Below are 288,358 nucleotides of genomic sequence, written 5' to 3'. Positions count from 1 at the left end.
TGCTGACTCAGTTGATGAAAAATGGAAAAAGTTAATAGGAAAAAATGAATCCCATTAGGCTGCCTCCTCTGGCATGTTGGCCACAAAGCTTAAATTCATCACAGGCTTCCAATAACGATGAACGAATAATCAAATTTGAAAGCGAGGAAATCATTGTTCTTCCCAAGCTGGCCTCCCGCCCAGCTGCTGCTGGGAGGATGATGAGCTGCTTTTTATCAGAGAGCGGATCTCCCCCTTGCCCAGAGAAACTGTTAGGAACCCCATCCAGCTGGAAGACTCTCCTCAGCCGTGTTTGCTTGGACCATGCCTTTTCTTTCACAGCGTAATCCTCGCACCACACCCCAGGGAAACTCACCCTTGGCTTTTTTCTTTCTTTCTTTTTTTTAACAAACAACTAGATTTCTTCCAGTTTCCTTAAGGATCAAAGAATATAGAGTCTACACTTGGCTTCCAAGTCTATGTTGCCAAGACTGGAGTTATACTGAAATCAATCGGAGTCCAGGAAAGACCGGAGAAAGGATGCCCCTGGTTCTTTAAACTAGGAGAGCCCTGGGAGTTCCATATGGAAGCAAAACTGGAGCTGAAAGGCAGTCTCCAGTTGGCAGTGGATTTATCCCGCCGCTGTCCAGTAGCCCCACAGCTTCCTTTGGTTACTTCCTGTCACCTCTTCCTGTGAAGCTGTGGACTAAATACTCTGAATACCCACAGGGGTCTTATGAGAGATGCCAAAAAGCTGAGGATCTCAAAGGAGAAGGGGCCAACACGTGTTCAAGGTGATTACAGAAACTTTTGATTTCTTAGGAATCTTTCTGTTGCAGCAGCTTCTAAAATAAAATACCAAAAAAAAAAAAAAAAGTTCGTTGCAGCACTGTTTACGATAGCCAAGACATGGAAGCAACCTAAATGTCCATCGACAGAGCAATGGATAAAGAAGATGTGGTACATATATTCAATGGAATATTACTCAGCCTTAAAAAAGAATGAATACTATTCACAACAGCATAGATGGACCTAGAGATGATCGTACTGAGTGAAGTCAGTCAATCATAGTTGAAAAATATCATACGGTTTCACTTAATTGTGAAATCTACTAAAATGATACAGAAGAACTTATTTAAAAAATAGAAACAAACCCACAGATTTCAAGACCCATCTTATGGTTACCATAGGCGAAACCGTTGAGGGAGGGAAAAATTGGAATGGTGGGAATAACACTTACACACTACGGTGTAAAAAAGGTGATTCATGAGAATCTACTGCAGAGGAAACTCTACTCAATAGTTTGTAATAACTTATATGGGAAAAAAGAATGGATGTATTTATATGTATGACTGACTCACTTGGCTGTACACCTGAAACTAATTCAACATTGTAAATCAACTATACTCCAAGAAAATTAAATTTTAAAAATATAAAATAAAACACAAAAAAACATTCTGACAAGGGCGTTTCATTTATAAAGAAGATATATGACCTAAGCAACTTTAAAGGCCAGAAGAAAGGGTGTCCACACCTCACCATGCTAAATGGATCTCGAAAGAAAAATATGAAGATGCCAAAGATATTTCTGGTTACTCTGAACTTTACCCAGGCCAAGCCCATTTTTCGTTGGTCCTAAACTGTGGGACCCTCTATTCTAAGCCAACCTAAAGCAGAAAAATCCGAGCGACAGAAAAATTCAAAGAAACGATGCACTTTACCAAGGAATCATCAAAGACTTCCTCTGATGAGCTCCTTAAGTGTACTTAAGATGTGGCTGCTCCGAATGTTCCACGTACATACACGCGATGACTAGGTAACTGTCTAACACAAAGCTAAGGCTCGCATCTGTAGACATCCTAACTCTTCAGATAGGTCGTCTTTGGAAGAGAAGAGCCCATCTTTATCCCAGTCGATAAAGAGAGTTTAAATTTGATTTCACAAACATAGGGAGGCAGTGCCGAGTGGAGAAGGGGGCCCACCAAATACCTGCGGTGGCAACCGTGGACCCCTCCCCCATGCCCACCTTTGTAGAGCTCATGGACCCTGGTAAACAAGATTTCTGATGTTGCTTAAGGTTGCCCATCTGTCTTTATTTATTTATATTTTTTTCTTTTTAGGGCCATACCTGTGGCATATGGAAGTTCCCTCGCCAGGAATAGAATTGGTGTTGCAGCTGCCAGCCACAGCCACAGCCACTTGGGATTCCAGCTGCATCTGGCACCTACACCACAACTTGCACCAACGCCTGATTCTTAACCCATTGAGTGAGGCCAGGGATCGAACCCGCCTCCTCATGGAGACTAGGTGGGTTCTTAACCCATGAACCACAATGGGAACTCCCACCCATCTTTGGAAGATGAGTTCCAGAAAGCCCTATATGAGTATTTACTGGATCAATTTTTTTGCAGGCAGGTGAGCTGGATGCTTCAAGCATGCAGACACAAAGTCAAAAGGCAGTAAAATACATTAGTCAGGGGGAGTCCAAGAGAATCGTTTATTTATTGCTTATTATTTATTTATTTATTTCTTATTTATTTCTAAAGAAGCTCTTGGAGGGTCCTAGCATCAACCCCTGGGGGGGGGGGGGAAGGGGTGCGAAATTGTTTCCTGCATCTGCTCTGGGCTCCTCTGGAGGAAACTCATTTTGGAGTTCCCAAACCCTGCTGGCATTTGATTGTGGGATGTTAGGTAGACAATGGCTCAAATTTGGGCTGAACAGACAAAAGACAGCTTGGGTGTTGCTGATCATTACAGAAGGAATTTAGGACAGGCAGACAGCATCTGAGTGGAGAATGTAGGCAGCCAAATAGAAGTCACTACCACGCCCCCTACTCCACACACACACACACACACACACACACACACACACACCCTACATGCAGCCCAACACGAATCATCAGCCACAACCTCCAGTTATCAATAAAACCCAAGGATCCCAGAATGCCTTGGGCTGACACCTTAGCTGAATTTTCATTGCCAATTGCAGAGCCAAATATATCCAAAGTAAGAAGTCTCTTAAAAGAGAATCAATTAATCCAGCCCAACTGTTCTTTACCTTAGGCTAGTTAAGAGAGGAAAGCAGAAAAAAAAAAAAAAGAAGAAGAAAGGAAGGAAGCTATCCCATAATACCCATCCTCCGGCCTCTGAGCCGGTTTACCTAAACGTTGCCATGGTGATGTGTATATAAGTCGGTCTTCACTCTGAACCACAATCGCTGACTTGACAGAGAACACCCATTTGGACTCCACGGTCAGGTAACAGCCAGGGAGCACGGTGGCACAGTTTCATTCAGGCTCAAACTTGATAGCTCAGCTCGCTACCAGAAGTCATGAGGTTTTTTGCATCTTGTTGGGTTTTCCCTCTGTGTCCCTCTTCCTCTCTTCATCTGCTCCTCACCTTTGCAGGGAGAGGGGCTAAGGAAGAGAGCTCTTGAGGATAAGCCTTTGGAGAGAGGGAGGCCTGGCTCCTTCGGGTCTGGGTTGCCGAGCAAAAGGAAGAGGAGCCTTGTGCTGGCACGTGAGTCCGTGCTCCCCAGGGTCAGAGCAGAAAGACCAGAGCATCAGAGCTGCTAGGAACCTCTGGGGGGCGGTGGGCAAAGCCAGGTGACTTGCTCAAGGTCACCCAGTGAAGACGGATTTTTGTCTCCTGGCTCCCATCCAAAGGCTTTGCTACAGAAATGACAATGACCTCACCCTGGATTGCCTAGGAAACCGACATACGTCACAGAGGAGGCGCTGTACCTGTCCCACACATGTAGAGGATGGCAAGGAGACGTTTGATGAATCAGTGAATCAATGAGTGACTGCAATATAAAGGCTGGGCAGCTGTTGCTTTTCAGGGCTTCTGGATTCCAGTGTATACTCACATCTACAAAATCACCGAGAGACTCTTGCATCTCTCTGTGCCCAGTTCACAACCCAGAGCCAGTCCTCTCCCAGGACCCCAGACGTGGCCACCTTTGCTGAGATTAGCAACTAGCTTGTTGTCCTCCATAAGTCACTCACAGGAATATGGAGAAACTGACAAACCAAGCTGTGGGTCAAGTGTACGACAAGGGGGGAGGCGGGGTGGCGATGAGGAGGGAAGCTGGTGCCACTCACGGTGGGTAAACTGAGAATGTAATCCTTGCCCATCCCTCCTCCTCGCCCCCTTTTGGACTAGGCTTTTCATTGATAAAAGTGCCACCTTGCATCAGCAGTGCCTTCCGAGGCTCCAGAATAGCCAGGCTAACTGGAGCTTAAAGGGGACTGAACCACTGGTGGCATTCTTGTCTTAAATGAAGCCCATTTAATTAGCCAGTTGCATGCACACTACAGTTCCCCCCATGGTGTCCCCCCCAGACACCCCTCATGTATAAACATAAAAATGGTTGAAGAAACATGCAGCTTCTGCACAGAGAAGCTGCCTGGAGAAACAAACACACAAGATCACCTTCTCAGGATAGCTTTGCTGCTTCCTGGGCTTTTGTAGCCAAGCCCTGCTGGCTGGCAGCGTGGTCCGTCTCCTTAGTGGGAACCATGATGCATTTGGCTGGCTCTTGGCTTCCAGTTCCAGTTGTAATTTGAAGCGAGGGGAGAGGGTTGGGGTCAGACAGCAAGGAGCCTCCAGGCTTAGAGGGGAGCCTCCTTGCTTGATGAGGCTCGGCAGGGCGCTGAGGTAGGAATCTGCACGGCTCTGCATCTTACCCTGGCTCCTTCTAAGAGTCTAGGGGAGGGCAGAATTCAACCCTGGCTTTAGAAACTCCCTGGGGCTGAGGGCAGAACACACCTAAATACCAAATGGCTTGGCATTCCCAGGGCACCATGAGATGTCTTATTTAGCTACCAAGGCTAAGACAGATGCTGCTGCAACTTGTTGAGAATCCTGAGGGAAAAGCAACTACAGTGCTTGGTACATTAATATCTGTTGACTTAAACTAAGAGTACACTTCTATCCCCCTTCTGGCTTATCCTATTGCCATATCAGCAAGGAAGTAAATAGCGATAAGGGATGAATTAAAAAAAAAATTGACTGGGAGTTCCCGTTGTGGCTCAGCAGATTGAGAACCCAACATAGTGCCCCTGAGGATGCAGGTTTGATCCCTGGCTTTACTCAGTGGGTTAAGGATCTGGCTTTGCCGTGAGCTGAGGCATAGGTTGCAGATGCAGCCCAGATCCCTGTAACTGCAGCTTTGATTCAACTCCTAGCCTGGGAATTTCCATATGCTGCAGGTGCAGCCCTAAAAAGACAAAAAAAAAAAAAAAAGAGGTGCATCATCAGATTTACTTTGCTAATCGCTTTAATTGAGATGATTTTTAAAAGTCTATGCCTTATGGGTAATTACAAAGGATGCCCAGAAGTGGACATGGGTACGTCTCTCTGGCTGAGAAGGTGGGTGGATGAAGCAAACCACAGAAAGAGGATTCATTCATGTTCTTTGGAAGGGACAGGGTGCGAGTCGGAAGGAAGTGGACATGCTAGGGGTGGGGATGGTACAATGCCTGTTCCAAGGTGACTCCATCCGCAACAGAGCTCAGGGGAGTTCCCGTCGTGGCTCAGCAGAAACAAGCCTGACTAGCATCCATGAAGACACAGGTTCAATCCCTGGCCTTGTTCAGTGGGCTAAGGATCCGGCGTTGCCGTGAGCTGTGGTGTAGGTCACAGACGCAGCTCGGATCTGGTGTTCCTGTGGCCCTGGTGTAGGCCAGCAGCTGTAGCTCCAATTCGATCCCTAGCCTGAGAACCTCCATATGCCGTGGGTGCAGCCCCAAAAAGACAAAAAGAAAGAAAAGAAACAGAGCTCAGAGAGCAGGTTCCAAGCGTCCAGAGTCCCTGGCAAGCCCAAGCCAAAGGGAGATGCAGTTCACTCTCAGGGACCCTCCGAGGAGTCTGCTTGCTCAGACTGGCTTCTTCCTGATGCCGTCCCACTAGGCATGACTTCAGGAGTGTACACTCATCCTGATACCAGCCCAAGAACGTATATAGTCGTGAGTGTGAGTTTCCTGTCAATGTTAAGTACACAGATTTCAAAGCTGATAACGGACGTTGCTTGTCTGGATTCTCGGCTGATCTGAATTGATCAGAAAGAGTTCAGTCCCCCAAGGATGCCAAGGCTCCTGGGCTGGGATTTAGGAGGCCTTGGCTCTGTCTGTACAGTTCACAAACCGTGAACTGTAGGCATGTCACCTCGGCTCCATTGGAACCCTGATGATGGAAGCATTTGTAACCTCTGATCCCAGGACTGTGCTAGGTGCTGGGGACACAAAGATAATCAGGACAGAGTCTGTCCTGGAAGAGTCTACAGGGACCGTTAACTCTTCAGCCAAGAATCTCAGGATGATGCGGTCAGTGCTGAGACATACTTGAGCTTTGTGTGTGTGTGTGTGTGTGGGTGTGGATGTGTGTGTGTGTGCATGCGCTCACATGTATGCTTTGGGACTGGAGAGTAAGATGAAATTGCTACCATTACTGAATTATATCCACAACCTCATGGGTAGCTAATATCCCCATTTTACAGAGAAGAGCATTTTACGACTCAGTAACATATGGATGTAATACAGCTAGTACACGGTGGAACCGGAATTCAAACTCAATCCTGGCTGAGCTCGGAATCTCTGTACCATCTCTGACCCTGGAGACCTAGGGGCTGGGGAGGGAGAATGGGCAAGATGAGGTAAGAAAGCACGCACCTCCATGTGAAACATACCCACACATGGATCTGTACGTTCCCTTCAGCCTTTTTTTCCCCCAAGTTCCCCATTCAGATTTCTGAAGCCTGACTGAAAATAGCCCCAGGGGATCATGGGAATCCTGGAGCCTCCTCCAAATGAGCAAACCCAACGTCATCACCCCTCCCACCTCCACCTAAGCACACACACCTGGTCTATCCTCCTGTATCCCTTACCTCAGTCAGTGTGGTAACTGTTCAGACAAGTGTCTTCATGACCTTCCTTCTGGCCCCACCCACCCAAATCCTGCCAGGTGTTTCTCCTAAGCCCTCCCACCATTGCTCCTGCCTCTCTCTTCCCACTGGCATTGCCTTGCTTGAGACCACCTGCCAGGTCTTCTTACCTGCATCTCTGCTCCGCCACCTATCAGGGTAACCGTCCAACCAACCCTCCCCATGGAGTCACTGTTCCCAGCTTCGATGCCTCATGGATACTCGCCAGATTCTTAGGATAAATTAAAACTCCCTTATGTCAGACTTCACATGGCTGAAATCCCATCCCAGTTAGCATTCTTGCCCCCTCTTCCATGTTATCTCCTACTCTTTAAAGCCTCTCTTTACCCTGTTCCCCAAACACACCCATTTTTTTTTCAGTTCAACAAACATGACCAGGTGTCCCTTGATCTGCTAAGCCCTATATTGGGCAGAGGGGCACAGGGCCAGCATTCTCAGGGACAGCACTATTGACATTTGTGATAGACAATTCCTTGTGGTGGGGGCCTGACCAGTGCTTTGTAGGATGTTTCCCAGCCTCCCTGACTTCTACCCCCTAGATGCCAGTGGCAACTTCCCCTGGAATTGTGACAACAAAAACTGTCTCCAGATGTGGCCAAATATCCCTCAGAAGAAGCATCCCAAGTTGGGAACCACTGTTCTAGAATAAAATATATTCTCAGATAGATGCCCAAGAGTGGGATTGCGGGGTCATATGGAAGTTCTATGTATAGATTTCTAAGGTATCTCCAAACTCTTCTCCATAGTGGCTGTACCAGTTTCATTGCAGCACTATTCACAATAGCCAAGACATGGAAACAAACTAAATGTCCATCAACAGATGATTGAATTAGGAAGATGGAATACTACTCAACCATAGGAAAGAACAGCATAATGCCATTTGCAGCAACATGGATGGAACTAGAGACTCTCATACTGAGTGAAATAAGTCAGAAAGACAAAGACAAATACCATATGATATCACATAACTGGAATCTAATATACAGCACAAATGAACCTTTCCACAGAAAAGAAAATCATGGACTTGGAGAATAGACTTGTGGCTGCCCGGGGGGAGAGGGAGGGAGTGGGAGGGATTGGGAGTGTGGGGTTATCAAACACAAACTATTGGTCTTGGAATGGATTTACAATGAGATCCTGCTGTGTAGCATTGAGAACAATGTCTAGATACTTACATCGCAACACAACAAGGGGAGGAAAAAGTATGTATACATGTATTTGTAACTTGGTTCCCATGCTGTACAGAGGAAAAAATTAAAAAAAAATTAAAAAATATATATTCCCGACCTCCAGGCACCTGCCTATGGTTTGTTGGGAGCGATGGATGCATACTCTGTGCTGTGAGCATGGAGGATGCTAAGAACATGGGCTTTGCGATCGGGCTGACTCTGAATGATCATTCTGACTCTTCTGTTTCCTTCTGTGGGACTTCGGACCATTTCATTAACCTCTCTGAGCCTTCAGCGACCCGTGTAAAATATGGATTCTAATTACCCCTTCAAGGCCTACTGTGTGCATTATGCAAGTGAACCCCTGTCAATACTTGGAATACCAAGACTCTCAAGATGGGATCTTTCCCCACCCTCACCCCACCCCTTGCACACCCTCAGGACACGGCCCTGAAGCAGGCTTTGCACTCTGCACATGCTGCTTATTCTGCTTAGAATTCCAGCTCCCGCCCCTTCCCACCTCTTGATGAATCCCTTAAATGCCCCTGCTCTGATGGGAGCTCTGTCAATGGTACACAGAGATGGAACCAGGGATCCGTGCTTTATGCTCGCCACACACGTCGCTCACATCTCTCTTAGCCTGTTGTCCACATGGCTGACCAGCTCTTCCTCTAGGTCAGTGGTCAGCACGCTTTTTCTCTTAAAGGCTGAAAGTAAATATTTTAGACTTTTGGACCACACAGCCTGTTCCAATGACTCAATGAGCCACTGTGGGTGAAAGCAGCTATAATCAATAGCAAGCCAATGGGTGTGGCTGTGTTCCAATAAAGTTTTATTTATAAAACAAGATGGTGGACAGGATTTGGCCAAGCCTAGGACCCCTGCTCTGAGCAGTGAGTTCCTTGAGGTCAAAGCCCATACCTCATTGACTTGGTGTCTTGCACCTCACACAGCACCTGGTGCATCTTAGACAATATTTAAATAATTCGTCAATCAATGGATCCATGATAGTCATCATACCAGTATTAAGACAGCACATAACTTGAAAATATTTTGAGAGCATATGAATTAAGGAGCTGACCAAACCCATAAACACAGCCTCAAATGTGAATTCAGTAATTAAAGAACCAAAACACATTGAAAGAAGAGAAGAGAACCTTCCTTCTCTGGAGCTGGAAGCTGAGGTTTACGTATAGCTGTAAGATTGACAAAGAAAGTATAGGATGCCTCACCAAGTTTGAAATCCAGAGAAATGACAAATAAGTTTGGGGCATAAGTATGTCCCATGCCATGTTTGGGATATACTTACCCTGGAAAAATTAACTGAAATTCTAACTTAACTGAGCACACTTTCTTTTCCTTTGCACCTTATTGAGGCATCCACTGTTGACAATCTCCTCTCTTTCCTTCTCCCCATCTTCCAGCAGGAAAGATGGAAACCCGTCTGACCTGCTCATCCACTGTCCCACCCCCCAGGAAGAAGTCCCCCTGTAAACCTCACGGCAGTTCTGTTGGAACTGGAAATTTAATTAACAAAATGCTAACATGTAATTTGGAGGAGGGGGGTGAAGCGTTATCACGAAGTTAATAAGAGAAGTATTTTAATTACGGTATTTAACAAGTCATGACCATGCCACGGTGTTCTCTGGGGAAGAATTCACATCGTTCAAGAATCTTGGAGCAGAGGCGGGAAGTGACGGGGGCGGAGGTGGAAACCTCACTACCCTCAGCTTCTCTTTGAGCCCTTCTGGTTCCAGCATCTAGAAGCCCCCCAGGAGTTGTGCTTTCCGCTGCCATGACTCAGAGAAGAAGGCTAGCGGTCCATGTCAAGTACCAGCCAGACAGGACCTGGGGAAGCACATCAAGCCCAAAGCTGCCATTTGCACACACACCCCCCACCTCCGGGTGCTGGGGGTGAAAGAGTTGGATTTTCTTTGGCACCTGGCTCCTCCTTTCTGTGGCCCTCCTGTTTGCTCATCACCCCGTAGTGGCACTTCGCTGTCCCTGTCCCCAAATGCACCAAACAGCAGGAGAAGCAATGGGCCTTGATGCAGGAAAAAGAGGATGGCAGGGTCTCGGAGTGATGGAGACGCCGTGACCTGTCAGAAAGCAGAAATCGCCACCGCGGCAGGATCACGCGGCCCTTTGCTTTGACAGGCTAATCCAAAATGCACCAGCGGCAGGAGGGGGCTGCCCTCAGCATGCAGGCTAGAGAGCCCGACTCTTCGGCCAAACCTCAGGACGATGAGGTTGGCCCCAGGGACTGAGGAATATGGCCTCGTGGTGTGAGACCAGCCAGGCTGGGGATAGGAATGGCCTTGGCTTTCCCCATCACTGGTCCTCACCCCATGACTCCCAGGCATTTTGTCACAGCATCAGGAGGGGCCTCTGTGGGCGGGGGGCGGGGGGGGGGGGAATGGGGGCAGCCAGAGAGCTGGGAGCTCAGCCTGTGAATGTGGCTGCAGCGGAGGGGAAGGTTCAGGGATGTGCCTTCCTTGCCTGTCACCGAAGGAGACTCTGCAGACCGAGACCTGGGGAGCTACGAAGCAAGGCCTGGGGTTTGGATCATGACTCCTTGGGCATTCAGTGTCATTAGAGGAGGGAGACGGAGAGAGGAGAGAGAAGATAAACGGCAACCAAGCAAACCTCGGAAGACAGATTGCGTAGACCAACCGACGGCTGATGGGGTTTTACCCATTCAGCTCTAAAACCGTCCCTGCAAAGATCGGGTGCAGCTTTCTCTACGCCTTTGTGTTCCTCTCCCCCGCCCCCCCCCCACCCTTTTTTGTCTTTTTAGGGCCACCCGCGGCATATGGAGGTTCCCAGGCTAGGGGTCCAATCGGAACCATAGCTGCAGGTCTACACCAGAGACACAGCAACCCCAGATCCGAGCCGGGTCTGCGACCTACACCACAGCTCACAGCAATGCCAGATCCTTAACCCACTGAGCGAGGCCAGGGATGAAACCCACACCATTGCGGACAGTAGTTGGGTTCATAACTTGCTGAGCCACAACAGGAACTCCCTGCCCCTATCCTTTGGGGTCAGCACAGAGGAGATAAAGGGGAGATTCAGTGGCTAGTGGAATGAGATGGCTCTTCCCAGGCAGCCAGCCCTCCGTCAGGGTGCCGTGTTTGTGGAACTGAAATGGAACGTCGATCTACGTGAAATACAGATGCACTCACACCAAAGTCACCAACACCGCCAAATATCCGACCTAAATCCTCAAGGACGCCACGGTCTTGTCTGATGGCTGGTCGATGATGACTCAGAACCTACTGATGTGCCCTCCCCCTCGCCCCAGTTGAGATTTCAGAGATGGCAGAGCCAGCAGCAAAAGGAACGGAAAATGCCTGGAGGACCCGTTCAGGCGTCCTTGTGCATCGAATTCTCCAGGAGAGGAAGAATGTCAGCTATGCTCCCCTCTCAGGCGCTGGCCCTCCACGAGGCAGGGCAACAGGCAGGGAGATGGCTCAGATCACACAGCATGGCCTGGGCACTCAGCGCCGCATGGCGCCCTGACAAACCAAACACCAATCCGCCAGGCTCATTCTCTGCCACCCCTGCTGCCGGGAACTCAACTCTCATGTGGAACAAGGTTGTTCAAAAGCAGGAGAGATGGGTCTAAGGATCCCAGCAAGTGTTCTAGTTTAGCTTTGAGTAATAGGTGGCTGCCATCATTCACGTAAGGTGTTGCCCTGCAAAGAGCATGGTTGGGGCCATCCATCCAGGCAACCCAAGCTTGTATTTAGAGACTGAATTAGTTAGGATGCTTCAGGCCATGAGTTTTTTAAAATATATATATATATAGCCATAGAAAAAGATGACTTAAAAGTGAAGACATTTAATTATGCCATAAAACAAGTGGTCGGAGGTGGGTGGTGCCAGGGTGTGTTAATTTGGCAGCTCAAATGTGTTAGGACTCTGGGTTACCTTCCTTGAATTTTTCTCTGCTGTCCTCATGGTCACAAAATGGTTGCTGCCACTCCAAACAACAAATCTGGTGTGGTACACCTGTCATCTGCTAAGCACAGTACAAGGATGAGCCGAACAGATGAGATTCCTAACTTCTTCAGGCTTATAGTCTATTGATCCACAGACTGCCCTGGATCACATGTGTCCACAGGGATTCCAGTTCCTTTCAATGCTGTTTGCATAAAGCCACTTGGAGTGAATCAAGCTGCACTCATAAATTTTAAACGTCAGAGGCAGTTTAAAAAGCTGGCATATCCAGAATTCCTTCTCTCCAGGATGTCTGCTTTCCCAATTCCTTGAAGGGATGTTATTAGAGAACTTAAAAATGTTCAAAATAGAAAGCAATGAGCACAGTGCCTGGAACACGGTGCACACCCAAAAGAATAGGTTCCCATCTTTCTTGATATCTGAGACCCCTGGCTACCACCACATGGCCCCCACTTGCAGGAAAGTGGGTTCTCAACCACACTGTCTCCTAGTAACACGATGGACTGTGATCTGTGATTCCTCACATGAGAATCTGAGCGAATCAGAGTTCTCAGAGCATGGCTGATACTGCGTCCTGATCATGAAATCAATTCCAGACATAATTTTGTGCAGAGTGAAAGCTACTCCACAGCTTCAGGAAACACTTCTTAATTAGTTCAGCATCTCAGAGACACAAGCCTTGAGACCAAAAGGGGATGTCTACATGGATGGCAGGCAAGGAAGAATCTTCTTTGAATTGAGGTGTTTCTACATTTCAGTTACCTGGCTACATGCAATCAAATTCCATCTCCCTAACAATCAAAGGAGGTATTATTTCCTTTTATTGTCACATGAAAAAACTGGGGTTCAGAGAGATTTGAAGATCTACCTGAGGCCACAGAGCTAGGGGCGAATTCAAGATTAGATCCCAGGAATCGCAAGACCTGATCCTTTTTCCTTTTTCTTTTTTCTTCCCTTTTCTTTTTGTTTTTTACCACTTTTTCCTTTTTTAGAAAAATTTTTAAATTGAAGTATAGTTTATTTACAAATTAATCATTTTAAAAAATGGAATTGTTAATTTACAAAGTTGTGTTAGTTTCAGGTGTACGGCCAAGTGATTCCATTATAGGTTATTATAAGATATCGAGTAGAATTCCCTGTGCTATACAGTAGGGCCTTGTTGTTTATCTATTCTATATATAGTGGTGTGTATACGTTAATTCCAACTTCTGAGTTTATCCCTTCCTCCCTTTCCCCTTTGGTAACCATAGGTTTGTTTTCTATGTCTGTGAGTCTATCTGTTTTGTAAGTAAGTACCTTTATTTGTATCATTGCTGATCCTTTTTCTTGTTGCCTTTATCACAGGGAGCCATGGATAAGAGATGAGAGCTCAGTGTAACTGTATCCTTGACACTGTCATTCAAGCCTCAGAGTACCTGCTTTAGAGCAGTGGGCAAAAGAGTCCCATCTGTCCATTCAACAAAGGCATTTCATTCATTCAAGGAACCACTAGACCTGTGCTAACCAACAAAAGACTTTAGAGGATTCTAAAATCAATAAGATAGGAGTTCCTGTTGGGGCTCAGAGGTAACGAACCTGATCAGTATCCATGAGGACATGGGTTCGATTGCTGGCCTCGCTCAGTGGGTTAAGGATCCAGCATTGCCATGAGCTGTGGCATAGGTCACAGACCCAGCTTGGATCCTCCATTGCTGTGGCTATGGCCTAGGCCAGCAGCTGCAGCTCCAATTCAGCGCCTAGCCTGGGAACTTCCATATGCTTCAGGTGCCCTAAAAAGCAAAAAATAAATAAATTAACTAAGCGCTTAATTAAAACAAATAAAATCAATAAGGTACAGGGGAGTCCCCACCTCCAAGGACCACACATCTAGGTAGGTGGGAGGTATATGCACATATAGATCGTTAATTTTTTTTTAAGTGGAAAGAGATCTGAGCACATCTACTACTAAAATTTAAAATACAGGGATTTGGGGAGGCTTTGGGTAAGAGAAGACCTTTTCCCGGCAAAAAGTACTGTTATGGAACAATTATACCTCCATAAATAGCAACAGAGCTGGATGGGAGGAAGAAGTCATGATTTGATACCTCTTGTTGCTGTGCAGGAAAAACATTCCCTCCTGATTTGGGTACCACTCTGCCAAGTGGAAAAATTCCCCTCTGCATCCCTGTATCGAACCAAAATGCCAAATCCCCAGAGGGCGTGCGTGGAGGGGGCCCATGCTGCGCCGGCTCTGCTGCTATAGGGTAGCTGCGAAAGCAGAAGAAGCCAAAGAGAGAGCATTAGGGAGATGAGGTGACAGGCTGAGGTCAGCACCACGGGGGTGTCATTTTTGGGCAAGGCATTGACGCGCTTGTCGAAGTTTCCACTTCTCTGTCTGCTGGCAAGAGCTAGCTTTGCCCCTGTGCTGGTAAAATCAGCCCAGGTCTGCAGGCTCGTGGCCTGGCAGAAGTCGGCAAAGGGACAAATCCTCCCGGACCCTCCCTGTTCCTCAACAGGTTTGTCCAGGAGGCCCTGTTTATCAGGAATCCTGCCTTCAGATTGGGGACATCTTCATTGCTAAAATGAGGCTCAACTCTGAGCACTTGGTCCTTCAGTCTCGAGCTCATTGCCTGACAGCTCTTCCCAAGAGAAACCCTGCAACCATCCCAAGAGGTGGTCACTGTCCAGCAGACACGAGAGCTTTCTGGTTCCCTGACCTGACTTTCAATGCTTTTTCCACCGCCTTTGCTCTCTACCCAACCCACCCACGCTTCTGGCCCCAACTTGGATGTGCCATCACCCCAAACAGTCCCACCTCTGACATTTTAAAACCTGAGCTCTCTGACTCAGTGTCCTATCTTTCCAGCTCTTTCTCTCTGCCCATTCTCTCACTCCATCATGCTCTCCAGATTCGGGGCGCCTCCCTTTTCTCCCAGTTTGTCACGTCCCACCTAATGTCATTTTCTTCCCCATTAAGCCCCTTCAGCCATGGCCACTCTCTGCCAATAACTCAAACAACGCCGCTTGTCTTTCCACTTCCAACCCTCTTAGGGACCAGGCCAAGCAAAGATCTGCTTTGCTCCCATGCTGATGGCGCTGCACTGCCAGAGAATTGCTCACAAACACCAATCATGGGCAGAACCACAAATAAATGCCCAGAGCCAGTCTCGGCTGAATCCTCCATGGTGCTCGGCCATCCTCCTAGAATTTTCTGATCGATCCCATCTCTCGTGTTCCTAGCAGCCATGTCAACGTTTCAGCCCCTTCTGCCATCTTTCCCAACAGGGAGGACCTTGCTTCTTATTTCACTGAGAAGAAGAAGGAGAAGGAATCAGTTGTAAATTTCCTCGTTTGGTACCCAATGTATTTGGTACCCGATTTGGTACCCAATGCATCCTTCCTTTCTTCCCCAAATCTCCAATACAAATGGTAACCTCTCTTCCATCCAAAAGGAATTCATGTATTTATGCTCATTTCTTCCATAACCTCCCCCAAACCGTTGGCCCCAATATTTCCTGCGTTTTTAATTTCTCTTTCCCCCCTGACTTTTTCCTAATAGTCTATTCACCTACTCCTCTGTTGTCTATCTGAAGAGTCTATAAACGTGTCATTCCCACTTAGTAATATTTGATCATCTGTTTACTTAGCAGTCATCCATCTCTCCATCCATTCACACTACCAAGTTTCCCTTACGTGTACCTTTACTCAGGGGGTCTACTTTCTCATTTCTCGATGCCCCTAGCTCATTTGTGCCCCCCTTTTCTGCACTCAAACAGCTCTCTTCGAGATCACTCATGACCTCATGATTCCCAAGCATGAGAGGGCTTCTCAGTGATCCCTTTCTGCAATGTTTACTGCATTACACACAGCATCCTTCTTTAAATGTTCTTCCATTTCCATTTCAGACCCTCCCCATTCTCCTAATCCTCTCCTGTCTCCTCTGACTCCTCCCCCCTTAACGTTACGGGAACTTCTCTTTCTCTGTCTACCTCTGGAATATGGGCTTTTCCCAAGACTCAGTTCTTTGGTCACTTAACACCCCTGCTGTGGCTGACGTAACCATGCCAAGACTAACCATCACCCATGTGCTAATGACAGCCCCAACCCAGACTCCTCTCCTGGGGTCCACTCTCTTAAAGCCAGCTGCCTCCTGGACATCCGTCCCTATACTTTTCACACGAGCATCTCAGACTCAATATGTGAACTTCTAACGATCTCTGAGACTAGAACCACCAACTCCTCTTTGTCCAAGGAAGAAAACCAAGAGCCATGCGGATTGCTCCCCTTTCTCTCACGGGAAGACGAAAATTAAGTTTAATTGATCCCACCTCTCCCAAATCTCTCAAGTCAACTGCTCCCTTTCCATCCCTGTTTGCATACCATTTGCATACCACTGCTCTCAGCTGCTCTTGCCTGAAATTTTGTATCACCACGTCCTTATCTGGTCTTCCTGCCTCCAGCCTAATTCTTCCATGGTAGAGCCTCTGCATGATACCAAAATCATCCTTGTAACATGCAAGAATGATCATCTCATCATGAGCTTAAATTCTTTACTGGCCCCTAACTGCCATTAGGATAAAATGTCCCCTTCTTTGCATAGCATGTAAGACCTTTTATGATCTTGGCACCTGCACTCCCATGTAGCCTCGGGACTCATCAGGACTCATTAGGGGGCTGCACGTGGTACCTCAGGCATCCATAATTACTCACTGTCCCAGAGTGGCCTGTGCTCTGACTACCTTGGTGCCTTAACATGTGGCTTTCTATCTGTCTGAAATAGCTTATCTCTAATGCCTATCTTCTCCTGCCCTCTTGCCGGTCTTGGGAGTCACGGCTCAAGCATCTCATCTCCTGAGAAGTGGCTCTGACCACTCTGGAGGATTTTAGTTCTCTTTCTTCACTAGAGCTAGACATCAAATGAAACCCCATGACACCGAGGAGCATATTGGGTTAGGGTTGTTGATCTGCCCCCTCTCTTTTCTCCAAAGGAGGAACCACATTCTTTCACCTTTATGTTCCCAGAGGCTAGATTCAGGTCTCATGAGTGCTCATAAAACTGCATTGTTTGGGAGTCCCTGTTGTGGCTCAGTGGGTTAAGGACCGAACATCATCTCCATGAGAAAGTGGGTTTGATCCCTGGCCTCATTCAGTGGGTTAAGGAATTGGTATTGCTGCAAACTGTGGTGTAGGTCACAGAGGCAGCTTGGATCCGATGTGGCCATGGCTGTGGTGTAGGCCTCAGCTGCAGCTCTGATTTGATCCCTAGCCTGGGAACCTCCATATGGCACAGATGTGGCCATAAAAAGACAAAAAACAAAAAACAAAAAACAAAAACAAAAACAAAAAAAACCCAAAATAAACACACAAACAAAAACTTGGGTTTCATGAATGCATGAATAAATGAAATAAAAGAAAAACCATCACTTGCAGCCTTTAATCTTAAATATATACAACTGAAAACAAATGTGCCACAAGAAGGGAAGAAAACAGGGTCACATCCATAAATGCAGCTTGGTCCAAATAGGAGGAGTTTTACCAAGACCGATTGTCTAATAAAGTGGATCATACAACTAAGATGAGATGTCTGTGAGTAGACCACCCTTTGCGATGTGGGAGGTTCGTATGCTCGAAGTACAGGAAGGCTGATAACATAATCATCCTCCAAATCTTTGGAGCCTCCACTGCGTGCTCAGCCTCTTTGAGCCCCCAACTCCATCTTCCCACCACCCCAGGAATAAGGGCCTTGCCTTGGAGCATCTGGCCACTGGACAGGCTCCTGGAGCAGGTGGGTCTCCCCTCAGAGAGGAGACATGCACCTTTGTGTCATGCTGCTGCTCTCATGGACCCTGTCCACCATGACTTTAAATGTCCTACAACAGAGTCTCCTTGGTGGTCTTGGCCAGAAGGAGTAGCTCCTCAGTCTGATGGAGATGGGAGGTGGGGCTCAGCATGGCCAGTTCAGCCCCTCTTGCCCACTGCCTCTTGGGTAAACGACTTAGCAACGAGCCAGGCTTGAGCTGGTCAACCAGAGAGCATGGGGGAAGCCAGCCAGGAAAGGATGCTCCCTGATTCTGGTCTGCTTTTCCAGCTGCTGAGATAGTTTGCTCCCTTTAGGCCTCCAGACAAACTGGACTTTGGAGAACAAAGCCAGGTTGAAAGAAGAGCAAGAGAGAAATGGCAGAAAGAAAGAAAGAAAGAAAGAAAGAAAGAAAGAAAGAAAGAAAGAAAGAAAGAAAGAAAAGAAAGAAAGAAAAGAAAGAAAGAAGAAAGAAAGAAAGAAAGAAAGAAAGAAAGAAAGAAAGAAAGAAAGAAAGAAAGAAAGAAAGAAAGAAAGAAAGAAGGAAGGAAGAAAGAAAGAAAGAAAGGAGTATCTATTGTGGCTCAGCAGGTTAAGAATCCAACATAGTTTCCTGAAGATGTAGGTTCCATACCTGGCCTCGCTCAGTGGGTTAAGGATCTGGCGTTGCTCTGAGCTGAGGCATAGGTCATAGAGGTGGCTTGGATCTGGTGTTGCCATGGCTGTGGCATAGGCCTCGGTGATAGCTCTGATTGGACCTCTAGCCTGGGAACTTCCAGATGCCAAAGGTGAGGCCATAAAAAGAAAAAGAAAAAAAAAAAAAAAGGGAGAGAATTCTACTATGTCACCACTTACTTTAGAGCAAAGAGTCCCAAAATATTTTAGACCAGTTACCAGAATTTGGAGAGAGTTTGCAGTCAAGAGACACTGTGCTGGATGACCTCATAGATAAGATTTTCCATTTACCTCCCAAGTCTTCCCTCCTCTCCCCCCACTGCCCCTCCTACACACCAAAGAATCCCAGAGTTCACAAATGTATAAATCCTTCTCTTCCCAAGTCATTGTCAAACCACTGGTTGAAAAGGGCCAAAGACAAGTGCTGCCTTCTTGCTGAATGCTTTTTCAAGTTGCCAAACCTGAAACTGTACGTTTCACAGTTCCCCAAGCTCAAGAGTTTAGGCTTTGGGGGCCATACAAACTAGCACAGACCCACTGACCCGGGACTCTAAACATTCAGACCAGGACTAAGAAAAGGTATTTGGCTATTTCCTACCCATCTCTAGAAAATATCACCAGGTATGGCTGGATGCTGGCCAGCAGTGAATTTTATTAAGACCTCTGGAGATTTTGTTTAACCAAAGATAACCCTAAAAGTGAATGTATTGAATACTGATACGATATCGGTGCTGTATTAGGCACGGCACATGAATTGTGTCATTTATAAGGAAACTAAGGGAGGAAAAAGAACTCACCCATCTTCATTCTGACCCCTTCGACCACCACCAAATGCAACAAAGCAGGAAACCCAGACCTCCCAAAGCTTTCGCCTTGGGTGACTTGGCTTCATCCTAAACTGGGCACCTCTCAATCAGTATGAAGCTCCAAAGCCTTCCAAGGTGTCCTATCGCTGGCTCTCTGGACATCGCCTCCCTTATTTAAGCCCTGACTCTTATTTTTTATTTTTATTTATTTGTTTATTTTTTCTTTTGAGGGCCACACCTGCAGCATATGGAGCTTCCCAGGCTAGGAGTCTAATCCGAGCTACAGATGCCAGCCTATGCCACAGCCACAGCAACGCCAGATCCCAGCCGCATCTGTGACTCACACCAGAGGTCACAGCAACACCGGATCCTTAACCCTCTGAGCGAGGCCAGGGATCAAACCCACAACCTCATGGTTCCTAGTCGGATTTATTTCCACTGCACCACCACGGGAACTCCAACCCCTGACTCTTCTTAATAGGTTTCCTCTGATATGCCTTCACCTTGAGTTCTGGGCTCCCCAGCCCCAGGTCCCTCGACGCCTCGCCCTCACTCAGGTGGAAGAATTCCTTTGACCACTACAACCCACAAAGGGCCCCTGGGAAGAATGTCAACCTATCAGGGCTGTCACCATCACCTCCCTACAGTCAGCACCCCAAAGAGGTGGCTGGTGCTCGGTTCGGGAGGAAGGACAGAGAGGAGGCTTTGAGATGGACCGAATCACCAGATCCACGCAAAGCCACCATGTCGCCTGTTTACTTTGCATCAATCCTGGCTCTGGTCCTTCTTCAAAAGCCATCCTTCAAAGAGCAGGATGTGGCCCTGGCAAGAAAGGTGACCCCTCCTACCGAGTTCTTGGGAATATTAGCTCATCAGAACCTCCTTGCTCACCGTCATGAGATGAATTCGCTCGAAATGAGCTAAGGGGGAGGAGTGACTGAATCAGAAGCCCGTCTCACCCTCTCGCTGTTTTTAACACTTCTCCCTCCCTCTGCTGGGATGGTACATCTTAGCAAAAATCATCTCAGCTGGTTGGCCAGCAGCTTGGCTCTGAGCTTGCTTTCAGCTCTCGGTCCTTCTCCCATCCTAGCTCTACCAGCTTCCCCATTCTCCGGGCTGGGCAGTCCTCCCTCCCCCCATTCTTGTTTGCTAGCTCTTGTCCTGTGGAGCCCACGAAGGGTTAAACATTCCCAGGACTGGCCTGGCCAGGCCACAGAGATGCAGGTGCTAAGAGGGAAAGCATGGGCTGGAATCTAGAATCATCTGTCACCACGCCAGGAGCTCCTCTGGGTGAGGAGTGATCCCAGATTTCACTAAAAGTCTCCAGGTGAAAATTCCATAAATCTAGAAAAGGCAAAACTCAATGGAAATTTAATTAAATGAGTTAAATATGTAGGGTGCTTGAGACAATCGCTGGTACATGGTGAGCTGTATAAACACTTGGAAATGAGTCAGAGTTTGGCGGGAGGGGGTGGGGGCGGGGCGGGGTATACAGCTCAGCATCACAGCAATCTATAGATTCCAGAATCCTTGCAAATGGGTACTTGGCCCCGTATTTGTGCATTTTATGTCACCGGCTCTGTCTGCCACCAGCCCTCAGGTTTTCTCTCTCCTCCACTTGACATCCCAAGAATCTGTGAGTTTGGGTACACAGCTAAAGAGCTCTATCTTTTGTTCTTACCATCACGCCTCACTCTTAAATCGGGTCCTAACCCTTGACTTCCCAAAACCTTGCGTTGGTGTGGCTTTCTGTGGTGTCTTTCCTAACGCCTTGGTAGCAAACACATGGGCTTCATAATAATAACATCAAGCTGTCATTATAGGAACACACTGAAAAGCACACATAAAGGAAGCTTTCCCCTCCTAAACACATGGGCCAGGATTCTGGTTGGGTTTTCAGCAAAGATCCTCTCTGAAAGTCTCCTGGGGAAAGGGTCAGAGCCGTGGAGGGAGGCAAGATCCTGGTGATCTGAACTTCAGCCCTGGCGCTGAGCGTGCCCCTTGCTACTGCAGGCTGCCAGCAAAAAAACCCCAAAAAACAAAAAAAACAAAAAACAAAACACAGAATTCTTCCCTCAAAGCCAATAATCCTCAGTGTCCTCCAGAATCAGGACTCAAAGAGATAGAAGGAAAAAACAGGCAAGAATGCTTCCTTTCTTCTTAAGGCTTTAAGCAGGAAGCTGGGGGAGGGAGGCGACATGTCTAAGAAAGCAGGAAACTTCCTTCACCCCGATGCGCACAGGACCCGCTCTAGAAGCAGACCTCCCAGCTCTGCTAATTGCTCAAGGATTATGGCTGGTCCTGGCCAAGCCGAGTTACAGCTCAGATTCTGCCCAAGGCCCTCCCGCTCATCAGGAGAAGGAAGTGACAGACGCCCCTCTCCTGAGACGTGATGAAAGGTATGAGTCACAAGAGTGGGAGGAAAATTGGCTTCAGGGTCAGGGGCCCAGCGCACCAGCAGCTGGATGGAGCTGAAGGGAAAGGAAGGGGATCCCAAAAGGGAAAAAACACCACTGTCTCCGCTGCCTTCTTTCTAACCCGTTCAGATAGTCCAGAGATGTGCCAGACCCAGCGTGGTCACGTCTGAGAACCAAGCATCACGTCTGAGAACCAAGCAGCCGTCTGCTGAGGGGGACCGAGCAGTTTCTCTGTGCCTCGTGTTGTTCTCCAAGCCGGGCTGACCAAAGGGCAGGGGCAGGTTGCACGGGGGGTGGGGTGGGGGGGTGTAAGGAGGTGATGGGACAGGAGCGATAACTGATTTATGTGGCCACGGCATTTAATGTCCAAGAGAGAGGAGACCTCGGAAACCACTGATCTGCAGAGAAGCAGACCAAGGCTCAGAGAGGGCAAGGTGATTGTCTAAAGACACATAGCTCCCTAGACGGCTGGCAAGGCTCTCTTTTTTGGCCCCAGGATGATATCTGAGAATCGCATGGCAGAGCTGATGCAGGAATCCTACCGAGACCAACTCCCGAGTGGGGACACTCACCTCAGAGCAGGTTCCCACCACTCTGTCACCTGTAGGCCAGAGGACAGACACGTGGGTGTCTGCCATAACCATCTCATCCACCGACCTCGTTTTCTTGGTCCAGGTTCGATCCAGCGCCTGTGAGTCCCAAGCACCCGCACCCTGCCCCCAATCCTAAGAAAGTCCAAGAAATCCAAAGTGTGATGGAAAGCTTTCCATCCAATGCCAGAAAGCTCATGAATTTTTCACTACTTTTTATCGAAAGAGGAAGGGGTCCACCGACCTCAGGGCCTGGAAAACACGGCACCACAGCAGAAATGACCTGTGATCCATCCAGACAATGAAATACTCCTCAGCGCTAAAAAGAAATGAGCTATCAAGCCATGGAAAGACATGGAAGAATCTTAAATGCATGTTACCAAATGAAAAAAGCCAATCTAAAGAAGCTGCACTGTACTGTTGCAACTACATGACCTCCTGGAAAAGGCAGAGCGATGGAGACAATAAAAGGATCAGTGATTGGCCAGGAGTTGAGGGGAAGAGAAGGATGACTAGCCAGAGCCCAGAAGCGTTTCAGGGCAGTGAAACGCTTCTGGGTGACACAATAATGGCAGACACCTGTCATTACGTATTTGCCCAAACTCATAGAACGTACACGACCAGGAGTGAGGCCTGTTGTAAATTATGACCTTGGGTGATAAGGATGCATCAACGGAGGTTCATCAATTTTAGCAAATGTGGGAAATATTGCCAGGAAGCTGTGCCGGGGGTGGGGGGGTGGTACGCAGGGGTGAGGGGCTATAGGAAATCTCTGATCTTTCCTCTCCATGTTGCTGTGAACCTAAAATTTCTCTAAAAAAATAAAGTCCTAAAAAGGCCACTTATGGTAGCAGGAATCCTATTCAAGTCAACCAGCTTTTCATGGACTAGCTAATATCACCCAAAGAATTCCTTTCTTCCTGCCATTGGCCATTTTCCGTTTTTCGTGATTTTCTGCTTCCCGTTTCATTTTGTGGACATCCAGGGAAAAACAGCAAGAGGCCTCTGATCCTAGGAGAGCGTTCTCAAGAGCAGCGCACACCGGACACGCGTGTTCAAAATGGGTATTTTTGAACCTTCCCTCTGGCTCGCTCATTCACAATCTCTAAGGGCCAGGCCAGGGAATCTGCATTTTTCACACCTCCCCACCTGATTACCATGCATGCTAATGTCTGATAAAAACTGCCTTCTTGGTACCTAGAGCAGAAAAAGCTTCTGGGAGGCGTTATGTCAGCAGAATCCCTGTGCGCTCAGTGTATTTATAATCTAAGATTGATGGGAAAAGATATCTAAAGAACCACAGATAACAGGTTAACAGCAGGAGGCGTGGAGCCGACCCTTGCCCTTTCAGAACCATCATCAGACCCCAAAATAGGGGTTCACTTCGGCTTTCCCTCCGAGACCGGGGACTTCTTAAATGAGGGGTGCCAGGCTCATTCATGACTGTCTCCCCAGCCTCTCCTGGCCCAGGGCAGATGCTCAATAAATTAGTGACGAACAGATGAAGTAGGCTTATCCGGGAGAGGGCACAGTAAGGACACGAGCAAAGATGTTCCGAATGACTTATGCATCCCCTCCCCTCCCTTTAAATGCGCTGCTTTCAAAAAAAAAAAAAAAAAAGGCGCAGGTCTCCCCAGAGGCCCTACGTCGGACACCAAGGCCGAGAAACTTTGAGGTAGAATGAAGCCTGGGCACAACACATTAGCTGCTAAGGAGAACGTGACCCCAGGGAATCTTTTTACCTTTTTTTTTTAAACCTTTTTACCGGGAACATTGTGTTTCTAGAAGTCCCACCTCTAGGGAGCCCTGCTTTCTTGGGGGGTGGGGCAGGTGCGAGCATTGCCCAGTTTCCTGGATACCAAGACGGAGCAGCTAAACACACGCCAAGGTCTCTGGCCGAAGAATGTGGAGGAAAATATGCCTGGTGGGGCTGAGCTGGGGAGGCTGTGGGGACTGGCACCCCCCAGGGGATGGCAGGAGTGGAGCAAGGTGGGGGGGGTGCCGAGATCTGCTGCCCCCCATCCTCTACCCCTCCAAACTGCCAAGTGGCCTGAGTGCCATCCTCTACGATAACGTTTCTGTGACTTTTTCCTTCTCTTGGAAATCCAAAATGCCCCTGGAATTGTTGTAATGGGATTTGTGCCAGGATGTAGGTTACTTGCATGTGGCTTTGAGTTTGTGGGGGCTGTTGTAACAAGGTACTGGGAACTAAGTGGCTTCGACAGCAGGAGTGTATCATCTCAGAGTCCTGGAGGCTGGAAGTCTAAAATTAAGGTGTGGGCAGGGTTGGTTCCTTCTGAGGCTGGAGGGAACAATCTGCTCCAGGCTCTCTCCTTGGCCTGCAGATGGCCGTCTTCTCCCTGCATCACTCCACGTCCTCGTCCCTCGATGTCTGTCCCTCTGTCCCAATGTCCCCCTTTTGTTGGGACACAGGTCACACTGGATTAGCACCCCCGCCCAGTGATCTCCATCAAGACCTCATCTCCCAACCAGCTCCCATTCTGAGGTTCTGGGGGTTACGTCGGACTCCGATTTGGGGAAACAGAGTTCAACCCTCAGCCACCCATCTCCTTCCTCTGGGACAGAAGCAGGACAGAAAGACGCTTGAGGAGAAAGGAATCCTAAAGGTCAGAAAGGTCACCCTGGGAAGGTCAGCAGCCCTGGGGCGGGGGAGAGGGAGACGCACTCAGCATTCTGCCCGCCGTTGGGCTCAGTGCCTGGACGTCCTTGAACCACCTTCATTCTGCTGTGGCGTTTGGAGCTGCCACTTTTGCCCACTGTGTTTGACCCTCAAGGGACGGGCAAGCTGGACGCCCCCTCCCCCTGCAAAAAGTGACCACAGAATTTTGAGGTCCATTCACCAACTCTATCTCCCTAAGCCCTCAGTCGCCCCCCAAACCTGCTGCCATATGGAACTCCTTCCAAACCTACCAGGCAATGCTGCCTTTGCTCTTGGGTGGCCTGGAAACTATTTTCCAGCTGGGACAAGGGGAGGTGTCCTGTCACCCTGAATACCTTTTGGGTTCTCTCGGCTTCAGGCCAACCTGGGATCGAATACCTGTTCCAACACCCAGCACCTGCATGGCCTTGGGCGGGACCTCGCCTCTCTGTGCCTCAGTCGCCGCCTCTTTGGCACAGACCGTGGTAACTCCCAGTGTTACTGGAATGATCCAACAAGACAGCCTATGTAGAACATGTGCGTGCCTAGCAAACGCAGGGTATTAGCGACCTCTGTGCATATGCAAACCTCCTATGGCTTTTCTGCAGGTACCACAGGTAACAGGCGCTCCCTGGTATCTACGGTGGTGCCACACATATGGAGATGCCAAAAAACGTGGCCCTCCCAAGCTGCGTGGTATTGATAGTGAGCTGGGTCCATGACATTCTTCCTGCCTCCCTCCACAGAAGCCAGGCGCCCTCTCCATCTCTATACCCCATCCTCTCTCTTTAAGCCCAACCATTCTGTTCAGGACATGCCAGCTCCTTGGGTCACTTTAAGGACAAATCCTCTAATAAAGTTTGGGAGGACACAGTCGATCAGGCGAGGGGGAGTGGAGGACCCCAGGTCATCACACTGAGATTTTTGAGGGCATCCAGATTCCAGCTGCCCAGATCACCCTCCGTATCCTCTAGTCAGCGAGCAGAGCCAGCTCCCCTGCTTCTGATCCGTGGTTACTTTCGAAAACCCAGCGCCCAGGCTAAAGAGTTAACCTAACCTCATTGCAGAGGGATTTCTCCATAATCCGTGCACACGTCCCAGGGATCAGGACTGCGGGAGGTGGTGCTATTCCGTGGCAGTGGCTCAGGCCCTTGGCCCATGGCCCACCCAGCTCCCAAAGCCTTCCCGTTGAAATCAATTTCAAATTTAATTAAGAACAACGGCGCAGAAGCTGAGGCCTCTGCCGGGCCATCACCCCGGAGCTTGGCGAGGGCCAAGGAGATAAGCATCTCATGATGACACAGAAAGTTGGAAGAGGCCCCCACCACGCTCACCTGTGAAAACAAGCCAGCAGTCGGCACCAGGGCGCAGAGGCACGAAGACTTCAGGCTTAGCAAGAGCGGAGCTGTGCCTGGCGATGGAAGGGCAAAGGGAAACTTCGAAAAGTTCTCTCTGGAACAGGGTCAGGGAGAGCTGTGTTCCCTCTGTCCCCAGGCTGCAGAGGGGCCTCCTGTGTCGCCATCACCCCCTGCCTCCCTGGCCAAAAGGCCTGACGCCAACTCCCCCTTCAAACCCGTGTGAGTTCATAACCAATGTTTGAGAGGGATTTAAAGAGACAAAAAGGCAAAGAGACTAGAAAGGGAAAAGTGAAAGGAAGGCACATGGATGATATGGCCCCACAAATACGGTCCTACAAATTTCTGGAGTTGGAGCCCCTGGACCAGAGAAGGCTTAGGGCCTCGGCCATTGTTAGGGCTGGATGATGGCTGGGTATTTCTAATAGTATCGTTCAGGGAGTTCCCGTTGTGGCTCAGTGGGTTAAGAACCTGACTGATATCCATGAAGATGTGGGTTCGATCCCTGGCTGTGTTCAGTGGGTTAAGGATCCGGCATTGCCGTGAGCTGCAGTGTAGGTCTCAGACATGGGTCAGATCTGGCATTGCTGTGGCTGTGGCGTAGGCCCACAGCTGTAGCTCCAATTCCTCCCCTAGCCTGGGAGCTTTCACATGCTGCAGCTGCAGCCCTAAAAAAGCGAAAAACAAAAAATAAAAATAGAAGTGTCATTCACTGGCTCCCAACCTCAGAATAGCCCCCAATTCTGGGATGCTTCAGATCCATAGGGATTCCTGGACCTCCACCCAGGTTTGAAAAAAGACCCCCTAAGGGGGCCAGGAGGTCAGCGTTTCAAAACATCCTACAGGGGATTTTGAGCCCACATGTTCAAAGGCTAGGAGAGTCTAGAAGAGGGATTGGTAGAACACGGTCCATGGGCTAAATCTGGCCCACTGCCTGTTTTTATAAATAAAGTTTTATTGGAACACAGCCACACCCACTGGGTTCCATATTGTCCGTGGCTGCTTTTGCAGCACCACAGTGGAGCGGAGTAATTGTGACAGAGATCCAGTGACCCTCAAAACGTGACCCTTTCTAGAAAATGTTTGCCAACCCCTGGTCCAGGACAGTGACGCTCCCTCTGAGCAGAACATTAGGATGACCTGGGATTCTTTAAAACTACTGATGTGGACCCAGCCCACCTCGATGAAGTCAGAACAGGGTGAGGGAAAGCCACAGGCCTGGGTAGACATTTATGCTCCTACGGTCTAGACAAAGTTTGGAGAAGTCCTGTGCAACTATTGAACTGGCCATGATTCAGGGGTTTCTGCTGCCCTCTCTTCTAAGGGTCCTCGAGGTGAACAAATATTTACGGAGCATCTTCTGGTATGAAGAGGACACATGTGCTGAAAGGTGGTTCAGCCATGCCTTCCTGCTAGAGCTGCACTGAGTTTGCAACGAGTGAAACTCAGAGTTTCCCCTTGGCTGCTGAAGTCCTGCTCTGTCCTTAAGGGGACATCCTTCAGCCTGCTGCAGGGTGAATGTTCTCGTAGAGCCGGGCGGGCCCAGAGGAGTCCTTTTTCCCCGCGGATGATACAGATGTGGAAGGCAGCTGCTCCTCTCCCACGTCTTGGCTCCCAGTAAGGAGACATCAGAGCAGGATGTCATGATCACTCTTAAAGTCAGTGTGTGCCCGTGTGCGTGTGTGTGTGCGTGCGTGTGCATGTGCTGTGAACATACCTGCATGTGCATGAGGGTGAGAATGTGTTTGCGGATGGGTGTGTGTGCATGTGGTGTACACACGTGTGAGTGTGACCAAGCCAGTGTGGGGTATGCATATACGTGAGTGTGAAGGCATGCAATTGCGAATGAGTGTGTATGTGGGTGCGTGCGTGCGTGCACATGTGTGAGTGTGACATACATGTGAGCATGTGGGTGAGTTCAGGGGTATGAGCACTTGGAATTGTGTGTGAGCATGCGTGTGAGTCATCGCTAGGCCAGGGCGGTTCTGTTCCGTGATGCAGAGCTTAGGGTCGGCAGGTCAGGTGGGGTGCGGCCAGGAGAGGCCACTGAGGCACCAAAGATGATCACTAAGGGTCACGTGCCTCAGCCAAGGCCAGTCCTGCTGCTAGCGTTCAAGTCCCCTCCGCTTCATAGCGGTCCTGTGAGGTTAAGCAGCTACTGTTGCTTTTCTAAGCCTGTTTCCACATCCCAAAAATGTGAGATAATAACCGTGCCTACAAAATGGAGTTTGGAGAGGAAAAGTGAGTTAATGCCTTTATCTATTTATTTATTTTTATGCCGCACCTGTGGCATATGGAAGCTCTTGGGCTGGGAGTTGAATCGGAACTGCAGCTGCCAACCTATGCCACAGCCACAGCAATGCCAGATCTGAGCCACATCTCCGACCTACACCACAGCTTGCGGCAACGCCGGATCCTTACCCCGCTGAGCAAGGCCAGGGATCGAACCTACATCCTCACAGACACTATGTCAAGTTTTTAACCCACGAAGCCACAACAGGAACCAAGTTAACACCTTTAAGCACCCAGTTCCGCACCTGGCTACTAGCAATTGCTCGTTTGTCCATCTTTTCATGAAGGATGTCGTAAGAACTTGCTCTGGACAGATTCTGTTGTAGGTGTGGGAAATAAAGCATTGAACAAAATGGTTTTAATCTCTGTGCTCATGGAATATCTACTCTAACAGGGATGGGGAGAGGAATCAAAAAGAAAAAACACAACCACTGAGTGAATATCTAATAGTTTTAGATGCCGACATAAGCTACAAAGAAGAGTAAGCAGGGCCAGCGAGCACCCAAATCCGGGGACGCGAAGCTGGGGTATAATTCAACAAAGGATGCTGTCCATGGCAATGCCTCCCCATGGCGGTGGTCTGGCTGCTTCCTTCCCAGATTCTCTAACTTCCTGGGACTCAGATATAGTTATTTGTGGTTAAAAATTGAGCGTCCTATCAAGGAAGTTATGCAAAGCAAAACAAAAATAAAACAGCAACGTAAAAAACAAACAAACAAAACCTCACACTTTTCCAGAAGGGTCTTTTTTTTCCTTTTTTTTTTTTTTTTGCTGGCTTCTCTGCAAAGAGCGAATATTTATCCACACACACAACAGGAAGGCGGGGCTTCCAGAACTCAGCAGAAGCAGGGCCCCGTTTCCAGAGGCAGCCAGCTGTCAGCTCTAGGGACGGCTGGGACCCGGAGCCTGCCCTCCAGAACTCACACCCTCATTTTTAGGATGTAACTCTAGATGCATGAAAGACCGAGAAACCAAGATTGTGGCAGCTCCAGCCAGCCAGGCTCCCGGGGGGTTCGAGAAGTTTTGTAATGGAGGAAGAAGATTTTGAAATAACACTCTCTTCTAGCCAGTGAAAAATAAATCTTGGTTTCTGGTCAGAGGCTGAGACTAACTGGCTCTTGGAGTCACTCAGGAGAGAAATCCACTATTTCACCAGCGTCAAGACCCATCTCCACCCTGCACCTCCAGGGAAATGACCATTTCCACGCTGCATCCGCCCGGCGTTCTAAGGGCCTTCAAGGAATCAAGAAGCAAAATGCTTTCTGATGACAATGTTTTCCCAGCCATCACCAGGGGTGGGGGCGGGGGGTTCATACAAAATTTCATGCAAGTTTCGTTCCTGTACTTCAATTCCACTCATCCCCTTGAAAACACACACACACACACACACACACCACACACACTAGCAGTTGGAATCCAACTGGTCAGTAAGAGTCCTTTAAAACCTATGGACCTGTGCAAAGTGGTACTGCTATGATTTCCCTTTTCCCTTCAAATTGAAAGAACTCTCGCCCCGAGGCCCTGCAGACACACACACCCCAGAGCAACCCAGCACATGGAGACCACTCAGGGGTTATTTGCATTTATTGCTGGAGTTACGAAGAAAGGACCATGAAAAGCAGGCAGTGGTGACATGGGATTCTGCCACATAAGCTGCGCCTGAAAGACATCTTGGATTCTTCTGTTGCTGGCCACCCCACCCTTCCTCGGAGCTTATGGGCCAAGAGGAGACAGACCAGGGAGAGAAGTTATTCCCACTTGGATCTTAGCAAAGAAGGAGATAAGATCACTCAGTATATATTTTCCGAGTATCCACTCTGTCCTCAGATGATACTACATACCCAAAAGATAAACATAAGAAGCCATGTTCTCTTCTCTCTAGGAATGCAGACTCCATAAGGATAGAGAATGACTAGATGTATTTTTAAATGACAATAATGTCCAACCTCCTTTCTTGGACCATTAAGACCTTTTGTGATCTGATCTCCACCTATTTTCCTGTGCATGTGCTATACTGCTTTAACCTCATGTACTCTACTCCAGCTTCACCAACCTTCTGGATGTATCTTGAAATGCTAAGAATGTTCCTAATTCAGGGACTTGGCATTTTCTATTCCTTCTGTCTAGAAAGTTCTTTCTGCAGACATGCCAATGTTTTGCTCCCACACCTCTTTCAGTCTGCTCTCCTGTGGCCCTCCAGGCAGGCTCCTCTGACCGCTCCACCTGAAAGAGTCCTGAGATTTCTCCACCCATCCTCTTAACCTGCTTTACCTTTTCTCCATGGCATGTACCATTCTGACATGAATGGTACAAATTTACTTATTATCCATCACCCTCACTAGAAGTCAACCTCAGGTTTTCTTTGTTCCCTGCTAAATGTTTAATGCCTAGCCTATGATAATTAGGCAATAGATATATATTGAATAAGTGAAGAAATAAAAGCTGTAATAAAATCCGAATGTAGCATAATCTATCAAAACTGCTCCCGGGCTAACATAGGGATATTCCACTAGAAGCACCTCCCTTTCTTGGAACATTTTCTCTAAGCAATTTCAAAGATCAAATCTTATTTCCCTGACAACATTTCCTGTAAGAATTGGAGATGCAGTGCTCTGGAAAAAGTTTACACCAATGTACCATGAAAGAGACAATTATTCCCAATGAGGTAAAAATACAATATGGCGACTTTCTAAAATATCGGCTGCTGGAGTTCCTGCTGTGGCACAGTGGGTTAAGGATCTGGAGTTGTCTCTGCAGCGACTTGGGTCAAAGCTGTGGCTCAAATCTGATCCCTGGCCCGGAGAACGTCCATATGCTATGGATGCAGCCAAAAAAATAAATAAGTAAAAATGAAATGCAATGAAATATTGGCTGCAGAGTTTCAGAAAACTCATATGCGAACGCTCTAGCAATGAGGCAAAACAGAGGCAAGAGGGTGTGATGGATGCAAGAGCAGGAACCAGAGCCACATCTACTGGACCTGGGGATTTATTCACTTATGTTCAGTCTGCTTATGAGCTGCTGAGCACAGAGACCAGAAGCCAGGGAAGTTTGCTGAGATGCCACCACCTGCTGCCAGGTGATCCCTCCCTTCTCCCCTGCTAATTTGCATGAGATAACAGCAGCCTTTCCTTTGCAACAGGACCACAGAAACCAGGAGATGGCTTAGCAAGGGCATCCAGAAGCAGGAAGCGATGAGGGTTAGAGGTAAGGCAAGAGAGCAAAAAGGGACGAATCAGGGCGCAGATGAGACTTAACCAAATGTGATTTTCCACGTTCCTGCAGAAACACACGCAATGCAAAACTATTTGCATGCTGCCGCTACATGTGGCTTCTGTTAACGCTCCAAGGACACATAATTCAAAGGCAAAACTGTTGGCAGGATCAGCCTCTGACCACAGGCAAGACCTCGTGTGTGAGGTTCAAAGGTAGCAGCAAGGAAGCCCGCACAATTCTGGTTTCTCTGCTCGAGGCTTCTCTATGGGGAGAGTCCCCTTTGCCCCATGATGGCCCTCACTGCTGTTTTGCGGGGGGCCCTGTGTTTGGCCGTGGAGGGGCCAAGTTTTAGGCTGTGAAGTGCTCTCCTCACGGCAGGACCTTCAGAATCTATATCATGATGGTAGAAAGAGAAATTGAGTTGGCTGAGAAAGGCAGTGATTCCCAGGAGAGGTTTCCCTGTTCACCCTCAGGAGGAATCAACCCTGCTGACACCTTGATTTCAGATCTCCAGCCTCCAGAGCTGGGAGACGGTACATTTCTGTTGTTGACACTGCCTGATTCATGGTTTGTTAGGGGAGCCCCACCCATGACAGCTTCCTCTCCATGGCAGGTCTTTGGCAATCATTAAGTTTCTGCGGGCCCACCCTGTGAAGGATGCTCGTGGCATTGAAGTTGTGAACGACGGGGTTTTGAAGGATGCTGGGCTCTTAGCTCTCACTGCCTTCCGCACCGCGGGCTGTGAACCTGCCCTCCCCACCGGACGGTCACTGCTCACTTTGTCTTGGGCGACGTACAAAGATTCTGCGTGGACCATCTGCTTGCACCCTCCTGCTGAGGGGTGCTCTTGTCCCTCTCATTTGACAGGTGAGGAAGCGAGGGCCTCCGTTACTATACGAGATTCATGATGGACGGCGGAGGGATCTGGAACATCTTGGCCACTAAAGGGTCCTCTTAAGCAGGGCTCTGCTTACTGAGAGGGAAGGGCCGTGAAGCTGTGAGTGCTTCTGATGCCAAGAGACACGCACCAGCGAAAAAGAGGCAGGCAGTTCTGCCCCCCTTGACCTCCAGCCAGCCTTGAGCACGGGGATTCCAGGGCTTTCTCCATGACAGGGGGACTGACAGGAGTGTCCAGGCACAGGACACCCAGCACCCCTAAAACCCGCCCACTCACTGCAAGCAGCTGCTCCCCCAGGCGCTGTCATCTCCAAAATCACCCCACACCTTCCACATCCGCCTTAGGGGCCGCTGCCCTAACCAGGTGATGATGCCTGGATCCCACTGCGTCTCACTGACTTCACCTGTAGAATGAGAGACTGTCCCTCCCAGGTCGTGAGGGAGGAGAGATGCTACATACACCGAGAGCACTCTTTTCTCAACTTTTTCTCAATTTTCTCAATGCCGCACTACCGATATTTGAGGCTTATCCTCCCCAGGGTCCATGCTCTCGGCATGACTCAGCGTGACTCAAGCGACGCTGCTCTTGCCTTCCTGGCTGAGGTCATGTCCTCAGGTATCTCTGCTGTCTCTTTCTTCTTCTCTCTCTTTTCCTGTCTGTTGCCCTTTGGAAAGAAGTCACCAAGCCCCACCTCCCCGAGGGCAGACTGGCTCCATAAATTATTTGGAATAATTCTGCAGAGACAATGGCCTATCCTCCCCCCATTCCATTATTTAGGCATTCGTTTATTTACATCCTTGTAGCCTCATGAATATTTATTTTACATTCATAATCCAATTTCATGCTATTTATTTTTTGCTCAAACGGTTTCAGCCTGGCCTTGGAGAGCTCTTTCGCTGGGTTCCCGCGTTCCCTCCTCCTACCCACACCGTTGTGTCTTTGTGTGTTTTCGTTTGGGCCTTTGTTTTTGTTTGTTTGCTTAGATGTCAAGTTATTCCCTGACTTTCTGGCCGTACAGGTGCTCCAGGCTCATCCTGGATCCATCCTGACTCAGCCCTGGGGTCAGTCCTTTCTTCCGAGAGCCCCCGGTTCTTTTTCCTGGAGAAACAAAGATCCGAGCATGAGGTGTGCTCGCTGCTCCTGGGGCATTGTTCTCAATCGTCTCAACCGAGAGAGTAAGGAAACATCTAAGTTGTGTACCGGTCCGTGTTTACACACGTACCCACACACGTACACACTTATACATATTTCTGTAAGTAATTATCTGTATCCAGCTTAGGCTAAACATGAGTTCATACTAGTTGCAACTCTGATCCACAGCCCCACGGGTCATGCTAGCCTCCTCCTACTGCTCATCTGTAAATTTCATTCCAACAGTGAGACACGGGGGCCCCACCATCCCTGCTCCACTGACTGAACTGTTCAGGTCCAGAGGACGCAGATAGCGGAATCAGGCTGGTCACCCCACACCCCCGTGGGGACTGGATTGCAATTACATACACTTCCTGTGGCCTTGAGTCTCAGAGACTCATTTCCAAAGTGACTTAGAGCCACATCTTTTTCCTCCCAGTCCCTTCGATGGGGTGGTTTCACCTCTTTGTAAAATGGCTAGATTGTTGTGACACACCGTGCATTCCATCCCGGGGTCCCCCACCTTCCCAAATAACTTTTTAAAAGTGCCTGCGTCACACTTTGCCTTGGCGCTGGGAGGTCCGGTGCCTTTTGACAAATGCATCACATCCTGAATATACCACTACGGCAGCAAATGTAATTGTTTCACTGCCCTAAAAATCCCCTAGGCATCATGTAGTCAATTCTTCTTCCCTTCTAAGATTCTGGCAATCCTTGATACTTTTGTGCCGCCTATATTGCGCCTTTTCTAGAATATCATAAAAATGGAATCACCGGGTACATAGCCTTTTCAGAATGGCTCCTTTTGTTTGGTAACAGGCATTCAAGATTCCTCTGCATCTTTGTGTGGTTGGATAGTTCATTTCTTTTTTGTCACTGTACAGTATTCCGTTGCATCAAATTTTCTTGATCCATTCCCCTTCAAAGGACACAGTGTTCTCTTGGTGAACTTGTTACTGCAGTGGTTCAAGTCACTGCTATGGCTCAAGTTCGATCACCAACCTGGGACCTTCCACATGCCCAGGGCAAGGCCAAAACCAAAACAAATCAAAACAAAACAAGGCTACAGAGGATATAACAGTTCCTTCCAGGTTTTGGTGATCATGAATAAAGCTGCTATAAACATTTGTGTGCAAGGCATAAGTTTGCAAATCAGTTAGGTAAAGATCCAGGCATAGGACTGCTGCATTGTAGGGTAAGGCTATGTTTAGCTTTGTAAGACTCTGTTCGTCTTATTTTGTTTTGTTTTTAGCAAGTCCCAGTACAGAGACATCTTCGGGCAAACTTTTGATAAATAACTTTTGATGCATTAAGGGTCAGACTTTAATTGTGGATGGAGGAAAGACACCTCAACATTGAACCTGACCGTGGGGTCATTGGCTATGCCTTCTACACCTAAATTCCTTGCAACTCAGCCATGTCCCGTGGTTTCTGAGATAATACATGTCAGAGGAATAATAATTACTATTAACCGCTAAACTATCCCTTAATGTTTAATTGTGTGGCTCAACTGAAAACCGCATTTTCTCCATTTGATACTTTATTGCATTTTCACTCTTAGCATTTTTCCCCAATTCAAATAATCTTGCTGCCACAGCCCAGAACAGGGAGAAGCCTACTTTTCCAGGAAACAAAAAATTACTATGAAAGAGCCTGGGCTTATTTAGAGATTCCGAGACATCTCCAGGAGGCTCTGACTCCCTCCCAATCATGACAGGACAAAGGATCGTGTCCCACTTCTTCCCCAGTATGTGATGAAACCAAGGAGGACTCAGGGTGGGTCTGTATTCTCCCACTAACCTCTGTGGATCAAGCTCAGAGCAGTGGGTCTGGCACTTGAACACACATTCAGGTTACCTGGAGGGCTTGTTCAAACTCGAACTGGAATTCCTGCTGTGGCTCAGCAGTAATGAACCTGACTCTTATCCATGAGGACGTGGGTTCGATCTCTGGCCCCACTCAGTAGGTTAAGGATTTAGCATTCCTGTGAGCTGTGGTATAGGTCGCAGATATGGCTCAGATATTTCATGGCTGTGGCTGCAGCCGTAGGCTGGCAGCTGTGGCTCCAATTTCACCCCTAGCCTGGGAACTTCCATATGCTACAGGTGCGACCCTAAGTGGAGGGAGGGAACCTCAGATTGTGAGAACCCATCCCCATGGGTCTGGAGTGGGACCCATGAGTTTGCATTTCTAACAAGTTCCCAGGTGTTGGTCCTGGACCACTCTTGGAAACCCAGGTCCCTAGAGGATGATCTTATGTGCATCCAAACCTGCCTGTCCAGGATTTGTCCTCACTGCTGAGATGGGAGACAAATCTGAACAGAAGAGCTTCCTAGGACGGTTGAGCTGAGGGTTGGGGAAAGAGAGCCAAGGAGTGTCATCACACGGCACACCCGTCTCCTGCCACCCTGGAAGTCCCAGCTTTTAGAGACCCAAACCCCTTCATTGTCAAAGGGAAGGAAATGGATCCAATAGGCGGAAGCAACGCTCCAAGAGCAAACCAGGGCAGAGCCCCAGTGGCCTAACCTTCTGGTCTTTCACAAGAGCAGAGCTACCGTCCCTTGTTCAAGGCAGCACAGGTGACTTCTGCCCCAGAGGTGATGAGGGCAGAATCAAGCCCATTACAGGAGTGATGGTATTTGAATTGTTATCTCAAAGGGAAATGAACAAAGCATAGCTGCTCCCTCCAGCCACACGCCCCTAGACACACACCCATGCCCAGGGCTTCACAAGGGTCAGAACTCCAAAGGGACAGAGGGTAGGAAATGGGCAGGTAGGGAGGGTGAATGCTCACTATCTGCACAGCGACTCTGTCAGAGAAATCATCCATGTCTGACCACACAAGATAAAAAAGCCAAGCACCTAGAAGATGAGATGGCTGAACTTCTCGCCTAAAAATCCAAGGAGACAGGAGAACCAGAGTTGATGCTCTCAGGTGCCCCCCCATCAAGAAAAGAACTCCAGCCATCTCGTCCTTATAAACCCTGGAAATCGCTCACCTGAACATTTCACTGTAGTTATTGAAAAGGAGTACATTCCTAGTACCGTCTTTGGAACCCAGATCCAACAAAGGAGAGAGGTGTGAGTTGGCCGAAGGAAGAGGGGTGGGGGCAGAAGGCTTTGTCTGCTGTTCCTGAGATTTTTAAATATTATGAGATGATTTCCTTGAACTTCTAATGCGCAGGTTGAAGTCTCAATTACAAGATCTCTAACAGAGTCAGAATCCAAATGGCGCAGGAGCCAGCTGACAACAATGGCCATGGCCGGATGGGTTTCAGGTTCGTTCTTTGCAAAGACAAAGCTCCCATTGAGTGACAGAGAGGTGACCTAGGGAAGGGGAGGGAGAGCTCCTGGGAGGGTTTTCATTACCCTGACCGTCATCCCCACGGCCAGGGGAGGATGTAGGAGGAAGAAAGCATAGCCTTACCTGGCCAGTGCGTTGCTGAGGATGACAGTTTGGGGGAAAGCACAACCTGATATTTGTGGCTTCTCTGGGAGGCGGGGGGGGGAGGGGAGGTAGGAGGACCTAAGACAAAGATGAGAAGAGAAGGAAAGCCAGCCCAGCTATGCAAGCTCGTGCATTCAGCAAAAATTTTTGGAAAAGTACAAGCACCAGAGTAGAGAGTGGGTTCTTGGTAGCAAACAGCTATGCCCTGATGTGTGGTAGAGAGACGAGAACGTGCTGAGGGATTATGGGAGAGGAGGCTCACACTTCCTTCATGTCGTTTGGGAAGAATCCGCAAAACCTTTAAGCCAGGACAGTTCATTGAGTCCGTTCTCTCAGAGGCAGGGTGGCAGCACAGTAATCACACCAGGTTCAAAGGGGAGGATTTCAATCCCACTTGGGATAATTAATAGTAAATGTCATCTAAGCCCCATGGTGCTCATAGGGCTCTGGTGGGCAAACGATGCCAACGTGAGCAGGGTTTTCAGCACTTCGAAGCACCCAACAATTTGCAGCTATTTTCCTTCGGGTTGGTTGCACCTTGAGGAAAGGGGCTCCGAGTCCCCTTTGACCACCCCTGGGCTCGTTCTCCATCCAAGGACCTTCAACCCAATTGCTTTCTTGCTGAAGTTTCAACATTTCTAGTTTCTCCTCGAGAACAGCTGGTCCCAATCTACTAAATAACCCCTTTGCACACTTGAAGACCATTATTAAGATTCCCTTTGGCCATAAACATATGAAGAAGTGTTTAACATATGAAAAAAATGTTTAACCTCACCAGTAATCAAAGGAATCCAAATCAAAACAACAAAATGCAACTTTTGCCTATCAATTTGGTAACTTTTTTTAATGATAGTGCTCAATGCTGGTGAGAGTAGGGTAAAGGGGCAATTTCGTACATTGCTGGTGGGAGGGTAAATTGGTACAATCTTTCTGGAAAGCAATTTGGCAATATGTTATCAAGACCCTGAAAATTGTCCTTACCCTTTAACCCAGTAATTCCACTTCTGGGAAACTATCTCAAGGAAATAATCAAGTCTCAGACAAAGATTTCTGCTCAATGGAATGTGCTCGAAGGCACGATATGGTGATTTATGAATAACTAAAAACTACCTACAGGTTCAATGATGCTGAGACACCTCTTAAAAAGTTATTAGAAGGCATGTTAACAACGAATGGTCCAAGGACATGCGAAATGGTCACCATAAAATGGGAGACACAGGCTCCCACAACCGGATACAAAACTAAACACGGTAGGATGTTAATGACATAATTATATATACTTACATTTTTATATGTAAATAGAAAAAGACTAGATGCAAACACAGCAAAATATTAACCGTTCTTATTAGAGGGTGATAGAATTATGGGTGCCTTTTTATTTTCTTCTTTATAATTTTACAATCAAAAAAAATTGTGTAAGAGCTCTCCTGGCCTTGTCCGTGTTCCCCGAGTAGTTCGGTGTGGTCCGATCCTGCCATCGCATATGGTCCAGAATCTAAACAGTGGAAGAGCCAGGGTTGCCGAGTTTTTCTAAAAAGGGCTGGATAGCGAAAATATTCGGTTTTATGGGCCATAGAGACCCTGTTGCACCTTCCCAACGCTCCTGTTGCACAGCAAAGTCAGCCATGGACAATAGGTCAATGAGTGGGCATGGCCGCGTTCCAATAATCGTCATGTATAAAATTAGGAAATGGGTCCAGATTAGCCCATGGCTTTCGTATGCTGACCCCTAGACTAGAAGATCTGAATCTCTCCCAGCGTCCCCAAATCTATAGTTTCAAAAAATACAATTGGGGAAGTTTCTAGAAGGACAGGAAGAGGTGAAGTTCTTCCCTACCCCAACAGGTAGTCAATCAGTCCTGAAACTTTTTTTTTTTTTTTTTGGTCTTTTGTCTTTTTAGGGCTGTGCCCGCAGCATATGGAGGTTCCCAGGCCAGGGGTCCGATTAGAGCTACAGCTGCTGGCCTATGCCACAGCCGCAGCAACACGGGATCCCAGCTGTGTCTGCGACCTACACCACAGTTCACGGCAATGCCAGATCCTTAACCCACCAAGCGAAGCCAGGGATTGAACCCCCGTTCTCATGATACTAGTCGGATTCATTAACCACTGAGCCACGACGGGAACTTCCCTGAAACTTTTTTTTTTTAACTTTAAACGTTTTATTTATATGGATTTCCCATCTTGGCTCAGTGCTAACAAACCTGACTAGTATCCATGAGGGTGAGGGTTCGATCCCTGGCTTCGCTCAGTGGGTTAAGGATCCGGATCCAGTGTCGGTGTAGGTCACAGATATGGCTCGGATACCGCATTGTTGTGGCTGTGCCATAGGCCAGCAGCTACAGCTCTGATTGGACCCCTAGCCTGGGAACTTCCATAGGCCATGGATGTGGCCCTAAAAAGACCAAAAAATTTTTTATTTATATCACATAACCTTGTCTGTCATGTTCATGAACACGGTACAAATTTATTCCGAAGCAGTCAGCTAAGGGACACTCTTCATGGGCCTTGTTTATCCAACCCTGACAGGTGTGGTCTGTCTGGCCCCCTCCCACACTGGCTGTTCTATAGCAGATGGTCAGGTGCGGAGCAAAAAATGCCCGGCATCCTAGTGAGGACTGGAAAGGGACTGTGACCCAGCACAGTTGGTGACTAATTTGAGATTTTGGCTTCTAGACTCCTAGGTCTGCTGGGGGTTTTGTTTTGTTTGGTTTGGTTTTCCCTTTCTTTCTCTTTTAGGCCCACGCCTGAGGCACATGGATGTTCCTGGGCTAGGGGTGCAATTGGAGCAGTAACCACCAGCCTACCCCACAGCCACAACAACTTGGAACCCGAGCCACATCCACGACCTACACTGTAGCTCGCAGCAACACCAGATCCTTAACCCCCTGAGTGGGGCCAGGGATCAAACCCACATTCTCACAGACACTAGGTCGGGTTCTTAACCCTCTGAGCCAGGGAGAGGGTCACTCCCTAGACCTGCTATTCTGTTTTCCTTCTGGTCACTGTGTTCCCGAGGGACAGAAGGAGAAACAGAGGGGTCACTGTGTGTTTGCTGCATCCCAGACAGTGTTCAAAGAGGGATGAAGGCTTGTTATTTGGGGGGCTCCGTTTTATAGGGAATCCAACCCTGAGCAGGCACCCAAGGCACTCAGCCCTATCAGCAGAGAGGGCTGATAGGATGCGCTGAAGAGTCCCTTCCGGGATCGAATCCTTCATCACTCACCTGCCCACACAGACGCATCCTCACCAGGCACAGCAAGCCCCACCCCCCGACCCCCGGCCACTCCCAGCCCCAGCTCCCGTGGTATGTGTCCAGTGGAGACGCTTTGTCCATTTTAGGACACCTTGTCCATCTCAGCGCCGTTTTAGATCCTGATCACTTGTCCAGGAGGCAGGAACGGCCTCTCTGAGCTGCCTGCACATCAGACCTAGTGACGTGCGAGGAGGTTCTAGGATGAGAGAGACATTCTTGTGCCTTTACGTCCTTGCCACTTTCCCTACAACCAAATCAGATGGAAAGCTGAGAACCACCAAGGGCAAAATGGCCCGAGTCTGGAAAGAAAAGCCAGTAATCCAAACACTCTCCCCAAGTCCTCTTCTGTTTCTGCATATTGACTCTCCTGACACGTTTCAAACTTATTATTACTCCCGACTCTGAATCCAGGTGGTGAGTGCAGGAGACAGGCCCTGGGTAAGGGCAACTTTCTATAGAGATTCATGCCACCTTTCTGGTGACAAGGGAAGAAGGGAGGAAAAACCGATTTTCCATTAACAAATTTAAAAGCTTCACTAGCCTTTTTTTTTTTTTTTTGTCTTTTTAGGGCCGCACCCGCGACATATGGCGGTTCCCAGGCTAGGGGTCTAATCGGTGCTACAGCTGCCGGCCTACACCACAGCCACAGCAATGCCAGATCCGAACTGAGTCTGCGACCTACACCACAGCTCATGGCAACGCGGGATCCTTAACCCACTGAGCGAGGCCGGGGATCAAACCCACAACCTCATGGTTCCTAGTCAGATTCGTTTCCGCTGTGCCACGATGGGAACTCCCAAGCTTCACTAGCTTATTTTGCTTATAAAATCTCTCACATCATCACTAAGACAGAAAGTATTTGGACCCAACTCTCAGCTCCACCTCCACTCTCCATTAAGGCTACCTGTCTTTGACTTATTTTCCTAAGATGGACCTCCAGGCATATTTTACTCGGAGTCCCCCCGGACTGAAGCATCCGGTTATTGTTTTGGTGGAGGAAGAGGGTGTTGAGGGTCCACTGGGAATGGCACCATTGCACACCCTGCTCTCCTTAAATGTCATTCGATAAAAACAACATTAGAAATAGGCTGGTGCCTGGAAAGATCAAAGGACTGGAAGTCATTCATGCCTCTGCTTGGAAAGCATTTTCTCTACAGGGGAGAGAGATGGAAATACAGCTCTATTACTTGTCATCTATGTGAATTACTTAATCTCTCAGGCAACTCTTTCTTCCATTTAAAGAAAAAAAAAAAAAAGGAAGTGTGGGGGTGGGAGGCATGATGGTACCCGTCGGGCAGATTTGTAGAGTTAGAACGAGAGGGCACATGGGGATGCCCGGCCCAGGGCAGGTGCTCAGAACATTTCATTCACCTCTTCACTCGAAGAGGGACGGGGTGCTAGGGATCTGAGAGGCAGAGAAGAACGTGACCGGCCCCCCCACGCAGGTGCCCAGGCTTCAGGCCGTCTACACAGGTGACTCTGGCGTTGGGCATCTGTGAACGATTCCGCAGCGCGCCGTGGGAACCAAGAAGAGGGGGAAATTCATTCTAACTCCCGGTAGTGGCAAAGGCTTGGGGAGGGCGTGGCATTTCAGTGGAGCCGTGAAGGACAGCGAGGGTGATGCAAGAAAGGCTTCCAGGCAGGGGAACTGTCAGAGCACCGGCCAGAGAACGGAAAGGACAAACTGCTTCTGGAAAACGATGCAGCGTTTGGGATGGCCGAACAGTCAGGTGCCTAAGAGCCCAGAGGGCAGGCGAGATTGAAATCACAGGGAGGCCACATCAGGAGGGAGCCCTGAGAAGCTTACACGTTGTTACGGCTGCCGTGAGAATTCTGAAACTGCGAAAGGACTTCATCAGAAAGTCATCTTCAGAGTTCCCATTGTGGCTCAGCAGGTTAAGAACCCAAATAGTATCCATGATGACGCAGGTTCAATCCCTGGCCTCGCTCAGTGGGTTAAGGATCCAGCATTGCCGAGCTGCATTGTAGGTCGTAGACTCAGCTCGAGTCTGGCGTTGCTATGGCTGTGGAGCAGACCAGTGACCACAGCTCCTATTCAACCCCTAGGCTGGGAACCTCCCTATGCCACAGGTAGGGCCCTAAAAAGACAATCAATCAATCAATCAATCAATAAAGCAGACTAAGGAGACAGGGCAGTCATTCCAACACATGACCCTTGACTGGATCCCGGGCTGGGGCAGGGTGAGAATGCCATCTTCACGGGGTAAACACACGCCTCCGTCTGCCCAGGATGGTCCCACCGTGTCCTCATTAATTGAACTCTTTTTCACTCACAAAAGGGTTTCTGTTTGGACAATAAATCACCGGCCACCCTCATTTTAGATGACCTTACTGTCAATGGGAAAGAGAAACAGGGATACAAAGACACTGGGCCCAGAAGGACCAGTTCAAAAGCTATCACATCAAGTATCCCAGTAGGAAATTTGAGTCTCCAAAGGCAGAGAGCTCATGGGAGTGGACAGAAAGTAGCAGATCAAAGGACCACTGTGATGGCAGATTCCATCAGGTCCGTGGATCTGAGGATTGATGGAGGAGAGAAGGAGGGAGAAATAAGAAGGCACAGGAAATGACTGGTATTTGGGTATCAGCCGTGTTGGATGGCTGGTGTGGAGGAAGAAGGAGGAGCCGAAAGGGAGAGTCTGGAACCTAGAAGAGGTCAGAAGTGGAGACGTGGCTCTGGTAGCCTCGGGTAAAATCCTGGCTGAAGTGGGAGTGTGTGAGGCCACCCAGGGAGAGGGCAGACGCGGTGACACCGGGGGCACCCTGGCAGATGCTGAGGAGTCATGTGCAAAGGAAATGAAGAACCAGGGAGAAGCAGAATCATGGACCCCTGGGGAGGAGAGTGTTTGGAGATGACTCTTTGGATCAACAGAGCCGGCTGCTCCCGAAGGACGGAGGAGGAGGGAAGAGAGCAACCAGGACGACCTCTGCGAGTCCCACCGCAGCAGAGCAGTGGGGGAAGCAGGCAAATTGCAGCCGGCAGAGGGGGCGTGGGAGGTCAGGAAGTGGTGTTAGTGAGCATAGATGATTCTCAGGCTGGACCCATCCCTGGAAAGACTGCGGTTTGAGAAGGGAAGCACTTGGGGGAGTTCAGTGGAAGCTGAACACGTGTGAACACCAAGAGGGAGATGCTGGAGAAGAGAGGGAGTGTGAAGATTCCGGAGGCAATCACTTGGGATAAGATGGAAGGAGACCGCGTCCAGGAGAGTGAAGAGGTCACCCCTTGACAAGAGGCAGGACTCCGCCTTCTCTGAGAAGGTTAGAAGGAAGGGGGGGGTGTACCCTAAGAGACTCTTGTTCCGGGTGGAAGATAAAATCAGTGTGTGGCCGGCAGCGGTGATGACGGTCGTGGCAGAAACAGTGGGTGGTGGCATGTCGTCGTCATCGGCATCGGCATCATCACGTGTTTAGGTGCAAGGTCCCTGCCTTGTTTAAGGTTATCTTCACGACAACCACACTTTACATGGAAGGGAACTGAGCCCGAGACAGGTGCAGTAAATGGCCCACGATCAACCACAAAAGCGGCAGCGCCCAGATTTAAACCCAGGTCTTCCCAACGGCACGACCGGATGCCCTGGCCATCTGGAGTCTGTATGGACCAGTGGCATCGCCGTCTTGGTAGAGCCTGAGGTGACGTCATCTTCTGTGAACAACGGGAGGGGTGGATTCGGAGGCCTGAGGAGGGAGGGCAGCGTTGAAACAGCTGCTGTGAAGAATGCAGCAGGGATGGGCCAGGGACGAGCAAGGGCTCCGGCCGCTTCCCGGGGCGCTGAGCGCTTCCTGGGGATTCCATCCTGTCCTTATGGCCCTTGCCTTCAACCCCGTTTCCTGCCAAGAACCCACACCCCACGCTCTGCTCATTTCTTCTGTGGTCCTCTCACCTCTTCACCCCTCCTTCAAGAGAAATAAGAATCATATGACTGGAGGAAAAAGGGTCCAAGAGTCTACGAACCAACCACGGGAAGGCTTGTGGGGGATGGCCAGGGGTCCTCAGAGTCTTTGTGCTTCCAAAGAAAGCGAGAGCCTGAAAGGTATAAGGAAGCAGTGCTTTCCGTGGGCAATAACGGTTGCAGATGGGACATGGTCCAGTTTCTCGGACCCCCCCCTTCCCCCGCCACCAGTAAAGAAAGACACCCGCAGCCAGACACCTTCACCCGGGCAAGCTGGCCAGGCCCCTCCTCTCAGGGCACCAGCTTCGTTCCATCAGCGGGTCCATCCATCCCATAACACCTTTCTTTTGGAGAGCTATTGATTTTAGTTAGCAATCAGTAAAGCAGACTCCTCCACTGGAACCCAGAACGTAAATCTCTACCTCTGATTCACTGATCTGACCTCTTTAAAAAGAGTAGCAGACGGAAACTCGGAAACTCGCGGGCCCTCCCTCTTTGGGAGAAAAGTCATTGAAGGATTAACCAAAGGTGTTGGCCTGAGAGACAGGCTTGAAGACACGGGCTTACTTCTTGTTGGCTGCAGCCCACCAGCTCAGACAGAGCTATTAAACCATTGGTCGAATTAATAAAATCCATACGGGACCAGAGTCTAGAAGAAGCTGGGCTCAATTCAAATTTCCATAAAAGCAGCTCACAAAACCAGAGAATTGGCATTCGGTTCTAGAAGTGTGCTGGCTTCCTGCCTCCCAATGACATTTTCAGCACATCGAGACTTCGGGATAGAAAAATCTGTGGGCTGAGAGATTCTAAAGGCTTTTATGAGAATCTTCTCAGGGCTTTCTTTTCCATGGGGCTAGAAACTCACTTGTAAGGGAGTCATTCTCATGGATGCTTAAAAATAAAGAAAAATCATAGGGAAAGTGACCATATCTTCTGTTCGGGCGAAAATGGAATCATTCGAGGGGATATACAAAAGGGGTCCTCTAAGTTGCACAGGAGCAGGACTGGTTGTGAGATTCAGGGCAAGGGAGAGAGGGGGGAGACGGAGCTGTTCTTAGAGAGTTGTGCTAAATGTGTGTGTTTCAGAATCGAAGGGCAAATGCTTGAGAAGCAGTGATGTGTGTGTGTGTGTGTGTGTGTGTGTTCATATACACACACAGGCACCAGGCTCTGAATAGGTGTGTACCATTCTCCAAGTTAAAATCGAGCTTGTCCCTCTCTGTAACCCTTCGTTTCAATTGGTTCCTCCGCCCACCAGCCCACCAGCCCCACCAGCAACAAAGTCCCTGCCACGGCCAACTCTGCAACAGACTCCCATCTCTCCCTTCAGTCACCCTGAAAAGCAGCCCAGGGGCAACAAATCCCTCCCTCTTCCACTGGTTCCAACATTTCTCTAATTAATGCAGGAGAAAATTAATTACAGAGGGATTTTCGAGACCTGAGCATCTAATGACCAGCCCAGCCTCCCCACCTCCCTCTGGCTCACGGCAGCTCCCCATTGGTCCTGCCCAGCCCTGCCCTCCTCCCCCTGCCTGCCCCCTCCCCTCCCTTCCCAGAACCCCCAAACAATACCACAGGCTAATTAGGCAGGGAAAGAGTTTCTTGGCAAAGAGGACTGAGTGCTAGGTCAGTACCTTGAACAACCCAGAAGAGAAACAAAACAGCATTAAAAGAAAAAAGAAAAAAAAAAAAAAGAAAGAAAAGAAAAAGAAAAGAAAAAAAAAAACCCTGCTAATCCCAAGCGCATTTCCGCCAAATATTCTCCTTTTCAAGTGTTTTCTTCCTGGTAAACAAAGTTCTGTTGCTGGCTCTGAAGATTTTAGGGCACCGTTGCTTAGTAATGATGGTGAAAACACGGCGTCCTCGCCTCGGCTGTATTTTGTTTCTCCTCTCTCTTGCTCACTTCACTGAGAAGCCCTGACATTCCCACATCGCGAGGGACCGCCTGTTTGTAAAGAAGAGCTGGGGATTTTTTTTTTCTTTTTCTTTTTTTTTGTCTAACGGCTTTCCCAAGCCAAGCTAGGAATGGCGATCTCATGTCCCCTGGATCAGTCTTGCCTAACAGAAGTTTCTGCAACCACGGGAAAGGTCTCCATCTGTTCTGCCCAACACGGTAGCCTTGAGCCACGTGTGGCCGCTGGGCATCTGAAACGGGGCTCATGAGGCTGGGCAAGGGAAAGCTCAATGTTATGGAATTTTAATTAATTGAAATGTGAAATAGCCCCAAGTGGCTCATGGCTCGAAGCATCCCAGCTCCTGGCATAATAACCCCAGCACAGTCCCTGAAGGGACAGCCATGGAGTCTGGGCCACTTTGGGACAGCAGTGATGGACAGAGGATGGTGTAGTGAAAGGACCACACCCGCTTCCATTTGAATGAAGCCCCTTCTTCTCTCTGTGTGGCTTTGGGCATCAGTTAATGCTTCTGCAATGTTCAGGATAACCACACAAATACACCCCAGGGGTGTGTTTGGTAGTGCACCCCAAGTCCCGGGCACATGGGTGGGTCCCCTCCTGACCACACAGGAGTAAGGAGTGCAGATGCCACGGCCCGCTCTGCAGCCCTGCTCCCCCTCCGCCCCCGGAATCTGTGCTGTTTCCCTCCTCCACGTGTCTGGCCACATGTCCCCTTCAGCTGGAACGCCTTGCCCGTCTTGCTCCTTTGTCTTGGTCTCAGTGATTCCTGTTCTACCTAAAAGGTCCTAAAGACTCAGCTTGAGAATCCCACGAACTGGGAAGCTTTCTCTTCTCTTCTGTCTGCCCTCATCACTCACTCCTCTCTCCAATGTGGTAGCTACGAGCTGCAGGCAGCCACTGCGCTTGAGTCAGGCTAGTGCAAGTGAGCCACAGAATTTTTGTTTTTAATTCTAATTATGAATTAACTTTATTATTAATTGTATTTAATTTTAATGGAAACTAGTTTACATTTAATTAATTGAAACTGAAATGGCCACATATGGTATCTCCTCTCTTCCTCCCTCTCTCTCACCCCCCGCCCCATATCCCTCAGAGCTGAGCTGGATGCCAGTCTGCAGTCTTTGCGTGTGTGTGTGTGTGTGTGTGTGTCTTTTTGCCATTTCTTGGGCCGCTCCCATGGCATATGGAGGTTCCCAGGCTAGGGGTCGAATCAGAGCTGTAGCCACGGGCCTACGTCAGAGCCACAGCAACGCGGGATCCGAGCCGCGTCTGCAACCTACACCACAGCTCACGGCAACACTGGATCGTTAACCCACTGAGCAAGGCCAAGGATCAAACCCGAAACCTCATGGTTCCTAGTTGGATTCGTTAACCACTGCACCACGACGGGAACTCCCAGTCTGCAGTCTTGTCTCCACACACATGTACTCCTTGCACTCACCTAGGATCCTGTCTTTTAATGATCTCTTTATAAATCTATCACCCCACTAGAAAGCAAAACCTTAAGGACATAGCTTGTGTTAGATTTTGCTTTATTTGACAGTGGTGTCCCCAACATCCAGGATGGTGTCAGGCACACAGTAACTTCTCCATAAATATTTGTCAGCCATGAAACAGCATTTTTTTTTTTTTTTTGGCCACACCTGAGGCATGTGGAAGTTCCCAGGCCAGGGACTGAACCCATGCCGCAATTGCAACCTGCGCCACAGCTGCTGCAACTCCAGATCTTTAACCCGCTGTGCCCCACAGGAACTTCCGAAACGGAAATTATTCATCACAGTTTATGTCCTACCTCCGAGGTCAGCAAAGTATAGCCCAAAAGAGGCCAAAGCCAGCATGCCACCCGCTTTTGTATGGCCCTCAAGCTAGGAAGAGGTTTTTGTTTGTTTGTTTGTTTGTTTTTAATGTTTCATTAGATTTTAAATGGTTACAGAAATACCTACATAATCCTCGATTTTGCTCTTGGCCTACAAAACAGGAAAGAATCACTTTCTGGCCCTTTAAGAAAACCTGCCAACCTGGGATCTTGATCCCAAGAAGAGCTGCTGGTGGGGCTCAGTGTAGCCGCAGTCAGAGAAAAGGATGCTTGGGGAGAGATGCTAGGACAGGGGTCCAAAGTGCACATCTTGGGACTCTTCCAACCAAGGTAAATTCTGGGAGCTGGTCCCCGAATACAGAGGCACAGCCAGGCCAGGCCTGTGCTTCCTCTAACCAACCCCCTCCCCACTGCAAAGGTCTCATGAGTGGGGGATGGGGACACATGACGTGGACTTCTGCGAAAGTTCTATCTCACCCACCCTGGAGCCACAGCAAACGGAAGGGGGGCTTTTCTGGCTTTTGGATGTGGTTTGGCTTTTGGTTCTGGTTTGGATGTGGAAAGTAGCAGTTTGGGTTTAGGAGTTTCTGCTGTGGTGCAGTGGGTTAAGAATTCCACTGCAGCAGCTCCGGTTGCTGAAGAGGCATGAGTTCAATCCCCGGGCCAACACAGTGGATTAAAGGATCTGGGGTAGGTCACAGCTATGGCTCAGAGTCCATCCCTGGCCCGGAAACGTCTATATGCCAGAGGTCCGGCCACTAAATAAATAAATAAATAAATAAATAAATAAATAAATAAATTTTAAAAAATAAAATCAAGGTCCCAAATGTGTTTTTAATAGAAATGGAGAGATCTTTCAAAGCAATGAGTGTAGGGGCTTGGAAGCAATCGTTGGGCAGGCAGGAAGCAATCTGTTCCCTTTCCTGCTCAGACGTGAACTGGGGTTTCTAAGAACAAGGCAAAGATGGCTCCAGGCCTGATCAGGGTCAGCAGCAGGACCACCCCCCCCCCCGCCAAAGTTACCCCATCGCAGTCCCTCCTTACCCTCCATCCACCCTTGATGACTTCCGGACCGCCAGCTCAGGGACCATCGGCCAAACATCCGGGCATCTGGGAGTGCCCGGTGGCCCAGCCACCTTCCTGCTCCATTCACCCTCCCAAACAGGGAGGGGCTGAGTGCACCCAACGCGCTAAATATTTCCCCACTGGAGAATTTATTTTCTGTCTGCTGCCGTTTGGCAGCAAAGAGACAGGAAGCTATTTAGATAGATTATCTTCCTCTTCGGAAAGTTGAGAGGAACTTTTCTATTGCACTTCACACAAACATTCCGCCTCGTGGTCATTTAGTCATGGCCCCTCATGAGGTCACCAGGGAAGAATGCTCAGCCTGATTAAATGTCACTTGATGGTCTCCACACTTGCTGTCCCAGATCCAAGGGGGAGAAAGAGCTTCCCGGCCTTGCTGGTGACCAAGACTGGGAGTCCAGCTGAAAGGCCACGAGGGTACCATACAAAATGAATCTTACTTCCTGGGGTCGTTTATGGCTTTATAGAGTAATTTATATGTCAATGAGTAAGAAAGGGGCCTCCAAGAAGAGTGTCTGGCCAGATGATGCTGTCTTTTAAGGGGATCAAAGAGAATTCTTGGCAGGAGGTAGTGAGATACTCTTGGAGAAAATGTGATAGGGACCCATGGACTGAAGTTCATGGTCTCGGGGATGAGTCAATAGCTGGAAAACAAGACGAGTACTGACCACGATGGCTAATTATGACTGACCTGGTATCGTGCCCTACTAGATGCCTTTCTAAGTGACTTAAGGTGTATTAATTCGTTTGCAGCCCAAACAACTCAAGGAGGTAGGTATGCTGAGGAAATTGGCCCAGAAAGTCAAATGTTTTGCTTAGGCTCAAAGATATAGCGAGAGATCAAGCTGGGATATGAATCGCATCTGAACGGTCCAGTAGGATGTTCTGCTATGACAAACATGTCCTATACCTGTGCTTCACAGTAGGAGGGCCACCCGCTACAAGGTGGCTATGGAGCACCTGAAAACCTGCTTAGTCAAGGAATTGACTCTTTAATTTTTTTTAAACTATAATCGACTTAAATAGCCACCATATTACATTCCCAGGTTTAGGCGGTCTGGCTCCAGAAGGCACAGTCTCAAACATTTAGACTGTCCTGCATTTTAAATCAACGTAAGAGAATTTGGAACTGTTTATTAGGAGAAGAATTAAAACCTAGAGATAGAGTTTTATCAATATCTTCAAAGACGGGAACGTATGAGAAACTATAGGAAATGCGAATGCAAGAGAGAAACTTTGCTTAAAGGAAAAAGCAGGTGTTCCAGTCCGATGTTTGGGAAAATACCTATAAAAGAAAGAGTCTAAAATACCAGCATGGTTTGTCAAGAGAGGAAGTGGTTTCCTTTTGTTTAATCAATAAATTGTATTGAGATTCTGCCACCGGGCCTTACGAAGCATCTGCTCTCGAGTGTCACGTGGTTGAGGAGGAAAACCAAGTCTAAGCCCTCAAATAAATCAAGGCCACGTGACCCAGGGAGTTGGCGCTCCTCACATCTGTTCATCCTGTTGGAATTCAGCTTAGCTGTTTATCGGTAAGAGGAGCGATCACGGAAATCTTCATGGAGGAGGCGGCCTTTTAAATGGCCCTTGAAGGAACTGGCTTATATGAGGACAGTGGGAAGCTGGAAAGAGTGAAAACGGTGGCAGATTTGGTAGGAAAAAAGAACCGTTCTCAGTGACTCTCTTGGACACTGACCTACAGGGTTTAATCAAAAAATGACTCCACATTTTCTAGCTTGGATAAAAATAGTGGTTCTGGGGGCAGACACAGGAACTTCAGGGGGTGGTAGGAAACAGCTTGGGGAAATTACGACTTTGGTTTGGGGCATGTGGATTCTGAGGTGACGGCTTGAGTAAATCTTGGATTAGTATTCACTTTCCAAGAGCCGTCGAAGGTTCCGTTTAGATGGGAAGAGGGTGGATGAGAGCGCTGCCCAAGATCATCTTCAACCTAATACCTGCTCTCCCTCTAAGCCTGAGAAATGAGGCCATGGCAGAACGGGAGAGAAGCCACAGAAGTCCAGAAGTATCGTGTCACCACCCCACCAGTGACAAACGCATTCATACCTTGTTTTCTCTGCTATGCTGAGTTGACAGACATCCGGTTACTTCATCCTGGAAGCCACACTCATTTGCCCTTTGGAAACCCTGCCCAATGACCAATATTTTTTTAAATAGCTTTTTTTCCTGATGACATTTGTAATACCTACTCACTGCAAAACATTTGGAAACTTCAAAAACAGAAACGAGGCAATGCAATCACACATATGCACATGTACACACACCAGACCCATATACGCACGTGGCTGTGTGTAGGTGTATGTGTGTATATATGTATAATGACAGTTTTCACCCATTTCTAGCTGATTATATATATATATATATATATATTTTTTTTTTTTTTTGTCTTTTTAGGTCTGCAGCCAAGGCATGTGGAGGTTCCCAGGCTAGGGGCTGAATCGGCGCTGTAACCACTGGCCTACACCACAGTCATAGCAATGCCAAATCTGAGCTGTGTCTGCAACCTACACCACAGCGCACGGCAATACCGGATCTTTAACCCACTGAGCGAGGCCAGGGATCAAACTTGCGTCCTCGCAGATACTAGTCAGATTCGTTTCCACTGAGCCACAATGGGAACTCCATAGCTGGTATTTTAAAATGCTTTTCATTTTCTTTTAGGGCTGCACCTGAGGCATAGGGAAGTCCCCAGGCTAGGGGTGGAATTGGAGCTGCAGCTGCCAGCCTATACCATAGGCACAGCAACAATGGCCCTGAGCCACATCTGCGACCTACACCACAGCCTGCAGCAACACTAGAACCTTTAAGCCACTGAGTGAGGCCAGGAAGCAAACCCACATCCTAATAGATACTCGTCAGATTCTTAACCCACTGAGCCACAATGGGAACGCCTAAAATACATTTTTAGCTAAAAGACTCTGAACTAAGAAACAAGAAGACAACAGTAGCCAACTTGTATTGCATAGTCAGTATTTTCTAGGACAGTTACAAGGAAAAACACTCATCAATTTCTGCACAGAAACACATCTAGAAGAATCTGTTCTTGAACTGAATCTCTTGACTTTCCCCTTATTGCCCCGGAAGTCCATCTGAACCTTCTTTTCATCCTTTGCTTATTTTGACCAGATGGCTATAGATTCGGAATGACCTGGAGTGGGCTGAGAGTCAGCCTGCGAGAGACCAAGAAGAGCCAGCCCCGGGGGGGGGGGGGGGGGGGGGGGTGTCAGGAGTGAAAAGTCCCGCCCCACAGAGGCAGGTGCCCCGCCCACACTGCAAACTTCACATCTGGAATTCCTGCCTCTAAAGGATGCTCCAGACAAGAAAACAAACATGGGATAAACAGAAGGCAAGACTGCAAAGAGACACAAACTAACAGCAGAGTGGAAGGATGGGAGGCACTGGTGGGGAGAAACACCATGAGAGAGGGTGGGGCCAAGGACAGTCCGTTGTCCCTAAACTGTCCCAGGGAAATCAGGGATTGAAATACTACAAGCGAAGATTTATCAGCCTAGACAGGGATAACTGAAACACACACACAAGCACACAACCGCAACCAGAGATTCTTCCTTCCTGCCTTGGTTTCCTGGAGATTCAAACTAAGGGACTGGTAGACACCCACAAACGTTTACCAAGGATGTGGGTGCGTCCTTATGGGTCTGGCTCATTTTGTCGAGAAACTGCTAGCGCTCTGAGCCCAGCCTGCGTGGGGGGGAGCTCTGTATACCCCTCGGGCGGGGGACCCAGGGGGATGGCCTCGCCTCCAAAGATAACACAGCAGCCCCAGACCGCCTGTGATTCTCTCTCCAAAATCTTCCTAATGAGCTCTCTGGGGGAGGGGGTGGTTATTCCCCCCATATTTTGGCCGCCGCTGGCTTTTTAGAATTCCGTGTCCATTTTCCGATTTCCTAAACGCCGTCTGCAATGACCTTTTCCTCTCTGCCATCGTTGACAGCTTCTCATGCGTGAAACATATTTTTGTTCATTATTTTGTTGTCCACAACCTCCCCCGCACAACCGTCCAGCCTGGGTCTCCCTCCCTGTACCCTTCACCCCCACGTCAGGCATATAATGAATTACCATTCCTTCAGACAACGAAGTTGAAAACTTGTGGTCTCCAAGGCAACGGGGTATCCTGGGGTAGGGTGCTGGGGAGGGGGGCTGGCCCGGCCAGGAAAGGACTGGAAGGAAAAGGGGGGTGGGGAGGCAGAACTAGAGATGATATCATTCCGGAAGCCTGAAAGCAACCAATCGGCTGCTGGGGATGTGATGTCATCCCCCCGCCCCCACCCCCTTTGAGCCTAGGTAGCCCCACTGAGAATTCTAGACAAGTATTGAACCGAAGTTGTATTGCTGTGAGAGAAAGGGGGTGGGGGGTGGCAATGAGGAGAGAGACAGCTCCTCCGACCCTCTGGATGGCCCTGGCAGACACTACTCTTCACTTGAGGCAGCCCCATAAAAATGTCATCAGCTGGGGCTCTCCCTGCATCAGGACACAATGATGTCTTTGGGGAGAAGAAAAAAAAAAAAGATTTATTTTGCAACCACACCCCCGCCTCCCTTGGAAGAGAAACACTAACCAACAACAAGTTGTGAATGAAGTGTCTGGAGATCGGGCCCCCACCAACCCAGGCTGGGAACTTTCTGGACAGAAAGACAAGAGGCAGATGCTCGCACAGAACCAGCTGGGCATACTAGGCTGCTCTTTGCAGCCACAGGGCTGGGGCAACACTTTAGGTGCTGCAGGGTGGGTGCCTGGGCTAGGGCAAAGCTGCCCAAGCGGGTAGTTCGGGCCCCCAAAGGCACTGGTTCGGGGAGAGGTGTCTGCCCCAAGATGATGCCAGCATCTGGGCCTCAGTGCCAGGCTCCTAGGAGAAGCAGCAAGCTGTAGCGTTAGGGAGGGGTGCAGGCTTGTTATAGTGCCCACCGAAGTGTCAGCATCCAACAGAGGGGAGGGCCAGTGTGCCCCGCTCACCTCTGCGAGATTTTTGTCTTGGAACTAGAAAGCAAGGCTGTTTCATAAAAATGTCCCCAGGACTCCAAGCCCCAGGAAGGTTTGTCCGCGGGGGTCAGGACTGCTGTCTCCCTGACCTTGAACACTGCAAAAGGTGCAGCTTCTGCAACACGGTCTTTCTGGAGTCTTTCTCCACTGTCCCATGCAGAGCCACCTATACTGCCTTTGAAGAAGCAGAAGCAAAGACCCCACGTCCATTCCCCCTTCTACAGACGCGGACATCAAGGCCCAAAGAAGGGAAGCGGATTGGCCCAATGACCAATGGAGTCACCGGTCGACCTGGGGCTCCAACTGTTCTCAGCCACAAGCCTAGTACATTAGTAGCATTTGAAGACGGAAAGCCTACAATTTCAGCATCACTGGTTCACCATTTTATTTTTTTTATTAAAGTATAGTTGATTTACAATTTAGTTTCTGGCGCACAGCAAAGTGACTATATATATTTCAGATTCTTTTTTTTTTTTTTTGTCTTTCTGCCTTTTCTAGGGCCGCTTCTTGTGGCATATGGAGGTTCCTAGGCTAGGGGTCTAATTGGAGATGTAGCCGCCGGCCTACACGAGAGCCACAGCAACATAGGATCTGAGCCGCGTCTGCGACCTACACCACAGCTCACGGCAATGCTGGATCCTTAACCCACTGAGCAAAGCCAGGGATCGAACCTGCAACCTCATGGTTCCTAGTTGGATTTGTTAACCACTGAGCCACGACAGGAACTCCAGATTCTTTTCTATTATAGTTGATTACAAGATATTGCATAGAGTTCCCTGTGCTATACAGTAGGTCCTTGCTTACTATTTTATATAGAGGAATGTGTATCTGTTAATTCCAAACTCTCCTTTTATCCCTCCCCCACACTTCCCCTTCACTTACCATACATTTGTTTTCTATGTCTGGGAGTCTGTTCGGTTTTTCGATAAGTCCATTTGTACTGGTTTTTTTTTTTTTTTAAGATTTCACATCTAAGTGATATCGCATGTATTTGTCCTTCTCTGTCTGACTCTCCTCACTTAGTGTGATAGTCTCTAGGCCCATCCGTGTTCACATTCATCCTTGAATATGAGCTGGAGCAGTCCAGGAAGGCTTCTTGGAGGAGGTGGGCTTAAGCTAGGCTCTGAAGGCGAGGCTAGAGTCAGACAAACAGAAAGAAAAAAGAAAGACACTGCTAACAGCAAGACTGCCCAAGCCAAAGCCAGACACTAGGAATGAAGCTGGTACCAGGCAGTTGGGTGGGGGTGGGGGAGGGCAGGCGAAAGTTGCAGGACTAAAGTTGCAGGATTTGGTGATTTTACCAACCAGATGCCGATCTTCTCACCGTGTCAAGCAAAATCAATCCAGCATGCCAGAATGACAGGTGGGTCTTCAGCCATCCAGGCCTCCTCTGCTGTGCTTTTTTTTAAAAAACATTTCCGTTTGGGAAATTTTTTTTTTTTTAAACTTACACAGCGTTGCAAAAAACCCACTCTTTCCCAGAGTTGCCTATTGTTAATATTTTACTCCATTTACACACTTGCCCACTCATGTCTGTTCTCTCTCATTCTCTTTGTGGATGCGTGTGTATATTTTCTTTTCTTTTCTTTTTTTGAATCATTTATGGGTAACTTATATTCATCACAGCCTTTTACTCCTAAATTAGTCTGTGTTTATTTCCTAGAAACAATGATATTCTCTTACCTAACCAAAGTAAAGTTCTCGACTTTATAAATAAACGTGCATTAATAAGATACTTTAATCTTGGCCCATGTTCCAGTTTTATCACTTGATCTAGTAATTTCCTTTACACCACTGTGTCCCTTTAGTGCAAAATCCAGTCTAGCATCGGTGGGGCTGGGTATTGCATGGAGTTGTCAAGTCTCTTTGGTCACCTTTAATCGGGAACATTCCACAGCTTCCTCAGTCTTTTATGACATTGATGTTTTAATTTCTTAACTTTCATATATTTATTTTTTGGCTGTGCCCACAGTATCCAAAAGTTTTCACACCAGGGATTGAACCTGTGTCACATCAGCCACCCAAGCCACAGCAGGGACAATGCTGGATCCTTAACCCACTGAGCCACCAGGGAACTCGGACATTGATATTTTTAAGGAATTTAGTCCCACCCTACCCTTCTTTTTTTTTTCGGGCCACACCTGCAGCATATGGAAGTTCCCAGGCTAGGGGTCAAATCGGAGCTGTAGCTGCCACCATAGCCACACAGGATCTGAGCCCCATCTGTGACCTACACAGCAGCTCATGGCAATACCAGATCCTTAACCTGCTGAGCGAGGCCAGGGATTGAATCTAAGTCTTCATGGATACTGGTCGGGTTCTTAACCTGCTGAGCCACGATGGGAACTCCCACTTTTTTTTTCTTTTAACACATGTTTCTCACAGAAGGTAGGTCTGATGCTTCCTTGTGAAGAGACGGACGTTATACGTTCCTGACAGGTGTTCCAGCTTATGCATACCTCTGAGGGGGTCCCCTCCAGAGGTACCAGATGTTATCTGTCCCTCATGGGTGATGCTCATTCCAATCACCCGGTCAAGACGTTGTGCAGTTCTCCACTAATAATGGCTGTGGTTGTGGGTTTTCTCCCTTGAAAACAATAAGCAGTCTGAGAGGATAAATTTTAAGTGGATGCAGGTATCTTTCTCCTCATCAAAATCTCTCCCCAGATTTACCATCCATTCTTTTTTTTGACCATTCATTCTTACCAGATCCAGTCTTCACCATGATGGTTTTGAATGGTAATTCTCTGACTCTGGTGTTCCCACATTTAAGAATTGGCCAGATTTCCGTTAGTAAGAACCCTCTTTCTCTCCATTAATCTATTATGTATCTATCCATTTATCCATCTATCCATAAGTATCATTAGCAAGGACCCATGAATTCTTATTTTTAACAGTTTATCATTTTTATGGACTGAATATTTGTGTTTCCCTGCTCCCAGCCCCTGCCCATGTATACGCTGCCATCCCCAATGGTTGTAGGAGGTGGGGCCTTTGGAAAGTGATTAGGTCATGAGGGTGGAGCCCTGGTGGGTGCAGTTAGTGCCCTGATACAAGCGCCCCGCCCCCAGAGAGCTGCCTTGCTCTCTTTGCCTGGAAAGGCAGAGCAAGGAGATGGCCATCTGTGAACTGCAAGGCAGGCCCTCATCAGACACCGAGTCTGCCGGCGCCTTGATCTTGGACTTCGCCGGATGCAGAATTGTGAGAAGTACATGTCTGTTGTGTAAGCCCCCGCCCCATCTCTGCTCCTTTTTCAACAGCAGCCACAGCTAAGATGATCTTTCTTTCCCGCACTTAATTATTTTGGTGATCAAATCCGTGCCAGCCTTGGCCAAGGGGAGCTCCTTCAAACTGATTTCTGGGTCCCCGTGACAAGTCCTTTTGTCCCCATGTATATCACGTTCGTAATTAGTACCAAAATGCCCTTTTTCCCTTGGATGTCCCACTAGGACCTTCAGGCAGCTGAGGACCCCCAGAAAGAGAAGACGGTGTCTAGGAAGCAGGAGGAAGCTCCCACTTACGACATCCTGGAAAAATGAAACTGCTCTGGCGAGGAACCGATGAGCCCAGCCTAACACAGGCCACCACGGGAACTTAAGAAACTCAAAGACACGACTGTGGGAAATGCCGATTCGCCTTTTTCTTTCAGAGCCTTCTCTCGGAGCCGAGAGTAAAGAATTTACAGGTACATCCATGTTGCTGCAAATGGCATTATCTCATGCTTCTTTCGGATATAAACACACTATTCTATATAAAATAGGGAATAAGGACCTATCATATAGCGCAGGGAAATCTACTCAATACTATGTAATAACCTATATGGGAAAAGAATCTGAAAAGAAATGGATATACATAAATGTATAACTGATGTACCTTGCTGTATGAAACTAACTCAGCCTTGTTAAGTCAACGCTACCCTAATAAAATGTATTTTAAGAAAAGAAAATAAAAGAATTTGGAGGCACGAGGCAGAGACAGGAAGACACAATTTCCTAGCCCTCTGTCACTCTAAGCACCACATTCTTACAATGGCTGTGGATTTTTGTGCCGTTTTAAGCAGCCTGGATACAAAAGTCCCTATCACCGTCCTCATTTTTGGCACCAGAACTGCCAAAGGCTTTGCACCAATAAAGCAGAGCTGGGTAAGGTTTCTCCACGCCCATTCTACAGATGGTGACACTGAGGTTCCAGAATATCAGGAGATGTGACGAAGGTCACACAGCCACCATGAATTTGGACCTTGGCATCGAGGGAGTCCTGGCCACTCTGTACAAGCCAGTACTTCCAGGCTCTTCTTCATCCCCCTGACCTTACGGGCCCCACGATGTCCCCTGCTGAGGGTCTCACAGCAGAACAAGCTCCCTGCTGCCAGGAAGGGGGGGCGAGGAGGGGAGTCCTTGGGAAGCCCCTCATCCTCCAGACAGCCTGAGGCAGGGGCTGTGGCTACATCCAAAAGCATGGACATGCCCCAGGGCCCTGTGTTGTTTTTTTTTTTTTTAAGTTTGATTGATGTATAACTGATTTACAATGTTGCGATAATTTCTGCTATTCCCAGGGCCCTGTTGAAGCAACTTTAAGATGCTGAAGAGGCCCAGGCAGGTGTCCAGGAACCACACCCAAAGCTTGGTCTGTGGGTCTTCACATTGCAGCAAAAGGGGACCTATCCCAATGACACAAGCGTCCCTCTCTCCAGGGTCAGAAGGAGGACAAGGCTCACAGACTCAGGAATTATCAGCTCCTGCAACATAGGTTAGCCAGTGTCACCTGTAAGGTAGTCTAGAGAGGAGACTGGAGTCTCAGGCTCCTTGTCACCCAGCCAGGAAGCAGTGACAACCCTGAGCTTCAGATTCTCACTAAGTAAGATGGGACGCCAAGGCCCGCTGAGAGTCTGCAGGGGTGTTCCCAAAGCCAGCCCCACATAACCCCCATTTTTTCTCTCCAGCATCCTTTATTTTTCCTATATTTTATCTTTATATGGCCACAGCCCCAGCATATGGAAGTTCCCAGGCCAGGCGTTGAATCAGAGCTGCAGCTGCCAGCCTACCTCACAGCCACGGCAATGCCAGATCCAAACCACAGTGTGACCTATGCCACAGCTTGCAGCAATGCTGGATCCTTAACCCACTAAGCGATCCCAGGGGTTGACTGCACATCTTCAGGAACATAAAATCAGGTTCTTAACCCACTGAGCTACAATGGAAACTCCTTATTTTTCTTTAGCCCATAGACAGGGCTTTGGAATCAGGCAACTGGACCAATTTCCTGCAACTGAGTTTCCAGGGACCTGTTACTTGTGTAAATGGGGACAAGGATGCCTCAGGACTGTGTTACAGGTAAATTAAAAGAATGCATTTGCCACCAGTGCTCAGCCCAGTGCCTCGTCCAGAGAAAGGCCCTGCTACATGGACACCAGAGCTGATTTGGAGACAGAACCTTGAAAGAGATAATTAAGGTAAGAGAAGGTCATACTGGTGGACCCTGATCCAATATGCCCGGCATCCTTATAAGAGAGATTAGGGAGTTTCCACTGTGGCTCAGTGGGTTAAGGACCTAATATTATCTCTGTGAGGATGTGGGTTCTATCCATGGGCTCGCTCAGTGGGTTAAGGATCCAGCATTGCTGCAAGCTGCAGCAGAGGTCGCAGATGCAGCTCCAATTCATCCCTGACCTGGAACCTTCCATATGCCACAAGTGCAGCTGTAAAAAGAAAAAAAAAAGGCAGGATTAGGACACAGATGTTTGTGGGCACAGCAGATACAGCAAGAAGACAGCTGTCTGCAAGCCAAGGAGGGAGACCTCGGAAGAAACCTTAATTGTGGATTTCTGGCCTCCAGGTCTGAGAATAAATTTCTGTTGTTTAAGCCTCACAGCCTGTGGTGCTTTGCTATGGCAGCCTGAGCCAACTAAAACAGACGTAGATCAAATCTTTGGCCGTGTGTGTTTGTGTGTGTACACGCATGCACACGCGAGTGCACGTGTGTTCCAATAAAATTTTATTTTTCAATACTCAAACTTCATACAATGTTCACCTGTCTCAGAATGTTATTCTTTTGATTTTTTTTTTTTTGACTATTAAAAAAAGTAGGAGTTTCTACTATGGTTCAGTGGTAAATGAACCTGACTAGGATTCATGAGGATGAGGGTTCGATCCCTGGCCTCGTTCAGTGGGTTAAGGATCCGGCATTGCCATGAGCTGTGGTGTAGGTCACAGATGCGGCTCAGATCTCGAGTTGCTCTGGCCGTGGTACAGGCTGGCAGCTACAGCTCCAATTCGACTCCCACCTTGGGAACGTCCAGGTGCCATAGCCCTAAAAAGACACCAAAAACGTAAAAACCATTCTAGCTCATGGGCCTTACAAAAAGGTCAGCGGGCCATATTTGGCTGCAGGCCATAGATTGCAGAACCCGGTTCTAGACGGATAAACAGATACTTTAGGGAGCAGCGCTGCTGCTCACCTGTCAAAATGAAACAGGCAGGGTTAGAAGTGGGAGTCCCTGATTTCAGGGGAGCAGGTGCAGTCAGGGGGCTGAGGATTCAGTTTTTCTCATTCTCGGTCCAGTTCCCTATGGTTCCATCCTGCCTTTTCTTTTCCTTCTCACAGGACAGGCTTCAGGGAGCTTGTCAGGTTTGAGCCGCCACACTTTCTGAGGCTTTGGCTCAAAAGAGGAAGGAGAAAGCCATCAACGATGCCTCTTTGCATTTTGCTTAGACCTAGTTCTCACTTAATAGACCCAAATCTACTGCCCCCCATGCTTGACCCACAGATACCACCAAAACCCAGTTCATAGCGCCTGGCATCCAGAGCTGCAGGGCAGCGCAGCACCGAAAGAAAGTCACTATTTATTTATTTAATTTTGGGGGGGGTCTTTTTGCCTTTTCTAGGGCCGCTTCCTGTGGCATATGGAGGTTCCCAGGCCAGGGGTCCGATTAGAGCTACAGCTGCTGGCCTACGCCAGAGCCACAGCAACACGGGATCCGAGCCGCATCTGCGACCTACACCACAGCTCACGGCAAAACCAGATCTTTAACCCACTGAGCGAGGCCAGGGATCGAACCTCGTGGTTCGCAACCTCGTGGTTCCTAGTCGGATTCGTTAACCACTGCGCCATGACGGGAACTCCCCGAAAAAAATCACTATTTATTGGGCTCTAGCTTCAAACTGGTTCTCGAATGTCCACCCACCCACCCATTGGGCCTCTAGGCAGAGCTACAGGAGAAGACGGTGAAACCCAGCTCAATGGAGCACGAGGCTCATGGAGGCAGATTTCAAAAGTTTTTTTTTTTTTAAATTTTTAATACCATAGTGTTATGTGAGAATTTGATTCATCAGCTAAAGTAATGTCTCTGGACTTTACTTACGGAATGTCTGTAATCTTAAGGATTTTGTGTTGTTGCGATCAAAGCGAAAAGAAAATACTACCTAGCATACCCAACCTCAGGAACTCCTGCTGTGGCACAGGAGGTTAAGAATCTGACTGCAGTGGCTCCGGTGGAGACAGAAGTATGGGTTCGATCCCAAGCCCGGCGCAGGGGGTTAAAGGATCCTGTAGCATAGGTCGCAGCTGTGGCTCAGATTCAACCCCTGGCCCTGGAACTTCCGTGCCACAAGTGCGGCCATAAAAACAAACAACAAAACTTCGGTGATGGTGAATATGCCGAGCATATACCTCTTAATAAAGAGCATCTTATCCTCATTAGCCCTGCTTACACTATGTACAGAGGAAGTAGTTCAAGTATTGGATTTGAAAATAGTGCTTATGTTGAACAGAACGAATGATCTATTTCGACAGCGTCTTATGAAAAGCTGAACTATACATTAACGTATCTATGTAGAAAATATAGACTCGTGTATGGTTACGATGCTAAGACTTTTTATATGGCCTCGCGCGAAGGGAGTTTGAATGTTCATAAACAGGTTTTCCACTTTAAAGAACCCCCAGCTCGACTGCTCCAAAGGACCAGGGAGCACCCCCCCTTCTTCCAGCATTTTCACAAGGCCACCTGCCTATCTTTGTGTCACATGGTCCCAGCTCAGCCTCCCCACCAGCCAGGAAGCTTCGGAAGACAGAAGGATGTCTGGGAGCAGGAGGGCTGCAGGGACAGCCGGGACCAGAGGGGACCTTTCAGAACGGTTCAGTTTGGCTCCAGCCATGGGGCTGGTGGCCCGCGCTCACTCGGGCTCCTCCTTGGAGCCGGTTCCCCTGCAACCTTGACCTTCTCCCTGCGGGCAAATCAAGCTGTTTCCAGAAATGATTATAATTGGCCTTTCCAATCAGCCACATTAGCCTGAGAGCTGCCCCAGGGCCCTGCCAGGGTCCCAAACACTCTGTCCTTCCATTTTATGAATGAGCAAACCTGTGTGCTTTCTATAAACGTCAGCATAAATCACAGATGGGCAATGCCAGCCCGGCGCAAGGAAAACCCTCCCAGGCTGCACAGGAGGCTTCTTCCCGGAGAGGGAGGCCCAGGGCCCACTGCCTCTATTTCTTCTGGGCCCTTGGGAGCTGCCTGCTGAGTAGTTCCCTGGCTCCATAGAGAAAGCCTTTGCTCAGACAATGACTCAGCCCCAAAGGAGTGGCAGCTCAGCTTTCCAGGGGCCCCCTGGGGAGGGGTCCAGAGGAGGCCCAGCTGAACCTGCTAGGGCTCAGGGCATTCTTCTAAGCTGTCCTCCTGGGAGCTCCAGTGCTCCCAGGCCCACGGCCGTGCCCTGCCTAGCACAGCTCCCGCAGGGGAACACCGACCCTGGTCTGTGCCCCTGGCATTTTGTGTAAAAACTCTGCGTCCACTTAACCACCAAGTAATCATTAATGTTACCCCTGGCCCATGTACCCAACTGTTAAACTGACACGAATAAAATGAGTGGCAGGCACCATGACCAATATTAAAACCAAGTCTGAACCGTTAACGCAAATGACCCAGGCTGATTTATACATCGTGCCTTGCATTTAACCAGAGTGGAGGGTGTTTTATATCAAAATGCACCAACATTTCCTCCACCCTGGCTTTATGCTTTCTGACTACCTCTCAGCCCCAACTGGATCAGACCAGAGCGCACTGAACGGTCCCAGCCTTAATTATTGGGATCATAGCTTTGCCTTCTTATTGAAAAAGGATTCCCAGCGGAGGCGAAAGTTCCTGGAAAAGGGAGTGTTGAAAATAATGAGGTACGTGTGACTTTGGAATCAGCCGTGATGAGCAGACTATGGAGCTGGCTAACTCAAACCGTGTGAGTCTCCGTGATGATTAAAAATAAATCTAGGGGAGTTCCCATTGTGCTCCGTGGTAATGAACCTGACTGGTATCCATGTGGATGTGGGTTCGATCTCCGGCCTCGCTCAGTGGGTTAAGGATCCGGTGTCACGGTGAACTCTGGTTGTAGGTCACAGATGTGGCTTGGATCTGGCGTTGCTGTGGCTGTGGTGTAGACAGACAGCTACAGCTCTGATTCAACCCCTAGCCTGGGAACTTCCATATGCCTCGAGAGCTGCCCGAAAGAAAGAAAGAAAAGGGGAGAAAAGTAAATAATCAAATCAATCTAGGAGGTGGGTGTCCAGTGTGGGGAGGGACCGTCATTGCATCTCCCTCTTACCTCCTGGAGTCTGGCCTCTGGGAGGCAGGAGAAAGTGAGGATCCAGAGCCGAGTTGGGGAAACCCCACTAAGGTTAGCTGTCTGCTTCTGCTCTTGCTCCCCCTCCCCTGCCCCCCACGCCAAGCATGCTGGGATTTGGGGGGGTGTCTTAATCTAGAGGCAGGGGACACTTTCATCCCATAGAACTTTATACTGCATGCCAGCCAGCCCGCCTTGCTCCTGGCCCCACCCTTGGCCATGGGGACACAGTCCATTTTCCACACCCAAGACAGTGGTCCCTCAGCCTCCATCATCTCCCGTGAATCAGACTCAGCGTGGGTGGGCACCAGCCAGGAGAAACACAGCTACCGCGCCCTGGTTCTCAAGCAGCCCTCAGAAGGGCACACAGAAGCCAGACCAGGAGATCAGCTGTCCAGGGAACCGAGGCTCTTCCATGACAGACGGTGTGGGTGCTGGGGGTCAGGCAGCTGATGGGACATTTCCCTCCAAGGCCTTAGAAGCTGATGCTCCCACAGCCAACATTGAGGGTTAAGGGGGGAGTGGGTCCTGGGTGGGCAGACGGCATCTATTTCCCGTCACCACCTGAGGAAAACCAGGGGGCCAACTCGAAGGGAACCATCCAGCCAAAGAATGAGTCAAGGCAGCCCAGAAAAAAAGATGGAGCTCCCCCTCCCGCCCTGGCAGATACACCTGTGTCCACCTTGCCGTGGGGCACAGAGGACCGGCCTGGAGCGGCTCATTTGGAACAAAGTGTCCAGAGTCTCACTGCTTGATTTGTTTGTTTGTCTTTTTATAGCCAAACCTGCAGCATATGGAAGTTCCCAGGCTAAGGGTCCAATCTGAGCTACAGCTGAGACTTACGTAGCCACAGCAACTCGGGATCTGAGCCACATCTGTGAACCAACAGCTCACAGCAAAAACAGATCCTTAACCCACAGAGCGAGGCCAGGGAGCGATCCCACATTCTCATGGATACTAATCAGGTTCTAAACCTGCTGGGCCACAACAGGAATTCCTGTTTGTTTGTTTGAATTCACTACTTGGTCTCATTGCTTGATTTTTTTTTTTTTTTTTTAATTCACAACTTGGTTTTGATGCCTCGATTCGTCACATATTGGCTGTGTGGCCTTGGGGAAGTTACGGACCCTCTCTGAGCTTTACTTATTCCATGTATGCAGTAGGCATGACACTCACAGAAAAGGACCAAGTGGGATACGACATACAGTGCCCTCTGCCCGGTGCTTGGTGCACGTTTTCCCCTTCCTTATTCTTCCCAGTCTGACCTTCACCTCTGGAAGGGACGAGCCGTTTTCTAGGCTCCCACCCTTTAGTTACTCATCGGCCCCGGTCCTCTGGTTTCTTCTGCTCACACAGGCTCTCCCTGGGTCCAGGCAGGAGCTGCGGGCTGCCAGGCGACACGGGGCAAGCTGACAATCTCCCCGCAGAGCCAGCTTTCAGCAAGCCCCTTTCCACCGCGACGGCCCAGGGGAGCAGCCCCCGGGCCACGCCCGTGGGCGTCACGTTCAGGGCTCACTTCCCCCCCTTCCTCCGGCCTGGCCTCGCCGGCCCCTTCCGCTGCTGCCAGACAACCCTGCTGCCTCCGTCAGGCCCGGACTCGTCCGGCTGGCTCGCCTTGGTCCCGAGGCTTATCCAAACATCTTCATCGCTTTTCATAAATTCAATCCCTCCTTATCAGCCGCACCATCAGGAGGAAGGGCAGGAGGGGGGCTTGTGACTGAAGTGTGGGGAAGAGAAGCTCTAATTAGCCTCCTTGCTGTGCGGGGTCACCCGCAGTTCAATCACCCTGGCTTCACATGTTCGCAATCACGTAGCGGGAGCCCGGGCCTGGCCCACTCCTCTGCTCCCTGGGTGCAGGGCTGGGCTCCTGCCCCTGTTTCTTCTCTGGGCAGGAAGGCCTGCCAGTTGTAAAGGGAGATGGGCTGGCTTGATCCCCTTGGAGCCCCAGATCTCTGGAAACAGCTCCGTCACCACTGCCCAATTCGTAGCAGCCTCTCTGAGGGGGCTGGTCTCTGTATAAATAGTGTATAATCTGCTCTCATAGAACCCTAAGCTTGTTCCTCTGGAGCCAGCTCTGCCTTTGGCGAGCCTCAAAACACCTATTTCTGGAATGCAAAAGGCTCTGGCCTGTCTTCTGATATGATCTCCACGATAATAAATAAGGTAGGAAGACTAATAGACTTGAGAGAGCTCATCAAGACAGGATTCTGCCACCCTTTAGCTGGACAACTTTGCAAAAGTTTCCTTGCTTTTTTTTTAATTAAGAAAAAAAAAAAAGTGAGGAGTTCCCATGGTGGCTCAGCGGTCACCAACCTAATATCCATGAGGACGCAGGTTCGATCCCTGGCCTCGTTCAGTGGGTTAAGGATCCGGTGTTGCCATGAGCTGTGGTCTAGGTTGCAGTTGTGGCTCAGATCTGGCGTGGCTGTGGCTGCGGCATAGACCGGCAGCGACAGCTCCAATTCGACCCCTAGCCTGGGAATTTGCCACACGCCCAGCCCTAAAAAGATGAAAAGAAAAGAAAAGAAAAGAAATTTTTTTAAAGAGAGGTTGATCATTCCTTTCCTCCATGCCTCCCACTGCCAGGAGCGCTGAGTCAGAGCACATGCAAATACACCTCCTAATGTGCCGAATTCTAAACAAATGACACATGTTCCTGACCATCCGCCCACTGGACATATGGTAACGTATTGCCACACAGAGGCTCAGAGGCTGCTTCTTATTTTCGTCGTATTCCCGAAGCCCAGTTCCCTCACGAAGACCTTGACTTGAATCAAGCATCTCCCTGATCGCATTTAAGAGCGGGGGCTAATTTTTCACCCTGTGACAATACCAAGATCGCACAAAGGCCACTCCCACGCACCTCTGGTCACCTACTATTCCAGCACATTCCATCCCTGGAGGGTTGTCCAGGAGACCTAACACAACGGTTCCCCGATCCCCCTGCCTCCAATCCCCATGATTAGCAAAGAGCCAAATTGGTTCAATCATCAGCATTTGGGTGCCCTGTCCTGGTTCCTAGAAAAGATCCCTGACTTTTTCATGGTTCCCCAGAAGCATCACAGATCTTGAGACCACAGAACTTATCATCTCAACAGGAGCACTCTTGAAAATGGACATGTGCTATGAGTAACTACGCTGGGAAAACCAGTGCAAACTGGGAACTGTCTTGGGTAAGTGGAGAAACATGATAGTGGACGGATAGATCTTGCGGCGGGGGACGGAGAAGGCGGGAGCAGTAGCTGCTCAAAGGGAATTTGCAAAGGCATGGAATGAATGAATTCTTTGGTCCCTGTGCTCTCGGGGAGAAAAGGAAACCCTCATTCTCTAACTTCGTTCGTTCAGGTTCCACTGGGGCGAAAGTCCCCCCAAGGCTTACGGGAGCCTGGCAATTAACACGCAGTAAGTGCGGGCTGGCCTGAGCTCTCCAGGGAGGAGACGGACGGAGCTCAGGGAGGGACACACAAGCCTAGAGTCCCCAAGAGGTCCCAGCCCGAGCATTTATGATTATGATTATAACTGGCATGTGTGCGGGAACCAGGCCTTCGGAGCACATTCTCATGCATTTTCTCTTTTGATCTGAAGCAGATAATGCAGACGGGAGCATGCGTCTGAAAGGCCACCCTGTCGAACAGCACACTGGCTGAGCAAGAACAAAGAGCATAAATGAAGAAGGATGTTTGCACTATGCTTCCCGCTTGCCTGAAAACAGGAAGCTTCAGAGGCTTACTCTGGCGAGGTCTCCACCTCTTCCTTACCCCAAAGCTACATGGCCTAAGAGGCTTTCCTTTTAGTACTTTTTTTTCAATGCAGCAAATCTTTTCCAAGACACTCCCCCACCCCTGTCTCAAGGTGGTGCCCCGGGAAGCAGCCGTGGTCTGTTCCGAGGGTTGAGTCGGGGGAGATGCAGACGCTGAACCACGGCCCCCTCTTCCTCTCGCGTCACCTGACTGACAGCCTCTGTAAATCTCACCTTCCACACATACCTTCGAGGAGAAGTTGTCACCAGCAGGGAATGTCAGCAGTTGGCCCAATCGAAACACCTGGGCTGCCTCCCAAGGCCAGTGACTTGGATGAGGTCGGAGGGGCAGAGGTTGCTGAGGTGTGTGTGCCTGTGGATGACAAGGATTGCAAAACGGTGAAACTGCCTTGTCATGAGGATGGAATTCGTTGACACCAGAAAGGAGAGGAGGAGAGCTCTTTGGCGGACAGAGGGGGACCAGGCTCCAGCCAGCTAGGAACCTCTGGGGCTGGATATGGCAGAGTGTGGGAACAGAGTGGGAGCCACGCCTAGAAGCAGAAATTAGCACGTGGTCCAGACTGGCCTCATGACTGCAGCTTCAGCAGCCTCTGGGTCTGCTAGTCTCCTGTGCTTAAAATTAAAGTCTCTGAATCAGAGTTCTCCAGAGAAATAGAAGCAACAAGAGATTAGATAGACTGGAGTTCCCGTCGTGGCTCAGTGGTTAATGAATCCGACTAGGAACCTTGAGGTTGCAGGTTCGATTCCTGGCCTTGCTCAGTGGGTTAAGGATCTGGCGTTGCCATGAGCTGTGGTGTAGGTCGCAGATGCGGCTCGAGTCCCCCATTGCTGTGGCTCTGGCGTAGGCCGGTGGCTACAGCTCCGATTGGCCCCCTAGCCTGGGAACCTCCATATGCTGCCAGGGCGGCCCTATGAAGCAAAAAAAAAAAAAAAAAAAAAAGAGAGAGAGAGAGAGAGAGAGAGAAAGAGATTACATAGATAGATAGGAAGAAGATATATAGAGAGTAAGAGAAAGAGAGAGTGAGAGATGACGATATTTGTTTTAAGGAATTGGCTCATACAGTTGTGGTAGGGCTCTCAAGTCCAAAATCCACACTGCAGACAAACAGGCAGGTGTTAATGCTACTGATATGACACAGCATTTCTTCTCTGAGAAACCTCAGTTTTGGCTCAGAAGGCCTTCCACTGATTGGGTTAGGGCCCACCCCCACTGTCAAGGGTGATCTCCTGGATTTAAGGTCAATTGATGGACAGTGTTAACCATGTCTACGAAGCATCCAAACTAGGGTTTGATTAAATACCAGCTACCAGAGCCGGGCCAAAGTGACCCAGAAAGCTCCGAATCCCCATCTCACTCGTGAGATGCTCCAAAGCCATTTGGCAGGCTTCACTATTGTCCCCGCACAAGAACGCAAAGGTCTGCCTCCACGCAGAGAGCTTGTTGGTGGCAAGGGGGCGGGTACTACATTCACCTCTGAATCACCAGCCCACTTCATAGGCTGCTTGTGTCAGTAGGTGCCCAGCAATGCCTCTTGAGTAGGATGGACTGGAATTGAGGAAATTAACTCGGCATCATGGAAAGGTCATGAACCTAGGAATGAGAAGACCTGGGTTCAAGTTCTAGCTTCACTGATAGTTGGTGGTGTCAGGCAGTCAGGTTATCTTTCCCCTCTGGGCTTCAGTAAGATGTAGGACATGGAAGCAACTTAAATGTCCATTGACAGATGAATAGATTAGAAAGATTTAGTACAGATATACAATGGAATACTGCTCAGCCATAAAAAAGGAAATAATGCCATTTGCAACAACATGGATGCAACTAGAGATTATCATCTAAATGAAGTCAGAAAAAGAAAGACCAATATCATACGATACCACTTCTCTGTGGTACAAATGAACTTATCTACAAAACAGAAACAGACTCACAGGTACAGAGAACAGACTTGTGGTTGCCAAGGGGAGGAGGAGGGAGGGAGTGGGATGGACTGGGAGTTGGGACTAGGGGATGCAAACGACTACATTTAGAATAGATAAGCAATGAGGTCCCACTGTACAGCACAGGGAACTGTATCCAGTCTCCCAGGAAAGACCATGATGGAAGATAAAGTAAAAAAGAAAAAAATATATGTATATGTATGGCTGGGTCACTTTGCTGTACAGCAGAAATCCCCACACTGTAAATAAACTATACTTGAAAAAAAGATGTACAGACATTGAATCGAATGCTCTTCTACCCTCATTAGTAATTGTCCCCCGTGCGTCCTTGAGGACATGTGCCTTAGTGTCGACGGGGACAGGTGTACTCCAAGAACAGGGCAGGGACATCGGAGGAAATTCAGAGCATAGAGAAATGAGAGGTAGACAGCCAGATAGCGATAATGCGTAATTAAATAGATCAAGTCAAATAGAAAATTATGTAAGTAGACATGGGGGGATGTATTCCGTGCATTTTAAGATTTGGATCTTTTGTTTCTTCATCTTGGTTCTCTTTGGCGATGCGCTGAACATCCCTGGCAAAATCATATGCTTTGAATTTAGATGTAACTGCCAAGAACAGCCAAGGAACTACAGGCTCCGTTTAGCTGTCTCCATATCTGAAGATAATAAGATCGAAGATAGCCACCCTGGAGAAAGACAATCACTGCAGAAGAGGGAAAGGGGAATTTGCAGAAGAAATCCAAATGGCAAAAGGCAGTCAAAGAGGCTCAGCCTCGTGGCAGTCACGGAAATCATCTAAAAAAGCATTTGAGGGAGTTCCTGCTGTGGCTCAGTAGGTTAAGAATCTTACTACAAACCCCACTCTTGGGCCTATATCCGGACAAAACTCCACTTAAAAGAGACACATGCACCCGCGTGTTCATTGCAGCACTACTCACAATAGCCAGGACATGGAAACAACCCAAATGTCCATCGACAGATGATTGGATTCGGAAGAGGTGGTATATATACACAATGGAATACTACTCAGCCATAAAAAAGAATGGCATAATGCCATTTGCTGCAACATGGATGGAACTAGAGACTCTCATACTGAGTGAAATGAGTCAGAAAAACAAAGACAAATACCGTATGATATCACTTATAACTGGAATCTAATATCCAGCACAAATGAACATCTCTACAGAAAAGAAAATCATGGACTTGGAGAAAAGACTTGTGGCTGCCCGATGGGAGAGGGAGGGAGTAGGAAGGATCGGCAGCTTGGGGTTATCAGACACACCTTAGAATAGATTTACAAGGAGATCCTGCTGAGTAGTATTGAGAACTATGTCTAGATACTCATATTGCAACAGAACAAAGGGTGGGGAAAAAAATGTATATATGTAAGGATAATTTGATCCCCTTGCTGTACAGTGGGGAAAAAAAAAAATGATGAGAACCAAAAAAAAAAAAAAAGAATCTGACTACAGTGGCTTGGGTTGCTGTGGAGGCACGGGTTTGATGGTACCGTGGGCCAAAGGATCTGGTATGGCCACGGCTTTGGATCTTCCCTATGCCGCAGGTACAGTCACTCAAAAAAAAAGAGTTTATTTTTCCATCTGATGAACAAAGTGTAATAGGATTGACTGCACACAGTTGGGGAGAATCGAAGGAGAACCCACTTTCACCAACGATTGAAGCAGCCTTCATGGCGGTCAAGTGGGCAGATCTACCAAGTTTAAATTATATTATTTCACCTAATTCGATGCTGAAGGGTCTATGCCTAGGAAATACTCACTTTGGGATGCATGTGTGTGTGTGTGTGTGTGTGTGTGTGTGTGTGAGAAAGAGTAGGTGTGAGAATGCTGATTGCAATGTTTGGTGTAACAGTGAAAAACTACAAAAAACCCTACATATCTACAAAAGAGTGAAATGACTTACTTATACCCAAGGTGTGGAATATCATGCAGCAGTCAAAAAAGGATGAAGCAGCCATAGGAGTTCCCATCGTGGCTCAGCATCCATGGGGATGCAGGTTCGATCCCTGGCCTTGCCCAGTGGGTTTAAGGATCCGGTGTTGCCATGAGCTGTGGTGTAGCTCACAGATGTGGCTCGGATCCAGCGTTGCTGTGGCTTTGGCATAGGCCGGTGGCTACAGCTCCAACTGGACCCCTAGCCTGGGAACCTTCAGATGCCTCGGGCGCAGCGCCCCCTCCAAAAGAAGGGCAAAAAAATAAATAAAGAATGAAGCAGCCGTAAGTACTGATGGGGAGCGTTGGCAGAACAACGCATATACTCTAGGCCAAGTTTGTCTTATATTTGCATGTGTGTAGATCCATATATGGACGTCTACAAAAACATCTGGGAAGATGAGAAGAAAATGCACCAGGCAGGAGGAAGAAGAGTGAGGTTAGAGGGAGCACAAGCAGAGATGAAACTGTTCCGCTTATTCACACCCGTAGTGTTTTAGTTGTTTATAATCCCAATGTCGTCACTTATCACCTGTCTATATAATAACACTAGAAACAACGACGGTAATAAAAGGCAGACAAAAGTGGGGAGCGTTTTACTAGAGCCTGTGGTTCTCTCAATGCCATCCATCCTCTCTCCTCCCCCGATTCTCCAAAGCTGAGCTTCCTCGTAAGGAATGCGAAAGCAAAGAGCTCAGTAAAGACCGCTGCACTATTTAAATTCTTCCCTCCAACTTTCAGTTTTTGTGTCAATCAGGGTCTTGGCAGGAAAGGCATGACACACTTAAATGAGGTCATTTGAGGCGAGATAGGAAAGGGGTTATTTTACAATGTGTGGGCAGGTGCAAGGAAGTCGTGAGGGGAGGGTATCATCCATAGGCGCCCAGCTGCTGCCCTTGAAAGAACAGCCACCAGCGAAACACACTGGGGAGGGCCGGGGGAGGGGCTGTGAACACCCCAGCTCCACTCTCCTCTCTCTCTCCCATCTTCCTCCCCAAACTCACCTTCGTCCAGAGCTACCTGGAAGCCAGAGGGGCAGAGAGGTTTTTGATGCAGTTCCTCCAGGTTGGTCTCCTGGGGCACCGAGCAGGCGAGGCAACATGGAAGGGGGCAAAGAGGAGAAGCCCACATTCCCGGCTGTCCATTTTAATGAGCGCAGATGCGCACAATCACAATTAGATTTTGAGCTCAAGCATCACACATCCGTTTGGATGTGCAAGTAGCAAATAGTCTGCCCTTTGCTTTCCTCTCTGCCACTAACCCGTTCTGTGCCTCCGGGCACTGTCCTACCTCAGATCCCACCCCCTCATTTCTTTTCTTTTCTCTTTCCTTTTTAGGGCTGCACCTGCACAGGGAAGTTCCTGGACGAGGGGTCGAATCAGAGCTGCAGCTGCCGGCCTACATCACAGCCACAGCAACACCAGATCCGAGCTACATCCAAGACCTAGGCCACAACTGGCGGCAACTCCCAGATCCTTAACCCACTGAGCAAGGCCGGGGATCAAACCCACAACCTCGTTAGTCAGATTCTTAACCCGCTAAACCACAACGGAACTCCCTAATTTCTTGATTTGTAAGAGGATGTTGGGTGGACCTAATTATTTCCGAGGTGCCTTCCAGCTCTAACTTCCATCACTAGAAGACCAGCCCTCTGCCTTGAGCCCTTTCCTGGTTGGTAACCATTGGTGACAGCTCTTAGCGCATTGGCAGTAAGAAAAGAACCAACATTGGAGGACTGGGGCTGACGCTGAGTCTGCAGGGATGTTCCTGCAGTGGCTGCCTCTTCCACTCGACACAAAAAGGTAAAACAGCTTTGCAAGAAAGAACCAACCCTTCACCCTTGCCCTGCCTGGCTCCCTGCTGGAGTGGCCCAAGGACAGTGAGCAAAACCCACACTGGTGAACCCACAGGCAGCATCACTGACTCGTCACTTCCAGACGAGAGGCAAGTAACTGGGTAAAAGCAAAAATAGGTGACAAAGACTTTCACCCAGTTCAGTGCCCCCTGTCCCCTGTGTGCCCGGCTCGGCCCCAACCCTCTGAGGCAGAATAAAGGCAGTTCGATTCCCAAGGTATTGCCAAGAACCCTCATTTCTCAACCAAAGACTCACATCTGAGGAATATAATGCGCCATACACGTTTATCCGCCAGTCCCCCGGCCCCGGGTACCATCTCCACAGGAGAATGGTTTTGGATGCAAGAGACCCTGTTGTGGTTTTTGACCCAGCCCTTCCAAAGGCTTCGGTTCTGAGCTCTCCTCTCGCACAAAGACAGCCATTCCTTTGAAATCCCAGCAACTCCTTTGCCTCCAGAACATAAGGGCTGTGGGCGGTGACCTTGAACCAAGAGGGCACCCAAGCCGAGGCATCGTCGAAGGTCAGAAGCCTGCAGGTCCCAGCTTTAAGCCCAGGAGAAGCGGTAGGTGTGATCACAAATGCTTCCTCTGTGGCTTAAAAAAAAAAATCATTCCTGATCATCTTACCTGCATGCTTTTGCTTTCAGTATGTGGTGAGTTCACTTAAAGGCAAGAATTTTATCATCATGCATTTCCTTCTAAAGTGTTATAGCTGTACTGTCGGCTAGGCATTCGTGACCATGAGACGTGGAATGGAGCCAATCAGCTGAAGAAATTGATACTTGAAAAGGAAACACATCTTACCAAGGAGAGACTCCAGGTATGAAATAAGTCCCCGGGAACGCAGAGCATCACTGGAGACTGAATCACACCACATTAGGGTCTGTGCCAAGATGAGACATGCAGTTACCCATCTCCCCAGGTATTAGAGCTAAGAAGAGAGGAAGGCTAAAGAGGCCTGAGTAATTCTTCCTCTGCATTGACTCGATGTTCTGTTTAGAGGGGATTTTTGAATGTTCCGTGTATTCTCAGCATTAAATACTCAGGACCTTAGAGATGAGAGCTGCCCTCTCATCTGTGGACCTCTTAGAAGAGAGAGAAAGGAAGAGTTCCCGCTGCGGTGCAGTGGGTGAAGAATCTGACTTTAACCCCCTGCCCCGGCTGGGGTCGCTGTGGAGGCCCAGGGTTGAACCCCAGGCAGCACAGTAGGTTAAAGGATCCAGTGTTGCCGCAGCGGCACATGTGTGTCGGCAGCTGCAGCTCAGATTCAGCCCTTGACCTGGGAACTTCCATATGCTGTGGGTGGGGTCATAAAAAAAAAAAAAAAAGAAAGAAAGAAAGGAACAAACAATAATCGATCGCAACTAGACAAGCCAAACACTGTTCTAAGGGCTTTATAAACATCATTGTATTTTATCTTCACAACGATCACGCCCATTAAAAAATGTGGAAATGGAGGAAAAAAGGGAAATGAAATACATGTCCCAAGTTCACTCCTAATTTGCAGGGCTAATATTTAAACCCGGTCACTCTCGCTTTGCTTCCTCACGCTGTTCACATCAGCACACTGCCTAGACGTGGCTTCAGGGAAACTGAAGCTGGCTTTTGAGATTTTACCAGCGTTGGAGATTCCCACATGGCGTCACTTGGCATGTTTCTGCTCTGGGGGCTGTACCGCTCTTCCCAGCTCTGCGTCTCTTTCCCCACCCTCCTGACTCGAGGCAAGGGGCTCTGCCGTCGTAAAGGAAGGACTTGCTAAGGAAAAGGACTGAGGAGATGCCTTCCTTGCCCCATCAGTATCTGATGGCCTTGTCGCCACCCCTGAGGGTGGAAGATGGCACCAACTACCTTCAGATGGGGCAGGAGAGGAACTAGGCTCTAAGCAGGACAAGCTCCCCAGAGCAAGTCGGGGGTTGAGCGGGGTAATGTTTTTGAAATATTCACCAACTGTCCCCTTATAATGTCCCTGCACCCACTGGCCTTCCCCCCATCCAGTTCTTAGTAAGGGTCTCCTCAACCTACCACATCAGAGAAAGGCAATACAGCAGGAACTAAAGAAATTCTTGGTTTTGAGTTTCAAAGTAGGCTTTGGAAATGCACAGCAAATACAACAAATAGGGGAGAGTGTATGACGAGAGAGGGCGAAGCAGCTCTTAGATAAAACCTCAGTGGGCTAAGAACCTGACAGTGTCTGTGAGGATGTGGGTTCCATCCCTGGCCTTGCTCAGTGAGTTGCTGAAAGCGGGTGGCCTAGGTCACAGATGGGACTCAGATCCCGCGTTTCTGTGGCTGTGGTGTAGGCTGGCAGCTGCAGCTCTGATTCGACCCCTAGCCTGGGAACTTCCATATGCCGCAGGTTCGGCCCTAAAAAAGCAAAAACAAAAGACTCAGAGATGCCCTGTGTTGGAGGAGCAGAGGGAGGCAGCCACCAGAGAAGGAGTCGATATTCTGAGAAGCAAGTAAGAAGTGCTGCCAGGAGCCTTGGCGCAGTAGCTGGAAGTGTGTGGCCCTGGAGGGTCTCTGGTTGGGGACAGAAGACAAGCTGACAACCCCTTGAATAGAGCTGGAGGTCTCAGAAGAGTCCAGTGTGGACAGATGATGCTGAAGGACCATCGTGACGGGCCCCTTAATGTCTCTGCATTCGGTTAGCACCCCCACACCCCGAAATCGGATGCGACTCCAATGAAAAGGGTAAAAGCTATTGGGGGAGGGGTGAGTCTTGAAATGCCCGGGGAGAACGGCGTTTTAGGAAAATCAAGCTCTAGTGCTTGCCTTTCTGGGTTTGTAAACAAAGGTTCGCACCTGCCTTCTGGGCCGAGCATCTCTCCAGGACCGACCCCTGCTCTGCTGCCCTCTTCTCTCAGCGCTCAGAATTCACACCCTTCCCTCCTTACCCCATGGGCATCCCTGCCACCCAGGAAGATCCCCCTGCATCTCTGTGCACTGCATACCTACGGGGGCCTCACACTGGCGTCTGTTCCCTCAGAATCTTGGGCTTTGATATGGTCCATAGAAGGATGGCAGCGCTGGTGACAAGCCCATCCCAGCCCGATTCATGAGCAGAGGAAAATGCTGGGGCAGGAGAAAGGCTAAACCAGGAAGGGACACTCCCTGCCACCCACCTGGTCTCTGGGAACACCGTATCTGAGGTTTGTTTGGCCACCCAAGGTGCTGGGCTCTGCCAAGCTGATAACCATTCCGGTCTGACGGGCACCCGCGGCCCCTGGAAGGTGCCTGGGCCCACCTGGTAGTTCTGTTTTCCTTTTCCTCTGAGATCCCCGGGGCTGCTGTTTCCCCCTCGTCCCCCTGCCGCATCCCTGACTTACAGAGCCGGCTCAAGAAGTCACCCAGCCAGCCTACAAGAGGCAAGTGACAAGACACCCCTGCTTGGTGATCTTTTCCAGCTTTTAAAACCTTGGACACAATGCAGAGTGAAAAACAGTTTGAGCTACTTTGGAGCAGTGGTGCTTTGCCTTCTCTTCTCTAAAACATGTGTTTGTCACTCCACGATATTGTTTGAGCATCTTTTTTTTTCTTTTCTTTTCTTTTAACAGCTGCATCTGCGGCATATGGAGGTTCCCAGCTTAGAGTCATATCAGAGCTGCAGCTGCTGGCCTACACCACAGCCACAGCCATGCCAGATCAGCTACACCACAGCTCATAGCAACACCAGATCCTTCACCCACTGAGTGAGGCCAGGGATTGAACCTGCATCCTCATGGATACTAGTCGGGTTCTTAAGCTAGTGAGCCACAATGGGAACTCCTGTTTGAGCATCTTGTGACGCTCGATTCTAGAAACCGGGATCAGCCGTAAGAAGGATCTGTGGGCTCCTTGCTCCAGGGAGCAGGCCTGCTGGCTCAGCAAGGCAGAAGGCGAGCTGGGTGGTCCAGACCCCCCTTTAAGGAAAGGCTCACTGCCTGACTGAGAGGACAGCCCAGCCACTAGCGAGTCCAAGGTCCCCTCAGCCTTCCAGCTGTGGCCATGCTCTTCTTGGGGCTGGCCCTGGTCAATGGCTGAGCAGGTGATGGACCAAAGACCAAACAACTTCCAACCACAGCCATTTCTCCAATGGGCGATTTCTGCTCCAAGCCCCCCATGGGCTGCAAGGACTTTGGAGGTCTTTCCATGCTGGAGGCCCTTCCGGCCCAAGCCGGCTTCCTCCCCTTCCTTTTAGAAAAGTCACCCCCTACCCCACTGCAGCATCTGCTTCCTGGGGAACCCAGCCCATGTTTGGGGGACACAGAAACCAGGGCGACTGCAAGTAATAGCATGTGCTGTGGAGAGAGCACAGGGCCATAGGATAGAGGTAGACTTGGCAGGAGACGGAAGGTCAGCTGAGGTCAAGGGCACCCACCCTTCTCTGACACGGGAGCTGAGACATGAAGGAGGAGGGGGAGGGGGAATCAGGCAGAGTCAGGGCATCCGAGAAAGGGGGGCAGGCTGTGTGGGGAGGAGGAGGTGTGTTAGAGGAAGAGGAAGGGGAGAGTGTGGCTGGACCACAGCAGCAAATGAGGGGAGAGCAGTTCAAGGGGAGCACAGCAGTGATGGGGGAGCAGGGCTGTGATGAGGGGAGCACAGCAGTGATGGGGGGAGCATGGCTATGATGAGGGGAGCACAGCAGTGATGGGGGAGCAGGGCTGTGATGAGGGGAGCACGGCTGTGAGTGACAGGGAGGTACAGGACATGAACCACCAGTGAGGCCAACCGCGCCGTGTGCATCACACCAGAGTCCAGTTTTTCTCATCAGTGGAGTCAGAGGACGGCAGTCCTGTATGTGCCAGGACCCCCGGCAAACCCAGATGCAATGAAACAATAAAACACAGCAATACATTGTGATTGGAACACAACCAGGGGCATATCGCAAGAGCTGCCTCCCCCATCCGGGCTGGGAGGGGAGCAGGGAGAGGAGCACGGGGCCGGGGCGGGGGCGGTGGAGACGCACTAGAGGCGACGGCCAGTTCTGGCCACTGGGAAGGCCACGACAGAAGGCAAAGGATGAAAGCGTGCTGGCGCGTGGGGACCCACACGAGTTTGTTCAGAAAAGTGAATCACACACCACCCTCGGGAGGCTATTCACAGCAAGTCACGTGCTCCCCTCCTCAGATGTGACAGTGACACACGTGCGTGTCACTCTTCCGTGGAGCAGAGCCACGTCCCTGGAGCTGGGTGGGGGTGGGGAGCAGAATTTCCTGAACCTAAGGAGCAGCCCCCACCCCCGCCCGGACTCCTGGGACTTGGCAGGGATTCCAGGGAGCCTTTCCCTAGGGCAGTGGTTCTCAGCTCGAGGCACTGGTCCCTGTCAAGGTCTGGGGACATTTTTGGCTTTTACCATGTGGGGGGAATGCTGCTGGCATCTAGTGGGTAGAAGCCGGGGATGCTGTTAAACAGCCCACATGCAGGGGACAGCACCCCCACATGCTCCTGGTGCTGAGGGGAGGCCAGCTGCCAGGGTGGGGGAGGGCATCCTCCAGGTGCGCTTCCCAGGCCAGCATCTTCAGCTTTACCTGGGAACCTGAGGAATGCAAATCCCCGGGCCCCACCCCAGACTTCTCCACTTATCCGCCTCGGCCATTTAACCACAAGGCCCGTTAGGGAATTCTCAGCGCTGGTCTGGAAGGAGAGCTCACCTCGCCCCTCGCTCATAGCGATCCCCGCGTTAGAGCCTTTAGAAAACTGGGAGCAATGTTGCCTTCCTTTTGGGGGACATGCGACAACATCTGGACACATTTTTTGGTTGTCGCATGGTGAGGGGGCACTCCTAGCAGCCAGCAGGGGAGAGGCCAGGGGTCTGCTAAATGCCCTCCATGCATAGGACGGCCCCCCCGCACATAGAAGGATCCAGCCCCACGTGTCAGTAATGCCAAGTGGAGTTGGAGAAACCCTATCCTAAATCGAGCTAAATCGGGAGGTCCCGTTGTGGCTCAGCGGGTTAAGAACCCGACTAGTACCCATGAGGATGCGGGTTTGATCCCCGGCCTTGCCCAGTGGGTTAGGGATGCTGCGTTGCCATGAGCTGTGGCATAGGCTGGCAGCTGCAGCTTCGACTCCACCCCTAGCTCGGGAACATCCATATGCTGCCTGTGCGGCCCTAAAAAGCCCAACAACAACAACACAAGCCAAAGTGTGCATCCCTGAACCCAGGGATGCTTTCAGGCAGGTGCCTCAGATGAGAGCGTGCAGCAGAGTCTGACAAACACCGAGGCCTTCCGTGTGTAATCCTGAAAGTGCGAGCACGGCCCTGTCCTCCTTATGAAAGTACCAAGAAAGAGTTTGCAGACTCCCTCGAGGGGGTCTCCCGAGGCGGGCTGGTAGGATGAGCTGGGGTTCAGACCCAGCCAGAGTTGGGGTGGGGGGGCTGGGGGAGATGACCCACCCCAAGGGACATCCCTTCCAAGCGAGAGAGCATTCCTATGATAATAATGTGAAATGTGGTGGAGCGCTGCCTTTTCATTAATTTTGGTCCCTTTCAAGACCACAGTTATTATTATAAAAACACCGATAATACCAAACATATGTTGAAAGTACACAGCCGACGGCAGCCCTGGAGACCTGGGGACGTGCTAAGTCATCTGTCATCTGGGCTGGTGAGAAATCAGCGGGCCCCCCTCCCCTGTGCCCTCAGAGACCCCAACACCCTGCTCATTAGGCCTGCTCGCTTGCTCTATTCCTGTTCAAGCCCCTTCCCAGCCCAGTCTCTCCCCTCCCATCAAAGCTCAGTGCCCCCTCTCCCGCCCCTCGTGCTAGGGTAGATTCTGGAGGTGTTGGGTCTCCAGAAATCCCCGTTTAATTATTTTATTGGAAAAAGAGGAGGGGGAGGGCCAAGCAAAGGCACGTTCTCTCATTTTGGAAGAATGCTTCATTATCTGCCTCTGCAGCGAGCGAAACACCTCTCTGGGCTGTAGGCAGTCCTGAGTTATTATGTGAGACACCCAGGCGCCTCGCTTCCCTCTTCCCTGAATCTCCCCCCATCCACCACCCGCCCGCCTGCCCTGCTGGTTGAGGGGTGCAGCAGCACAGCCCCGCTTTCCGGTGAAGCCTGGGAAAGGCCAAGAAATGCAGTACAGCACTGCGTTGTCGAAAGAGGCTGGGACCTGGCCCTGAGCCTGCACGACCTCCCCGCCTCATGCCGAGAACTCTGAAATACTCCCCAAGAAGCACAGTTGGGCTGGACAGGACCCTGGAGCACATCTGGCTCCATCTCTGCTCTTGCTAGGACCATCTCTCTTGCATCCTCGGACTCTCCTTCGTCGCTTCCAGTTCCCAGGTTCCTTAAACAGCTCAAGTCCAAGTTGAGAGGTTAGGAAGTCCTTTCCTGGCTAAAACAGAACGAGAGATACCTGCCAGGAAGGGTAGCACTTTGTGACCAGGTGACTTTGCAAAAGTCTCCCATAGCCCCAGCCTCACTTAACAGCATCTCCTCGTGGGGGTGACAGAGCAGGGGTTGTGAGCTCCAAGTGACAGAGGAGGAAGATGAAACCTAATGAAGTGAAGTGGCTTTTCCAGGTGCACATGGCGGTGACAAGGCAGGGTCACTGGGAGGCCATGAGGCTCTTGTCCTCAGCAGGACATTGTCACCTTGTGTCTGCTTCCTGATCCATCTCAGGGAAGGACAATCCCCACTCACTTCTAACAGTGCCCTTCCCAAATGCTCTCTCCCCCCCCTCGGCTCCTGGACCATACGGAGGGCATGGTCCCTGTGTTCCTGATGGCGCCTCCATCCTCAGAAGGCGTCCACAGCCACGTTCAGAGCACTTAGCTTTGGGATTACCAACCAGATGCTCCTCTCATGCCAGGTTGTCCCCAGGGAACAGGGGCTCCACCCCCGCCCTTGAACATCTAGCTCTTCCTCCCACCATGGTCCCTCCTGCAGGACCACCCTTCCCCACCCAAGGCACTGAAGGGCGGGCCAGGCTTTGACCGCATCATCTACGGAAAAACTAAAACCTCTTTCTCATTGGTAGAGAATTCTATCCACCCCAACTTCTGAAGACCTGAGTGGGGAGTTTCTTGAGGACAGCCCCTTAAAAATAAGAAGAACACAAACGGGCCTTATTGAATGCTGTATGATCAACTCATGTTCACTCTCACAACTCCAGGAGGTGGGTAGTCTCTTTGTGCCCATTCTACAGATTAAGTAACTGAAGCACAGAGTCAGCAAGAAACTTGCTGGAGGTCACATCACTGCAAGCTGGGGGAGTATGATTAGAGAAAGAAAGAAAGAAAGAAAGAAAGAAAGAAAGAAAGAAAGAAAGAAAGAAAGAAAGAAAGAAAGAAAGAAAGAGAGAGAGAGAGAGAGAGAGAAAGAAAGAAAGAGAAAGAAGGAAGGAAGGAAGGACAGACAGACAATTACTGGGGGGCGCGGGGGGGGGGGTGCTTCAGGGAGACAGGGAGTTAATAAGAGCTCAGACAGAAGCTATTTCTCCAGGATATTTCCAGGAGGATAAAACCACCTTCTCATTTTTCGGCACATCCTGCAGTTGTTAAAACAAGACAGCATCTCAGTGAAGGATCTTGACCCATGTATGCTTTGCCCATAACCATCCTTTCTCCTTTGCATGTTCTTCCACAGCTGTGTGAGAGTCATCAGCATTATAAAAAAACACTCCCCAAATCTCGGTGGTTTAGCACAAGGGAGCTTTCGTTTTCATTCTTATCACAGTCCGAATGGATGTTCGATAGGGAGCCTTCCAAGTGGGACTTCCGAGGATTCCCGGGTCCCAGCTCCCTTGATGTCGTCCTTCCTTGGGGACAGTGAAGGGGAAAAGCAAGCTCACGGATCCCATCACGAGGACATTTTACAGAGCCCTGGAAATGGAGAGCCACCGCCCCACCCATAGCGCGTCATCAAGAAGCTGGTTGCATGAATGCCCAAACTAATGACGGGGGCGGGGGCTGGTAAATGCCGGCTTCCTAGTGTCTAGGGAGAGACTATGGGATGGAACGCTCCTGGGGGGTGGGGGTGGGTCTCGACCACACCAGTGACTCCACTTCCATATCGTCAACTCTACCGCCATTGCCTGCCCCCAGCAGTCACTCCATGTCTCTTCAAAGGTAATCCTCAGGATTAAACCTAACTCCTCTAAGACATGGCCTGCTCGGGCCAGAAGACCTTGTAGCATCACCTTCCTGGATCTGGACCCCATATGTCCATTAAGGCAGCCTACAAGGATTTCAACATTTTTAGCAACAGGTTCACACGGTTGGATCAAATTAGTCTTGTGGTCAACGAAAACCCCCAGATCGCTTTCATGTGAACTGCTGCCAACGGAGGGCTCTCTAATCTAGTTCTTGTGCTTCTGAATTTGAAACCACATGAAACTGAACAGCAGTGGTTGAAAGTCTTCCATCTTGCTGGGTTTGGCTGAGCACTTGAGTCTGTGGAGAGTAGCAGGGATCCTAACACCAGCACCCGTCGTATCAGCTTCACCCCAGCCCGGTGTCATCTTAAGACCTTCTTGATCTTCAGTCAGGTCACTGATACAAAATTCAGTCGAAGCTGGAGGCGTATCGCACAACGAGGATTTGGAATGAGCCTTTGATTGGTACTTTGGGTCTCGTCGTTTAACCATCTGGGAATCTGCCGAGCAAGACTATCATCCGGCTCACACTGACTCTTTTAACCCGACAGTAAAGTCAAGCGAAACCTCGCTGACTGAGAGCTTGCTCTTTGAAAGGATCCAGTTTCCCTCCATACATCATTCCTATTGAATTCCGTCTGCTGTCCACCCTAGCTCATCCACATTGACTTCATAGTCACAGAATCCAAGCTGAAAGTTAGGTGTCCTGAATCCCAGGGCTTCCTACATGGTCATCAGGAATATTATGGGCACCCCCTATGCCAAGAGACAACCAAAGCACATGGTCTCGAAACAGAAACCAACCCAGCTAAAGTGGTGCCAAGTGGCTGTTAGTACATCCTCTGAAATGCCCACATATTTTCCAGCTTGCGGCTTTCCCATCCATCAACCCTCTTCTTTGCCCTTCCAATTAGAAAGACAAGAGCTATGACTGCCAAAGATCACGTGGGGGTAAACTCCCTGGAGTCATTCAGGTGTGACTCATGTCACGTGTGTGTTCGTCATGTGTTTAGGGAAAGCCTCCTGGGGACTGGCAGGACCCCACCCGTCGTGGTCCGGCTCCGCACAGCTCCCAACGTCAAATTCAGGGAGGAAGGCTGGTTTGAAGGAGTGAGAAGCCTCTGTCACAGAAAGCCACCCAAGACAGGGCTGCTTCTACCATTTCCAGCTGGGAAGGCATGGCCAAGAAGAGGTTCAGCAGGATCTGATAAGAATCCTCCCTAATTAACATGCTAATTGTTTCCAAGTAGATGTTTCTAAGGGCTGGAAAAGCCTGTTCCCTCAAGTAGACCAAAACCCTTCTCTTCTCCATCACCTCTGGCTTCTATCATGAAGTCCCTGGACTCAATGTTTGATCATAGAAAGTTTAAAGGTAAGCCTACAAGTTCCCTGGTGGCCTAGCGGTTAACGATCCGGCATTGTCACTGCTGTGGTACAGACTTGATCCCTGGTCCAGGAACTTCTGCGTACCATGGACACGGCCAAATAAATAAATAAAAATAAATAAGGAAAGGTAAGCCCCAAACATGAGGACATTATTCTGGATTCTGAATGAATGAAATCCCTGATAATCACTTTCTATTTTTTTTTTAAAGTGAGTTTCTAGGATCTGATTGGAGAATGGGAGAAAACTGTCCAAATTAATTTTTTTCAGACTCTAAAATCATGTATTTTTGTTGATGTGAGTTTTAATGCTAACATATTTAACCAGACAGCATTCTATGCAGGAGTCAGGCACAGGGCTATGTGCTTTCACTAATTACCGTAGTTCATCTCATCAAAACGATCATATGAAATAGAGCAAATTAACGGATGGAGATAGTGAGGTGTTGCTTGGTTGCACAGTGAAGGATATTCAGCCAGGAATCAAACTTCAGCTCTGACTCCAGCAAGAGTCTTTTTTTTTTTTTTTTGGTCTCACCCACGACAAGTGGAAGTTCCCAGGCCAGGGATGAAGCCTGCACCACAGCAGCAACCCAAAGCCACAGCAGTGATGATGCTGAGTTCGTGACCAGCTGTACCACCAGGAAACTCCAAGACTTTCCTTTTTTAAGGCAATACAGGCACAGTGACGAAAGCCTACAGGCTTTTCATGGGCTCGTGAACACATAAGAAAGAAAAAAGATAAAAAAAAGAGAGACAAAGAAAGGAAGGAAGGAAGGAAGGACTGGCTTCAGAATATAAAGAACTACGAACCCCAACCCCGCCAAACGTTTCCTTAAACACCAACGAAATCACATTGTTAACTGGCCAACAGCAATTTAACCCAATTCCCAAATAGTTATTAATGGAAATAATAAAGTTTAAATCACAAGCATCGATCTTTTTTTTCCCGTAAATCTCCAAGTTAGAAAAAAATCATAAAGGTCTCTCATTATTTTTTTTTCCTGGAAAATTATATTTAATGGGGGGTGTGGGTGCATTTCTAACTCTTTTGATAAGAGGGGTGGAACCTCCAAAAATAAGAAAGCTTGAGGACCGCTAAGATCTGAAAGCATCCATGGATCTGAGTCCTGCCTTATAATCCCCTCCGCTCCACTACATTTTGTGTCCAAGTTCACACCGCGCCATCCGTGAGATGAAACATACCCTGGTCTTGGTCATTTTCACATGACTTTACTCACTGATGTCTTCAGCGTCTTGGCTTATAGGGTACAACCAAGTTGAATGTAAAAAATGACTTTTTTTTTAATAAATAAACTAAATGAAGGATTGAAAATACTGAAAAATGCAGGATTTGGGCTAAGTCAGAGAGCCCTGGGGAGACAGCGCTATTGGCTTAAGTGGCATTTCACGATGACCAGGGCCAGGGCAGAACAACCTAGGAGATGAGCTTTGTCACAGGTTCCACGATAACTTGTGCCCAGGGACATAGACCAGGCTTTTTCCAGGAGGAGCTGGAAGGGGCGAAGGCACAGAAAGCCTGCCAAACTCCCCGTCCACACACTTTCTGCAGAGAAATCGCAGGCAGCGTCAACAGTCACCAGAGCCCAGACTTCCTGGAGGCAGTGTCCAGGCCAGGCATCCTGGGCATCAGGCCGGCTGCCGGGGCTCTCTGCCTCTTGTGAGACTTTTGTCTCTATCAGACGCCAAGACAAACAGGCAAAACCAACTTCTTGATTTCTAGAAAGTTCCCGAGAGGTATTCTCATTGCAGCCTCAGCAGGTTAAGAACCCGACTAGGATCCATGAGGATGCAGGTTCCATCCCTGGCCTCGCTCAATGGGTCAAAGATCTGGCGTTGCCCTGAGCTGTGGCATAGGTGGCAGGTGTGGCTCAGCTCCTGCATTGCTGTGGCTGTGGTGTAGACTGGCAGCTGCAGCTGTGATTCAACTCCTAGCCTGGGAACCTCCATGTGCTGCAGGTGCGGCATAAACAGAAAAAAAAAAAAAAAAAGAAGAAAACCCACCTAGAGATGGTGGTTGGGGGTGGGTGGGGAGAGGGTCAGGGCTGAGCTCAGGTGAGCCCTGTTAACCACTGCTTGAAACAAACACCAACAGCAACAACTACCAACAGCACCTGGCATTCTTTAGAGCATTTTTTGGAAGCTACTTTCCAACATCTCTGACCTGATATAACTGCCGTACCAGCTCTGGAAGCTACACGAAGCTGAAGACTTCCATTGCCATAAATAGGTGAGGCTCAGAACAGTTGAGCAACTTCCCTGAAGCCACCCAGCGATGCAGGGCCCAAGCCTTCATCAACCCAGGGCCCCTGGACCCAGAAAGAGTGTTTTGGGGGGCTACTGCCAATGACTATACCTACATGGTCTGAGTAACCTCAAAGAGATACCAGCTCAAATTCTCCACTTCAGGATATAAACAAAAACAAAACCTGGAGACTCAGACGCTGGCAGAGGGCCTCAAATGACCCAAGCTCCTGCTTCCAAAACAGTGTTTGTGCATCTAAGACCTGGTAACTGAAACCAGGCTTCTCATTTTTGCCCTTTGGAGACCAGAAGCCTGACTCATGGCTAGCTGTCCTGAAGGTGTGGTCTCCCCACACCGCCCATCCGCTCCTCCCACCCACCACGGTCCTGCCCTCCTGAGCTTACGGGCAGAGTCGCTCTCCAGCCAGACCCAACCCCTTTCTCTCCAGGCTTTAGAAACTGGGCATTCATTCTGCCACGTGGCATCAAACTTGATGTCAGTGGCTCCAGTGGGGGCTGCCGGCAGCATCTCCTAGAGCAGGATGGCTGCCTACTCTGCCCACCTTATCCTTCCCAGCACAGGTGAGTCACCCAGACGCCGGAAACCCAGGCAGCCCAATACAGGACCCTGCCCACCAAGGTGAGTTTCTTGAACACATGCTGGGAACCTGTTCATCTCCAAAGCCCTCGTGTCCATCACGGGGGTGACCTTTCCTCCTGACCCCTCCCATGCATCCCATCAACAGGCATGTCTTGAGCCCCCCTCCTCCACCCCCTGTCCTGAGAGCCAAGGGCTGTGTTAGGTGCCTGGGGTACAGTCTGTACCTTTGCAGAGTTCATGGCCAAGGGGGCTAAACAGATAAGGAAGCGATTACTATTCAAACTGATTCACAGGATAGTGCGAAGCATAGGGCAAGCTATAAACCCAGGGGAAAACGTGTTTAAATGTATACAAGTCAGGGAAGGCTCCCTGGAGGAGGTGATGCTGCAGTAGAAACAAAACTTAGCTCAGATTCTATTTTCCAATTAGGGCTCTGGGGGGGTCATTTTGGGGCCCAACTGGGCAGAAACTCTCATCCACATTCAGGCCAGCAGGTGCAATCTCCTGAGACTATTCCCAGGATCTCCTGGGACTCCGCCCCAAGTCAGTAGCACCCACGTTCTCCCAGGTGGGTGGTGAGTTTCCTCTGGAACAGGGAAGCTGAGGCAGCAGGGAAGGCTCTGCTGAGAGTGATCCTCATGAAGGCAGCGGGGTGGCCCAAAGGATGAACCCCAGAAGTGACCTCCTCAGACCCAGTGGCCTCTGGGGGAGGTGGGGGCTTGAGGACCTGCAGAGAAGGCACCAAACTTAGGCTCCCCAGGCCCACAGACAGTGAGATGCCGATTTGGCTTGGCTACCTTCCCAGGTGATGAGACACAAACCTCAGGGGCGGCCGTGTTATTCCAGACGCCAGGCTCCTCGCCACAGTCACTTAAGCTCAGCTGTGTCTGTGCTCAGGGACCAGGGCCACCTCCCAGCTGGCCGCCAGGAACGTGTGACCAGCAGCTCCGAGTTGGATTTCCACCCCATCCTGTGACTAACTGTAGGCCAGCGAGCGTGTGGGCCCAACCCGGCCCCTCCCTCGGGAGGGGCAGCCGCAGCCTGGTCATCGGGCTCCCACAGGGTCCCCTGGAATGGGGTCCGACAAGGAGGGTCTGTGAAGGCCACAGGGCTGGGGGCACAGGATTACTTGGGGGCAAGGAGGAAGGACATTGTAAGAGAATTTATTCCTGGCTTGTTCCATGCCGCAGGTGCTGTGTTAGAGGAACTGAGGCTCAGAGAGGCTAAGTCACCCACCTGCAGTCAACCAGCCCTGTGACTGCACTGAGGTCAGCACGTGGTTCGGGTGACACCAGCACCCCTGTTCTCCCCCTGCACGATCGAGCCTGAATTAAGGCACCTCTTTCCCCCCACCTGACCTCTGTTGGATAGAAAACCTTTTCAAATTGTCCTGAGGTCAGGGCAGAGGGGAAAGGCAGGAAAGGGACGGGAAGAGCTGGGACAAGGCTCAGCAGCGCAGTCCCTGCGGCCCGGCCGGAGGGATGATGATGGTGAGCCTACGACAGACAGAGGCAGCACCTGCCAGGGGGTGTCCCCAAGCGCGTCCATCCTTTCCTATGTTCGCCGCATACTATTCCCCACTGTCAGCTCAGACCCTCCTTCCCGTGACCCAGAGGGGACCTCCCAGGGACCTCTGTGCATCCAACTGCAGCCTCTGGCCCCTGGTGGCATCTCCCACATCCTGCCAGCTCTGTGGAGCCAGGCGGCAACCTCCCCACCACCCTCGGAGGTGGGTGGAAACGCTGGTGCCTGGCTCGGCGAGGCTCCTGGAAGCCCTCGTCATGGATCACTGCACTCAGCCACCGGATTAAAGGGGCTCAGAGCGAGGGCAGCCTGCATGGCTGGGCCTGCTGGGCTGCTCTGGAGCCAGGCCAGCCGCCCTTCCCTGCTCTGCTCGACCGGTGGGGCGCCAGGCAGCCTGGAGGAGCTGGTGGCCTCAGCCTTTCCTTCCAGGTGCCACAAAGGGCAGGGCCCCTCGGGGTCTGGAGGTGGCCTCTCCCAGAGGGAGGAAGGCTCCGAGGGGCCGGAGCCCCTGGACAGGCACCCCAGCCCAGCCAACAGTGTCCCACCTGGACGCTATTCAGAGTGAATCACTTGGAAAGAGCCCTGCAACTGTATCCTGTGGGAAATCACAGGCCAAGAGCCAGAAAGAAACCAGGTCAAGCTTCATGGATTCAGGCCACCAGGAAGGAAGGCAAAGAGCCCAAAGTTTATGGAGTGGCTTCTCCACACCGGCCACACTCAGAGCATGTGAACCATCACCCTTCCAGGGAGGCCAGATTTTACTCCGTTCGTGGATGGGCCGAGACAATAAGGGACCCGGTGGTAGTTACCTAAGTGGCAGGTGGCACGGCTGGGATGGAAATCCAGGTGTGGCTTACTCCAAAGTCCAACTCCCTCTGTCATACCCAAGCCCACCCATAAACTGATCTGATGGTGGCCTCTTAGAGGACCCTCCTCCAAGCCCCAGCCCTGCAGCACAGAAGCAGACAGCCTGGGAATTCTCAGAGGCCACATCCCTCTAAGAGGCAGTGGCGTGGAGGGTCGAGGGCACGCAGCCAGAATTCCAGCCCCAGCTCTGCGCAGACAAACTGTGTGACTTCAGGCAAATGTCTTAACTTCTCTGTGGCTTAACTTCTTCTCCTGCAAAATGGAACTACGGATGGCCCACCTTCGGAGCTTCGCTGCAAGGATGAAACGAGGGATGCTGGGTCAAAGGTTTAGGCCAGGGCTTGAGCGTTGTAAGCGTTCAATAAATGATAGCTATGACTGTTGCTGTTGTGGTTACTCTTGGTGCCAATCCACATCTCCAAGACCTAGCCCCCCTCACCAGACTTTCTTTCACCAGATCCCGTCATCTAAGCCCCAACCAAGGAGGAGGCTCTCCAGCAGGTTGCTGACTCCCCAGGGCAGTGGAGCAGAAGGAGCGGAGTGGAGTCTGGGGTGGCGGGGTGGGGGTGGGGGGCAGTGCTGGGTGATTGAAGATAAACACTCATCAGCAGACCACACACTTCACTTCGTGCCCCTCCCACTGCGACGGGGCGAAGGAGAGCATGCAAATTCCGCAGTCCAAGCTGAGTCAAGGCAAACATGTTTTTCTTCTTCAAAGGAGATGAGGCCACATGAAACCAAGGGCAAGCATCTCCCCGACGACGGTCACCTAGCGTCTGAGGTGCGGCCCCACCCACTAGAAACGGTGGGGGAGGGGAGCCGGGAGCTGGGACGTTTGGGAAGCATCCCCAGTTAGGAAGCCAGCAGTGGACGCTTCGGCCACAGAGGGGTCCCCACGTGCAAAGAGGCACAAACACTCCTGTCCAGTCCAGCGGCTCCTTAATTCAGGGGCCCTGGCCTCTGCGGGAACCACGTTCCGACTCAACCTCCCTCCCCACCCCACGGAGCCTGGGACGGCTTGAAAGGGAAGAGTCAGACAGAGATACCCACTAAAGTTCCTAGAGCTGGGACCCTCCTTTTCACCAGGCACCAGGACCACACCCTCTCCAGGTGGTGAAAGTCCATTTTATTTTGAAAGACAAAAGCATCTTCCGCTTCCTCCTTCCTCGTGGGCCTCTGCCAGAATATGTTGCTGTGGGTCACCCATTCTAGTGCTCAACCCCCTGCCCTGCCAAGGGAGCCTCTGCCTCGGTCCCCCCAGGGCCTCAGGTTGCAGCCATTTTTCCTCCTTAGTTGCCCAAGACATGGTGGTCCCCAAGTTCTCCCACCCTGAACTGTCCAGGCACCCCACTCACCTCCAGTCTGCTTGGCCCTGGCTCTGGGGCTTGCGAGAATTCATTTAATTCTCACGGCTCGCCCCCTCAACCCCCTTTCCACCCTTCCCTGCCCCCCACAGCACTGCAAATAATGCCCCGCTTTATATGGAAAACACTAAAATAGGATCACACCTTTGAAAAGATATTTCCACCTCGCAGCCTGAAATCAGACTTCACCTTTCTCCGTCCTCCACAACCACCACACTGGCCCTCTACACACACACACACACACACACACACACACACACACACACACACACACACACACACACACACACACACACACACACAACACACACACACACACACACACACACACACACACACACACACACACACACACACACACACACACACACACACACACACACACACACACACACACACACACACACACACACACACACACACACACACACACACACACACACACACACACACCCATTTTGCTACCAGACTTCCCTAAGCCAGTTTAATTGAAAAGGCATGATTTAGGCTAATTGACAGCAGATGGGTTCAGCTGCAAAATGCAGAGAAGCATTTGCTGAACATGATTTACAGCAAGGAGGCAAAACTTTCTCCTTTTTATATCTTTCTTCGAGCTCCATGGCCAAAACAGCTCAGCAGAAATGAGAGGAGAAAAAAAAGTAATTAGTGTTTAATTTTTTAACAATTTTTAACTCCCTTTTTAATTGCTTTACATAAACCTGTCCTAGAATTTTACAGCCTTCAAATCTCTGTCTAAGTCTGGTCCTTGTTTCTGGTTTTAATTACAGGGAGGCTTGTCTGGCACATTAAATTAGAAGAAGAAAAAAAGAAAGAAAGAAAGAAACACACACACACAATTTCAGAAATATTTTGCTGTTGGACTTCCAGCTGAACATCTAATATTTCAGCGCACGGATGGGAAAGCTCGGCCCGGGAGGGCTTTGCTAGAAGGAAAGGAGACGGAGGGATTCTGCAACGTTATTGCATCACCTCCTCAACTGTCTCCTACTGTTATGAGGAGTATGAGAGCCGTCCTAGAACAGCGTCTGGAGTCCACCATGGCCCCAGGCACCTCAGCCTTGCTTCCAATGTAACTGACTTCCCAGAAAAACTGGGTGTGTGCAGAGGTCTCTGGCTTCGGGCACAACTCAGGTTCTTATTTCCAAGCCAGGCCATTAGATCTTCTGCTTGCTTCTCGGCAGTCCATCATAAAGCAGGACAGGAACTGGCAAAGGGTGGGTCGCCGCAGCGTAGGTAGGGTTGACGGGAGCAGATTCAGGCTGCACGATGCCAGGAGGCTGCCCCCCACCCCCAGGCGCCTCCCTTTTGCAGCCAAGTCTGGACCTGCGCTGAGCAGTGGAACCTCCTAAGCTCCCCAGTATGTAGCCACCAGTCTACCTGTGGTTATTTAAATTTAAGTGAATGAACAGGCAGGAGTTCCCTGGTGGCTCAGTGGGTTAAGGATCCGGCGTTGTCACAGCTGTGGCTCGGGTCACTGCCATGGTGCAGGTTCGATCCCTGGCCGTGGGACTTCCACATGCCATGAGCCTGACCCCAAACAAGAACGCTTACTAAAATTTAAATCCCCCTTCCTTGGTTACACGAGCCACATCTCAACTACTCCATAGCCTCCTGTGGATAATGGCTCCTTGATAGGTCGTAGCGTGGAAATAGTGCCATATCCATCTCCGAAGAAAGTTCTGTTGGACAGGCGTGCTCTGGACGCTGGCTATCGAGACTGTGGTCTTTGGCCAGGCAGGGTGGGCGTTTCCTGGGAGGTGCTGGAAATGCAAGGTGGTGGGGCTCCCCAAGACTTGGAAACTGCGTTATAATAAGACCCCAGGTGATTTGAACACGCATGCAGGGTCACATCCCAAAGCAGCATAGCCAGCTGGGGCCTGGGGCTGAGTAATGGTCCATGGATCCCTTCAAGGTGTGAGGATAGACATGGGGGGTTGGGGGTGGGTAAAGGGGAGGCATGCCAATAAAATGTCCTCAGGACACAACCCCGCAGGGCTGAGGCTCCCCGGCTTGTGTTCATTAGCGACAGGGCCGCAGACCCTCTTGGCAGACCCTGCCCAAGCCCGCCCCGGGCTCCTCCAGAGCCCCTGCTGGGAGGCAGAGGGCTGCCTGGCGCCGCTGGGCGGGCAACTCTGGGGCTGGAGCCAGGCCAGCGCTGGCTCCCCACACACGGTCATTACCTCCCGAGAACCCAGGAGTTATTACAATTAAAACACGTTGCAGGGGGGAGCGGGGGGCTGGGGGAGGTCCCTTTAGGAAGGAACACTGAGATGAAAAGAAATTAGAACGGTCGTCATGGCGACGGAGCCAGGCCGGGCCTACCCTGTGATTATTTCAATGGGAACGGGATGGGGGCAGATGGGGCTGGAACAGGGGGTGCTCGGGAACCCTACCCCGCTGCAAGGTCAAGAGCTAGGCTTCTGCCCTCAGACTGGGACACGGCAGCCCAGGAAATTCCCCCGAGGCCGGTTCCTGCTGGCTTTCCTCTTCTCTGGAACGGCCGCCTGTCCCCTGGACCGCCATCCTCCAGGAAGTCCACACCCCAGGGCTCAATCTGGTTTCTTTTTAAACCAGGAAACTCCCAAGAGGGCCCTGGTCACGACCCCGTGGGTGGAATGGCCTGGCCTGGTTTCCTATCAGCTCAACTCTGGCGATTAGGACACCCGCGGAAACCCCGGGCCCCTTTCTGGAACCTGAAACAGGAAGCGCAGGTGTGGGGAGGGAGGCGTCAGAGGAGCCAGGGGTGGGAAGGTCTTGGAAGGGGGCCCAGGATCACAAGGAAGGTGGAGATCTTGGCCCGGGACCCTCCAGGTACCCACTGAGGATTAGGGTCCTCACACAAGAGGAATCCTCGGTGGGCAGAGCTCCCGGGCCTGCAGAGGAGAAAACAGTAATTAGTCCTCAGGCTCTCTGCTGAGAGGGGGGCCCTCCCCGCAGCCCAGAGCAGGTTGGCCGATAGGAAGGGGAAGCTGTGTGGGGACATCTCCGAGGGGCGCAGAAAAGGATGAGGCTGGGATGAGGTCGGGGTGATGGGGGGAGGTGTCCAGTCTGCTCCTGTGAGGGGAGTTCTCAGAGAATCCCCGCCTCTTCTCTGGCCTCGTCACCTCTGATGCCACCTTAGAGGACTCAGGCCATAGGGAAAGGGCTAAAACGCTACCTCTGATGGAGGCACTGAAGGCAAAGGGAGGTCGGCCTCCACCCTGAAGGTTAATCTGGCCCCAGGCAAGTCCTCGGGCTTCCTCAGACACCCAGACTGGAGACCTTTGAGCCACAGAAGCTGCAGGCAGGCGGCGCTGCCTCAGAACGCCCTCCCTTTTGAAAGCGGATTATTCCCAACCCCAGGAACCCCTCTGGATCTTCCACAGAGCTTCCCCGTTTGCATTTGTACCTTCCAAGGCGCCCCTGCACAAAACGCATGGCGGCGCTGGAGGTAGACCCAAGTGCAAGCCTTGCTGCCGCAGCCTTGGGCCTGAACTTGGGCAACTCCATCATCGTCTGCATCCCACATTCCTTCTCTATAAGGACGCCGGCTCATTTACGATGTCATCAAGAGGATCCGAGATCACGGACTGCCACTGTCTGGCTCTGCCGTGACCAGCCTCTCCAGTCTGCCCCCGTCTCAGGGGATTTGGGGGGTGCAGATCTGTTGCAGGAAGGGGGACGCGAGCAGGGGCCCGAGCGTGGGCTCTTGTCTAACACTCAGAAATGAACTGTCAGAGGAGACACACGTGCTGACAAAGCAAGAGATTTTATTGGGAAGGGACGCCCGGAAGGGAACAGCAGGCTGAGGGAGCCCAGGAGAACTGCTTGCCACGTGGCTTGCACTCTCTGGTTTTATGGGAAGGGGTTAGTTTCCAGGTTGTCTCTGGCCAATCATCTTGTTTGGCCCGTACTTGGTCTGGCTCCGGGTCCTTCCTGGGGGCACGTGCATCTCTCAGCCAGGATGGATTCCAGCCTCAACGATCCTAGGAGGTTCGTCATCTCCTCCCTCCTACTGGCCCCTCCCAAATCCTTCTAGTTAGTCTTCAGGGCAGCATCATATTCCTTGTTAGGGCTTCCTGTTGTGCATCACTCATGCAACTGGCTATTATCATGCCTGGCCAAGGTGGGTGGTTTCAGGCAATGCTCCCCTAACAGAACTTTGGGTTTTCAAATCAGGACAGTCCCCCACAAAGCGGGCACTCTGGTCGCCCTCCCAGGCACGGGCATGCATCTTGGGGGCCCGGGTATTATCATCTGTAGTGGGCTTTGTGCCGTTGTAAAATTCTTTACAGGTTGTGTATATTACACGAACGGGGGATGTGTATATATACGCAGGTTACTACACGTCAGTGCGTGCAGGTACGTGTACGTAGATGCAGATGACTTTTCCAAAGAGATAAACTGGGAGGGAATCATTCCTGTTTCACAGAGAACGTTCACCTGGTGAAACGATCAATGGTCGTGTTCCTCTCTCTAGAAGGTTGAGACAGGAAAGGGGGCTCTGTAGACGGAAAATTCCGAGAAACGAAGCACATAGATTACAAGGCCACAAGGAGTCCATTTATTTCTGAGATCCTTTCATTTCTGGGCCCACCCCCCAGCACTTCTAGAAGATTCTTTTGCACCCTCTTTCTAGTGGGAAGCTGAGCACACCTGTACCTGGGCTCCCAGTGCACTTCCAGCAGCCACTGCCAGCCACTGTCTGGGGAAGGGCTGTCAGGAACGGCGGGGGCGGGGGGCGGCGGCGGCGGGGGGGGGGGGTTTCAAATGGCTCCGGGGTGCACTCCAGCGGATGGGAGTTCCGAGTTCGCATTAGCTTGTCATCACACCAGGACTCTGTTTATTTTTCTGCCCTCCCCTCAGTTCAGAGAGTTCATAGACGGCCCAGGTTTTAACGGGTCTGAAAAAACTTCAGGTGGAGAATTCCCACACAAATCGAAAACAGCCATCGCACATCATCCTGCCCAAGATTCTTCTCTTTTTCACCGCTTAGCTCTTGGAACAATGTGGAAGAGGGGACAGGAGGGGAAGTCGGGGGGGAGGGGAGATGACAAAGGGGTCCCGATCCCCTCCTCTCCCACCCCCATCTTGGAAACCCAGAGGCCTGGCTGGCTAATGCTGGCTCCGCCTCTGGAAGGAGGCTTTCCGGAGTCGTGGCATCCTGCAGGGCAGGCCAAGCTGCAGGCCTGGCTACTGGGCTACCCCCAGCTCAGCATCACCCACCCGCAGCCTGGAGCTCTAGCAGCAACGCAGGTCAGCAGGCACTGAGGATACCCGCCCCCCGCCCAACGCTCTCAGGTGCAGCCTGAGCCCTGCGGCCACAGCCCCTGTCCTGAGCTTCATTCACTCGCTTCCAGATGGGAAGAGAAAGTCCCCAGCTGGAAACACATCCTGTCTCCTTCAAGGTGAGGGGATGGTGGGGCCAGCACAGTGGGAGTGTGGGGGGGGAGGGATATTAGAAGGTGCTGAAAATGGAGAACTCTTTTTTTCTCCCCGTTGGAGGGATCAAAGTCCCGACTTAATGAAAAGAAGGCAGATCACCTCTGGCCTCCCCGGGAAGTGCTGGCGTCTCCTCGGGGGAACCCCAGCCTCTCTGGGACTAAAGCAGCCCCAGGACCCCAGCCGCCCACCCCTTCCCAGGCCCTGGCCTAAAGCTGGACTCCCAGGAAGGAGCAGGTGACCCATCTGCCAAGAAATACGGGGCCAGGGTGCCAGGGCCTTGGCAGCGAGGCCTGGTATTATTAGCTGCCACTGTTATTTAGTGAGAGATGCCCCCTCCCCCACCACCTCCTTCGGAGCCTAAGGCTCAGCCTTGTTTGAAAGAGCAAGTTGAGCTAAATGATTCCTAACCCCTCTTCCCATACACCCCTGCCTTCTGCCATCGCATTATCCAGCTGCTTTGAAGTCTCTCCCTCTCTCTCCCTCTCTCCCATCTTTAACCTGTTTACAGACAAGATGAGCACAGTAAGCACTAAATAAACGTTTGTTTACCTGAGCAGATTCTTTACAGCTTTCCCACTAGGTCTCTCCAAGGAGGAGCGTGTCCATGTGGCACCCAGGCCGCGGCCCCAGGAATCCAGGCAGCGTGTCCTGGCCTTTCCCCACCCCCCCATCTCTCCTTTTCCACAAATTTCCCCCAAGGAGATTCTGCCTCACACCAGTGAACGATGAAAAAATGCAAACAAGCCCCAAAGGAAGACAAGCAGGAAAGAGGAAAAACAAAACAAAAACAAAGACGAAAACCTGGGAGAAAATGCCATGTGCAGGAATACACACAGTGGATGACCGAGCATATTCCAAAGCTGCTCCCCCACCCCTGACGCCCCCTTCCACCCCCCCACCCCCCAGGAACCAAACAGGAAATCTAGAATCACTACCAAATGCACTTCCCCGGCTGGCCTTGCCCTGGGCCCCTGGGGGCGGGTCAAGGATACACAGCCCCAGCTCACCGGCTAGAAGCTGCAGGAGGGTGGGGCTTTGATGGATTGATTGGCATTTCCTCCCTCTCTCTTCTCTCCTGACCTCTTGATGGGCTTTCTCTGCGGATGGCTGGTGGGATGGGACGGAAGCCTCTAGCTACGGGCACCTCCCTGGAACAACAGGGCTCCTCGAGCCTCCCACGGTGTTAGAGGGGAAGGTGGCAGGCAGCTGGCCAGCTTCACCCCACTCTGCAGAGAGCTGTGTGATGGCCCTGGCTTTGGGAACAAGACCTCCTGCTCTTAAGAAAACAGATCAGAAATTTTGGCATCGAAATAAGAATCTGTTCAGAGGAAGCAAGTTGTAACCCTTGGAATAAAAGGCACGCCACAAGATAGAAGCTAAAAGTCAGCAGAAACCGGAGCCACAGGGACCATGAGTTCAAGTTCATCCTCCTTGGGCTATTCCTTTGGCTTGGAGCACTGCCAAGGATTGCACCCTGGCTCTGTGCTAGCTGCCTCGCCAATCCATCAAAGGTCACCCAACTTTGTCCTATAAAGGGCCAGAGAGTGAATATTTTTGGCTTCGTAGGCCCTAGGGTCTCTGCTGCCAGTGCTTAACTCTGCTCTTACAGCACGAAAGCAGATGTGGACAGCACATAGATGAAGCGGCGGGGCTGGGTTCCAGTAAAAAACTTTATTTATAAAAACAGGCAGCTGGCCAGATTTGGCCCACCCGCAGGCTAGAGTTTTCCAACTTCTTGGCACAGATCACGAAGACAACACAGTGATATGATCGTTAAATGAAGAGCAGGGCTTCTGAAGTCAGGCAGATCCAATTCAGGTCTCTGCCCAAGACAGCTTTATTAGCTGTGTTACCTTGGGCCAGTCACTTAACTCAATCAGGTCCAGCCTCCCTATCTTTACAACAGGATACTAAAAGCCTGCCTCACCAGGTTCTGTGATAATGAAATGAACAAATAACTCCTGACAGTCAATCAACATTTGCTGTCAATCATTGGGATGGGGGTGTGGCTTTGAGTCTTCCCTTGGTTCGAAGAGCCTCTGCTGGCTCCGGTGATGAAGGTCCGAGGCATCTTTCCGTGTAAAAATGTACTTCCTGAAATTTAGTATTCCGTGGATTCACTTGATGAAGTGAAATCAGAGCTGGCAAGCTAGAATTATCTGAGAAGTTGTAAAATCTCATTGCCCGCCGTGCTGCAGCCGGAACACCTGTGCCAGAACCTCTAGCGGCAGGGGTGGGGGATGTGAGACCACCCCTGAGGGCATCGGTTCACGTGAAAACTTCCCAGATGATTCCAGTGCGAAGCCCAAGCTGAGACCCACTGGACTTCACGATGCAAAGAACGCGGAAGAGTCCTCCTTTCTTCCTGCCCAAGGTGTGGTCCATGTCCTGGCCCCACTAGCATCACCTGGGAGTTGTGAGCAAGGCAGACACTAGGACCCCATCCCAGACCTGCTGGATCCGACTCTGCACTTTGACAGAAGCTCCAGGGGATTCCTGTGTGCACCCAAGTTTGAAGAATCGACTCCGCGGGGGCCCTGACAAACCTGGTTCAGCATCAGCATCTCTTTTGCAAAGCTCAAAACATTCCCAGCCCTCATCACCAACTCACTGACTCTAAATCACCGTGGGTGGCCCAGGGATGGGTACTTTCCCCCAATATTTTATTTAAAAAGGTTCAAACATATAGTAATATCATACCCACCTAGATTCTATGATAATCAAGACTCCACTGTTGTTTCATCACCTTTCTATGCGTTTATCCATCTATCCACTAACCCATCTTATTTTTTAAATGCATGTCAAAGTAAAAAGCAGACATCAGCATCCCTCGGCCCTAAATCCTTAAGCACGCACATCACATCACTAATTTTTAACAAGGTCTCCTTGACGAGGCTATACATCTAGGGAGAGTCTTTTTCTCTGTCCAGAAGAAAGAATCCTTCAGATTTGACAAAAAGCGTTCCTCTCCCTCCAATTTTTAAAAAAGGGATGCTTGAGCCTCTCTCAGTGCTATAACTTTCGGTTTGATGAGATGCTTTTTGGTGCCTGACCCAATTCCACCTAGTCCCATTAATCCCATCTCCTCTTTCCCTGGACAGAGCATTAGACAAGTCAGCCACTTCTAGGTCCACTGGATCTCTTGTATTCAAATGATGTGTTCACTGGACTGGACGCTGCCGCGTGTCTCCCAAACATCCCCTGTGCTTTTCCTCCGAAATGCATCTCCTGGCAAAACCCTGTATCTTTTCACCTGCGCACCATGGCGATTAAGAGGGCGCCTTCTGTTGCGCTTTCTAATTCTGCAGCAAGAACCTGCAGAAAAGGCTTGGGGACAACGCGCTCTATCACCACCCTTGTTTCTGGGTTTGGGAAGTCCGTGGACCAGACAGCAGGGACCTCACCTATACCTCTGGCTTTCCTTCCGCCTTGGTTTTTCCTTGGACAGTTACCTGCTGAATACAGAACACTAAGCCTGTCTTAGACAGTGAAAGACAAACAGTATATGGTATCGCTTATGTGTGGAATCTTAAAAAAAAAAAAAGGATACAAATGAACTTTGCAAAACAGAAACAAGACGCACAGACTTGGAAAAACTTACTTGGAAAAACTTTCCTTTACCGAAGGTGGCAGGCGGGGTGGTGGGAGGGATGGTCTGGGGGTTTGCACCCTGGGGTACATGGAATAACTGGCCAATGGGGACCTTGCTGTTTAGCACAGGGAACGCTACCCAGTATTCTGTGATGATCTATGTGAGAAAAAAATCTGCAAGAGAATGGATGTGTGTACAGGTATCACTGAATCACTGTGCTGTGCAGCAGAAATATCACAACCTTGTGAATCAACTCTACTTCAATAGGACTTCAAAACATGAAAGAAGAAGAAAAAAAAAAAAACCTCAGCTTTTTAGTCAGGGCTAATGTGAACTTAAAAAACTAGTGATGTTTTTCTTTTCTTTTTTTTTTTTGTCTTTTTGCCATTTCTAGGCCGCTCCTGTGGCATATGGAGGTTCCCAGGCTAGGGGTCTAATCGAAGCTGTAGCTGCCAGCCTATGCCAGAGCCACAGCAACACGGGATCCAAGTCACATCTGCAAACTAGACCACAGCTCACAGCAACACCAAATCCTTAACCCACTAAGCAAGGCCAGGGATCGAACCTGCAACCTCATGGCTCCTAGTTGGATTCATTCACCACTGCGCCACCAAAGGAACTCCAAAATACTAGTGATGTTTTTCTGCTAGTTTAACATGGAAAGGAGGCTGGCCCCAGGATCCAAGGCAGGACAGTTCATTCTGGTCAAAGACAAGCTCTTTTAGGAAAGAGGTTCTCCCCGGCCGGTAGTGCCCCGAGCTCTTTAGGAGTATTTCAGAACCCCTGGGGTGGAGCTGCAGTTAGAACCAGCCCAGCCTGCACCCTTCTGCTCCTCCCCAGGGCTCTCAGATTGTCATCAAAGCCCTCGGGATAAATTCAGAAGCGTGGTTCCCCCTGAATAATTGCCCAGTGATTTCCAAATGCTCTCTTAACCATCTATAAAAAGGCCGTCTCCATTCCGGAACGCGCACACCCCGGGTCCCTCTGTCCGACAGATCACGATGACTGGGCCAGCAAGGAGGCCACCGTCATGCAGCATTTTCGCCTCCAAACCTAAAAGGCCTGGGTTCTCTGACCTCCACGGCTTGTCCAGACCACCCACCCTCTGTTTGCAACCCTCCTCCAACCTTGAAACCCAACCCCCTCCTCTGTAGGAACCACCCATGTTTAAGCAAATAAATACCCCAAAGTAACCAGCTCCCTGGTGGTATTCAAATAAATGTCCCAGGAAAGAGTATGGCGGCGGGAAGGGGCGGTACCCTGGGCCTCCAGTGCAGCTTGCCTGCCTGGAAGCATCCTTGGGCTGGGTCTCTGCAGATATCCCACCAGTGCTTCTGTGCAAGATGAGCAGTGCGACACCCTCCTTCTACCCCCCAAACAGGGGAGGGGCTGAAGGGTTCTGTAAGTCACCTTCTGGGGAGGTTGTGGCTGCTGGCTGAGCTGCAGGGAGGGTGGGTGGTGCTCAGTCAGAGAGGCCACCCTCCCAAAGCTGTGCAGAGATGCCAGGTAAGCTCCCAGTTACTCAGCCGTAAGCCCTGAAATCCCTCTGCCGTTTGGGAGGGTGGCTGGGTGGGTGGGTAGGATGCACCGGGGATCAGCTCTCTATGACTCAGAAACACTTCAAGAGAGCCCGGAGACCAGCCTGCAGTGAAGAGGGGTGCGGGGGAGAAGCAAGGGGGGACCCACGAGTCAAAAATCTCCCTGCCTCTGACTCAGTGGCGAAAGCACTGAGTGTCCTTGGTTTCACGGAATGCCGACGGCTGGGAATAAAGTCCCCGGCTCTGTCACCGGTCGGTTGGTCCACAGAGTCACCGAAGAAAAGGATTTTCAAGCGCATCTGAGAAATCAGAGGGAAAAAGGACAATGGCCCAATCGCTGCTTTTACATGAATCTCCAGGAGTGGCGGCCTCCCCCATCCTCCCCCAGGGGAGGAAGCGAGGGAGCAGAGGCGTCCTCTGAAGTCGGCCCAGGGCGTTGAGGAATGAAGGAAAGCGGGGACAAGATGGTGCTAAAAAGCTGGCCGTGCACCTCTAGTGTGCGTGTGTGTGTGGGGGGGGTGACCACGTTTCAAAAATAAACACAAACCCCAAAATAAACACTGTTAATGGAAGTGACTAATCAAGGGTGTGCTGAACTTGGTGGTTCTTGATAAGATACAGGGGGAAATGCACTTGGAAAAAGTAACAGATTTCCCGCCCCCCTTTGATAAATAAAGCCATGGGGAGAGGGTGAGCGGGATTAGGGTTCAAGCTTGGTTCAAACTGGCAGCAGAGGCTGAAAAAAACCCCACAGTTTCTCCATCCTGACACTACTGACATGTGGGGCTGGATAATTCTTTGTGGCAGGGGGCCTGTCCTGTATGTGCATTGTCGGATGCTTAGCAGCATCCCTGGCCACCACCCACTCCCGAGATGCCAGTGGTACCCTCCCCTCTGGCTGTGACAACCAGAAATAGCTCCAGACATTGCACATGGCCCCCGGGGTAGGGGTAAAGGGACAATGTTGAGCCTGGCTGGGAACCAGTGGTTTCCGATCAGGGGCACAGCTGAGTTTAAAAGTCACCTCTGGGCTCCCGGCAGCGCTCAGAAGGGCCAGAGAGCTGGCCAGCTAGAAAGGAATGTGGCATCTCAGGCATGTGACCAAGTGCTGGTCATCAATGGCTTCGTGGCACCAGGACCTCAGCAGGACGCCACCCACCGGCCTCCAGGCCCACACGCCCAGCATCCTGTGGGTTACGAAGGCCTTAAGATCTGTGAGCAACGCAGGTACAGAGCTCTGCTGTTTGAAAGTTCTGGAAGAACAGTCGCCATTGGTCTCAAAGTTGCCTTGGCCGGGAAGGGGGAGGGACTATGGCCCACATCGAGGAAGAATTCTGCAGAGAAGGGACATCTGGGAGGCCAGTTGGGGTCCACTTGGCTGAGCCGCCCATCTCACTGGGCCCAATCGAAACCGAGCAGGGCCCTGTGAGGCTCCTGGGCACACGAGCCATGCTGGGGCCTCCATTTCTTGTTTTGAGGGAGTAAGCTTCAGCCTCCACGACCTGACCTTCCCGAGTTCCAAAGAGCAGGTTCAAACAGTTGCTAATCAAGGCAGGGAGGGGACATTCTAGGGAGGAACATTCAAGAGACAACAGTGCAGCCTTCCTTCCGTAGGGTCCTGGTTCCTCCTCCAGGAATCCAGAGAGAACCATGTCTTTTGAGTTCTTCGGCAGAACTCAAACCCACAACACGTGGAAGACCTTAATGACGTAGTTAGTCTTCATTCCGGAAAGAGGAATCGCCAGCTTTGGAGAACAATGAAAGCTTGCATCCGCCCTGATCCTCATCTGAGGCCCTATTTTTCACTCCCAGACTATAAAGTCACCTCCCAATCTCTCCCATGGTGGGCACAGTCTTTAAGGCATTAGCCTGCTGTGGCCCCGTGTGCCTGGCAAAGCCGTGAACGCTATCTTTCTCTCCTTCACCCCAAACCCTGCCTTGGAGTTTCTATTCGGCCCTGGTGGACAGAGGCTGAGTTTGGGCCACACAAAGGGAGTTGAAGCAGGGCGGTGGGTGTCACTCCTCAAACATCACGTTTCTCTTCCTAGACAAAGGCTGAGTAGAGGGCAAGAGATGGGTGAGGGTTCTTCGAGACGCAGAGACCCCATGGCTGGCCACCCACCACTCTCTCTGCCCACAGTATTGGCTGCATTTGACACACCTGTCCCTTTGGTGGGGGAGGGGAGGACTAGCCATGACCTGGAAGTCAAGTGTCCAACACCTGCCATCCCTGCTGTCCCTCCGTGATGTCTGGGAACTACCTTTAGTCCGGGCTGCCCATATTTCCAGAAGAGAATCACCTCCTAGGTCATTCCACACTGGGGCAGCCTGGCCAGCTGTGTCTTGTGTCTACACGGCAGCATACACCGCAGAAGCGGGTATTTGGTGCACAGGGGCTTTCTGTCAGAGGGACTCTGGTATTTACAATGTGGCTTGCCTATCTCACTTGGCAAAAGAGTTTCGGATGCTTTCTGCCCCGAGATGGGCTGCAGGGCTGGAGCGGGAGGTGATGGACAGGGACAGATGGAGAGAGGTGAGGTGAAGGTGACTGGGCTGGGGCCTCCTGCTCTGAGTCTCTGCCTTTCTCTCTCCCGCCCTCCACCCCCGATTCTAGGAGCCACAGCAGCACCAGCCTTCTCTCCGCTGGGCCTGAGCTTTCCTCCTCAGCAATCTGCTTTCCACACACACACACACACACAAAAGCTCGCGTTCTAAATAGAGCGGAACTGAGAATGGGCTGCAGCCCGGATGAGGTCTTCCCTCCCTGGAGAGCCCAGCATCCCCCGTGGAGGGCTGGTCCCCCCCCCCCGCCCCCAGCGCCTCTCACTCAAAGCATTCCTGACCCCAGAGCGCCCAACCCTGACGGCAGGCACGAAGCCGCCACAAATGGATTTTGCTTCTGTAGCACTTTGCCTGAGCTGGAACCCTCCCCCTGGCCGGGCTTTCCTTCTCTGGCCTCCACTCCCTGCGGGTACCTTTCGGGCAACCAGGGGACCTTATTCCAGGCGGGAGCCAGAGGCCCCCCTCTATCAGTGTCACCATTAATTTGCTGAGGGAGGTCGGGCGGCTTGAATGGACCCACCTGAATCGCAGCATTCCCCAAACCAGGTCCACCCACAAGGACACAGCCTCTCTCACAGCATCAGACTGATGAATATTAATTTTTAGTATGCTCTCAAGGGAACCTGGGCACAAGGTTGGGGTGAATCTTTAGACCTTCCTCCTCCTCGGTTCTGGAAAAGTCTATCAAGGCTCACCCCAACAGGCACAGGGCCAGAGGCATATTTTTGGATCCAAGCGAAGCACCCAGTTCTGTGTAGTTCACTCATTTACACCCGCATCCAGCATCACTCCCATGCTGATCAGGTCTTCCCCCTACCCCCAATTTTTAGGGCCACGCTCAAGGCATATGGAAGTTCCCAGGCTAGGGGTTGAATTGAAGCTGTAGCTGCCGGCCTATGCCAAAGCCACAGCAACGCCTGATCTAAGCCTTGTCTGCCACCCACACCACAGTTCACAGCAATACCAGATCCTTAACCCACTGAGTGAGGCCAGGGATTGAACCCCAGTCCTCATGGATACCAGTTGGGTTGTTACCCCTGAGCCACAAAGGCGACTCCCCAATCAGGTCTTTCGAATGAGATTCTCACCTCCCCCCCAGAATAAGATTCATACCCATCAGCCCTTGGAAGACAGGGCTGTGAGAAAGTGCACGTATTCCAAAAGGGGAAGGGCCTCGCAATGTCACCAACTCTTGACCCAGGTAAAATCTAGGGACCCTATGACAGCTCTGGGATGTCTTTGGGAGAAGGGTGTAGCCATGGCCTTCAGGAAGGCCATTTGCCAGCTGGGGGCCCCTTGGGAAGCTGCGGTGGGGGTGACAGACCCAGTCCTCCATCCCAGCCTCTCCCAATCTTAAGGAATCCAGAGTCAGAGCCATTCCATGACTTGTCTGGGAGTCAGCGCCACACTGCTCTTCACGGCCTCTGTGAATCCAGCATCTCCAAGAGCATCCGTTCATCCAACCAGGCATAAGGCGAGGGATGCGGAAAGGGAAGTGAACTTAAACAGAAGCTGAGGGTTACCCACGCTGACCACTGCCAGCTCCTCCATCCCAATAAAGGCCAGAGGGGAAGGGGGAGGAGTTTAAAATATGCAAATGGGTGAGGTCCTGCAGTGCAGCACCAGGGACACTATCCAGTCACTTGTGACAGAACAGGATAGAACATAAGATGAGCAAAAGGGTATATGTATTATATTCTTATATATATATATATCAATATTATATATACATATATATATGACTGGGGCACTTTGCTGTACAGTAGAAATGGACAGAACATTGCAAATCAAGTATAATAAAAACAATTTCAAATAAAATAAAATACGACAATAGGCGCCTTCCTGACCCAACGCATTTGGAAACCAGAATAATCACTGTTCCAACCTGTTCCGTATTTTTTTTTTTTTGTCTCCAGTGACAGGTATCTCAGAGCTAGGAAGAAAGCTTTCCTCTCTAGCTCCTTTCTTACAATCTGGTTCAGAGCACCAAAAAAAAAAAAAAAATTTAAAATGCTGAAACAAGGTATTTTTTTTCCCCTCTGGATGAACTGTTTTACAATAAGCTACCTGCTGGGGTCAGGAAACCTGAGCTCAGTGGCTTTCTGCTCCCACCGAAACTCACAAGGGGGCTTTAGGACGAAGCACTTTTCCAGAGAGATGGTCACCCACACACAACCCTTTGTATCTGTTCCAGCTTTTATTTGAAACATTTCTCTCCTCCACTTCACCTCCATCTCCCCTGCCTTTCTCTCCTTCCTTCTCCCTTAACTGACACTACTGGCTCTCCTGGCAGACAGTTTCCTGATGGGGAGTCTGGACAGGGAAGCAGGGAGGGGTGATGGAAAATGGGAGTTGGGGGCGGGGAGAGCGGAGGGGGCTGCTCCTTGTGTGCCCAGAGGGAGCAGTTTCTTTCCTATTAGATGTGTGATGCTCAGAAGGGGCAGGAATGGCCAAAATCAAAATAAATAGGCAGCGGAAACAGGCAGCCCCTCCCTGAGAATGGTAATTGCCCAGGATGAACGTTTATCCAAACACAGGAGAAAAATGGTTCCTGTCGGAGGGCCGGGAGAGAAGCACTTCTTACTGGAAAGGAAATTTGTTTACAACATTTTATTTGCTCCTTAGTTTTTAATGCTGTTCTGGCCCCACGTCCTATAAACAGACCAGCCTTTCCATTCTCCAGTGGTGCTGGGAGAACTGAAGACAGAGCAGATGGAGCTGGTGCCAGAAGCCCCGGCGACTGAGCTCTCACATGACATAAACCCCCGCCCAGCGGGGGGTCTGCCAGAGGGGCTTGTTGGTCTGCAGTGGAGGAGGGTACGATCTGAAATCTAGGCGCAGAAACAGGGAGAAGGTGGCCCGGCCTGTGAGATCAGCTCTTTTCTATGCCCAGGTAGGGAGGCAACAGAAAGGGTTTAAGAACCCGATGCATAGGTCTCATTGAGTATTTTGTGGGGCTTCCTTAGTCAGCAGAGGCAATTGACAGGTTCTAGAAAGAACTTGGCCTTTGCGAGAAAAAGTTTGACTGGTATTAGAGTCCGATGAGGCTGACGTGGGACCGAGACGCCCGGGGAAAGAGAATCGCTGTTCTGAGGGCCAGTATCTAGGCAGCAGCATCTCTGCTCTTGGCTGGCATCTCAACTCGAGCCCACCAACCAAACCGAACAACTAAAAGAGCTCCCCAAAGCCGGAGAGATTCAGGGATGCTGTGTCACATCGGAGAAACATACACAGAGTGATGGAGTTTGCATTTGAGATCTCTTTCCACCCAGATCATGTGCGCCAAAGGCATGGCAGACAGGCCCAGACAGTTCCAAGGTCAGAGCACAGAGGTAAAAGCCCGCATCTATTGAGGGCTGTGTCTCAGCGACTAAGTGCTGCACCTGCAAGAATCCATTTCAACCTTGCAACCACCTGACAAAGCAGTTTAAAGATGAGGCTGAGTTCCTCCTTGGAGGTGTCAGGGCTCCAGGTTGGCAGCTATCTTAAGATAGGAACCCGAGGCCATGAATACCTGCCTGAAAAAGATCATTCTTCTCCCACTGCTGCCTCACATCCCCCCTGGAGAATGAATGGGAAAGACCCACCATGTACAACAACGGAGATTTCGGGCTGTTTTGTTACAGCAGCCTATGGTGACTAATGCGGCTTACTTTCCTCACCTAGAACAAAGAGATCTTAAGACTGTCTCACGGAGTTGCTAGGAGATTCAAATGAGAAGCTTTTCAAAGAGCCTTCAAGCTGCAATAAGACATGGGGCTGTATTATTTCCTGAAAAACACTGGGCTGCGACTCTTCCCTGAGCTCCTTGATTTTTCTTGGCTGAGTGTCTTAACGTCGCTTAAAGGTCTGAAATTGGTCCTGGTGACCAGAGCTCATAGAGGACCCCCCAATCTGCCCAAATTCTAATTGTCCCCGTTCATACGAAGAAGAGGGGGTGGTCTCTGTGTCCTTCCCTTCCCCCCTGCCCCCGAGGTGAAACTTCTGCCTACATTTCTGCTCTTCTCCCCCCTTTCTATGCTCCTCCCCATGGAACGGTTGGTTAACCAGATAGCAAATGGGAACAAGCTGTTCCCTCCCTGGGTCTGCTGGTTCTGGAATAGTACCTCTTCCATCTTTGCCTTCTGTCCCCAAGTGGAAGCCCTGACGCTCACAACCGAAGTAGGGGATCTGCTTATCATTATCCAAGTCTCTGTGACTTGCTGGACACATTCATGTCAGGGCAAAGAGCTGGCAGCATTACCTACCCAGGGTCTCCAGTAGCCCTAACCATGAGTCTGTGTGGCAAATGGGACTGATGGTTTTACGTGTGCCATTCTTGCGGAACCAGCCTGTAAGGAAGAACTCCAGGGCAAAAGATATCTCCTATGTGTTGTGTTTTTCTGCTCTATTTCCCCCTGCGAGACGTTGTGAAATTCTTGAGAGATTCTGACCTAAACTTTTGAGTTTAAATTTTTCTTCCCCTCCTTAAAAATCACCCTAGCTCTCACAGAACTGGCAAAAACCAGACACACGCTATTTCCAGAAGAGTGTCTGTGGGGAGACCCACCCATCAAGGAACAAGCACGTTTTCTCTGCTCCCGAGAAAACACCTTCTTGATTAATAGTGGGCAGGGATTCATGGTACGCAGAGCAACAGATCATTAGTAAGGAAAATCAACTCCAACTTTTTCTTCTATGTCTACCGGGTAAAAGCCACCACGCTATGATTTAAGAGCCCTGAACTTCAAATCTCCAATGACCTTGGTTTTTAATCCAAACTCACATATAAGACTTGATCGAAGTCATTGATTCCTGTAAATTTTCATTTTCTGAGAACTTTTTTGGTGTTTCTTTTTAGGGCTGCACTTGCAGTATATGGAAGTTCCCAGGCTAGGGGTCAAATTGGAGCTGCAGCTGCCGGCCTACACCACAGCCACAGCTATGCCAGATCTGAGCTGCATCTGCGACCTACACCACAGCTCATGGCAATGCCGGATCCTTAACCCACTAAGTGAGTCCAGGGATCGAACCTGCGTCCTCATGGATGTTAGACAGATTGATTTTTGTGGAGCCACCAGGGGAACTCCATTTTCTGAGGATTAAATGTCAGTCACAGTACATGCCATGTGATCCTGAACAGTATTGGGCATTTCAGGGATAAATTCAATGTGTAAGGAGTGACTCAGTTCCTGTTTTAATGAAAGAGAGAGAGAAAGAGAGAAAGACAGAGAGAGAGAAGTGTTGGGAGAAGGAGTTTTAAAATAAGTTCCATATAAGCACAGTAAATGACATACAAAAATGCTACGGTCAAGGCAGTCAACCTTGACCTTTTGGGGGTACCTATCCTATGCCAGGTGCTTTGAGAGAGTATATGGCAGAGGGAGAAGTCACAACTCGGACGAAGAAACCCAGGAAGGCTTCCTAGAGAAGGGAGCATTTGAAACGAGCCTTGAAGGGTTAGCAGGATTTCAGGAGCCTGGCTGCTCAACATCGATCTTTAAAAACACAAACACATCCAGGAAGACCTGCCAGAGGATTAAAAATCATGCTGAGTTCAATAAAAAATCACCACTGGTGTGTGAAAGGAACTCTCCTAATTAAGCAATTCCAGAACATTCCCAACCCTTGACTGCATGAGTAGCAGTGGGGAACTGTTACATCCGGGCAGGCTGGTTAAGACGCCTTCTCCACGGATGGTTACCGGGGTGGCCTGGAGAAAGGGCATCTGGAGTTCGATGTGGCACAACATGCCCAGGCGGGGTACGGTATCCACCCAGGGACAGCACCAGGAGACCCGAGGACCCCAGGGTGGCAGTGCTTTAGAGCAGCCTGGAGATGTTCAAGGCAAAGGGTAAGGAATGGGCCATCAAGCTTCGTTTCACTGCAGCACATGCTTGGAAACTGGGTAGACAGGGGGGTGGTCCAGCCTCTGGGGGTCTGGAAATCTCCCTCCATGGAGAACGACAAGCCTGGTCGGCACTCCCAGCGCTGCCCTGTCAGCTTGTCTTTCAGCGCATCGGGCTGAAATCATCTGTCACTGCGAACCAGCGTAGACACAGGGCATCTGTATCTTTTTTTCCAGTGGCCCTGACAATGCTGACTTTAGTGAGAGGCCAGAGCTTCGCCAGACAGCCTGGGACCTAACTTTTGAAGAGCTTGGGCAGAGGATGGAGGACACCCACTGCCCTGAGCCACAGCACCACGGTCTTGGGTAGCCCCCACGGCGGCCAGAGCCCCCCCGCCCCCAGTACAGGCAGGTGCACGAAGCAAGAGCCTTGCCTATTCTGCGCTCCCCACTTCTCCAAAACGCAGGCCTGAGGTACCATCAAAGGTGGGCGTCGGGGGTGGGGTTGGGGGGGAGGCGGCAGGCAAAGGAGGAAGGAAAGGAGAAGGAGATGGAAAACAATTTTAAAAAATCAACCTTCGGCAGCACCTGATAACCTGGAGTAGACGGCGATCGGCGCCGGACAGCATACAAAAGCCAAAGGCGGGTCCCGGGACCGGTCAACTTAAGACTTAATATTTGCCTTTCGCTAAGCAAACTAATAAATCCCCTGCAGTTTTAGCCATGCAGAGCTCCCCGTTTTTATTTATTGGTCAAAATGGCAGGCAGGTTTTTTTTTTCCCCCTTCCAGTCACCCCAGGCAAATAGCAGTCCCCCCATCCCCCTCCTGTCATCCGTCTGTGTGTCTATTTGCCTTTTCCCTCGACAAACTCTTGTTCAGGGCAGCTGACAACAAGTGCAAACAGCTTTGAAGTATTCTTTGGTAATGGACTTCCCGAGACAGCCCTGTCTTTGGCTTGTGCAGCTGAAGGCAAAGGGAGAAAGAGCTACTTGTCAGACATCGGCTGGGTCAGGCAAGGCTTAGAGCTTGATACATGGGAGGGACCCCGGAGGACCAAGGAATCCAACCACTGCCCCTTCCCTCCCCCATTTTATGGATGAGAAAACTGAGACGCAGAGAAAAGGCTTGAGTGACTTACACATGATCTTGGAGCAAGCTGAGGGGAAGGCAGGAGGAGAGCCAGAGAGAACAAAAAGTAGCAAATCCTTTGTCATGAACTGCATCCAATATGGCAGCCCTGTGGATGGCAGCACTGGCAGAGGCTTTGGGAAGCGTGTGGCCTGACTCACTCATTTTACCTGGAAGGAACCAAGAAGAGGGGCTTTCTGAGACACTCAAGTCTCCTGGTCTCCCCACTCTGTGTTTTTTTTTTTTTTTTTATCAGCATAAGACATGCACCTGGGCCCAGAAATAAGATGCATTTGGCTCAATATCTGATGGAGAAATCGACATTCATGAACACTTGGCAGCCTGTGAGTTGCTCTTTAAAATTCTGCTTCCCCACCAGGTTGAATATCATCCAACCTTCTCTCACAGTTCTCTTCCGCTACTCTGCCAGGAAAGGCTGCCTCCCCCAGGGCTGGACCATCCCTCATCCAATGTTGGAAAGGGAATTCCTGCATTAGTCAGAGGTAGATCGGGGATAAGAGGGATGCTTTTAGACTCCATCAGGCTCTTGGGATTCTGGGATTCTATATGGATGAGAAGAAAAGAGAGAAAAAGAGAAAGTTGTTGCTTTTGGCACAATCGTGGGACTTCTGCTGGAACCAAGGGATATCTGTGGGATACAGACGAAGGTAACATCTGAAATGAGTCCACCTTTTGAAAAAGAAAAGTGGCACCCGGGAGCTGGCTAGCCTTCCTTCAATGGCCATGAAGGCAGGGAAAGTCGGAACCGGGGTGAAGACCCAGACGCACCATGTTGGGTCTTGGTCTCCACGCATGTGTAATGAGAGGGTAGTTTCTAGATGTTTGCCTGCTCATCTCTATCTTAGCAGGTGAAGATTCCCCGGTGGCCACATCATGTAAGATGAACATGATTAGCTGAAGGCTCATGTTCCAGGACTCCAGATGCTCAGGCCTGCCTTTTAACAGAAAAGATGAAGACTTGATCCCCCTCCGACAAGAAGCAACAACGTCAGGATGGCATGCCATCCTGAAAGCCTGGCTTTAGCTATCCCGAAAAGAACCTGTAATTTGCCTTCAGGTGGTTCTTACCTGTCAGGAACACCCCAAATGGGGGCTGGCACAACCTTCTCCTCCTCTACCCCGGGCTCCTACCACCAAGTTCCGCTCCCTTATCCCAGATAAAGTCAAGTGTCTGGAACGGTACTGGGGAGCTGGGAGGTCCTATTCAATGCTATCTGAGTTGACTTCAAAAGTTCTCTAGGAGACTTAAACAGAAAGTACACACGTAGGCCAAATTTACATGCCCCTGAGAGTGTGAAGGGGTCCTAGAGTTCAAAGAAATTTCAGGAAGTCCTGTAGCTCACGCCTTTGAACTCCAGACATCAGCATCCCAAGGATTTTTAGGTCTTAGTTTTCTGTCGAGCTCAGATGGAGACTTTTCTTCTTGTCTCCTTATTTTATACAGTGTGAACTTGTATGGTAAACACACACACACACACACACACTCTGCAGTCTCTTTCCCCTTGTTGCCAGTGGCTATATTCGTTTCTGTTTCATAATGAACTGTTTGGTTCTTAATAGAAAAGGTTAATACCATCTTTATAAGTTGGGTTGTATCAGATAGGAACCCCTGATACCTTGAATGCCTGCCCAGGGCCATCTGTCCACAGCAGTCTTCTGAAGGAAGTGGTCTCAGCTGGTTGTTTACAGCCAGGCTTTTATTCTAGATTATGCAACCCTATGACCCTGGAAACAACAAATTTGGTCAAGATGGGTTGGCGCTGGGTCCAAGGGCACCCATCTATAGGTAGCCCAGTGGCCAATGAAGTTGCCAGACACAAGAGTTTTGAATGGCGACTGGCCAGACCCATCAGGAGCATCAGCCAGTCACAGCAGGGAAAGCAGAAGAGAGGCAGGGTCCTCGAGTCACCCAGTAGGGTGACTGGTTGTTCCTGTTTGCTTAGGACTGTCCTCGGTTTAGCACTAAAAAGTCCTGCATCCCAGGAAACCCCTCAGTCCTGGGCCAACTGAGTCACCCTCAGCTCATCACCATGGCAGGATCCTGGGAACAGTGGATGCTGGTGCAAACAGAAGATCAAGATGGCCAGGGTGGTTCGGTTCTGCTATCCCTGGCTATCTGGAATGACTTGGGCTTCTTGGGCAGGCCTAGGTGGAGAGCGCCTCGGCAGGCTGCTTCCTTTCTACTTTACGGCCATGGCAACTCGAAACAAACCAGCACGTACGGAGCAGTATCAGCAAGTCTCTGCTTCTTAAAACCCAAAGGAATCTAATGCAACGAGGTGTCTGCAGGTCAAGGAAGGAAAGTAAAAGCCCACAAACAAGCCTCCCATTTCAAAAGCACAAACCATCCGCCAGAAGTTCTCCTCATCTGTTTTGTGGTGAATCTGAAATGCCAAGGACCCCACTGCTTCCCTTCTGAGACACCAAAGTCACAAAGTGGTCATCCAAATGCATCATCTACAACACGGGAAAGATATAGAATGTCTGGCTTTCATTCTTTTTCCGAAGGCAAGTCATCCATTTGCTGTGAAAAGAGAAAATGCATCTTTGGCTCTGCGTTTTGGACACGACTGAACCATGACTGATCTCTAGGAAATGTTTTTAGCCGTATGTATCATGGCCACAGAGTGAAAAGGAAAAGGCAGGACTTGTGTTTTGTGAGGCCCCATCGACTGTCAGAAGGCTGTGTCACCAGCACACACTCAAGAATTCGAGTCCTCAAGACACACCAACTCTGGTGGCTGGATACTCTGCCATGAAGCGCCACGTTTGGACACAGAACCCACATGCCAGCTGGGAGAAGGTCTTCACCGCTGACCGTGCATCGGTGTCAGTAGAAAATGCGTTCATTTTCTGCTTCTCCAGATCTACACCTGCTTATGATCCGAACCCAAGAAAGCTGAATGTGGGGAACACCAGCCTTCATGGTCCAGCTCGCAGCCAGCGCCCCCTCCAACATCCTGAGAGCCTGAAGAATTTCTGCCTGGACCCGCATTGCTCTGGAACCTGCGGGGGCCAGATCCCAAATCAATGAGAAGGGATGCAATTCCAAGGCCGCTTGCGTAGCAACACACAGACACTGGCCTCTGTAGAGGGAGCAGGAACAAAAATTAAGACCCCATTGACCTGCGGGTAGTTAACTATTCACTCTGTATCCGGCTGGAAGATAATGGAGCAAACAAGAAGAATTGCCGAGTCCAAAGGCACGGCGGACGTGGGAGGTGGGGGGCGAGGAAGGGTGTGGCAGAAAGTCCTTGGCTTCCCCGGGGCCAGTGTCGGGGAGTCTTAAGACCAGGCACCCGCCAAGAAACAGTTCCCACGCGAAGGAAGAACAAGGGATCCGGGACAATGGTGTCTTCTTCAACTGTAGGTCTTCTCAAATCTGGAAGTTGCTTTATTCTCCAAAATAAGAATCCTCAATCAAATCAAGAGCTCTTGCCTCTTAAGAGATGGTCCTGTTTCACCCAGGTCCTGTGGGGGTCCTGGCGGCAAACTCTGGCTCCACAGAAGTTCCTGGTGGGAAGCGTGGGCGAAGAAGAACAGCCCTTTATGGGTCCTTCCTTCCAGGCCTGTGGACCAAAAAAACATCGTTAAGAGTGAGGTTCTGGCTTCTGTCCTTTCAACAGCTGTCTTTCGACAACAGCAGCGCCTTACCGTCTTTAGTCCATCACGTTCCAGCTACTGAACAGAACATACACGGCTTCTAAAAGCAGTATTTTACTTAGTTAAGGCAGAAAAAAAAAAGGCCTATTTATACCATTCAAGGAACTCCCAGGACACTGAATCATCACCAGGAACCCTCTACACAAATTTTACCAATACACCCAGAGTGGATTAAAAAAAAAAAAAATACCACTGAATACAGCCAACCCAGAGGAAGTGGAAACTTCTGTTTTTCAGCACGTCACCATTATGTCCCTGAGATACCAGGTCAGGAGCATGGAGGTGTCAGGCCACCCAGGTTAACAGAAGAGCAAATCGAGGCACAGAGGCTGCCGATGTTCTCAGTACAAGAACTGAGAACATCCTTTTTTTTTTTTTTTTTTTTTAAGGGTCGCACCAGCGGCATATGGAGATTCCCAGGCTAGGGGTCCAATCAGAGCTGCAGCTCCCAGCCTACGCCACAGCCACAGCAATGCCAGCTCCGAGCCCCGTCTGTGACCTACACCACAGCTCATGGCAACACGAGATCCTTAACCCACTGAGAGAGGCCAGAGATCAAACCTGTGTCCTCATGGATCCTAGTTCGTTAACCACGAAGGGAACTCCTTCCTGGTCCCTAATTCTAACGCTCACTTTGGCTGGAACGTCTCTGCTTTGGGGAGGCCCTTAACAGCTACGTGGGAGATCACCCAGAGTGGACAGGGGTCCCGGAGAGGAATAGGATCAGACACATTTCTCCTTCCCTCATGCTGATTTCAAATAAATGAAGATGGACTGGGACTCGTCATGCCTTCCTGGCTTCCCACCACCCCAGACACCCCCCCAACACACACACATTTCCTGAGTGACAGATATGTTTAGTCCCACTAAATGCCTCAGGGGACATCCCCATTTAAAAATTGCTCCAGTAATGCAAGCAGGCCACCCATCCACAGACAGAGATAACCCGGGCCTTGTAACAAGGCTGCTCATTGGCTCTCTGACTCTGGCAATCAACGTCAACCCACAAGGAAAAACGTGGACGACTACACATCCAGGCACTGGCAAGGACCACACTGGGTTAGGTGCTGCGAGTGCAGATCTGAGTGAAACCAGACAGGCAACCCCACTTTGGAGGCCATGGAAGAGAGGCCACAGCGTTCACGCACAAAGGCCAGAAGGACAGCACCATCTGAGGGAAAGGCGCTGAGGCTCTGGGGAAGGTCGGGCCGAGAGAGGCCCCTTTTTTCCCTCTACAGATCTTGGAGGGTCTTGGCTCAGCCTGGTGCGAGGGTGCTCTCCTTCCTGTGGGCTTTGGCTAAACCTCTGGTAAGGGATGTGTGCAGCTGTTGTGAAACCAGACAGAAGGGTGTTGGTTGTCAAAGATGGGGGGACGGCACCCTAAAAGGCCTGGGGGAGACTGCGAAGGGAGAAGACTGTTCAAGACATTGGTCTGCAGGAGAAGATGCAAGAAGGGGGTGTGCGTGTAGGAGGCAACGCCCCCGAGAAGTCAGCCAATGAGCTTCAGCAGAGGCACCTCGGCGCTGCAGGCGGCTCTCTGATTGGTGGCCAAGAGGGCGCCCGCGAGGCTGGTCATTCTCTTTCAATTGGATCCGGAATCGCCCCCAACCACCTCAAAGTTCGGGTAAACTTTCTCGCTTTCCCTTTCCCCTCCTGGCCAGCAGCCCTCTGAGCTGCCCCAAAGAAATCCAGGAGAAGCCCTTTCCCCAGGGAGACGCACGCAGCTAGCAAATTAATTGGCAGCAGCAGCCGGGTGAATCACACAGGGACTTCCTTCTTGTCGCCCGGCAACCGCATGCACTTGGCAGTGGGACATTAAACACAGAGGGGAATGTTGGGAGGCCTGCGCAAAATAAAATAAAAAGCAAAACACCCCTCCAGCACCCCCCACCCCCAGACTCATCCCAGCCCGGCAGACCCAGGCAAGGGGGCTGGGAAGAAGAGTGGAAATGAGGGCGTGCAGGCAGAGGAGGAGAGGGAGGTTAGGATCAGCCTAACACTCTCTCCCTCCCCCCATCAAACTCCTCTAGGTGTAGCCTTTGTATTTGGCCAAAGACACGCCTCTATTCGCCTAGAGAAAGGCAATAGAGGCACAGGGATTAGCAGGCACCTACAGATTTGAAAGATCACTTAGAAACACAGCCTGGAGGGTTCAGGAAGCTGGCTGGGGGACTGCCAGGTCCACTGTCCATGCTCCCCACCCCCCGCATTCCCAGGTTAAGACCCTCTCCCACCTCTAAGGCCGGATCCCCTTCCCCCAATCTCTTCCCACTAGAATGTTTCCCTGTCTGTTGCTATGGCCACTAGGAGCTGGTTAGACAAGCCTCCACCACCAGGCCTTACCCTTCAGACCCTGTCTCTGGCCTCTTTGAAAACTCCCGGGATGGAAATAAAATGTATGTATAGTCTACATTTGGAACAATCCATGGAAAACAAACAAACAAACTGGGGACCAGGAAAGGAAGAACAGCAGCAAGAGGGTCCCTGGGATAGACTGAATATGAGCCCCAAATATACTCCTGTCCTAATCATCCCAGCAACCTGCAAATGTTACCTTCTATAACAAAAGAGACGGGGCGAGTGTGAATAAGGATCCTGCAATGCAGCGGTTATCCTGGATTATTGGGGAGGTTGGGGGGTGGGGACCAAATGTAATTGCAAGTATCCTTCTAAAAGGGAGGCAGAGGAAGGTCTGATGGAGAGGAGGAGCAGGAGATGTGATAATGGAAGCAAGAGGCTGAGGCCAGCGATTCAAGGACACAGGTGGTCTCCAGACGCTAGAAAAGGCCAGGACACTCTTCCCTAGAGCTTCTGGAAGGAAACAGCCCTACAGATACCTTGACTTGAGCCCAGTGAAAGTGGCTAACGTAAGAGGCTACGAGAACAAATGTGTGTTGTTTTAAGCCACTAAGTCCGTGGTGATTTTACGGCAGCATAGGAAACTAAGCCTGTCAATCAGGGCGTACCTTGTCTGGCTCCCCACAGGCTTAGGGAAGAGGGCATCATAGTGGAGAGTCTGTAACAACGGAACGGGCCTGGGCCAAAGCGGGATGTGGCTGGCTTGGAGAGGTCTCCCAGACAGCCTACAGGCTTGGAAGGAAAAGATCGGGTCTCTTCGAGCAAGTGGGCAAGAGGAAGCCCAGGCTTTGAAGTGGGCTCTCAAAGGACACTGTTTGTGACTGTCCCCAGGGCTTCATCTCTGAAAGCCTCCATTTTGTCATCTGCAAAACAGATAATATTATTATCCGCCTTGCAAAGCTTTGGGGATTAAATGAGATACTGCCTGAAAAGCACATGGCGCAGAGCAGACGCCAAATAAATGATACCTCTTAGGAAGGATTAGGCATGCATACATGGGCAGAAGCTGTTAAGTGCCCTTCCCAACATCTATCCTCCCTTCCCCGCCCCCCCAGACTTAGTAATCTAACTCTGATTTTTGGCTGGCACACTGTGGCCCAAACGAAAAAGACTCTGTTTCTCATAGTCTTGGCAGCTAGTTCGAGCCATGTGATTAAGATCTGGCTCAAGAGATGGAAGCAAAAGTGTTGTGGGCCTTCTGGGTGGCTGTTCAAAAGGTGTTTGAAGGAGCCCGAGAGTTACCTACCTGCCTTTACTACCTTCTGCTCCCATGAAGACATGATGGCTGGTGCCTAGCAGCCATCTTGGACTATGAGGGGCTCCAATGAAAATGAGAGCCACGCACTAAGAATCTAATGAAGACGGAAGCCTAGATCCCTGATGACTCCAGAACTGCCATGCAAGCTTTGGATGGCCTTTCTCTGGATTTCCGTTATGTAAGAGAATGCGCTTCGGTCTTAGTTATGAAGTCACTGTTATTTCAGAGTTCTCTGGCCATTGCAATGGAGACACTATACCACGGACCTAAGAAAAAAGGATTCAGAGTTATTCTAGAGCAGTGGTCCTCGGTGTGTAGCCCTTGACCGACAGTTTCAGAAACACCTGGGAAACTGTCAGAAATGCAAGTTCCCAGGCCTCGCCCCAGACTTGCCGAAACAAGATCTCTGCGGGTGGAGCCCAGCACTCTGTGTTTTAACAAGTGCTCCGGGAGATTCTGATGCAGAGTCGCATGTGAGACCACCATTCCAAAGCACGTTTTTCCCAATTCCCAATGTCACGAGCAACATTTGGGGCTGGATAGTTCTTGCTTGGGGAGGAAGGGGCTGTTCTATGCATTCTAAGAGGTCCAGCAGCAGCCCCGGCCTCCACCCACCAGATGCCAGGAGTACCCCTCTCCTTGTGACCATCAAAGACATCTCAGACACTGGCATATGTCTGGGTTCAGGGCAGGGGCAGCAAAATCTCTCCCCGTTGAGAAACCCGGTGGCCAAGTCATTCCCTCTTCTTGACTTTGGCTGCACGTTAGAATCACCTGGAAGGTTTTCAAAATTCCGATGCCTAGGGCCTGCCCCGGCCTGGTTAGGTCAGAATCCATGAGGGCGGGACGAGGCTGCCGTTAAAGCGCTCCAGGTGATACCAACCTGGGGCCAGGGCTGAGAACCGCTGCCCGATGCAAAGGGCCTGCTCAGAGCTGGAGCAGGAGCAACACACCTGAATCCTAAAAACGGCCAGGATGCAAGATGCACCTAGACCGAGACCCTAAGAAAGCACGCCCCGGGTTAACTTGGGAATGCACATCCCAGCTGCCAGCTGGGGTGACTGGATGGGGTGGAATTCCTGGTGGCTGTGTCACCTCATTTCCCATCAGAACAGGGTGAACACCTTTCAGTGTCTCCCATGAATAACCACACAAAGCCTCAGCTTCCTCCCCTAATAAACCCAGCACACAATGAGCCAGCTCCCACGAGATGCTGTAAACATGAGCTCACTCCACAAAAAGAACTGTCTCAATAAAGACAGTGATGCTGTGAGGGGGCCCAGGAAGAAGTGGGGAACCTAGATTCTCCATCCAATTGGTAAACTCCCCAGGCACTGAAACCAGAATCCTCCCACAAGGATGGACTCTGAGCAAGGAGAAACTTCCCAGACAGTGAATGAGGCCCTGAAAATAAGCTTGGCTGGGGGTTCCCCGAGTGGGGGGAAGAGAATCCAAAGAGAAACCAGCCACAAAGAAAGAGGGAGAGGGAACAGGTTGATGCTCTGGCTCCTTGGAAAGAAGGATGAAGTCATGTGTAAATTCTCTCTGCAGCGGGGACTGTCTTTTGCCTTCATTATCCCCCACCCCACCCCCCGCCCCAACTCCCTCACTGCCCTCCCCCGTGCCCCCCCGTGGGGGGGGGGGCTGCCCTGCCGAAATGCTGAGCCAAGTGTTTCCTTCTTTCCTTTGGCCCAAATCATGAAGTCTAGGATGTCACTGGGGGAGGGAGGGGGGAGGCAGAGAAAAGGAGGAGGAAGGGTGGGGGAAAGAAGAGGCTGGAAAGGGGGTGAAGAGGGGAGAGAAAGAGCAGGTAGAGGGCCGGAGGAGAGGAAGACAGAAGAAAGGGCGTGAGAGACACTCAGGCCCAGGATGAAGTGGCCTCTCTGGCTGGTACCCATGTCAGCCCCACCTGACCAGCCTGGATGCAAAGGTGAGGCACAGGTGTGCGTCTGTACAGGAGCAGCGAATGCCCTGTGAGTCTCTAAGAGGCGAAGGCTCAGTGGGATGGAGCGGCCCAGCATGGTCCCTTCCCTGCTGGGGTGGGGGTCAGGGGTCTGCTTTCTGTTCTTGCAGGCCACTCGATACACCTGACTGGAGCAAAGAAGGAGAAATCCGGTTGCCCTGTACCAGTGCTATCCAAGAGCCAAGGCGTCCAGGTGCCCCTTCTGTCCCCTGAGACTTTTAACAGGTTCCTGTGCAATGAACTAAGACTTTGCAGCTGGCATTGGCCATTCCCAAGGCTCTCACCTTCCTTTCCTGCGTTACTGCCCTTCCTCGCAGAGTCAGAATGTATCTCGCTCTGAACTAAAATCCCCCGGTCCCCTCCAGCCCATAAACTTGTGTGCAAATGTCCTAACTCTTGCAAATGTGTCGGAGAAGAAAGCTTCCAGATGTTCTGTCTGTGTGGTGGTGTTTCTCTGCTCCCGTCTCCGGAGGCCAATGCATGATGTCTAGCACCCTGACTGCCCGGATGAAATACGAGGCCGCCAAGAGGCGCCGCCTGAGGACAGGTGGGAAGGATGCCCCTCCCCACCCTAGGACCACACTCAACCGCCGCCTCTGTCAACTCTGCCCCAGCAAAGATGTGACCTCATATGCCCCATTTATTCTTCCACCATCCCCCACACCCCGTGTCTTCTACTCTTACTGGTGAGATTTACGTCCCTGGGGTTTGATCCATGTAAGTGCAAAACCCTCCAGAAGACAACAAAGGAGCAAGTCTGCGAGTCCCAAATGATAAATGTCCTCTCTGAACAGCCACATTTTTTTATTTATTTTTTTTAAGGCTGCACCTGCAGCACATGGACGTTCCTGGGCTAGGGGTCAACTTGGAACTGCAGCTGCCAGTCTGTACCACAGCCACTGCAACGTGGGATCTGAGCCACATCCTCAACCTACACCACAGCTCATGGCAACCCCAGATCCTTAACCCACTGAGCGAGGCCAGGGATGGAACCCGCATCGTCATGGATACCAGCCAGATTGTCAACCTGCTGAGCCACAATGGGAACTCCTTAAAATTCTTATACCAACTGCGTTTGTAACACAGAGTCAAGGACAGGACAACCTAGAGGGGCTTTTACACGTAAGATGTCAAAGCATCTTCTGCAGGGACATCTTAGCAGCGGGACCAGCCAGAACAAAGGCATGGAGTTGACGACTTGCCAAGGCCCCTCTGGGGCTGGTGGCCTCTGATCTCTAGCAGAGTAATTGCCAACGGGCAGCCTTGTGCACACATAGCCATGCACACGCCCTTCCCAATACGCACACACCTGAGGGCCCAGGATTCTTTGCACAAGGTGACGCCAGCTGCCTTTGATGCTCGCCGGATGTGTTCCCATTGGGTGAAAACTAGACCTCAATAAAACCCGACATTATCAAGAGGCCGGTGGTGGGTGATTGCCCGGCCTGTTATCTCCGGGGACCTGGGTGGGGCTGCTTTGTGGTTCCCCACTGAAAAGCATTAACTTCTAGGTGGATCAAAGCCCCTTCCGAACCAGCCGGCCTGGATCCCTTGTTTATCCGTAGAGGACTGTTCCTAAAGACGGACTTGAAGATAATAGAGACCCTGGTCCCAGCCTCCCTCCATCCTCTGCTTGTCCTGCAGTGTGTCCCTCAGGGCCACGCACAAGGCCCTTCTCATCTCCTTCTTCTGATGGCACCAGCAAATGGGGGAACTGGGCCTGGGAATGTCCCAGCCCTGCTGCCATAGTGGGGGTCAAGGGACAGAGAGATGCCTACTGGGGGGCCATGCCAGAGTTCCTCTCTGCTCTGTGAATAACAAATGGGAGGAGGTTCCAGCAAGGCGGACACTTCCTAGACTCTTTCCTCAAGAGGCGTAAAGTGACAGGTCCCCACACTTGGTCCCCGAAGTCCCCCACTGGACTCTGCCGTCTACCCTGAGGTTCGAGGGCCAGCGATCGGCCTGCAGTGAGGACACGGAGGGACCTCTGAGCTGTCTGGATTGGGAACAGCAAGAAGCACTGCCCATCGGCACCGAGAGAAGGGGCACGGGCACTTCAGGACCGCAAGTGCTGGCAGTTTCCTGGGCCCCGGGCAGGGCTGGCAGCTGGAGGGGTGCTGCCACATTTTTCTTCTTTGAGTTCAGAGTACCAGGCTTCGTGTCCTGCCCTGAAGAGAGGCATGAACCAACGAACGAATGAACAAGTGAATCACTCGCAACACAGGCTGTTAATCTCACAAGTGTGGGAGGGACATGGATGGGGTCTGGACACTCAATCCTAACAGTGGGAAAACCTCAGGAAGCACCTCTCGCTGGAGGCGCCTTAGTTGAATAATATGGAGTCAGATCAAGGATCCAGTCCCGGGGCCCGGGCAAGGGACCCCAATTCTCTTTAGCCCCGTCTATAAAACAGGAATAATAGTCATACCTCCTCTATGGGAAAAGACTCTGAAAGAGAACGGATGTGTGTACACGGATAACTGCATCACTTGGTTGTACAGCAGAAATGACCACAACCTTGTAAATCCAATAAACGTCAAGAAAACTTTAAAGAAAAAAAAAAAAGTCTTATCTCTGCCAGTGCAGGGTTGCGATGGCTCTCTGAACACAATCTGTCATTATTACCGTACTTTCCTCCAGTGCTGTCTCTGGTGAAGCACCCGGGAGTTCCCACTGCGGCTCAGTGGTAATGAACATGACTGCTATCCATGAGGACAGGGGTTCGATCCCTGGTCTCACTCAGTGGGTTAAGGATCCAGCGTTGCCACAAGCCGTGGTATAGGTCACAAATTCAGCTCAGATCCCACCTTGCCGTGGCTGTGGTGTAGGCTGGCAGCTGCAGCTTCCACGTGACCCCTAGTCTGGGAAATTCCATATACTGCAGGTGATGCCCTAAAAAGACCAAAAAAAAAAAAAAAAAAGAATCCAGGCAGCAAAGCCAGATCCAAGCCGTGTCTGCGACCTACACCACAGCTCACAGCAACACCGGATCCTTAACCCACTGAGTAAGGCCAGGAATCGACCCCAAAACCTCACGGATCCTAGTCAGATTTGTTTCTGCTGCACCACAACAGGAAATCAATTGATTTTTTTTAATCAATAAAGTTGCTTCTAGCATTTAATTTAAGCCTTACCTCAACCTCCTCCATGTTCCCTCAACTGCCCCTAAAAAGTCTGAGAACTGCACGTGCAGGGAGAAGATGATGAAGCCAGGAGTCCCGGGCAGGTGATACTGGCCGTTCCTGAGGGAGCCCCACCATGAACAACGCCAATGAGAGAACAGGGGCTACGCCCTTGACTCCCATCTGTGCCGAGAAGAATGGGAACACTAGCTTTGCCACGATTTAAGGGTGAGATGCACAGACGCCCTCTGCCTTCAGCTGGTATGGCCTTACTGAAGGGTGCCTCTGGGACTCCGGTCTGCCCAGCTCCGCACAGCCCAGCCAGCCCCTGGTGCTGCAGGGTGCCAAGGTGACAGGGAAGCTGGGTCTCAGCACCCTGCGGTCACGGCGGGGCCAGGCTATTACCCAAGACTGCAGCTGGGCTCTCGGAGGTGCTGGGAGGTCAGGCCGCCAGTTCACAGGACAGGCCACCCACACGGCACATCAGGGCCGCTGGGCTGTCCCCAGGGCCAGCTCGGCTCTGGCCCTTGGCCCTGACTCGGAATACTCCACCATATGGCCTCCCTTGGGGAGGATGAGAGGAAGAAAGACTTCAACCAGGGGCAAGACAGAGCCACGCCTCCCTCTCCCTCCGTGCCAGGGACCCTTCCTGGGTACGGGGAAGGGGTGGCTAGAACGGTCCCCAGCAGGTCCAGTGAAGGAGATGGGCCACTCTGAAAGCAAGGCGCCAGCCATGGGACCGGGTCTCCCTCTCTGCAGCCCCCAGACGTGTTTCCAGGGTTTGACATGAATTTCAAACACCCTGAACCATGGGTTCCTTCACACTGAAGACCCAAAGTGGATTTTCATGTTTGTAGCGAGAGCTTTGACCAGCAGTGGAGGCAGTGGAGCAAAACAGGAAGAGAACGAGCTCCCTCTTGTTCTCTTTCTGCCTTCTCTCCCCACCCTCCAGCCCCGTGTGTATGTGTGTGTGTGTGTGTGTGTGTGTGTGTGTGTGTGTGTGTCTTTGTGAAAGTCCAGGGAGGTTGGGGGCCGGGGGACACACAAGATCTTGGCAGCCACGGCCTCGAGGTCCCCTGGAGCCTGCCTGTGTTCCGGTGAAAGCTTTCTCTTTTCTTTGGTCCAGAGACACCAGTCCCCTTCCCAGTTGGCTGGGCAGGGGGCAGGGGGGAGGGGGAGGGGAGGGCAGTCGGGTGAGGCTCTGGGAAAAGAAAGAGGCGCAGAACAGAGTCGCTGGCAGGGCTGCCAGGAACAGAGCCCGACTGCCTCGTCTGGGCGGAAGGCAACCTTCCCAGGTCCCCAGCGTGCTGGGACTTGCTGGAAACCAGAGCCCTGGCTGGCAGAACAAGGGTGGACAGTGGAACCAGAATTCAAAGGGGCAGCCGAAGGAGGGGGGGGAGGCGGGGGGAGGGAGAAGGGGAGGTTTCAGTGAATCATATAAATTAGAGACAGAAGGGATGACAAGCCACATTCACTTCCTTCCTCTCCCAATGGGAATTATCTCATTAGCCCCCCAGCTTTCTCGAGGCTAACTTTAAATGGTTCCTGTAACGGGGATTTCAACCTACAGCCCCCCACTCCCTGCCCCCAATCCACTGATCTGACTCCTAGGAGAGTGAAGAAGAGGTCTTAAAGGGACAGTAGCAAAAAGACGCCACTTGAAGCTACTTAACGCTGATGACGGTCACCAAACATTGCACATAACCTAATGTCGCCCTTTTCCACTTGGAGGAATTTACTGTAAGAAAATGGTCACGGTCACGGTAACAGGCTCCAAAAAACAACATGCCCACGAGTTCCTGTTGTGGCTCAGTGGGTTAAGAATCTGACATAGTGTCCCTGAGGATGCAGGTTCGATCCCTGACCTCGCTCTGTGGATTAAGGACCTGGTGTTACTGTGAGCCGTGGCGTAGGTCGCACATGTGGTTCGGACCCGGTGTCACCGTGACTGTGGCGTAGGTCAGCACCTGCAGCTCCAACGTGACTCCTAGTCCAGGAATTTCCCTATGCTGCCGATGTGGCTGGAAAAAGACAAAAAAAAAAAAAAGCATTCTTTGCCCCGCCCCCCACTCCCAAAAGATAGACATATTCCAATCTCTGGAACCTACACATGTTATCTCACATGGCAAAAGGGACTTGGCAGATGATATTAAGTTAAGGATCTTAAAATGGGGAGAATATCCTGGATTATCCAGATGGGCCCTCAACGCAGTCACAAGCGTTCTTATAAGCAGGGAACATAGGAGGAGTTAACGCCAGAGGGGAAGATGTGATGGCACCACAAAAGTAAACAGTGGAGTGATGTGGCTACAAGCCAAGGGGTGCAAACAGCCTCCAGGAGTGGAAAGAGGCCTGGAATGATGTCCCCCCAGAGCCTCTAAAAGGAACCAGCCCTGACAACAGCTTGATTTTAGCCCCCTAAGACTTATTTCAGACTTCTGGCCTCTAGAACTATTAGAAGATAAATGTGTGTGTGTGTTGAACCACCACGTTGGTGGTAATTTGTTACAGAAGCCCCAGGAAACTTGGTACAGCTATGACTAAAGTTCTTGCTACCAAGATTGTCATCTGGGCCTTATTTCACAGCAAAGCGGGGGGAAAAAAACATTGAAAATGTTCAAAAATAACTATGCCATCATCCTACAATGAAATACCCAACAACTATAAGAATACTGAATATATTACTTTATACTAAAGGATTCATGTATAATGAGTATGGATTCTAAATATTTTCCCTGTCTTTTATGCATGTTTCTAATGATAAGCATCTTAGAATTACTCCTGTCATTGTGAAAGCCACATATGTATTTGCAGGGTGGTACGAGGGTTAAGGATGGTTTGATCCCTTTCTATGACTAAAGAGGAAGGAACTGGGGACAATTTAGCAGAGAGAGGTCAAACAGAGTCAGAGAATCCAGGGCTGGTACCTTTCTGAACTCTGAAGATTGTCAGGTTTCCTGGCACACAAGTTCTCCTCTATGTACAACACAGCCTAGCATTACAGGTGGCTTAAAAAAACTGACATTCATTGTCTCACAGTTCTGGAGGCCAGAAGTCCAAAGTCAAGGTGTTGGTAGAGCTGGTGCTTTCTGGAGGTCTGGAGGGAGACTCTGTTCCAGGTCCCCTTCCCCACTTGTGGTGACTCCCAGCAACCCTTGGCTGGGAGAAGCATCACTCCAATCTTTGCCTCCATCTTCACGGGGCCTTCTCTCTGTGTTTCCCTGTCTCTTCTAAGGACTTGCCATTGGATCCTTAACTAGATGCAACTGCAACGACTCTATTTCCAAATAAAGTCCCATTCTGAGGTTCTAGGTGGACATGAATTCTGGGGGAGGGGACACGTCCATCCACTACAGATGGCCTGCATCTCCTTTCTTGCTCCACTTCAGTCCATCTTTTCTTCACATCTCAGCAACCTCCTAAGGTCTCTGATTCCTCTCAGCCCCAGAAGCCAATCCCTTTTGGAAGTAGCCGGAGGCAGCGTCTCCCTAAATGAATGAACTTCCCAACAGAGTTACCAATGTTAGAGTAGGTGGCCTTAGGAGAGATCACATTCCCCACTCCTGAAGTGCTCAAGCAGAAAACACACCTCTCTGGGAAGACTTTGGTGAGATCCTGGGCCTGGATGGGAGATAGGACTGGGCAGTCAGGAGTTGGGTTTTACGAGAACAAAGATGGTACCCAATCCACCTGGCACAGTGCTGGGCATAGAAAAGGCACTAAGTAGATGCTTATGGCCCCGTTAGGGATGCCCCCTTAAATCTCAACATTTCCCCCTTCAATGAATGCATGGCACACTACAAAGCAAAATAATCTAAGAATTAGATGCTTTGTGCATTCAACAACAATTTGTTGAGCCGCTCCCTGGTATATGGCATATAATCCAACACTCCTACGTGCCTCTTTTTCCTCTGATGGCAAGAAGGTAACAAATCAGGACAGATCGTATAGCAGGAGACGCTGAAATCAGCAGCCCAGTGATTACATGGACTGAGAAAGGGACTTGGGGCCACCAGAGTTTCTATACGAGCAGCTGGAGGGTCCCTCAGGAAAAGCTGGCATAAGGCCCCAGGATGTTTTCTATCCTGCTCTGCCCCCTAAGAAAGGGAGAGAAGGCTGAGAAGCATTCTCCGCATCAGCAAGAGCAGGCTGTCTGTTCATGCTGGAGCCCTGACAAAGCACACCCACCAGGCGGTGACTTATCAGCTGTGGGAGGCCCAAGAAGCTCTTAAGCCACAGGTGGGTGCCTGCGAAGCCACCTTCCCAGGGGAGCACAGGCCTTGCTCTGCAGCTAATCAGCGTCACCACCCTGGTGCCGCAACCCCAATCTGGGTGGCCCTCACCACTCTCAGAGCCTTGTCACGTGCTCGGTGATCTCAGCTGGCCTCACACAAACCCTGTCAAGTAAGCAGGACAGGTGTTGTTATGATTCCCACTTCACGGATGGGGAAACTCTGGTGGAGCAATTCGATAACCCACTCAGGGCCACCCAGGAAGGGTTTGTCCTATTGGCTAAGCCCAGGGTTCCTTTCACAGCTCAGGGGACAAGAGGGGTCCCCACCCTCTCGGTACATCCCACCAGGACTTTAGCGCTTTGCACAAGTGGCAACAAATATCAGGGATGCCTCTTCCCTCTGGCTTCCTTTTTTTGGAGACCAGGGAGCCTGGCGCATGAAAATCCCCACCTCTTCCCATTTAGTGCACGGTCGTCCTCCCGCTTGATGGCTGGAAGTGGAAAGGCATGGACTGGGTGGGGAAGGCACGGCTTGTACCCAGGCTGAGCTTCCCCTGAGGGCAGTGAAGCATGCTTTTGGGATCCTGGGGGAGAAGCTGTCCACTGTGTACTTTCCCAAGCACAGAGAAAGGAAGAGGAGCGGGCAGAGCTGATTTGAATGCCTGGCTCAATTCATGAGCTAGGGCTTTCCCAACCTGCCCCATAGACGTCCTCAGAGCTGGGCCCTTTCTCCCCAGGCTGTCCCCAGCAGCCTCAGGAAGTGGTTGGCTGCCCCGCAGAGCAAAAGGGACCGAGAACACACTACTGTCTTCTGGGGCCGCAGGTCAGTAGGGCCTGAGGTGATGATCCCGTGTCAGGGGCTTCTGTGGGAGGTGGCTGAGTTCTTCCACCGTGGGGCTCCCAGGACGAGGTAGCCCACATGGCCTGAGGGTGTGCACTATAGGTCTGATTGAGTCTCAGGAACCAGAACTCTGGACTCGGCACCTGCGGGGTGAGGAGCGCGAGGTAGGCAGGCTCAGCCCATCCATGGCCTGCTCCCAGAATGCCCGGATGCAGGTTCATCTGTCAGCTGTGGTTTCCCCTCAAGGAACCTCATCCTTTGTGGAATCTGCACCCCGAGGGGCACCTTGGGAGAGGCTGGACAACTAAGAGCCCCTTCTGTACTTGGGGTCAGGCAGGAAAGGAGCCATAAGAGGAGAGTCAATGGTGTGGGAGCCGTGAGCAGCCAGCCTGCCTCCAGCGATCCAGGCCAGCGTCCGGTTCCCATGACACTCTTACTGGCAGCGTTAATAACTAACCGAGTCCCAGACAGGTGCTGGCGGCCTGGCCTTAGGAGTTCTTGTTCAGGGTTGAAAGTGAGTCACTTCCTTTTTATCGCTGGCTAGAAGAATGAGTCACCGGAGCTTCACACAAGCTCTCACACCTTAGCCAAGGGACATTCATGCCCATACCTTTGACCACCTATTTTCCAGGTCAGCTGGGCCCTGTGGAGCTGACCCCCATGGTTTAGGCTAAGCAGCATCCCTGAGACCCAGCCTCTACCCTCCTACTCCTCACCCCACTCCCCCAATTGGGACAGTGAGTCCTGACCCACGAGGAGTCTGGAGAGATAGCCTGACAGGTGTCCACCCAGGCCTGAGGCTGGGTTAGGTCTATGTCACCTCTGACCTTTAGCAGGGCTCTTCTACTTGCCCAACCCTCTGTTTGGAAACAGACTAGATGTGGAAAGTTCCAGAACTGATGAACCAAAGGACAAAACTGTGAGGCAATAAGTCAACTTCCCTCTTGGGAATAACAGAGGCAGAAGGTAGGTAAAACGAGTCCCATACTGTTAACACACTTCCCTAGTTCCAGTGTCAGGTGGGAGACTGGCCACCAAGGCCAAGACTGGTATCAGGCTCCTTGGGTGGCTCTGGAGTAAACTCTCTCAGGAAGAACCATCTGGATAGATGGCCAATGAATTGCACCTGGGAAAACAAACTCATATACCTCTTTGTGTAATCCTTCTCCACTCATGCATGGTCTCTCCTTCAAGAGAATTTTTTTTTTTTTAATTAAAAAGGGAAAGTAAGAGAGAGAAAAAGAAAATATGAAGATTGAAAAAAAAAAAAAAAACCTCACTGAAATAGTTTGGGGATTTACTTTTTTTTTTTTTTTTCCCATCCTCAAAAAGTCCCTCTCGGCTACCTGGTTTCTAAGACAGACGGTAAACACAGATGACATCAAATTGGACAGCACTGGGTGTCTCCCGGCCCAGGGGCTGCCGGCAGGTGTGAGACTGACAGGTTGAGAAAAGATGACACCATTTCTATCTTTGGAAGATGAAAACCAAGGAGGAGAAATGACAGCAGAGGCTGAGCGCTGGGTGTGGCGGGAAATCTGACACCCTGCCAGCCGCTGGCCTTTTGGGTGAACTCGCTCCTCTAGATGGGGCCACGATGTGGGAGCTCCCCTTTGGCGTTTTTGTTTATTCCCCCACCCCCCTCTCTCAGTATCACGGAGCAATTCGCCCTTGGGCTTGGATGGCCCGCGGGCGGGGGCGGGGAGGGGGGGGCTGTCTTAGCTCTGTGGAGCACCCCGGACTTTCCAGACTGCATTTTGAAAGGCACTTGCGAAGGCAGTGGCTTTGGCTTGACCCCTGCAGGGTGTGAGGTGCTTTCCCCACCCTCCAACACACACACGTCCTGCACACAGCATCTGCGTCCACAGCAACAAGGGTAGATGCCGGGAGAGAAACTCCACCCCCAGCGGCTGGCTCAAGGGACCGAGTGAGTCATGAGGCCTGAGCAGTGACCGCAATGTCCCAGGGTGAAGTGGGAGGCCTGGTGATAGGGCCCCCGCTGCAGGGACACGAGCCATGGTGACTCACATTTGGACCCCGTGGGGAAGTTCCGTCGGCGAGTCCTCTGGATGGCTCTTGTCCCCTGGGGTGAGGTCACTGCCACGGCCGCCCAGAACTGGGACTTGCTTCTTTCTCCCCGAGCCCCGGCTTTTCGCTCTCAATTATGGTCATGGCAGGAATCACCGTTTCGGCCGCCGCACCCCCACCCACCCACACGCATGATGGATGGGCCTGAGGAAAGGGCCTGTCCTCCCCGGGCGTCCGATTTTTCATCTGTAAAAACAGTTCTCCCTGGCGATGATCTCACACAGGAGCCTTTGGGGCTCGAAGGCAGTGAACTTGGCCATCCTTTGAAAGGAAGTCTGCTAAGGCCACGCGAGTCGGTAACACGGAAACATCACTGTTTACGACGACTGCGCCACGGACCCAGCCCTCCAGCCACCATCCCCCTCCGTCTCTCTGGGCTGTTTGGTCTGGAGGGAAAAAGAAGACAAGGCAATGGGTAGGAAGGTGTCTCGGTACCCAGGAGCTTGGCGGGGCCGCTCAGAGACACCCAAGCTTGGGGGAAACAGGCAGGAAAAGACTCCGTTTTGCCCGTTGTCTTTTCCTTTCTCCAAGCGTTTCCAACAGAGCCCGTAGATATTTTTCTAAGACATCGTCAGGTAGGCGGGGGTGGGCCACGGTCCTCAGCTAGCTCTTCTGCCACACACACACACACACACGAGTCACAGCCAAGTCCCCCAGAGATGGGCACCAGGCATTCCACGAGGGGCTGAGTTTTCCGTGCACCTGCCATCACAGGGCATTTCCTAACAACCATGGCCAGGTCTTCATGGAAGCTTTCGCAGAAAGGCCCTGTTTCAGAGGTGCCCCCCTTGAGGGTCCTTGGGACCACAGGACAGTTAGGTGACAGAGGAACCATGCCATTCCCACGACTATCCCGTGCTTCCTGCAATCGTCAGGCACCGCCTTCTTGGAAGGAAGGACGGGGGTGGGGAACGGTCATGAGCGGCACCGGCCACTCCAGGGGGGGCGGGGGTGCCAAGCCCACTGTGGGATGTCCCTGGGGAAGAGTCCGCATCTCCACTGCCCTGACACACTGGAACGGGAGAGCAGGGGCGGCTGGTCTCTCGCCTCCTATAACTTGTTCCCTGTTCCCTTTTTCTCCCTCTATTTTTCCTCTTTCACTACTGGTCTTTGCTGCTGAGTCTACAGCCTGCCAGTGGCACCACTGGCAGGAGGAGGGGACAACAACCCTTGGATTAAGCCCCAACCCCAACACAAGAGGATCTGCGGGGTGAGGCAGTCACAGCTGCTGAGACTCAGCCCCTGGGAAGTGGCCTCACGGGTTTTCAGCTCATTACCACCGGGACATCATTATATTGTCACGTGTAGGTGTTTGAACCCTCACCCCTCAGGGGCCCTCGGCTCCCATACCAGCCCCTAGCAAGGGGGCTCACGGCAGGCTTCGCTCAAAATCCTGCTGTGACTGCCCCCAGCATTCCTCAGAGAGAAGGTCTGATGAGCCCCAGGCTCTCTCCCTGGTCTGGGCCTCATCCCCAGACCCTCAGCTCCCCCACTTAGCTCCAACCCCGACCCGCACTCCTGTCCTCAAAGACACCAGGTACCTGCCTTGGCTTTGAGGGAGCTGCTCCCTGCAGAGGGCTAGCTCTTCCTGGCTCACCTCCCGGAAGCCGGAGCTCAGGTGTCACCTTCTCAATGAGGCATCCACCCTCCTCCAGGCTGTGCCCCGCTCCCCACCCCGCCGCCCCAGCACATGTAAAGGGCCTTTCCTGCTCTGACATCTATTTCTTCCCCACAAGGCTCTCCCCTCCTTAGGTGCTAGAGAGTTTACTTAGTTACTATTTCTGCTGCTTATCATCTGCTGGCCCCGCACTGGAAGTCAAGTTCCATGAGAGCGGGGTCGTCTTCTCTGCCTAGAACAGTCCTGCCACGGAGCAGCCACCCAGTCACCGTGTGTCAGATGAATGAATGACTGGACGAAGGCACGAAGAAGGAGGGCCTCGCTGCCCTCCAGACTGGGGTACAGGGCTGCGCCTCTTACGGAAGGAACAGGCCTTCGGGGTGGGGAGGGTCTCCGGGGAGGAAGGGGAGAGGGCTGGCCGAGGCAGGCAGGGGGGTGCTGCTCTCAGAAAGGCAGGGCCCACAATTTGCCTGGAAATCCCCCTGGAGTCACTCATGAGCCCCTGCCCCCCACCCCCCACACTGCCCGCTGGTCACCCAAACCCAGACAGCAGCTCAAGGATAATTTCAGCATCTGCCTCTCCTCTCCAGACCCATCCTCCCACGGGGGGATCCACACCCCACCGTCTGAGCACCTGGGCTGTGCGTTTTGGAAGGAACGGCGAAAAAGGGGTGGGTACCCAGAACACCCAAGTGGCAGAAAACAGGCCCCAGCCCCACCTGCTCTCAAGGTGCCAGCTGGGGAGGCACAGCAAGACTGCAGTGGAGGCCCTGAAAGGGGAGGTGTGAATGCCGCAGAGCCCCGTGGGCGCGGGGTTCTGAGAAACTGAGGCACACTGATGGGGACTTGGGTAGAGCACAGAGGCAGGGCGTGGACATATTCTAGTCTTTGGGGATGAGATCCAAAACAGGTGAGCTTGGCTCGATGGAATACGACTCAGTCATAAAAAAGAACAAAGTGATGCCATTTGCAACCACATGGACGGAACTAGAGACTCTCATACTGAGTGAAGTAAGTCAGGAAGAGAGAGAAAATCCCATATGACATCGCTTATATCTGGAATCTAACACATGGCACAAATGAACCTTTCCACAGAAAAGAAACTCATGGACGTGGAGAACAGACCTGCGGTTGCCAAGGGGGAGGGCAAGGGGCGGGGGGAAGGACTGGGAATCTGGGGTTAATAGATGCAAACTCTTGCCATGGGAATGGTATAGCCCTGGGAACTGCATCTGGTCACTTGTGATGGAGCGTGATGGAGGATAATGTGAGAAAAAGAATGTATACATATGACTGGGTCATCTTGCTGTACAGCAGAAAATTGACACAACTCTGCACACCAACTGTAATAGAAAGAATAAAAATCATTATACAAAACAAACAAACAAACAGGTGAGCTTGGCTGAAAGGCTTCAGATTTGAGTGGGAAGGTAAAATTGAGTTCCCAATGAGATCTGGTGGCTGAGACCATACACAGAGATCCATGGGAGGTTTTTTGGTTTGTGCTTAATCAGAAAGTGACACGATGAGAACTAAGAAAGAGGCTTAGGGAAAACACAGATACCATTACTCTGGAAAAGAAAGACTGGAATCCCAAAGGCTGGAGCTCTGAGGCGGGTAGCCCAGCTTGGCCTTCCAAAGTCAAGAGCAGTGGGGTGCCTGGGAGGGGAGAAGGATCAAACTGGAAAATCACTGTGGAGTAACTGTCAGGGCTCAGGTGCCAGGGGATGCAGGGATAAGCAGCCCTCACTGGTGCCTTCCTCCTGATCGACCCACGCGGATAAGGGTAGGTGAGCAAGAGAACGAATAGACGGGGCATCTCCTGGGACCTAGACCTCCTGTGTTCTCTCATTAAGGATAGGGCATTAGTTGGGGGCGGGTGTGGGGTGGACTAGGAGTCTGGGGTTAGTAGATGCTAATGATCCCATTTAGAATGGATAAGCAATGAGGTCCTACTGTCTGGCACAGGGAACTCTATCCAATCTCTTGGAATAGACCATGATGGAAAGACAATATAAGGAAGGGAATGTGTGTGTGTGTGTGTGTGTGTGTGTGTGTGTGTGTGTGTGTGTGTGTGTGTGTGTGTGTACTGCTGCAGCTGCTGACCTACACCACAAATATAGCAGTGCCCAATCCAAACCACCACTGCAAGCTACACCCCATTCCATTCTGCTATTCCATTTGGAATTCCATTGTATTCCATTCAATACTACTAATAATTAGTGTTAATTCTATTCTGCTGCCATGTATTTCATCTTCAAGAGATGAAATCACTGCTGCGGGCCCCACATACCTTGTGGCAACGCTGGATCCTTAACCCACTGAGTGGGGCCAGGGATCGAACCCGAGTCCTCATGAATAGCTGAGGTTAAGTCCTCAGCTCTTAACCACAACAGGAGCTCCCAGGATTGCTTATTCTTAGCACTTTCCTCACTCCCCCAAACTTTGTAGCAACCCCCTGCCCCGCACAAACACTTATGACTGGGTCACTGCTGCACAGCAGAAATCGGCACAACATCATACGTCAACTATACTTTAATAAAAAACTTAAAAAACATAGGGCATTAGCATCACCGTCTTACAGAGGAGGAAACTGAGGCTTCGGCATTTTCCCAAGATCACAGTGCTGATAAGAAAACAAAAAGAATAAAACCGGCGTTTACTCTACGCTTCCTGTGTCCCAGGCCCGCTGCTGGGCACCTAACCCTGTAGTCCCTCCCTGAACGTCGCAACGTGGCAGGGAAGCAGCTTTGTCATCCCCGTTTTACAGATGTGTAAGCGGAGGTTTGGCGATGTGAAGGTCACCGGTCTGTGGTCACAGGTGAGCAAAGATGGAAGCAGGATCTGAACTTGTATCCTGTTTACCCTGATGCTAGACCAGCAGTGGCGGACTGGCTCCTTAATCTCCCAGGTCCAAAGCCCTGCTTTGCATCACGCAGCCCTCCCTCCATTAGACCATCTGCTGCCTCCAATCAAACACGCCCACGGTCTGAGCTTCCAGCTACGTTGGCGGTACACATGTGTGTGACCGAGACTTACAGCCGGAACCAAACTGCTGCGGCTCGTGGGGTCTCAAGCCCAGCCCTTGCACCCAGGGAGTAGCCTCTTGCCCCACATCCTGCTTTATTAGGGCCAGACTGCAATCAGCTGCATTCCAGAAAGCCCTGAGATCCTTTATTTTTTTTTCTCTTTTATGGCCACCTGCGGCACATGGAAGTTCCCAAGCCAGGGATCAAACCGGAGCTACAGCTGCCAGCCTTTGCCACAGCCACAGCAACACTGGATCTAAGCTGCATCTGTGGCTGCCACCGCTTGCGGCAACACTAGATCCTTAACCCACTGAGCCAGGCTAGAGATCGAAACTGCATCCTCTCAGAGACAATGTCGGGTCCTTAACCCACTGAGCCACAACGGGAACTCCCCTGGGATCCCCTTTAATCCTGGGGTCAGTCTCGGCGCTGGTGAAGGTCAGCAGGTGCATTCCACATACCCTTTTGTCCCTGCACCTGCTGCCTTGGAGTCACCTACCTGATGGCTTTCCTTGCAAAATGTAAGACCTTTGTGCCCTGCCTTGGACCCATGTGTATAAAGAGCCAGGAGAGGCACGGCACCGGGATTCACTGTCGCTCGGAATGGAGAGAGATCGCAGGGCTGGCTGGGGCTCCCTGGCTCCCTCACAAATTAACTGTTGCAACTCTAGGCAAATGACTGGACCTCAGTTTCCTCATCTGCAGGTTGGGTATAACATGACTGATCTGCTTGGGTGGTGAGAGGTGAGAATAAGTTCATCTGAGTAAAAGCTGTGAGAACACAAGCCTGGCCTGAATGAATCAGCATTTATTAACCTGTTTCTGGACCTTCCCTTCCCTGAGGGCCAGCTGCAAGGCTCCCGCCTGCCCATCACCACCTCTGGGCTGGCACACAGGTGTGGAGGGATGTCAGGGAATCAGGATGTGCCACAGAAGGAGCAGAACCCCCAAAGCGAGGGGAGCAGCAGGGGTGGCTGTGCTGGATGTGACTGCGGCGTGCAGCTCACCTTTCATCTTGTCCTTCTTTCCCCGTCAGAAGCACCTACCCACAGCAGCCACAAATCTCTGGTTCCACCTGGAAAAAAGAAGAGCGTGGCATCAGGAAACATGATAATGAAACTCATCTTCGAGCTTAAAATGAAAGCCAGTCAACCTCCCGAGGACATAGGGGTTTAACAGCTGTTTATTCTTTGTTTGTTTTAGGGTTGCACCTGTGGCATACGGAGGTTCCCAAGCTAGGGGTTGAATCAGAGCTACAGCTGCCAACCTACGCCACAGCCACAGCAACGCCAGATCCTTAACCCACTGAGCGAGGCCAGGGATCGAACCCGCAACCTCATGGATCCTAGTTGGGTTTGTGAATCGAAGGAAACTCCCAACAGCTGTTTATTCTTCAACCTGGAAATCATGGCTTCAGAATAAAGGGAGAGATTCATTTCCTATCCACCGTGCACATGGAAAATTGAAGAATGCTTTAAAAGAAATATAGGTTGTCACCATAAAAAACTAGACTTGGATTAAAGTAAGACTTAGAATCAAGTGGAGTTTCTGCCGCGGTGCCGTCAGTCGGTTAAGAACCCTAGCGCAGCAGCACAGGTGGCTATGGAAGCTCGGGTTCAATCCCTGGCCTGGGAACTCCCATATGCTGTGGGTGTGGCCATAAAAAACTTAAAAATAATTCAAAAAATAAACAAAGACATGAATGGATATTACACTGGATAGAACCTTCTTTTTTTTTTTTTTCAAGTTATAACAAAATGTAGATCCACCACGGACCTTTACCAAAAATAATCTACTGTCACAATCCTGAGTTTGGGGAGCCTTTTACTCAAAGATGCCTATGATACTATTTCTGAATTTTTATATGTTCTGCCCTTATGGTATGTTTGAATTCATTGAATGAGATAACACATACACCTAGCTCTATGCCTGGCCCCTATCACGTACTCAATAAATATTAGCTATGCTTTTATGAATTTTCCTCCTCTGTGGGTTTCTAGAGAGCAAGGCTATTCCATACCATCCATATAATTCCTGAGCAAATATGCACAGTTATCAGCACAGTTGTTCTTGCTGCAAAAATAGATATTTAATCTTTAAATCCGACCTCTGTTCAACCTAATTCAGACGCCAGGAAGAGTAGTATTTCAAAAGGTGTGTAACGATTATAGCCCCATTCTAAGTTTCCCCATCATTAGGCTCAAAGAAATCACTCTAGACCCTTAGGTTGGCAAATGAACACGGAGAGAAGAAAGAAAAAGGGGGAAAATAATACCATTAGATTTGAAACAGAAAACCTGCAACCTTCACTCACAAGAGAAAAGACTGTTTGGGTGACGTCTTGTTCCTTTGCTGGATACACACTCAGCATCTTGGGGCTCAGATCTCCCTCTTGGTTCCTAGAGGTTCTGAGGCTAGGGCTCGTCTGGTCCTCCACAGCCAATGCCATCAACCCAAGCCCATCACCAGATCAGGGTCCCGTGTGCTTCAGCACCTCCCCCCGCCCCCAAAACCTGGGGACACGTGTTCACTGAGCTGGCTTCCTCTACCAGGAACTCACCTCGGGACCAACCTCAGATGCAATACAGGGCACTTGACTATGGAGCAAAGATCCTGACAATTTTAGCTGCGATGAACCAGGGGACTCTTGGGACCTAACTAGACAACCGGCAAAAGCTAGGAACCAGTTTACAAAACAGAAACAGACTCACAGACATGGAAAACAGACTGGCGGCTGCCAAAGGGGGAGGGGGAGGGAGTGGGATGGACAGGGGGTGTTGGGTAGATGCAAACTATTAGATTTAGAATGGATAGGCAATGAGGTCCTACTGTACAGCACAGGGAACTGCATCATCTCTTGGGACAGACAATGATGGGAGACAGGACAACAGGGTCACCATGCTATACTCCAGAACTGACCCAACACTATCAATCAAATATACTTTAATTTAAAAAAAACACAGTTTAAAAAAAAAAAAAGGCACAGGCAAGAACAGGAAAAAAAAAATTTAATTAAAAAAAAAAAAAAGAAGCGGGCGTTCTCGTCGTGGTGCAGTGGAAACGAATCCAACTAGGAACCATGGGGTTGTGGGTTCGACCCCTGGCCTCACTCAGTGGGTTAAGGATCTGGCGTTGCCGTGAGCTGTGGTGTAGGTTGCAGATGCAGCTCGGATCCCGCGTTGCTGTGGCTTTGGCATAGGCCGGAGGCCACAGCTCCGATTAGCCCCCTAGCCTGGGAACCTCCATATGTGGCCCTAGAAAAGGCACAAAAAAAAAAAAAAAAAAAAAAAAAGAAGAAGCAAACAAAACAGCAAGATACTCTCCAACTCTAACTCAGCATCCAGAATGGATTCCTGTTTCCTGTTCCTATTTCATGCAAAGCCAACCCATGCCCAACCCGTTTAAGCTTACTGGGTGGAAAGCATCTGATAAATGCATTCAAGCTAAAGCCTAGGTGAATGGGCATGATTCCTATGCCCTTTCAGGGGCGATGTGAAATTTAATACAACTGAATCCAAGCTTTTGCCCTGGCACTGTGACATCTTTATCCAGCCGACTTAGTAATACGCACTGGAGAGGGGACTAGGGGACACTGGAGGGGGGGCTTCCTTAAATCCTACAGGTGGGGTGGATGAGATGAAGCAGGAAGGGAGGGTTCTTACAGCCAAGGTCCCTAGAATTGGCTACGCACTGAAATCGTCATTCCTAGTCTCCTGGGCAGCTAGAAAATCATACCAAAGCCGAGGTCACACTCCCCGTGGTTCTGGTTGGTTCTGAGTGAGGTTTGGGCACTGGGTTTAAAAAAAAACAAAACTTTTTTTAAGTTTCCAGGGAAAATCTAATATGCAGGTGAGGACCATCTGGAGATCCTGTTAAAGTTTAAATTCAGGGGAGTTCCCGTCATGGCTCAGTGGTTAACGAATCCAACTAGGAACCATGACGTTGTGGGTTCGATCCCTGGCCTTGCTCAGTGGGTTAAGGATCTGGCATTGCTGTGAGCTGTGGTGTAGGTCACAGATGCAGCCCAAACCCCACGTTGCTGGGGCTGTGGTGTAGGCCAGCGGCTACAGCTCCGATTTGACCCCTAGCCTGGGAACCTCCATATGCTGCAGGAGCGGCCCTAGAAAAAGACAAAAAAAAAAAAAAAGTTTAAGTTCAGGAGGTCGGAAGTGGCAGGCTGAGATTCTGCATTTCCAACAAGCTCTTGGATGAACCCAACGCTAGGGGTCCATAGAAGACATTCTAAGAAGCAAGAGCTTAGAAGGGATCCCCTCACACACCTCCTTGTCTCCCTCCCCCAAAACCTCAGGTAACTGGCCCCAACTTGCTCATCCACTAGGGCCTTCCCTTCTCCACTTGGTATCTGGACCAGCCCTGCTGATTTTTGGATGGATGGATAAAAGACACTGTACCTGTATCCCAAGAGACAGCTGCCCCCTCCCTCTTCTCTCTCATATAATCTAGTTCTAGCCAACCTCTAGCCTGACATACACTTCTAAGAGTGGTTTATTTCAGTTCTGGTCCCTAAAACGAGCAGGATGGGGCCGAGGTGTGTGTGTGTGTGTGTGTCCCCTTTGCTTTTCTCATCAGCACGGCCAGACAGGGCAGAGAAGATGCGGGGCCTCTTGGGTGGTTGGGTGGACGATGGATGCTTCCTTTCTCTGCCCACAGCACGCTGGCTTCCACATCTGCCAGGTGGAGCCATGCAGGGGCTGTGCACTCATCTCCCCGCTGCCTTTGCATCTTCGGTGTGGACAATGGCGGGATGGGAGCAGATGGCACTCCCTCAGCAGCGGGCCAAAAGCAGCACGCCCAATATCAAACCTCTAAGGGAGGCCAGAGAGGGCCACTGACTGCCCACAGCCTGCCCCCAAGGGTCCCTCCCTTCCTCCCGCATCCCCTCAACTGGCCAGGTCCCTTCCTGACATCTCAGGGATGCTGCGAGCCAAACACCACCTAGTAGTTCTTGGTCCAACCACCTTCAACCACGATGGAAGGCGCTGATCCTCTTGGATACCTGGGAGGGAGGAACAAAAGGCCCCGCTGGTGAGGCCGCAAGAAGACATCAGCCTGGAACATGTCCAGTCCCACCCCAACCCGCTGCCTTCTTCAGGAAGGGCACCGCCTACATCCTGAGCTTTGCCAATAACACAGGGCTGCATGCGCTGAAGGAGAACACCAGAGCGGGGAAAGAAAAATAAATGAGCTAGAACACAGGATTTCAACACTTTGTAAGTGAGAGCCCCCTCTTTGGCCAAAATGGGCTGCAGCTTGGGGGGATTTTTGGACCTTCTGAATGAGCCCCAAATCAGAGGAGAGCAACTTTTACCAAACAGGCCAAGTAGCTGTCAGGACACCAAAGCACCAGGTCCCGTTTTTAGAAAGCTACCTAAGGCCAACCCACCCACTGGGCACAGCAGGCACTCATGAGACTTTCAGGGACCCAAGAAAATGTTCCAATTTCCTTTAAACTCAAAAGGAATGATTTGACAATAACATGAATGCCTATGTAATGACGAATTCAGCCTGCATTATATTCATCCCTATACCACTCTAGGCAGAAAAGCATCATTATTGATGGATGGATGGATGGATGGATGGATGGATGGATGGATGGATGGATAGATGGATGGATACAGGGGAAAGGGCCTCCAAAGATAAAAGTGTCCAGGGTCACAAGAATCTTAATTCAGCCCTGAATTCACCTCCTTCCTTCCAATCTCCCAACTTGCCAGTCTCTACTGAGCCCCTTTGTTAAACACCCCACGGACTGCCCCCACCCCAGCCGGAAGATGTGCCCCCACCCCTGGCCCATGGGCCTGCCCCTGACTCTGTCTGTTCCAGGTGCACCTGCCTGCTTCTGACCAGGCAGGTGCTCCACCTGCTGCTACTTCCTCAGCTTCCCCATCTTGGCGGGGCAGACCACCCCTCTGAAGTCCAAAGCCACACGCTCAGCCCCTTGGAGCTGAAACACCGCACATCCATCCCACGCAGGGCGACAAAAGATAATTATACCATCTGACCCAGCAACTCAAGGTCCAGAGCACTCCAACTACCTACCATGAAAGTCAAGGGTTTGATCAGCCGGGAAAATGAACCTGGATCTTTACTGGGATTTACCCCCAGGTCAGGATCAGGGTTTATTTATTTATGTTTAAATTTTCTATCTGCAGGAGGGTGAAGGGCTTTCCTCTGCCTGCCGCCCCTAGGAAGCCTCGTAGCCTCCATCATTATGTTATTTCTATTTGACGTCGAATAAGACTACGCTGCTCTCTGTTTCACAGGCTGCTTATTGGTACTAAATTAAACCATGTGTTCAACGGCACAGCATATTTCCTGGCCCGTGGTAAGTCATTAATAAATCTAGCTATTGCTATTATTGTAAAAAAAAAAAAAAAAAAGTATAGGGCTGCATAGGTTATAGAAACAAACCCGGGGGAGTTCCCGTGGTGGCACAATAGAAAGGAACCCAACTAGTATCAATGAGTATGTGGGTTCGATTCCTGGCCTCGCTCAGTGGTTGGGATCCAGCGTTGCCGTGAGCTGTGGTGCAGGTCGCAGGCACAGCTCGGATCCTATGTTGCTGTGACTGTGGTGCAGGTCGGCGGCTGTAGCTCCAGTTCAACCCCCTAGCCTGAGAACTTCCACATGCCGAGGGTGTGACCCTAAAAAAAACAAACAAACAAAAAAAAAAAACAACCCCAAACCTGGAAGAAAAAAAGCAAAGGTTAACAGCTGTCATCTCACGGCAGTAAGGTGATGGGTGATTTGGGTTCTCATTTTTGCACGTCTCACATCAAAAGACATTGTTTGGCAAAAAATAACGAAATGCCACAGTATTTTAAAAATAATGAAAACAGAAGGGATATTTATCATCTTGAACCAGAAATGAAACTATGAATGCAATTAAAAAAAAAAAAAAACCCGCCAAAATAGATATTGCAGGACAGCCTGTGAAATCAGAAAGGGCTTGGAGATCAGGGATCAAAGGCTGACAGCTTGATCCAAAGTTGGGGTTCAAGGTGCGATCCAGCAAGGGTGCCCTTGGGACCTCCTGCCTGGCCAGAGTGAGACCAGGAGTGGGACACGCCCGGATGGCAAGCCCCGCGAGGTGATCTTGAGGCAGGAAGAGATTTCATTCACAGCAGAGCAGTACTTCCCACTGAGGTCTATGGGGTCAACACTGGCTTGAACGTGTACTTGACCAAGAATTCCCACCCCGCTGACAGGCTGCAGCCACAGGGCTGAGCAGACCTGTTTTGTGGCATTTTCCAAATACCTGCGTTGTGAGAGGCGGAGGGCTCTCTGAGGGCATTCACGTTTCAATTCAGGACCTACCACTTCCTGGAGCTGCCAAGGAACCCAGGCTGCAAACCCAGGGTGCAAACAATCCAGGCTGCACACACAGGCCAGGCTCCACCAACACAGCTTGCAGAGGCCAAGGCCAGAACGAAGGGACCTGCTGCCCGACTTGGGCATGGACAAGAGACCGTGGACTGGAGCCTGAGAACCGGGACCCTCATGGACCCCGTTCAGGTGCCCGGGTCTGAGAAGCTCGGTCTCCCCTCCACTTCCCTGGCTTCTCTTCTCCCTCCTGGTCTGGCACAGAGGGGGCTCCGAGGCTCTGTCCTTGGCTAGCTGGATTTCCACCCACCCTCCCCCTCATCCTTGAAGAGTCCCTGAAACCCTGCCTCTTAAACCCCCATGTGCCAGCTGCCTACAGGGCAGGCTGATCACAGGCTACGGAATCATCTCAAATTCTCTGCATCCAAATGGTACCTCTTCTACCCCCTCAACCAGGCCGCTTTTGGAACCTCCCCATTTCAGTGAATTTCGCTTCACTCTCTTCATCCCCTAGAATGGCCCCTGCCTGATACTCAGTTAATCACTCTACCTCCACTCAGTTCTTCTGCTATTGGTGTCCTGGTTGGTCTTCTATTGTATCCCCACGGCCCTGATAATAGCTCAGACCCCTGATAACGTTCCCATAATAAGAATGTCATCTATTGCTTACTGTGTCCCAACCCTTCTCGTGTGTTCCTTACTTAATTCCCTCACCTTGCAATCTCTTCTCACCCTGTTCACTCTCCTTTCACACACTGGCTTTAGTTCCCGGCTTGAAAGCTCCAAGCTCTTTGGTGCCCCAGGGCCTTTGCATCTGCTGTTTCCTCAGCCAAACCACTTCCCTTTAACTCCCGAAGTCTCTGTTCAGACAGCACATTCTCAGAGAGGCCGTCTGTGACAGTCCTGGCCAGCCAAGCAGCACAACCCCTGTGTCCTTCACAGCATTTAACTTAATCTGAAATTAATTCATCTGAAATAATTGTGTTCATTTCATTTGCATTTGTGTCTCTGCCTACTAGATCCCTGAGTGCTAGAGAGCACTGTTTTATGTCTGTTTTGTTGTCTATTGTATGAGCAGCATTCCCTGTGTGATATAGCCCTCTTTTGGTGGAATGAATGCATATTAGGATCCCTATGCGATTTCCCTATGAAATTGACCTACAGAAAGATTTAAACTTGCCTGAGATCATGTGGCTATAAGCAGTTGAGTCAACATTTGCTCCAAGCTCTTCTGGCTCCAGGGGAAAAGCTGAGAATAACCTTGCAACTCTACCTTTCACTGTGGCAATAACCCCCAAACCGGGCTCCTCAACATCAGATTTGCCTGTGCCAATCCACTCTCTTAAGCTCTCCCAGCTTATTCTGAAATATCGGTTGGCACAGCCAGACTCTGCTCGGCTGTTGCCAATGGCTCCTTCCTGCCTTCCACGTGGGAGACCAAACCCTTCCGCCTGAAATCCCAGGCCCTCTGCACTCTGATTCCACCCGTTCACTCTCCAGCCTTGCTGTAGGACTTCTTGGCAGGCATCTTAAACAATCTTTGCTCCGCATACCTGCAACGCCTCCCGCGCCCTGCCTCTCCCCAACACCTACCCTGTAAGCCTGGCCAAAGTCCCACCTCCTGCAAGAAGCCACCTGACTTTTCAGCCATCAGTGACAGCTCAGACCTGAGCTGCAGAACTACTGACCCTATCCTATGCCTGCAGTAAACCCAGGTTATCCATCTTCTCTCCCCAGGATCTGTTTTTTTGTGTTTTTTTTTTTTCTTTTCTTTTTAGGGCTGCACCTGCAGCATATGGAAGTTCCCAGGAAGTTCGAATCGGCACTGCAGCTGCCAGTCTATGCCACAGCCACGGCAAGTCAGATCCAAGCAGCGTCTGCAACTTATGCCGCAGCTTGTGGCAACACCAGGATCCTCAACCCACTGAGCAAGGACAGGGATGGAACCCGCATCCTCATGGACACTGTGTCAGGTTCTTGACCTTTCGTGCCACAACAGGAACTCCTCTCCCCAAGACCTTAATTTCCTTTGGGTAGCAATCCCATGCTTGGATTCCTAAGAACGTCGTACAGCGTACAAGCCATTCATAAGAGTCGCCACGCCACCCTGTGCCACACACTATTACGCAAACAAAGGTGGCTCATCTCAGCAAGCTCTCTCAGGACTGTTAAGCCAGAGGAGCTGGGCCTGCTGCTCTGAGTGGTTTTCCCAACCTGCCTCCATCAGGAGCTGCTAACACCGGTCCAGGTTTGCACTCTCTCTCGAGTCTTTCTTGAGCAGGATCTCTGACAAGAGCCTAAAGCAGAGCCCAACCCACCGTACTTTAAAAAAAGAAAAAAAAAAAAAAAAAGAACCTACTACAAGCCCCTTACACTTTCTCTTTTAAAACCCACAGCTCTGCCTCTCGGGATACCTTCTGAACATTCAGGGGCCGGGGTTAAGATGTGGCCGAGGTCGAGCGCCCCAGCTCCCAGCCTGCTGAAGGCTGAGCCGTGAAGGTGTGCGAGGCCTGGGTCCCCCACGCTCCCGCCAAACCTTGGCCCCCGTGGGGCAGTTTCACCATGTTTAAATGGAAAATAAGACGCTCAACTCAAAAACACTTTTCCAATGATATTTGAAGGAAAAATGAGATCACAGAAAATCAGGGAGGTAAGTTTCAACGGTGTGACCCCAAGCAACATTTTTTTTTTTCGAAGAATCCCCCGAGAGGATTGCTCTCCAGACTGGGGGGGCAGGGGGAGCAACATCTGGGGAGGCCTTAGCCCCAGAGACCACCTGGGCAGCAACAGCAACACTTATGCCAACAGCCAAGGCCCTGGTGATGCTCCCGAGGCCACACCCTCACTCCAAACAGCCCCAGATGGGCCCCGAGGTCCCTTTGGTTTGCGAAAGCAGCCGACAGCCCCTTGCCAGCCAGGTCAACATTCTGCCTCTGCCAGAGATACCAAATGTTTCCTCCGCCCACCCCGAGCCCAGCTCACCGAGCTATGAATAGTTATTAACCTTCACTCGGGGCATTAATTAAAAAACGTTCAGCCAGGCACATTCTCCTACTTTTAAAAAGTCATTTGGGTAAATCGCCTTTCCATGCGGCAAACTTTCCAAACGACTGACAGGTTGACATTTCACGGTGCTGTTTGTTTTAATCAAGAGAAGGGGGTGGCGGGGAGCTGGTTCCCCGGTTGACTTTTCAGGTGCCTTGATTTTTTGATGGGCAAATCTCCACTTAATGGCTGCACCGCGAGGCCAGGGGACAAAGCGGCTCCCACCTCCCGGGGCTGGTGTCCAGGCTGGTGAGGGATGTGGCTGCAGGACCTGACAAAGCCCTTCTTCTATCTTCTCTCCCAGCAACCAGCTTCCCCTGTTGCTACTGCAGCAAACTTAGGAGTCAGGGGCAGGGGACCTCAACACCTAATGGTTCTCAAAGTTCTTTCTTAAAGCAGCAGCATCCAGAAGTGGGCAGGATTGTGTGTTTGAATCCCATTTCTGTCATGTATCAGCCTTGGATTTCTTTTTTTTTTCTTCTTCTTCTTCTTTTTGCCTTTTCTAGGGCTGCTTCCTGCGACATATGGAGGTTCCCAGGCTAGGGGTCCAATTGGAGCTGTAGCCACCGGCCTACACCAGAGCCACAGCAATGTGGGATCCAAGCCACATCTGCAACCTACACCACAGCTCATGGCAACACATGATCCTTAACCCACTGAGCAAGGCCAAGGATCAAACCCAAAACCTCATGGTTCCTAGTCGGATTCGTTAACCACTGCGCCACTACGGGAACTCCTCAGCCTTGGATTTCTGGGTTTCTGTTCCCTCATCTGTCAACAGTTGGCATAATAATAGTAGCTCCCTGTGAGTCTGTTTGGAGAATTAAATAAATTAAGTTTGGTAAAGCACTTATGAGTGTCTGGAGCATAATAAATGCTATACATGCTTTAGCTGAAAAGCCTTGCCTTCTCCCTAACAAAGGACCCCAATGCTTCAGTAGAGGGCAGGCCCTGCCCAGCTGACCAGAGCGAGGAGGACGAGCCACCTGGTATCCTGCTTTTCATGGAGCCACACGGTCCCTCAAAGGTCCAGCGGGGCCCCAGGGACATAGTGTGACAGATGAGCAGCCAGTGGTGTGAGGTGTGTGAGGTTTGTGGGGGTGCACGCTCACCCCCCAGCCCTTCCTCAGGATCGGGCTGGCCGATCGAGGGGACACTGGATGCCCTCCTTTCTTAAGCAAAAACCAACAGAGCCTTCCAACAACCCTGTAACAACAAAACCGAGGCGGGCACAGACCTTATCACGAATCACTGCAAACCACAAGGGCATTTCATTGTTAATGGAGCACCTTCTATGGGCTCCTGTCTTGAGAGGAGGCACCAGAAATGCCGAGCAGAGAAGGCAGGTCCCAGGCTCCCCAGGGTAAAAAAAATCCAGTGGGAAAGATGACATTGAAAACAACAGAATCTCACACTTGTGATTGATGTTATAATGTATCACCTATGGGCAGATTACATATTGTATGTGTTTATCATAGATTATATTATATATGTCATATGCCACCCAGCTGTCTGTATGTACAAATATGGCATGCCCACAGTGTGCAGCGAGAAGCTGGCGGAGAACACGCCTCCCACTTCCGTGGTGGCAGGTGGGGGCACCTGGTGTTTCGGCAGGTGAGGAGGGCTGGCTGTGGGGTCATTTGCCAGAGGGTTAACCTGGCTTAGTGGGAAGGAAGATGCTGGGCCTTTCCAGGTGTGAATTACAACTCTGACACTTTGCAGCTGTATGGGGTTTTTTTAAATACTTTTTTGAGCATCTGTAAAAAGAGCATGTAGTCACCTGCGGGCAGGTGGGCAGTCAGTGATCAATTAATTGCCAAGGAGAGAAAGCAAGAGAGCTTGGCCCAGGCAGTGTCCGAATGAGGCCATGGGGAGGTGCCTGGCTGAGCTCAAAGCCAGACAAGCCAACCAGAGGCCCTCCTGGGAGCCCAGCCCCGGCCCTGCATTTATGCTGCTTTATCACCTCCATTGGCAAAATCAGGACCATCGTTCCTCTCCTTCCTGTCTCCCGGGACGTCTGGGACACCAGAGAATCAAGCTGGGGCTGGGGGAGGCAGGTGGAGGATGTGTGATTTTCAGAAGGCGAGCCGTGAGCGGAGGGTTGATTATTTTACTTGTGGAAGGCATGTGTGGGCAACAGTCGCAAGTTTCTCTGGGTTTATCAGAAAATCCTAACAGAAGAAAGGTTATTTAACCAAGACCAGGAAAAGAAGGTGCAGATATTTTAAAATATGAAACGGAATTCCTAAAGCCTCAGAATATGATGCCTCCTTGTGCAGGCCTGGCTGAGTTTAAAGCCTGGGGCTGTGATCCGGGGCCAGACAGATCAGAGGGTTGTTTAACCTGGCTTGCCTGAACCTACAGCGTCGGGTCCCTCTTGGGACCCGGCAGCCTGGGGACCCAGCCTGGCTCCATACGTGGTCGGACACCACTGGCTCCTGGGCGTGTTTGGAGTGTGGTTTGAGACAGTTACCTAAACCGAAGGTGAGAGGTAAGACAATGATGAGCCTCAGTCACCACATCCCAGGCTTCCGAGGAAACTGGGACACTGTCAGGACCCTGGCCACACACACAGCCGCCAGCCCGTGGACAGACTTGATGCACCCGGGAGGAAGGCGGGCAGAGATGGAGGGCAGCATGGGAGGAGTCCAGCCCTCCTGCCCCAACGCTCTTACACCCCCCAACCACAGGGCTAACCAGCCCTTTAAGAGGGCAGGGGTTTGCACACGAGGGCGTTCGGGTGACGGAGCACAGGATAAACACGTGCCTGGCCACCAGGGCTTGGAGTCTGACGCAGACCCTGGACACAGCCCAACACCACACACAACGCATGCACTGACAAGGCTGTCCAGCCATGCCTTACACCAGGTCATGAGCAAGCAGAGTTTAAGCAACTTCAACTGAAAGCGCTGAGGGGTCAAGCCCATAATTAAGGAAGAGATTGTGTGTGCCTATCACCTTAGATGATGTAGAAAGAAGTGGGTGGAATGGCTATTTATGGAGGCATTGGCGTCAATATAAACTTCAGCACCACGGGTTTCCAGTAACACCTGGTGTACATTCAGCGACTTCTACTTGGCTGTTCAGAGACCTCAAGGCTCTCTCATGCGCTCATAAATTTTTAGCTATGTCTGTATTCTAAGAACATGTGTCCTTGTCTTAACTGTCCTTACTAGGATGGAGGCCCCTTGAAGGCACTGACGCATCTTTTCAAGATGATGGGTTAATGAAAAATGTTTCAGAGTTTCACCTTAAGACATCCTACTTCTCAAAAGCTCCATTCAGGATGGAGGGGGGTCATTAGTCTACTGTCTTACATAGAGACCCATCTGGAGGTGTCCAATTCTGCCAGCATCCGATTCCAGGCTATTTCCAAGGAATACGGAGCAAAACTTCACACAAGATCAAGGGATGGTCGAGAAAACTAGAATCTATAATGTCTGCCAGTAAATGGCTTAGGAGCCTCATAAGTTAGAGAAGGCAACATCTTCCAGGATTTCCTTGGTGAGCAATAGCTATCGAGTAGCTTTGAAAACAGACAGCATTTGCAATCAAGTAGAAGAGGCGGCAGCGTACAAAGGATCAGTGGAGACCAGGAGCCAAGAAAGCTTTATCTAGAGCAGAGTTCTCAGCGTCAGCCCTAGAGACATGTGGGACTGGGTGGTTCTTGGTGCTGGGGGCTGTCCTGTGCATGGTAGGACACAGGATGTTCAGCAGCAACCCTGATCTTGACCCACTAGGTGTCCGTAGCATCATCCAGTTGTGACCATCAAAAATGTCTCCAGGAGTTCCTGCTGTGCTGCAGCAGGTTAAGGAGCCAGCGATGCTGCAGCTGTGGCAGAGGTCGCAGCTGTGACTTGGATTCAATCCCTGGAACTTCCATAGGCTATGGGTGTGGCCAGTGTAAAGTAGAATAAAATATCCCCAGACCAGTCTCAAACGGGCGGGCCCTGGGGGGACAAGCAGGTGCAACATGGCCCCTGGTTGGGAATCACGAGGCTACTCAGCCACGAATTAGCAATGGGATCTGACCATGGTCAGGGCCCTTCATTGCTCAGAGGCCTTAAGTTTCTCATCCAGGAGATGAGGAAATGGGACTAGATCTGTGTTTCCCAAACTAGGGGCCAGTATCACTCAGGGGCACCTGGGATAACGGGTGGTCACACTCCAACACGACATTAAAGGACACAGAGTCGCTGAGAAAAGCTTTTCTCTTCTTCAGTCTCTTCCCATCCTGATCAAAGCAGGAACAACATCCCCTTTCGGTGCTTCAAGTCTTAAACATCTCTATGATTCTATCTATAAGACAAGAGCAAGAACAATTCCAGGGCTCAGAGCCTTGGAAAAGCCGCAATATCTAAATCTGTCATGATTTCATCGTTATTGTCTACTTACGTCCAGTGACCCTGGATTCCATGTGAGAGGGATACAGGGCTTTCTCTCAGTTATTTATTTATTTACATTTAAAAATTTTTTTTGGCCATGCCTGCCTGTGCCATGCGGACATTCCCAGGCTAGGGATCGAACCACAGCCACAGCAGCGACGCCAGATCCTTAACCTTCCAGGCCACCAGGGAACTCCCCAGGGTTTCCATAAAATATAGCACTTGTATCAGTGGGACAAAAGTCATCAGTCTTAGGAAGCATGCGAAGGGCTAACAGTGTTTTTCTCCCATAAATGTCTACCTACCTACTGGACATGGCAGTGGATGCCTCGTACTAGTCTCAAGATGTGAGGTGCCCTTAATAATGTGGAAATTATTGGAGTTCCCACAGTGGATTAAGAATCAGACTGCAGTGGCTGGGGTCTCCATGGAAGCTTGGGTTCGATCCCCGGCCTAGCGCAGTGGATTAAAGGATCGGCTTGTTGCAGCTGCAGCTTAGATTCAATCCCTGGCCAGGGAACTTCCATATGCCCCGGGTGTGGCCAACAATAAATAAATAATTTGGAAATTCTTGAATCCAAGTTCCCTCTGTGGTAAAGGCTGGTCATTTGTCACCTGTTATGGGTTGAACTGTGTTCTTCCACTTCCCCAATTCACACGCTGGGGTCCCAGCCCGCAGTCCCGCAGACTACGGCCTCCCTTGGAAGTAAGGCTGTTGCCGATGTCATGAGTTCAGATGAGGTCATACTGAAATAAGGCGGGCCTTTACCCCAACAACACTAGGGTCATTATAAAAAAGGGGAAATTCGAATACACACACACAGGGAAACTGTCACATGAAGGTCAAGGCAAAGATCAGGGTAACGCTTGCACGTAGAAACGGATGCCAAAGACTGCCCACAACCCAGCAAAAGCTAAGAGAACACTCTGGAAGACATTGTCTTTCACAGCCTTCAGAGAGAACCAACCCTACTAACACCTTAACCTTGGACTTCTGGCCTCCAGCGCCATTGAGACAATACATTTCTGTTGTATAAGTCTCTCAGCCTGCGGTACTTCTTGTGATGTCAGCCCTAGCAAACTCATACATCGTCTTAAATTCATTTTCTTTTCTTTCTTTCTTTTTTTTTTTTTTTTTTTGTCTTTTGACATTTCTTGGGCCGCACCCGCGGCATATAGAGGTTCCCAGGCTAGGGGTCAAATCGGAGCTGTAGCCACTGGCCTATACCAGAGCCACAACCACGTGGGATCTGAGCCGCGTCTGCAACCTACACCACAGCTCACAGCAACGCCGGATCCTTAACCCACTGAGCGAGGCCAGGGATTGAACCCGCAACCTCATGGTTTCTAGTCGGATTCATTAACCACTGCGCCACGATGGGACCTCCTAAATGAGTTTTCTAGTTTGGTGACTGTGTTTGGAATTCTTGAGTCTCTTTACAGGGCAGGAAATGCAGACATATTTGCAGAAGAATTTGTGTGTATTTAGAGATGGGCACAGATGACAAAGGAACACCAGCAAAAAAAAAAAACAAAAGCAAAAACCAAACAACCCAGAGCCAAACAAACAAAGCCCGCCACACCATCTGTGTTTAGACAGATTTGTATATGTTTGCCATAATTATATCTTTGCAAATTGTATACATTAGATATTTGCTCATTGCTTTCCTCTTCTCTATTTATCTGCTGTCTTTCTATCTTGAGCTGTGAATTATGGGTCCCTGGCTCTGAAGTAAAAGGAGGCCCAGCACAGAGGCAAAGCCAGGCCTAGAACGCAGGTCTCCCAGCACAGGCCTGATCCATCAGACCTCAGTGCCTACAGAATCCACACTGCCCTCCCCGGGACAATGTCTTGGGCCTCTTGTGCAGACGCTGACACCAACTGGGGCCTTTCAACCAGAAGGCTCTGGCCATCTAAAGATGCTTGGAGAACACGCCAAAGTTCCCAGCACGTGGGCATCTGAGAATTCATGACCCAACGCGAGCTCTTGATTGAAAGGGATGCTGTGATGAGTGAAGAAACAGATAAGCCCTTTGAGCCCTTCTGCAGAAACTGCCAACCTGACATGGTCACCAGATGAGCAGCTTTGCAGGTGACCAGGGTCAGCTCCCACACAGCCAAGACCCGAAGGAACGAGAGATGCACCTTATCCTAACACCACATCAGAACCAAGGACTTTCAGAAATCGGCCAAGTAGCCAGGATGCTGCCACTCCATCTTTTTGGTTAAGAACAATGCCCCTACCATGATCCATTTCTGCAATCATGGCAAAGAAACTCGTGAACCTGTTGGCTAAAATTAATATACCGTAATTTCACGCTTTTGATCACAATTGTAAATTTAAGAGATCAAAAATCAGGCTTGAACATTAAATGGAAATCCTTTCTTTCCTTTCTCTGGAAGCAGCCAAGTAGAAACCAGAGCCAAGAGAAGCATAGGAAGCCGGAAAGCACACGTGCCCAACTGTAGCCATGTCTGATTTGCCATATGTGTGTTGCTCCAGCTCCCATCCGGGAAGCATTAACTCAAATACTGCTTGTGCATCTATGCAGTGTCAGATGCCATGCTGGGAGCTGGGGCTTCATCAGCGATGAGCTGACAGCTCTACCTGTCCTGCTTGCTTGTGGTCCAGGCAGAGACCCAGATAATGAACACGAGTAAAGACAAACATCGGCTTATCCAACATAAAGCTTCTGTGAAGAAAAAGGGAAGAGCGCCGTGGGGTGGGAATCACGTTACAGGGACAGCAAAGTCCCGTCTAAAGAAACAGCATTAAGCTGACACCCGAAGGGTACGACCTAAGTTAGCCACACGCATTCACGCAGGGAGCTATTGCCCTCACGGTACCCCGGGCATAACTGGGATGGACCCCCAGCTCCGAGGCAGAGAGTGGCGATTCTGAAATGGTGAAAACAAAAGGTAACTAGACTTGAGGGAACCCAAGAACCCTGAGGACAGAAGCCAGGGGAACACCCACTTTCACAGACTACAGACATGACCTCCAGGGTGAGGGAAGAAACTCCGAGAGCCCTTGAGAAAGGTGCCTCATTGCAGCCCTAGCCACGGAGCCCAGGAGGTCAACTTGTTCAGAAGAACCCAAGCAGAATCATGAGCCTGTGCTCTTCTGGACCTCTGGGTTCTGGAAGGACACGAATGGGGACCTCGAGCGTGACCACTCAACACGTGATCCACATGAGGGAGGGAAACTTGGTTAAAATTTCAAAAAATAAAAATAAAAATAAATAAATAAAAGAAAGGCTTCCTGATTCCTAGTCCCTACTTGGGACAACCTGGAAAGTCCCCAGGCTGCTAGGTCACGGGGGCTCCCAGTTCTCCTCTTCTCGGCCCCACCCAACAATGGAAAAGTACTGGCATCGCCACAGCTGGGTTTCTCCCAGGGGTGCCCTGCAGGGGACATGTCTGTGCCCCCCCTACTCACACCCAAGGGGGAAATCCCAACCGACTGGGTTGAACCCCAGCCTCCCTCGCTGGCCCAACTGGTGTCACACCCTCGAACAAGCCTGCCCCAATAACCAAGCAGTCCAGCGGGGCCAGGAGCCAGGAAATATGCCTTGAAAAGCACTGTGTTCTTCAGCTCCAGTGGTTGGCGGCGCAGCCGGGACACTGCCCAGCGTGGACAAATGACCATGGCGGCCAGGGTCAAGTTCCCCCCTCCCCACCTGGGACACATGGTGATCCTGAAGCGGGTGCTTCCCAAGCAGAGGGAAAACCCTGGCACAGGAGGGCCGAGGTGGATGGTGGGCACAAGGACCCTGGCGCTCCTCTTCTAAGACGACACACCTGACTGGGCCGGGCACACCTGGATGCGGAGGCAGGCCAAGCTCTCCAACAGTTGTCCAGTGTTCGCTGAGCAGACAGACCTGGCAGCTGAGCTCCTTGCGGGGACGGGGGTGGGGGGGTGGGGGGTGCAGGTTTCGCCTCCTTGGTGGGCCACGCCCTCCCCCGGCACACAGTCCCTCCGTCCAAGTGTTTCGTCCAAGCCCCGGGCTCTGACCACAAAAAGTGCCCTTTTCTTTGGCGGGCTCACCTCAGACGTGCTGGACCACGGAGCCAAACCGCCTGCGAAAAGGACATCCCCAGCACATTTCTCTCTAGTCAGAGGGTCCGTGGCTGGCGGCCACAAAGAGCACATCCCCCTTTTGCTCCTGCCCCCCCCACCCCCGCCCTGGAATCACTCACTCCCTTGGTCCCAGCTTTATTTATGGCAGAAGCACAGCTACCTAAAGGACCTGCTGGCTTCCTGAGGGGTGCTCCCAACGGACCCAAAGCAAGCGAGGCCAACCTCGGGCGAGAGCCAGACTGCTAACCAGAAGTGCACGTCCAGCCCAGTTGGGGCTGCTACGCCCACTCCAACATGTCAGTAAAAATGCAAGAAATAATGGCCACACCCTTCCCCAGTGATTTGGGGGGTGCGGGTGGGGGTGGGGAGAGACTGCAGCCTCCGTCGAAATACTCTGGGTGCTTCTGGAAATCGTCCACCCTAATGGTGGGGTGGGGAAGAGGGCCACCTTTCACAAGAGTTTAGAGGACTTCTTGTTTTTTTTAAAAAAAAAAAAAAATTTATTTTTTGGTCATACAAAACCTGGTTGTGAACGGGAAAGAAAATGCCAGCCCTGTTTGACAGACGTCAGATTTATGACCGTTTTTTGAAAGCCTCAAGTACGTCATAAGAGTTGGCCCACCCACCATCCTGCCCCAACTGTAAACACGGCCGGGGGCCCATGCCTCTCTCCCCCCTATCGCATCTGTGGTCCTCCGCCTCTGAACAGTCCTTGTTCCCTTCCCTCGGCCTCTGGTGGGTTAAAAAGATGCCAGGCTGTATCTATAGGGAGAGTGTGCCATGGAGCTCTCTGGGCTAAACGTCCAAAATAAACAGGGCCACTCACGCCTGCCCCGTCTGCAGAGGCAGGCCGCAGATGTTAATAAACACGCTTGGGTTTAGGGTCTGCCCATCAATTTCTCCATCCATTTTACACCCGACAAAGTCAGGAGATGAGGTTTTTTTTTTTTTTTTTCCTCCCCCCCCCCCACCCCCCGCCTTCCCTTAACGTACAAACTCAGTAAACTGTTGTCAGGCTTGGGGATAAATTTATGAATTTTGGCCTCCAGATGTGGCTGGAAATAAAAGTCAACACAGGGAGGGAGCAACTGCATTTCAGGATTGGGCCCCTGGAGGCTGAGTCTGCAAAAACCCAAGGCTGGGAGAGACTTGTTTGTCCTTTTCAGTGAGACACCAGGAGCTGGTTTGCTTAAAGGCAGGGATGCTATTCCGAGCAGAAAGGGATGCCAAAGTCCTCTGGAAATTTTAGGGTAAGGATTAATTTTTTTTTTTAATTTAAAAAAAAGTTTTTCTTTTTATGGCCGCACCTGTGGCATATGGAAGTTCCCGGGCTAGGGGTCAAATCGGAGCGGCAGCTGAGGCCCGTGCCACAGCCACCGCAATACCGGACCCAAGCCCCACCTGTGACCTACGTCACAGTTTGCGGCAATGCCAGAGCCTTAACTCACTACTGAAGCCAGGGATTGAACCCGCATCCTCATGGAGACAACATTGGGTTCTTAACCTGCTGAGCCCCAGTGGGAACTCCCAGGGTAAAGATGAGAATGTTGAGATTTGGATTCCTCTCCAGAGTCCTTGATCATCCAATCCTCACTGCCCTGGGGGGCCTTCCAAGAACACAGCAGTGCCTTCCAAAAACCTGGGCTCGGAGATAAGCCCGTTGGCAAAAATCTTCAGATGAGAAAAAACTGAAAAAAGGCCTTTCATGAGTCTACTTTTCTGGTATCATTTATCCAAAGAGAAGAGACAGGGAGATGTTCAGAAAAGATGCAAAGGTCTATCCAGAGAAAACCAGGACTCGCAAAGACACATGTGCTCCAGTGTTCACTGCAGCCCTCTTTTCAATAGCCAAGACATGGAAACAACCTAAATGTCCATCGACAGAGGAATGGATCCAGAAGATGTGGTACATATACCCAATGGAATATGACTCAGCCATTAAAAGGAAAGAAAGAATGGCATCTGCAGCAACATGGATGGATCTATAAATTATCATGCTAAGGGAAGACCATCACAATGAGACACCAACATCGAATGCTATCACTTATATGTGGAATCTAAAAAAAAGGACCCAATGAACTTCTTGGCCAAACAGATACTGACTCACAGACTTGGAAAAACAAGGTTTCCAAAGGAGACAGGTTGGGGGGTTGGAGGGATGGGCTGGGGGTTTGGGATGGAAACGCTAAAAAATTAGGTTGTGATGATCGCTGTACAGCTATAAATGTAATAAAGTTGAGTAATTAAAAAATAGAATAAAATTTAAAAAAAGAAAAGATGCAAAGGGTCAAGTATAAACTGACAGGTCTGTCGACTCCAAACACAGACTGATAGGTTTTACTTGATTTTCTAGGTCGAAGGCTTGACAGGCCTTTCAAATCAGCAGTCCGGCTAACTGACCCACAGTGAGACACAGGACAGACAAAAACATATGCATCTGAAAAACGCCGCACATTAGAACTTGGCATTTCTTATTGCTTTTTCTTTAGAAGAAAAAAAAAAAGGGGCGAGATGGGCTCCAGGCACCGCATTTGACTGAAGTGGAACACTGCGAGTCTTTCGGGAGTGTGTTTGCTTTAGCGAAGTAATAAAACCAAAATTCATCAGGCAAAGGTTTTCTTGGTAACAATTCAGTGGAAATATTTGTGAAGTCGTGACCAACTGCACATACCGAAGCCCTGGCGATGGCCTGGCAAGCGGGGAGGAGGGTGGGGGGGAGGACAGGCAGGACGTGTGTATTAACAGGAAGGCGGTGGTCGCGACAAACCCTCTCTGCTCCAGAGAAGAGGCTACTAACTCATCTCCAGACATCAAGAAACATACGTACCTTTGCGGGAAAAGCGGATCCAGGAAGCCACAGGGAGCAGAGGCTTTGGAGGAAGGTCATTAGGCTGTACATTTGGGACTTAACAGAAAAGAAAATTGTTTGGGTTTTGCATAGGTGGCTTTTATAGCTTGTTATTTATTTATTTTTATTTTTTGTCTTTTGTCTTTTTAGGGCCCCACCCCCGGCATATGGAGGTTCCCAGGCTAGGGGTCGAATTGGAGTTGAAGCTGCCAGCCTACACCACAGCCACCGCAACACGGGATCCGAACCGCGTCTGCGACCGACACCACAGCTCACCGCAATGTGGGATCCTCGACCCCCTGCACAAGGCCAGGTTCGATAACCACCAAGCCATGTCGGGAACTCCTTGTTTGTTTTTTTAAATGGAACTCTAAGATGAACCTTAAAGAAGAAACTCTGGATAAGAAGTCAGAGAATCATCAAATTATATCCTCAGGAAGACGCATGGAAGATCACCATCAAATCTCTGCCTCTCTCCTTTGATATAATCTCTGCCCACAGTCATAGAGCGGGGTGGCTCAGCTTAAGACCTGAAGTATGCTTTAGTTAGCCTGATGTGTGCTTTAACTTTCTTAAAAATTAGATGATAAGATGTAAAGATGGGACATTGTTAGATTTTGCATAAAAAGCTGGATTTCTGGGTGGTCTTGAAAAATGAGAAGATCTGGCAACCTCACACCTATATTCCTACATAGGAAAAAGTAGCCAAAGCTGAGAAGCAGCTGCCTCTTTAAGGCAGGGCATGGGCTCTGCAGTGTACTGCAATCCCCAACATGCCAAAGCACAAGCCTTACTCATTTAAGTTATCTTCCTGGACCCTGTAGGCATCTGCATTTATAATTTCTGGTTTAAAAAAAAAAACAAAAAAACAAAACTGGAGCTCCTGTCGTGGTGCAGTGGAAACGACTCCAACCAGTATCCATGAGGATATGGATTCGATCCCTGGCCTCGCTCAATGGGTGGGAGATCCATCGTTGCCGTGAGCTGTGCTATAGGTCATAGATGCGGCCCAGATCATGCGTTGCTGTGGCTGTGATGTAGGCTGGCAGGTGTAGCTCCTATTGGACCCCTAGCCTGGGAACTTCCATATGCCATGGGTGCAGCCCTAAAAAGAAAAAAAAAAATCTCCACTACAGGGTTCTTATTTGATCTTTCTCATGTGAGTGTCAACAATGGATGTGGATCCACTAAGCCCTTCTACCTGCATATAAGTAACATGGCTTTGTGAAAAAGAGACTTGAAAATAAGAGATGACTTAACAGCAGTAACTGGTATGCTTAGAGTGGCCAATGCAAGCCAGTAGAACTTCCAGTGCTGTGACATTCCAAAATTCCTTGCCATAAAACAATTTGAGCAGACGTGTGTTAGGTCTTTGCGCTGCAGATATTATTTGACAGCAGCATGAAGGGACCCAAGAAAGCATCCAGCAGACATAAGCTATTTCTCTCTCCTTGAACATTTGAGTTACAATCATGTATGGATCATCAAGGGGCTTACAATATAGTAAGTGTGCACTTGTGCCAGGACACAGGAGCCAGGTTGAAGGAGCTCCCATTGGCCAGATCTGGGACATTTTGTGCACCAAAATAATGAAGTAGTGAATTATAAATCATTGAGTAATTTGGGAATCCACGAGTCCAGTGAACAGATAGGTACGTAAACAAACCGAAGAGGACGGAGCTCTCTTACCAACATTAGAAGGTCAAGAACCAAAGGATACTGTTGAGGGAGCACTGGAGTTGGAAAATCATTTGCAACCATCCTCGTAAGGACTGGATCAGGCAAGAATCACCACTGGATGCTAATTCTAGGAAGAATGTTCAGTGAGGGTCTTTGCAATCCCTTAAAGGGTCTCCCCAGTAGACTGTTAATTATTCAAAAGGGAGAAAGAATGCAGTCGTTACATACTGGAGAAATCAGACAACACTTGACATGGGCAACCAAAGCTAGCATCACCAGGTGTGGACAGGTAGACATGGGGACCATCAGATGTGACACTCTAGGAAAGATACCACACCACCTACTCAGTATTCTGGCCAAGAACAATACAGAGTTTCAATCTAATCATGAGGAACCTTCAAACACAAAATGAGGACTTCTCCATTAAAAAAAAAAAAATGGAAGAGGAGAGAACTGCATCCTTTAAAAATGCCCATGTCATAACAAACAAAGAAAGGCTGCAGAAATGCTCCAGATTACAGAGGGCTTTAAAAAGGGGAGGGGCAGGGGTAAGAAATATGACGACTCAATGAAATAGCTGACTCCAGACTGGATTCTATACTGGAGGGAAAGAGTGTCTTAAAGGGACATTATTAAAACAACTGACAAACCTGGAATATGGGTGGAGATGAGATAAAAATTTCAATGTGAATTTATGAAAGCGATAGTTGAACTGCCATTACGTAAGAGGGTATCCGTTTTCTTAGGAAATACACACTGATGAATTTTGAGGTACACATCCATGATGTATGTAACTTATCCTCAAACAGTTTAGGAAAAAAAAATACAGAATGAGAGAGAGAAAGGAAGAAGGAAGGGGGGAAGGAGTAAATGACCAAGCAAATGAGATAAAATGTTAAAAACAGGTGAATTGGGGTAAAGGATATAGGAGTGTTTCTTGGACTATTTTTAGAATTGTTTGATTTATTTCCAGATTAAAAGTAAAAAAATGTGTGAGCATGTGATGTGTAAGAGTAAAAGAGCACACAAGCGCATTGGACGCATAAACGTGTGGGACAAGCCATTCATGGGAGGAGTGAACACCGGGGAAGGTTTACTGTGGGTCTGACAGACAGGTGGCTCTTAGAGTTAAGAAGGCGAGGCTTTCCGGACAAAGGTAACAAGAGCCAAGGTCAAGTAACTGAAACCTGCTGGGAAAAAAAACTGCCCAGAACAGACTGCATATGTCAAAGAGGAATGGACTCTAAGGCTGGAGAGATTGAGAGTCTATGGTGGATTTTGATGGCAGCTTAAAGGGCTTATCTTCAGGATCAAGTCCAGAGTGAAAGCAGGAAGGCTTTCAGCTGGAGGTGGAATAGGTAGAAAGGTGCATAACCTATTCATTCGTGAGTAGACAGGCTGTAAGGATGGGCACTTGAGCCAGGAGAACCAATACAGAACCACAACCAAAGTCTAGGCTGGCGATCATCGAATGGCCACAGAACTGACGTCCCAGTCCCATAGGATGCAGGCACATGAAGCATTGTTAGAAGATGAGACACATAATTTCTTACTGTATTTTTCAAATATTTGCTAGGCAAATTACTAAATCATGACCCAGTCAAGAGAAGTCGGTGGAGAAATGGAATATTACACCTTGTCTTCACATTCAAAAGGGGAGGAAACTCTGAAGATGAAGTGTCAACCTCCTGTCCAGGGTGACGCCAGGGAGAGCAGGCAAAAAGAGAGAGGGTGGACCATAAGTTCTGAACAAGATGGATGGAGGAACCATACGTCTAGTTCAATTGTAACACATTCTGTCAAAGAACACTGAGTGTAGCACACTCCCAGGAAGTGCCAAGAAACAAGACACAACCCTTGTTTTTGAAAAGCCAACACTGCAGGGGTATATTGAATCACCCTGAATGACAGCCAAAAGGTAAAGAGAGAAAGACTCTTGGAGATGTCTGGACAAATGGTTTTACCCTACTGAGAAGTGAGGAAACCCAGAGCAGAACACCTCTGGGCCAAGAGGCCAGTGGAGTTTAAGGGCAATGAACTTGAGGAGGTGGACACCAAAAGGATACACAGAAGTGGCATGTGAAGAAATCTCAGGGCCAGGGATGCCAAGTTGGGAGTGGTTCTTGATGAGACGTGTGGTGAAAACTATGGCAGGGGACTGGAATTCAGAGACTGAGGGTTGAAGCTCGTCCCACAAACAGAAGGTGGGACCAGAAAGGAGTGTGTGGGTGGTCAGTCTTGAGTCATCAGGAGTGAACATTGAGAGGAAAAACTAAAACAAGGCACCAGATCTGAAGTGGTTTGTAGGGACCCACACAGAAGAAGCATCAAAGCTGGAGTTGGATTTCCAAGTGGAAGGGATGGATGAGCTGTTAAAATACAATACAGCGTTCGCTGAAATCTCAACCTCTCTGTGTAAGGAAAGAAAAAATTAAGTGACCTTATCTAAGAAAAGTTTTAAGCGAAGAAAAGACCCTGTCCATGGTCACAGAGTGGGTGAGAGAGAGAATACAGAGGGCAGAGGGAGTGATCATTTGTGTCCTTGTCTCAACTGCAGGAATGATTCTCTGGGCTCTCAGTTCCAGAGAGAATCTTGAAATCAGAGCCAAAACCAAAACAAAACAAAACACAAAAAGAAGAAGAAGCAGTAATTACTTGAGGGGCATGGATGGGGAGGGAGGGGCAGCTTCAGCGTCAAGACTGAGCTGAAGGATCCCACTCCTGAGCATATATCCAGACAAAACTACAATTCAAAAAGATACACGCACCTCTATGTTCATAGCAGCAACTATTTACAACAGCCAAGACACAGAAGCAACCTAAATGTCCATCAACAGATGAATGGATTAAGATGTGGTACATATATACAATGTAATACTACTCAGCCATGAAAAAGACAAAATCATGCCATTTATGCCAACAAAGATGCAACTAGAGATTCTCATACTAAGTCAGTCAGACAAATACCATATGATATCACCTCTATGTGGAACCTAAAATATGGTACAGATGGGGAGTTCCCATCGTGGTGCAGTCGAAACGAATCCGACTAGAACCATGAGGTTGTGGGTTCAACTCCTGGCCTCGCTCAGTGGGTTAAGGATCTGGCGTTGCCATGAACCATGGTGTGGGTCCCAGACGGGGCTCGGATCCAGCGTTGCTGTGGCTGTAGCTGCAGCGTAGCCTGGCAGCGGTAGCGCTGATTTGACCCCTAGCCTAGGAACTTCTGTATGCCGCGGGTGTGGCCCTAAAAAGACAAAAGACAAAAGACAAAAAAAAAAAATAATATATATATATGGCACAGATGAACCTATCTACAAAACAGACCCACAGACATAGAGAACACACTTGCGGTTGCCAAGGGTGGGGGAGGAGGGGGGAGGGAGTGGGAAAGACTGGGAGTTTGGAGTTAGTAGATTCGAACTATTACACTTAGGATGGATGAGCAATGAGGTCCTGCTGTCCAGCACAGGGAACTCTCCGGTCTTTTGGGATAGCCATGATGGATGATCACGTAAGGAAGGGAACGTATACAGATGTACAGCAGAAATTGGTACGACACCATAAATCAACTATACTTTAATTTTTAAATGTGAAAAAAAAAAAAGAATGAGCTGGAGGGGTCAAAGTGAAGAGGAGCTGTGAACAAACCCAGAGGCTGGGCTTCTGGGCTCTCGCACCTGTATTTGCGCTTTGGGGAAGGGAGGAGGTTAAGTGGAAGGAGACGAAAAGAGCATAGATGTTGTCTGGGGGCAGAGGCAGGGAGCGTCTACCTATGATGGAGAAGGACAAGGCGCAGACCCGGTAATGGGCCTTGAGAGGGGTATTTTCATCCCCGTGGGAGCCCTCTGCCTTGTCTTCATCCCATTCTCTCCCCATATCATTTACCTGGCTTAGTCAGAAACCACGGTAACAGGAAGCCCGAAGAAATGGTTGAAATGCTAGGAGGACACGGTGCCACATGGGGCCACACTTCTGTTTTCGGGGAAACTGGATCCTTTAGCAACAAAGGGTGTGATGACCAGCAGGCCTCTGCAGACTGTTCCAACAACCGGATTTGACCTTTAGGGGGCGAGCGAGCTGGCAGCAGCTGTGCCCAGGCAGTAGATGGGGGACAACTGAAGCCTGGGTTTCCAATGTCACATGCGCTCTGGGGGCCTCTGTGCTCAGAGCGTCCTCTCCCTCCTGCCAGCCCACTCCCACCCCAGCTTTGCTCTCAGGGTCTTTCTTCACATCCTGCAAGTGTCAAGTGATGAAGTTCATCAAAGGATGCAGGACTACCCGGGCTAGACTCTGCTGCTGCTCCTGGGTCTCAGTGAGTGGCTATTTTCTCTGTATCCTTTGCTCTATTCATACTTGGTGCTTTGTAACTCCAAGAGCACACAGAAAGATGCTTGGACTGAACAGTGCAGCCCCCCCCAAAGTTCTTACATTGAAACTCAAAAGCCCAGTATGGTGGTATCTGGAGATGGTAAATACCAAATTTACCCACCTCCTCCTTGGGGAGGTAGGTAGGTCATGAGGGTGGGGCCCTCGTGATGGGGTTAGTGCCCTTATAAGAAGAAACAGAAGTGTACTCATTACTAAAAGTTAGTTCATAAATTCAGGGTAAAATAAAGTCCTTCCTACCTTCCAGACACAGACAGGAATTCACTCCTCCCTCTTTCACTGTCTGTCTCTCTCTGTGTGTCTCCCCTTCTCTCCCTCTCTCCTTGCGATGCAAGACTATAATATGAACACATCTGCCTGTAAACCAGAACCCGACCGCACGGGCACTCTGATCTTGGACTTCCCCGTCTCCAGAACCCTGAGGAATAAATATTTGTTACTAAAACCCTCCAGAGTGCGGGCTTTTTGTCAGAGCAGCAGCGCGGACCAAGACCGAAGGCTTTCGGCAAACCCAGGACTGCGCTGGGGATGGCCGCTCTTCCACACATGCGATTTCAAGTAACCCATGAGAGCCCGTGCCCTGTGCCGGCCCTCGGGAGGATCTCTGTGCCACGAAAAGCCTGTTCGATCCTGGTGGCATTACCAACACCAACAAAACCATGCTCTCACTCCATCCCTCCAGCTCTGACCTGAAGCACATTTTCTGCCTGGATTTATTCAAGCCCATGGCAGAGTAGTTAATGACACACAGGACCCCACGGGCCTCCCACCGGATCATCGCCCCGGAAGTTAGGAGACCCAGGGACCCATGGTGATCCATCAACAGGTTTATACATCTCTTGAATTCTGAACATCTACTCTTTTTTTTTTTAAACCCTTGGGAAATACTATGAAATAAATGGCTGCTGTCACCCGGTAGCGTCTGCCTCCCCACCACCCCGGCCCGTCCTACTGGTTCTTTTCCCTGACACCTCACGCTGGCTCCCCTCCCGGCCAGTTCCAGAAGTGTCTGGGATTGAGCGCAAAGGAAATGCCGCCGCACCCACAGGCACCCAGAGGCCGCTCTCGCCGTGGTGGCCCTTGTCCTCGCGGTCACGGCTCGGGCCAGACACCCTTGGTCCTTAAGCCCAGGGCCTGCCAACCACAGATGTCTTCAAACAGAGCCTGTGAAAAGGAGCATTGCTTCAGCTCCACTGCCACTGACATCCTGGGAAACAGGGCCCACAAGGAAAATATTTTCTTAAAGTAACTCCCTGGTTTGGGGGCCGGGGGGGTGGGGGTAGGGGGAGTTACCTGCCATGGGGAATTTTTTTTTTTTTTTTAAAGGAAAGCATTTAGCCACCCCTGTAAGAGCAGCCTACGGGGAGAAGGGAAAAGAAATGTCACCTTTTCCCTCTCCAGACCCGCCTGCATTTGAGGTTTGGCTCAAATACCAAGGCAGGGCCGTCCGAGAGAAAGGCGTGGTGCAGGGAGGGCCGTGTCCAGGAGTCCGGCAGCCGTCAACTTTGAATCCCAACCCTAACCTCACCTAACTCCCGCCCGGAGTGCTGTGACTCACTTCATCTCCCTGGCCTTGGTGGCACCATCCAGTAAAACATGGGGCTCCCGACTGACCTCACTGGGGAACAGGGAGGTTAGCTCATGTTTATAGAGCTCTTTGAAGATGAAGAAAGCCTGTGCCTACAGGGGGCTGTTATTATTATAACTACCTGTGAGAAAAGAGCAAAGCCATTCCCATCCAGGCCTAATGATCAGCTCCCAGTAGCCACAGAGCCAGAGGTGCAAGGGAGCCTGGCCCTCGTCGACAGAAACTCTCAGCTGCTTCTAGGTACACCCATGGCACTCAAACAGCGTTTCTTTTTTTCCTTTGTTTCCCCTCTTGTCTTTCTGTCCTTTGTAGGGCTTCGCCCACAGCATATGCAACCCACCGAGCAAGGCCAGGGATCGAACCCATCACCTCATGGTTCCTAATCAGATTCGTTAACCACTGAGCCGAGAAAGGAACTCCTGAAACAGCGTCTCTAAAGCTCAGGATGGAGACCTCGGTTCCTGCTGCTGCCTGGGATGTGTGATCACTCCTCGCCTGCTAATTTCCCTTCATTATAAAGAGAAAGAAAACTTCAAATCCGGGGGCTTGGCAGACAGTAGCATTTTCATTTAGAAATCATGCTTCGGAGTTCCCGTCGTGGTGCAGTGGTTAACAAATCCGACTAGGAACCATGAGGTTGCGGGTTCGATCCCTGCCCTTGCTCTTAACGATCTGGCCTTGCGGTGAGCTGTGGTGTAGGTTGCAGACGCGGCTCGGATCCTGCGTCGCTGTGGCTCTGGCGCAGGCTGGCAGCTACAGCTCCGATTAGACCCCTAGCCTGGGAACCTCCACAGGCCGCGGGAGCAGCCCAAGAAATGGCAAAAAGACAAACAAACAAATAAATAAATAAATAAAAATCATGCTTCTTTAAACCAGAGTTTCTCAGTGTTCCCGTTGTGGCTCAGTGGGTTAAGAACCTGACAGTGTCCATGAGGATTCCCAGGTTTGATCCCTGGCCTCACTCAGGGGGTTAAGCATCCGGCATTGCTGTGAGCTGGTGTGTAGGTCACAGACACAGCTTGGATCCTGCGCTGCTGTGGCGGTGGTGTAGGCCGTTGGCTGCAGCTCCGATTCCACCCCTAGCCTGCGAACCTCCATATGCCTCGGGTATGGCTTTAAAAAAGAAAACAAACAAACAAACAAAACAATAGTTTCTCAACCTGGGCCTTATTGGCATTTCTGGCTGGATGATTCCTTGCAGTGGGGACTGTTCTATGCACTGGAGGGTGTTTAACAGAGCCCCTGGTCTCGTCTACCCACTAGATGCCAGGAGCACACCCCCTACCCTTCTCTCCCCTCCCACAAGTGGTGACAGCCAAAAATGTCACGGCTCAGTGTCCTCAACATCCCCAGGGGGACAACCCCTCTTCTCTGTTGAAAACCACCGCTTTTTTAAATCTTAAAAACAAACAAACAAACAAAAAAGTTACAGAATTAAATAGTAAATGTTGGTCAAAAACGAGTCCAGTTTGGGAAAGCCTGTAACGGAGAAGCAGTCCTTCTCAGCCACCTCTGCTGCTGCTCCAGAGCCACAATTTAAAGTCCCAAGGGCAGACCCTGGTTCCAGATCAAATACCATCATTCGGGAAGCTCCTTTATGACAGGTGTCTCATTTGTGCTGATGGATGGACAAGCGGTCCAACCATTTCTGGAAGTCACAAACAAGAACCTCTAGAAACCATTTTCTTTCTTTCTTGTTTTCTCTTCCAGTCGCACTTGCGGCATATGCAAGTTCCCAGGCCGGGGACTGAACCCAAGCCGGAGCTGTGACCCATGCTCCAGCTGTAGCAATGCAGGATACTTAACCCACTGTACCAGGCTGGGGAATGGAACCCGTGCCTCCACAGAGACAAGCAGGATCACTGACCTACTGTGTCACAGCGGGAACTCCTAGGAGCCATTATCATTCCAGGCTTCTCCTGGGGATCAGGCCTCACTTACCAAGTCTCTGGACTCAGCAGACACCTGCTTGTCATGACTGGCACAACTGCCCAGAAACCAGAAAAAAAGATGAGATTGGGGTGATCACTGGGAACTTTGTGGGGCGCCCATTCAGAAATGCTTTGACGCCCCAGAAGGGCCGTATGAGATTCCTCTGGTTCTTTCTTCCAATGGAGCAATTGAGACCCTGGAAGAAAAGCTCCTGTGACAGAACTAGCCTGGACTGCGGGGCCTCCTGCAGCACTAATTTTGTCCAGCACTGCCCTGTACATGGCAATATGCAGGTTAAAGAGAATGTCACACCCAAAATATGAGGCAAAAGGCTTATAAATGGGCTGCTTTCAACGTTCAAAAATCAACAGCAGCAATGCTGTATAAATGAAATAATTAAAACCTGCATTGGCAGCCACCCAACAAAGCAAAAGGAAAGCTTATTCCATCACCACCTCCAGCCTGGCAGCCACCAAGCACAGGCTGTGAGCAGCCACTGTCCAGAGTAACCCCTGACACCACGATGGCTGCTTTTCATGGGATGTTTTCCTTTCTCTCTCTCTCTCTCTCTCCCCCTCTCTCTCTCTCTTTCTCCCCACCTGGCATGTTCATTCCTCCCCTCCTCCCAAAATCACAAGGAAGTTAAATGGCCAACTTCCTGGTTCACTCCAAGTTGAGACTGTCAATTAAAAAGACTCCAGGAAAAAAAAAAAAAAAGTCTAATTTCGAAGATTTGGTGTCAGCTCTGCTCAAATAGTTCTTGGCCTTGGAAACCAGCACTAGGCATGTAAAACAAAGTCCAACTCCCAAAGGGAGTCCATCAGCGGGAAGGATCGAAGAAACACATGGACTGCACATTCTCAAAGCACTTGAGCCCTGTTTCATGGGAGAATCAAACCAGTGCAGGCTGGTACCAGATATTAACAGGGCAACTTACAACGGTTATACTATCCATGGGCCATCCTATCCATCAATAGATCAATATGCATTGAGCCAGCCCCATGAAAGCACCGAGCCAGCCCTCCAAGGACTAGCCAGACCATAAGCCATGGCCTGAGCCCTAAGAACTTGCATCCCAGCATCCACTTAGCGAGATGCCTTGCCACGTGCACGACACAGCTACTCATTGCGGTGAGGTCAAAGAGAAAAATCTCAGAGGGCCACGGTTATGGGAAAGCTGGGTCTGGAATGCTGAGAAAGACAGAGGCCTGCAGAGAGGACCCCGGCTGGGCATTTCTGGCAGGACAGGTGTGGGCAAAGGCCGCAAGGTGAGGACACATCCTTCTGGGGGCACTTGCGAACTTGGTTGCAGCCCCAACAGTGAGGCTGCTCAACTCAACACCATTCGCCGGGTAGGGATGCTCCCGGCTGTCTACGAAGTGTGACGTGTCCCTTCCCCAAACGAACAAAAATTAGCGCCCAAACTCATTTCCCTTCAGCTTTAGGGTGTAAATAATTGTGTTCTAAAATAACACATTTCTATTTCGCTCAGAAGCGCTTACCAGGAGGTGGCATTTCTTTACTCAAAAAGCATATGTTGGGAGTTTCTGTTGTGGCTCAACAGGTTACAAACCCGACTAGTATCCATGAGGATGCGAGTTCAGTTCCTGGCCTCGCTCAGCGGGTTAAGGATCCAGTGTTGCCATGAGCTGTGGTGGGGGTCGCAGACGTGGCTCAGATTGCGTGTGGCTGTGGCTGTGGTGTAGGCCGGCAGGTGCAGCTCTGATTCGACCCCTAGCCTGGGAATTTCCACATGCCACAGCCCTGAAAAAAAAAAAATGCATGAATAAAAATAAAAAGCATCTGTTGAACTCCTGTGAAGTGCCAGCCCTTTGCCAGTCTTTGGGAATAGAAAGGAAACTTTCCATCTAGATTGGGGTGTTAGGGGAAGGTGAAAAATGAATTTTTTTAATTTTTAAAAATTAATTTAAAAAAAAAAAACCTGTACTGTGGATAAACTGCAATGCTGAGTTTAAACGTATCATCGTCTCGCACCCCCGACATTTATCCAGCCTTTATGGTTTTCTAAGGGCTCACATGGACGTGGTCCCCTTTGAGGATGTACCCAAACCCTGAAGAAACTGCCCAAATAAGCCACATTTGTCCCAGAGAGAATCAGCAGCCCTGACGGCAGGATGTACCACGGTTCTACAATATGATTAAAATCACCAGTTGGCAGTTTGGGGCTCCCTTGCTCATCCTAATATACAGAGGAATTTCTTTCCTGGCGTCTCACGCAGGTGAGCCCAGCGACGTGGAGAGAATGCTTATGGCAGGGTTGTCTCTCGTGCCAAAGAGCTGGGGACAACTTAGGCATCCCTCACCAAGAGAACAGACCCGTAAAGCGTCGTATGTGCACTTGGCTGCCCAGATCAGGAGTGGGCGAACCCTCTTTGCTGAGGGTATGAGAGGAGGGGGTCTGTCCCAACCACTTAATGCACCTGCCACGGTGGGTGGGGAAGCGGCCGAAGATGATACAGAAATGAATGGGTGTGGCTGAGTCCCAGGAAAACTATTTACCAAAACCAAGTGGGGGCCAGTGTGAGCCCGAAAGCCATCCTCTGCTGACCACTGGCCTAGAACATTCTTGCCCCAGATACCTGCCTGGTCTCTGTCCAAATGTTATCTCCGGAGACGACCTCTACCGGCCACCCTCTTAACAGCGCCCACCATCTGTCTATCTCTCTGGGCCTCTCTTCCTCCGAGCATTTATCACTTCTGGATCTATCCGTGTATCTGTTTATTGTCGGCTTTCCCTCCGGGGATGGAGAGCAAAGATGTTTTTCTGTTGTGTTCACCACTGACATGCGGTGCTTAGTAGGTGCTCAGGGGCTACGTGTAGGGGGAGTGGATGCCAGCTGCGTTATTCATCCGGGCACGTCACCCACCAATGCGTGGGGCTCATGCTTTAGGGCGGGAGGGGATTTCAAGGTCAGCCAGGTTATCAGACCACCTCCCTGTCCCAGGAGGCTGCGTGCAAAACCACCTACACAGATGCATCTCTGTGTGTTTCCTTTCTTTCTAGAATCTCCAGAGAAACCAGACAGCAAAATGTTCCTTGGTACCAATCCCAGGTCACTGCTTTGAGCCTCCGCTGAGAAGACGCCATGAGCCAACAGTATTTTCTCTTAGAATCTGCCAGCCTCTCAGAACATTCCACAGAGGATGAGAAAGAGAGAGAAAAAAAGGGGATTCTGAAGAGCCCACCCTATCTGCCCCCCCGCCCCTGCCCCGAGCCAGTCCCACTTCCCTTGAGGAGACTGAGCAAATATACTCTTTCTGCAAAGAATAAAATCTACTTCTCATCCAGCCTTTGTAGGTCCCTGCTTCCTGAAATCCAAACCGGTTTCTCAGTGCAGACAGAGTGAAACCTGCCTTCCTAAACCCCAGGGCTTTGCCAGAAGCCAAAACCTTCACCACCGTGCAGCCCCCAGGACTCAGTGGATCACGATCCGTGGCCCCTTCCCGTGCTTGTGAGTCAAAGCCCAGCTGCTCTCTTCTGACAGGTTGGGGATCCACGGTTCTGTTTCTCTCCCCAGGGTGGAGCCCAGACGGGATGGCCAGCTGCAGAAGGACCCCAATCCCACCCGACCCACGAAGGAACCACACTGAAGCTTCTCCCTCAAGTGCGGTGTGATGGGACTCCCCTCGTCCAGGGGCTGCTCCCCCAGGCTGGCCCCTCGGCTTTTCCACCGCCTGCTCCTCCGGACGCGCCCTAGAGGTGCTCCAGGCAGCCTCCAGGGCCCTCGCCGCTCTGTCTCAGTGCAAGAGTTTGTGGCCACACTTTCTGTCCAACCGGTTCTGCCTTTTTTATTTTTGTTTCAGGGAGGATTATCGCCATGGTAATGTCCAGGTGACAGGGACAGGAGGAGAAAGAAACCCACTGGTGTTCAACTCTTAAGCCCTGAGATGGGGTCAGAAAGCAGCGGCGGCCCTGGAAACTGACATTTGGTCGCTGGCTGGCATTTGGTCCCTAACCCAAGACAGAACCACCCAGAAAACAGCTGAGCCGCGGCCCACAGGCAGCTCTCCCGGAAGAAAGCTGGGTCCCTCCGCCGATCTCCCCAGATGCTCTGCAAACCACCCCACGCAAGGAGGCTGGCTTGACAGCATCTTCATGATCAGAAGAAACGTGGCCGAGCAGAGACAGGCAGCCAAGCCCGTGCTGGGGGGAGAATGGAGAGTGGTTCCCCAACAGGTTTCAGATAACTCTCCGCGATCCAAGGACAACGGCCGAGGCACATGCGCCTCCTACCAGGGCAGGGCGGGTCCCTTCTGTGTTTGCTGTGCCCACCGTGCGGCCGCCTTCTCTTCAGCTCTGCCCGCAAGTGGGTGGGGCAAACCAAACAGAGCCCAGTTCCTGGGTATTAGCCTGGCATCCCGTCCACCAATGCCCGCTCTCTGCTTCTGAGGAACTGCCAGGCCCCCAAAGCTACCCTGGCTCACAAAGAATGAGGAATTCACTGGAAATTTCCACCGGGGAGGCTGGGATCAACCACCATAGGTACCCAGAGGGGCTGGTTATCTGCACATACACGGAGATAGGTGGACTCAGTGGAATAAGGGGCTTATAAATAAGAACTTGTAAGTGCAGTTTATTGTTTTTAGGAAGCTTTGTTATGCTTTAAGTAAGTATCATGGAGTTCCCATTGTGGCTCACAGGTTAAGAACCCAATTAATATCCATGAGGATGCAGATTTGATCCCTGGCCTCACTCAGTGGGTTAAGGATCCGGTGTTGCCGCAAACTGTGGTGCAGGTCACAGATGTGGCTCGGATCTGCACTGCTGTGGCTGTGGTGTAGGCCGGCAGCTGCAGCTCTGATTGGACTCCCAGCCTGGGAACTTCCATATGCCACAGGTGCGGCCATGAAAAAAAAGAAAAAGAAAAAATTTTAAAGTATTATGTTCCCAGCTACCCAGCAAATATCACAGGGAGGATGGGCTTCCCAGCTCACATGCACGCCACTGACCCCCATGGCACCCCATGCAAACACCCTGTTTTTTTATTTCATTGGTAAGGAGGCAACCACTAGACTCCTGCTCTTCTTGGTTCCATTATCCATATGCCATATCATGTCCCTGCTCCCCAGGAAGGCGGGGACAATCCAAGAGCTCTCCACAGGAGGCCAGCACAAGTGAGCAAAAATAGAGATTTCATGAAGTATATAAAAGAAGGCTTGAATTCAGCCATGACCGATAAGTGGGTAAAGAGAAAGACCGTCTGGGAGCTGGCAGGTTGGCATCAGGTTTGCAAGAGAAGAGGCAGTGGTCCGACAGGCAGTCGTGAGAGCCACTGCTTCTCTTAGGACCCATGCGTGCAGAAGGCTGGAGGGGCCAATTTATCTAGAAGAAGTTGCCAGAGCTCTAAGGCTGATGCTGGGGAAATAGTAAGCAGCTGCATGGGCCTTTCTGAAAGCCGCTCACGGGGCCTGCCCCTCTGCCCACACAATTCCAGCGCGTGTGCCCAGTGAAGAGACAACCGTGGTTGAACAGGGAATGTTTCCTGCAAATCATGGGTTTGGAGCAGGATTTTGTGGACTGAGAGTCTTTGAGAAAAATGTGGGGATGGCTACAGACAGGCGGGCTTTCGGTCAGAACCACCCCCTCCCTGCGATTGTGTAGACAAGGGTTTATACCAGCTTCAGAGGACACAGCATCGATGACGGATAAACGAGGTCCCAGAGTAGACCAGCAGCAGCCTTTAATGCACAAGCGCCCACACACACACACACACACACACACACACACACACACAGGGGTTCAGAGCCCCATCTTTTTTTTGCCTGGGATTTTTCACATCGAGGAGCTGGGCGTTACCCACGGGAACAAGTTCCTCTGAGGCCACATGTGGTTGAAACTCCTCTCCCGGTGACGACATCACATCTCCCAGACACTGGCTCCCTTGGGAATGTGTGAGCCGGGAGCAAACGCCGGGTGATTCATAAGCTGTGCTCTCAGCCCGGTCACCCATGGATCCGCGGTTTCCGTCCATTACTTGCTCTCATCCTTGAGCCCATCCCGGGGGTGGACCTCAGGCCTCAGGCGCTGCTCCCAGGCCGGCCACTGTGGGGATCGGCCTTCGCTGAGGATGGCCTTGGCCTTACACTGCCCTCTCTCCTCCACTGTCCCCAGCACATGGCTGGGCCCACGAGGACGAGAGGGTGGGAGCAGGGATGGAGGTCCCAGCAGGCAGAGAGAAAAAGGCAAGGAGAAAAAGCTCCCTTAGTGGACAAATGCAAAGCTCGGCTCCACTGTCCCCTCTTTTTCTTGCAAATTTCTTCCGTTTGTATTTCTCAGACACATTCTAAAAGCCATTATCATGATCCGATGCGAGGCTATCACACCTCAGTGCCTTTTGTCACTTAGCAGAGTGTCTTGAGAACCCTTTCCCGGCAGCACATACAGATTGACCAGTTTTTTGGTTTCACTGAAGCGTAGCTGGTTCACAATAATTGTGTTGGTTTCAGACATACAGCAAAGGGATTCGGTTATACATATAAACGTTTTTCCAGTTCTTTTCTATTACAGGTTATTCGGAGACATGGACTAGAGTTCCCTGTGCTACACGGTAAATCCTCAGCGTTCAGCTATTTTATATATAGTACCGTGTATCAGGTCCAACCTCCCAATTTACCCCTCCCCCTACCTTCCCCCTTTGGTGACCGTAAGTTTGTTTTCTGTGTCTGCATTGTCACCTATTTTATCTTGTCTTTTTTTAGGGCCACACCCATGGCATATGGAGGTTCCCAGGCTAGGGGTGGAGATGGAGCTGCAGCTGCCAACCTATGTGACAGCCACAGCCACGCCAGATCTGAGCCTCATCCGCGACCTACACCACAGCGCATGGCAACAACGGATCCTTAACCCACTGAGCGAGGCCAGGGATGGAAGCTGCGTCCTCATGCAGCCTAGTCAGGTTCATTACTGCCAAGCCACAACGGGAACTCTATCACTGCCACCTCTTTTAAATGATCAATTACACTCCACTCAGCTTCCTTTTCTCACCACGGCCCCTGTGCCTGGCGTTTCCTGGGGTTTGGGACTCTGCGCATTCAAGGGTCCTGGCTGCGGGAAATCCCTTCTGCAACAAGGTGGAATGAAGCAGAATACAAACAGACGAAACACACACGACCGGTGACTAAGATGAGCTCCCCAGCAGGACTCTGTTTCCACAAGTGGAAGAGAGAGGAGGGAGGGAGGGGATGGAGCTGTGCCGGGCCTCCCCCCTTCTCCCCCCCACCCCGCCCCCCACTGGTACTGGCCCCATTCAACAATGGGGGGGGGGGGCACGGTTCTCTCCTTAAAGGACCTTAGAAAACACAGCCTCTGCAAACACTTGGGGCCTGGGGGCCTGAAACTCAGGGCTTGTTTCTGAAAAAAATGGCATGAACATCACTGCAGGATTTCTCAGACTCAGATTCGGTTTCCTAGTCTCTCATTTTTAAGAGAACAAAGCTTTATCTTCTTTTCTGACTGTGAGTGGGCTTTTTTCAATCAATATTCAGCCTATAAGTTTTGTTCTGGGTGCCTACACTCACGCTCCCTGTTTAATAATTAGTCATCTGGAACAGGGATTGGCAAAGTTTCTGTCAAGGGCCCGAGAGTAAATATTTCCAGCTCTGTGGGCCGTGTGGTTTTCGTCACAACTACCCAGCTCTGCCTGGGCAGGGCGAAGGCAGCCGTAAGCAATGTGCAAACACGCAGGCAAGGTTCCGTTCCAATAAAACTTTATTTATGAACACTGAAATTTAGATTTCAGATCATTTTCACATGTCAGAAAATGTTATGTTTTAAAAACCTTTTCATGGGAAAATGATCCTGAGCTCATGAGCTATACAAAAAAGCTGGCTGGTTTTGGCCCAAGAGTTGCAGTTGGACAATCCCTGGTCTAAAATCAAATATTGAAAGGACACCCTCGGTGAGTTCTTTCTTTTGAAAATAAATATAAGAATAATAAGAGCGAACATTTATTGAGCACTTATCCCATGGGAAAACTCAACATGGAAAGTTGTTTTTTGTTTTTTGGGTTTTTTTTTTTTTGTCTTTTTGCCTTTTCTAGGGCTGCTCCCATGGCATATGGAGGTTCCCAGGCTAGGGGTCAAATCGGAGCTGTAGTTGCTGGCCTACACCACAGCCACAGCAACGCAGAATCTGAGCCGAGTCTGGGACCTATACCACAGCTCATGGCAATGCCAGATCCTTAACCCACTGAGCGAGCCCAGGAGTCGAACCCGCAACCTCATGGTTCCTGGTTGGATTCATTAACCACTGAGCCACGACGGGAACTCCCACTTTTTATTCTTCTATAGGGACACAGGGTAGGTAAATGTGATCCCTGTTTTGGTGAGTGGGGAAACGAGGGTTATGAGAAAACAATGGATGCATCGAGTTCACTGAGCAAGGATTTGGACTCAAGAAATGGGACTGCAGAGACACAAGGACGCAGGTGTTCAGGAGTTCCCTGGTGGTGCAGCCGGTTAAGGATCTGGTACCATCACTGCAGAGAGTTGGGTTGCTGCTGTGTCACAGGTTCGATCTGTGGCCCAGGAACTTCCACATGCCCCAGGTGGAGCCAAAAAAAAAAAGGATACGCATATTCCACATCCCTGAGCAACACTGTATATTAAGGAGAGGATGATGAGAAGAAGGCATCTGGGCAGCCACCTGCCTCGAGAGCTTGGTCTGACTTGTTCAGAAAAAATTCGCATTAGCGCCTTCACTGCAGAGGGAGGAACCCACGTCTCCTTCCCGCGCCAATTCCTTCTCTAACGTTCTCCCAAGTCAAACAGAGCTCAAAGGGACTCCAAAAGCAGTCTACACTGGGGTGAGGGAGGAGGGGGGTGCATTTTACAAACTGTTAAGCACCACCTGTCAAGGAAGAAAGCCCAATGGAGAGGCCAATTCCTGGGATGTGAGACTCAGCTCATCAGCCTGGGCTCTGACAGGCGAACTGCCCTGCTGTTCCCCGACGCTCCCCCCAACACCCGGCTCTCCAGAGTAGGGTTCTGCTCCACTCACAACCCCCTGCAAGAGGCCTCCCTGCCTCCAGCTGCTCTGGCCTCCCAAACCTCCCCTGTTTCTGCTTTTCTTCCCACGGCCAGCCTCCTCCTCCCAGGCTGGATGCAAAAAAAAAAAAAACACCCTGGTGCTTCTGCCGCCACCCAGACAGAAGGGGGGCAGGCAAGAGAGCTGGGCGGCTGCTTTCCGTTCCTTCTAGGCCCGCTGCCCGATTTCTTTTCCATCCCGGGCACCAAGGCGCTTCTGGGTGGATGAACGCCCCCTGGCTGCCTCTGGTCCCGCCACACCGGGGGGAAAGCCACAGATCCTGAATATAAACCGACCAGAGCTGAGAAAGCCGAATTCTGCCCACCAGACACACACGAGGGTTTCCTGACCCCCAGGCCTCGGGGGAAAAGGAGGCCAGACCCACCCGCGCTGGCGGCCCCAGAGCCGGGCGGGCAGAAGGCAGGCTTTTCATTATGTAAAACGCTTGGCTCCTTCCACTTTCTCTGCATCCTGCTAGCAATTTCGTATCCGGTTTGGGAATTCCAGGAACATCTGCCATTGTCTTCTGCCCAACCGCACATGTGCGGAGCCCCAGGGCGCGATCGTGTTCCTACCTGCCCGCTGCCCTGTCATTAGCCGTGAGTTGTGCAGTGAAACGTCTAAAACCCCCGGCCGGCAACCACACCTGCACAGTTCCACCTTCCTGCCTCATCCCGCTCAGACCCAGGGCACAAAGACCCAGTGGCTCTCCTGCAGGGCCAAAGGAGGGCGCACAGGGCCTGTTGGAACAGCTGACGTCCCCTAACCAAACAGAGGGCACCTTGTCAACACGGCGCTCGCCCCGGCGGCATCTCCTCTCCTGTGAGCGTTTGAGCGTCAAGGTCGGGGGAGGCCAGGTGGAAACAGGGGAGGTGCCATCGAGTTCAAGTACCTCCAGAGAAGCACCCGCTCGGCTTAGGTCTATTCCAGGCAATGCCGATGGCCTCTGCTCAGATCAGACAGCGACTCTTTGGGACAGAAGCACCCAAAATGCAAGGACCCGTCAGCTCCAGAGCCAAGAGCCTCTTCCTGTCTCTCTGAGCTGTAATCTGTAAACGGGGGTGAAACCAGGGCCTCCTGTTGTTTAATGAACTAGAGCAAGTGATGCATGTACCACGTTTACAAGGCTGCACAGGCCACAGCTCTAACAAGTGTGATCAAAGGTCCTCAGCCCCATTCTAAACCCTGGGCTCTCCACACCCCCCCACCCCCTGCACACTCCTGGCCTCCGCCTAGGTCCCCTCGTCAGCCTCCGCCCACCTTATCATGGCCCCGTTCTCCAGGGTTCCCTCCTCACCCTCTCCTCCCCTTAATCTCCCAGCTCTCCCAGTACGGACCCACCCCTGAGCTACAGCTTTCCTGGGTGTGGTGCACATGCCCAGTCCCCCCAGCGTCCCATGGCACAGGGAAGGTGGCCGCCCCTGGACTCCGCTCCACTTCCTCCCCCGCCCCCACTGTTTGTCTTTTTTTTTGGGGGGGGGCGTGTTGGTGGCATGTGGAAATTCCCAGGCCAGGAATCACACCCACGCCACAGCTATAACCAGAGCCACAGGAGTGACAACATCAGACCCTTAACCTGCTGAGCCACCAGGGAACTCCCCCATCGTGTTTCCTTTGTTCATGAGCTCACCTCCCACCATCAGTCATTTGCTCGGTTCCAAAAGAACTCGACACCATGCACGCCTGCATCCCCAGGACCTGGGGTTATCGGAGGCAGAGGCAGGGAAGGAATCCAATAAATATTTAAATAAATAAAGACTCCCCTTGGCCTCTCTTCCTGCTTTCAATTCCCACCTCTAGCGGCCAAGGAGACATCTTCCCGAGGACAACAGCCAAGCAATTTCAGAAACTCACTGGAACCCCTCCTGAACCCCTTCCATCTCAGCTTATGCGTTACAGTCAGATCTTAGGACCAGAGACACACCCAAGAGATGCAAATTAAATAATTACAGAAAGAGGGAGCACTCGCCTCTCGGTCTAGGCTTGGGCTTATATGTGTGACATCACCTTGGATGCTTCCTATGCTGAAGCCCACACATCTTCAGTCCCCATGCCGTCGAGTCCGCCTCCCCCGTGTCACCTGTGTCATCCTTCTCGTCTCTCCACCACAGCTGAGGCCCCGTAGAGACCCTTGCTGCTGGCCCGCCCTCCCTCCCACCTTCTAATCCGCTGGCTCACCTCCCTAACCTGCTGCCAGGGGGTCAGGTCAAGTCAAGCCTTAGCTCAACAAGGTCTTCGGACTCCCTGACCTGACCTTTAAGGCCCTCCCTCTGTTTGTCCCCACCCCTCACCTCCTCCGCTCCGATCCTCCAGCCCCACCCAGTCCTGGGAAGCCCTGCCCCATCCACCTCTGGCCCCAGGGCTCAAAGCAGGCTTCCACCTGAAATGGACATCGTTCCTTCCCCACTTCAGCTCTGCCAGGAAAGTGGGCGACCCTGCAAGGCCTCCTAAGAGCTCTTATGCCCCCTGACAACTTTCTCCGTCTCCCCCCTAGAAGAAACGCTTTGCACATGGCGGCCCCTCCTGCATTAAGCGTGTACAGGTAGTAAAAGGATAAATGCACTGTCCCTCTCTTCATTCAGTGACCACTGGCATAAGCTCTAGACACCTGACCACCCAGTGGGCAGCAGGATTCACATTCGCGCATGCCAGGTAGGACTCACGCTTCCAGAGGCTTCTCCACGGAGGCCACAGGAAGCAGTGGGAAACGCAGACACGCCCTTCCAGGCTCTCCAACCCCCTTCAGCTGCCACCCCATATACTTAACCTTCACGTGAGATTTTGTTTACACCCAGGGATAGGTGGCTACAATTAAAAAAAAAAAATTGTTTTGTTTTGTTTTGTTTTTTGTCTTTTTAAGGCCACATCTGCAGCACATGGAAGTTCCCAGGCTAGGGGTTGAATTGGAGCTGCAGCTGCAGGCCTACGCCACAGCCACAGCAACACTGGATCCAAGTCACATCTGCAACCTACACCACAGCTCATGGCAACATGGGATCCTTAACCCACTGAGCATGGCCAGGGACTGAACCCACATCCTCACCAACACAATGTCAGGTTCTTAACCCGCTGAGCCATCGTAGGAACTCTTATAATTTTTGAACTACTAATGTACTCCCACCAATTCAGCTTAAACAAGAGAAGAGTGGGGCCCAGAGGGGGAAAGTGACTTGCCCAAAGTCACACAGCTTTCAGGGGACAGATCTACCTCCAAATCAGCTGAGGTACCTACTCCTGCCCAATAAATTTGCTTTCCAGAGAGGGGTCCTGCAGCTCATGGCAGGGAGGACAGGCACCCACCCCACGGTCACCCCAGCTCCCGGCATGGGGTGTCTCACCAGCCTCATGTCTCTCGGGGGGGGGGGGGGGTGTAATTTAAAGCTTTGGCTCAGGCAGGGGGCTCTCGAACTCAGCCGTCATCAGGGGCCAGGCAGAGAACAGAAATGAGTGAAGCTGGCTGGGCATAGGAATGAATTGGTTGGTAAAGGGAACTGTGACAGACCCAAGGAGGTAGCAGTTTGCAGCTCCCAGAGTCTGTGGCCAAAGAAGAACACTGGCTCAGTCCTCAAGCGCCTCTACTTCTTCAAGTAGAGCCAGAGATCCAGAATCATATGGAAGCTCCCCAATTTAAACACTGGCAACTAACTCAAACCATTTTAGCATACGCACAAGGGCGCTCTGGGCGCTTCGCTGGAACCGACCCCCGCCCCCAGGCCCTCCTGGCTGACAGATCAGTTAACAAGACAAAGAGCATGCGGGTCCAGGATCCAGAAGTGATCATGAACTTGGGCTCTGAAAGAAGCTTTCTGGTAGAAAACAGAACTTCTCAACGTGAGGCCGTTTCCAGCATCCTACTGAAATCCCATCCTCGTTTCTGCGATGCCCATGCGGCAGCCCAGGATACAGGGCGTTCTGGGGGAAAACAGACAGTAGAAACCAACCAGCCATGTTTTTCTAATAAAACTCTTAACATGCTCTCCTTAAGTAACTGCGGCTCTGATTGTAGAGTAATAATGACGACAATAAATTAAAGCAAGGAGCCCCAGCGGTTTCCAGCTGGAGGTTGCTCCCTGATGGAACACCCTAAAATTCAGACGGGCCTAAGTAGGAGAAATGACCCTCGTTATCAGGGCCAGCCCATCTCCCACTTCCCTCCGCATCCCGCCCATAAAACAAGATGATTTACAGAGACGCGGGGAGGGACCTCTCGCTTCCCCTCTGCAGAATTTATTTCTCTTTAATGGGCTGCCATGCCTCCCCCTCCCCGCTAATCTCTTCCTCGCCTTGTCTGCTCACCCTCTCCGGCCTCTGCCCACTCCTCCACCGAGGGACAGTCAAGGCGGCAACGTGCTCCTGGCTGAACAAAACGGTTCAAGGGACGAGCTGAGCTGGCGGAAGGAGAGGAGGTCGCCCCAGACGGCAGGGGCTGGTCTGGCCCATGTGGGTTTCCCTCCGCTCCCACCTGGCTTTTATGGGGGAAAGACACTAATTAAGGGGAATAATCCAGCCTTTGGTGAAAAATCGGAGCGTAGCAGACAGTGTGGGCATGGGTGGGGGGGATGGACGATTGAGTCCACGTAAGGGGCTGGGGGTGGGCACAGAGGATTTATGCGCCTTGCGCACGGCTCCAGCACTAATAGGGACCAGGATCTGTAATTATACAACCACTGCAATTACTCCAAATCCCTACCCTGTCTTGCTCTCACCCAGTTCTTATCTTTTCCAATGAGCGGCTGCTCTGAACCCTGGAGGCCAGAGGTAAAAAAGTGAGAGAAGATCTCAGAAGCGACCTAACTACTGGTGAAGGTTCCTGCCTTGGACCATGAGAAGGTCTCCTCTGGGAGAGGGTAAAAAAAAAAAAAAAAAAAAAAACCCTTCAGTCCAAATAACAAGACACTTATTATCACACTTTCCCGGGCTCCTTCTTCAACGTGAGGTCCCTGGATCCCTGCAACTCTGCTAGGTCAGTGTCACTCTACTTTGAGCATGAGGAATGGAGGCTCAGAGAAGTTAGGTGACTTGCCCCAGGTCACACAGCCAGCAAATGACAGATCTTCCTAGCCCAAGTCTACAATTATTCCTACTTAGAGACGTCAACCAAAGTTGTTTGGGAGTAGGCCAAAAAAAAGAAAAATTTGTAAAAGAAAAAATACTAAGGGTTACAAGAAACCTTCTAAAGGTCCAGCTGAATCTGGGAAATCCCATCTCAGATGACACCAGGATAGAAACAGCACACAGGGAGCCTGCTACGTCACATTTTTCTTCTCAACAACAGGAGAGGTTTCTGCTCCCCTCGGCATCCCAGAATTATGTCCTTTCTCCTCCCTTCGGGCCCCAAATGCCTTTTAATCTTCGCAAGAGCTCTGCAAGGAGAGACCCGGGGCAGAAGACTGTCAGGCATGATGGACTCCAGATCACCCATAACTTCGTCGGAAACCTGCACAAAAGCCCTAGAGGCCAAGTAAGGCAGACGGCTCCTCGGAGGGGAGTTTTCTCTGGGTGGGGCCAGAGCCAAGTCGAGGTTAGGCTGTGGTCGTCAAGTTCCAGACCCCCCAGATGCTCAGAGAGAAGGGTCTCCGGGGACAGAGTCCTTGTGTTTCCACACCTGGGCTTAGGATATATGCACCCTGGTAGACACACATCTGGGGCTACTTGAGAGTGGCTGGAAGAGAAAGGCACATTTCTGGAGCATCTCAGACCACATGAGCTGGGAGGATCTCACGGTTCCGTGGATGGTCTATAGGAAGATAGAATTGAAACCAGCTGGCCAGGGACAAAGGCTCCATCCACCTGGGTAAATGTCAAATCCAACCCACATCTCCCACACCTCAGGCTTGGTAGACCAGGAGGCTGCTCTTCCCCCCCTCCCCCGCCCCCCTTTTTCCACTTCCCTACAAAGACCTCCATGCAAATATTCCTGGCTGGTTCTGACCCTCCTAAAAGCAATGGGGAAGAGTGAGTGTTCCGCTTTGCCTAATCTATGCAAAGCAACTTCCTTACCCCATCAGCAAAGTCTGGTCCATTATTCTAGCCTCAGAGATGCATGTGATGGGTCCCCAGCTGGACTTGACTGGAGTTTTTCACATAGAGGGGAAGGCTCTGGAGAAATAAACAGAGCCCTTACTAGGAAAGCACACGCTCTTCTAAAAAATTAGCAAGTTTGGCATTTAGTTTGTGTAGCCACTCAGCTCCCATTGCCTCCTGACTAAGCCGCCTCCCTCAGACTCTGCCTGGATCCAGGTCTTATTCTCAGCTGGCTGCCCACAAAGCCCCATCAGGGATTATTCCATAAGCAAGGCAGTAATTCAGTCATATATCTGCTCAATGCTGCCAGTCCCTCCCAGGGGCTTCTGCAGGTCAAAAGAAGGTTCTTTTTGAGTGAAAAGTCTCTAACATTCAAAGGAAAGGTGCTCTGACACAGTTTCTCAATGTTGGCACTCTTGACATTTTAAGCTAGATATTTTTTTTTTTTTTGCTTTCTACTGCCGCACCTGCTGCAGATGGAAGTTCCCAGGCTAGGGGGTCAAGTCGGAGCTGCAGCTCTGCCAGCCTGCACCACAGCCACAGCAACATGAGATCCGAGCCACATCTTCGACCTACATCCCAGCTCGAGGCAGTGCCGGCTCTTTAACCCACTGAGCGTGGCCTGGGATTGAACCTGCATCCTCATGGATCCTAGTTGGGTTCCTTACCCCCGAACCACAACAGGAACTCCAGAAATGGCCTTCTCCATTAGACGAAGAAGCCAGAGCAAAATCAGGTTTCCAGCATCCTCAACCCTTGGTGGGGGCAGGAGAAACCGATACGATGGAAGTAAGAACTAAACTCAAATGTTTTTGAGAAGCCAAGGGCCACTTCTAAAGCCCTTGCCTTTGAGAGGACATGGCTTGTCCCTTGATGGTTTGAGATCCACAGTCATTTACCACCCCTTCTCCCAACGCGTCCCTCCAGCCTTTGCAAGGAAATGTCTTTTAATGTTTCTTGTTAGCACCGGAGGAAAGCAGCACCCTGAAAGGCCCAGGTTGGTTTTAATTTACCTGGGCACGTGTCTTTTGGGCCCCTGAAATCCTCCTGGAAGCTGGCATCAAGCAGGACCCTGATTAAGATGCGAAAAATAGAGCAGAGAAGAAAGGCGTGGAGGCAGATCCCTGATTTAATTGAGAAAACGCAACGGGGCCATGTTTGAATACGACTGCCCTGTGGCATGCGGGGCCCTTTTTTGTGTGCTCATTCCTTTGAAACAAAAGCAAAGAGAGTGGGCTACAAAGAGGTCGGGGCGGGGGGCCAGGCGGGGGCGGGGGGAGGAGACCAGCGGCCAATGGGTTCCTGTGAACAAACCCTGTTTGGGAGCGAGAAGGAGGCGCTATGGTGACCAGCACTTATCAAGGCAGTCATGGGCATTTGCGGATGAAATCTGACCATGGAAGTCCGTAAGTTCATTTTTCACTCCTGTTTATGATGCATCGTTTTTTCCCAAAGTTTTCTCTCCAACTTTCCAGGTCAACACTGTCCAGTACAGAAACCACCAGTCAATGAACACAGGAAATGTGATACGTCCGAATTGAAATGAGCTGGAAGTGTAAGATACACTCCGGATTTCCTAGACGTTCCATGAAAAAAAAAAAAAGTAGAATATCTCACTAATACATTTTTTTCTCAACTGCATGTCGACATAAGATTGGGGATATACTAGGTTACAGAAAATACACTATTAAAATTGATTTTGTTTCCTTTGTCTTTTTTTCTTTTTGGCCGCACCCTCAGCATATGGACGTTCGCAGGCCAGGCATCAAATCCAAGCTGCTGCTGCAACCTGCACCAGGGCTACCATAATCCCGGATCTTTAACTCACTGTGCCAGGCCTGGGATTGAAACTGCACCACCCCAGAGACAACGCCAGATTCTTCACTGGCTGGGGGGCAAGAGGAACTCCTTCCTTTGTCCTCTTTTAAATGCAATTACTAGAAAGTTTAAAATCACAGAGGTGGCTTGAGTTTTCTTTCTATGGGACAATGCTGCTCCAGGCCAACAGTTCTGTTTCTGTTCTCTCCCTCCTCTTCTACCTCCTCCTCTTCCTTGCAGACCTACCTCAGATTATCTGGTTCCTTTTAAAGAGTACATCAATCTTCATTGCCAAAGACAGTCAAGGTATATTCTGCACATAAAGCACTAAGCTGGCATCTGTGGGGTCCCTAAAATGCATCAGAGTCTTGGATAGGCGACCAAGGCGCTGAAGGACCTGATATAGCGCATAGGCTTCACCTTAGAAGCGAGGTGGAGTGAGCTGCCCCCCCCCCGGGGGGGGGTCCATCAGCCCAGAAATTACAGTTTCCCAGCCTCATCCTGGCCACCATGTTGGATTGATTCCATCTAAGCAGCTGGTGAAGCTTAGATTTCAACTTCAACACAGAAGTGGCTTTTCTGGTTCTGCTTATCTTCCTGGTGACACTAACCCTGCCACCTGTTGTCCCTCTCTCTATATATATCACAGCTTTCTTTTTTCCTTCCATGGATAACACAAGGATGGTGCATCTTCGATAAAAGAACGTGTGTTTGGGGAAATGGGGTTGTAGGTCCCATCCTCTGAGCCCGCCCTATCCCTGGTGGGGAGCTTTGGTCTGTCAAGTCAGGTCAAGTCCAAAAGACAAGCAATGGGAGGTGGTGAAGAAACGGCATTGATCACCCCAACCTACTGCATGGCCTTGGAGGAGTAATTTTTATCCAAAAAGTCCACCTTAAGACGATCAGTGACTAGAACAGGAGTTCTCAACAGGGAGCAATGTGGACCCTATCAGGTGGCAGCTGGTCACATCTGAAGATGTTTTTGGTTTTCACAACTGGGGTTGGAGAGCACTGCTGGCATCTAAAGGATAGAGGTCAAGGGACACTGCTAAATGTCCTACAACGCACAGGACCATGTCCCCCCCAAACAGCCCCAATGTCAATAGTACTGAGGCTGAGAAACTCTAAGGACATGGAGGAGACAAGCATCCCGCACCTTCACCACCAAGCCAGAGCTTGCTCTAATCTCTGGCATCAACGAACATCCAGCCTCCCCCAACCCCATCTTCCAACAAACACACCTGGGAGTGGATCCAGGAAAACCTGAAGGATCAGGGCAAGGAGAACAACTGAGAGAAGAAAAGCAGTACAAACATGATTAAATAAATTAGCCCCGCTAATTACCGAGTGTCTAACTTAGCACCTGGAGCAACAGCTGGGGTTGCACAGAATTGAGCAAACATCATGCCCAGCTCAGGCAGGCTCTGGCCACGCCGACTTGCTCCTCCCTGCCTTCTTCTGGCAGAAGATTTAATTGAGAAAAGACTAAGCAAGGAAGTCTTAGAGCAGAGTGCCCGCCCTCTGGAGGTGGGTTCCATGCCACAGCCGCCTCAGATGCACCTGCACACCCCACCGAGGACATTCCCAAAAGAGAGGGTTGCTCAATGCAATAAAATCACCTCCTAGGCTGAGGTCCCAGCTTCCCAAGCTGCTGACTCTTGCAACTTGCCTGGTCTCCTGCCTCCACACATACTGTTGGCCTTTTGCTTGTGAAATGTCCAAAGAGAATGCTCTCACCGCCCTCTCAGTCTGTTTTAACTGCCTCTCTACTCTGTTCCACTGGGCTAAATTGTATTTTCTCATGGGTTCCAGGTTCTGGAAGACCTGCTATTTGTTCTACGAGGCACTCCCACGAAGACCCACAGCCCTGAGGTCTAAGTAGAAGATGCTGAGCTGGGTAGACTCTCCAGGCCACTCAGGGGCTCCACGTTAAGGCAAGATGGTAGCCAGACACTGCTGCATTGCGCATTTCTCGGTGCCCTCAGCTGCTTTCTGCCTGCCACCACCCAGATGCGGCTGCGTCACCACCATGGAGATGCAGGTGAGGAGCACCAGGACCCCGCTCAAGGACCACAGTTAATTCTGATTTAAAACCTGCTGTTGAAGTGACTTTCCCAGGCTGCACACTGTACTGGGTTGAATGGTGCCCCCCTCCCCCAAAATGTGCATCTACCACCTAACCCTCAGAATCTCTGAATACGTCCTTCTTCAGGGATAGGGTTTTTGCAGATGGACCTCGAGATGAGACCATCCTCATGACCCAGAGCGGTGCTGAATCCAATGACAGGTATCCTTACAAGAGACGAAAGAGGAGAAGACATGGAGGAAAAGGCCATATGATGATGGAGGCAGAGAATGGAGCAATGTGGCCACAAGCCAAGGAAAGCCTATAACCACCAGAGGCTGCAAGAGGCAAAGAAGGATGCGTCCCTGGAGCCTTCAGAAGGAGCCCAGCCCTGCTGACCCCTTGATCTTGAACTTCCGGTCTCCAGAACTATAAGAGAATGAAATTCTGCTTTTTTTTTTTTTTTTTGCCCAGTTGGTGGCAATTTGTTCAGCAGCCCCAGGAAACTATTACACACACACATTTAACCCCACACCTAAACCATGCTGCCTGTGTAATAAGGGCTTGTTTTAGCATAAACTATGGAACTCTGGGCTTGAGTTGTATATTCACTGATTCACTAATTCACTTTTATTAGACACCTACTCTGTCCAAATGTCACCTCCTGGAGAGTTTCCAATGACAACTCCATCAAGAATGGGCCTTATTCAACCTCCACTTGCCCCCTCTCATCCTGCTTCCACTTTTCTCATATCCCTTTTTACTCTCCAACTTTACATTTTTATTTGTATACTTGAATATTATCTGTCTCCACCATTTGAGTCTCAGCTCCTTATGGGCAGGGGCTAGTTCTGCATATTTACTGCTAAAATTCCAGTAAGGAGAATACCTAGCTCATAGCAAGTTCTTAAAAATATTTGGTTGGTTGGGAGTTCCCACTGTAACAGAGTGAGTTAAGGATCCAGTGTTGTCTCTGCAGCAGCACGGGTTCGATCCCTGGCCTGGGGAAGTGGGTTAAGGATCTGGTGCTGCTGTAGCTGTGGTGAAGGTCGTAGCTGCAGCTCAGGTTTGATCGCTGGCCTGGAAATTTCCATATGCCACAGGTGCAGTCAGAAAAAAAAAAAATTTGGTTGGATGAATAGAGTCATAAACCTTATCTTCAAAAGCAGAGTCTAGTACATTCTACTATATTCTAATTCTAGAGCATTTTCACAAATAAAAGAGTCTTCCTTCAAGCTCCCTTGGGGCTACTAGGGTCTTTTATACATATTACAATAGCTCCATGGGTTAGAAGGACGTCATGATCTGTCTTTGGAAAAAATGGGAATTTTCTCAAAAGGGAAATTCCTATGCTCCTGGTAGCTAACATACATTGCTTAAAATGCCCCTAAATTTTTAGCAAATGACAAGTTGTTTTTTTTTTTTTTAATCTTCCATTTCTAGCACTTTCTTTAAGAGAGAAGAGTTGAGTCGCTCCGTGAGTAATGATTTCAGGAGGAGATGGTGTCTGAACACAGGGGTCGTGATGACCAGCAGACTGATGTCCCCCTGGGCAGCCAGGGGCTCTGAGTGGATGGTGTCTTGCAAAGTTCCTGCCCAGCTGAGGACATTCAGCACTGAAGTAACAAAGAGACGATCCAGCTGGACCTCTTCTTTAGAAAGTCTAGCTCCAAGGAGCCTCCATGTAAAGGAATCATACCCTTTGGTCCACAGGCAGTTGCAGTTCTAGCTCAGCCCAGATGAGAGCAATATCTCCTCTGATTACTGGCCACACGAAACCTCTGGCCTTTCTGGAAGGCATACATTTATTCTTCCTAAGCTTTAGATCTGCTAGCAACATCACAGAGCTTCTTTTCAAGGCAGGATAATAAGTAAACAGAAGTCTTTAGGGTTTCGATGTGGGGTGGGGGGCAGGGGGCATTACAACAAGGAAAAACTTGGAGTAAAGGGAGAATTTGAAAAATTTAAAGAACCTTTGACCTTCCAGAGAAAGCCAAAAATATTATTTGCGCTTCGTCTGCCTTCGTTTGGAAGGCTTACAAAACGGGTTAGGATGATGGACCTTTCTCCTAAGCTTTGCATGGAAAAGAGTCCATCCACCCTATGCTTGCCCTAACCCAAGCACCGTGCTGGGAGAGGAACACTCCCCTTGAAAGACAGAGAAAAGGATACAAGGATCTGAATGTAACAGAAGAAAAGGTTCCCTAAATTGGTTTTCAATTTATACTGCGGTCAACACTTTAAAAACTCCCCCCTCGTTGAGTTTGGGTAAAATATGAAAGACTTCACAATCATCTGAAAAGGCTATGAATACCCGCCTCCTTCTGGGTAATTCAGATCCAGATGAGGCTGGATCGTTATGGCAAAACACGTCGCTATGGACTGACTGCAGAAGCAGATAGGAGAATTCAGTCATTTTTTTTCTTTTATGAAGCCAAAGTAGAACTTAGCAAACACAGAAGAAAAAAAAAAAAAAGAAATTCTTCTCAATGTTTTTTGTCTCATAAAAAACATTATAAGGTTAAAAGGCCATCAGTTGGTGACTATTTCTAAATACATAATTTCTCAACATTTCTCAGTTTGCATGCCTAATGCAGACAATACCACAATTATGACCAATATCAGAAAGCTCTTTGGGGCCCTCCATAATTTAAGACTATAAAAGGGTCCTGAGACTAAGAACTATTGCTACAGAAGAATACCTGACAGTTTTGCTAACTAGGGGAAACACTGATTATCAAAGACTATGATAAATACCCGTGATTATATTTTCTTCTCTGGGTGTTGCTCCCCCTACTTCCAATTTCCTAGGAATACCCAGTGCATGCGGTATTAAATGTTCTAGAGGGGAGAAGATAGACGAATGGATAGACAAATGCTTTCAGGGAGTTCCCACTTGGGCTCAGTGGGTTAAGACTCCCGATAGAGTCTGCGTGAGGCTACAGGTTCAACCCCTGGGCCGGCTCACTGGGTTAAGGATCTAGCACTGCCGCAAGCTGCGGTGTAGTTGCGGATGTGGCTCGGATCCGGCGTTGGTGTGGCTGTACTGTAGGCCGGCAAATACAGCTCCGATTCCACCCTTAGCCCGGTGCAGCCCGAAAAAAGAGAAAAAAAAAATTATTTCAGGCTTGTCCCCTCCTTGGCCTCTCTAGTGAAGAACGAGGCGGTGTCAGGCACACAGTGGGCCCTTAGTGGTTTTTCCAAAAGGCCTGGAAGAGTTTTTCACAAAAGGCTAATAATCGCATAGCCATTAGCATGAATACGTTGTCTCTTCATTCTATTCTAGGGAGGTTTGTTTACCTTTTTAAAAGCCTCCTACTTAGCAATACATATATTTTTTACTTAAAAATATATAAATATGTACATGTATATCATACGCAAACGTACATTTAACCACCTCCTATATTTAATACTGTTTTCCACCACGCAAAAAAACCCCCGCAGTAATGAGAGTGTACCTTTGGCTTAGATCCAGAAGAACAATTCCTGAAACGAAATCCATTTTCTTCTGGGAAGGGGGAGAGTTATTAAATTCTCAAAACAACAACAACACTATATGATCCTTTCAATGAAAACTTTAAAAAAAAAAAAAAAAAGCTACGGGAGAGAGTTCGAAAGTCATAAAACTACAACCCAGGCGGGGGTTTGGGGAGGGGGAGGGGGGCGCAATGTCAAAAAGAAAGTTTAGGATCGACGTTTGGCTTTGTTTACCTTCTGTGAACAAGGGGAAAATAAGCCCAAACAGCAGTGTCTCCGTATCATTCGAAAATGCTAAGAAAAGAAGAACTGGGGAAAAAATAAGAAGCCTACCCAATCTTTGGTCACCCGGCTCTTTCTGGGTGGCCTTGAGCAAACCAGCTCTGAGATGTCTGTTTCCGCAGCCGTGAAAAGAGGGGCATCCCCAGAGGAGAGGGGGAACCAGACAGCGCAAGACCGAGGTGGCTGGTCGTGCAGAATTTCTGGAACCCAGAGACCTCAGCCTGGCACACAGGAGGAGACACTCAAACTCCGGCCTCTCTTGCATGGAGGACCACCAGAAGGCTATGACTGAAAACCGTTCCTGGTGCCACGAGAGCATCCTGGGCGTCCAGTCCTGTCTCCTGCAGGCCCAGCATCACAGCCCCTGCGGCTATTTCCTCATCAGACCCAAGGCACACAGACCCCCTTCTGAGGTTTTCCATGCCACCTCTCCGGGCGGCTCTGGCAGGTTCACACGGCTCCCTGGGGCTGCATAATTAGCGGGCTTCAGGCCGCCAAGCCTGGTATGCTGTGGTTCCCCACTCCCAAACACAGCCCTCCAGCCCCCTCCTCACCGGCGCCACTTCTGCCACCTCCCACACACATCCCTCCCCTCCCTCCCCACCCTGCCCCACCCCCGCCACCCCCGCCACCCCTCCCCACCCACACCGGTTCCCCTTGAGACAGCGCCAGGGGCTGCTACCCCTGGCACACGCACACCAAGTCTCCAAAAGGCCTGCTGTCACCACCTCAGAGCCAAACTCAGTCTCAACCCATTCTGAGAGTTTGAAAGCTCTGGCGGGAACAAGGGAAAGGCAGGGGGCTAAAATGCATACTTAGCTGCCCCCCCCCCCCATTCTCCCCATCTCATACCATCCTTCTCCCGGGCCCCCTACAAAATCACAAATTCCTCTATCTGAACGCAAGGTCTTAAAAAGTCATTGAGTCTCCCTTTCTGCCATTGGGCAGGGCTGTCCTCAAAATGAGTGTGAAAAATAGCTGTGTCTCTCTAAAAGGTGGACACCCAAACCACTCCCTTCACCGATGCAGAGCCACGTTTGGCCCCATGCACTTAAACCGTCACATTAAACACACAACCAAACACTGTCTCTAACTGTCTCCAGGCCAGCTGGGTCACTGCCCCGGGCCACACAGACACCCTGCCCCGTGCCCACGCCATCCCGATGCCCTCTTCAAATCGGCCTGGAAAAGGCCAGAGAGAACACACCAGCTGATGGGTTTGCCACTTTCAAGACTAGGGACCGGGGAAGCACGCCCGCTCCTTGTGCTCTACAGTCTAATTTCACCCTCAGCAAGCGAAAGGACCTTTCTTTCCTTTTTTTCAATATAATAAAAAAAGTTATATGACTTTAATTAAATGCACTTATTAAAAGGGTGAAATATTTGGAGAGGCTGTTTTTGTGCTGGAGGCACATTTTCCAGCGCGCTGTAGAGCGTCTGCATCCGTCCGCTCTAGGCAATTTTTAATACACAAATAAATCCGCACCTGACGTGCTGACAGATTATTATGCAGTGTGGCAGCCAACAAAAGTAAACACAGGGGCAAGTTTTAACCTCTTGCAGTCCTGGAGCTTTCCCTGCTGGGCCCGGCTCAGGTGTACAGGGCTGCTGGCAAAGCCTTCCCTTCCAGGGAGCCATCTTCCCGTCCTGTCCCTGGAAACGGGGGGCTCCTCTCCCATCAGGCTGCCCGGAGCGAGGCATACGCCAGGGGACAGGAGACACGACCGAGAGAAAGGCTGGCAACACGCGGTGCTCCTCAAGCGCCCTGCCTTCCTTCCATCCTGTTTATCCCAGGGCCATGAGATCCGCCAGCTTCGGCACAGCAGGCTGGTCAGCAAGCTGCCAGGACAGAGGCCATTTCTCCCTCCAGCCGGCGGAGCTGGCGCTGCAGATGGAGAACCCAGCTGGGTGTTTCTCCCAGCTCTGCCCAGAGTGCAAGTGTCAGGACAGTTACTACAGAGCTAAGGGGGCATCGGGCAGTTTCCATACCTGGGACCTTACATGATGGAGGTGCAAACAAGCACAGGGGTAAGGCATTTACTGACACGCATCGACAGAACTGCCTGTCTCTTGTTGCTCTGGTGAGATGGAGCTTGCAGAGGGATCCTCCTGGAAAGGCACCCTTTGCAGCCATCAGAGATTTCAGTGGCACCTGCCTGGTGTGGCTCCGTGGGCACACTCCTTGTGCCATCCATCTTTGAGCTGCTTTGTTCTGACCGGAGCGTTTAGGAACAAACACCAGGTTTCCTCGTCGGTATAACGGATCTTTGGCTGGGGAGTTGTGGGGGGGCCAAGAGAGGAAGATTCTTAGGGCAAAGGGGCGGGGGTTCTCCCAGTGGGTCATTCACCCATCTACTACCCTAGTACCTGAGAGGAGAGCACATAGTCTGCATCCGTAAACAGCCAGAACAACAAGAGCCATTGTTATCATCCTTTACTGGCTGTTTACAACAAACCCTTCACAGCGCTAAGGGCTTTCATACGTTATCTCCAAATACATTTTATCTCCAGACTCTCCAGGGTACAGCTCATTAACCCATTCGTTTTTACTACCAATTTAACAGCTACTCATGCTTCACCCGCAATGTTATTGCGCTCAGTGTACGGCTCAGGAAATTGATGCTTAGCAAGTGTAGGTGATTTTGCCTAAGAAAGTCGTAAGAAAAACACCCAAGTACAGAGAAGCAATCACATCAACCTGAAACAACACCCAGCAGACATATTCCCAGTTATGACCCCAGAAGAAATAGTCTTTTTTTTTTTCTCTATGGATAAGAATGAGGATACACAAATTGATTTTTTAAACAAGAAGAAAATGTGGGCACAATGAAATGTCACCAAATAAACAAAGAAAATTCCTGCAGTGGGTGGAAGGCTGAACCAGGTGCCCTTCAAGTATCCTGCCAACATATCTCTTTGCAGAGCTGACTGTTCTGACTCTGGGACCCGCCCGAGCCCTAGGATTTCCGGGAGAAGCTTTGCTTCAAGATTCCTAGTTAGTATCTTCATTTCCATCCTGCCTCTTCAAGGCCCTGGGATTGAATGTCCCCTTCCATGCCACCTGGGAACTTTTGGGTTGCGACAAGAAAGAAAAGATTTCTCTTTGTGAAATCCAGCAAGATCTGGTCCAGCAAGATGCACACAGTCACGCTGAAAGCACTCGCCACCGGCAGCTAAGAGATCCAGCTGGCCATTATCCAGCAGGCCATCTTGCCTATAGACATTTGTCAATCTCCTGAGCTTGGGGAATGCCCCGGGAGCCTGACACCTGCTACTGAAGCTGAAAATGCCTAGTCCTTCTTTCCCCGGCCTCCCTCATGTGTAGGGCAAGACCAATGAGCCGAGGCTCCCCTCATCAGTCCCACCCATGCCTGACTTTGAACCTGAGGCAGTAATACAAAGCAGCACAAATCCTGAGAAACCCACTCCAGAGAGGATGGGTAAGAGCAGCAGCAGGAGTGATGGTGGGCTCGGAGAGGCAGTGGTTCTGTTGCAGCCTCCTGACCCGGCATCAGCGGTGTAGGCGATGATGGACATGCCCAGTGGTTAGAAGCAATGTCATCAGACCACTTCAGCAGCATCTGCGACATGTTCCTGGATGCGGAGCCTCCAAACCTAGTTTCCCCCTCCTCATGGAGATGCTGAGCTAATGCATCCTGCTTTTTTTTTTTTTTTTTTTTTAGGGCCACACCTACGGCATATGAAAGTTCCCAGGCTAGGGGTCAAATCAGAGCTACAGCTGCCAGCCTACACCACAGTCACAGCAACGTGGGATCTGAGCCTCCTCTGCAACCTACACCACAGCTCACAGCAACACCGGATCCTTAATCCACTGAGTGAGGCCAGGGATTGAGTATCCATCCTCATGGATGCTAGTGACGTGCGGTGGGCTGAGCCACAATGGGAACTCCTCAATCTATTCCTAAAAAATCTTTTTTCACCTTAGCCAGGGGTGATTTCTGTTGCTTGCAAACAAGACCTCTGATGGATATAAGATTCTGTACAAAAATCCTGCACTGCTACTCGGAAATTATAATACTGCATCTCTTGGGTTGGGTTTTATGTGTTTTTGCCTTTATAAATTTTAACTTTGTGTTGCAATCAAAAATATACAAAAGAAAAATGCACATTTCATGAGAGTACAGCTCATTGAATTTTCACAAACATACCCATGTAACCACTACTTCACATCAAGAAACAGGATCATAATTACCATGACTCCCCAAAGCCATTCTTACCATCACCATCAACCGAGGACAACCACTATCCTGACTTCTAACACCGCAGGTTAGCACTGCCTGTTTCTGTAAATACACAGATGCAGTGCATCGTCTTTCTCTGGTCTGTGCATTACCTCTGTTTATCTTTTATTCAACGTTATGCTCTGAAGATTCATCTGTACTGTCTGCAGCTGTTGCTCATCTATTTTGAGGGCTGTATAGTATTCCAGTGCATGAATATATCACATATATATCACATATTCATTGTGATTATTCCAGTTGATTTATTCATTCCATTGCTGCCAAGCACTTGGGTGCTTTCTAATTTGGGGCTATTTCAAAAAGGCCTTCTGTGAGCATTCTAGTACACATCTTTTGGTGAAATGTGAACAGACTTTTGTTGCATAGCTAGCCATGTTCATAATGCACATATACATTCAACTTTAGTAGATGCTGCTCAACAATTTTCCCAAATGGTCATATCCGTTAGAATGATTTTTAATTGAATTTCCAAAACAATTGTTGCTCCAAAGATATAAGACAATGGGGAAAAATGAGAAAAGGAGAACCACGTAGGGAAAAATTCATATGGGGACATTTTCCCCTTCTTAAATGATTCCACAGCAGATGTATTAAGAAGCCCTGGTATTCAGCACTTTGCCACTGGCTTGACCTGGGTTAAATGATTGCTGACAGGTCACCGTGAAAGTCAAGGGCACAGCTGGAACAAGACTTCTGAACTCTTGGCCTTTTGACCCAGCAGCAGAGACTCACACATTCTTGCAGGCACCACTGGCCCCAGGAAACCAGCAGCCAAGTCTCCACAACATCACCGCTTTGCCCAGCGTGAGAGGAGAAGGCTAGCATTTGGACTGGGACCCCGGGCCCGAACACCTGCAGGGCCAGCAGGGACTTAAATCTGGCCAAGAGGGCCGGGCATGATGGGGATCCGGTCAGGCGGGGTGGGGATTCGAATACACTGAGAACGAGCGCTCCGTCTTAAGGGGACATCTATTACTCAGCTCACGGATTTTTGCTGCATGGGAAAGAAGAGCCCACTGTTGCCAGATTTTCTGACTCTTCAAGAGAAGCTGGAAAACTGGATTTCTAAATGAGATACGGCAATTGGCAAAATAGGCAACTAAATTGAAGAAACCCATTAAAAAATGAAATCATGCCATTTGCAGCAACATGAAGGGACCCAGAAGTTATCATACTAGGCAAAGTAAGTCAGAGACAGACAAGCATCATACATCACTTATATATGGAATCTAAAATATGACACGAATGAACTTATCTATGAAACAGAAACAGACTCCAGACATAGAGAACAAATTTATGGTTACCAAGGCGAGGGGGAGGGATGGGGGAGGGGCAAGTTAGGAATTGGGGATTAACAACATACACTACTGTATATAAAAGAGATAAACAACAAGGACCTACTGTAGAGCACAGGGAACTATATTCAAGATTGTATAATAAACATAATGGAAAAGCATCTGAAAAAGAATAGAAACATACATATATCTGCATATACATGTATGTATATTCTTTTCCAGAAGATTTCACATGCATAGCAAAATGACTGTTATACATACACACATGTATGTGTAACGATCACTTTGCTACATACATGAAACATTGTAAATCAATTATACATCGATTAAAAAATAAATGAATAAAAATAAAAACAATGAACACTGTCAGCCCAATAAAACACACCTATGGATCAGATCTGGCCCATGAACCGCCGGGGGGGGCATCTCTGATTTAGATGGACTGGGCACTACACACTCACAAGAAGAGGCTTTTTGTGGCTGCACAGAGCAGATCTCAATGAAAAGAACTGACTGTGAGCTGCGGCGAGCAGGGACAAGGATCAAATTCTTGTCGTGGGCTCCCTCTTTATGGATGGAGGACCCCTTTTTGTTACCCCGATTAAGTCAACATTGAACTTCAAACCCTTAATGTCATGAAGACCTCGGCTAAGTCCCCTCACCCCTGAAGGACAAGAGCTCTTTCTGGCGGCTGCTATACATCCAACAGTGACCTCTCAGGTCATCAGCTGGGGGTCGCTGCCTCAGCCCCCAGCCCTCACTTCACTTGGCAGAATCCATTTGAAGTGAAGCTCAATTTAAAAAACAATTTACCCACAAAAGAAGTCATCACTAAGACGACGCGCTCACATCTGACCTCCTTTCCAATCAGCCCCATCTCCAGAAGTGAATTTTCGACACTGCACCTCCCCAACGTGGCTGCAATCGCCTTCAGGAAAGCGGGTCACTTGACTCTTTTCTTTTTTTCAGCTATTTGGCATAACTACCATCTGCCTCTCCCTCGTTCCCTCTCCATGACTGTCCTCAGAAAACACATCTTGCACACGTACACACACGCACACATGTACACACACATAGCCCCATACAGCAATTCCAAGAGGGAACAGCTGGGAACAATCTAGCAACCAGTATGAACAGAAAGAGAGGTGCACTTAGTCTCTCCCGGCCTCACCACCCGCTCTCTAGTTCCAAGTTAGGCCAGGCACACAGGGGACACTCAACAATCGGCCACCCAGTGTCCTTCCGTTCCCAAAATGAGCTTGCAACACCCCACATGCGCAATTAATAAAGAAGCCAATGGCCATGTGGGGATGACACGAGTGCTTACCGAGGATGTGTAGTCTCGCCACACCCTGTGGGTAGGTTGAAACAGGTATGTGTGTGTCCCCCCCCGCCCCCAGACAAGAAAAGAGAGACACAAGGGCTGCTGAAGCCACCTGGGCAAAGAACAGCCAGGGAGGTGAGAAAACACCTGTTCTAGACCATAAGCCCCCTTCTAGTGTCATCCAGGGACCGTGACGATCACTCAATCAATTGATAACCCAATAAACGTGAGCTACGAACCAGACACTTGACATTGTGAACTAAGGTGGTTCTTGCAACTACTCTATAAGGTTGACTGAAGAGCCCCGGGAGGATAAACAGCCTGCAAGGACACTATCAGGATAGTCCCAGAGGTCCTCAAGTGGGAGATTTGGGGAACGATGAAATGGGGGCACCTGCGGTTGTCACAACGCATGGGGGTCAACCTTGCCGAATACCTTCGTCACGCGGGGCTTTCCCTACTTCAATGCCAGCAGAGCCCCAGGTGAGAAACACTGGTTGTTTTTAGCAAAGGCAGAATCGGCTGCTGAAGTGGAATAAGTCAGCCTCCAGAGGCCCTGATCTTGCTGCTTCTCCTTCCAGTGATTTGAAAGATGTTCTTTTTTTTTTTTTTTTTTAAGGACGCACCTGCAGCATATGGAAGTTTCCAGGCTAGGGGTCTAATCAGAACTGTTGCTGCCAGCCTACGCCAGAGCCACAGCAACGCCAGATCCGAGCCGCATCTGCAACCTACACCACAGCTCACAGCAATGCCAGATCTTTAACCCACTGAGCGAGGCCTGGGATCGAACCCGCAACCTCCTGGTTCCTAGTCAGATTCGTTTCCACTGTGCCACGACGGGAACTCCTGAAAGATGTTCTGGATGCCACCTAACTGCTTCCTGGTGGAAGGACTGACCGCCCTTTGGGCACCATCTGAGAGGAACCTCAGCATGGAGAGAGCAGACCTTGATGGGGAACAAAAGGGGGCATCTTTTCGACAGAGAAAAGATACTTAAGAATTAACCCCCATAGGGGACACAGCTCTGAATGTAGTGCCATGAGACAGTGCCTCATCTTTTCAAAAAAGGTAGGGAGAGGCACTGCTTCAAAGGCTGCCATGAGATGGAAGAGAATTAATAGAATAAAGCAGGCTGTGAGTAGCCCCCAAAATAACCAGTAACGATGACACCAGCAAAAATGTCAAAGAGCTGAGTGCTACGGGAGAGAGAAGGCTTCGTGAAGAAAGTTAAGATTTCAAAGGGGCTTCAAAAGATGGGACTGATTCTGGAGTTCTCTGGTGGCTCAGCAGGTTAAGGATCCGGAATGGTCACTGCTGTATCGAAGGTTCAATCCCTGGCTTTGGGAACTTCCACATATCACAGGCACAGAAAAAAAAAAAAAACAAAAAAGTGTCTGATTCCAATCAGCTGGAGAGAGAAGGACAGAAGGAATCCAGTGCACAAAGTGAGGAGCAGCCTTGGAGTTCAGGGGCACTGGAAAGACCCACCTAGATGAATCACAGATACTGTGGGAGCGAGGAAAGTGGCCATGTCAGGAGTGAACAGACTGGACAGGCATGGGTAGGGGTGAGGGGGTCTGTTAGAAGTTCTCTCAATAAACCCGGCATGAGTAAGCACCTCCATGAAGTAGGAGCAACAGAAATAGCCACCAAGCCTGGCCAATTTCCTCTCAATACCCTTTTTTGTGTTCAATTGGATAGGAGACCGTGTCGGGCACCGGACCGAAGGGAAAGGGTTGCATCTTATTTCATAGTTTAGAGTCTGATAATCGGGGAAAAAGATAGCAGTGTGGATTCTAAAAAATACGGAGGAAGGGGAGTTTAGCCACAAAACATTGAGACAGAAATATGGACGGACTGGGAAATGCTAGTGGGAGAGTCAGAGCTGTGGTTTAGAAACAGTCTTGTCTTTCTCGGATACAAAACAGGACCTCTCCCATCAGCCAGCTTTAGGGAGTAGCAGCTCAACTCCCTGTGCCACTATCAGGTTGGTGACTTCCACTGAACACCACCCCCACAATCGTTTAGTCCCTTGCCCTTGAATTTAGGCTGGCCCTGTGACTTGCTTTAACCAATAGAATGTGATGCTATGATAGTTCTAAGCCTAAGTCTTCAGGAGATCTGGCAGCCGAGTATGCAGTCATGCTACCCTATTGGAGGGATCATGTAGAGAGACCATAAGCAGAAAAAGAAGCCGGGAGATGATCAGGAAAAACAGAGAAAAGCCAGGTGTCCCAGTGACCCAGCTGAGCCCAGCTCCCAGCCAACTCTCTGGCTGGAGGGAAACTTCCTTAACAACTACCACCCAGACCAGCAGAATTGCGCAGCCAAGCCCAGCCCAGATTCCGGAATCCTGAACAATAAAGCAGTTGCTGTTTTAAGCCACTAAGTTTGGGGTTGTTCGTTACACAGCAGTAGCTAACTGATACATCTCTATGAGCCATCAGCTGTACCAGAGTGCCCTGCTGGTCCGTACAAAACTCTGTGCACACCTATCCTCAGTGACAAGAAGTATGAACATAAACAGCAGCAAATACAGAATCACTGACACTTAGAAATAATTCTCAACCTACTGGTACCCAGGCTTAGCAAAGAGTTGGCACTGAGATAAACATCTGCAAAATGGATGCAGAGCAATCAATGTGATTTTAATAGACTCTAGCGAGACCTGTGCAAAGCTTATTTATTCCTGCAAATCTTCGCAGGAACCCATAACCTTTAACATCAGGAAATGTTCTCATCAATCTGACCATAATGCCCGAGGCTCCTGGGAGCTCACTTCCTCTTGCCCAGAATGGATGGATAAAAGAGGGACACTGTGTCTGTGTTCACCAACACGGGTCCTTCCTCAGCTTCGTCTGGCTTTCCTTTCATCAAGAAAGAAAGGCATCTGACTTCGGCACATTTGATTTTTTTTTTCAGCCCTTTCTCGAAAGGTGCTGTTTCTGTTTAACAAGGCCCTCCCAGGGATCGTGGTAAAATGCAGATTCTGATGCAGCAGGTCTGAGGTGGGGCCTGAGAGTCTGCATTTCTAGTGAGTCTCAAATGATGGGGATGCAGCTAATCCAAGGACCACACTGCATGGCTCTCTTATTTTTTAGATGAGGAGATTGAAGGGCAGAGAAAAGGTTCTACTGCTAATTTCAGGTCCCAGACCAGACTGCACCCTCCCTGCAGAGGCATTAGGCTTACACCAGTGTGGGACATAGGGGCCAGTCTCCCTCAGCTAGAGAAAACAAGTTCTAGAGCTGCCAATCCTCAGCCACCTAAGAAAAGGCTGGCAGCGCTGGAATCTCACCTGCGGAGCTTATAAAATGTAGACTCCCAGGCTTTCCTGCTGGAGACTACGCAGTAGGTCTTGTTGAGGCTGTGGAAACCACGGCCTTTTTAAAAGAGCATCATGGGGAGTTCCCGTCAGGGCTCAGCGGTTAACAAACCTGACGAGCATCCATGAGGATGCGGCTTAAATCCCTGGCCTTGCTCAGTGGGTTAAAGATCTGGTGTTGTCATGAGCTGTGGTGTAGGGCGCAGATGTGGCTCGGATCTGGCATTGCTGTAGCTGTGGCATAGGCTGGCAGCTACAGCTCCGATTGGACCCCTAGCCTGGGAACCTCCATATGCCACAGGTGCAGCCCTAAAAAGACAATAAGAATAAATAAATAAATAAACAAACAAACAAACGAAGAGCTTCATGGGTGATTTTCATACCCAACTGGGTTTGGAAGGTTCACCTAGACAACTTGCAAGACAGTGATCCCAACAAAGCAAGACTCAAAATTATTAGCTGCCCAATATTTAGTAAAGGCGTTCCACATTCCAGGTACTAGTCTGATTTTAAATCACTAGTAAATGATTTAAACTTCACCACAGAGAGGTGGACAGAGCGGGATGGATGGGTAGTTTGGGGTTGGTCGGTGCAAACTGTTATATTTAGAATCGCTAAGCAATGAGGTTCTGCTGTACAGCATGGAGAATTCTATCCAATTTAATTCCATAGACTGTGATGAAAGATATCATGAGAAAAGAATATATATGGAGTTCCCGTCGTGGCTCAGAGGTTAACGAATCTGACTAGGAACCATGAGGTTGCGGGTTTGATCCCTGGCCTTGTCCGTGGGTTAAGGATCCAGCGTTGCCGTGAGCTGTGGTGTAGGTCATAGATGCAGCTTGGATCCCGTGTTGCTGTGGCTCTGGTGTAGGCCGGCAGCTACAGCTCCAGTTGGACCCCTAGCCTGGCCGATTAGACCCTTAGCCTGGGAACCTCCACATGCCGCGAGATCGGCCCTAGAAAAGGCAAAAAGACGAAAAACAAAACAAAACAAAAAAGAATATATATACGACGGGGTCACTATGCTGTACAGCAGACATTGACACAACACTGTAAATCAGCTAGAATAAATGAATACATCTGTAAAAATAAACGTCACTACCATCCTACCTGGCAAGGACTGTCACTCTTCCCATTTTACAGAGGACACAACGGAGGCACACAGCAGCTGAATCACATAGCCAGAGTCACATCCCTAGTAAGTGGCTGAGCCAGGATCAGAATCCAGGTATTTAGCCTGAATCCACATTGTAACCACTGTGCTCCAGGCCCCTCGGCTACAATAAAGGTAAGCTCCTTGCAAGACCCCCGGGAAAACTGACCCCCAGAGGAGGGTTTGTCCAAGCAGAAGCCACACAGCGCTAGTTCTGAGGAATTTCAATACGTGTCCCTCGGGGGGCAGGGAATGACAGATGATCTAAATCGAATCTGGGACACACTGGGTTAAAGCAAATTAATCAGATGTCCTCCCGCAGAACTTCTCCAAGGCTTCCCCTGCAAACATAAGCATACAGATTTCCAAGGCGGGAAGTGAGGGTGGGATATGCATTTTGCAACATTCTCCGAAGAATCCTTTGGACCCAGGGTGGGAGGACAGAGACAAGAGCATCTCGTGGTGCAACGAGGATGCCAGAAGGCTCCCTTTGGGAGCCATGGGCCCAGAGCAGTGTTGCTCAACCTTTAAGATACACACGAACCACCTGGGGGTCTTGCTAAGACGTGGGTTCCCATTCCGCAGATCCGGGCGGGGCCCAAGAGTCTGCATTTCTAGCTCCCAAATGATGCTGACGCTGCGTCACTCTTGGCATGGCGAAGCCCTGGAACGCGGCGCTGGCCAGCGCGGCTCTATTCTACCTCCCCAGACAAGCCAGTATTCCAGCTCAGCATCCCCAAGAGAACAGCTCTTCTCCAGATTTCCAGGGGCTCCGGCCACTAGCTTACCTCCCCAAACCTGGAACTGGGCCACACACTGCGAGTTTCATCACAGGCCCGCCCTTGAGGACTCCAGACCCTTCTAGAACAGCATCTCCCCCGGGGTCTGTAACCCAGCCCCCCCTCTTTCTTTTTCAGCCCCTGCGCCCCCACCCTGGCCCCCAAAAGCCCTCGTTCTGAAGGTGACGTCCACCCAGCAGGCAGCCTCACCCCAAGGTTGCTGGGGCCCATGCACAGGGAGGGCGGAGGGGGTGAACGGAGGATAAGCAGAGAGCGAGGAGGCCCCGTGAGGTCTTGTGACCGACGGGGCCTCCTGGTGCCGCCGAGGTGGCAGTGCCAGCGCGCGGTGCTAAAATCCTTGGCCAGGCTCCGGAGCAAACACCCAATCTAAACAGGCCCTGGTGTGTCTCCGAACAGACTGTGTAAATAACGGGGGGAGGGAAAAAAAAAAAAAAAAAAGAACCTACTGGCCACAGATCCCGCTTTCAAACACGTTGAAACAAAATAATCCCTCTCTCTTGCTCACTCCCTCCCCCCTCGCTCTTTTTTTTTTTTTTAATTTCCACTGGAGCCGCGGCCTCAGTGGAGCCTGGCCGGCGGCCTGTTAGAGCCTGCAGCCTACCTGTCTTGCCTAGGAATGAAGCCTGCAGGAGTTACCTGATATGCCCGCACTGCAGGCCCGGGAACGGCAGCCACCGCCTTCCTTCTGAGGCCGAGAAACAGAGAAAAAGCTGTTCTCGGAGCTGCACTGACAGGGGATCCTGGGGTGCGGGGGGCGAAGGAGACAGAGAGAGCAAGATGCAGGCCATGGGGGATGCTGCCCAACATTGTCCAAGGAACCTGGCTTTCCCAGGGAGGCCCAGGCCCCTGGCCCCTCAGAATCACATCCTGCATCCAAGTCGCAAAGCCGGGATGCAGGAGGTTGATGCCACAGGACAGAGCCGCGAGGAGGACGCAGCTCGGAAATGAACTTGTCCTGGGCAACCTCTTTCCAGGGGTGTCTGAACTCGGAGCGTGTGTACGGAAAGGGGGGCAACTTTCTTGTGGTTTGCGGCTGGGTCTGTACTGGGTTTTGAACTTTCTAAGGGTGGGGTGGGGCGGGGGTGGGGGGGACATGAGTCACTGGCAGACGAGAAGCCATCCCCCCCCTCTCTCTGCAAGTTGAAACAATTGAGTCGTCTTTCTTGCCAATGTCTCTTACTCAATCTTGGATCCAAAGTGGGTGGTGGAGAAGGAGGCCGGGAGGGGGGACCCGGACGGTGCTCGGCCTCCACCATCAGGCCCGGCTGTTAGAACGGTCCTGGGGACCCAGGACCCAGAGGAGAGGCCAGCACCGGCTTGGCAAGGCGGACGAAGAAACAGTGAAGGGTGACCTGCGGGGGGCAGCGCCCTCAGAGGTGACCCCAAAGGGAACAGAAGGCAAGGTCCCAGCTGCGGGGAGCTTTCTGATTCGCTTCCACGCGCCGTCTCCCTCCTCAATCGTCTTCTTAGAAGCAGGATCTCCCATCCCCTGCAGGCATCGCACGTTGCTTATTTACAATCACTGTTACGAAGAAGAGGCCAGACGCAGCGGGGTGAGCCCCGATAGCCCGCGGCTGGGCAGGAAGAAAAGTCTGAGTCCCAAGTCCAAGAATATCATCAAATCCTTATGAAGCATCCGTTGTTGTAATTTTCAAACGCTGGTTTGAAGAGCCTGTCTGAGATTATCCAGGGCTGTGGGCAGAGCCAACGCCACACCCACTGTGGGCTTTATGCTTCCTTTTCAAAAGTGGGTTTTTTTCTTTAAAAAAAAAAAAACCTCTTACACGTTAGTCCCCATTGAACACGGAGCATCCGTTCGATCTGCAGACATAGACCAGCACTGTCTACTGCAGGGAGAGGCCAGAAAAATCCGATGAGATGATGACCCTGGCTTTGAAGGAATTTATACCTCGGCTGGGGGAGATCCAATTTACCCACCAGAGTTCAATGGCTTCGGTCTCTTCAGATCGTGTGCCCCTGTAAACATAACACATCCACAAGCTCCCCCTCCTCGAGGGGGCATTCTGTACCTGGCATCATGCCCAGGACCTTCAAGGCAGAGGTTCTCCTCCCCACAACCACCTCGGAGGTGGACACGATTTCGCTCCCATTACACAAAGGGGCACAGGGAGCTTCCGGGATCAGCCACAGCTGGGCCACGCAGGTGACAGGTGACACAGCGCCTCCTGCCCTCGGGTCTCTTCCAGTATCTACCACTTTCATCCTGGAAGTCCAGCTGCTTCTATTCACCTTGTTTCCCAAGTGGGCAGAGCACCCCAAGGCAGGCACCAGGTCATTGCCTGCAAACTGCCCTCAGCCTCCGGCTTAGCACCGTGGCATAAGCAGGCCCTTCTTAGACAATGCTTATGGAGACCCTTAGATGATGTTTATTGAATGTGTGAATTAAAAAACCTTACAAGGGAGTTCCCGTCGTGGTGCAGTGGTTAATGAATCCGACCAGGAACCATGAGGTTGCAGGTTTGATCCCTGGCCCTGCTCAGTGGGTTAAGGATCCGGCGTTGCCATGAGCTGTGGTATAGGTCGCAGATGCAGCTCGGATCCCGTGTTGCTGTGGCTCTGGTGTAGGCCGGTGGCTACAGCTCCGATTCGACCCCTAGCCTGGGAACCTCCATATGCCGCGGGAGTGGCCGTAGAAAAGGCAAAAAGACCAAAACAAACAAACAAACAAAAAACCTTACTAAAGGGAAAAGGCAACTCTACCCTTTCTTCAGATACTTTCTGAGTTTCTATTATGTCTCTCTCATTCTGCTGGATGTGGGCACCCAGCTGAGCTGAAGAGCCCTAGTCTCAGGGCCTAGGTCTGGTGATGAGAAAGTCCTAGAGTCATAGGAATGAGCTGTGCTTACCCAAATTCCCAAGGAGCCCCCTGTGCTCCCTGTACCAGGAATCAGATGGAGACACAGTCCTTGCCCCGGAGGTGGTTCTCATTAAGGAGGGAAAACGGGTCCACAAGAGCAGGATTGGAAAATGGAATCAGAAAGCTCTGATTTTCTAGGAGAAAGGCAGCTTCCTGAGGCCCCCGGAGGTCACCCCAGAGGTCAGCTGGCTCAGGCAGGCATCCTTCCATGAGCATCCTTCCTCCTGCCCTTGCATCCTACACTGTATCTAAGCAGAGGCAACACACACAACAAGAAGTGACACATGTCACCACCACACACCCACCAGCATGACCAAACTGGTAAGAAGTGACAGCACCAAGTGTTAAGCTAGAGCAACTGGAATGCTCCAACACTCTGGCGAGAGCCTGAAAGGAGGCAGGCACTCTGGGGCAAGGTCTGGTGGCTTCTTACCAAAGGAAACAGATACCTACTCTGTGACCCAGCAATTCCACTCTTAGTTATTTACCCAAGAGAAATGAAAATGTGTGTCCACAGGACATTTTGTCCAAGAATGTTCAAGGCGCCTTCATTCCAAACAGCCAAACACTGGAAAGAAGGCAGGTACCCATCAAGGGCAGAATGGATAAACAAACTGAACAGTCAGCTGATGGAGCAGCGTTCAGCAGCAAAGAGGCACAAACACCTGACACAGGAAACAACGTGGATGAATCCCATAGATATCGTGGTGAGTAAGAGGTACATGACGCAAGACACACTGCCTGACTCCGCTTATGTGATGTCCCCCTGAGAGCTGGCAAAACTAGTCAGTAAAAAGAATCAGAGTTGTTGCTACTGAGAGCATATGGGATGGGATGGCAGAGGCCACGGGGAACGTGCTGGGGTGCTGGTCTGTATCTACGAGAGACCTCAGAGCCGTGCAGCACAGTGCTTGCAACTTTTACCTTAAAACGAAACCCCCCAAACCCTGCTGCCACATATCAAATTCTAGGTAATGATTACACACGCTGTAGTATTGGGAAGGAAGCATCCTTGTGCATGGAACTTACTTTCAACAGGTCAAAGAAAACGGGACAGAAAGACGTCTGGAAATGAGGCTGGACTCGTGATGAAGCCAGTCCCACAAAAGTCAATGATAGACAGACCCAGTGGGAATATGGAAGCTTGGTGTAAAATTCTCCCCATGTTTACGCATCCTGGAAACTTCCCACAATAAAACTGCGGGGAGGGGGCGGGTGCCTTCCAAGAGCTGTATGTGAAAAGAACACTGATGTGGTGGGTTTTCCAGGGTGTATGGATTTAGGAGACTGGGAGCGCTGAAAGGAAGGCGGTGCGGGTGCTGGGTTTAAAGCACCCAACGCAGAGATTCACGTGGGGTCTGGGTGAAGACCAAAGTCCGAGAAGCCTGGGTCTGCAGTGAGTCACTCCACCCAAGATGCAATTTCCTGGTCCTCGGATCCAGCGCCTCTTGGACTTGAACTACCTCTCACTAAATAGCATTTTGGTGAGTTAAGTGTAAATGAATCAGAAACAAATGGATTAAGTTTCTGGGCGCACAGAGAAAGAAGATGGAAGGGGAGGAAAGGAAAGGGCAGGGCTGTCCCTGGACCTGGAAGGGGTCTCTGTTTCCAGCTGTGCGCAAAACCGCCTTCTGAAAAATACTCGACTGACTCACTGACCTTCCATCCCCTACACCAAGGACGTCTGCGGCCCCCGCTGTTTAATATTCCAATGACTTTGAAAACTATTTCTCCTCCTCCTGGAAAGCAGAAGGGAGAGGAAATGCTTTGAAGCCCTCCTTGTTATTTAATTTTTTTTTCCAGAGGTAAAGTAGTATATTTTTATCCAGTGTTGAATAAACATTTTCTTTTAACGGTATGTTCAAAGCCTCCGAGCCTCTGATGTTGGTTCGGGATGTTTTTTTGTTTTGTGTTCTGGAGGATCGAGGAAAGATGGGGCCTCTTCTTGCCAAATGTTCTGGAATCACAGAACATTAAACCCAGGACGTCTAAGAGGCCCCTATGCTATTATGGAGAGAGAGAGAGGAAGAGAGAGAGAGGCTCGGACAGGCTCTAGCGACCTTTCTAGAGAGGTCAGCAGTGGCCCGTCTGGGACCAGAAGGCAGGTGGCATGGTTTCCTGGGGCTTGTGAGGGACATTCCATTCTCTGCAGGGAAACATCAGCGCCCAGCTCTGAGCTGATGAGCCCGGGGTCCCCCTTCCTGGAGAGGCGCATTCACAGAAACATCTTTTATGATTCCCCACCAGGAGTGACCACCGTGGCCGTCTCCCCAAGGACGCGCGGAAACCTCTCAAGTTCTTAGAGGTAAGGTGGGGTGAGGACATTCAAAGTCAATGCACCTTTATGAGCGAATCTGGCCTGAGAGGGAGAGAAAATACAAAAAAAAAAAATCACACCCAGAAGGATTTTCTTCCAACAGGCTTAATTTAGACACAACATATACAAACGCAACCCGCAAAGATTATTTGGGCGCAGGGCATGGGGATGGTGGGAAAGAAGTGGAAACAGCATCATCTCGATTCTCAAATACTCAATGTTTGAGGAACAGCCCATAAATTCTCAGTAAGTGAATTAACACATAAGTATAACTCACACTCTCCTCTATCTCAGATGCGGTAAGGCTTCGGGTAAAGGTTTTCAGGGAAGATGCATTCAGACAACAAACATCAGACTCTCTAGGGACAGAGACCGCTGGGGCATCCGCCGTTAGCTGCGCAGTGGTACTTTCATTCGCTCTTACAAATGGCCTTAGGGGATCAGGGTCACTGCCCACTTTACAGATTTTTTTTTTTTTTAATGATCCACAAAGTCAGTAACTGGCCAAGACCACACAGCTGGTAAGTGATGGATTCAAGCACAGTCTCTCCAAGGTCTCAGCCCTTTATTCACAGACTCTCTTGCCCGCCTGGCTATACCCAGAAGGAAGAACTCAAACCCTAAAAAGCATCTCTATGAAATCTACAGAGAGACAGGCTATTGGATCAGAACCATGACAACACCAGATTCACATGTGGATGCTACTTTCTTTCACCAGAGGGAATGGGCTTTATTGGTTTTTTTGTTTTGTTTTGTTTTTAACCTAAAATGACTCCCATTGTAAACTAGAAAATTAAGATCACCTATAATCACAGCACTTGGAGGTAATCTGATAATCTCTCGTTAAAAATCCTTCCAAAAATTTTAAGTGTTCTCATATGCTTTTTTTTAACCTTTTATTTTGGAATAATTTTAGATAAACAGAAAAGTTGCAAAGGTCGCACAGAGTTTCTGTACATCCTTCAGCCACGAAGGATAAAACACATGGACATTTTCCAACCAAGCCAAGAAAGTAACATGGGTACCTTCCTACGGAGTACCGATTTTACTTGGATCACCCCAGTTTTTCTACGCATGTCTTTTTTCCTTTCCAGGATCCAGTCTGGGGTACCCCATGGCAGTGGCCTCATACAGTTTTTAAACGGTTTTTGTTTGTTTGTTTTCAGGGCCACGCCTGCCGCATCTGCAAGTTCCCAGTCTAGGGGTCGAATCAGAGCTGCAGCCACAGCCACAGCAACACTGGATCCGAGCTGCATCTGCGACCTATACCGCAGCTTGTGGCAACGCCAGGTCCTTAACCCACTGAACAAGGCCAGAGATAGAACCTGCATCCTCCCGGAGACTATGTCAAGTTCTTTACCCACCAAGCCACAATAGGAACTCCCAAACAGACTACTTTTACTCAACAATACATCGTGAACGTATTTCTAGATCAACATAGGGACATCTCCGCCATCATTTTCAGCAGCGCCCTAGCATTGCGTTTTATGAATGGGTGACACCCTCCTTTGGAAGGGCATTTCCGTAACAGTAGGATGAGCAAACCTCCATGCTATGCAGACGTGTCTGAGGTGCGCCAGGATAAGCTCCCGAGAAGTGCAAGGAGAGTGTGTCAAGAGGATGCCCTTCCATGCTTTTCATTCCACACACTCCTGAAGTCCTGAACCCACGTGCCCCCGCAGATCAATAACTTTAACCTAGATTCATTTTGGACCATAAACGACTTACCAGACACACCAACTCCTCCATACTCTAGAGAGACAGCTATGGAGAGGGAGAGAGTTCAGGCTGCCTCCCCAGCCCCCCTCAAACCAGAACACAATCCATTGTAAAGAGCCACCTGAAATTACACCTTCATTCTGATTTAGGAGTCTGATTAGGGTCAAGCTGGTCCCACACTTTGGGCCTGACCGACAACGAGATGTTCCTGCTTTTAGCATTTCGATGGTGGAATTACCTCTGGGGTACAGGGCCACCCCCACCGCCCCACCCCGAGTTTAATTTCCTTCCCATCTCTCCGCAGTGTCTACCGAAACTCCCGAAGGAAAAGCTCCGAGCAGGCTTGTGTGGTAATGCGTGCAGCAGGAACGACAAAAGCATCTGAGAATCAGCAAAGGTACATGTCTTTTTTTTTTTTTTTTTCCTGGTGGTGAAAGGAACAGAGGGAGGGGTAAAGATTAGAAAACTGCTTGCCTATCTAGAAACGGCTCAGAGCGCGCTGGAACCAGGACCTGCCCAGCATGCTAGCTATCGCCATGGTCTCTCCTTCAAAAGAAGCCCATGTTGCAGGTGGAGGCTCTATTCTCCAACGCAAAATACTGTGTCCCCATGCACGGGACTGCAAAATGCTATATATTTGATTTTTGATTTTTGATTTTTTTTGGCCGCGCTCAAATGGAAGATCCCAGGCCGGGGACTGAATCTGCGTCATAGCAGAGCTGCTGTGGTGACAACACTGGATCCTTAACTCGATGCACTACCAGAGAACTCCTATGCTATATATTTGAGATGATTAAACAGGGACCGGCCGGGGGTAGGGAGGAGGGAATTAAGTGGGGAAGGAGGCAGGGAAGGATTAGAGACATGGAGACCTACTCCATGCTGGGGAATTCTGAAGTGCCATCCTGGCTTGCAGAAAAGCAAAGCAAAGCAAAAGAAAAAACAAGCTCCTGATCAGAGGGAACGCTCTTCCATGCCAAACTCAGCTGGAATTAATACACAATACAACCTCTAAGATGGGGAAACGCTGCTCAGAAATAAGAGCCTCTTCTCTAAAGGCAACTGATGAAAAACAACAGGAAGTCGAGAATATTCTGGGAAGAGAAAGGGCTGCCTTCATCCCAATGTTTGCAACCTTGTCACTCTGGTCAGGGCCACACTTTCAGGTCAGGAGGGCCCGAGTCTCCGAGGCTAAGGATGCCAGGTCCATTTTCCCCAGAAGAACAAAGCCCGTGACCTTGGGCCGATGACCTCCCTGGGGCCTCTGTGGTCTGCTTGAGTGGTCGGGAGAACCCATTTGACTTTTGAATTCCACCCAGAAACCACAGGAGGTTCTGCCCGGGGAACAGAACAATCGAATTGGTTACAGGGATGGAGGGCCCCCCAAAGGACTTTCCTGTCCCCTCCTTCCTGGGTGGGCTCCGGACCACTAGGGAGGAGCCTTCAGCTGAGGGACAGCAGGGAGACTCTGCTTAGGAAGGAGGAAGAAAAAAACAGGCGTGAAAACAGAGGAGACACTTTCTCCTGGTAGCTGAGAAAGTACTGTCGTGACTCAAGAGGAAGGAGCTTCTGCAGAGAACCGGAACTTTAAAAAGCAAGGCGCCCTGGTTCCAGCGCGCGTCTTCCTGGGTGAAGCAGCCCGCTTCTGCTAATGGAGTCTTTCTTCTTAAATTTTTTTATTACGGTTGATTTATAATGTTCTGTCAATTTCTGCTGTACAGCAAAGTGACCCAGTTATATACATATATATATATATATATACACATTCTTTTTTTTCATATTATTCTCTATCACATTCCATCACAAGTGATTAGATATAGTTTCCTGTGCTATGTCTTGTTCGTTTGTTTTGCCTCCTTTTTTTTTTTTTTTTTTTTTTTTTTGCGAATGGAGTCATTTTAGGCCAAACTGGGGATCTCTTGACATTTAGGTGATTCAACCTGTCAATCTCAAATTCAGATTCAAGCCACTACAAAAATCAGACCTTCGGATTCTAATCACGGGACTGTATCTGTGTGTGCTGGGTCATGAAGCAGAATTTGCAGGAGGTGACTCCACTTCCATGAGGCTTTCCCAAAGTCCCCAGCTATACCCACGACTCCCTTGGTTGTGCTTGTTTCCTCCGAATTGTGAAGCCTTACACGAGCTCTGGAAGCACAAACGCACCAGAGGGAGGAACCAGGGACAGACCTTTGGGCTGCAAATACAACCTGCTGTTGCAATCAAATAAAACTCGCGGCAAATTAAGCCTGACATTTAGGAATAACCACGTTGTTATTGCCCTACACAGAACTCCAGCAGCGAAGACAGACCTCTCACAGAGGTGACTCAAACGGGAGCCCGAGGGAACTGCGGAAGGCAGAGACCTTCCTGGAAGTCCCTCTAGAGGCTGGGTTGCAGAGGCAGGCATTAGCTGGGACACAAACTCAGGCAGCCTGGACCCAGAATGCCATCTTGGGGCCGTGACACAGGATAAACAAAACCACGTGACTCCTCCTCGCAGGGGTTTTGAGTCCAGCCAAGGCAGGGTGGATGCTGCAGACCTCAGCGTGGGCCTGGAAGCACCTGCTGAAAAGAAGCAGGCTGAGGACCTCGGATGTCCCCTCCCCTCCCGGTGTCACCAAGGTCAGAGAACCCAGGAGGTGTGATTCAAGAACAGCTGAGCCCCTTCTGTAAAGACCCGCCATTCCTCGCAGCCTTCAAGTATCTGTAATCCCTCCTATTATGTATTTACTTGCATGGAAAGCAAATGTTAAAACTCTAAAGGTTTCCGGTCCCTTAGAACTTGGTTGGTGGTTCATCCAGTGGACTTTCCTAGTTGGTCCCTACCCCCTCCATCCTCCCGTGAGAGGAGTGGGTTAACTCCTGGGTCCCTCCTTCTGGCCGTCCTCACTGTGCCTGCCTAGAGGTGGGCAGCAAGAAGGGGGGAAGAGAAACCATGGCATCTCTGGACCAGCCACCCAAGCCTTCAGGCTGCAGCAAACAGATGGTGCGGGCTGGCCAGGAGCTGTACAGGGCACCACCGTGCTCTGTGCCAATCTCTCGGGAGGCGGCTGAACTTGGCCACCCATGTTCAGAGGGCCTTACTCCACATCCACCCAACGGAGGCAGGAGGCTGGGGTCCACCAGATGGCAGAAAGGTTGACTGCGGGAGCTGCAGGATCATCTGTTCAGTCGCACATGAAAACAGTGAAAGACCTGCTCTGTGCCAGTTCTGGAGACACAGTGTGGAAGAAAACCAGCCATCTCCCCACCCCAGTGGACGGGACTGATGTTAGCAGACACAAACTGGGAAGAGCCCTGGCAGGGTTGAGGACCCAGGTGGAGCAGCCTAGCTGACAAATGAACTTGACCTACAAAGGTAAAGAGAGAACCTGAAGAAGAAGCTGTTGATCTGCTCTTGACTTGGGGTGAGTTAATCCTTCTAAGCCTCGCTTTCCTCGTCTGTAAAATGGGCCCATCTCCGTGCCGCCACCGGGAGGCTGGAACGTGAAACTGCACTGAAGAAGGCCTTGGCTGAAGGACAGGTCTCGAGAAACGTTAACCTGCTGCATCAGGAGACCCACTTCAGATACAGGGCTCGGGCTTAAGCTCACAGAGACCCACACGCCTCTCCTCCCCAGCACACAGGCCTGGGCTTTTCTGCCCCTTTGCCCTCCCTGATCTAGCCCGATTCCCGGGGAAACCTCTAAGCCCTCTTGCAGTCCTGGGTCTCTTTAAGCAGTGGCTGCCAGCGCTGTAGGGGATTCGTGGTGACTCAGCCCTGGCCCCAGAAAAGCTGGAGGCACAATCGCTCAGCCAGGATGTGGCTGTGAGCCCGCGAGCTGCTGGGAGGAGAGAAAGCTGTTCTCTCAGGCCTTCCCAAGCTCCCTCCCTCTGCTTGACGTGCATCTTGCGTCCCAGCCACCATCCTGGAGGAGGCCACTGCGAGGCTGGCTGCATTCTCTCCAGGACCTGAAAGGCCTGCCTGGATCCCAGGAGGGAAATCAAGCAGCTGGCAGAGAAAGCAGAGAGGGTCCCTGTCTTCTCCCTCTCGCTTAAGGCGGCTAATCTGGCTGTAGAGGGTTCGGCTCGTTCCCTCCCCACTAAGAATGCAGGAGCAGAGGGGGCACCAGCAAAGTGAGGGCCAACCCGGTGGCCCCACAAAGTCTGGGAGCCCCACTTAGATCCTAACTGGCCCACTTCCACCCGTCTCCAAGCAACGTGACACGAAATCCACTGGAACGCCATCTCCAAGCCAGGGAGCTGGAAGGCGCCGGGGCCACTCTTGCTCACACCCCCGGCACTTGTGGGGGTGGGAGCAGGAATCGGGGGGTAGGAGATACAGGCTCTGCCCAGAGCCCACAGCCCCGAGAAACTCCTTGCACGGCTGAAGAAGAAAAAGAGGTTCAGTCTCTTGCAGGTTAAAGACAAGGTCACCAGGAGAGGGGCTGAGGTGGGGCAGCTCGCTCAAGGGTGTCCCACGTGCTCCCTGCCCCCGTTTGTGGATCCCTGGTGTACATGGCTTAGGGTCTTCCAGGTACATGCTCGTGGGCAGGGCCAGCCTTGGGGAGTTAGGACAGACCTGCCTGAACCTTCCTGCTGACACACAATCTACCTCCTCTAGCTCCGACCTCTGCTTCGTATCTTCCTTAGGACATTTGGGCAAAGACCTAGCAATTGTTACTCAATCCCCATAAAAGAAAGAAGAAAAAAGAAAAAAAAAAAAACCTTCACCTGTTTTTCCCTCTCACTTTCTAATTACACCTGAAACAATTTCATCTCAAGGGTTATGAACATGAACGATGCCTCCCCAGGTACTTAAACCTGCAGGTCTACACAGAGTTGCTAAGCTCCAAAGTGGATACTTGGGGATGTTTTAGGAAGACAGCCTTAGGTTAAAAACGAAAATCCGCAGAACACACAAAAAAAGAGGGTGTCAAGGGAGTTCCCTTGTGGCTCAGCAGGTTAAGGATATGGTGTTGTCACTGCTGTGGCATGGGTTCCATCCCTGTCCTAGGAACTTCCAGATGCCACGGGTATGGCCAAAAAAAAAGGGGGGGGTGTCAACCAGAACTGAAGAAACCTGACCTTTTGGAAAAAATCTAAAGATTCATCCTTCCTAAAGAAAAAATACACACATATACAACATTAGAGAGAAAAAAAGAAGGAAATTAGTATCTTTTTGCTTGACCAAAGTGGCGTACAGAACCACACAGCCTGCTCCCTGTGCTCACGTAGTAGGTCTTCAATAAACCTCGCAGAATCACACCCCAACTGTGTCCTGCTGCAAATAAAACGAAGCCACGCACCCTCAGCCCCTTCGACCTGAGCCCCTGGGATGCATATTAACTTTCACACTTTCCAGACCCCATGTGTGTCACAAGAGATTAATGAGGGCCTTGTCACCCATGCCCCAAGGCTTGGCCTGCTGGCATGGAAACAGGAATAAGTGGGGAATGGCCTCTGAACGGGAGAAAGTCCCAACATGGTGGCAAAAGGGGGGGAAAAAGCAGACATGGGGACATTTCTTTTGTGACTGACTCGGACAGAAGCAAGGTTTTCTCTTTGTCACAGGCCGAACCGTGATCTGGGTTTGGAACATGTCAGAATCCTAAAAACCAGCAAATGTATCTAATTAAATGATCCAGTAAAGCCCTGTGGACTTTCTAGAAGCGGCCAGAACTCTAGAATTGGCAAGAGTTGGGGGGTGGGGGTGGCGAGGGGGAGGAAATGCACTGATTTCTTTATCCTCGGTTTTATTAACAACAACCAGCTGCTGCCCACATCCTAAACATCAGGCACAGCGCTTACGGTCATGAGTGCATCCGGCCATCACACAGTCATCCCAGCCCTGAGGGACAGGCACTGTCATCCCATTTCACAGGTGGAGAAACTGAGGGTACACAGCTAGGTAATGGCAGCGAGACGACTCAAACACCCAGCTGACTCGATAAAACCCACATCCTGATACTGTTTCGCAAACCCTCTGATTCAAAATGAGGGCTCTTCTACACGGCGTGCAGAGCCTAGGTGTCCAGAAAGGAAGCGGTTCCAGGACGGGTCAGATTTCTGATCCAGAGGATCTGGATCACGAGGGTGGAGGGCTCCCTCCCCACGCAGCCTTCCCCAGGCCCGCTGACTTCCAGACCCTGAAGCCCACATGCCTCTGTTCAGTCTGGCGGCGGGGGGGGGGGGGTCTGGTGGCTTACGTGGAAGTCAAAACGCCCTTCCCCAGGAGGCAGTGGAAAGTCTCAGGGAGCAGCAGGCCACTGATGGAGAGCCCAGAGGCTCACCTGCCAGCAGCAGCCACCTCAGAGGTCCCCAACTATCCCAGGGCCCCCCTGGAGGAGTCCCCACCCTGAGCAGAAAATCCTGAGCAGAAGGCAAAAATGAATCTCTGGAAACTTGAAGACATGATGCAAGAGGCCAGACACCAAAAGCCACAGAGTGTGTGACTCTGCTTAACATGATGTCCAGAATTGGCAAATCCACAGAGATAGAAAGTAGGCTTGTGGTTGCCAGGGGCTGAGGACAGGGAGGAGGAATGGGGAGTGACTACCTAATGGCTACGGGGCTTCCTTCTGGGGTTAGTTCTGGATGGAGTTCCCTGGTGGCCTGGCGGTTAAGGATCAGTGTTGTGACTGCTGTGGCGCAGGTTCCATACCTGGCCCAGGAACTTCTGCATGCCTCCGGCACAGTCAGAAAAAAAAGTTCTGGGAGACCCCGTCGTGGCTCAGCGGTTAACAAACCTGATTAGAATCCATGAGGATGTGGGTTCAATCCCTGGCCTCACGCAATGGGTTAAGGATCCAGCGCTGCTGTGAGCTGTGGTGTAGGTCACAGATGCAGCTCAGATCCCACATTGCTGTGGCTGTGATGTAGGCCGGCAGCTGCAGCTCTGATTCAACCCCTAACCTGGGAACTTCCATATGCCATGGGTGGGACCCTAAAAAGACCATAAAGAAAGTTCTGGAACTGGACAGTGGTGAAGGTTCCCCAACACCATGAATGAATTCAAATGTCCCTGATCCCAGTGCTAAATTTTCTAAAAGCATTTTTGCCCTAATTGGGGTGGGGTGGGGTGGGGAGTGACTCTCTAAAGAACCCTTGAACTTATCCTATCAAGCGGTGTGAGATCCAAACGTGGAGCCAGGTCTTGGCCGCTCTGAGGCTTAGAACTGGACGTTCCTCTGAGACCCTCCCATTTACAAGCTCTGTGTTTAGAGAGAGGGTGGGGTGGGCACAGAGGGAAGGAAGAAGCCCGGCTGGCAGCCAGGCAGCCCGCGCCAGAGGGCGCGCCGGCTCCGCAGCAGCCCAGGAAGCACCCCCCCCCAACACCCCAGGCCCGGGCTCCGGCAGCTCCAGACCCCACGGCCACCCTCGCCTCCGCCCACCTGGCAGGCGGCGGGGTTACTTTCTCGGGGCTGGGAGCCCAGGGTCCTTGCTCCACACCACAGAGTCAACAACGATTTATCTGCGCTGGGCAAACAAGGCAGCAGTAAGTGGCGGAACTGTGACAATATTTAATGACCCGGCAGGCGGAGGGGAGGCCACTTTGCTGGACGGAGGAGGAGGGCCAGTGGGGAAAGGCCCCAGGGAGCAGGCAGAAAACGCCAGGGGACATTCCGTGGGCGGGAGGAGATAAAAGGGGGCTGGAGAGCAAGTCTGACAGGTTAACAGACAGGTAATATTCCAACGGTGTTGACTTAACCAGGCTAACGCGGCATGTGGCATCGACGGAGCCCGGGCCCAGGAGCCTCTGCAGCTGAGGGTTTCAGGGAAACAAAGGTGGAGTCAGAGAAAACCAAATACCAGCCAGTCTGATGCCGGCGGCCAGGCCCGCCTCTCCCCGACGTCGGAAGCCACCCGGAGATGTTTCCTGGAGACCGACATGGAGTGAGAACTTCCAGCAGGATGTGCTCGGGGCAGGAGCACCATCTGCAAAGAGCTCCTTGGCAAGGGTGGGACACAGACGATGGGGACAAAAGGCCCCCCAGCCCTCCCACCTCAAGGCAAACTGGGTCTGCGGTTCCCGATCCCAGAAAGACAGCCTGCTGGTCCCACCTGCTGTCCCAGGACGACCGGTTCAGGATATTGAGACAGCAGTGAAATTCCTGCCAGCTCCAAAACCCGACCTGACCCACCTAGAGCCAAACTCCGGTTCTGCCGTCTCCTACCTGTAACACACAGGGTCAGTTCCTGAAGCTGTCCAGGCCTCCATTTCCTCATCTGTTAAATGGGTCCAGAATCCTCACAAGATTGTTGAATGAATGGATTATTTGTGATGAATTACGTGTTCGTGTCGGGGTGGAAATGGCAACGGTATTGAATACACACTTAAATAACCAATAGGAATAGACATGAAGTGAGGGTTAAATGGAGCACCTTGCCTGGGTGGTACCCCACACATCTTAAGTTTCCTTTGACAACTGCCCCTACCACCTAGCTGCCCCAGATTCAAAATGTGATCTTTTGCAATCCCACTCCTGGGCATGCATCCGGACAAAACTACAATTCCAAAAGATACATGCACTCCTATGTTCACTGCAGCACTATTCATAACAGCCAAGCCATGGAAGTCACCTAAATGTCTATCAAAAGATGAATGGATTAAAAAGATGTGGTACATATATACAATGGAATACTACTCAGCCATAAAAAGGGCAAAATAATGCCATTGGCAGCAACGTGGATGGAACTAGAGAGTCTCATACTAAGTGAGGTAAATCCAAAAGAGAAAGACAAATACCGTATGATATGACTTCCATGGAATCTAAAACACAGCACAAATGATCCTATCTACAAAACAGAAACAGATCCTGGACAGGGAGAGCAGACTGGCGTTTGCCAGGGGAGAGCGGGGAGAGAAGGGGATGGACGGGGGGTTTGGGATTGGTAGACGCAAACTCTTATATTCAGAATGGAGAAGTAACGGGGTCCGACTGTACACACAGGGAAATGTGTAAGTCTCTGGAGTTAGAACATGATGGAAGAGAGCACACAAGAAAGAATGTACATATACGTACGGCTGGGTCATTCTGCTGTATTGAAGGAACACTATAAATCAATTATATTTTAATAGTAAATAAATAAATAAGAGAAAGCAGGAAAACAGATTCAATGACAATTAAATGCATTAAATGTTTTCTTAACTATAAAAACAATGGGAAAAAAAAAAAAAAAAGGAGTTCCCGTCATGGCGCAGTGGTTAACGAATCTGACTGGGAGCCATGAGGTTGCGGGTTCGGTCCCTGCCCTTGCTCAGTGGGTTAACAATCCGGCGTTGCCGTGAGCTGTGGTGTAGGTGGCAGATGCAGCTCGGATCCCGCGTTGCTGTGGCTGTGGCGTAGGCCGGTGGCTACAGCTCCGATTCAACCCCTAGCCTGGGAACCTCCATATGCTGCGGGAGCGGCCCTAGAAAAGGCAAAAAGACAAAAAAATTAAAATAAAACAAAATAAAATAATAAAAAAATTTTTTAAAAATGTGATCTTCTGCATACAGCAGAACAACCTAAAGCCTGGAAGGCGCTTGATTTTTTTTTTAAAGGGAGGAAGGTTGTTTGGTCTCCATCCTTGCCCTCAAAGAAAGGGGAGAAACTCCTCATGGGGAATAAAGGCGGCGGCGGCCTGGCTTAGGTACCACGGTTGAGACACCCGAGCCACTCCCTGCTTTCTGAGACCTTGGCAGACACGCTCGGCAACTTGATAGCGTTCCATGTGCCCGTGTTTCTCGGAGAACGTCGAAGTTCTCCAAGCCATTGAACCGGCGTGTCAAGGGTGCCAAGATTCTGACTTCATTTCCTACAGGGTTCCCTGGCCTCTGTTACGGGACACTATTTTGAGGTTGGATTATATATTTTTAGGTTATTTGGAAAATCACTGCGGCTTTAAATAATAAAATTCTGAGTGACATCTGTCAGCCCCGATTACCGTGAGTCTGCTAAGCGGCGTTTTCTTTCTTTTTTCATTTTTGTAAAAAGTGGAATGAAGTAAGTGTTACCCAGAAAGGCTTGTAAGAATCTGCAGGGTTGTGTATTAAACACTCTCTTGAAACGGGTCCCAAGGCGTGTACCTGAGGTGGCGTGCCCACGGGCTGAGCTGGCAAACACCGCCAGAAACATGGGGTTGGAATCAGAAACTCCCGCAAAGCACCACAGGGGCATCTGGTCAACCTCTTTCATGTCACCAGTGGGGAAGCAGAGGCCCAAGGAGGTGGAGGCAGGCCTCCCAAGGCTCCATCCAGCCCTTTCCAAGGTACCTCCGAGGGCCCTTCCTTTGCTCTCGTTCTGTAACTTAGAGCAGTGGGCCAACGAGACTTGCCTCCCTCTGTACCAGCCAAGAAACCATCTCCCCAGAGGAGGGCTATGCACGAATCCTGCCCCACCTCTTTATCTTCAGGATGCAATCATTATCCCGACTCAGAAAAGTGCCTCTTTTAGAAATACCTCTTGGTTCTTCATCACACGCGTTTTACCGAGTATAGGGCTGGTAATTTAGGAAATACCTGTGGCTCCTGCAGTTTCACCCGAGGCGAAGGTGCCCTCTGCAAAGTGAACTTGGAATGTCTGGGTTCAGACAGTCTTCCTCAGAGGGCAGGGACCCCTGGACCAAATATCTACCCCAAGTCATTCTCACCATCCTCCTGCCCTCCCACCACCAACGCTTGGCATCAATAATTCATGGGTAGTCCCCTTTGGTAGAGAAAATTCTGGAGACATAGAAAGACTGTTTGCCTCCAAGACTTCGAGGTGGTATCTGTGAGTGCCAAGAACACACGGGACACTATCCAAAAAGGACAAAAAGTGTTAAGAGGCAAATTCAACGGTTTTTTTTTTTTTCTGGGTGGTGGGGAGGGAGGGAAATGAGGACTGGAAACAAAGTCTGAACGAGCCTCCCGGCATTGGACTCATCTGTTGAAACCATTTCACAGAATCTTCCTCCCTCCCCACCCCCCCCCCCAAAAGTTTGAGCCATGAACATGGCATGTCTCAAGTTCTGCTCACCCCTCTCTTACAAGGATTTGCTTGAGTGCCTAGCGCAGGAAGTGGTCGCCAGGAGTTGACGAAAGAGTCTGGAAGGTAAGCCTTCTCGTGAAACGCTAAGATGGATAAATGCGTGTCACAGGAGCACCCACTCTGCCACGCAGATCCCAGGACTGGAGATGGGTGGGGAGTTTCATGCAAACTGATGAGAAACAGGTTTTCAACATTTCCGGGCTTTGAACCATCTCTCTCTGTAAGGACCTCTGTGATGCACAGAGGGTGGGATTACTCTCCCCGCGTGGCCAAGGAGGAAACTGAGAAAACAAGGACAAGGAATGGCTCCTCAGAGTCTCGACCTGCATGAACACAGGAGCGGGGACTGGCCTTCAGCTCACTCATTTTCCTTGGAGTTTTCTGTCTCCTGAAATGGTGCCTTAGAGCCTTAAAGGTGCACCCCACTTCACACCCAAAGCCTGCAGACGACACCAACTGCGGGAACAATGCAACGGTCCCACATCCCATCAGCCCTGCCCACAGCTGATGGCTAAACCACGTCACCATGTGTGGCCTTTACACCCAGGAAAACAAACCTAATCTACATTTCTGGAAGTCTAGGAGAGGCGGCTTGCCAAAAGACGGAAGTATCAGACCACACCTCAGACTTCTCTGCGCAAGGAACCTTGGAAATCTGAGATATGCAAACCACAGCTGGACCCCCCCACCCCCCCACCCAGACAACAAGCTGCCCGGCCAGGAACAGAGTAGGTCTCCATACACGTGAAATTAAGAAGACTCTGAGGCTGTGATGCACCTGCATTAAAGGCTCTGCGCTCAGCTACGAAGAACAAATGCTGAAGACAGTGTGGAGAAGAGGGACCCTCCTAGGCTGCTGGTGGGAATGTAAGTGGGTGTAGCTATTACGGAGAACAGTGTGGAGGTTCCTTAAAAAAACTAAGAAACAGCTATAATGGAAAACAATAAAAATCATTATATAAAAAAATTAAAAATAAAAAATTTTTAAAAAGAAAGAAAGAAAAAAAAATCTAAAAAACAAGGAGTTCCATTGTGGCTCAGTGGAAATGAATCTGACCAGCATCCGTGAGGACGTGGGTTCGATCCCTGCCCTTGCTCAGTGGGTTAAGGATCCAGTGTTGCCGTGAGCTGTGATGTAGGTCACAGACTCAGGATCCCATGCTGCTGTGGCTGTGGTGTAGGGTGGCAGCTGTTAGCTCCAATTTGACCCGTAGCCTGGGAACTTCCATATGCCGCAGGTACAGCCCTAAAAAGACAAAAAACAAAACAAAACAAAACAAAAAAACAACCCTAAAAACAGGGAGTTCCCATTGTGGCTCAGTGGGTTAAGGACCCAATGTTGTCTCTGTTGAGGACACAGGTTCAATCCCTGGCCTCACTCAGTGGGTAAGGATCCTGTGTGCCTGTGGCTGTGGCGCAGCCCCCAGCTGCAGTTCCAGTCCAACCCCTGGCCCAGGAACTTTCATATGCCACAAGTATCACTGTAAAGAGAAAAAAAAAAAAAACACCTAAAAATAGAACTACAATATGATACAGCAATCCTACTCCTGGGGCACATATCCAGAGAAAACTATAATTCAAAAAGATACATGCACCTAATATTCACTGCAACACTGCTTACTATCACCAAGACATGGAAGCAACCTACATGTCCATAGACAGATGGATGGATAAAGAATATGCAGTAAATTTATATGATGGAATGTTACTCAGCCATAAAAAAAAGAATGAAATAATGCCATTTGCAGCAACATGGATGGACTTAGAGATGTTCATACTAAATGAAGTGAGCCAGGGAAAGACAAATATCAAGCATCACTTAATGTGGAATCTGGGGGCGGGGATACAAATGAACTTATATACAAATAGAAACAGATCCACAGCCGTAGAAAACGAAGTTATGGTTACCAGATGGGAAAGTAGGGGAAGGATAGAGTAGGGGGTTGTAATTAACAGATACACACAACTGTATATAAACAGATGACCAGCAAGGACCTGCGGCAGAGCACAGGGAACTAAACCCAGTATTTTGTAATAACCCATGAGGGGAAAGAATCTGAAAAAAATAGAAACATACTATGTATAACTGAATCCCTTTGCTGTATACCTGAAACTACCGCAACAGTGTAACTCAATTATACTTCAGTTAAAAGATAAAAAATGGGAGTTCCCATCCTGGCGCAGCAGAAACAAATCTGACTAGGAACCATGAGGTTGTGGGTTTGATCCCTGGCCTCCATCAGTGGGTTAGGATCTGGCATTTCTGTGAGCTGTGGTGTAGGTCACAGATGTGGCTCAGATCCCGAGTGGCTGTGGCTGTGGCTGTGGTGGAGGCCCGCAGCTGTAGCTCCGATTGGACCCCTATCCTGGGAACCTCCCTATGCCGTGGGTAGAGCCCTAAATAAATAAGTAAATAAATAAATAAATAAATAAATAAATAAATAAATAAATAAAACAATTACAAATTAAAAAATAAGAGCTCTACGCTCAGAGGCTGGGGGGAATGGAGATAAACTGGGAGTATGGGATTAACAGATGCGCTGCTGGGGAGAAGGCACTTGAAAGCTGAAGTTAATGTTTGAGCCTGGGGCGATTTTTGTTAAATAGATAAATAGCCTATATTAAAGAGCTAAACCACAAAGCTGGACTGTACAGCACAGGGAACTGTATTTAATATCCTAAACTATAACGGAAAAGGATCAAAAAAAAGAAGGCAGATACAGACATCAGTATATATGTCCAAGCGAATCGCTTTGCTGCATACCTGAAATTAACGTGATGCTATAGAGCAACGGGACTTGAAGTAAAAAGAAAAAAAAGCTCTAGGTGCCAAATGAGATCTTATTATTTAGTCTTAAAAAGGAAGGGAATCCTGACACTGGCTCTAATGTGCATGAACCTTGAAGACATTATGGCCAGTGAAAGAAGCCAGTCACCAAAGGACAAATTCTGTCTGATTCCACTTACATGAGGTACACAGAGCAGTCAAATTCATAGAGACAGAAAAGCAGACTGGAGCCTGCAGGAGCCCGGAGCGGGGAATGGAGAGCTGCGGTTTGATGGGGCCAGAGTGTCTGTTTTACTGGATGAAAAGCTTCTGTGCACAGACAGGCGGTGTGATGGTTGCATAACAATGCAAATGTACTTCACGCCACTGAACTATCAGCTTGAAAACGGTGAAAACGGGGAGTTCCTGTCATGGCTCAATGGTTAACGAACCCATCTAGCATCCATGAGGATGTGGGTTCGATCCCTGGCCTTGCTCAGTGGGTTAAGGATCTGACGTTGCTGTGAGCTGTGGTGTAGGTCACAGATGTGGCTCAGATCCTATGTTGCTGTGGCTGTGGTATAGGCCGGCGGCTACAACTCTGATTGGACCCCTAGCCTGGGAACCTCCATATGCTGCAGGTGCGGCCCTAAAAAGACAAAAAAAAAAATGGTGAAAACGGTCAATTTTATGTTAGGCACATTTTACTACAATTATAAATAAATACATAATGGGAAACATAGCCCCAGGCTCAAACCTTAATCTCAGTTTTCAAGCGCCTTTTCCCCAACTGGGCAAGAAGCAAGAAGGAGACGCCTTCAGTAGACATCATTTCCAAGTCACCGTACCTATTACTCCATTGACAACACCCCCCAATGGACAGAAATCAAGATCAAAGGCAGCAAAGCGTCCCCCCCCCCCACCTGCCCAGCCTGCGTCCTCAGGAGGGAAAAGCTAAAACCCAACCAATCCACCAACCACCAGGCAGCTCGCTGGAAAGCAAGCTTCAGTTCTGAGAACAAAAAGACTCAGGAAAACCAACACGGATTGCTACATATGATTTGGCCAAAGTCCGAAAATCTGCCACTCTTTAAAGGAGGCAGAGGAGAACGAATTAAAAACCGAGAAGGAAAAAGGCACCCAGGTCAGATAGAGAAGGACTCCAGTGCCAAACCAGGGGTGAGACTTCTTGAACGTGGCTGCCCAGTGCAGGGCTGGCAAGGGAGACTCTGCCAGCATCCTCGCTCCTGCTGGAGTTCTCTCTAGAGGAATACATATCTTTATCCCCTTTCTGCAAAGTCTGCTCCAAGAAAAAGAAAACACGTTGAACCAGATACAGCACAGAAAGGGCAGCCGGCTCTTAAAACCTGGGCCATAAATGTGCTCGAAGGTGGGTTTTGCCCTTAAAGGAAATAAAATTTATGGTTTGTCAGATAAGTAGAAAGGAAAACCCTCAGGATGGAAACCTGGCCAGATAAAAGTCTACAAATGAGTAAAAAGTCTTCGTAAAATACAGCGTCGCAATGTTTCAGCCACAAGAAGGTCCTAGGATTCACCGGGCTGCGTTTTTAACTCTAACCACAGCTAGCCACATCTCCAGAAGAAAATATCCCTTTCTCTCTTTGTTGGCTGGGTTTGTCTGCTGACCCTTCAGCTGGGAGAGTGTTTAACCCTTCCTTTTTGCTATCTTAACAGTACAATTAACCACCTAATGGTTAAAGGAGGGACGAGGGGCTGAGAAGTGATGAGATGAGCCTTGCCAGGTGGCTGGAAATACTCTTTCTCGAATTGAATCACGGTGACCTGGAGGTACACCTATGGAAAAATCCGTGGAGCTGCATATTTAAGACCTGTTTATTTTATAGATATTACCCCTCAGTAAAACACACACGCATACATACACACACACATATACATACAGATTTTTAAAAATCACTGCAGGTTGATTTCATGCCCAACTAGAGAGAGGTTCGTTGTTTCAAAGGGGTCTAACCAGCAGTTAATTCAGCTCCCAAGCTCCTACCTCTCCCCCTGACCCCGAACTCCACGTTCCCGTTACCTAAGCTGACTCTACCACTAGGTGATCTGGGGGAAAACGAGTCACGGAGACTCAATTCAAGTCACTTAGGTCCGGTTTGGAGGGTCTTTGCAAGGCGGGAGACAGAAAATACCAAAAACCACTCGCAATCCTCACCCTGTCAGACTCCCCCAAAGTGGGCTGAGACCTGTCACTCAAGAACCTTAGCAAACGTGTCCTCCTCCTGCTCGACAGAATCAGGTGGAACAAACGTGCTCGTCTCACCGGGGCAGCCTTTCAGACACCCCAATCCGGCGGTATTCCCGCCTTCATCCAGGCGAGTCACACGTTCAACATACACTACTGATTCTATTGATCGGATATGACACATTAGGTCAACTGCTTCTTACACGGCACAACTTGGCACCACACCCGCACTGTCCCAACCACCCTCCTTGAAATATACACCTATGTATAGGACCCCAAATAACCAAGTACTCTAGCAGACCGTGTGGCCCAGAATAGTCTGACTATGACTGTTCCTCATCTGGACATCGTGGTCCTATTCTTGCAGCTTGGTGTCCCAATCACACGACTGCTTTGCAAAGACTCAGGCCTTTTCCTCCCTCCCTCCAAGTGCATGTATGCTTTTGCCACATATGCAGGACCCCACGCTGTTGAGTCCGGTCTTGTTAGTTTCAGCCCATCCTTCCTGCCCTTTGAGGTCACTCAGAACGTGACCCTCCTCAGTGTGCCAGCTGTCCTTCTGGTGGCGGTGGCGGGGGCCATCTCTGTATGCAATACGTCCACCACTCTTCATCCAAGGAAGATGTCCGCAGCCACCGTGGACTCCACGTGGTCCAAAATCAGCTCACCCACCCACAAACTGGAGGATGCAAATGCACTTAAGATTTCTAGCCTCTACCCCACCTTTCTATCTCATCCGGCAGCCTGTCAAAAAGGACCAGCATATGCCTTGACGGCAGGGTGCTCTGGCTGCTGCACGTCTCTGATTGGCCAGCGCCATAAAACTCTGTCAAGTGTGTGCAAGATAACAGCTTCCCCTCCTCCATGTCTTTCAAGGTCACCACCAACCTCCTGCTACCCAATGAGAGGTCTGTTTTCCTCTTCCTGTCTACCTTCCTCCTTCTGTCGCCCCTCTAGTCCCCACTGGTCTTGCAATTTATCCACCAGGAAATGCAGGGCCTTCATGTATGTAGTCACCAGCCCCGTGGGGGTCATCACACATGTGCCTCGGGTCATTACCAGCCTGTGTTGGAATGGGCGGGATACAGAGATTCCCAGATCTGGTTCTTGACCTGCCCAAGGGAGGCTCTGGGGTTGAGGCTTCAGAGGTGGTGCCACCCAATGAGCACCTGAGCAGAGGAAAATGCAGCCTGAGAAGCAACGGCTACGGTGCGCGGGCTCCCCGAGAAGAAACACCAGGTCTAGCTGGTCTCCCTGGGACCTGCCCACCCCCCACCCCACCAGCTCCTCAGGGTCTCTCCTGCTCCTTCTGTGATCATATCACTTCCCGGCTTGGTCACCGGGAATCCTCCCTCTCTGCCTGTTGCTCCATCCATCAGCCTCCCCAGCCTTCTTGACTTCGCCCTCAACAGTCCTTGCCATCTCATCACCTGAAACCTCCATAGAATGCAGCAGGGCTCACATGAAGGGACCATGATGCTCCACGGACCATCGCTCCTCCATCCTGGACCTGGGTTCCTCCAGAGCTCTCCTCACACTCCCCTCCATTCTCTCCAAGCCCAGGAACCCCCCTCAGCCCCCATTCCATCCATTCATTTGATGCTTCTTCAGCTCAGACACATCCATCCAGCCTTCTCTTATGCTTCCTCCCTGCTGCCCTCCACCTTCAACACATTTCTGCAGACATCTGGGAAGTAGCATCTCTCATGTGCCCACCCAACCTCTGGCCACTCTTAGAAGCCTGGGCCCATTGAGGTTAATAGATGCAAACTACAGCATTTGGAGTGGATAAGCAATGAGATCCTGCTGCACAGCACAGGGAACCATATCTAGTCACTTGTGACGGAACATGATGGAGGATTATGTGAGAAAAAGAATGTATATATGTACGATGGGGCCACTTTGCTGTACAGCAGAAATTGACAGAACATTGTAAATCAACTATAATAGAAAAAATAAAAATCCTAAAAAAAAAAAAAGAAGAAGCCTGGACCCTTCCATTCCTTCCTATGTCTGGTCCCAAGGGCCATACCCAGCCCACTCTCCTGGAAGGTCTTCAGGTGGCCTTAAAAACCCTCAAAGGGCGTTCCCAGGGAGCCCCGTGGGAGGGCTCACAGCCCGCCTCTGAGAATTATGCCGCATGACCTTGGAGCATCAAAATCCGTTTTCATCCTTAAAGTCAGCACGAGGACTATACACCTGCTGTATCAACAGAAGCCCGCAGAGCCTGGCACCCTCGGCCAGCCCCTCCCGGAGCCGCTCGCCCCTGGACTGGGTCTCCTAAGGAGATGCGCTAGCCTCGCTGCACAAAACAGAAAGAGTAGCCTCACATTTCACTCTCAGGTGTTCATTTGTGGGTTTTATTTATAGTCGGGCACATATTTGTGCACAAATAGATACGCCAGCCAGAAAGCATGGGCCCAGGTATGTACACACACACACACACACACAAAGATGATAAATATAAATAAAGCAAGATGTCTTTGTATGCACACACAGCCCCATTAAAGATAAGTTCATCCACTGTTTCTAGACTCCAAGAACCTATTAGTCTTCACGTTTTCGATGCCAGAAACATGCCTATAAATAAACATCGAGTCCATGCGACCGGCTTTCAAAGTCACACCGAGGAGTGCCGATGGGAGGAACGCTAGCAGGCTTTTCTCGCTTTGCTCTTAATCAATCTAAGAATTTGGAAAATGGAGGAGGAGCAAACGAGAATAACATCTGGCCTCCAAAACTGACCCCCCAGCAGCCCGGCTCTGACAGGAGGCACCTGTCTTCCTTGGTCTCTATTTCCTCTGCAACTTAGGAATCAGCCGCTTATACACACTCCACCAAGAGTCCCTGTGGCCGCTTAGCAGGTCCCCAAACAGTGCTCAGGTAACTCCCACGGGGGCAAAAGGACAGGGAACTACCCCTAATGACGCAAGTCACTGATTGCTGTGAACCACCAGGCAGCGGAACGGACAGGCCAAAAGAAGACCCAGGTCCCAGCACTCCTTACACTTTAAAATATAACCTCCCACAGTTCCCATGGAGGCTCAAAAGGTTAAGAACCCGACTCGAATCCATGAAGATGTCGGTTTGATCCCTGGCCTTGCTCAGTGGGTTAAGGATCTGGCATTGCCATGAGCGGTAGTGTAGGTCGCAGACGTGGCTTGAATCTCGTGTTGCTGTGGCTCTGGTGTAGACCAGCAGCTGTAGCTCTGATTCAACCCCTAGCCTTGGGAACCTCCATGTGCTGCAGGTCTGGCCCTAAAAATAAAAAATAAATAAATAAATAAATAAAATATAACCTCCCCACTCGCTGAAATTCAGGGGGGGGGGGGGAGAAAAGCCACCTTTGATGTGAGGCTTTAAAGTCACTCTCCGCCCCTGTGTTTCTTTTTTCATCTGGATTATCACCCAGGACATCAGCTCCCGGACGTCCCTTCTTGCCCATTCCCATGCCTATCCAGATAAAAGCTTCAGAAATTCAGGCCAATCCACCCAGATGGGCACTTGATGAAAAAGAAAAAAAAAAAATTCCAGCTGGAGTTATCTGGAGCCTGTGATACAAGAACCGAGCCGGCAATCATGTTGCAGAGCGCAGCCCTAAGTTACAGAAACGGTGGGAAAGTGTTTTTCGAGCCCACAGAAGCCAAAGGGAAGGAACAGAACATACTCCCCGCCCAGAACGGCCTGTGCCTGGACCCGCGGTGGGATGGGGTGGGGGGGCCAGAGAGGAAGGACCCTCAGAACGTGTGTGTGTGTGCGCGCGCTGCGCGCGCGCCTGGGTTGGAGACCCGAGGGCCTCAGAAATCCGTGTCGAGTGGAGTCTGCAATACGGCATTCCTGGTGGACGGGGATCGATAAAGCTGACTTCCCAGAAATTTCCAGCCCGTGGCATGCCCAGGCCAAAGCCCTAGACCTCCCAGAAGTATCTGTTCACTTCTGCGTCTAGAATCTCCCGGGAGGATTGCAACGTTAAAACCTGTAAAACACCTGAGTCACCTTGTTACACAGCAGAAATTGTCACGACACTGTAAGTCAACCACACGTCATTAAAACAAACAAACAAACAAAAACCCTGAAAAGCATTTAATGAGAGGGAATGGCTTCTGTAGGCCAGTTATAGGCCCATCCCTAGCGTCTTCCTCGTATCCACCCACTCTGGCCTTCCCTCGCCTCAGCACCCTCCCAACAAAGCCCCCCACATACGTAGCTGGATGCCTTCTGAGGGGTTATCCATCCAGAAGAACACAGAAGGTGTGAAAAATAATTTTAAAAGCGCATTCCCTTCTTCCATCAAACATACTGGCTATCCATCACAATTCCACATCTCCAAAACTCAACTCGCAGCCATCACGGCAACCCACACTAAATTACACTCACTCTTGAAAGGTAACACATCACACACACACACACACACACACACACACACACAAACCCGTTCAAAGCAGCCTATTATATGAATAGGTTGAAAATAACACCCAACATTTCACAAGGATAATAATTATGTCACGTTTTCCTTTGACAGCTTCCATTATCAAGTTGCTCATTTTATCATGAAGAATAAAATAAGGATACAAAGGAAGCAGGGGGAGGGGAGTGATGCTAATTATCATTAATTAGAAAGACAATGAGTATCTAATTTCTTTAAGCACTACTTCCTGGCATGGAGCAAAGCGTTTTACATGCATTGTCTCTTGGTCTCTCACCCCAAACCTTTGTCCCCAGTGTGGACCCAACTTCCTGTATTACCACTCCTCAAAGATACCCCTTCAAGCCTCTGTGCTTCCGTTCATGCTGTTCCCTCTGCCTGAGATGCCCTTCCTGTTTCACCTCCTCCCGGAAATATTCTTTGAATATCCCTTATCCTTCAAGGGACGCTGACCGTCCCTCACTCAGGAAGTCTTTCCCCTGGCCCCAGAGTCCCCATCCCTCAGTGTACCCCTAGAAGTCCGGACTTCTCTCCAGCCACTCATCACACGTCACTGTAATCACTCTTTCACAAGCCTGTCTACTCATCATAGGAGAATGGTCCTCAAGGGTATTTAATCTAAATGAACCCCAGCAAGTCACAGAGTGCCAGGCCAACACTTGTCACAGGCCTGGCACATTTGTTACATGCCTAACAAATATTTGTTGAATAAAGCAACCAAAGGATACAAATGAATACATTTCTCCCACGGAGATCTACAGATAAGAGGTCTCATTTTTTTAAAAAAAAAAAACAAAGCACACCTCAAAACTCATCCCAGGTACATATATTTACCAACCTAAGACACACTGCTCAACCCCAGGACCGTCGGCGGGGATGCTATCCAGCCTGCAATTTACTTAAGCAAATTTCTCCACTGTCCGTTTTGCCCAAGCAAACAACTGTTCTGCTTTTTGCTCTTTTTCGTTAACAATTTTCAGAAGGTGAGTCTGAAGGGATTTCAGGAAGGGGTGGAAAGGCCAAGTGTAACGGTATCCGTCTAAGGTTTAGGCCCTAAGCCCACGCGGGGATGCTTCTCACCCATCCATCCAAAGGAAACAGCTTCTTCAGCTGCATCTCAGCCAGTGGAACAACCCAGGGCCTGCAGAAGGCACCCCTGGAACGGAGTCACCGGGCTGAAGGTCAGAGTGCTGCTGACACTCAAACCCAGGACAGCCAGCCTCCCTGCTCGCTCTGTCCAGAGGCGAACTCCGGTGCAGGCACACAGTTGTGTCTGAGATGCCTTTGCTGCTTGGAGAGCCCACTGGGGAGGCAGAAACTGTCCCCCTCCCGGGGGGGGGTGTCCAACCACAGCACGTAGCTGTCCAGCTGGTTCTTGAACGACTGCCAGACAGCAGAGATCAAACCTCAGGAGCCAAGCACATGGTTCTCTGTCTTCTCTGCCCCGAGTGTGATCAACCCACCCCCAGCCCATCATCTCAGGAAGCCTCGGGGAGCAGAGCAGCGGCCTGGTGTGTCAGCCGATGGAGAATCCTTACCTAAAGCAGGCTCTCTAGAAAGTCGGCCGTTTAGTTTCTTTCAGATCTGTGTGCGTGTGAATGAGTGTGTATGTGTGTGAGTGTGTGTGTGTGAGGGAGGTGTGGGTGTGATCCCCCTGCCCCTCACCCAACCTCACTCGGGTGAGTTGTAATGCAGACAGATGAGGGTCAGGTTCCCAGCCCTGACCCCAATAAGCTGTGTGACCTAAAGCAAGTTGCTTAACTTCTCTGAATATGTTTCTTTATTCATAAAACATAACCAATACCTACCCACCGGAATTGTGGAAGTTAGCAGGATAACCGATGCCGAAAACCACCAGCTGGGCAGAGAACGTGGTCAGGAAACAGAGGCTTTATAGCATTTGCAGTACATTTATAGTATTTTCCCAGTGTTTGACTATATGCTCCCGGAGGGCAGGCAGCCTGTCGTCATTTTCTACAAGCGGTGGCTCAGCACAGGCGTGATGCAAAGAGCATGATTCGGTTTACCGCTCCCAACCTGCTGGCAGGATGTACGCATGCCGGCCCTCGCCCGGGGATGCACAGGGGTCTCTGGGACAGGCAGATGAGAGGCTCCAGCCCGTGACAGCCCAGCCGACACAACATCAGCCCCGGCCTCCCCCGCCACCCCCGAGACAGACAGGAAAGGCCAGCATCCACTCAGGACCACTTTCCTCACTCTCCCCAAACCATCACCGCGGGGTTAGTTTTAGAGGGAACAGCAGGGTCGGGGTCTCCATCCCGGCTGTATGTCCACAGCCCCCAGCATCGTAAAAATGAAATAACAGGAACACCTGCTGAGCACAGAGTCACCTGTGGGAACCTCCGGGAAACATGGGGCCCACGTAGTGAAGTTTTCTGGATTAACTTATGGTGGATGGGGTGGGGGGGGGTGGGGGGGATGTATTCTGTCATCTTGACCCGGGGCCCCTCTGGCTTTCAGGGGCTGTGACGGGCACCCATCTCAGCCGGAGATTTACTCCAGGGTGTGTGTGTGTGTGTGAGAGAGAGAGAGAAAACCTTCCAAACCTTTGTCAAACCGGATGGAAAGAGACCTCACTTAGCAAATCCCAGGGCGAAAACTGAGGAAGTCAGCCAGACCCAGAAAGGAAACCGCTCTGGTCCACGCCTTTCTATCTAACAGCCCCCCATAGACACCTGGCCCGGCAGAGACCACGCTGTCGCGCTGGCCAGGTCTGGTCCCGCCGGCATCAGACAGCAAGCCCGCGTCCCCGTCCTCACCTTCTCCCCGAGGGAAGGGTCTGAAGGGCCGTCATGCTCCCTCGCTGAGTGATTCTGCTTTCACTGAAGCTCACACGCACCCTGGTGTCACCCCCAAATGTGCCCTGCTAAGCCTGGCCCCGAGTGTCCTTTTTCCTTGTGAAAGGAATCTGCAGCCCGACCGAGGCCCAGACGCAAGGAGACAGGGGGCACGTAGGTGGGGGAGTCCCAGAAGTCACCCCGACCTTTCATCCTGCCCTGGGGGCTTTCTCTGCCCCTCCCCCGCCCACCGCCCTGGGGAGATGCTCTGCCTCCTGGCATCGCCCCATGCCACGCCCTGGGGCACATCTTCTAGTGCCTGGCGGTACTCTTTCTACGTCCGGGGGTGAGATGCTCCACACGCACACACAAGCACACACACATACACGCACACGACGCCTACGCATCCTTGGAGGCGTGTTCTTTGTTAGCAGAAATCAGACATGGTGGAGACCTTGATTTTTCATGACTTAGGACCACAGTCCTGCATGACCAGCATGGAAGACTCTACTCTTTCATTCAAAACTCCAGGGCTCTTTAGTGCACAGTATTTTTTTTTTTTCTTTTTAAAGCTATACCTGCAGCTCCCAGGCTAGGGGTCAAATCAGAGCTGCAGCTGCAACCAACACCACAGCTCATAGCAACGCCAGATCCTTAACCCAATGAGCGAAGCCAGGGATCAAACCTGCATCCTCGTGGATACTATATCCGGTTCTTAACCCAATGAGCAGCAACGGGAACTCCTGTTGTACAGTTTCTAAAGCAAGGACCCCCCTGACTTCTAGAGACAGAGACTCGGACGCTCTACTGGCAAGGGACAGGATGAGCTGCTGCTGGACAGGATGCCTCCCGCACAGAGCCCACGGGTGGGGGTGAAACAGGAACAGGCAGTGTTGGGAGGCTGGGTGCCTATCATTCAGCAAGATGGGTCAGAGTCCAGCTCCAGGCCCCATTCCCTGCCCAGTGCCTGCCCCAGTGCCTGCACCAATGCCCAATGCCTGGGTAACTTTAGGCACAGGACAGTGAGCTCTCTGGGTCTCAGCTCAGGGATCACAACAACGCCTGCGCCGGGGTCTTGTGAGGATTAGCTGGAATAATCTCCACAAAGCCCTCGGCACCGCGTTTGGCTCACGGGAAGCATTTAATAACCACCAGCTTTTAAGAAAGGACCATCCATTCTCTCAACTTCCTTGGCACTGACCCTGTGGACAGGTGGGTGTTCGCTCCACTTACAGCTGAGAAGACTGAAGAACAAACCCCCACAAAGCAAGAGGCCAGCAACACCAGGGTGCAAGCCCTGGTCAGCGAGGCTGTGGGCTGATGTCCCCGCTGTCCTGCCCAGGGCCACCACCAGCCGGGGGACCTGAGCACCACTTTGGCTGGATCATCAGGCCTCCGGTGACTGCAGGGCTCTATTTCCTCTGTCCCTGTCCCCTGAGGTTTCTTTCAAGAGTCCCTGAGAAACCACAGGACTCCTTGTGCCTCCAGGAGATGGCAGCAGTAGGAAAAAAACTTTTAAAGACAAGAAAAAAATATTTCCTTCTCTGGGGATGGGGGCCCCCAGCCCTGAGAAGAGGGGTGCGCTCCAAGCCTCTTTCTGCCCCTGCCCTTGGCCGCTCTAGGCGGGAGCTCAGCTTGCTGGGTCCTGCCTTTACACCCGGCCCCCCATGGAGCTGCAGGAAGGTATCAGCTCAGGCCCAAGGCCCCTGCCCCGAGGAAACAGGCCTGGGAGAAGCAGCCTGATAGGCCCCCTCCCACAGCCCTTCTGCATTGGTCTCAGGGTCCTCCTGAGGGACACAGGCCTGATTCTGTGACCCCGGAGCCCTGCCTGTGGGTCCCCAAGACTCCAGGCGGCCTGGGAGGGCTCTGACCTATGAGCAGATGCCTGGAGGTGCCGGGAAGTGAGCTCAAAGCTCAGAGGCCCGGACGGCCCACTCTGGGTGTTTCTCAGAACCACAGGCCTAAACCGGGGCCGCTCCCTTTGCAAATCGAAACTGGGCCACTCGGAGTGTCCAACAGAGCCACATCGGCGCAACCCTGCCCTTCTCAGAAGCTGCGATCCAATCGCCCTCTTCCAAATGTCTGAATCAGGGCTACAGGGAGAACTTGTGATGCAGCAACCGAGCTGACAGCCGTCTGCATGTAAAACTGCAAAAGTGGCCCATTCAGCGCGGCTCCCAGAAGCCCACTTGCCAAGTTAAAGGCGGACACCACGTATTACATTAAAAAGCAGGCGACCACACCAGGAACTAAACGGATCCAATCTGAGGAGTGACGGGAGACTGACCCGTGTGACAATAAATCTGGGCACAAAACACCCAAGTCGAAAAGTCATTCCTAGGTGACACATCATGAATGCTTTTTTGACTCCCCCTCGGTGTTTTTCAGTAGTTTAGAAAAGCGCCCCGCAGAATGCTTGGAGTCGGATAAAAAGTTCATCTTTGCAAAGCCGCCTCCTCTCTCTTTCCAGTTTCTTCTCTCGCACTCCACTCCGGCCAGCTTGCTTGAACGCTGCGTTCAAACACCTTTCTCTCTCAAGCACAAGCCCTAAGAGGGATTTGGGGGAGCAAAGTTAGAGCCATGGAAAAGCTTAAAAAGAGGAAACAGGCCAGTCTGGCCATTTCTGCCTTCAATGCCTCCCCAAAATTGGAGTAAAGGTTAAATGAAACGCAAGTCTGCAGCCTGCCCGGGACTCGGGGTAACTACCCTGGTAAATTGCTGTGGATAAAATGGTAGAAACGTGGTGCAGGCAAATACAGGAAAACCAGAAAGAAACCAGCTTTAGGAAGAATAAAGTGGCAAGGAGGGAAAACCACGCCAAAGACCCAAGCTGCTTCCATCAGGGTCGTCGGTGGGGAGGCCCTGGGCTCTGAGCAGCGGCTTTGTGCTCCCGGGAAAATTGGCCGCAGGGGAGGGAGGGCGTGCGCCCCGGCAGCCAGGCAGAGCCAGGCGCCCGGGTTACCCGGCAGCACGGCCCCGAGGCAGCCGTAAACGCTCCGCTCGCGACCGGTGGAGCCACAGCGCCATCAAGCGGCCGTTCGCAGAATAGCCGCGAAGGATTCAGGAACGAGGTCCAGGGCTCCCAGCCTTCCCTGGCCCTCGCGGAGGGTCTGAAGCTGGGCCTGGGCCCGTCAAAGCTGTCACTCTGAGCCCTGCGGCAGGAGCCTGCAGACGGACACCAGCTGTCCAGGCAAATGACACAACTCAGGTCTGGCCTGGAACCGGCTGCCCCAGAGGACGCTCAGGGGCAGCTTTTGCAATCCTGCACGCTCTCCTCCAGCTACTTACTCCAAGCAAAAGGTCTGCTTCCCAAACAGTGGGGCCAGAGGAAAGGGGAGATCTGATGGGCAGTGGGATGGCCAGCCACACCATCCAGGGCTGCAGAGAGGCACACACAGCAAGGCATCGGGAATTTCAGCCCCAGGCCTGGAAGATGGGCCGTTGGTACATGTGACCCCAGAGTCTGGGCTTGAACCCTGCAACGTCTACAGACCTAGAACACAACTCTCGTGAGACACAGCACATGATTCCATGCGCCTCCCAGAACGGAATCTGGTCCTCAGAAACAGTGTATGGGATTAGGGGGTAACTAACTCAAGACCACGTGATCTCCATCCATAGACCCCTGGAGGAACCCAATGGAGGGGCAAAAAATCCTTAGAACACCAGCCAGGAATGTGCATATTAATAAGAATATTATATAACAGGAAATCAGAGCAAAGGCATTGACACATCATCTTATTTAATCCTTGCAACCACCTTAGAACATCTGCATCTTTATAATTTTTGTTTTACGGAAAAGGAAAGGGAAGTACCCAGAGGTTACATAACTCGCCCAGGTCTGCAGCTGGCAAGTGGCAAAGCCAAGCCTGGATCTCAGAGCCTGGAGCCTGGGCCTTGGTAACTGCCTCTTCAATTCCATCTTTCTACCCAGCTCCCCCTCCCAACCAAAGACCCAGGTTTTGTGGGACCTGAAGCTTGTACATTTTTTCTGGAGAGAGGGGCAGCTTCTTCAAGAAAAAAAAAAAAAAAAGAAATGAGAGGAGTTCCTGTTGTGGCACAGAGGAAATGAATCTGACTAGGAACCATGAGGTTGTGGATTCGATCTGTGGCCTCGTTCAGTGGGTTAAGGATCCAGTATTGCCGTTAGCTGTAGTGCCGTTTGCAGATGCGGCTTGGATCTGGTGTTGCTATGGCTGTGGCGAAGGCTGGCAGCTACAGCTCCGATTAGACCCCTAGCCCAGGAACCTCCATATGCCGCAGGTGTGGCCCTAAAAAATAATAATAATAATAATGAGGATTAGAAATCCATAGGAGGGACTATTATTTCTAAATCCACAGTCCAGTTGGTAGAGGGAATGGGGCCCCTGGGGAGATGAAGGCCGGGCCCACTTCTGCACTCTCCCACCTCCCCTGCTGCTGGTTCTCCCGAATTCCTGCCTTTGTGCCCCCGCCTCCACTGCTCTGGCCTCTGCAACTGACAATCATGCCCAGAGAGTCCCTGAAACTGCTTTGACTCCAGGTGGCTCAGTGACACCCCAACTGCCAAGTACACCTGAGTCCTCTGCTGCCCTTCCCTCCTGGACAAATTTGCAGCCCTGACATTTCCCCCTTCTGGAAACTCTCCTGATGCGCTGGACACACCATTTTCCTGATTTTTCTCTTGCCATCCAGCCTCTCCATCTCTGTGTTCCTCAGTGTGGAGTCCCCATCGCCCGTTCCCAAAATGTCCTGGTGAGCCCGGGCACAGGAATGACGGCAACCTCACTGACGGCCAAACCTGAGGTTTCACACCTGACCTCTGTAAGAGCTGTGTGACCTTCGGCCAACTAGTCACCCTCTCTGAGCTCACCATCTTGTCTGTCTGATAAGGATACAGACCATAAGTTATTTAGGAGATTGAATGAGATAACAGAGGTAGCTCTGAGCACTAGATCGCTATTTTCAGGACCTGGAGAATCATGTTGGCCATGGGGTCCTCCCAGATCTTGTCTAAAACCCCCCTTTTTTCTGCTGATTTCTGAACCATACTACTGACTATCCAGCACGGAGGCAAGACCTCAGGACCCATCTCCCTGGATCCACACCAAGGGTCCCCCTCAGCCCACCCCTCCTCTCCCACCTGTCCTCAGGTTCTCCTGATCTCTCGCCCTGGGACCTCTGGCCAGCCTCCTAAATGAGGGGCTTCCCTGCAGCCCGCCTAACCCGTCCTCCCCGCCACAGGTGTGCATACCTTCGAGCCAGCTCAGAGGGTGCTCTTTTACCACTTAAAACCCTGCCATGTCTCTCCTTTCTCATCAGTATGAAGTTCAACCCCACCGCGAAGCCCAGGATTATCAGACTCCTGTTGCCCCTGTGCTTGCTTCATCTCCCCCTAAAAGCCCCTGAAGGGTTGTCCCCTAAAGGATTCACTCGGACATCCCAAACTACCTGCATTTCCCAATGTGGCACCAGGCGTCCCCTCCCCTCTGCACCTGGAATGCCCACCCAGTCTCTACCAACCACCTTCAGAGCCCAGTTCAAATGTCACCTCCTCTGGGAAGCCTGCCAGGATGCTCCCTTGAAGTTCAGGACCAATTCTCTGCATCCTGTGGATACCAGGATTGCAGCACTATTCGGACCTACAACAGAATTACTGATTTCTTGTTTCAGAGGCTCTGTGGGGAGCGCTTTAAGAGCATCAGCATCTAAAAAGGCAAGAGAGAGAGCTCCTGTTGTGGTTCAGCGAGTCAAAAACCTGACATGTCCATGAGGATGTGGGTTCAGTGCCTGGCCTCACTCAGTGGGTTAAGGATCTGGCATTGCCGTGAGCCGTGGTGTAGGTCGCAGATGAGGCTCAGATCCGGTGTTGCCATGGCTGTGGCTGTGGCTGTGGCTGGCAGCTGCAGCCTGGGAACCTCCATATGCCACAGGTATGGCCGTGGGGCGGAAAGAAAAAGGTGAGAGAGTGCACTAGACAGGAGGGTGGGTCCTAGAATCAGACACCCTGGGGGCAAATCTAGCTCTGTTTATCCCGTCACCACAGCTGGGAGACGTTCCATCACTTCTCTAGGCTTCCACTTTCTCACCTCCATCAAGAGCTAGGGATGGGCTCTCCTTACAGGTGGCGGGGAGACGAAATGGCTTAGAAGCCTGCCTTATGCCGCCACAGACCAAGGGAGGTAAAACGCCACCCCAAATGCAATTTTCAACATGCTAGGAGCCACGCTGAAGAGCGAAGAAATAAATAAATAAAAATAACAGCTGAAACGAATTTTAATCGTATTTTAACCCACCGTATCTCCAACCTTATCGTTTCAACATCAAAATCGATATTTAAAAAATTTTTTTTCATGAGCTATTTCATTGCCTTCTTCATCCAGAGCCTCTGAAATCCAGGGTGCATGTTCCATTAAGCGCACATCTTAGATCACAGGGGTGACATGTGAACGGCTCCCGGGTCCCAGGCGGCTCCTGGCTGTTGTCCTGGGCAGCACGTTGCGTGTGACTCTCCCGGGGAAAGGACTCCTGGAAGCTTGCGCCCGGTCTCCCCCGGACGTCACGCCGTGAGCCTTTTCCCTTTGCTGATTTTGCTTTTTACCCCGCCGGGGGGATGGATCACAGGCCTGTGTACACCTACGTGCTGAGCCCCGAGAGTCCTCCCAACGCGCAAACCGTGGAACCAGAATGCTCTCTGGAGGCAGGCTTTCCTGGAGGACAGCGGGATGGAACGGGGTCTGCACAGCCAGGCGGTCCCTCTCCCTGCCTCTGGACACCCCCCATTCCTCATGCAGAACCAGATCGGAACCGGCCCCCGGCCGCTGCAATAACCCATTTATATTTCTCAGCTGCCGCAAGAAGCCATTCTCCTTGGTCTCTGCCTCCCAAGGCCCGGCGATCCCTCTGGAGGGGGATTACATATTTGCGGGGGGTTACTCAGTGTCCTCTCCACTCTAATTGCCTTTCTCTACAGGGTTATGATAAGCTAATGTGAAGGATTTCACCAGGACAGCGTCATAAGCGAGAGTTTTTATTTATTCCTCCCTAAGACTCAGGTGTTATTCCTTCCATTTCACTCATGACTCATATCATTTGCCCAAGGTCACCCAGTGAGTACATCCTGCCCCAAACACGTTTATTACATGGCAAACACTAATTAGTCTTCTTCTAAAACAAACAAAAGGTGAGCATTCCGTGTCCAGGCTGGCTGTGCAGCATTCTGAGAACGCAGGCATCGAGAATACCACGCGTGTGGTCAGGGCTGGCTTATCAACGGCTGTGACGTCCGTCCTGCTGCCCCACCCACCCCCTCAGCCAGACCTGCCCTATCCAGGGGCCCCGCAATCCAAGAGCCTGCAAAAAACTCAGTCTGACCCACAAGCACTGAGTGAGCTTGGATGCAGACCCCGCCCCACTTGAACCTTCAGCCTTGACTGCAGCCTCGTGAGAAACCCTGAGCCCGAGGACACTGCTAAGCTGCACCCATATTCCTGCTCCACAGAAACCTGAGACAATAATAAATGTTAGTGGGGGTTGGTCTTTTGTTTTGGCTTTTTAGGGCCGCATCTGCAGCATATGGAAGTTCTCAGGCTTGGGGTCAAATCGGAGCTGCAGCTGCCAGTCTATGCCGAAGCCACAGCAACACAGGATCCCAGCCACGTCTGCGACCTACACCACAGCTCCCAGCAATGCCAGATCCTTAGCCCACTGAGCGAGGCCAGGGATCAAGCCCGAATCCTCATGGACACTAGCTGGATTTGAGTCCACTGTGCCACGACGGGAACTCCTACATGTTAGGGTTTTGAGCTGCTGAGTTGGGGGTGATTTGTCTTGGAGCATCTCCTTCTCTCTGGAGGACTCCTGGTGAGCCCATGAGCCTTCACCTCCTTCATCCAAGGGCCTGGAGGGCAGACCTCTGGGTGAGCCGGGGCACAGATCCCTCCGGAAAAGCATCGCCTTTCAGCTCCTAGAGCCCCTGCTTTACCCAGATCTCCACACGCCTCCTCAGGTCCATCCTGTATCAGCATCTTCTCCTCTTCCACGCACTGCACACACATGTGTGTGTGCGCGCACACACACACACACACACACACACACACACACACTGGGCCCAAGTGTGCTTCTGTCCCATAATTTATGATCCCGTCAAAAATCATGCCTATTTGTGTATTAAATGGAAGCGCGTGAAATCTTAGCGCCGGGAAAATAGAGAAGGGTGGGTGGGGAGGGGTACGCCTCCCCCAAGACGTGAAAAAATAAGAAAAACTGTTTCCTGTGAAGAGTCAAACTATCGAGTCAGAGGCCAAAGAGAGAAGACAGTGCTGCAGACGCGTGAGACAGGGACACTTAGCAGGTCACCCTAGGGCACCTCAAGAAAGAGGGGGGCCACACAGGCGTGCACACCACGCGTGTGCAGGCACACCCCACATACACCACACACACCCTCACACGTGCACACACTCACACATCTGGGCACTCGTGGATTCACACATCACGCACCCCACGCATAATCAGAGACACACGTGTGCAAGGATCCTCCATGCACGTGCATGCAAACATACATACACACGTGTGCACACACAAACAGCCCCCACAAGCACACCCCCCACCCTCACACACACTCACTCAGGTTCACAATGCCTACTGCGGCCGTGCGTGCTCAGCTCCATCCCCGGGGGGAGAGGCTGGCTCCTGGAGGCTGAGGGCCCCTCTCTGGAATCTCTGGTCCCACCGTCATCAGACCACGGCCTGAATAATGAAGCGGCCTCTCAGCAAGGAAGCGGGGTTCCTGCAGCAGAAGACCAAGAATTCCAACACCTGGCAAAGGAAGGCGCCTTGCCGCCAACAGAACATCCACCCTCTGCTTCCCCCGAGCCATTCCGCCCCAGACACCCAGTCATCTGCAGTCCTGGTGGAGTCGGGACCCGGGAGACCGGCAGGTCCGCTGGAGTGAGACCTCCAGGCCTCCAAGCTCCCTCTCCGCACAGACACCGTTTAGCACTGGGTGTGCTGGGGGCCGGGGGATGGGGAGAAGGGACACCAGTAACTTCACATATCCAGGGTCAGTGGTCCCCTCCAGGTGCCCCTGTGGATGCCAAGGAAACCCTAGAGGCTGAAACGGGATAAGTCAGCAGGCGGTCTAGGTCCAGCCCTACAGGGGGCCTGACTGTGACCTTACGAAGAGCTCCGAGCGGTTCAGACCAGCAGCTTCCTCAGCAGGAAGCTGGGAGCGAATGATGCGGGTATCCTCCTCGCAGAATATCCTCAGGGTTAAGTAACAGCAAAAGCTTCGGCGCCCGCGGTACCCAGACTAGGCACCCTCACCCTGGCCTCTGCCTCCAGTCGATGATTCGGGAAGCATGGGATCAGCGGCTTTCCCAGAGGCACACAGTAAGGGCAGGGCCAGGATTTCCACACACTGGGTGGAGGCTGAGCCCGGCTGCTTCTCCCCAAAGACGCAGCCAGAGTCCCCTGCCATTGTCAGAAGCATCGCTGGGACCCGCCACCAAGAGAACCAGCCCCCACCCCAAGTGCAAATTCAAGGGAATAAATAGACCTGCTCATTATCACTGGCTTTAAAAAAAAAAAAAAAACAGCTAGAGTTAAAAGAAAGAATCAAAAGGAGTTCTCACTGTGGTGCAAGGAGATGGGCAGCATCTCTGGAGCACTGGGACACAGGTTTGATCCCTGGCCTGGCACAGTGGGTTAAGGATCTGGTGCTGCTGCAGATGTGGCTTAGGTCATAACTGTGACTCGGATCTGATCCCTGGCTTGGAAACTCCACATGCTGCAGGTGTGGCCAAAAAATAAATTTAAAAAAAAAGAAAAAAGAAAGAATCAAGGACTGTTCACTCAAAACCCCAAACCACGATGGGGGACAACACCTCCAAGCATGAAAGGAATGATTCCATGATCAAGACAAGGAAAAATGTGTTTGAATAGGTGTCCATGAGCCCATTCTGCTATCAATAAATGGCTGGGAGTTCCCCAGTGGCTCAGCAGGTTAAGGACCTGGTGTTGTCACCGCTGTGGCTCAGGTCATGACCATGGCACAGGTTGGATGCCCATCCCGGGAACTTCTGCATACCGGGGACGAGGCCATAATAAATAGATAAATAAATAACAGAATGGCTAAATTCATGGGAGAGAAGAAACAAAAGTTCCTGGCAGAAGAATTCCAAACAGTGTAGGTTGTAGAGAAAGCCTCCTCCAAGAAATGAATTTGCTTCCCCTCCCGCTGAGTGTGGGCTGAAACTGCTGACTTTCTTCCAATGAGCAGAGGACAAAGAGGGAAAAGGAGAAATTTCCAGTGGAGAAACCTGGCAGCCACCACCTCACCCACAGGATCGAGGGCAGCGTCACCCTGACATCACGTGCCCCTGACTTGGTGCCATGATAACACTTCCCCTCAGCAGTATTATTCCCCAAACCCCGGCCTGTTATGAGAAAACATCAGCCATCAAAACTGAAGGAGCATCTTCAAAACACACCACCAGCACACTCCCAAACCGCCAAGACCACACGAGACCAGAAGCTGAATGGAATTCCAATCAGATCCCAAACAGAAAGACACTGTTAATGAAAGAAAACGAGAGATGTGCAAATCAAGTGTGTGGTTTAGGAGCTCCCACTGTGGCTCGGCAGGTTAAGAACCCGACCAGTATCCATGAGGACGTGGGTTCGATCTCTCGCTCAGTGGGTTAAGGATCCAGCATTGCTGTGAGCTATGGTGTAGGTTGAGGATGTGGCTCGGGTCCCACGTTGCTGTGGCTGTGGCGCAGGCCAGCAGCTGCAGCTCCAATTGGACCCCTAGCCCGGGAACTTACATATGCTGCAGGTGCGGCCCTAAAAAGCAAAAAAAAAAAAAAAGTGTGTGGTTTAGTTCATAGCATTGCAACCATGCTAAATTCGCCCCTCTTCCAGGGTGGTGGACAATATTAACAACTGGAGAAACTGAGTGAGGCCTACGCCAGGAACTCACTGCACCAGCTGTGCGTTTAACCCAGAATTCTTCCAGAATAAAGAGTTTACTTTGGAAATGGCACTTGAAACAGCAGGTGGGTTAACTGGTCCAGACCATCGTCCACCCCTGGGAACAACCCAACAGGATGACATCAGCAAGTGGTGTCCAGTTCCATTGCCTGAGTCATACAGAACAGCTACTGCAGGCCCAGTGCTTGATTCTCCTGGTTTCCCAAAGCACCAGGAGGGCCAGCCTCCCTCTGCGAGGCCAGCTGTCAGTCGGGGAAGTTAGGAAACCAGACAGTCACACAAGCATTCAGGTGTGAGCTGATGCAGGGGCTGGCCCCAAAGCACATGTTCTCTTGCACAAGCTCCACTGCCCCTTCCCAGACTGCAACTACGGAAGACCACCACCTCTTCCCTCCCTCTGGTGCGTTTCAAAGTCCCAGGCGCTGTTGCGCGATGCTCTTTTGAGAGCCAATACCGAGAAGGACCACTAGGTGGCGACACACCTCACCAAAGTCAAGGAGAGGTGTCTGCCAAGGACTGGCCCCGGGCTCACACACTGTTCTCTGCCTAAAAATAACGCTTGTTATAAGCCAGTGAGGGCTTTTGCCTTGGCCAAGACTTGTGAAAGGATAGAAAGGAGGGGTGTCCCTCAGCTCGTTATAGTTTTGGAGGTCTATCTGCAGAAATAACCCAAGACTTAGGTGTTTCTTCCTGGCTTGCTGGCAGGAACCAGGAGACTGCTCTGAGCTCCTTACAAAGGGGCACACCCTCAGACACACACACACACAGAGCTGGGGTGGACCTTCAGAGCCACTCTTCAGTTGGCAGGAGATGAACCATCACCCCCACGGAACACAGACCCAAGTGCTGGTCCCCATCTTTGAAACCTCAAGAGCTCCAGCTCCGGAAGCGGACTGCCTGCACTTGAATCTCAGCTCCATCAGTTACTCTATGTGTGACCTTGGGCAGCAGGCTTCGCTGAGGGTGTCACCTTCCAGGTCTAACACCTGGAGGTGGGAGTAGAGCTGAGCCCACTGGGTTCTATCTCCCCCACCCCTCAGCCCTCCAGCCCTCAAGAGAATAGGAGTCCTTCACTTTGGAGGAGATGGTTCACTGTGACAACCCCGACCTGCCCGGCCATCTGCTCAGTGCTGAGAACTGAAGGCTTGATCCCTGGGGGTCATCACGACCGCTAACCCCTTTCGACGACCCGCCGAAGCAGACCACTCTTCCTCACACAGGAGCCTCCAGAAAGTTCCACAGGGCAATGCTGCCATGTTTCCTCCCTGCTTCCCTGAAAGTTTTTTTTTTTTTTTTTTTTTAATAAAGGTCAAGGTGAATGTTCAGGACAATTGCTTTGAAACCTGTTCTAGGCGCAAACCTTGCAGCCTTTTTCCTGGGTCCTGGAAAAAGTCGAAAGTCAAGCTGGAGCCGAGTAGAGACCTGTTCCCAGGAAGGGTGTTGGCCCCATCTGGGTAGGGGGTGGTCTGCTTCGCCCACCCTCAGAAACACAGCCCCCTGGCGGGGCTGGCACAGCCGGGCTTCCACATCATGCCTGGGAACATTCACCCAAAACTCTGCTGCCAGCAACCGAGGGGAGACAGAAAGATGTGCATTGAACTCTTCTTTCTAGACCAGGGGGTCCCCAGATGCATCGGCATCAGCATCACAGGAGCTCATAAGCATGCAGCATCAGCATCACAGGAGCTCATGAGAAAGGCAAGTTCTCAGGCTCCACCTGAGAACCAGAGAATCAGGCCCTCCGGGGTGGGACCAGGGGTCTGTGTTCTATCAGCCCCCCAGGTGGCTCAGATGCACCCCGGCTGGAGAACCACCACCCTGCCTATTGGAAAGGGTAGTTTCCTTGCACCATACGGTCACCACACTGCTCTGGCCCTGCTGTCCTACACCACAGGTCTCCTTAGCAGGACGTGACAGGGCACAAACCTCAACATTTCCTGAACCCCAAAGTTCCCTGTGAGAACACGATGCCTCAGCCACACAGCACTTCCAGGGAGCCCGGAGATCCAGGCATTTCTAACACCACAGCACGCAGACAGCGGGATCTAATGAGAATGCACCGAGCTAATCTAGAAAGTTCTGGACCACGCAAGACCATATCCAGGCCATTCTTAGCAATCCCATAGCAATTATAGATTTTACTTTATCCTAAAATATTTGACACTGGCTTTGTCCATGACTTCATCTTATACTTTCTACCTTTGTTTTTCCTTTTTTAAAAAAAAATTTATAAAAGTAAAATTTTATTTTTGTTTGTTTGTTTTCTTTTTAGGACTGTGCCTGTGGCATATGGAAGTTCCCTGGCTAGGGGTCAAGTCGGAGATGCAGCTGCCAGCCTAATGCCACAGCCACAGCAACGTGGGATCCGAGCGCATCTGTGCCCTATGCTGCAACTTGCAGCAATGCCAGATCCTTAACCCACTTAGCAAGACCAGGAACTGAACCCGCATCTTCATGGGTAATGGTCAGGTTTCTTAACTCGCTGAGCCACAACGGGAACTCCAAGCATTATTATTATTATTTTTTTGAGTAGAATTTTAAATAAGCTGCCTCAAATCCTTTCGGAGACAACGCCAAGTATAGGGATATTTGATATTTTGCAAATACATGTGACTTTTTAAAAGCAGCACCCAGAGTTCCCTTCGTGGCTCAGAGGTTAACAAACCCGACTTGGATCCATGAGGATGCAGGTTTGATCCCTGGCCTCACTCAGTGGGTTAAGGATCTGGCGTTGCCGTGAGCTATGGTGCAGGTCACAGATGCGGCTCAGATCTAGTGTTGCTATGTCTGTAGTGTAGGCCGGCAGCCATAGCTCTGTAACTCTGGGAACCTCCATATGCCACGGATTCGGCCCTAAAAAGAAAATAATAATAATAATGATAATAATAGTAATAGTAATAATAGTAATAAAAGCAGTATCCAAGTACGGTGAAGAGGTAGGCTGGGATTTTCCTTTTTTTCAGCCTCAATCTGAAAGTTGGTGATTTGTAGAAGTGCCTGCAATCATTGATCCTGAACACTAGAGGGCACCACAGCCCATGAGTCTGGCTGCCCAGAGCCAGGCCCACTTCAGATCCCACATCCCTCAGAGCTGCAGGAGGCTGCAAGATGCTCCCAGGTGCGGGGCCTCCTTTGCCTCACACCTTCCAACCCCCACCTGCCCATATCTGTCGCAGGTGCACAGAGGGCTGTAACCTGGGGCCCCTGGGGCGTCTGCATTTGAGTTAAGCTCCCCTGTGCGCCAAGCACTGCGAGAATTTTAAAAAAGATGACAAGACTGAGCACGTGCACAACTTATGGAACATTTTCTTCCACACGGACGCCCTCTGCACCCACCTCATCATAGAGTCACAGCGCCCTAGAAGGCGGTTCCATCAGCCCGCCTTGTGAAAACTGAGTCCCAAGGGTGTCAAGTGACTTCTACAGCTGGATGTCTGGGCAGGCTGTGGCTGAGTCCGGGGAAGGCTCACAGCCCGGGCGGTTTAACTTAAGCTCTGCACCTCCCAAAAGGCAAACATGAGCCTGTTCTCGGGAGTCCTGCCCGGAGGTGGGATAAACCTGGGGTGAATGCTACTGACAAGGCTCAGGGCGGGTCCCCAGGAGCCTCAGCCCATTGCCAGCCACGTCGGGGAGAAGTCACAGCTCGGAGGTCTGGAGCCCCTTTACCTGCCCTGTGTCTCCCCAGCTTTTTTTTTTCTTTTTCTACAGCCACACCCACAGCATATGGAGGTTCCCAGGCTAGGGGTCGATTCAGGGCTGTAGCCACCGGCCTACACCACAGCCACAAGCAGCACCAGATCCAAGCTGCATGTGCAACCTACACTGTAGACTGTGGCAACACTGGATCCTTAACCCACCGGGTGAAGCCAGGGATTGAACCTAACATCCTGTCCTCACAGAGACTACATTAGGTCCTTAACCTGCTGAGCCACAGTGGGCACCCTGCCTGCCCAGGTCTTAACAACACTGGCAGCTTGTTCTGTATGTTATTACATGACACCTGCTCCTGTGAGGCTCCATAAAAAGCAAAAAAGGAGGGTGAGCAGGAGATACAGGGGCCAGGAGAGACCTGCCTGCCACCCCCACCCCCGCCAGGCCCTCAGTCTGGCCAGTGACCACTCACCAGCCAGCAGTGTCCTGCCCCAGAGAGACTGGGAAGATACAGACAGCGCGCCTCGTCACAAATCCCCAGGGACCAGAGGACACCCCAGGCAGTGCTCATGCCTCAAGGCCGAAAGGGACCGCAGCTGCCCAGGCAGAGCGTGGCGGCCCTGCCCTCCAGCCCAACCCCCCCAGGCACAGCTGACACCTGAGCCATGGGCCAGGACAGCCCTGCAGGGTTGGGCATCAGTGTCTTGTAGCTACTTCATTTGAGGGTCAAACACATGGATGAAACACTCTGGTTCCAAATTTCTAGCCTTAATCCCTTTTTGTCCTCCACCAACAAATACAGTATGCCAAAGCAACGCCCCCCCCACCCAGACGGTTTCTTGGTGGAGAAAGATGATGTCTAGCTTTCCATGATCTTGAGAAGGATGAAGCTGGTGAAACCATCTCAGCCCCTAGCGCTGCCCCCCGTTCATGAGATGCCACCTTCATTCCAGCTCAGTGACCGTGAAGTGCTACCTGGGCCACGTCGGTGTCCCTGGGGACACGCTGCCCTGAAATTCTCGCCTACACATCTGGTCAGCACAGACCATCACCCCTGGGAGTGGGCAAGGCCCCCTGAGCTCTGTGTCCCCCCAAGGCATGAACCCCAAACGCTGGGAGAAAAAGATCTGGACATGAGTTTTGCTCCAGGCAGAGAACGCGATTCTGATTCATCCAGGGCTCAGCAGGGCCCGGGCTTGGAGCAGAGGTGAGTCCTCTTCCCACTGCCCCCCTCACTGACGTCCACACTGAGGGTAGATGGAGGGGGTCTCAGTGCTGAGCTCCCAGGGGAGCTTGCGCCCCACTTCGGGCCCTTCCTCTCAGACGGCGTGGCCTGGCCAGCACCAGGACCCAGGGGACCTTCAGGGGACCGTGAAAAGATTGCAATTTTGTTTTCTTTTCTTTTTCTTTTTTTTTTTTAACAGCTGCACCTGTGTCATATGGAAGTTCCCAGGCTAGGGTTTGAATCCGAGCTGCAGCTGCAGGCCTATGCCACAGCCACAGCAACACTGGATTTGAGCCACATCTGCGAGCTACACCACAGCTTGGGTCGACATCGGATCCTTAACCCACTGAGCAAGGCCAGAGATCAAACCCACATCCTCATGGACACTCTGTCAGGTTCGTAACCCACTAAGCCACAACAGAAACTCCTTAATTTCTTTTCAAATCAAAAGAAAAAGGAACACAAACTTTTAGGCTGGAGAAAATGTTTTAACATGTAACATTAATATGTTCATATTTTTACCAACATGGTTGTAAAATTTAATTTTATGTGGACGAGAGGGGGAATCTCGAAGGCAAAAGTGCCCGGGAGTCACGGACGTCTGAATGCAGCCCTGAGCAGCCCGGAGGGGAGGGAGCAGGGTTAGGCACACTTGCAAGTGGATGGAAGAAAGCCCCCCTCCTTTTTGGCCCTGAAGATGGAGCTTCTGCACCCCCCACCCCAGGACCCCTGCTTCCATGTCACTCCCCGAGCTTCCTGCTGCCGAGAGGCTCTTTAAAAATCAGGTCCAGGAGTTCCCGTTGTGGCGCAGTGGAAACAGATCCAACTAGGAGCCATGAGGTTGAGGGCTCAATCCCTGGCCTCGCTCAGTGGGTTAAGAATCCGGCGCTGCCGTGAGCTGTGGTGTAGGTCGCAGATGCGGCTTGGATCTGGCGTTGCTGTGGCTCTGGCGTAGGCCGGTGGCTACAGCTCCAATTAGACCCCTAGCCTAGGAACCTCCATATGCCATGGGTGTGGCCCTAAAAAAATAAAATTAAATTAAATTTTTACAAATTAGGTCCAGTTTGCAAAGGTTCTCACCCAATCCCAGGCCCAGAAGGCACACGAGTCGAGATAGGACAGCGGTGGGGGGCTGGGTGGGCAAAGAAAGCCAAGAACCTCCCCACCCCCCCCACCCCCACCGAGACAAGCCCTACTGCAATCCATTTGCTCTCTTCCCATCTGTATTTGAATATTCACCAAACATAAAGCCATTTTCACCATTTTCTAGGGTCCGAGTCCACAGCACCTAGCAATTCCCAGTGTGGTGCAGCCATCACTGCTCCCCAATTCCAGAACATTCTCATCCTTCCAAAAGGAAACCCCACACCTGCTAAGCAGTCACCCCCGCCCCAGCCCCCCCCGCCCCCAGGCCCTGGCAATCACTAATCTGCTTTCTGTCCCTACACACTTGCCTATTCTGGAGTATTTTCCATCAGCGGATTCATACAATGTGTGGTCCTTTGGTTTCTGGCTTTCACCAGGCAGAGCTTTCAAGGCTCCTCCTGCTGTAGCACCAACCATCTGTGCTTATCCTTTCTATGGCTGAACACCATGCCGTTAGAGGCTAATGCTCATTTTTCTCCTCCCTTTGCAGCAACGAGAGCCCTCAGAAGAGACAGCAAAAACCTCTCTGATTGACCTCATCCAACCTCAGTTCAAGGGCTCAACTTGGTAAGAGACACCGGTCTTAAAGACAGAGAAGGGGGTGACGACATTTTGGGGGGCACTGAGCCCTGGCCTGGAATTGAACCCACATCACAGCAGTAATAAGGCCTGATCCTTTAATCCCTAGGCCACCAGGGAACTCAGCAGTGACATTTTTAAACTGCAGAATGTGCAAAATCAGACACACAGACAAGCCGTACAAACATCTACCCTCTTTGGCATGTGCCCTCATGCCCTTCCTCGGGTCCATCACTCAGGGCCCCAGGGAGCCGAGGACCGATTCTGCACTTCAATGAGGGGTTCTAGAAGGGGCAAGGTGAGCGGGGGTGTCCCCGTCTCGGCCAGAAGCCCGTTTCACCTGACACACTGGCAAAGCTGGCTGCTGGCTCCCAGCCACCCTCACCCCCGAAGGTGGAAGGAACCAGCCACGTGTTCTGGGGAAAACAAAGTCAGAAAGAGGCCGGCAGGCAGGAGAAAGAGGCGGGGGAGACGGCAGGGCCGTGGGGAGGCAGCAGAAAGGCAGCATCCTGCCCAAAATGAAGGCGCTCCTGTTTGAAGGGAAGGAGGATGAGAGCAGCCGAGCGGACGGCCCAGAGGAAGAGGAGCAGGCTGACCAAGTCCACGGGCTCCCGCTGCTGCCCCCCCGCCCCCCCCCTCCCCCCACACACCTGGCTGGCAGAACCAGGAACCTGGGGGACCCATCTCTGCCCTGTCCCCCAACCTCATGGAGTTTCAAAGAACCAGATGAGGGTTAGGACTGCCAGCTCGGACGCGCAAGTCAGTTTGGGTGTTTCTATGACGGAAAAGAAAAAAAAAAAGGTACGAAGGTTCAAGGATGTTTGTGGCAGTCTTGTGGTGAGAAAGGGAAACCCAGCAGTCCCAGCTTGGGGACTCGGTAGGAAAACAGGGCTCACTGACTCCCTGGTCCTTGTGTCTTGAAGGACCATCATCACGGCTGAGTCACAAGAAAACCACCCTTGTTATAAAAGTGGAAGATGAGAAGAGAATCCACAGTCTGGGTACGTGGGACCCGCAGGACACAGACACCTGGTCAGCAGCTCTAAGGAGACATCAGCACAGTCCATCTTCAAGGCACTGTCACGTGTCCACGGTTTCTTTGTCTTTTCCTTTCTGTGTGTGTAGCATCTTTTTAGGACCACATCCATGGCAAATGGACGTTCCCAGGCTAGGGGGTTGCATCGAAGCTGTAGCTGCCGACCGACGCCCCAGCCACAGCCACGTGGGATCCGAGCCACGTCTGTGACCTACATGGCAGCTCGCAGCAACAGCAGATCCTAAACCCACTGAGCGAGGCCAGGGATCGAACTCCAGTCCTCATGGACGCCTCATTCGGGCTGGTTACTGCCGAGCCACAGTGGGAACACCCACATTTTCTGATACTGTTTTAAGGTCGCGGCCACCACACCCACCACCTGCAAATCTTTTGCCTTAACATCGCCCTTCACTTTCTCTCCTTGCGTGGAAGTCATTCCTTAGAACTCTCTTGGAATAAAAGCCGGCCGCCCCTTCCACACATGTGTGCGTGTCTATACATGCGCACGCACGCACACACACACACACACACACACACACACACACACACACACACACACTCGGCAGTGCCCCTCAGCCATTCTCAGGCCTGGACCATGGGTGGCACCTGAGGCCAGGCCATCAGCACAGGGAGCACCGGCAGCTTTTCTCTCTCAAGGGGGATGTGCTCGACATGCAGAGGTCCGAGCAGAGAGAGGTCACCAAGGGAGAAAGACGTCTCGGTGCCTGGAAGGAATCCCAGGGCAGGCGGCTCCCTCCCTCTGCCAGCTCCTCTGTGCCCACTGGTCCTTCTCGGGCGGGCGGGGGCGCAGGAAGAGAGGAGGTGGCAGGATAGAGCCGTGAGTCAGAGGAGCCAAAACAACCTGGACAGGGGGCTCCCCCCCCCCACACCCTCCGCCATGCACACAGGCCAAGCTTGGAGATTCGCGTCCCTCCCTGGAGGGCCCTTGGAGAATTCTGCACTCCGCCCCCAGCCCGCCAGTCCACTCCAGGGGACAGACGGTCCTTAAGCTGCGGCTGGGCACCAAGCAGGTCCGAGAACAAAACTCAAGAGTCTCCAGACATTTCCAGGACATGGAGTTTGCGAGGGGCGGGAAAAGGAGAAGCCAGAGGCCAGGAATACACGTCAGCAGCCTGTTAAGGAAACACCCAGTTTGGCCAAAAGGTAAAAGGGAAGAACAAGTTTCACGGCATCGTCTATACAAGAAGATTCAAAATCAGCAGCGACCTCCGCTCCAGGCTTGTATTAAGCAACGTGTGATGTTCGTTTGGCAGAACAGTGTGCAGGCGTCAAAACTAAATGCAAAGACAAGGAGCCTAAGAGCTTGAAAAGGCAGTTCCCTGGGGGTTCCACGGCCCTGTCCCTGCCATAGCTTGGGACTCTTCTGTGGCTCGGGTTGGATCCCCGGCCAGGGAACTTCTGCATGCGGCAGGGGCAACCAAAAAGAAGTGAAAACGCAACAACAAAAAGTTAAGCCCAAAGGGATAAGCTGTGGGCTCTGAGATGACGAGGCTGCAAATCCCACTGAAAATGTCAACTGAGTGGCGATGAGGCAGGATTCTAGTGAGAGTCGGGTTTTTTTGTTGTTGTTTTGTTTTGTTTTTCCATTATGAAGTTACTCTGAGTGACAAATCTGGTTTAAGGAGGGAGTAAAACAGCAAGAGGAACTCCCAGGGCACCTCCAGCTGCCTCTGCCTCTCCCCCTCCCCGACCCTCGTGGGACAATTGTGACACCTTTGCTGACTGAGTACGCGGCTCCTCCCCCTCTCGGTCTCCCGACTGGTGGAGGTGATAAGGGAGGAAGAGGCCAGCAAATGAAATTACCTGGGCATCTCTGCCTCTGTCTGCAACAGCCTGGAGAATCAGCAGGGAGGAGAAAAATCGGCAGCGGGGGTGAGGGGGAAGCTTGCAGAGGGGAGGGTTTGCCAGCATCCACTCAGGCCCCTTTGCGGGGGAACGGGGACAATGGGATGGGAGGGCCACCCCCTTCCTGGTGGACCACGTTCCAGTTTTCCACGGCTTTAACTGCGAGGAAACAGACCCGCTCTGTCTGTCATTATGACTTTAAGTCACCGCAGCTGAAGGAGGAAGCCAGATCCCCTGAAGCTGGCTGGCAAGGTGGGACACAGGGATCAGAGCCCCGGCGGGGCAGGAAGCGCTGAAGACAAGACTCTTCTCTGGGTGCAGCCCCGCCCACCACCCCAGCTCCCCCTGTTGCACGGTTCCCCTTAACGCAGTCACGGACAGCCACACACTGGACACGTGCTAGACTCAAGGGAAAGTCAGTGGGAGCTGTTTTCTCAGAAACATACTAAGCGAAGGCAGCCAGATACAGAAGAAGGGCTATCTCAGATCACGTGTCTCTTTTCCGTCAGAGGCTGCAGGAAGGGTGACAGGACCCTGGGCTGGCCCAGCCTGAGTCCAATGGCCTCGGTATGGAGTTTGTCATAGCAGAATGTCCACAGCCAGCACCGGGCGTCCCCACCACGGCTCCCACGGGCAGGTGGCAAGCAGTCCAAGCACCCCACCCCCAAGCTGGCAGTAGGGGGCAGTCAGGGCTGCAGTCCTGGTAACTCCCACTGGAGGGGTAGGTGTCCCCTCCCCTTCCTGAAGCAGCCTTGCCTGGTGCCCCCCCCCACACACACACACACACATCGCGGGACCAAGAGCAAATTAATTCTGCAAGGACCCCAGGGTCATAAGAGGCATGGCAGCGCTTCTGCCAAAGAGAGACAGGCGAGGGGAAACCACTTAGGGTCTACAAGCCCCTTGGGTTAGAAAGCAAATCATCATTACCTAGAAGCCTGCGTCACTGAGTTTGGGGACACACACCCACGTGGGCAGCGGGGGTGTCTCTGGAAAGATGAAGTTCTGGGGAGGGGCTCCGGGGGTGCATCTCTCCACTGCCCCCAGACACCTGAGGTCTCCGTCCGAACAGAAAGGCCAGAGAAGCGCCGTCTCCCCACATCCCAGAGGGCCTGCCTGCAGGTTCTGGGGGCTTCTCTGTGGCCAGCCAAACCTAGCCCACCAGGACCCCCCACATCAAGGCAGACCCCTCTGTCCATTCTCCCTCCCAAGCCCAGCGTATCTTCTGCACCACTATCAAGGAGCGGGGCTGATAAGGAAGCAGTTCCCCCAAACCCGCTCCAGAACATGAGGCACAGAGACCAGCCACCTCAAAAGTCCCACCCAGCCTGGGTCCTGGACTCCTGCAGCCCCTTGAAGGGGCCCAGGCCCTGGGGACAGAAGCGTGGACTCTCCCTGCACCGGAGCCCTTCTCACACGCCCTCTCCCTGCCCCCAGCCCTCGCTCGCCCTGACCTCCCCAAACAAAGGTGCTTTTCTCCCTGCTTCTCGGGGTCACCACGTTTTCATCAGACCTGTGCTTGTTTTCTTTCTGCTTGGGCCCAACTTGGCGAGCCTCCCCCGGCACCACCATACCCTGGAGACAAACCCCGTATTGTTTCCATAGACCTAATAAATGACAACCCTCCCTACCTCCTTTCAAGAACCCCGCTAGCTCACCCAGCTCCCCCCACACACACACCCGCCTGAGGTCTCCCTTGTGCGAAGGGCTGCCCTCCCCCCACCAAAGAACAGAAGGCTTATGTCAAGCGCAGAGGAACCAGCTTGGGCGAACGGCGCCTCTCCCACGGAGCATTATCTGGTAAAGGTTGGGTCCAGAGAGAGGCAGCATCCCCGGGAACGTGAACAAGCCAGGCCCTCCCCTCCCTCCCTCCCGCTCAGGCCTGGGATTCAAGGGAACAGGAGAGGGTGGTGGTGAATGGTGCCGGGGATGAGGCAGAAGGGTGTTTGTTGAGTTTCCCAAAACCTGTTGGTGGTGGATAAGAAGCCTCCTCCTCGCCCCTCCTCGAAGGTCGTGATGGGAGGGGTGGAGCAGGGGCTGGGCTTAGGCACAGGCTGACCGTGCTCCCCACGAGTCAAAGGAATGAGGTCGGTCGGGGGCAGTCCGGGACAGGGCAGGCCCCTGACCATCAGTAAGGACGGCTTCTGGGCTGTTTGCATGTAGGATGTGCCCACGTGCTTGAGGAAGAAGCCAAAACACAGGACACCTGTCACCCTGCTTCAACATATACTCCAACACATGCTTGGATTGTTCTGGAGTCCATAAAACAGTCCCAGAGCCTCTGGCATCCATGGAGAAGGAAAGAGACCAAAAGGAGACAGCAGCTGCCCTATCTCTGCGGCCCACTGCCCCAAGCCCGAGCGCTGAGCACCCCATCCCCATCGGGAGAAATCAGCCCCAGTGTTCGCACTTTGACTTCTGCCCCCAGCTGGGCTCTGCCTGCCCTCCCGGCTCCCACAGGGTAGGGGGGCCAGTGGGCTCCGTGTCCGCCCTCCCCGCCCCCCGGCCGTGAGAGCCCTCTGCTGGGCAGGGTAGGGACGGACGGCATGGTATGCAGGGCAGGAGCCACTGAGCCGCCAGGAGATGCCAGTGATGGGCCAGGAGACAGGTGAGCCCACGCACGCACACAGACACATCCTGAACCGCGACTGTTTCATCTGCAGAGCTGGACAGAACTTGAGAGCTCAGCCCTGGTCTCTCCTAAGAAAGATGGAGGCACAGACAGGTAGAGAGACCCACCCAAGATCACCCAGCTGGGAAGTAACGAGCTAAGAGTGAGACCCAGGGCCTTCGAGCCAGGGGCCAGTGCAGCGCCCCTCCTCCTCTTCGCTGTCACCAATCACAGGGAAAGCCACACCTCACGTGCTCAGTGGGTCCAATACACGCACCCGGGTGAAAGGAGGAGTCAGAGCCTGGGAGCAGGAAGGGACCAGGGCAGACCGGGCAAGGCAGCCACCTGTCAGAAGGGACAGACGGATGAGCGGGGACTCGGTCCATATCCACCTGCCATCCAGCCCCACCTGGTGGACATTGCCATCATGGTGTAAGTGTCCCTGGGGGCTGGCAGGGGCTTCAGGACAGTAATTCTGGCTTCCTTGGCCAAGTTCTGGAAGCCTCACCCAGGACCACTCCGAGGGTACAGGGACCCACCCTCCAACTGTCCAAGATGGAGAAGCCGCTGTTTCTCCAACAAGGCTACTGTCCAGCCCCCGACTTCACCCGCACCGTCACGCCCCTCCCCACCCCCACCCAAGACAAGAACTCTGTCTCCTGTCTTTTGCTCTGTCCTCCCACCCCGCCAACCCTCCTGTGTGCAGGCACAGGTGCCCACAGGTCCGACAACCACGGAATGGAGCCCAGCTTGTGCCTCACGCGGCCCCCTCCAGCTCCATCCTGAGTTCCCCAAACCACTCTCCCCCCACCCCTCCTGCAGCCTCTCCCCGGCCTGTCACCTGGCCCTGCTCACAATGCAGTGGTCCTTCTGGGACGGGCCCCTCCTGGGGCAGGAGGTCCATCTGCAGATCCCGGGAGCTTCTGCCATTGACCAGAGGTCAAGTTCTCCCCAAGGTGTCCCCTCCATCACTGCCCAGCATCTCAGGGGTGACCCTTGCTCTTCTGGGTCACAGACTCTAGGCAGGCCCAGGACAGAACACCCTCCGGGTCCTGGAGGACAGGTGGGCGCAGCCGAAACCAGGAAGGCCCAGGAACCTCCCCCTGGCAGCGGTGACATGTGAATGTGGGCTCTAAACTGGGCTGTGCAGCCTGGCTGGGAAGGCCCTTCCCACTGCCTCGGTCCCCCCACCCTGCCTCCTCCAGGCTGTACTCCTGGAAGGAAGAAGAAGGGCGGGCTGCTTGGTGGACCACAGGCAACCCAGGAAGTTCAGCAGCAGCCCTCTGGCCCCCCCGACTCACAAACAGGTCAGCCCCCAGGGCCCACCACGCCACCCCGAAAAGAGGAAATGAGAGGAGAGGGTCTCGGATTGGGAGCCAGCAGCTGGGTTGGGGTTCCCCTCTCTAAGAACCTTAGCAGGACAGCTCTTTCTGGGCCTCAGCTCCAACAAGCTTCCCCAATCCGGTTGTCTGCCAAGTCAGCCGGGCGCTTCCCTCCAGGCCCCAACTGAGCCCACAGGCTGTGGCCGCTGCCGCTTCCCCGCAGGAACAGGTGCACGTGGACGCTGAGCCCTCCCAGGGCACACGGTGTGAGGGACGGGAGCAGACTGCTACCCACCCACGGCCTCACTCCCCAGCCCCTAAGAGGCAGATGCCCGGCCAGGGCCAGGGTGAAGGGGCTGGGGAGAGGTGGGGAGGGAGGGGACAGGTCCCAGACCGCAGCCAGCGCAGGAAGGCAGGGTCCCCTCAGTCCCCGCAGCACCCCCACCTGCCCTGTAGCTGCATGGGCCCTCCGGCCCAGCCCCCAGCTCTGCAGCAAAGGCTTTAGCAGCAGACCCAGCAGGGCTGGGTGGCATCAGGGAAGACACTTTCCTTCTCTGAGCCTAGCATTCCAGGTCCGGAAGATGCTGCAGGGGTGGAGACATCTGCACACGTGCCTGGCGTTTAGCAGGTGCCCCACAAACAGCCCAACATGGACAGAAAGCTCTCGCTGACATGACAATGAAAAGCCCTGGGCCATGAGAGCAAAGGTGACGCCAGAGAGTTAAGGCTACAGCCACCTACCTGTAGGGCAGGGAGCCCAGGCACCAGTGGGATGCACTTTGACAGGGCACGTGCACACACACACACACACACACACACACATACAGGTGGCCAGGTTCATCCACAATGTTTACCACCCAAAGGCTCTCAGATCAAGAATCTTCTAACACACACACACACACACACACACACACACACACACACACACACATTGCGGGGCCTGGCCTATCGAATGGGTGAGGTGTTTTTGTCGGGCTTTTTTTAAACCCAAATAGTTAATTGAAAGAAACTAGGACTTTCTCCCCGGCAAAACCAAGACCATCCTGACAAGGGGCGTCTCAGCGATTTAGAGAGGGGAGGCGAGGGGAGGGAATTCGGGCAGAAGCTTCCCCTCAAAATAAAATGGTAAGATAATGACCCTTAGCTCTGCCGCCCCAGTCCCACCGTGGCCCCCTCCGAGGGTGCTCGGACCCCCACGCTCCAGCACAGGTCTCCCCTCCCCGACCCCGGGGTGAAAATAAAGGAAGTTTTGTCCTCTTCCCCTCCAGCAGGTCTGAGGGGGTTTATCTGACACTCCAGCAGGCTTTGTAAACTGAGTGTCCCGAGACAAATGCACCCTTAAGAGTGGCTTGGCCTGGGACAGAGGGACCCTCTCCAGAGGAGAATGGGGGGCTTGTTCTGATGGTCTTTTAATGCAGGGGGCGGGGTGTCACCCAGGACAGGCCTCCAACAGACTCTCACAGAAGGGTCTCTGTCCCCAGGCGACAATGGAGGGAATTCTTAAAGACACACATGCTGAAAGGGGGCAGGGTTTTCTTTCCTAAGAGGAAGGGGGTGGGGAGGGGATGTGGGCAGGACTTCCCACCGTGAAGAGCAATTTGGGTTAAAACCAGGCATCTCAGCAACAGAAAGCCCAGCAGATCAGAGGCTCTGGGGCAGGATCTGCTTTACAGGCTCCCAGTTGGCCTCTCCAGTCCAGGCTGTGACCCCACCAGCCAGGAGGAAAGAAATCTCATTTTTAACCTAAGGGAAGGGCCTCTACCGCATTGTCCTGAAGGAGTGATCCTTTGAAGGCAGTTTGAGGCCAAATGTTCATCTGGGAAGAAGGAAGCAGAGGACCTGGAGGCCCTGAAGTTAAAAAAAAAAAAAATTCTTGGCGTTCCTGTTGTGGCTCCGCGGGTTAAGAACCCTACACAGTGTCCATGAGGATTCAGATTCGATGCCTGGCCTGGCTCAGCGGGTTAAGGATCTGGCATTGCCACGAGCTGTGGTGTAGGCTGTGGTGTAGGCCGGCAGCTGCAGCTCTGATTCGACTCCTAGCCTGGGAACTTCCATAAGCCTCGGATGTGGCTGTAAAAAGCAAAAAAAAAAAAAAAAAACCCACGAAAAATTCTCTCCATCCACAGGCCAAGGAGGGTCATTTACTCCTCGAGGTGTTTATGTTGGTAGAAGGTCACCTAACGGATTTCTGAAGACACCCCAGACGCATGATGTCTTATAGAGACTGCCCGCGAACCCGCTGTATGTTTTGTTTGCGTTTATGTTGACTTGAGAATGCCTCCAGGAAGCCGAGCCGAACTTCTCCAGAGGGCGGGGAACGGTGACCACGGAGAACACTCAGGCGTTTCCCCGGCCTACCGCGCGCGTGGCCATCCCCCCAACAGCCAGGGAAACAAGGAGCTGCCCTCCACGCCGAATCGAACCCAGGACGCACCTGGTCCATAGCCAAAGGACAGGTGTGCAGAGAAAAGCAAGGCTCTGAGATGAGGCGTAAACTCGCCCCAAACCACAAGGCAAATCTGGAGACTGAAAACAAGGCAAAACCAAAATCGGCTGAGCCTCGATTTTGAGGCACAAGGGAGGGAAGCATACAGCACTCGGGACCACCCGCACGCAAAGGCCCCCACCACCTTCCCAGAGCAAGACATGAGCGGTTTTTCCAGGGGACGGTGTTGGGATAACCCAGCCAGCATCCGTGGACCCAGCATCCACAGACACACAGCAGCAAAAAGGCAGACCAGCATGGGCCCCGGACATGTCAGGGCACTGAGTATAGACTGTCTTTACTGGAGCAGGCATCAGGGCAGGTGAAATCAGCGAATGCCCGCTGCTGATGGTAGTGAGGAGAAAAGACCCATGCGTAGGAAACAATATATAATATTATGCAGCAGTGGATAACCTTATAGGTTGTCGGTGCCATAGAAGTTCAGGGAAGGGAAAGGCTGAATGATAAAGAAAACATGGCAGAGGCAGAGAGTGAGGGAGGTCCCTGGTGGTCTAGTGGTTAGGACTTGGCATCTTTACTGCCACAGCCCGGGGTTCAATCCCTAGTCTGGGAACTGAGAGCCCACATCAAGTGGCTGCTCACTGCGGCCAAAAAATAAAAAGTAGAGAGTTAGCAAGCAGACGCTGAGCTTGTTCAAGTATAATCTGCAGAACTGCTGGACAAGAATACTGGATTCTGGAGTTCCCATCGTGGCTCAGTGGTTAAGGAATCCGACTAGGAACCATGAGGTTGTGGGTTCGATCCCTGCCCTTGCTCAGTGGGTTGAGGATCCGGTGTTGCCGTGAGCTGTGGTGTAGGTCACAGACATGGCTTGGATCCCGCGTTGCTGTGGCTCTGGCGTAGACCAGTGGTTACAGCTCCGATGAGACCCCCTAGCCTGAGAACCTCCATATGCCGCGGGTGTAGCCCTAGAAAACACAAAAAGACAAAAAAAAAAAAAAGAAAGAAAAAAGAGTATTAGATTCTATGACCCTGTGCTAACGGGTCACAGGGACAAATGGGTGGAGAGAAGCTCCCTGCCGACCCCAGGAAGGAAGGCTTAACCTCACTGACTCCTACTCTCACCTGCTCCCTCAAGCCAACAGAGGTTCCTGGGGCTGGTCATTCGCCACGTTGGCCTTGCCCATCAGAGGGCGCATTCCAGCTTTACACAAGCCATCTCACTTAGGCCAATGGAGTTGCAGCCCCAAGCCTGCACTTCCAAGAAGAAAGCCAAGAGTGAACTGGACCTTTTGGGTAGAACATGGGAATTTTCTTCCCCAATGAAATCCAGCAACATTCAGAGCAGAGATGCAATGGCAGGCCAAGCAGACGGAGCCATGGAGTGGGTCCATTTCTTTAAAATCGACACAGGGTTAAAGCCAAGAGGCGGGGAGAGAACACATGAGAGGCGAAATCCAGGACTCTGTCTACCTGGTTCCATGAATGAGACACGCTCCGACTCCCATCAGCTCCCCCAAACCTCAAGGCCACACAGACTCCATTCTCTACCCTCCCAATCATGTCATTTAAAAGGTTCCTTAGGAGTTCCCTGGTGGCATAGCTGGTTAAGGATCCAGCATTGTCCCTGGCCCCCAAACTTTCACACACCACTGGCACGGCCAAAAGAAGAAAAAGGAAAAAAAGAAAAGGGTTCTTTGTGAGAAGGACAGAGTTTGCAGTGGCCAATGCGAGTGCTTGGCTGGGGCAACAATTTCTCACCTGATCCTTATCCCATTTGGAGATGACGACGGTACAACATCAGACAGCTCTCTCCAATTTCCGAGTGTGACATCAGAAGGGCAAGCTGGCCACGGGAGTCTGCTCTGAAGGCTCAGCTAAGCTTTGAGCTCAGAGTCAAGTGTATACAGCACCATCCCGGTACTGCAAGTGGAACCCTCAATACAACACTTCCATTGACGGCCTTGACAATGGACCAGTCTGCTTTCCCGTCCCACCCAACCACAGGCACCCAACCTGCCAACCCTTCTTTATGGAGGATGCCAGCCCCTCCCCCAGGTCATCACTCTGCAGGCCCACAACAGTGGGAGATGCAAAACATAACGGGACTCCAACTCGTATGCCCTGGCCTCAGCATCCTCCAGGGGATTCTCAAATCACGCGTGGATGATGCAACGTGTGGACAGGTGCACCTCCTAAGCGAGTAGAGTCAGGACAAAACAGTGGGAAAATGTCCAGGTTTGCCACACAAACAGCCCTGTATCTGGATCCCGACTCCATGCTCGCCAGTTGCGAAGGGTGTGCTCTCGGAACCAGGCGTCACATCGATAAAGAGGAAGATGAGGATGGCCAAGCAGAAGAATTAGAACTGGGGGAACGGCCTGGAGCCTGGAGAGCAGCTCCTGGGGATTTGCCATCAGGCCCCTTTCGACTCATCTTGGCATTAGCCATTCTCACACTGACTTCACACAGAGGGGCGTGCAGTCGATTTTCAGCTCCACTCCTAAAAGGATGCCGCCCTCACCTCCACTGGGAGAAGGAGGAGGAAACGCTGTTTCCAACGTATCATGGCTTTTGCGGAGGGAGAAGTGATGGTTGCCTGAGACCCCTAGAGAGGCTAGCTATCAAGTCCACTTGATTTGTGACTTTCAGCAGGTTCCAGAAGCAACAGGGACCCAAGCTTGCGGCGACGAGCTAGACGAAGACAGTCACGTACCAACATGGAAGCAGATCAAGTTCTGGCTCTGCCACTGACCAGCAAGGTGACTCTGGACAAGTAACTAAAGCCCTGCGAGCCTCAGCTTCCTCGTCTATTAAATGGGGTGACAGGAAACACAGCAGCTAACAGCTGCCTGGGATATCCAACACCTCACACACCCCTCCTCCCACTTCCCTGCCCTCCCTAAAGAGGCCGTTCAGATTCCAAGATGGAAATAATCTATCACCATGACAATGAGCTTTTTCTCCCCCACACGATGGCAAATGAGGACACCTGGGAGCACCTGCCAAGGCAGCAAGGCTTCCTTGAAGAGTTCACACCCCCTCTGAGCATGAGTCAGAGCTCCTCAAACAAAGGCTACCTGTGTAACGTGCAGACAAGCGAAGCACGGAAAATAGGGTCCCCCCACCTTGAGCTCACAGCCTGGAGAGCGAAGCTATGTGTCTCTAACACGAGCCCCCAGAAGTTGGGGCACAGGTTGGGGTGCGTCGGCTCATGGACGTGCAAACACAATGGAGCCACCAACGTCAGGCCACTTGGATGGCAGCTCCAGGAAGGGCCTTCTGTCTAACCAAACCAGGTGCCCCGTCTCCTCTCCAGACTGTCAAACACAGGAGCCCAACAAGAAGGATACACAAAGCCATCAGCCCCAGCTCCCGTCACAAGGCTCTTCCTACAAGAACGGGACACACTTGCTTCTACTAGGCAGCCCGGGAGCAATAGCGCTAGTCACGAGATGCTCGGAATTAGGGAAGGTGTTTCTTCCTTTGAAGAAACCTCAGTGAGAGGTGCCATTTCCGAGCAGCAGGTTGCTACCCAGCCACCACATGTAAATGAGAACCCAGCGGTGTGGGCTGTGCCAGACGAGGCTGGATTCCCCAGCTCCCCGGTGGAGCGAGACCACGTGCCATGAAAAAAGAGACTCTTGGGTTCAGACATTCAGAGGAAAGAACTGCTGAGGTTCATCCATGTATCAGCTTTCACGGAGCATTCAATACACGTCCCGCCCTCTCCCAGGTAGGACCCACACACAGGTAAACAGAATCAGTGCCCTGCCCCTAACGTAAAACACTCTGGCAGATTTTAGCCAGTGGTCCAATTTATCCGAGGTAAACATTTGGTGTCGTCTCTCTGACCCACCTTGTAGAATCCCCGTGGCTCTGGGGAGGGAGGCTGCCTCCACCCACAGATGCAGGTGGGAGGAAGGCGACCACAGCACAGTCACTGCACAATTCCACCTCCTGGTCCCGGGGATGGGGCCAGGGGCGAGCGCTGCCCCAGGGTGGGCCCTCAGGAACCCTGAGACAAAGGCGGCCTCTTGCTCTGGGTCTGCAGAGGCAGGGGGCCAGCCGATGCTTCTGCTCTTGCCGCTTCCACCAGGGAAGTAAAGCTAAGAAGAAAACGAAGTGGAGAAAAACAGAGAGCAGATAAAAATCACCCCAAAGCACACCATCTAGACTTCTCAGGTAGGCGGACAACCCCAAACTCAATGGATTAAGCCAGTTAGAGGTGATCTCTCTGTAACACCCAAAGGGACCGCCCCCCACCCCCCAGCAATATACCCTTATTTAAGGCTGAGGACTTGGACCCAGAGAGGCTCAGCAACTTGTACCAGGTCACACAGGCATTGATGGCTGGGGCAGGAGCGGACCCCAGTACTGGACATGTGTCTGAGTTTGAACCACGGCTCCATCTCTCGAAACTCTGAGGTCTTAAGAGTGTTCCTTAAACGCGCTAAGCCTCCGAGTTAGAGATGGGAGTGGCCACATCCAGGGCTGAGAGGACCAGGGCAGACAGGCTCTGGACCACCTGCTTCGAGCCTGCCCAAGGCTGGCCTCTCTCCTCCTGACATAACACAGCTGCCCTGGCGGCTCGTGCTTGTTGGACCCTTACTTGGGAATGTCGAAGGAAGAGAGCCGGGTCATAGCGCAGGGGACAAGAGACATCAAATGGCCAGTTGGACCAGAACATGCAGCCACACAAGCATCTCCCCCACATGGGTGCCCTACAGGCAGCTGCCCTGGGTGACAAGGTCAAAGACAAACATTTGGAAAAGAGGAAAGGAACCAGGTTTGAATAACCGCTGAGGGTGGGAAGGGGGGGACCAGGATGAAAGAGGGCGGCGGGAAGCCATGAGGAAAGCAGTTCCAGGAAGGGTGGAAAAGCCTGGAGGTCAGGGTGGAACGAGAAGCCAGGACCATCTCAGCTCCCTGGTTAACCACATCCCTGGTTTCCTCTTAAGAAATTTAATTAAAAACCCAAACGTCTGCATTTCCCAACTGGCTTGCCAGTGGCCACTGATTCTCTAAGAGTCACAGAAACTCCCTCTGCGTGACCCGGGGGCCATGGTGCAGGTCTGGTGTGAAGCCAGAGGAGGAAGGGTCACGGGCAGGGCAGGAGTCACAGGGAGGCACCCGCCCCCCCCCCCCACAAGACAAGAAAGCCCCCTCCTGGCTTGAGACGATCCTGTTCTGCCACCCCAACCACAGGAATAATAGTTTTGTTTCTTGTTGCTTAATTTAAATTTTTTTTAAATCATGATTTAAAAAAATTGAAAAAGAACAACATTCACGGTGGTTCCGGAGACACAAGGTCCCTTTCCGCCCGTCACATACAGAAAGGTCCAGAGGCCGAGGGAAGCGAAGCAGCAGAGCAACCTGCAGAGCAGACACACCCGGTCCTCCTCCCCCGGGGTCAATCAAACCACTTACTGCCAAGTCTCACGGCCCCTCCCCCTTGAGGCTTGGCGGGAGCTTGGGACATCTGATGACAAACGGGATCGGGGATCAGACGGAGCTGGGAGGGCTCACTCAGAGCTTCAGGAAGAAAACTCTAGAACAGAGGTGACCATCTTAACCCAGGCACTGAGCCCCAGCTCCTTGGAAGATGCCACAGAAACCTGACCTCTCCCTACCAGGCTCCAAAGGACATTTCTTAGGCTCCAAGCCTGGACAGGGCTGAGTTCTATAGAAAAGTAGTTTTAATTTTTTTTTCAAAAAAACCCTCACACCCAGCAAACTTCAATCTATGAAATATGACCATCCCAGACCAGTGGACAGAGAGGCCTCCCCTTCAAGTTTTTTCAAACCGTGAAGCCCATCTCTGTCTTCCCAGCCCCCTCCCCCGCCCCCCACCCACCCTTCCAAAATAGTCACTTTTCACAGGGGTGCGAGGGCAGGCGTTAGGGGCTGGTCCTTCGGGGTCGGTTTCTACCTGTGTCATTTCACTCATCTGCACCTTCATTACTTCCTTTTGGAAAATGAGAATGACCCCTACTTCACCAGGTTGGGGGTGGTCCCAGGTGGCAGGTGGATGGACCCAAAGGCATTTGAAAAACTCCCTCGCAACTAACTGGGACCTAAAGAACCCGTTAGATCATCAATCCTTTTTTTTTTTTTCCTTCGGTCTTTCTGTCTTGTTAGGGCTGCACTCAAGACATATGAAGGTTCCCAGGCTAGGGGTCTAATCGGATCTGTAACCACCGGCCTACACCAGAGCCACAGCAATGCCAGGTCTTTGACCTACACCACACCTCATGGCAACGCCGGATCCTTAACCCACTGAGCGAGGCCAAGGATCGAACCCACAACCTCATAGTTCCTAGTCAGCTTCGTTAACCACTGCGCCCCGACGGGAATGCCCCATCAATCCTTTTAATTTAGAAAGATGTGGAGCTGAGTGCCATCCACGTCCATTCTCCACCCTTCCTTTCCTGGGCTCTTAGCTCTGAGTGAAGATTCTTCCTCAGAGATTAAAGGGGAAGAGGAAAGCCCACAGGCTCCCCTGAGTGTTCACTGCAGCGGGTAGGGGGGTGGATTCTAACCGCCCTGGTCAATCAGCCTTTAAAACCAGTTACAGGCCACTTCACACCCACTGGGAAAAAAAAAAAGCAGCTCCTGTTGTGGCTCAGCAGAAATGAACCAGACTAGTATCCATGAGGACGTGGATTCAATCTCTGGCCTTGCTCAGGGGGTTAAGGATCACGGTGTTGCCGTAAGCTGTGGTGTAGGTCACAGACAAGGCTCAGATCTGGGGTTGCTGTGGCTGTGGCCTGCGGCGGCAGCTCCGATTCCACCCCTAGCCTGGGACCTTCACATGCGGCCCTTAAAAAAAAAAAAAAAAAAAAAAGGGTTGGCGAGGATGTGGAGAAATTGGAACGCCGTGCCTTGCCGGTGGGAATGTAAAATGCTTCAGCTGCCACTGGCAAACAGTATGGCAGCGCCTCAAAAAACGTGGAATGACTGTATGAGCCAGTAATTCCACTTCTGGGTTCATACACGAAAGAAAGGAAAGCAGGGACCTCAGTGGATAGTTGCCCCCCCACGACCACAACAGCATCGTTTACAGCCACGGAGTGGAAACAAGCCCAGCATCCGTCGACAGGCTATAGAGGATAAACAAAATGTGATACGGACACAGAATGAAAAATTATTCAGCCTTAAGTTGGAAGGAACCTCTGACGCAGGCTACAGCACGGATGAACTCTGAGGGCCCTATGCTCAGTGATGCCCTGAGGACGGCAGATGCAGAAAGAAAAGACAAGCACAATTCTACTTGTACGAGGTACCTACAGTTGTCAAATGGAGAGAGACCCAAAACAGAAGGGTGGTTACCAGGGGCTGGGGGTGGGGGGAATGGGGAGTCAGCATTTAGTGGGCACAACGTTTCCATTTGGGATGACAGAGAAGTTCTGGGGATGGTGACGGGGACACTTGCGTGACGGTGCGGATGGAACAGAATGGCCTTTACTGCACACGTAGGGATGGTTCAGGCAGCATTCTAAGTGATGTACGTCTTACTGTAACGTTCCAAATGGTTAGATTTTTTTAAAAATGTAAGGGAAGAAGGTACAAGCGCAGAGACGATAATGCTCACTTAGAACCGTCCCCTTGGGGGCTTCGGTCACACGCTGCAGAACTGGTCCCCATAGGCCAGGATCTTGGACACCTTTTCCAGGCTTAAAGCACAACACTGGCCCCCATATCGCTACCGACCATGTGCTGACCCGAAACAGTTGCACCAGTGTCTAAAGAACCATCCAGCAGGCATCGATATTTGGAGAATGAACACGCAGGGAAGTCTGAGGCAAGTGATTGGAAAGGCGTTTCTAATTAGGGAGCGGGAACCCTCCACTGATGGCAGAGGGCCTGGCTGAAATCCCGAGTGCCCTGGCGGAACCGCTGGCAGGCAGGGTGGTCCTCCTGCCCCGTCCCGTCCAGCTGGGGCTCTCGGTCCAGTGATGGAGGTCACTAAAGAGACACGAGGTCAGGGCCCCCCTTTTAGGCGAAGGCGGTGGGTCTGAAAACCATTAAAATCAGACCCTAACACAGGCCTTTTCCAAATACCTGGGGACCTGAGGAACCCGAGAAGGGACTGCGGGTCAGATTTCTTTCCGGAGACCCAGTCCCTCTGTCATTTGCCCGAACGTGGCCACTTCTGTTCTCAGCAAGTGCGGAAGACCCCTGGTTTCAGGCCATCTATGTCAAAACCTGTACCAACACGCCAAACGTGGGAGGAGGGGATGGCTCACATGACAAAAGGAATTCTTCGACAGAAACCTGCCACTTCAGCATTCCTCTAGCTTACAAACTTCCTCCAGGCCTTTCCCATGTCCCGTGATCCACCGAGATTGGTTTTGCACAGCTATTGCTCCCTGCCCAGACCTCATGGGCGAAGCAAGGGAGCCCGGGTGATTTTGGATAGACCGTCTTTCTCCAGTGGCAGAGTTCAAAGGGAGGAATTTCATTCAGGACCATAAGCCCTCTTGGGAAGTGAGCAGGGAGCATCCATCCTGGGAGGGAGGGGCCGGAGGACCCCAACCAGGTGCATGGTGACAAGAGGACATCGACCAGGACCATGCTGGCCAGACACAGAAGTAGCAGGATCTGTATGTCTGGACACACAAACAAATGTCCCAGGGCGCTGTCTCTTAAAGGGCCTCTTCCAGGCTCCTGGGAACTTGCAACCCCCAGGGAAGGAGGCAGGTCTCAGTTCTGAAGACCAGAACTGTAGTGCTTTATGGTTCACCCAAATGCAGTTCACGTCTGTCCTCACCAAGTACAAAGGGCACCTGATTTCAAGACTTCTATGTCAAAGCCCGTGCCAACAAACCAAATAAGTATATGTGGGGGCCGGACCAGGGGGGGGTAAGCCTGGAAGATTTCTCGGAGGAGGCGGAGTAGAAAAGCTTTACGGCTGGGTTATACTGAGCGGGAAAAGGCTCCATTCTGGCTTTAGCTGGCCAGGACGTCAGTGGACTCCCTGTTTCCCAATGTGTCCACTCATACTGAAAAAGCCTGGGGAGCTTGTTAAAAATGCAGACTCTGAGCACTGCCCGCCCCCGCCAGCCCCGTGCACTCACAAACCAACACAGAAATGTCTAAAAGTGGGGGAAGAGGGATGTTTGCTAAGAATACTCATTTTTATTAGGTTCTCCAAGCATTTCATTCATAGCGTGCAGGCAGTGGCGGTAGGGGTGGGGGGTGCTAGGGGAGCAGGTTCAAGTGCACTGGCTGATCTGGGAAAAGCTGGGCAGGGAGGGCCCACGAGGAGTCCCCAAGGAGAGGGACGAGGCAGGTGTAGACAGACAGAGGGCTGTTCCCCAACTGTTTAGTCACAACATCCCCAACCCCGCTCCCACCAAGACTTCCTGTTATGATCCTCCCTGGAGCTGGCTGGTGATAGAAAGCGCCTGTGCCAGCGCACGAAGGGCGGGGGAGAGAGAGAGAAGGGAGCAGAGGGAGAAGGGGGCAGAGGGAGAGAGAAGATGAATGCCTTTCAGTTTACGAACTGCAAGGGGAAAGGTTGGGAGCGTAAGAAAAATCAAGGCCAGGCGACCATACCCTCAGAGGAACCGAGAAACTCTCTGGACAACAGAAGGCTGGCTGGCTGAGACTTAAGCAACCTCAAAACTTCCTTTTTCCAAACAAACATCACCTACACTCTCTGCAGGCAACCACCCCCAGCTGGAGAGGACACCCCTAATTTGCGTGTGTATTGTTAGTGGAAGGTTTGGGCTGCTGTGGTCTCGGGGCAGGCGCAGGAGAAGGGCTTCTTTCATAGGCTTCCTCAACTCCACACAAACCCTCTCTTATGCAAAGATGCTGGCCCAGCCTCCACCCCCTGCTTCCCCAAACCCCTCCAGGCTGGCTCTCCTCACCCCTGAAGAGGAGGGGGGATCACCTCCCAGCCTAAGGTTGCTTTCTGAGGTCTGGGCTGGAACCTATGTTCCTTTAAATCTGCCCAGATCACCGGGAAATGCTGCCTTTGCTGGGTTTGCACACTGAGCACCTGACACACCTGCTGCTGAGGCAGCGTGAGTCACCCGCACAGACACTGCTCACTGGACTCCAGTTCAGAGCTTGGCTGTCACGCACCCCGGATGTCATCCCCCACCTACCCCTCCGAAGGCATGTCAGGACAGATCAGGCTCTAACCCAATGTCTACTCAACGGCTCACCCCCAGGGGAAGCACACGGAAGGATGGAGGGGGTACACAAGGATGCGTCTCCCGTTCATGGTCAAGGGTCTTCTCCCCTCTGTGTCCTGGAACATCTCATCTGCCCTGCTGGCCATAAATAGGGCGGAGGGGTGAGTAAACCTGGGGAAGAAGATGGAATGGACTTCTCTATGCTAACCTTCCCCAGAATAAAGATGGTCCCCAATGAATAAGCTTTGGAGCTCTCTGTACAGCACGGCGCCTGTAGTTTAACAATCCCCTATTGTTAAATATTTATTATTAACAACACTGTATTCGTAAACATTTGCTTAGAGGGTAGACCTTCTGTTAAGAGTTCTTGTCACCAAAAATGATCAAATCATAAAGAGGGAGGGCAGAGACGTTTAGAGGTGGCGGGTATGTTTACGGCATAAACTGTGGGGTCAGTTTCTTGATAGCGAGTCTTCACCAAACTCGGTGAGTTGTATACATTAAATATGTGTCATTTGTTTGAATGTCACTCGTGCCTCGACGGAGTGGTTTTTAAAGAAGACAGTTTGCCGGATCCCTCTCCACGTTCAGGCTTTTTTACAAGACAGTACTTTCTGCTACGCAGGATCCTGAACTGAATTCTGGCCCCCACTTTGAGCATCTCACTGTGGATATATGAGATATCAACACACAGAGAAACTGGGTGAAGCATATAAGGGAACTCGTACTATTTCTGCACCTTTCCGGTCTACCTAGATTTCTATCCAAGTCAAAAGTTGATGGTAATTTTTAAAGGGACAGCCTCTTAAATCCGGCTTCCTAGTAATCCGAATCTATGGCATTGCTAAAATAATTGGCATCCTAGTCCTGAAGGCAAATTTTAAGTTACTCTCCTGCCACTGCTGATCAGCTCTTTGCTTCGCGAACAACAAATTGAAACAAAACACGGCATTCACTCAGGAAGCATTTTCTCGGCTCCTACTGTCCTCTGGCCCCCGGCTGCGGCACAAGCTTCCTCCAAGCCCACCTTGAAATGTCCACCAAGAGGGGCCTGCCCCTGATTTCAGGCATGACTGACTTAGGGCAAAGAGAGTGACTCCTGGGAATTTTCCAAAGGAAATAATTCCAAATGTGGACAACTCCTTATGTACAAAAGACACTCACCAATGCATTACTTCAAAGGGTAAAAATTTGGAAATACCTTGGGGTCCAACAATGGGGGAATTGTCAAGCAAACTATGACTCAACGCCTGCGGCAGAATACAGTCATTATGTGGGGAGATGGTCGGAAAAAAAAAAGTGGGGGGGATAAAGCGGGAAACAAAGTTGTATCTATTGCCAGATTTCGGCAGTGGAGGAAATATGTCACATTGCCAGCATTGCTGTGGGAATGGGGTGTTTTCTTTCCTGCTTTTCGCACTTTTGTGTAGTTTTCTATGAAAGAGAATGAAAGGGCACCGATTACTATTAAACTCAGATGGGGTGCAGAGGTGGGGCTGCAGGCCATCAGTGGGACAATTTCAACAGCTTTTCTCCCAGAGAGGGTGGGGAAGAGCCACAAAGAACCTACTGCACCACCGTGGGCAGTTCCGGGGACCAGGGTGTGGCCAGAGCACAGGCTCCTGGGGGGAGGGGCAGTACCAACACACAGCACCTTTTTTTCTTCCCCAGGTGTCTGGCTCGCCTCTCTTCCCAAGCAGGTGCTCGTGGCACTGACACCCTGCACACCGTCCAAGAGAGATCCGTGACAGCTTCCAGAAGTCTTATTTGCAGGACGGACTTCTGGGTGAGAAATGGATTGGCCCTGCCAGCAGGGCCGGAGGTAGGAGAGTAAGTTTCACATCTGGGAAAGCATCCCCAGGAAACCATCTTCCGGGGTAAAGTCGGGGAGTTGAGGACAAAGAAAGAGAAGGAAAGGGAGGGCCCTGGTTTATCTGTGCATCGAGGTGGACTCTTGCTCAGTCATTCATTCAACAAACATCGACTGTACGCTTACTCAGTGACAGGCACCCTGCTGATCCAAACAGCGCCCAGACAAATGGACAAGGAGAGGTGGGCGCTAAGGATACAGGAGCAGTTTGCTTTCAGTTCGGGACTCAAGACTAAGCCCCCTCCCTGTGCTGGACAGGAAAGCTCTTCCATTAACAAGCTGCACTGATGGGGCAGGGTGGGGGGGTGGGTGGAAGTACTGGACCGAATTCCTGCCACCTCCCACGCGTTCCGAAAGCCTTTCCACACAGTCCTGGCGTCCGTCTGACGGATGGCCCAGTCCTTGCAGTAAAGCTGCTCACCAAAGGACCGGCATCCACCCCTACCGGTGAGAGGGGCTCAGTCTGGCCGCCTGCCCCAAGCTCTGCGTCCCGGCCGCATTGTGGGTGGCCAGTGGGCGGACGCCCGGAGCTCACCGAGGCGGCCCCGCTCTCAAGTTAACGGGCCTTCCAGCGCCACGAGATGAGAAGATAAGTGCAAGGGGTCGGGTCGGGCGGGTGCACGGAGGACGCGGGCCTCTCCCCAAGCTGGGGCTCTGCCCCCGAGGCAGCCAGCGGCTAGGTGGAGTTGGGCAGGGCGAGGACCCAGGATGCCTAGGATGGGGCGATGACCACTACCAACCCAGGCGAATCAGCTCCGCCTGGAGGCAGAAGGATGGCTAAAATGCCTCTGAGAAGATGTCGATTAAAAGCACAAAAATTTCAACCTAGAACCTTAAGACCTTCGATAAAGCGACGCAGTCCAATCAGATCCTTTCCCCGGAATCGCGGGGAAACTCACCTCCAGGTAAGCGACCAGTTCGGCAGAAGGCATCAATCCACGGGTGGAGACGAGGTGGTGGGTCTTCCATGCCCGGGCGATATGCACCAAGTAATCCACGTTAGGGGTTCCGGAGCCCCCTACCCCATTCCCCACCGTCCATCTAGGGCCAAAGCGCTGGCAGTCCTGGGATCCGCGGAGATCGCGGGCGAATTCGCTGGCCCGGGTTCCCCAGCGGCCGCATTCCCGGGCCCAGGGACGGGCGCCGAGCACATCATGGACCCCGGCGAGCGCATCCCGCCTCCTCGCGTTCAGAGAGCACCCAGCCCGGACGCAGCTCCTCGCCTCCTTTCTTCGCTGCTCATCGCGCCCCGTGACCCCAGGGAACCCCGCCGGGAACCCCTCTGCTAAGCTCGTGAAAGCCCCTAGGGCAAATCCGCTCTGAGCCTCGGTTTGCAGGTCCACGGGCCGGGGCGGGGCGGGATGGGCGCCCGCCGGGCAAGAGAGATGCGGCAGGAAGCGCCGAGCGGCGGCTGCCAGCTGCAGGAGTGACGACCCCTAGGCCCACCGCCGCGCCCGCGCCACCTCCACGCTCTGCTCTCGGCGGGACCATTTGGCCCTTATATACGCGCCAGGCCGGGAAGGGATGGGGCGGGGAAGGCGGAGCGCGGGGAGGGGGCGGGCAAGGGCCGAACTGCTTCCTGGGAGGTGTAGTTTTGTCTTCCAATTACAAGTGCAGAGCAGCTTGTTGGGTTCCCCTTGTCCTCCCCTGCGCCCTTCCTTCAGGGATAAGCCTGGGACTCCAGCCTCATCATCGGCTCCCTTAGATCTAGGCTGGCCTTTGTGCGTGAAGTGGGTCACACCGAGCTAAATTCTGCCCAGGATAACCAACCTTGTTAGCCTTGGGGTCAGACAAACCCAGCTAAGCTGCACTCGCCCCTCTCAAACCCCGCCATCAACTAGCTATGTGGCCTTCGCTTAGGAGTTACCTTGTCTGCCTCGGATCAGTCATCTGAGATGGAGAGAGAATATTAGCATCCGCTTCCACAGGATTGTAAAGAGAGAATAATATGGGGTGGCCCCACCTCCCCACCCCTAACATAATCTGCGGCCCTCTCAACACACTTGTTAAGGGCTAAACAAACCTGGTTTCTAGGCTCCACTTCTGCCAACCACTTGCCACCCTGAGACCCTCCTAGAGTAAAATTCTGGAGCTGCCACTGCTGGTGATTCAGGCTTTAATTTCTGTAGCCACTTCTCATACATTCAGCACCTGCATACCCTGGATGCAGTGAAGCAGGAGTCAAGCCAGAGGAGGAAGCAGCATGGCAATGACTGCCTGGATGTGAAAGGCTGTATGGACCAGGGGGCACCTAACCCTGCCCACTCCCCCACCCCGCCCCGGGAACAGTCAGGGTGTCCAATGTGTGTATGTGTATAACTGAATCACTCTGTTGTACAGCAGAAAGTATCCCTGCATTGTTAAATCAACCCTACATCAATAAAACTTTAAAAAAGGAAAAACAAACAAAAAACAGTCAAGAAGTCCAGAGGACTGGGGTCTGACCTGGTTCTGGAAGAAATGATTAGGAAGTAACCAGATAAAAAAAAAGACAAAACACAAAACCACCACCACCAAAGAGGGCAAAAGAGCCATCTGTGCAGGCAACACTGAGGGTATAAAAGAAGGAAGGGGAACAGGCTGAGGAGGAGGGGAGGGGGCTTGTGCTAATTTCCAGGGGCTGCTGTACAACTGCTCCACTTAGAACTACGGAGGTTTATTGTCTCGGTCCTGGAGGATATTAATGTGCATGTACACACATGGGTCAGTGTGCACACATATATCCCCTGCTTTCTCTGCTGATCCAGAAGCAATGATACTCCAGTAGCAATAAGCACTGAGATCTATGGCTGGTTTCTAATACTCTTGTCTGATAAAATGAACCAGGGCTCCCAGGAGAAATGGCGGATTCCAGGGTTGGGGCAGGAAATATACAAGATGAGCCCAGAGCATCTCATAGCCTCGGAAAATAAGGTGATGTGAAGGCAGCACACCCACGCCAGCCACACAGTGATGGGGTACATCAAAGGGATCCAGAAACCAACTCAAAGAGTGCCTTGTGGCCAGAGTGGGGGAATGATTTGAGCAACAAACTGCATACCGTAGTATCTGATTACCACCCCAACTCTAAAATAAATATACATAAGTCCATGCGTATATAATTAGATAATTTGAATAAATGAATATACATGGACAAAGAAATAAAAATTCATGTAGCTATTCTGCCCTCAAGGAACTAGAGCATGATGTTTGGCTCCCTAAGTGAGGGCTCCTCTCTTGCTTCCAAGAGTAAAGTAGAGCAGTGGGTATAGGGAACAGAGGACTCTCTCATTATCTAATCATGAGAAAAATTCCAGAGGAGAGATATTCTACAAAATACTTGACCAGGACCCCTCAAAGCTATAAAGGTTACCACAAATACGCAAAGTGTGAGAAACATCACCACCCAAAGGAGCCTAAGGAAACATGCAACTAATGTGAGACTGGGTCACCTTGCTGTACAGTAGAAAATTGACAGAACACTGCAAACCAGCTATAATGGAAAAAATAAAAATCATTATTAAAATAAATAAATAAACATAATGTGAGATCTTGAACCAGAAAAACAGCATTAGATCAAAACTAAGAAAACCCAGAAAAAAGCATGAGTTTAATCAGCAATAATGTATCAATATTGATTCATTAATTGTTACGAGTGTATCAACCTAATAAAAGATGCCAATAACAGGAGAAACTAGGTGTGAGGTATATGGGAGTTCTGTATGATCTTTGCAACCGTTCTTGAAATCTATTCTAAAATAGGTTACTGGAGTTCCCGTCGTGGCGCAGTGGATAACGAATCCGACTAGGAACCGTGAGGTTGCTGGTTCGATCCCTGGCCTTGCTCAGTGGGTTAACGTTCTGGCATTGCCGTGAGCTGTGGTGTAGGTCACAGACGCGGCTCGGATCCAGCGTTGCTGTGGCTCTGGTGTAGGCTGGCAGCTACAGCTCCGATTCGACCCCTAGCCTGGGAAACTCCATATGCCACGGGAGCAGCCCAAGAATTGGCAAAAAGACAAAAAAATAAACAAATAAATAAATCAAAAAATAAATAAATAAAATAGGTTACACTATATATACATAATCCTTATAAATATTTCACCTCCATGAAGGTGGTTAAAAAAAAAAACAAAAAAAAAAACAGCATCTAATCTCTCTTGTATGGAGTTTCCACATTTTGGGGGCCGGTTTGTAGCTCTCTCCTCTGTTACTGGTCATGTTTTCTAGCTCTATGCCATCATCACCCTGATTGAATTCTTCTAAAATGCTTAGATCTTAATATTTGGTGGCACATTCACTCACTTGCCTTTAGGAGTTGCTTGGTATTCTTGGACACCTGCATCTCCCTATTAAAACTGGAAGTAGAGTGCTAAATTTCAAGTAGGTATACATGAAAACTGTGAAGGAAGAATACATCCAGAAACTACCTGCTGCCCACAAAATTACACGTCAACTTGACATTCTGGCATCAAGCCCGATCTTACCCTACTCTTCCAAGGCCCCTGGACTCCGGGCCAGCTGGAATATCTGCTGTTTGCAAGCTGACCTCAGTTGTCTCTGGTCCTCACTGTAGCTCCGAGTGCCTCCTCTCCCCCGAATGCCCTTCTCCCTCTGCTCGAGGAGATTTGTACTCATCTCATACTTACCCTCCAAGCCCAGCTCACATGCCACCTCTTCCATGAAGTCCTCCCAGATGCCCAGGACCTGAGAGTACTCCATTCAACTTCCAAGAACTTTAAGTCTTTTCTAGACTAAGTTTCTTGAGTCCATGCATTTACTCCTCTTGGTCGTGTCCTCTTGTCCGCAACGTTGAGAGTGTTTGCACAGAGCAGAGCCTTCTTAGGTATTTGGGAATTAAAGGTGATTCTTGGCATCCATGGACACTTGTTTTTACAGGTGGCACCAAGACCAATGTCGAAGGTGCTGATGTTCTGTTGTTCCCGGGCGTGTGCGGTGTGCCAAACACTGTCTTCAGCATTTACGATGCATCGTGTCATAGAATCTCTTGATATGCCAATGGTGGGCGCTCTTATTAATCTCATATTAGATGAGAAAATCAAAGTCGGGAGCAGTTAAGCAACTTGCTGAATGTTGTAGGGCAAAGAAAGCCCTGCGCCAGGGCTCAAACCCAGAGACCTCTCTCAGAAACACCTCCACCCTACTCCACGGTTGAAAAGAGTGTGGCTGTAAATTTCCCAGAGGCCAGGGCTGCATCTCTTTACACTTGTACCTGCTGCACCGAAGTCCGTTCCAGGCAGAGAAGGTGCCCTGCCCAAGGAGCGCTAAGAATGTGGCTGAACAGGCATAAAGCACTCAGCACCACGTCTTCCCACTGACAGGTGCTCAGAAAATGCTGGCAGTCCTGGGAGTCCGCCTGCTCTCCAGTCCCTCCTTCTCCCCCCTCCCTACCCCACTCCTGCTCTTCCGTCACCCCTTCCGCTCCCCTTTATCGAAAGGAGATGCTTCCTATGGCCCTGCTGTGGTGACAAGCAAGGTGCTGGATGGCAGTGGAGCCGCGTGCAGGAGAGAGGGGTCGAGGCACTGGCTTGGAACACAGTGCTCAGAGCCAGACACCGAGTCTCCATCAATCAACATCCATAACATATGATACGAGGGCCCAGGTCTGCGGGCCAGAGCTTTGGGAAAGCCTAAGCTTCTATCGTTCCATTCACTGATAACGGAAAATCCATCTAAGAGCAGGCATACTCTGAGGCCGGGAAATATCAGATTAAATGGGTGACCGTCATGGGGCAGCGGAAACGAACCCTCAGCGGAGGAACCATGAGGTCGCAGGTTCCATCCCTGGCCTCGTGCAGTAGGTTAAGGATCTGGTGTTGCCATGAGCTGTGGTGTAGGTCGCAGACGAGACTCGGATCCCAGGTTGCTGTGGCTCTGGGGTAGGCCGGCAGCTGTAGCTCTGATTGGCCCCCTAGCCTGGTGACCTCCATATGCTGCGGGTGCAGCCCTAAAAAAGCAAAACAAAACAAAACTAATGGGTGACCGGAGCCAGACTAGATCCTAGGCTCGAAGCCCAGCTCTACCACTTTCTAGCTGAGTGACAAGGGCAGGGTACAAAGGATATATGCCTCAGTGTCACCATCTGCAGAAGGGGGATAATTCACAGGGCTATTTCAAGGCACAAGTGATTCAATACCTGGAATACATCTGGGATATTCCCTGGCACAGGGCAAGCACTCAGTAAATATCGCTCCTGGGCATGCTCCTGGGATGGTTCAGCGCTACAAGAACATCTCAGAAGTGCCAGGGGCTTAAGCCCTTCGAGGACAACCCTCGAGCAATGAGAAGAGGGAGCTGGATAAATACCCCAGCCATTCCGTCCTGCCTCTTGGCAGCTGAATTTCCTTCCACCCAGTTGCTCAGAGGGTCCCCAGAGAGATACAGCCCCATTGTCCACAGCATAACCTCTCATGGACCCACACTTACAGCTGACTTTGCCCCTCCTGGTTCACTTGCCGCCATCCTCCAATGGGCTTCTCCAGATGAACTTCTAAACCAATTACTCACACCCAAACACATGTCTGTTTCAAGAAGAATCCAAGAAAAGACACCACCCACCAAAATCGGTTTTCGTTTCTACATTTTCTATCTGTGCCGATGACTGTCTAAGTTTCAATCGGGATAGAAATCTTCGGATGGTTTTTGATTCTTTTGCTCTATCCCTTCCATGTCTCCAAGCCCTTCTTTTTTTTAGGGCCACACCCACGGCATATGGAAGTTCCCAGGCTAGGGGTCCAATCGGAGCTGTAGCTGCTGGTCTACACCACAGCCACAGCAACGCAGGATCCGAGCTGTGTCTGCAACCTACACCGCAGCCCATGGGAAGACCGGATCCTTAACCCACTGAGCGAGGCCAGGGATCGAACCTGCATCCTCATGGATGCTAGTCGGATTCATTTCCACTGAGCCACAAAGGGAACTCCTCCAAGCCCTTCTGATGCATGCTTTGAAGGGGCTTATTTCCATTATTCCATTATCCCTACCCTAGCTGGGGTCCTCATAACTTCCCACCATTACTCACACCATCTGCCTGCCTGGAATGTTTTCCGGGCTTGCCCTGAGTGGCTCCTCTACACCAGGTCCCGTGCCAGGTGTGTCCTTCAAGGCTCCTCCGGGATCACCTCCCCTCCTGCCCCATCCCAGCGATGGCCCTCTCCCCAGAACCTCCTGTTATCCACACTGTTACCTGCTCCACTCATTTACCATCGACACTGACATTGCCATTGCTCTTTTTCATCACCGGTTATTTACACTTGCCTATTTCTGGCTCCTCCCATAAATGTTAGGGTCTTAGAGCCAAGATTACAGCATATTTTTTTAATCCCCTCAAGAGAAGCTCAGTCAACGCTGGCTGGTTCCACGTGATGGACACGCTTACATTGGTTGGTTCCATTTGACTGACACGCTTGCATTGGTAAGAAGGCAAAGGCAGGTAAGTGGTGTTCTGGCAAGTGGACAGACTTACTCATTCCCCACACTGGACTGAATCAACCCCCAGAATTTCATCCACAAAGCTCCACCCTAAGCCTGATACCACAGCAAGCTGCCCAAGCTGGTAGAATGAATTGGCTTGCACAGCATCCTACCAGTCAATATTTTTGATGGCTCATGGCATCACGGGGTGGGAAGGGAGGGGGACAGGCTTTAAAGTCGGTGGTGTTACCACCTGTAGAAGGGATAGTGTCCGCCTGAAAAGTGCTATGAAGACAGGGAGTTGATAGCTTTCTGCCTCTGGACTGAACAACAGTGACCACTCATTCATGTATTCATTCATTCAGTCATTCAACAAACATCTGTTTGGCATCCAGTAAGCAGCAAGTATGATGCGAGGCAGGGGCGGTATGATTACCAGGTTGACAGTCAAGGTCCTTGTCCTTGTCAGGGAGACAAACAAAAAAATAAGCAGACAACCAGATGAAATAACTGCAGATGGTGATAAGAAATAAGGAAACCAAGAAGGATAGAAAGACGAGGCTGTCATAGAGACAAAGGGAGTCTGACTTGGAAAGGCTTCTCCAAGGGAAGAACAAGCTATGAAGCTGCTGAAAACTAGATCATCGCTGGAGCGAACACTCCCCTGCCCCTGAGGTCTTCCTGGAGGAGGTGGACTCTACTTTGGCTTTAAAAGCAGACAGAGATGTTTGGTTAAATTGCTGCCGCAGGGGTGGCTGAGCAAAGGCTAAGAAATGGGGGGAAGGTGCGTGCAAGGGAGACGATCAGGAAGGAGAGAAAGCACAGCCGTGCTCTCCTGCTACAGGACATTATCCGAACAGATGTGACACGGTCTCACACGCAGGTGAAGTGCAGTGGCGCGGCCAGCTCTTCTCCAGGTCTCCCAGGATGGCAGGCACCCGTTCAACCAAGAACTCACATTTTCCCCAGGGAATGAAGTAGCTTCAGAAAGCCCCGGACACCCAGGCCTGCCCACCCACAGTGAGCAAAGGCAGGGGACCCATCTGAGAATACACCCTCTGCCTTTCACAGGGCAAACCAAATCAAATACGGCATCCTGGAAAGGGGCCCCAGGGTGTGCTCGATGAGGAATCAGAGCTCAGAACCGGCCCTGGGCTCTTCCTAGAGTGAGCAGGGAGCCCTACCCTGATTTTGCAAGAAGCTGTCATGCACGTCATCTCAAAGCACCAGGCCAAGCGTTCACCCGAGATGCCCTCCAGCCTCCCTCCTCCCTTCGGTCACTGCTTCCATGCCAGGGAGCGGGTCAGATGCGTGGGACAATGACTGGCCCCACCCTGCCCCTCCCCCCACCCCGGAAGGAGGAGGCACACACCACTGCTCCCCTGGGAACACTGAGGCTTTGTCTGCCGGAGGTTCTGAAACCACCTCCTGGCTTACCTCATCCAACCCTGGAAGTTCCATCTCTTCCTCTCCTCCACTGAGGAGTCTGGGGGGCTGGGTGGATGGAGGGGGAGAGCGGCAGAAAGGAGGGGTAGCTAATGACGGCCAACCAGCGTGTCCAAGCCTGTCCCCCCAACCCTAGTATGAGGGGTCCATTATCACTCTACCTCCCTTACAGACGAGAAAATCAGCTAAGAGGCCAAGATCTCATGGTGGGCTTTGAACTGGCTTTGAACTCCGGCTATTCTGACCACACGACCTGTAGATTTTCCTTCCACATGCCCTGCTTCTCCACCAGCCAGACGTCGGACCAACTGAAGGGGTGGCTCTTCCTTGTTCTATCGAAAACATCCCAGATGGAGCGAAGGAGGAGGCCCCAGTTCAAGTTCTGGGTCAGCCCTTCATTAACAGAGTCTGGGTTTCTTGCAGGAAAATGAGAGGCTCGTGTCCAAGTCCATGATGAGGTAAGACGCCATCAGGCTTTTCCATGGGCTCTACAGAAAAGGCTCAGGTAATGAGACAGAATAACAAACATCGCACTATAATTCATTCATCCAATGAAATATGTATTGAGAGGCTTCTGGGTGCCAAGTCCAGGGCAGGGAAAAGCAATAAGAATATAACTCTTCAACCTGGAAGCAGAAGGCCCCTTCCTGAGGAATTTGTTCAATGCCTCATTTTACATATATGGAAAATGAGGCCCAGAGAGGGCAGGTGTCTCACCCAAGGTCACACAGCAGAACAGCTGTAACCACCAAGGCCTACGGGAGGGAGGTGACCTAACAGTGGGGCCTTTTAGTAGCCCTGGCCGTCAGGAGAAGGTGGGACATGTCATTTGGTTCCACCTCATAGTTCTGTTCTAAATCAACTGAGCCAGGAAACCAAAACCCCCGGACCTCCTTGGGGAGAGGAACCAGCCACTGATCTTTCGGCAGAAGCCAGCCTCCTTGCAGGCGATGCCTCCATAAAGAAAAGCCCCAATTTGCTGATGCACTTCAGTGAGGCTGGGTTTTAAGCTCCACCCCCACCCCAACCTGACAAATTCTCCATCAATATTCATTTGGCAGGAAGCCACTCCTTGAGCAATTGTCAAGCGCATCTATCGTATCACAAGTAAGACGTCCTAAAGAAAATGACTTTAGTCGGACTGCCCAGGAACCAGACCTGGCAGGTGGCTGAGAGACCATCCCTCTCACTCTGCAGATACCCACCAGACAGCCCCTGGGTAGGGAGCTGCTCCGTCAAGGAGCCCCCAAAATTAAGAGAAGCAAGCAATGTCAGCGCCATGGCAAGTGCCGGAAGAACTGCCTTCTCCCTCTCGAAGTGGGGTTGAGCCACATCCGAGGATCCTAGAGGACACCCAAGGTGGCACAAGACCACAGCATGACAGAACCCCGGGGCAGGAGGGAGCAGCACGGAGTGATCTGCATCTCAAGAAACCACAAACATCTCACCTGCAGAAGCACAGAACTCCCCAGGGACAACGTTTAAATGAGCCTTGGTTTTTTCCCTCCCTCCCTCCCTTTTTTCTTTTTATGGCCTTACATGCTGCATATGGAAGTTCCCCTGCTAGGGGTTAAATCAGAGCTGCAGCTGCTGGCCTATACACAGCCATTGGCAACTGTGGATCCAAGCCGCACTTGCAACCTACATGGCAACTTGCGGCAATGTAGGATCCTTAACCCACTGAGCGGGGCCAGGGATCAAACCTGCATCCTCAGAGACAATGTCAGGTCCCTTAACCGCTGAGCCACAGGAACTCCGAGTCTTGGTTTTCTCATTAATTAACCCAGTGATTCCCCGTGGGGAGACAGATTCCAGCCACTCGATAAGGTGCGAAGAACACTAGACAGCAGGTCATTTTTCAGGGTGATCCTGATCCGTCTTCACAGGGAGTGATCGTCAATGGGTCGAAAGCCATCTGTACCCAAGGACTGTCACTGGGAGACTTGAGACTCGCCTCTTGTCTAAAAGGCAGTGTCTAGAAGAAGCTACAGGCTGGAAAATGCAGCCTGTTCTGTGCCCCCAGCCCTGAGGGACACTGGGGAAGGCGGAGTCTGCGTTAGAAGACTGGGCGGGAGGCACAAGGAAAGATGACACACCAATGGGGTTTCTGCCTAAGACACCCTCTTGCCTCAGGTCTCTGCATGTCTGCCCACGTGTCACCTCCTTAGAAAAGCCTGCTCTGGCCACCCTATTAAGGTATCTCCTGCTTTCCCATTAATTTCTGACACTGTAGCCCTGGGCTGGGGTGGAGGGGATCCCATGTGTCGATGAGAGGGGACCTCCACGCAGTAACACTGCTGACCTCTTTCTCCACGTTGTCCTCAGGGAAAGCAACTGACTGCAGGGTGAAAGCCATGGGGTCCTCGGCTGGGAGCGGCTCATTCACTGCAAGGTGCTGAGAATCAGAGCTTGAGTCTCAGAAGTGCTCCTGCTCAGAAGCTCTCAACGTCCCCCCAGAAGACTGTCCCAAGGATTAGACTCGAAGGGAACAGAGTCCTCATGCGAGCCCACCTGGTCCCAGGCCAGACAGGTCCTCCACCTCAGCTCTGCTCATTATACATCTAACATGGGCACGCTGTCTCTCTGATTCCTATCTCGCTTTAAAATCAGGGACCTCTGGTCCGTATGTTTCTTTATTTTGCTGGCTTTCCCGGTAGGATGTAACCACTAGACTCCTTGGCTTTGCTCACCTCTGTATCTCCATCCCCTGGAAGGGTACCCAGCACGTCGTAAGTATTGATGGAGCAGACTGATAATCATTGTGAGGCTCTGTTTCGTGCTCGGCATGTGATGAGTGTGCCACCTGATCTTCTCCATACCTTCTGAGGATGATGTGACTTAACCCATTTTGCAGATGAGGAAACTGGCATTCAGAGACCCGGTGACCCTCCCACAGTCACACGGATAATGGGCAGCAGAGCCAGCCCCTGAAGAGCAGGGAGGGGTTGAATTCCACGGTTTTACCACTTCAAACCACACCGGAAGTTTGACACTGTCAGCAGCAGTCAGTTTGTTTGTTTGTTTGTTTGTTTTTTGCTTGTTAGGGCCACACCTGCAGCATATGGAAGTTCCCAGGCTAGGGGTCTAATCGGAGCTACAGCTGCCAATCTACACCACAGCCACAGCAACATCAGATCCGAGCCGCATCTGTGACCTTCACCACAGTTCATGGCAAGGCCAGATACTTAACCTACGGAGTGAGGCCAGGGATCGAACCCACAACCTCATGGTTCCTAGTCGGGTTCGTTTCCAAGCAGCAGTCATTTTAACTGGAAAGAGCAACTCTTTATTTTATTTGACACACTCACCTTCAACCTATCTGTTTTCAAAAGTTAGATCCGAGTCCAGAAGAAAAAGAGGATCCAGGAGTACCCGCTGTAGTGCAACAGGTTAAAGGATCTGGCACTGGGTTGCAGCTGTGGCTTGGAATCAACCCCTGGCCCAGGAACTTCCACATGCCATGAGAATGGTAAAAAAAAAAAAATTTAAATAAATAAATAAATAAATAATCAACAGAACATCTAAATACACACCCATAACAAGTAAAGAGACTGAACTTGTAATAACAATAATAATAATAACCTTCACACAAAGAAAAGCTTAGGACCAGATGGCCCCACAGATGAATGCTGCCAAACATTTAAATTAACACGAATCCTTCACAAATTCTTCTAAGAAATAGAAGAGAAGAGATCATTCCAGGAGGCCAATATTACCTGGATACCCAGTAAATACCCAGTGTTACCTTGCTACCAAAACAAGACAAACACATCATAAGATAATAAAATTACACACTAATACCCCTTTATCAACATCAGTGCAAAAATCCTCAACAAAATGGTAGCAAACCAAATCCAGCAACATAGACAAAGATCATACATCATGAACAAGTGGGATTTATTCCAGGAATGCAAAGCTGATTTAATATAAGAAAATCAATCAGTATAGTACACTACATTAATTGAAAAAAAAAGAGAAAAAACTATATAATCATCTCAATTGACACAGAAAAAGCATCTGACAAAATCTAAAACCATCTCATAATAGAAACACTCAACTTGCCACAGCTACAGCTTAGATCACAACTGTAGTTTGAGTCTAATCCCTGGCCCGGGAACTCCACGTGCCTCCCGGTCCCCCCCCAAAAAAAAAAAAAAAAATCCACTCAACAAACTAGGAGTTAAAGGGGGCTTCCTCAACCTCATTAAGGCCATCTATGAAAATCCCACAGCAAGCATCATACTTACTGGCGAAAGGCTGAATGTTTTCTGGTCAGGAACAAGACAAGAATGTCCACTCTCACCACTACTATTCAATACTGTACTGGAGGTTCTAGACACAGCAATGAGGCAAGAAAATTAAATAAGGGTATCTAGATTTAAAAGGAGGTAGTAAAACTATTTCTCTTTAAAGATGACATGCTAATAACAAGGATTGGTGAAGAGATGGAGAAATCGGGCCCCTCATAGACTGCTGGTGGGAATGTAAAAGGCAGCAATCATTTTGGAAAACAACCTGGAAATCCTCAAATGATGAAAGACGGTGTTACATTATGATGCGGCAATTCCACTCCTAGGTATATACCTGAGAGAACTGAAAATGTAAGTCCACACAAAAACCTGTACACAAATATTCATAGCAGCATTCCCAGATTCCCGAAGTTAAACTGTAAGAAGCCATTTAGCATCTTGGAACACACCCTCTGACACCCTTAAGCCACCATGGAAGGTTCTGAGTCCTCGGAGAGTACCATTTTGAAGAGATTATTTGTAGGTGCTCTGGTCAACCACTCCAGTTGAGCCATCTCCAGCAAGATGTCAGAGGTGTCGAAAGCGACCTTAGATCTCTGAGACTAACCATCCACCAGCCAAAAAACCACTGAAACCGCATGAGACCGAAGAAGTACCTAGCTAAACTTTGCTCAAATTCTGACTCACAAATCTGTGAGATATATTACAATCAATGTTCGTGGTTTTGAGCCATTAGGTTTTGGGGGCCGTTTTTAAACAGCAGAGGATAACTGCTGGACTTGGAGTATGTATAAACATATTCCAGACTTGGGTAAGTTTTTCCTTTCTTCCTTTGTGAACAAGGAACATGTGCCCTTAATTGACAGTCTGCACCCATGCCAGGGACTAGACTTAGGATAAAGGCAACTTGGGCGGGGTGAGATGAAATGAAAGAACTGGGGTCCCCAGTGACATCATACATCCATTGAATCAGCTGGCCCTGGAACCCATCCAACCACTAGACTCCTTCTACATGAGGAAGTACATGCCCTCACCATTTAAACCCAGTTATGTTGTGGTTTATGTCACTTGCTTAGAAGGCATCCTTGACTAACCAGTCATGTTGAATGCACCAGGCTGAAGTCTGAACACCTAGCCCACTCCGGTACTGACTCTGTGCGTGTGATCTTGGAGAAGTCATTCAACCTTTCTGGACCTGTTTACACCATCTCGGACATGGGGAGAATTTTCCCTATCCATCCTTACTTTGGAAGATGACCCTGAAAACCAGTTAGGTGTAAAGGACCTCTAGAAACCTGAGGCAGTGCTGCGATTTCTGCATTAGTCTCTCACCTCTTGCATCTTAACCTCAAAGAGGCTTTGCAACATCCCTTTACAAACATCATATCATTCAAACTCCATGTCAAATACCAAGTACCATGATTCCCTTGCTGGGAGATAAGGAAACAAGGAGTGACTTGCCCAAGGTCAGAGAAGCTGGGGCTTACACGCCTGCCATCTCATTGACGGTCCATGATTACACTGCATCAGTCATCACCCCATCAAATACTCAAGCTGCATTCATCTGCAGTCAGAGATAATGAGGTATTCCTACACTGGCAATGCAATTACCCCATTTATTTATTTGCTTAACCGATCGCTTCTGTTAAATCATGAATGTCAAATGGCACTTGCTGAGCCTAGGAAAGTCTCTTAAATGCTCATTAATTTGTTTCTGAGACTCACTGCTGTTTAACAATGCCTGTGAAGAGCATTCATTTGACTCTTAGTCTTTCCTTCCTTTGAAAGCAGCTTCCCACCATGGGAAGAGGGCAGACCTGAAACAAGAGACAGGGCTACTGTGCCGAGAAGACCAGTCCCACGTGCATTCTGAAGACAGACTGTACTCACTCCAGCCTGCCCTTGACAGTTCATTCTTCCACTTGGGTTTCTTTTTGTGCCTGTAAATCCTTCCAATAAATACCTCTTTGGGTCCATGCTAGTTCCATTTGGGTGTCCACCACAAGTAACTGAAGTTCAGCTTCCCAACCACGTGCTAAGAGGTCGTGATAAAGACAGCCACAGGGCCTATTAAGATGGGAAAGCCATCACAGCGTGGTGTGCATGCATGCATTAAAATAGCCTGAATGGAGGTTCCCCCCAAAAAATCAAAAATAGAGTTGCCATATGATCCAGCAACCCCACAAGACTATAATTCAAAAAGATACATGCACCCTTATGTTCACAGCAGCATTATTCACAATAGCCAAGACATGGAAACAACCTAAATGTCTATTGATAGATGAATAGATAAAGAAGATGTGGTGTACATATACAATGGAATACTACTCAGCCATAAAAAAGAAATAATGCCTTTGCAGCAACATGGATGCAACTAGAGATTACCATATTAAGTGATGTACATCAGAAAGTGAAAGACAAATATCATATGACACCACTCATATATGGAATCTAAAATGTGACACAAGTGAACTTACCTAGGAAACAGACTCACGGAGATAGAGAACAGACCTGTGGTTGCCAATGGGGAGAGGGGGTAGGGGAAGGATGGATTGGGAGTTTGGGATTGGCAGATATTAACTATTATATATTGGATGGATAAATGACAAGGTGCTACTGTATTGAACAGGGAGCTATAGTCAATACCCTGTGATAAACCATAATGGAAAAGAATATGAAAAAGAATAGAGAGATACGTACATACATATCCATGAATAACTTTGCTGTACAGCAGAAATTAGCACACCAGTATAAACTGACTATACTTGAATAAAATAAATTGTTAAAAGATAAAAATAAAACAATAAAAAATAAAAATAGACTGATATTTGTAGGCTATCCTCCAGCTAAAAAATCCCCTACATTTTGGAAGAAGTCTCAATAAACTTGCACAAAATTGTTGCTCAGAATTCCCTTCTGCTTAGGTAATGCTTAGGTAATGATGGGTCCACTACTGGAGACCCATCACTGCAACGAGCACCTCTCCATCAGCATCATGGGAAGAAAGGAGAAGCTGATCCAAAGGCATGCCTTCCACTTGGAACAGCAGCCCACCTTAGTGTGAAGAGGAAGGTCTGAAGTCACCTGGGTAGGTTGGCAGGCGACCCAATAAGACAGAGAAGCATCTAGAAGTGTTAAAAGGCAAGAGATGAAGAAGCAAGTACACTGACATTCAGAATGACGGGAGAAACCTAGAAAATGTTTGAGTCATCTCAGCTTGAAAAGCTTTTCTCAGTTGTGATGACTATGTGTCCATCACCCAGCAGGTCTCGGCTGACCAGGAGGATCATTTGTGACAAAGAGACAGAGGCTACACCTTGCGTGTCCTTTGACTCTCATTTTTTTATTATTCAGGGTCGCGATAGGATCTAAATGGCCCATCCATATGGGGGGATTTAAGAGAGTTTAAGACAGGGACTGCATAAGACAGGAAGATTTCGGGCACCCTGCAAGGGAGAGGGCCAGCTGAAGTGGTGAGGCTTGACCCCCACGAGGTCAGAAGAGGTAAGAGCAGCCACCGTTTCCAGGATCTAAAGAGGGAGAACTGCCTGCCAGGGACTGTGGCCACTTGCTTCTCACCCTCTAGTCTCGTGCCCGTTGCTCCCTGGCTAGACCCTGCTGGGATTCAGAAGCTGAGAGCCTGCCAATGCGATGCTGATAGGGCAGCTCTTGGAGCCCGGAGCAGGGCATAGCAGGTGGGATGGGAAGAGATGCACCACCCTTATTGGAGCATCAGAGTGGAGAGCCAGGGAGAAGCTGTGGCCCTGACTTCCCACCCCAGCTCTAGATCTCTGTTTCCAGCTGGCTATGAGACCTCTGCCGCTGGGTGGCCCACGGGCCTCTCAAACTCAGCACATCCCAACCATACTGCTCATCTTGCTTCTCAGTTCTGGTGCTTCCCTGGTCCTCCTGATCTGTTCCATCTCCCTAGTTCTGCTTGCTGGTCACGGAGGCTTAACGCCGCAGGGCTACTTGCCCTCTGCTCTCTCTATCAGCTGCTAAGCCCTCTATCATCCTGTGTTTCACCATTTCTCCCATCCTGGCTTTTCTCATTTGCTTCTCTCTGGACTGCTGGCATCTTCTTCTAACTGGCTTCCACATCATTAGCATCTTCCCCTTTAAATGCATCTTACACACCATAGCTCAATTCATTGAAAACATACCACGGATCTTGATTCATCTACACACAACGTAACTTAACCCTGCCCCTCCTTGTTCCCCAGATATGTCCGTGTTGCCTGCCTTGATTTCCTTTGCCTGGAGGAGGGCCCCCCCTTCCCCTTCACTTCCTGGAGCCTGGCCTTCCTTTATGCTCCCCAAAGATTTTGATCTTTCCCTCCTCCTCGCTCCCTAGATATCTGGCTTGTACCCCTCCTGGGGCATCTAGCCCACTCTATCTTAGGTAACCCTAATCCAGGGACATGGGTTCTTTCCTATTTTCCTTACCACACTGTAAACCCGGGGCAAAAGATCATGCCCTCTCCATGCCTCTAGTTGCCCCTGGTAACGAGCCAGGCGGCTGGCTTTGTTGTAGGTGTTTAGGACCTGTGTGCTGAATGAATGGATGTCACCATCACGTGGGAGATTTTCCAAAGGCCGAATGTGCCATTTAGTTCTTGGTCTCTCTTGTCTGCATAAGAATACAAATCAAGCCCAGCCCAAGTAAGCCTCATGTGGATGGCCCGGCATAGGACTAACTCCATGATATACGCCGACTGCTTTATGAAAGCACTTTCCAAGCAGACTTACAGCATATCCAGGCACACAAGGTTGGGAGCTGATATTGCGAGATTTATTGGATCATTACATGAAGTAGAGGACAACAGGTATTGTGCGAATTGAGTAAGGGCGACCCAGGGCATCTGAACCGCCCCTTGGGAAAAATCGGCCCTCAGGCTCCATATCATCTACAACTTGCCAAAAAGGTTTGGATGGGGCCTGTCCCCAGGTTCACAGAGTCAGGGAAGAGTCTTAAAGTCTTAAGTCCATGATGCTGGGTGGAGGTTGCGGGAGGGGGGAGATGGGGAGGTGAGAAGAGAAGAATTGTCAAAAGTGCAGTGATTGAGTGTCTGTCCCTTTTTTCCTCCCTCGTGCTCCCTCCCTCCGTCCCTCCCATCCCTGTCTCCTGCACAAGGAACTATTGAGCAGGGACAGAACAAACGCGCCCTTATGCAGCTCCCACGGAGTCTCTGGGTTTGTCCCAGACAGCTGCCTGTAGCACGCTATGGTTACTCATTACCCGGGTTCCCAGGCAGGAAAAGGAGCGAACTTAATAGAC

At 50.8% G+C, this 288,358-nt stretch overlaps 2 long non-coding RNA genes across 4 annotated transcripts; one reads left to right on the top strand and one right to left on the bottom strand.

Annotated features, from left to right (window-relative positions):
- Positions 1-67,917: 67,917 nt before the first annotated feature.
- On the bottom strand, positions 67,918-271,436 carry LOC125114213 (uncharacterized). Of its 3 annotated transcripts, none has more exons than XR_007131738.1 (5): positions 270,874-271,436; positions 135,815-135,882; positions 112,250-114,202; positions 110,623-110,782; positions 67,918-68,043 (listed from the first exon to the last, which is right to left on the bottom strand). It is a non-coding gene; the product is annotated as an uncharacterized LOC125114213 (long non-coding RNA). The 3 variants fall into 3 exon arrangements; XR_007131736.1 differs by lacking the exon at positions 67,918-68,043 and adding an exon at positions 94,270-95,023; XR_007131737.1 differs by lacking the exons at positions 67,918-68,043; positions 110,623-110,782 and adding an exon at positions 94,270-95,023.
- Positions 109,267-110,207, top strand: LOC125114214 (uncharacterized). Its single transcript, XR_007131739.1, has 2 exons — positions 109,267-109,489; positions 109,721-110,207. It is a non-coding gene; the product is annotated as an uncharacterized LOC125114214 (long non-coding RNA).
- Positions 271,437-288,358: the final 16,922 nt, after the last annotated feature.

This window comes from Phacochoerus africanus, chromosome 14 (genome assembly GCF_016906955.1).
Source record: "Phacochoerus africanus isolate WHEZ1 chromosome 14, ROS_Pafr_v1, whole genome shotgun sequence".
NCBI lineage: Eukaryota > Metazoa > Chordata > Mammalia > Artiodactyla > Suidae > Phacochoerus > Phacochoerus africanus.
The sequence above is the reverse complement of the archived record's forward strand: the minus strand, read 5'-3'. Positions and strand labels throughout refer to the sequence as shown.